Source organism: Rousettus aegyptiacus, unplaced genomic scaffold (genome assembly GCF_014176215.1).
Source record: "Rousettus aegyptiacus isolate mRouAeg1 unplaced genomic scaffold, mRouAeg1.p scaffold_m13_p_2, whole genome shotgun sequence".
NCBI classification, from domain to species: Eukaryota; Metazoa; Chordata; class Mammalia; order Chiroptera; family Pteropodidae; genus Rousettus; species Rousettus aegyptiacus.
Window position 1 is genome coordinate 40500382 of NW_023416295.1, and position 262220 is coordinate 40762601.

The window sequence follows — 262220 nt, forward strand, 5'->3', positions numbered from 1 at the left end:
TAGAGCTTGACCTTTGATATGGAAACTATAAGTCACTTCACCTTTTAATAAAGCAGTCTCTCTAGACAGCAACCCTTGGGTTCTGCCGGCTTATAGACTAAATATACTTCTACTTTTTCAGATGACACTTTCCTTTTGTGAATCTGGATCACAGGTAGCTTTTAGTGTTTGCCTTGTGCCTCCCTTGCAATGCACCAAGGAGATTTTGTGCACTGGCCTCCCAACCCAGTGGATCATTAAAATCGGTGGCGGTAAAATGGGTGGGTGAGTACATGGAAGGATTTCCAAAATTGTACATTTTTTTCTGTCCCTACTGAAAAATCCCTTAAGCTTGACCTTAAACTTTAAGAAATAATTTTTGAATTAGTGTTTTCTTGTTATTTGTAAGATGTAAACAACAGCAGTGCTATATGAGATGTAAGCTTAGTTGTACATAATCATTTTGTGGAAAATATTTTATGGCCTGCTAAACAGATTCACATACAGTTAATTTACTCTCTTGGAAATGTCATTTTTAACAATTTGACACTGGACTGAGTTCTAAGTATTCAAAGGCTAAAGGAACTCCAGTGACCAACCCAAGGAGGAATTTGGCAAGCAGAAATTTTCTACGGAAAGAATGGCTTCAGTATATCAGGATGGGGATAGCACACTCAAAAAGGGTAAACAAAGAGAATTTAATTAAGGGACTACTTTAAAGTGTGAGTTCAGGGTTACAGCAAAGGTATGGTGGAGCGAGTATCATCACTAGACTTAAAGGCTAAGGTGTGGAAGTAGTTACTGGGTCTCAGAGACAGGGAGACACAGCTGATGAAGAGCTATCCCACAGGAGGATTTTCCTGCTGAGGAATCAAGATACTGACAGGTCAAGGTCTGCCATGAAATAGAATCTCAAACTTCTTTTTTCTGCACTCTCCAATCTCCTGCTGCTGCCCCCCAATGGCTAAGACCAACTAGAGCCAAGGACATGGGTACAGTTGATGTGAGCTACAAAGGGTGGCCTCCCAATACCCACAGCCAGATGGAGATACTTATAGAATAGGCCTAGAGGAGCAAGACTGCCCAATACATTCATATTTCCTAAAGTTTGAGTAGCTTGGGAGCTATTTACAAAAGAAAAATCACCGGGTAAAAGCATGTGGAAAGCAGTGTCAATGTTTCGGAATGGGCATTTGTGGAATCTTTGCAGCTTGATCGGCCCAACTTCTTTAAGGAAAATGGCAGAGTGCCTCTATTCTGAATATATGCGATGTCTTAAAGCCTAAAAAAACTGGCCTACTCACTCCCTCTTACTTTCCTACCCACTTGCTCAGTGAGTTAACATTGCCTACAGATTTGTCATGGAACAGGCCAGCCAACTGGTTAGTGGTCAGAGTTATAGATATGAATCCTTTGTAGATCTAAACACCTCTGCACTGATTCCAAGGTGATAGAATGTATCATTTGCTTCACTAAACTTGTCTCATGTCATCAGTATGTGTGATGGGACGGGGAGTATAGTTGGAGGCAGTGCAAATTCTTATAAAGGTAATGCCTTGAAAGATCTTCTAAAGATTAATCCCAGGCGCTAGATCCACTGCAAGAGAAACATTTATTATCTCTGGAGGACCATTGTCTCTGGAATTTCTTTCATCCAACAGGGTCCTGGTTTAGCCACGTTCATCTCTGGGCAAGATGAAATTGCAAGATACACCAGGCTTCTTTGTTCTGCTTGGACTATTATCAGAGCAATGTAAATACCCTCATCAACTGTCATTTACTAAACCCCAACTCTACAAGGAGTTCTGCAGGACTGATATTTCTTACTAGGAGAGGAAAATCTTTTTTTTTTTTAAGCAGCTCTGTCAACATATAATTTGCATGCCATAAAATTACTTTTTAAGTGTACAATTCAACAATTTAAACACATTTACAGAGTTGTGAGACCACTCCACAATCTGATTTTAGACTATTCCCATCATCCTAAAGATTCGTTGATTTTTAAATTTGTAAAATAAGCATACAAATGACTCCTATTTAAGAATACAATAGAAAAATGTAATTATAAATGTTTTAATGTGACTAGTTATTATTTAATCTGTGGATTTTTGTAGTTACAGTAATACCCAGAATTCTTGGTTATCATTGAGTTGACAGACTGTTCAGGCAATTGTGGTTGCAGCAAGCTTACTGCTAATCTATGTAAATCATTGGAATTTTAACTGAACTACTTTTATGTTGCATCAAAAGATTATTCTTCCTTAAACAGAAAAAAAAACCCCAAATTTTTTAAAATTCATATCTCTACAGATAATTTTACAAGGCACTCTTTCATCATTCTGAGAAAGTACATTGCTTCCCTTTATGACTGCTGAAGAGTGATAGGGTTTGGAGCCTATTTAGATCAATACTCAAGTCAGAAAGGACAAAATCAGTTGCCGAACTGAAACAACTGTTTCCAACAGTAGTCACTATATCAACACTAACATTGGAAACACCACCCGCCAGAAAAAGGCAATCAATCCAAGCAACTTTCTCAGTCAGGCAATTACTCAGCAGAGGCCTGAGAGTCTCATAAGAAAAGTACCTGCATTTCCAATGGAAATGTTCTTTTCTGTGTGTATTAGCTTCCTAGGGCTGCCCTAACAAAATACCACTACCTGAATATTTTTAAACAACAGAAATTTATTCTCTCACAGTTCTGGAGGCTAGGAATCTGAAATCAAGTTATCAGCAGAGACATGCTCCCTCTTTGACTCAGGATAAAATCCTTCCTTGCCTCTATCTAGATTCTGATGGTGGCTACTAATCTCCTTGGTGTTTTTTTAGCTTGCAGCTGCATCACTTTGATCTCTGCTTCTGTCATCACAGGGCATTCACCCTGTATGTTTCTGTCTTCACATGGCATTTTTCTCTTAGAAGGACACCCGTTGTACTGGGTTAGGACCTGCCTATTGAAATATAACCATGTTTTAACTTGATTACATCTACAAAGACCTTTCTTCCAAAAAAAGTCACATTCACAGGTGCTAGGGGATACAAGCCTACCATATCTTTTGAGGAAATGTAATTCAACCCACAACAATGTGGCTTTTCAGGAATTATTTATTCAATGCCTATACCTCAGTCATAAAGATCAAAAACTTTCCAAAGAGCAAATGAGTCCCTCTGAGGTCATATGTCAAGGTTGAAATGAAGTTTTAAGAGGTCAGATCTTTTCTTAGATGATGGTGGTTCTACTGCACATGAATAAACTAAGAAAAAAAAAGAAAAAAAAAAACAGAAAAAACTCCAAACTAAAAGAAAAACACCAAGCACCAAGCTGAGAAATTTGTAGTCTTATTCTATTCTTTCAATATCTGAATAATTTTGTAGAACATACTTCATGTTTATTGGAATAAACATCCCTCATTTGTTCTCTAGTTTTTCACATAAAACACACATGCAAATATTCTGAAATGAAAGCATGTGACTCATTTCTTTGTCTTGTAATTATGCTTCATAGATATAGAGAATAGTTTCTTTTCTCCTTTGAAGTACACCATGGGTTTGAAAGTGTAGTTTCTATGGCAACGAGCACCACAGGTGGCATTAGATGAGTTTTACATGTCCCTTCCACTGAGCTTTGTCTGTCATCCTACCAGTCATAGTTTTCCTCATTAGCCTTCTCTAGGCTTCATTTGCCCAGGTTTATGTTATAGTCAAATATTAATTTTATAATTTTGATAAGTGTCTAACATATATCTTCATCTCAATGGCAACAGGATGTTAAATGGGTTTTAGCTGAGGCCCAAACTAGAGGTATCAAGTGTACCCCCACCTCACACATGAGGGGACAGCCAACTTCACCTGGACTTGCACAGGAGGAGGCTTTTGCTACCCTTAGCTAACCACCTGATTCCAGCTTATAAAGAAGCTTGGAAAGCTCACAAGAGGGAAAGGGGTTTCCAGGAGGATTCTTTAGAGAGAGGCATCAGAGTAATTGGATTCTTTCTGTTGAAGAAATGGTTGAGAGGCATATCATTGTTACCTCAAGTCAAGTAAAAGGGGCTTCAAGAAGGCTACATTGAGGGTTTCATATATATCTCCTGGGACTGTTGGGGCATGATGAACTGTAGTTATACTTGAGCATCTCAAGAAGACATGCGGCTGGCTGAAGTGACCCATAGTTACAGAGAAGAGTGCTGCTCTTGGAAGTACCTGCAGGGCCTATGGATAGAGGCCCAGATGGGGGTCACAGATAAGAGCTGCCTGAGTTTTCTTAGGGTTCTTCCCAACAAGGCTCTTGGAGGGTCAAGGAGAAAGAGTCTAGAGGTGACTTGCTAGCAAATCAGAAACTGAAGGAGAAATGACAGGCAACCAGCTGGAAAAGTTGAAAGAAATAAACGAGACATCTCTAGTGATGAGAGATCTTTGAGGAGCCCAAGAAAATACACATAAGTAAAAAGAGTCACTTTAAACATCTGCCAAACGGCAGAGAATTGAAAAGCCATGGACATTTCAGGAGGAGAGAAGTGTGGAGCTTTGAATGGCTATGAAGAAAAATAATAAAGTTGTTTTATGATTTGTAGATATAAGTTTTATTTTGTTTTAAAAAATGACACAAAATATGCTACATGTCGTGGGCATTCTTTTGTCAGATGACGATTGCATTTTTATCATGTGGAGAAAACGTATGGAGGTCATTAACGAAATGCTGTGTCATATGTATCACACACATGTACACACACCCTCAACATCTGAATACTAAAGAACACCTTCTATGCATTTTAGCATCCTCTCTATCAATTAACAAGCATCATTAAAGACAAGGTGCAGAGACCTAACTAGTGCTGTCATTGGAAATCAGTGTTTCAGCAAAGTGCTGAAATACAATAGAAAAAGCAAGGACTGGAATTTTCTTGAGTGTTCTTCAACCATGCATCTGATGAGAGAGGGGGCACACATACATGATGTAGTTTATACCTCTCTGTCCTCTATCCACTATCATTAATTGTCTTTTCTAGGACTCAGAATTTAAGCAACGGCTCACAAAAATAACTCAGGTCCTCGCGTGCTTCTCAGTGCCAGAATACATTTTAGTGTCAGAAAAAGGCATTTCCCCCTGAAAAACCACAAAGACATTTCAGCCCTATCCTTTGTCCCATTTCTGAGAACATTGCTGCTTAGATGTGTGACCTCATTGCAATGTCTAATTCTCTTTATATGTCTCCCTCAAACAATTCCCCTTTCTAACTTCCCTATTGTGGTAAATGATAGAAATATTTTCTTTAGCTACCAAGACCCACATCATAGTCATGTTTTACTGCTTCTTCTATGTTGCCCTTATGTCCAAGCATTGATTTTATATTTTCCAAACAGCTTCTATACCTGTATCTTTCTTTGCAGTCTTGTCAAGTATAACTTGTTGCCCAAATTTGTTCAGTCTTCAAAATTGTTTTCCCAACTTTCAGGTTCTCTTTTCTTTTGGTTTATGCCACACACAGCAGGAAAATTATTCATGCTCTAAAACACAACTCTACTTATCACTCTGTTTAAGAACATTCTGTGGCTTACCACTACCGTCAGAATAAACATAAAACTTCAGACAGAACTATAACGCCACTTATGTTGCAGCCCTCTGAACTTCAACAATTATAAAGTTTACTCCTACTCTGTAAAATGCCTTCATATTTTCAAAGGAAGTTTCCATTCATTCATTTAAAAAATGCTTGTAATTCTGTGAGTTGCTGGGGACACAGCAAAGAGAATGAAAGACACCATCCTTGAGCACATAGCACTTGGAGTCTAGAGGGGCAATCATACAAGTCAAACAAGTTTCATGTTGGGATTTACAATACACTATAGGATAGGAGAGCTGCACAATATCCAGGCTTGGATTATCAGAGAAGATTTCTCAAACGAAGTGACATTTACACTGAGGCCTGAAGACAAAGCAGAAGTTACTCGGGTGAAGAGTAGGCGAGTGCTGTGCCAAGAAGGCCAAGAATGTGTGAAGTCGCAGAGGTGAGATGGAGCACGGCCTGTTTAAGCAACTGAAGGAACTTTTTCTCTGTTGGAATGTAGTGTAGTGGTGCCTAAGATAGGAGAGGATAAATCCTGAAAGCCAAGTAAGAAATTTGGATTTTATTCTAAGAAAATGTGGAGCTATTGGAAGTTTGTAAAGAAGGCAATTATGATGAGCAGATTTGTCCTACACAGGACACTCTGGCTGAAGGATGCTGAATGGGCCAAGAGGAGAGGCAGAGGACCAGGTAAGAGGCTGCTTCTAGAACCCAGATATGAGTTTATGGTGGCCTATACTTGAGTAGTGGTGGCAAGGATGATTTTAAATCAATGAAATTGAGAAATACTTGAGATAAAAATGATAGGAATTCTAATTAATTGTAAATGTGGTGAGTCAAGGTTGAATTCCAAGTTTCTGTTTTGGGCAATTGCAAGAATGATGGTATCCTTCACTAAAACAGAAAACACAAATGGAATGAATTCGAGGTTAGATATGATCTTTTAAGTTTTGACATGGTGATCCTGAAGTATCTATAAGACTTCTAAGTGAAGGTGCATTATAGACAGATAAAGAAGTGAGTCTGAAACTCAGGAGAAAGATCTGGGCTCACAATACAGTCTTGGGGATCATGAAGCTGTCGATGGTGACTAAAGTAATAGGAACAGGTGAGGCCACTGAGGGGCAACGAGAGGAAGAGCAGCCTGTTAGAGCCATAGCCTTGAAGAACACCAGCATTTTAAGTCATAGGATACAGACAGTGAAGAAGGTGAGGTTGATTGTAGTGGCATAAAGGGTCCCAAAAAAGGAGAGTCTCAAGAAAAGGTCAACATTGTTAAGGGTTACTAGAGCCCAAGAAGAAGACCCAAAACTACATAACACATTTAGCAATAAGGTTGTGCTGGCTGTATTCTGTTTCTCCCCTCCTTCATCTTGCTCCATGCCCAGGAGTATGACCATTATGGATGGCCTCAGTGAACTCCATGGCTTTTTATTTTCTGTTTGAGTTAGACCAATGATGAGTACTGGAGGAAGATGAAAAGGAGGAAAGAAGGGAGGAGAGTGAATGGGGATATCTTCCCTTAGTTTCCTTTCTGTGGATTTGCTACAGGCTACCCATTCCTTAATTTAAGTTGCAGTTCCTATCAGGCAGCTCTTGCTGCTTACCCTTTTTGGGCTAGGATGGGAAAGAGCTTCCTGCATTTATGAGCTCTGGTGTATTGTGCTAGCCCTTGAGTGTTCACTACATACTATCAATGGCCCTTAATAGTCTCTTTATTACATTCTCTTTAAATAATTCCAACTTGAATGCCCCATCTAATTTCTGCTGAAATCTTAATTAACATAATGGTCATCTGTGACCTTGGCGAGAGTCCTTTTGGTGGTATAGTGGACTCAGAAGCCAGATTACAGATCGAAGAGTAAATGGGAGATGAGGAAAAGGAAATAGCAAGTATTCTTTCAAAAAAGGTTAGCTATTAAAAAGGGTGCAGAGACCAGGTGTAGAGGCCACAGAGAAACATCCAGAGAGGTTTTATATATTTTTTTCTTTTTATGTCAAGAAGACAATCACTTAATTATTTGTGAGATTCTGTTAACATATGTAGAAATTTTGAGGATACAGCAGAAAAAGGAGCTAGCAACTGTAGCATGTTCCTCTCAAAGGGTGAGAGGAAATGGGATTACCCCTAATAGGAATAAGGCCCAAGACCTTATTCCATATGAAGGGAGGAGAAAAGTGTGGCTAGCATGCAGGGAAGTCTGTAATCTGAGTGAGAGATGGAGGCTATTCTATTTTGATGGCTTCTCTTTTTCTCGTGAAGCTAGAGGAAGGTCACCTGATGAAAGTGAGTGAGTGAGGGGGCTGGAGATTTAAGAAAAAGGTTCTAAATATTATGGGAAAAAATAGGATTGCAGAACTCTTTGAGGGCCCAGTTGAGTCTGAAAATCATGCATTTAGGCTCGCAGTAATCTGTGAGTTTGTATGAAATTTCTCCAGAGGCACTGAGCAGTGTGGGTATTATTTCAGAAAAGGTGGAGATTTAGATGCAGCGAAGGCTGAATTTTTCCAAGAAGTCAGACTGAAAGACAAGAGGAGAAGAGGGTTGAAGAATTAGAAAGTGAATGTTTATAATACGGGTCATGGAATTTAATCTGGATAGGGAAGGTAGTGAGAGAGAGAGAGGAGAGGAGTCAACTAAATGTCTCTGAGAGACTAAAGACAGGTGTGGTGGGGCCAATAGCATGGGACTAGTTGTCAGAGAGCTGAGCGCCTGAATTTAATATTTCAGTATCGCTCTTCTAAATACTGACAAGGTCCAGGATGAAACCACGATGGCAGGTAGCTGAGGGTGAGAAAATACAAACGTGAGGCTTAATGGTTGACCCATGGGAGGGGTTGCCACTCCTCAGGGGGTGTCTTCTTTGCATAGATTGAGCTTGATTTGTTTTCAGTGACTATTATTTATAAATACTGCCTCATAAGCCATTTGTCAAATTGCTGTACATCACAAACATACATAGTAATATTTAAATGTGAGAGGGTTACTCTTTATAATTCAATTTCAGTTTTCTGAGTCATTTAAATCCTTTATTTAAAGATATTAACTTCAGAAATATGTTTTCTTTTTTTTAAAGAAAACAGGTGGGTTTCTTAAACCTGGCTTCCCAGAAAGTTCCTCATTTGGTTTTCTAATTATAAAGCACAGAAGGAGGGTTTGGTTTGAAGTTTTAATTTACCAGAGCTATGCAGGATTAGTTTTTTCACATGCAATCCCGTATTTGACAGTTGTTAAATATTTGCTTTAACCATGAATTTATTTTGAGTACAACACAATTGTACCTACTATCTCTGCATGACTCTTTTAGGAATTGGCATACACTCATAATATTTAGCTAGAACAATGAATTATTTAAAAATAGAAAATGCACACTTTACTGCACTCCTTTGGAAGCACATAAGCTTTGACAGAAAGTGGAATAGAGTAGTTGAGTAAAAAGCTTCAATGTAATTTTTTTCCCAAAAAACACCTTTTATTTTCATTACCTTTAAATATATTTAGCTCTTCAGTGGGATCTCTTTGGAACACACTCAAAATCCAATAACATACATTAGGCCTACAATAATGGGCTTTAAATATTTTCCCTTTGAAATCACAAGTTATTATATAATAATGATGATATTGATGCGCATCTTTTAAATTTATAGATATATACACATATATGGTGTTGTATATATGTGTATATATATATATTTCCACACACACATACATCTGTGTTTGTATGTGTGTGTATCTATCAATCTAGATCTAGATATATACTTACATACTTATCTTATTCTTGGTATTCAAAGGTGACATTATTAATTTGTTAAAGAGTTGTGAAGGATTAAACTGGTAGCATTCTCTTGCCCACTTTCTTTTGTAACTAGTGAGTAACTTAGGTGATACAGCGAGGATTCAGTGGGTTTCTGGCTAGACATAAAGATATGGTGTGTCTTGTTGCCAATAAAACAGATATGCTCAGCTGAATGAACATGAATTTGATCTCACTACCTTTGTGATATAAATCAACTGTGACAACAATTCGGTCATTCATAAAATATTTATTGAAACTCCACTATGTGTTAATCCCTAAAGACAAAATGAGTAAACTATGGGATTTGCCCAATATGAATTGGGGTTGTGATTGCTGTAGTTATACTTAATGTTTCACATATTACCTGTGAAAATGACATATTTTCATATTGGAAATATTTTTGTATAAACTGATGTTGACATTTCAACCATGAGGTTTTACTTTGATTCATATACGATTTTTCCCTCAACCGTTACAGATTACAGATGCTGCAGGTGTGAACACTAAGTGTTAGTCAGCTAAAACTATTCAAGCATGATCATCACTTTGTTACCTTTGATAACCTGTAACAATCAACTACTCAATAATCTTTTGCAATGATAGATATGCTAATCAGATCTAGGTAAATTATGCGGCCGTCCCCAATATTTTTGGCACCAGGGACCAGTGCTCCTTTGAGAATCTAATGCCTGATGATCTGAGGTGGAGCTGAGGAGGTAATGCTACCACTGGGGAACAGCTGCAAATACAGATGAAGTTTCACTTACTTGCCTGTCACTCACCTTCTGCTGTGCAGCCTAGTTCCTAACAGGCCACACACAGATGGTACCAGTCTGCAGCCTGGGGGTTGAGAACCCCTGAATTATAGGAACAAGAATATAACATTCACATATTAAGGAAAATGATTAAAGCACTAGTTTAAATTATAATTTATTTGTTTAAGGAATATTTGAAATATAAAAGGAATACTATTAATATTATTTATTATGCTTATTAGTTTATAAACTACCTGATCTTTTCTAAAGCTAATCACATTGATTTCAAATACCAAAGATTTGGTTATTTGTTTATATATTTTAAAGAACATTTTGCAACATTCTCAGGAATTAAGTAATATCCCCATGACTTCGATGTAGCCACTGGGTATCTAGTGGTAAATAAAATAGAATCTAGACCCTCATGGAGCTTTTAGTCCAAGGCTGTATTATTCAGCGCTGGGGTGACTGTTAGAAGTACAGATGTCTGGGCCTTACTTCAGAAGATCTGGGATATGGACTAGGAAACTTCATTTTAAAGGAATCATCCCAGGTGAGTTTGAAGTACATTCTAGAGTTTTATTTTGATGAATAGTCTTTTTTTTTTTTTTGCATTTTTTATTTAAATTTATTGGGGTGACATCAGTTAATAAATTTACATAGGTTTCAAGTGTACAATTCAATAATACATCACTGCATTGTGTAGATTATTTTGAAATGTTTATTAGATTGTCTTTCTTCAGCTTAAAACTGTCCAATGGCTACCTGATGACTTACAAAACTTCCAAAATCCTTACCATATCTCCTGCCTTCCTCTCTAACCACCTTTTGCCAAAGTTTTCCTAAGTGGTAAAGCTATGATTTTATTGGCTTGCTCTGCTCCTGCAAGCCATCCACTTAAATACTCTGCTCTGTGCTTTTTCCTTGCTATTTCCTATGTTTGAAATCTACTTCCTGCATATTGTCTTATCATTTAGGGCCCAACTTGAACTCCTTTGCAATAAACTTTAATCTAGCTATCACATATTTATATTTTCCTACCTCTCCATTTTGGCATGAAAATATAACAGATTCTGCCACTTTAATTAGAAGTTAGTGATGACACTTTGTAAGTTTCAAATTTCCTTTAGCAACTGCTTAAAGCAAAAGCAGTAGAAAACGAAAGCAAATGCAGAACACAAAACTAACACCACACACACACACAGAGAATTCAAATAGCTACTTTGATAAAATTCACGACTTTCAGCAATGGGTTTATTTTTCTCTCCACTGTCTTCTCAGAACTTACACAGATTTCCATTTGAAAGCTATTATTTACTCATCAAAACTGTGAACCAATGTAAGATCAAGTTGAATCTTAAAAATCTCCTAGACACGTGGGATCTGGCTTCTTTTTAGAAGTCTGTAAAACCTAAGGTTGGTTTCTGGTCTGCTAGATGTTAGAGAGGAAATAATAACATGAATTTATAAATAGTACACATACAAAATATTAGTATATCATTTCAAGAGGTTGCACTGAAAATAATCTTTGCATTATGTAGATTTAGTGGCACCTATGCAGTTTAGGGACACAGATGGTGAATGACTAAGTAGTTTAAGAACATAGATTCTGGAGCCAGAGTTCTCTGTCTTATCATGACTGATTTTCTCTTGTGTCATCTTGGAAAAGAAACTTAATTTCTTTAAGCCTCAGCATCCTAATTTGTAAAATGAGGTATTACTTAATTCGAGGAGCTCTTATAAAAATTTAATTAGATATTGTTTATTAAACTGCATCAGAGGGGCCTGGTATACAAAAAACAACTCAGCAAATTGGTGTTATTATTAAATGAATTCCCCATCTTCATTTTGGGAAGGCAGTATATTCTTCATATTATATAAGTTGAATATAAATATACATACATACCAACTTCATATATGACAATTATTATTTATGTATATACATATGTAAAATTCATATGCATATGAATGTATATATATAGCTCCAGACAGTTCTGCACATATGTGTGTTTTGGAAAAATGGATATTTTTGTTGTTTATTAAAATTAAAATTTATTTTAGGGCTAAGATTTAACATTTTATTTACTATTTAAAATATCATAACACTTTGGATAATTTTCTATAATTACTTATGATGTGATAAAATATTACTTATCAATAGTATTATGCCTCAGATTATGTTACATATATTATTTTGTATATATTGAAACATTAAAAATAAAAGGAAAATAGTAGACTATTAAAATAAGATTATTTGACTTGTATAAATAAGTTGAAACCTACAACATTGTAAGGCAATATTTTGATAACAGAACATTATCTGTCATGGGTCGCTCCATTATAAAAGCAAAAACAGACAAAATAATTTAGGAGAAAGTGATGAAGGGGTTAATTGTTAGAGTTTTAATTCACCTATTTTTATCACCCTTTGCTTCTGATTTCTACTGGTTAGTGGTTATAGTTACAGCTGTATTGGATTAGTGGACATTTTTATAGTACTAGAAACAGCACATCCCTTTGGGAAGGGAGTGGAAGTTATGTTTTCCTCATCTTTACCTACTTTAATTAATTAATAAATGTTTATTAATTATTCATTCACAAATATACCCACCTTATGCCAAGTATTGCTCTAGCCAACCATGAAAACACAGAAAGTTCCCTACTTGTCAAATTTGTAGCATCAGCAATACAGAAGGAAATAAACAAACTAGGCAAAAATCAAATACTAATGTAACCACTACATTGAATGAATGAATGAATGAATGAATGCTGTTGCTCTATTTATGATGTAGGTGATCTATATTTCCCAAGGTGGCCACTTAAATTTTCTCTCTTAATTAGTAACTAAGAACCTAGAAGTTCAACTTGTCTTAGGATCACTTTTCCCCTACACATAGCCCTCTTCAGGAAGATTTAAAAGCGCCCTGGGCTGGGGCTGTTTCCTGTGGCCATCATCTGGTCAAGAGGGAATACTCATGTGGCTTTTATTATAATAAATTCTGAGAGTCCAGATCATCCTTTACTCAGTCTCTTCTTCCTGCTCATTTTTTGGAGTAGCTAGTCTTTTGCCTTCGGAAATTTCTAGCCGTGAGTCTGTGGCCCATGATTCAAGGGGTCATAGGTCAAGATCACCAAGTAGTCTTACCAAAGTCTCTCCAGCAGGCAGAAAAGAGGGGGATGACTCCTCCACACATTTCTTCTTTAGTGTATATATTTTGGGGGAGCCGCTCATAGCTCATCATCAATTCCCTCTGAAAAATTAATTTCTAATGTCCATTATCTCTCTCGACTCCTTCAACCTATTTTATAGACTGTTGGTGGTTAACTAAGAGTTATAAAACCAAGTTGTTTACCTTCTTGAAAAGTCCTGTACAGGTAGTCTAGCACCTCGCTTTAGAATATTGGAACATTTTTCATCTCTTGTTAACTCAGCTAAAGCTTAGGTAAAAAATCCCAATTTAAGATTTTATAACTATAATTAGTGCAATGCAGAAAATCAAAATAAGGTGATATGATAGACTCACTGGGCAGTTCCTTCAAATTGGATGGTTCAGGCAGGCTTCTATTGACAAAAAGGGATGAGCTATGGAAAGATCAGGGGAGAGAACATATTAAACAGAGGAAAAAGCTGACTTAAGAATGGCCATGGAACAGAAAGCAGTCCAGTGTGGGTAGAACATATTGGTGAGGAGGAGAGGTAAAGTTAGAGAACTAGTCAGATACCAGGACATATTGGGCTTTGTAAACCAGAGAAAGACTTTTTTTTTAAGTAGATGAGTTGGAAAGGAGGGTGGGTAACAGAAAAGAAGAATCAAGGCTAACTCCTCAATGTCCGACTGAATCCGCACTCACCAACATAAAAACAAAAGAAAAATAGAAAAGAGGGGTCCTTCCCTTTTATGAGGCGGAGTCATGTAACTAGACAGCAAGCTGAGACCTTTCAGTACATTCCGCTAAACTTTTGTACAACATATGGCTACTGCATTATCAAGTTCAAATGTTCATTTTTGAAAACCAAACATTTTATTCAGTCACTTAAAATGCTTATGTATTATTTTCATTGTTATATATTGTATTCATGCCATTTCCTGTGTTCCTTCTTTTCCACCATACCAGCTGTTCTGATTATGAATGTGCTTTACTATGTGCTTGAAATTTTGGCCCCGACTGAGGAGGTAAGGGACTACAAATAGAACTCTGTGCTCTCAAATGACCTAGATTGTGTAATGGTTAGTGAATCACACAAAGAGGAAAATAAAAAATTTCATTCTAGGCTCTCAAGAAGTGAGACCTCATATCAGGGCTTTGAGCATCCTTAGAGGAGCCTGTGCTCTCTCTGAGGTTGCACCTTGTGACAGGAAATGTCAGTAAGAGGATTACAAACATCTATCCACATTTGATAAAGTGAATGGGAGGCAAGCCTCTAGGGGAAAGCATGGAGATACAGAAATTGAGTTCAATTTGTACAAAGAAGTGAAGCATGGTAAGTAAAGAGGAAGTCATAAGATTTCATAAGTTCAAGAGAGAATCTTAATTTCTACTGGTTTCTCAAAATGTGGCTGAATGAGGAGCCCAACAATGTAGAAGAAGCTAATGGCTCTGGAGAAAAGATGGAAAGCAGAAATATTAGATGTTGAAATACTGTTTGGGGCATGGTAAAAAGGACAGGCTCTGGAGCTAAAATGCCTGGGTAAGCCTGATGTCTCTCTGACGAGTTGTGTAACCAATAGATCGCTTATCTGCTTGTGCCTTAATTTTTTAACCTGTGAATAGGGATAACAATGCTCCATATCTCCTAGCATTATAAGAGTTCAATGACTACATATGTATGGAGCACTTAGAGCGTGGCCTGCACTGCATAAGCACAATGTAAACATAGATATTAGAGACCCTTGTAATTATACTGAAGTGCCTTCCCCAAGGATGCTTACCAAAATGAGACTGGTGGATAGGATCCAGTTCCATTTTCCTTGACAGTTGTGATCTGTATAGATGATCTATACAGGACTAGCACCGCTGAGATGGAATAAATCATAAATGAGGCTCACACATGGTAGTGGATGATAAAATAAAGGCTCTATTAGGATTATGTTAACATAAGAGCACAGGAAAAAATAAAAAGGGAGGGAACAGCAAGGCAGGGGGGTCTTGGATAGTCTGGTGAGAGCAAGCAGGAGAGGATCCACAAGGTTGAAAGAAAGAAGAGCCAAATGGACAGATTCAGGATGAGTAGAAAAGAAAGGGTATAAGATCATTCAAAACACAGATGATAAGGCAGTGACTGTGTTAAATAAATACATAGACAAATGGGTAGGTAGATAGCTAAAAGACCTAATTCTTTTGAGAGCTGTGGGTAACTGAAAAGAATCAGTGTCGGCTACCGATGTAAATATGGGGAGGAGGTGGGGGGAAGAAAAAGGATGTATTGAAACTGACAGATTGCTTACTTCAAAAAAGATGAAATGTGTTATAATGACACCCATTGAGAGAGAAGTCAGACCCTGGGGAAGTCAATTTGATCTGTTCTTTAAAAATTCACTGAGATTCTAAGGGTTAATGTGGAAAAGGGTGTTATCACTGATGGGGCTTTTGGTATTCTTCCAAACACCCGCGCCACAGACCAAACACACAGCTCCAAGCATAAGGCTAAGATGGTAAATTTGAAAGAAATGGCTAGAAAACGTGTCTAGTTATGTCTGCCACGTCTTTTGTGCTCAGTTTAAACTGATTCAAGTGAAAAATCCTGGATGATCAGCTTTCACAGCTGCTTTGCCATAGGGAGCAGGTGCTACTGGTGCCAAGTGAAATACTCATATAGGATGCCAATAGGCAGAGTGTAATTCAGGGCAGAGTGCAGACAGAATACTCAGAGGGCAGAAAGTGATAAGCACAGTGAGAAATGGTATTTCAGGTTTCTGGATTGGTACATTTCTAAAATTTAAGAGTAGATAAACAGAAATGATGGAGTTATACTGTCAAGCAGTTCAATAACAAGCAACAAACTCATTAGGTTTTCCTGACTTTGTTTGCTACCATTGGGGCATGAGTTTCCAGGGTTATTTAAGTTATAGTATGTGGTCAAGCATAGGCAAAGCAATGTCACTAATATGACTACATTCAGCAAGACAGGGCTCACAATTTAAGGACAAGAGAGAACTATAGGAAAGAGCCAGAGAAAGGCTGGCCACTGTTGAAATCATCAAATTCTCAGGCTCTCGGTTTCATTGATGATATTTCAAGGTCCCTGGATTTCTCTGGATTTTTCCAGGCATTTGGAACAAAAACTGGGTTTAGAAGTGGAAAGGAGTTTGAAGGAAAAGGGGGAACTGGGGGATGGTGGAGGCAGGATTAACTTCTATGTGTTTAGGGAGGTAGAATTTTCGACAAGGACAGAGAGAAAGATGAGGGAAGACTAAAACATCACATCTAAGTAGCAGGTGGAGAGAAAAACCCAGAATCGGAAGTGATGGATCTGTGATTGGGAGGGAGAATAAAGGCAGGAGAATGAGGGCAGTTGGTGATGGAGGACCGGATGTATTGGGGAGCCTAGAAATGTCCTCAGGGCCAAGAGTACATAGGTGGAAACGGTGTTCTGGAGCAGCAGCTGCCAAACTCATGGCTGAAGAAAGTACGTTAAGGGTATGGCATGATTTCAGATCAGAGTCTTGGGCAAAATCAGACTGGAAATACATTCAGGAAAGAGTCATCAGGGATTGCTAAGAAATAAGGTCAAGAGGCAAAGATAGGGTGAAAAATCAAGAAGCTATTTCATCTCTTTCAAAATTGTATCCTTGGATTTAAATCGATGCTTACTGAACTGAAGAATTTTAAAAGTTAACAAAGCTTTCAGAACTTCTAGTGGGCATAGCCTATACTTTCTGTACCTCCACAAACAGTTTTATAGGAAGCAATTTTAGATACACATGATTTAGAACAGATTTGGATATTAATGTATTATAAGAAACAATTTGGCTAACAGGAAACTAATTTTCTCTTTATTAGAACATCATAATTTTTATAAAACACTTCAATTCCTTTTAAAAAAAAACTGGAAGGATTCTAGGCTATTTTTCAAAATGAGTGAAGATGATCTGAGTCTGAAAAGTAGGAGGAAAGAGGTAGTGATGGAGTGTGCACCCAGAGGACCATAACACTGGGCTTGTCAAGGTACCCAAGTTCACGTCACAAAGGACCTGAATAGCCTATGGCCAGATTTGACGAGCGAGTGAAGGAAAGAAAACCAAAATGAAATACAGAAAAAATTAATATTACATTGCAAATGCATCAGAAAACCTCCTTTTTGGCCTAGATTGATGCAGTGTCAGGGACACTGGCTCCTAAACATGAGGCACTGTTCCTGAGCAAACCCACATTAGGCACAACACAAAACCTGATGCCCAATCCAGCCCCTGCCTCATTATTCACTGAAATAATGAATCCGAGTTTCCGCCAATCAAAATCTGCAACGTGCTTCATGAATATTATTTTCAATAGTATGAGAGCTCTATAGAACATATTCTAAACCCCTGTGAAATGTTTTATGCTGGTAATCTGGAAGAATAAGATGTTCTGACAATGAAAACCACATACTATTTCCTCATGTTATCATCCTAACCCACATTAAGAAGACTTTCCATAAAGCGTCAGTGTGAAATTGGTTAGAGAACAAAGGATTACCAAGGCTCCATTGTATTTTAAAGGCAGTGGTTTATTGGCTTCATAAATTTGTCATAGAGAAGACCAACAGATGACTGCAGAACCGTTATTCATGTTAAATGGGTGCATAGATGTTTCTTTCAGCAAATAAGACTCCCAAATTCAATTAACAATAGGAGAGAATCTTATTTTCTCTAGAAGTTCCAGAATGCAAGCTCATTCACTAGAGAGAGGACTCTGCATAGCAGATTATTTTAGATGCATGTTTTTAAAAAGACTTTGATCGAAATGAATACTATGAATCAGAACTGTCACATTTCAGAAGCTTTTTTCTTACTACTATTCACTATATCATTGCTATATTGACTTTTGTTAATATAGCAAATTGTTATACTAGTATTTGTTATACTAGTATTTTATAATATCTACAAATTTATGTTCCTCTTACCCCTGACACTGCCATGTGTACAATGTGGTTATCTTTTACTCTGGAGAGAATTATTTAGATCAGTGCTTCTCAAACTATATTGGAGGACCAACTTTTTGATGGCTTTGTATTTGTTTGTGATCCCTATTGTGGGACAATTTTCATTGTACAGCAATGAAAATGAACTACCAGAAAAATAAAATTAATAAAACAGGCTTATAGCTATAAGCCATATTTTTATTATTAAATTCAGTAGGTATATTGTTATGTCAATTACTGTGAAGGTTTTTAAATCCTTACTCCCAAGGTTTCTATTTATCTTATTATAGACCAGTAATAGCTGTGAATTGGCACTGAGCAACGGTTCACAGTTTTGAGTAGCACTGACTTAGAGGGTTCAGATTAACACACCTCTCTGAGTAACAATCACGTTTACCCAGAGAGACATTAAGTGTTAGGGATCCTACTCTATATAGTAGCTACAGAAATAAACAATATCTTTTATTTATATAGCATGTTTTTACTTCCCAAAGTGTTGGGAAGTATCCCATTTATCTCATTTATCTTTAGGACAGACTATGTGGCAGGTAGATGAACGCTCATAACTCTATGAGCAAAAAGCAAACATATCCTCATCATGAAAATGTGTTTTTAAGTGCACATGTTTTAGCTGACTATTTTCTAGTATTACACTGTAAATGTCTGGATAGAACATATTCTGTACAAACAAACCACATAGACAACTGAGTTACTGACATTTTTATTCAATTCGAGAAATATTTACTGAGTGCTCATGTGTGCCTTGTGCTGTGCCTGGCCTCTGTGGGGAATTTGAGAGATTAGATGTTCTGATAGGATAGGTGAGACATATAATCAGTAAGTTTAGTTCAAAGCACAATGTAAGGGAGGTGTTATATCCCTGCTAAACCAAGTGCTATAAGAGTTGAGAAGAAGGAAAGATTAATTCAGGCTGGAGAAAGTAGCATTAGGTTGGGCCTTGATGTAGAGTAGCTTTTGGAATTGCTGAAATGAATGTTGATGAGGAGGTAGAATAACATGAGCAAAGCCAAAGAAATATGAAAAAACAAGGAGAATCTAGAAACCAGTTCATCCGAGCTGGACTTTGGGCATATGAGGATAACTTCTGGGAAATAAATCTGGAAAAATAGATGTGTACTAAATCATGGAAACTGAGAGGAGAAGCTAAGGATCCTAAGTACCTTTCTGTCCCACAAGTGTGACTGCAACGCCGAGTGGAGCCTCTCTGCTCTCATCCCCACTCACCTGGACTTAACACTAATCACTATTCCCTGAAGTAGCTTGACCCCACAAAGCTTGGCAAAAATAGGTATTATAGAAGATATGATGGGAAACCAAAAAGATAATTACATCATGCAATACACAAACAAACTGTAACAGAAGTCCTGATTAAACATGTATGTCCTTCTTAACGACTCACCACATTTCTTACTGGCTACCAAGACAATTCAAGTCTCTCTTAATTTTTCCTTCTCTTTCCCAGAGCAATTTAAAATTTCTCTCCTTGTGTAATCTTGTATTTCCATATTCTTCATCCCATTCAGTACATTAGGGATTCTCATTAACATCACCTTCCTTAGACGCTACACAGGGAAGGTATACACAACATTCAGAGAGTCTTCTATCTCTCTAATTGAATAGAGACATAGAGATATTTATTTGATGATGGTTGGCATTGAAATAGTTATGTAATGTGAGGGGTGGGTGACCAGTGACAAGTAGAGAAAGCTGTTCGAGAGTGGAGGAGCTAAGAGAGGAACGAGAACGATAGAAAGCACATGCTGTTTGAGAGGGAGCAAGAGCATGACCTTCAGATCCACTTTCAGCTCTAAGTCTACTTAGACTCTTTTTCTTAGATACTATTAAAATGGTACTTTATGCCTTACAATATATCTTTTTATTTAATTTAGCTTTAATGAGTTTTGATTGTGAAGACACACTGTACTTCCTATACGTTTGTAATCAAAGAGTGAAATAATAACTGGATAAATCATCTTCAAATATGCCAAAGATACAAATAGTGTAACAGAGTCCAGGTATTAACTGTCTCCAGAATAATCCAGACTCGTGTTTCTCTCCCTGGTCTTAATGTAGCAGAGGCTGGACATATATAATTTTAAGTTGCAAAACATCTTGGAACTTAAATTTCCTAATAATAGGAAACTGATGAAGACATAGTCAGGAAAATAATCACACTGGTGTGGTAGATGTACATACTGCTTTACAGCGCCTCCTAATTCTCTCATTTTATGAAACAGAATGATGAAAAAAAACACTTAGGTAAGAATGTAGTGTTTATATAAAATCAGATTAGAATCTAGAGTTAAAATAAAAGATTTTTTTCCTTCTCAAATGAAGCAGAACTACAAAGCTTACAGGTGTATGATAAAATCACAGAATCTTGACCCTGAGAATGGTCACAGGCTTTGCAGGCTAAAGTATTGGAGTTGCTCTGTGAACTCAACATAGAGATTCTTTCCATCAGCCACACTCTTACATTGTCCATGTTGTCACCTTTGGTCATGAAGGATACCAATAAATACAGCGCCCTCAGGAAAGCATAATGAGAGCTCATATATACGCCATGAAGAGAAGACATAAAGTCACCAGCATAAGACAGAACAGGCTCTAGGTTTCAGAACATTGAATTTTATGATTAAATAGGATCTGTTGCTAATAAAATTCAGTGATTATGACATGATTTCCCCAACTACACTTAAGGTAACACCAAGGTTACCCAAACCAAATGTTTTAATGAATTCACAAAGGCCAGAAGGCACTTCTAGATTTCCCAGCTGTAAGAGTTCTAAAATATAACTATTTCATTCAGCTCAACAGAACAGTAAAGCAAAAACATTTATTTCTGGTGACATTCCAGGGAACAGTTAAAATTGCTTTATGGCCTTTGGTAATGAGAGTGGACAACAGTGTAACAATATATAATAAGGTGAGTTTAGTTTTATGTCCTGAGAACAATCTGCTTTGCCCTTATGGTTCAATTCTTTAAAATGTTTCTGTTTTAAGTAATTATAAACGATGGCTGGCAAGAGACAGTTATAACCACTGTAGCAAATGGACTTTGTCGTAGCATTGTAGTCTACCCCTGAGTATTATTATCTTAGACTTACAAAGATTTTAACGTAAGTGAGGATGTCACATGAAACAAATGCCTTCTTCCTTACACTAGACCTATAAGGATCTCCTTTAAGCAAGACTTTGTGCCTAGTGGTACTATTCAAAGGATAATACATGTAACACTAGTGATGCTTGAGTTGTTATTAAGAGATACAAGAAAAAGTATTTTTTTAACAGTTATATTTTTATTTGGAAATTATTAATTAAAATAAATATAAAGACCATACCAATTCATGATTTTATGGATATTACTGCTTAAGATGGGTTTGTTTTAGAAGTTCATATAAAAATAAATAATAGCATAAGTGGTATATGTAGAAAAAGCAAAACTTTTGATGGTGTGTACATGACTGTGTACGTAGCCTTCAAAATGGCTCTAATAGTCCTCAACTTCTGGTATTCATACCCTTGTAAAATGCCCTCCCATACTGAGTAGGACTGACGTGTAACCAATAGACCCTTGTAACCAACAGGCTATTGTGGTAATGAAAGTTTGACTTCCGAGACTAGACCAAAGGTCACTGAAGCTTCACTTTGGCCTTTGGTCATTTGTTCTGAGGAAAGTCAACTGTCTTGCCATGAAAAGCAACCCTATAAAGAGTCCCATTTGCTGAATAACTGAGGCCTTCTGCTAATTGCCAGCAAGGAACTAAGTCCTCTTGTCTATAGCCATGTGAGTGAGCCAACATTTTGACTGCAACCTTGTATGGCACCTGGGGCAGGAACCATCTCAGCTAAGCAACTCTTGAATTTTTGACCCGTAGAAACTGTGTGAGATAATACATGTTTATTGTTAAGATATTAAATTTGGGGGCAATTTGTTAAGTAACAGTAGATAACTAATAATAGATAAGGAATACCATGATTAAGACTGGGAAACAATGATAAAGAATCCCGTTTACCATTGCTCATGTGCGGCTTTGTTCTTTCTCCTCTTCTGAGACTAGTTATATGGAACCTAACTGAGAGCTAACATGATGTATACCTATTGCTTCTGTTTTTCGTTGAGCCTGCAAATGCTACTTTCTGTCTGACAAAGTGTTTGCTATCACTTATTCCTTCTGACAATGAGAGGGTTATAGGCTTCTAATGAATGTAGACTCTACAGCCAAGAGAAATTTAGTGCTTTCCAACAGCAATCCAAGAGATGTAATCTGAACTTCTGACTTCCAAATGTTAAACAACTTGCTGTTTTTCTTGTTCCCTTTCTGTTTCTAAAAGGATCTCAGAGTAGCCACCATCTCTCAGCTCTACCTTCATGTGAAATTTTATGGTTTTCCTGGGCCCCTATCTGGGTCCATGGTAGGTTCAGTAATAGTTACAGTTATTTATTGCTTTTTAAAAAATAACCACAATGCAATATACAGATGATGTATTATAGGATTGTACACATAAAACCTATATAATTTTATTAACCAATGCTAATGTCACCTCAATAAATTTAATTAAAAAATGATGCTAGGATATATGACATCATGATTTCATAGAAAACTTTTAATTATATAATAATTCTTTGGCAAAAATGTAAGCATTCTTAAGTATTATCCTTACAGTTATGGTGTACATAGTAAAATACACACACACACATATTTAGGTATTTTTCTTATTAATTTACTTTCTCCTCATGTCAGCAGTTACTTTACACATTAGTCCAAATTCTTACCTTCATTCAGAAGACTGGTTGGGAAGATTCTCATGATGCTGTTATTTCCTCAGATGAAGGAGCAAAGCGCTAGTAGAAAGAGCAAAGAAGCAGAGTAAGGAGAATTCAGTTCATTTTCCATATTGACTCACAGACTCTCACTTTTTATTTCCAATTATTTTCTCATCATCAACAGAACTTTCTTATTAGGTCTTAGGTATGCATGTTGAAAATTGATTTGGTTTCTGCTGTATTCTGCTGTGTCAGCATTTCCATAATTACACCCCGCCATTGGCTGTCTCCCAGATGATTGCTAAAATTATATATCATGGGATTTAACTACAGACCAGACCATAGTGTTTTTAAATCTTCACTAGAATTCCGTCCAAATAATTAAGGAACTAACCATTCTAACTATTTTTTTTTCTTGCCTCTAGTTTGGGCCTTTCCAAGCACCTCTCTTTTAACAAAATAGAAGTTCCTTTACCTTTTAAATTATCAAGGTGTTTTTGGTTCATGGTTTTGGGGAAAAGGAACAGGACCTACATTTATCCATAATTTCATCCGAGGAGGCTTCATGAACCAGTCTCATTAATACTTTGCAGGATGGTCTGAACCACAGACACATTATTTGCCACATACTAAATTTAGTGAATACCTAATTTTATGGATACCTAAATTCCACACTATCACTTCTTGATTCTAACTAAGGAATCATATTTTTTAGTGCCCACATCATAGTTAACCCAGATGAAAGCAAATATTGGTAAAGATATAAACTAAATATACCAGGAATACTGATTTCTAGTACTGGTTCTAAGTCTCTAACTACATCTTGGGTGAGTCTTGTACTTTCCAGGTGCCAGTTACTCTATCTGTATGATGGGAGGGTTTGAGTACATAACCAAAGACCACTTGAGGCTCTATAGGCCTAGAGCCTCTGTTAACAATGATGGCAGTTCAAGATGCTCACCACATTTTCTGTGCGTACATATTCTCTCAGCCACTTTTGTCTCGGTGTCCCTGTTTGCTGGCTATTTTATAATCCACAGTCATTCCTATTTCATTGCTGTCTTTTTTTTTTTTCCTTTCTTTTGGATTCCTCATTTTTTATATTCCCTCTAAAGTCAAGGGCAAGAGGGCATAATAGAGATTGGCTACCTCTTGATATTAATTATACTCTCCTAGAGTGTTTAAAAAATAGATCTGTAAAAGGACTTCTAGGAAAGTGTCACCAAGTCTTTCTTTATGTGCTTCTCATTTCTTTCTGGAATATTCTCTTTTAGTAATTTGCTTATTTATTGATTTTAGTTCTCCTCTTAAATATGCTTTCCATATAAACAGTCGTCTGTGTGCCATATTCCTTGCTTCAGCTCCAGCACCTAGGCCATAGTTGAACAAAATAAGAATCGTGGTTGTTTGTATCAACTTACATGCTCAATATACTAATTAATTGAACCAGAATCTCTTTCAAAGAAATCTGGCTTTTCAAGAAAGTATGTCCCCAAAGAGATCAGAACTATTTAGAAATAGCAGTGGTTCATAAAACACTTAACGTAGTCACATTAAATAGTCCCCAGGGTGATATGAGGCAGAAAATTAGAAGGAAAAAATTCCTAGACAGAATAGTGTCTAGTAAACCTTCTCTAAATAGTTTGCAGTTGTGTGGTATGTGGTAAGACTGGATAAACAAACTTAACAAGCACATTTGGGTTGGAGAATTCTAGCTGTAATTGTACTTTGCATTTCTTTCTGTGGTCAGACACAAAATAAAAATCTTAGGGGTGCTATTCTGAATGACCATAATAGTTTAGGTTATGGAAATTCCTCATTAAATTGAGTTCTAAAAATATAGACTTTATGAATCTAAAACTGATTTAGCTCTTCAACTAGGAATGGTTTCTGAGAAGAAATATTAAATGAAATGAAGGGAATATAAATCAAATTTTCAAAAATTAAAATTCATGACTTAAAATCTAGTTCTACTTTGTAATTTGATTTAAAGGAAAGAATGGACTCTTTAATTTCAGTAATTAAATTATCTCTGTGTATTTGGTGTTTTGAAAGTAGATTGCTTATTTAATTAACTAAACAGTACTTCGAGGCTATAATGCAAGAGACTACAAATTGAAAAGCTTAAAAATATTGATAAAAGTGCAATTATTTGTACTCCTTTTATATATATCCAAAATGTAAAGATATGACTCACATAAAATTATGTTTCAGTAAAGTTTTGCTTTTCCAAAAAAAAAAACAAAACTGAAGTACTTATTTATAAACCTGATCTGTCGAAGTTAAACTGTTTTGAAGCTTGCTATTTCATAAGCAAATATGTCGCAAATTATGACACTATTGAAATATGCTTCTATTTTTATAAATAATATTTTAGTTTGGAAATTATTGCAAATAGAAGTTTAGAAATATATTTTAATGTTTCTTCTAGTTTTTAAAAAGTTACATAGATCTTTAATTGAATGGTCTTGGAAGGTAACATACTTTTTTGATGGACATGAAAGGAATTTGGGGTTGAGTAAATGTGATCTGCAAATCTAAGTAATGTTAATGAAAGTCAGTGACGGATATAACAAATTTAATTTCCATATAATACTTAAAATACAGAACCTCAAGTCCCTGTGTGACACAAAGAAGTCAGCCTGCTGGGTCACAGAGCACCATGGAGAAAAGCAGAAAATGGATCCAGAAGGACAAATGGAGACTCCTTCCTGTTTTCTTTGGATATTGCTGTTCATAAAACTTGTTTCTATTTGTGACTATTTTTACCAAATAACATAAGGATGCAAAATAATTTTTTTACTACCAATCACCAAATAGTAATCTGTGCAATAATGTTACTTGTTTCATATATGGCGATTTTTTTTTTTTTTTAGTTTTTCTCAAAGCCATCTTATATTGTTACATCTTTTCTATATTCTTATTAGAACTGCCATATTAAACTATTAATCTATTTAAAAATGACAGAACTTCCTCTTGTTTGTTTTTTCATTCAAATAATCTTTATGATTATGTAGTAGACTGTTTTAAAAATCTGCTTATCTTTCTTCTGGTTTTCCCCTAAACCAAGAAAATAAAAGTACAAAGTTCATGAAAAATCAAAACAGCAAGAACAAATAAATTCTCATTAACATACTAACTTCAAAATATTAATGCTTTCTGACAATTGCAAGTTTTGTTAGAGTATGTAATGGATGTAGTTTTCAGTGTGAACTTCCTCATGTTTAATGTGTGATTTTTAATGTTAACTTTAATTTTTATTGACATCTGTAATTCATCTCCATTTGGCATGTTCTTTTTCAGGACTATTTTGATCCTTCAAGTTTTTAAACTACAACTACGCATTTAATTATGTAAAATACGTATGAAAATACATTAAGTATTTTCAAGAAAAATATTCTATGAGTAAGGTAGAAGTGAGATCGTACATTCTTTGCTGTGTGGGCAAACTTATTAACATTGTTTGGTCCCCAGAAAACTATCAAGAAACCACAATAGTCTTGAGGAAGAGCCAGAGGACACATGCTCCTCTGCTATAAATAAGATCGTGGATCTTCGACTCACCTTTTTAGAATCCCTTGTTCCAATGTTAAATCAGATAAAAATTTTGACACTTTAGATTTAGTGTAGATTTAACTTGTTCCCCTAAAGTTACATTTTCTATTTTAATTGAAATGTTAGGAAAATTCCATTTCTATATTGACATAATACCACAATATTCAATCTTCCCTTCATTATATTACCCAAGTACTTAGTATAATGCTATTTTTTTATTGGGATGGAGAAGATCAGATGTATAAATAGGAATGCTGTCATTATGAGCGGTGTTTAAAGCCATGAGCCTGAGTAAGATCGGAGAGTTAGGGATAGGGTACTGAATAGCTCTTCATGAATTATAAGGCATTTTGACAGAAAGGGAGCTTTTAGATATTAAACTGTATTTTTTAATCTCCAATGATTAAAATGAATGTGATATTGAATTGGAATAGAGATCAATAATAAAGTGTCTGGAAAGAGACTCAAGCATATATGGGAATTAATAAATGATAAATGTAACATTTCTAATCTGTAGAGCTGGCATAGATTATTCAACAGAACATAATCAGTGTGGTATTTCTTCTCCATTCTTTGGATATCACTATTTTAAATAAAAGTTGTTGCTATTTTGACTATTTTAACAATGACAAAAAAACCCTGAATAACTGAAAACCTGGAAAGATGTTAGATCCTGTCTTTAATCTACACGGGATTTATCTTGGTGTAATTTATAAACAAATAAATTAGCATACAAGGGATAAGAAAGTATATCAAGCATGCCACATGAGAAAAATACCACTTTCAGTCATATTTTATAGAATCCAAAATAATGCAAAAAAGTACCCATGATGGGGAAAAATTTATAAAGAGGAAATAATGCAATAAAACAGTAAAAAAAATGACACACTGGGAAAAATATATTCAACAAAACTGATATAGGGTTATATTCTTAATATAGTATATGAAGATGTTTATAAATCACTATTACACAAATGAATACACAGTAGAAACAGTTTCTCAAATGACAAAAATGATACTTGATAGATTTAATTATAAAAACAAGCTAAAACGAAAGTGAAATCCCATTTTTCATATCATCAGATAGGCAAAGGTATTAGTCAAATTTTATATTATCAATGAAGGTCACTTTGGTGAAATATATCAAAAGTCCTAATACTGGCCAGGTTAGATAGTGTTTTCCAAAGACAACAGCAGCAATATATAACTCATTCCACGTTTTTATTTATTTTTATTTTTTTAATTTTAAATAAATGTGACGTCAACATTCCTCCATCTAGCTGGGGCTTATGTCCCCTTCTCTTTAACTTGGGTGACCTTTGTAACTGCTTCAACTAAGAGAATGTGTCAGAAGTGCTGCTGTGTGATTTCTAAGGCTAGGTCATAAAATGTAATATGATTTCACCTAGTGAGCCTTCTCTCTCTCTCCCTCTCTGCCTCTCTCCCTCCCTCCCTCTCCCTCCTCTCCCTCCTCTCCCTGCTCCTCTTCTCTCCTCCCCTCCCTTCCCCTCCCCTCCCCTCCCCTCCCCTCCCCTCTCCTCTCCTCTCCTCTCCTCTCTCTTGCTATCTCTTGCTATCTCTATACTGGATACTTTCTCTTGAAACCCAGCCCCACCATTATGTAGGAAAGCTAGGCTCTCAGCTGAGGCCTAGCATCAATCACTAGACAAGCAGAAATGGAGTGAATGACCAGCCTTCAGATGATCCCAGCCCCCAGACTTTCATCCAGTATTACAGCTGAGATCCAGTATCATAGAACACAGGCAAGCTTTCCCTGGTGCGTCTAAATTTCTCACCCATAGAAACCATAGGAAATAATAAATGATTCTTGGTATTTCAAGCCATTCAGTTTTGGGGTGATTTTTAATGCAATAATAGGTAACTATTGGCATAATATATCAAAAGCTTGAATACAGGGAATATCTGCTAATTTACTTTGAGGAAGCACCCAGACAAGTGTACAAGTACTTATGTACAAGGAGGTTGATTACAGTTTCCAATTTTTTTCTCTTATGAGGAAGATAATATCAAACAGTTGGAATCTGTTTAAATAAATTGTGATATATCTGTACAATAAAATACTATTCGACCATTCAAAATATGCAGTAAATCTGTATTTGAAATAGTTCTTCAATTTATATTATTGTATTATCATATTTTGAATATTTTACATATAGAATCTCATTATTTGTAGAAATTTTTATCTATTTGGGCATAGAAAAGTTTTGAAAAACACACATGAAAATTATAATGAAAAATATCCTTCATAATCAAGTAATACAAGCTTTTTATACTTTAGAAATTATAAAGAAAAACCTCAAAGCACTCATGACATCTCATTTAACATTCACAAATGTCGTGAGATAGGTGCTATCAGTGCTTTCATTTTAAAGAGATGAGGTACGCATGTTATATTTTGAAAAACTGCAAAATGCTACCATTGTTCTTCTACTTCTCCTAGACCCTCTTTCCTATCCCTAACCAAACGAGTGCCTTTCTTGTTAAGAAATGCCTAGGGATATGGAAATAATCATTTACTTGAATGGATGTGCATAGATACTACCTGAAAATAATCATGCCATTATATCATTGCATGTTGAAAAGACCCTGAATAATATTAGTTTGCTTATTTGTATAAATGGGGAAAATGTCTCAGAAACTCTAACTGGCTTGTTCATTATCAGTCAGAAATTATCTGAGAAGAAACTAGATATGCTAACTGTAAAATTTTGTACTGTACTAGGAAGCACTACATAACATTTCAAATTTCTATTGTACTATACTAGGTATTATGCAAAGAGAATTATGCAGTCATATTGTCCTAGACATTATGGTCTATGTAAATGAATACTCATTTACTTCATTTAAACAGAGCTATGAAGTTTAAATGAATAGTATACAATGAATTTTACCACTAGATTATTATTAAGATGATGCAGTAAAAAGGAAGCTAAAACTTAAAGTGTTTGCCTTAATTCTATTCTAATGCACCAAGAGAATTCATTTATTTATAGGACTATATCTATGCTGTTTACTGAATATATTCTACTTACTTTGCATAGTCTAAAATATTGACCAGAAGGCTTATTTCAAACCTTAACAATATAGAACTGGTCCAAGTCGTCATTATGAATTCAGCAAAATTTATCTTTAGAACTCTTCTGTTTTTCTTTATCCTTTAAATCTCATTTCCTAGATATAGAGACATGTGTCTATAATCCCCATAGGAAGGTTGATTCTGGCCATAAAACTACTGTTAGTTCAAGTACACTGCCTGGCAATTCTGTATCATTGTCCCAGAAGTAATTACAAATTTTTACAATTTTAAATTAATTATTCTGTCTTAGTGTTTGATTTTCCATGTTACTTCAAGATGCTGCATGGAAATGAGCCACTGAGACTTTTCATAAATACCCTGGTAACATTTTCCAAAATATTTTCTACCTTTAACATTCATTGCACAGAGATGTACCATGAAGTAGGAAAATGCCTAAGAAATTATCAGCTATAGCTTACATTCCATATAGAGGAGGAAGACTGAAGCTCAGAGAATATTATTCATGGATCAAAAACTAAAAAGCAACAGAGCCAGGATTAGAAATGAGATTTTCTAAATCTTCATCTATTTTCTCCCCCGGCTCCATTCCCACCTTATTACAACACTTACATCTGCCTAGTTGGACCAAAAAATATGTGACTACTTTGAATCCTCCAGGATAGGTTGTCTGCTGTCTGTGGGATACTCAGAACACAGTGGTTGCTGGATTCTGTCTAATTAACAAGACAGTTCTAAATGTTTACTGAGGATGTGCCTCGTGCTATAGGTTTCATCCAAAGCCATTATTTAATTGAGTGGTTATGGCAATCTTCCTAAATCACTGCAAATTATTAAGCTGCATGTGGTACAATTGAGACTAGAAAGACTCAGGTGTAATAAATGATTTTCCTTTGAGAGAGTGATTTCTTCATAATATGGAAGTAATTCATTAGGGAAATAAACTTCAACTGCAGCAATTAAGCATATTAAAAAAACATATTTTATACATAAAAATCTTTGCTTCTTATCTGAATTAAAGCATAAATCAAAGAACCATATCCCAAAGTTATCAAAACCATACAAATTCATTTAAAATAGAATTGTTTTCTGACTTATTATATATATTGTGGCATAAAAACAGCAATTATGTTCCATGAAGAATTTTAAATTTCCATTCGTGTGTATTTATTTGTGTGTATTAATTCAGATTTTTATGCTCAAACACAAAACAAAAAATAAATAAACGAACCTAAAAAACTCAAAGGAAAACTTAGCATGGTTTTGGTGTTTAGAGAAATGTAAAGCAAAAAGTTGAAAATCCAGGTAACTTATAAAAAACATAAGTATTTAAAAATAATAAAGTATAGGGAATGTGTATAGCTACTACATCAAAGGCAATACACTAAGAACTAGAATATGAAGAATTTAGGTCCACCTGGCTTTATGGTTACCCTGAAAGCCTCATGGCTTCAATAAAACTGATGACAGCCGCCCTTTCTTTTCTTTTCCTTTTCTCAAAAGTCACATACATTGTGTCTGTCATATTTCAGTTTGTATACATACTTTTTGAAGCATGTTTTTCCTTTTTTGCTACATATTAATTCATTTCTTAATATCTTTTTCTGAGTAATAATTATAAGTGAATATCCTAAAAAATTCAAGTTGCGTATTTTTGGTTATTCTATTATTTTTGGAATTTTTCAATATTAGTGAATACATTTTATTCAAAAGCATTTTTGTTATAATTTCCTGGGTAAGAAGTGGTTTGAAAACACAGTACAATTTAAAGAGATCTCCAAATGGATAATAATTCAAATCTCCAAAAGAAGAAGAAAGACCAAAAGTTTACATATTACATGCCCAAATTAAACAAAAAAAAGTCTATCACCTAACATCTGGGAGTCATGAATAGGCATTAAATTAAGGCAAATGAATGTCAAAAATTTCACATGAATTTCATTAATCAGATTTGCTATTACATAATTTGAATTAGAGTCATTTATTTCTCTATTCATATATAATATCTCTTCAAGAACCTGTCTGTGGGTGAAAATAGGACATAGATTTACATTACTCTGAAGAAACATGTAGAAAGGGGCATATAGCCTGCAAGGCTTTCTGCTCACCACCCATACTGGGCCTGGAGAATGTAGGTTGTTTTGAAATGTAGAAGTCTCACCTTTTTCTTTAAATATGGATTTTTTTTTTGAAAAATCTTTTGGACCTGAAAAAATTAATTATGACACAAGTCTTGGAAAAAATTCTGAAAACTGGACAACTTAGTTTAGTACTTAATGTAAAACTCTGAAACGTAAAATGAAATAACATAACTTATACAAATGTAAGATAAGCACATGTCTAATATTTATTGAACTCACTAATGAGGGAATTAGCAGGGTGATAAAATAGGTTCAAAAAGCAGGGAGTGACATCATCAGTCTGGTTTTTAGAAAGATGACAGTAGTATTTTTTCACACAACTTATTACCTTTTTGAAATTTATTTTCTCTCTAGCTAACTGTAGTATTAATAACATGGTTTTAGTTGTGTAAAATGTTGGTGTGTTGAGGACTGGGAGAGGGTGCAATAGGATCACTGCACATGGGATAACTAAAGGCCAGATATGGATGAAAAGGGAATTTTAAAATGTCCCTTTTTGTCCATATGAATCTGACAGTGTGAGTCATTCTTTACCACTAACTATAACATTAGGGTTAGGTAGATGGATGGAGGTGGTGAGAAATCTTTATTAAGATCTAATTTACATGTGATCAAATTCATCATTTTAAAGTATGCCATTCAGTTATATATTTCATGTATTCGCAAGACTGCATACCTGTTATTACTGTTTAATTCTAGAATATTTTCATCAACTCAATATAAACCCCAAACCCAGTAACAGTCACTTAAAAGCATAATGTTTTTAAAGTTCATCCATGTTGTAGCATGAGTCAGCATTTCATTTATTTTTATAGCCGAATAATACTCCATAATGTGGATATATCACATTTTGTTTATTAATTCATCATTGATGGAAAATTTGGGTTGTTTCTACTATCTGACTGTTATGAATAAAGTTGGTATGAACATCTGTGTAAAAGTTTTTGTATAGGTATTTATTTTCAGTTCTCTTGAGTACATAGCTAGGGATGGATTTGCTAGGTCAAATGGTAATTCTACGTTTAACTTAATGGCCAAATTGTTTTCCAAAGTGGCTGCACCATTTTACATTCCCACCAGCAATGTATGAGCATTTTAATTTCTCTGCATCCTCACCATCACTTATTATTGACTAACTTTTGATCACTTCCATGCTAGTGGGTGTGAAGTGGTATCTCATTTTAGTTTTGTGTTTCCATGATGCCTAATTATGTTTAACATCTTTTCATGTACTTGTTGGCCATTTGTACATCTTCTTTGGAGAAATGTCTATTCAAGTCCTTTGCACTTTTAATTGTTGTATGCGCTTTAAAAAATACTTCAGGAGTAATAATTTTATATTCTGGATACTAGATTCTTATCAGATAGATGATTTGCAAATATTTATTTCCTATCTTATGTGTTCATTTAAAAAAGTATGTATATAGACTTAATTTTTTAGAGTGATTTTAGGTTAATAGCAAAATTAAAAGGAAGGTACAGATATTACTTATATACTCTCTGCCTCCACACACACATCGACTCAATCCATTGTTAACACTCTCCACCAGAGTGGTACATTTGTTAAAATTCATGAACCTACATTGACACCTTATAATCACCCAAAGTCTATAGCTTGCATAATGGTTCATTATTGGTGTCGTATATTCTGTGGCTTTGACAAATTTGTATATCTTCTTTGTTTACTATGATGAACATATATCCATCATTATAGTATCATACAGAATATTTTCACATTATTCTAAAAATCTTTGGTGCTCTGCCTATTCATCTCTGCCCCTACTCCTACCCAATCCCAGGAACCACTGATCTTACTGTTTCCATAGTTTTGCTTTTTCTAGAATGTCATATAGTTGGAATCATATAGCATGTAGTCATTGCAGATAGATTTCTCTTAGTTACATACATTTAGGGTTCCTTCTTGTCTTTTAGGGCTTGATAGCTCATTTCTTTTTAGTGCTGAATAATATTCCATTGTCTGGATGTTCCAGTTTATTTATCCATTTGCTTACTGCAGGACATCTTGGTTGCTTTCAAGTTATGGCGATTATGGATAAAGCTCATATAAACATCTGTGTGCAGGTTTTCAACTCCTTCGGGCAATTATCAAAAAGTACAATTGCTGGATATATAGTAAGAGTATATGTAGCTTTATGAGAAATGACCAAACTGTTTTCCCAAGTGGCCAAACCATTTTTCATTCCCAATAGCAACGACCGAGAGTTTCTGTTGCTCCACATCCTCGCCAGCATTTGATGTTGTCAGTATTCCAGATTTTGGACATTATAATAGGTGTGTAGTAGAATCTCACTGTTGTTTTAATTTGCATTTCATTAATGACATATGATATGAAGCATATTTTTGTATGCTTCTTTGCCATCTGTATATCTTTATGAGATGTCTGTTAAAATATTTGGCCCATTTTTTAAATTGGATTGCTTGTTTTCTTATTATTGAATTTTAAGAATTCTTTGTACATCTTGGATAACAGTCATTTATCAAATAGTTTATCTTTTGCAAATATTTTCTGCTAGTCTGTGGTATGTCTTACTCTCTTGACATTGTCTTTCACAAAAGAGAAGTTTTTTAATTTTAATGAAGTTCATCTTATCGATTATTTCTTTCATGGGTCATGCCTGTGGTGTTGTATCTAAAAAATCATTGACATATTCAGGGTGTGTGTTGTCTTTTCATTTTCTTGATTGTGTCCTTTGAAGCAGGAACATTTTCAAAGCTGATGTTCAATTTTCTATTTATTTTTTTGTTGCTTGTGCATTAGGTGTCATATTTAAGAAAACATTAGCTTATTCAAGGTCATGAAGATATGTACCTATGTTTGCTTCTAAGCATCATAGTCTTACTTATATTTAGGTTTATGACTTACCTTAATTTTTATATATGATATGAAGAAGGAATCTAATTTCTATTTTTTTGCTATTAGATATCTAGTTGTTCCAGCAAAATTTATTGAAAGACTATTCATTCTCCACTGAATTGTCACAGTGTCCTAGTCCAAAATGAATTAATCATAATATATAGTTTTTGGGGGGGTTTCAATTCTATTCTGTTGCTGTGTATGTATAACCTCATGCCAGTCCCACAAAGTCCAGATTATGTAGTTTTGCAATAAATTTTAGAATGGAAACAAGTGAAGCCTCTGCTTTTGTTCTTTTTAAAGATGATGTCAACTATTCTTGGTCCCTTGCACTTCCATATGAATTTTAGCGTTGTCTTGTCAAGTTCTGTGAAAAAGACACCTGGAATTTTGACAGGGATTGCGTTAAATCTATGAATCAGTTTGGGGAATATCAACATCTTAACAATATTAAGTATTCCAACCCATGAAATTGGGAAAACTGCCATTTCCTTGTCTTTTAAAATTTCACACAATTATGTTTTATAGTTTTCAGTGTACAAGTCTTGCACTTCTTTTGTTAAATTTATTTTATTTCTTGATGCTATTGTAAATGGAATTTTTTAAACTTAATTTTTAGATTGTTAGTGTACAGACATAGAATTGATTTTTGTGTACTGATCTTATATTCTTCAGTCTTGATGAATTTATTAACTTTAATAGTTTTTAGTGGACTTCTTAGGGCTTTATACATACGAGATTATGTCATCTGCAAATAAGAGTTTTGATTTTTCCTCTCTAATTTGAATGCCTTTTATTTCTTATTCTTGCATAATTGCCCTTGAGCATAATTGAATAGAAGTAGTGAGAATAGACATCCTTATGTTGTCTTTGATCTTAGGAAGCTTTCAGTCTTCCACCATTAAGTATGATGTTAGCTGTGGGTTTTTTGTGTATGTGCGTATTAGGTTGCAGATATTCTCTTTTCTGTTTAGTTTGTTGGGTGTTTTTATCAGGAAAGGACATTGGATTTTGTCAAATGCTTTTCCTGTAGCTATTGAGATGATCATGTGGTTTTTGTCTTTTATTCTATGGATATAGTCTATTACACTGATTGATTTTCAGGTGTTAAACTGATTGAACTTTCTGGAATAAACTCCAGTTTTTCTGTGTTTAATAGTCTTTTATGCTGCCAGATTTGGTTTAATAGTATTTTGCTAATGATTTTTTGGGGGGTCTACATTCATAAAGAATATTTGTCTGTAGTTGTCTTTGTCTGGTTTTGATATCATGGCAATACTAGTATAATACAGAAGTATTTATATTCCATCCTCTTTCTTTTGGGGGAGTATTTTGCTATGGATTAGTATTATTTTTTCTTTAGTGGTTTAGTAGCTTTCACCAGTGAAGTGGTCTACTCCTAGGCTTTTCTTTGTGTGATGTTTTTGATTACTAATTCAATTTCTTTACTTGTTATAGATATAGTCAGATATTCTAAATCTTTTCTCCAAGTTTAGAATGCCAATACAGAGGTTGATATAATAAGAAAAGAGAACTAAATATATATCCTAGTATAAAATATAATAACTGAAATGAAAATTTCACTAGAAGGCTCAACAGTGGATTTGAACAGGCAGAAGAATCAGTGAACTTAATGAAAGGTAAACTGAGATTATTCAGTCTAAAGAACAGAAAAAATAAAAACGAACATAACCCCTTCAGAAGGAACATCACACCAACTAAGCACATCAACATATATCTAAAGGGAGTCCCAGAAGGAAAGGAGAAATAAAAGTAGGCAGAACAAAATAGTTGAAGAAATAATGACTGAAATCCACCCAAATCTAATTTTTAAGACATTAATCTATATATCACAGAGCTCAACAAACTCCAAGCAGGATAAAATTAAGGACATCCACATCTCAACACATCAAATTTTTTAAAGTCAAAGTCAAACAGGGATTCTTTAAGGCAGCAAGAGAGATGTGACTCATCTTATATAAGGCATCCTCAATATGACTAATAGCTGATTTCTCATTAGAACTATGAAAGCCAGAAAGCAGAGGAGTGACATATTCAAAATGCTGAATGAAAAAAAAAAAAAAAACAGCTAGGAATCTTATATCCAGTAAAACTATCTTCCAAAATGAAACATAATTCTCATACTTTCCTTAGTTCTGTAAACATGGTTTCTTTTAGTTCTTTGAGCATATTTAAAATAGATGATTTCAAATCTTTGGCTAGTCAGTTTTAATATCTCAGCTTCTTACTAAGGGACATCTTCTATTGTGTCATTTTTTTCATGTTGTGGGCCAAATTTCTTATCTCTTTGCATCTCTCATAAATTTGTGCCGAAAACTTTACATTTTAAATAATATAATGTGACGATTACAAAATCAGAATCTCCTCACTCCTTAGGGTTTGTTGCTATTATTTGTGAGGTTTTTTTGTGTGTGTGTGTGACTTTTTTGACCGAATTCTATAAAGTCTATAATCCTCGTTACCTTCAGCCACTGAAATCTCTCCTCACTTAGGTTAGCAGTCAGCTAAAGATTAGTCAAAGAGTTCCTCCAATGCCTAGATTTGGGTCTCCTAATCTTTGACAATAGGCTTTATGTTCACATTGGAATATGCCTTTATCCCTGAACCAGGTAGTTGAGAATTCTGCCTTAGTCTCTGCTTCCAGCTTGTACAGAACCTCAAGGTCAGCCACGGGTAAGAACTCAAGGGCTTCGGGGGTCTTTTCTGAAAATGCACACAGCCCTAGACATGCGTACAGCTTTCTAGAATATCAGGGACATGTTAGAGTCTATCATGTTTTATCTCCCTGTTCTCACATGCCAACCACACCCATACAGTAGTTTCCTGCTTCAGTTTAGGGACTGGCTGGAAACTGCTATGCATCATTGATATCAAGTAGAAGGGAAATATAGGCCTGATAGGTCATCTGTGACAGGACCAAAACAGAGAGAGGTTATTGTCTTGCTTACATTTGGGTTGCTGATTTCAAGCCTAATAATTTTTTTTTTTTTTCTGTAGGAGCAAAATAAATTTTTCCCAGTTTGCTCAGACTACATAGAGACCAGAGTGACCATTAAAATCAAAATTAGAAAGAACAAGTAGAGCAAAGTTAACCTAGCCCTGATGCCTCACTGATCAGGGAAACCAGTGATAAGAGAAAGTTGAGAACATGATATCACCACATCTTGGGTATTCTAAGAGGAAAGTGCCTTGGCTGGAAAATTTTAGACCCCATTCACAGGAACAAGGAGCCAATGAGAAAAGGCATATTTAAGAACTAAAAGAAAGAATAGGCTTGAAGAGAAAGGAGCAAAGTCAAATGTGGTTCGGTAATTTCTGTATTGTTGTTTCTCAGCCTGATGCCAAGTACAAACCAAAAGAACTCTCTTTTAGTTGTCTTATTCATACTGTAATTAGTTATAGTTTTGTTTAAACTGATAGATTTACAAAATTAGATAATCCATGGCATTTGGGCTAATTTTGTTGTTTGCAAAGTCTTTAGTTAAAAAAGAAATTGTCCCCTTTATAAGAAAGCAGAAATATCAGACCTGAGTGTCTTCAACTGATCATCTGCAAGAGTTTTAGTAGCCAATCAATAATTCCCTTTGTATTGAGTATACTTGGGAAACTTCTATCCACATTCTATTATACTGATCCTCAATCTTAATCATTTAGATATTGTAGAGTAATCATATTTAAATGGTCATCATAGCAGGGATTTTTCCACTTCTTTTGAAAGGTGGGTAAATATGTAATTGATATCTAACAGAAGTTTCTCTGGTGTGGTGTCTTTGCAGAAATAAGACATTTAAATGTACATACTTCGAATCTATGGTAGAAAATACTAATCACTCATTCAGTACTTTAATTCAAAGATTATATAAATTGTTTTCTTTAAAAAAAATTAAAAATATCAAACCCTCAAAATAAATGGAAACAAATTTGTGCTTTTAAACTCTTATGAAAATATGCTTTCAAAGAAGTGTGAAAATTTGAGGACTAGGAACACTATTTTTGAGAAAGTATCTTATAACATTTTTTTTTCAGTTATCAATAATTTAAGTCACTCCTTACTGCAAATCTGTCCACTTTTCATGAATTTGGTGCAATTGTTCAAAGTTTACAGGAATGAAATAGTATCTTTCCTGACTCCTGAAAAAAAAAATCACAAACAGGTGGAAACTAGGCTGGAATGCAACACTACCAATTAAACAAAAATTTTAAAACAAATTATTTTGTATAGAAAACATTTTTCTACATAATTAATAGCTGTAATGTTAACTGTTACACATTAATAGTGAGCAGAAAGACAAATGTTTCCTCAGAGAACACCCAGACCACATATCAGTAGATTGTTTGGCTATGTGACATCCCTAGAGGCAGTTCTGAGCTGACTGCACAACTGCCTGTGTAGCTCACCAAAAGGCCAGATGTTGCTACTAGAATATTCCAAGGCTTGGCATCTGGGTCTTGGCAAGCCCCAGAGGTAGCCTTAGGTCTTGTGCCTATTGCTAAAATAGGAAATAAAAGAAAGTTTCACAGCAGAGAGCATAAATGATTCTGAAGAGACATATAGGAATGAAAACTAATTCAAAGTAACACAGCTTTGAGTATATTATTGGTTTGTGTATACCAATCAAATATACTGAGAGAATGTCAAAATAGTTTCGTGGCTTGAAATAATGATTTTTCATTGGCCTTAGCATGTTCTAAGTTAACTGCATCAATCAGTCGAATTGCTTTGCAGTAACCGAGAGTGCACAGTACGTCTTTCAGCATGAATAACAACAACGGAAGTAAGGCACTCCAGTCTTACTCTTAGATTTCACATAATTTTAGAGTGTTTTGAATTATTCTTCCCTTTTTTATGAAATTTAAGGTTTGAAATGTAGAAGTCATAATATGGTTGGTGGAATAGAAAAATGAACTTATTTAGGGATTGATTTTATAAAGTTATTTTCTTAGGACTATAAACTGTAGATTTATAGGTAGATTCTGAAAAGTAGCATGGTAATAACAGGAAACTTGAAGATCTATACTTTTAACTCAGTAGTTCTACTTCTTAGAAATCTGTCCAAAAGATCAATATGAACAAAGATTTATGTGTAAGGATGTTCATTTTCAAGGTAAATAGCTAAAAAGGGATGCAAATATCCAATTATAGGGATGTTATACATAATAGAGTATTCTGTAGCACTAAAATCATTTAAAGACTGTTTAACGGCATAGTAAAATGCTTATAATATGTTAAAGGGAAGAGACAAAACTAAATAAATGATAGGACCCAAATTGAAAAAAAAAAAAAAAAACAGGTGTATGCTGACTTGACTAGAAAAAATACATAAAAGTGTTAGCATTGTTATATCTTAATAGTGGACTATGAGTCATTTTTATTTTTTTTTAATAGTTACCACTGTTAGTATATTTTATAAAGATCATATAATAAACATCAAAAAATATCATGCAACTAGGAATTAAAATGATGTGCTTTATTATAGTATTAGCAGAATGTACACGGCTTAGAAAGGCTGCAAATCAACCACTTCTTTAAGTGTGAAACACTGAAAATTCTTCAGCTGCTCTTGGCAGTGCTACCCAAGTGTTAGGATTTCCGCTTTGTCTTTACTGAGGATACAGCAACAAATTCAAAGAGAATTCCTGATACAATTGCTCTGGTAAAAAGCTATATGTGAAAAGGAAGATCAAAATCCACTTTTAAACTAAAACACTATTTCAGGAGTATATTTAAACCATGTTGCATTAAGAAACAGTTTCAAAATAGGAAACAATCTTATAAGTAATCAGCTATTATAAAATGGATGCATTTCACTTTATTTCAAATGTTAGATCACTTATAATTCTCTTTTCAAGATATATATCTTGTCTCTTTTCTCTTATACTTAACACTGAAATTTCTCACCGCATTCTTATTGGGCATCTATTTTTCAGTTAGAGATAATTAGTATTCTTTATTTGGTATTAGTAATTTATCTCTAGTGTCTCATAATAATAGTATCATTATATCAATGTATGAGTTTATATTTCTAAACATATCTGAAATTTTAATTCTTATTTAAGTATTAAATAAGTATTTAATACCAATATCTATATGTTTTTATATAAATTTCATGTTTAATCACAAATGAAAAACTCTTCTGCTTGTAATATCCTCCTGGCAGCTGGCTTAGTATTTCACTTACTTGGGGTTTCATTTTCACTAAACAGATTTCTTTTTAAATTAAAAAAAAAAATCATTGTTATCCATGTTAGGTGTTCATTTAGCAGTATTTCTGAGAGGTGAGACTGACTTCCAACAGTGGCATCAAGAGAACAATACAATAAGTCAGGTTCTCTCTCTTTCTGAGGATGGCGGTGTGGGCTCAGCTGGGCCCCACAGTCCTCAGCCCAGCCCTCGGCAGAAGCAGTGAATTCAGTCATAACTATAGCAGAGTCTGATCATTCTCCTGATGAAATTACACTGATCTAATTTGCACGCTGTGAAGACATTTGGCACTGGTTGGATCTGAGCCTTGACATCTTCATTGGAACTAAAAGTACACTTAGAACTGACATTACATTTCACATTCTCCTCTGCCAGGCTATGGCATTTCATCCTCTTTAAAGGCATTATTTCAAGAACATTTAATTTGGCTTTGATATGCCTGCCATTTTGCTGGGTGGAACATACTGCGCCAGAAAACCTCAGCTGTAATAAAGGTTGGCACCAACAGCCTACCATATACCTGCACCATCCTGTGCAATTTAATTGGCATTCAGTGGGTTGATAAATGGATTGGCTTAATGAGACAATATACTTGACATATGCAGGACTCTCCTGAGGAATAGGATTCATTTTTTCACTTCACACATCAACATGTTACAGATACCAACACAGTCACCTCCAAGCAGTTGTGCTGTAGCCAATGGATGCAATCCACCGTGCTGACCAGTAACACTGTTATCTTCCAAACATCTCACTCATTTCTCTCTCATTACCAAGCAAAGTATGGTTTTAAAATTTTATTGTCTTTTGTATTTTCCCAGACATAAGGAAGAAGATAAACTCCATGCTTTACTTACATAAATCTGTATTTTCCTAGGAGATCAAAGAGCCTTGTGGTCTAGTCAGATTAGTTTTACCTGCTATAAAACCATGACAGTACTATAAAATACAAGTAATAATGAATTCTAGGTATAACTACTGACATATGCAATTATGGAAAGGAGCAAGTGGGTGTCATTCTGTCTTCAGAAATGCTGGTTTCAAGAATGATTTAATTAAAACAACAAAGCAACACCATTTTTCACTCCTCAGATTAGCAAAGATTAAAAAGAACCATAACGCTGAGTGTTGGCAGGGGAGCAAGGAAATAAGTGCCTCATGCTCTGCTGGTGGGATCCTAAATTAATACAACTTTTCTGGAAGGCAATTGGCAATATGTATCAAAAGCCTTAAAAATGGGCATAGACTCTCACTAAAGCACTTTCACTTCTGAAAATATATCCCAAGGAAATAAAGACATGCCAAATGACTATTTAACAATAATCATCACATTAATTATAATAGGAAAATATTTAAAAGAATGTAAATGTCCAAAAAAGAGTTCCTATATAAAATATGGACTACATATACTCTAGAACACTATGCAGCCATTAAAATTATGTAGTAGAAATGTCACAGAAAGTGGTTCTAAGTATTATAAAACATCATCTATCTTCATTATCAGTCATTTTTTGTAAAAAATTTATATATCAATTTATCTATATTCATATTAAAAAAAGTCAAAGGAAAGATATCAAAATAATAACAATATTTGCATCTGAAGGTGGAATTAAATAGTTTCTTTTTTCTCTACATTTATCTTACTTCTTAAAATTTATTTGAAAGATTCAATTTAGATGGCATTTTAAACTTCTCAAAAAATTTCTTTCTGATAACTGTGATTTTGGGAAATTCTTTTACTATGTTATAAGTCAAATTATGCCCATGTAATTCAATTCTTCTTATGGTTCCAAGTTGTTTAAGTATTCAGTTGAATAGCTGTCCATATAGATCATCTATTTTAGACAAATGACTTTTCTTTCTACTTCCAGCTTCCTGGGATTTCTTCCGTTGCTAGTAACTAGAAAGCTGCAGATTTCTAGAACATAATCGACATTCAAAAGACTTTTTGAGTTTATGTCTCCTGGTCACAATACTTATTAAGTGAAACTGCTTGGTCTATTGTTTTTCATTTTACGATGTTGAAGATTTCTAAAAAAGATAGAACACATAAGGATCCAGACATAAAAAGGTTATTTATTTAGATTTGCTAAAGCCACCTGGGAACTGCACTGTGCCTGGCTATAGGGAAGCTATCTTCGAGTCTGCCCAGGCAAATAGAAAAAGAAAGATAATTGGGATGGAATGAAAATGCTTAAAAGGGAAATCCGCTTAGGAGAGCCAAAGTGCTCCATAATGACCAATTGTAGGGCTTGGTCAGCTTTTCAACCCAGGCAGGATGAGGTGCCATAGGAACAGCACCGAGGGCAGCAGCTTAGCAGTCCTCTGTGCCTTGACACTACCTGCCTCTGGCTTCCTTCCCGCCTCTAAGGTGATGAGGACTCCCAGGGACCACTGCCTTTCATTTCAACTGGGTGCCAGTTTGATGCTCTCCATTCTGCTCTAAAGGAAGTTCCAACATGCAAATAAGCCCAAGGAAATGAAAAAATGAAACGGTGTGTGACAGTTTCTAATTACTGCATAAAAACAACATATGGAAACTTCATTGTCCATTTCATCTCTCAACATGTACCATCAAGTCAGACTTCTTTTACCCAAATCACTTTCTAGAGCATTTTGATCTGATTTACTTCAATAAGAAGAATTTTTTTAAAAAAACTTTCTGATAGGATAATAGCAGTTTTTTTTAAAAAAAAGTCTTGATCATTGGAAGCTTTTCATAACCTTGCTCTATTTTCCATTTGAGTCTTCTCTATATATTGCAGTTCATTAATTCTATTCCCTAGGGTTGTTCACAACCTGGATTGAAGTTGCCCCTTCTTTAGAAGTTTAAATTAACTATCCTTAAGCACCTTTTATAAATTCTTGAATGGGTCCCTAATCACTTATGATAAGAGGCAGGAGGATTGATTCAGCACTTGTACTCTGATTAAATGTACTAAAGGCATATGAACAGGAGGTCAAACTAGAATAACCAAGCAGACAATGTTTGGCAAACTAAAACATAAAGGCAAAAAAAAAAAAAAAAGTTTATGAAAGCAGTGTGTTTGGTTCCTAAAGATTGGACTGAGGCTCAAGAACCCTGGAGTCTGGCCTCTGCTTTGCCACAACCACACCAGTGTGATCCTAGGCAGGTTCTTCACTTCCCTCATCTTCTGCTGTAAAATACGATTTACACTATAAGATGTCTAAGATTCCTTTCCTCTTTCCTGCATTCTCAGACTATATGGAATAATTTAAGTACTATTTGTTTTCTATATGAGACAAGACATACCAAAGGTTGCTAACCTTGGAGTAATATTTAAAAGTTGAGGTAAAACCAGAGAAGAAAGGCATACATCAAATGCCCATTTGCTAAAGGCAAAACCTTCCAGCTTCTCCTCTCATCCTCCCTGGCCACAGAAGCAGACTCAGTTAATGAATCAGAAAAAAGCTGGTTACCAGATGTCCTGGCTTATTAACACGCACATCGCATTCTGTAATGGCATTCACGGAGCAAGCTGTGTGGAACCGAGAGATGGCAAAGGAAAACTTCTCTCAGACGAGCTTCAGATTGTGGGTGTGCTTTGGTAAATTTCAGGAATGGTTGCTGTGCAAGTTCGTTAAGATACTGGCAGGCATTCTATCTGGCAGGAGCTCGACTGGGTTACAAAGAACCTCTTCTCCAAGGTCATAGGATATCTCAGCCCTTCCTCCTTCCTCTAATCTGTGCAGAATTGTGAATGTGAACTCTTATATTAGGAAAGAAAGACAATAATAATAAACTTAGGAGCAATGCAGAGAAAAGGCCAATTCTGTTTGATTGGTTTTCACTACGGCTAATTTTAAAGCCACCCATTGTTCAGCTCTGCAGTCTAATTTTATGTTAATATCCTGAAAGTTGTCAAATCTTGGCAAAACCTATGCATAAATTACACAGAAAGTAGCTCACAGGAGGGGGAAAAGTAATGACTGTCATGGTTAGCCAAACCCATTAATAGTCTGACAAGCAATAACCCAGGAGCTCTGGTCAACTGCTGCAGACATCTGTGAAACTTTTGCAATTAATATCATATTTTCCTTTTTTTTTTTTTTTGGAAGAGGTATCAGCTGTGAAATAGCATGCAATGGACTGATCATTATCAGCTCTGCCAGTAAGGGTTGGGTTTTATCATCTCTCTTGGTTGACCATTGCTCTGCTTTTCACAAAAAGCCACTTAAAAAAAATAAGTAATGCCATGTATCTCAGCATAGAGATTAACAGTCTCTAGAAAATGAGTACCAGTGATGTGTGGCTACTCAAGCAATAATAATAATAAAAAAAGATGCTTCCATCTCTTATTCATTACAGATTTTTCTCCCTGTGAGGTTGAGAAGAAATAAAGATGGAAAGACAAAATCTCTCTTCAAAGCTGCACGCTAGGTAGGGCCTCGGCTTGCTGGCAGATCATCTTATTGTGCCTTCTCCTATCTCTGTCCCTGTTATTTCAGTACACTTTTCCTGTGAGTTAGAGTTTCAGAGTGAAATAAATGGCCATCTGATTGGTCAGTGTTTGTGCCCTGCTGGTGGTTAAAACATTCTGAATATCACTCCATCTACATGTATATGTATAATGTACTCACATACATTTTCCCAGAGAATATTGCTGGTAGAATTAGCTGAGTTTCCCAGTATACCTCTAAAGGCTACTCAATCTTTCCCCACAGCTGGTATAGCTGATGCACCTAGCACAGTGCCTGGCACTGCTTGGATACTCAAAAATATTTGTTGAGTGAATGGATTGATGGATGGAAGGGCATATTCCCATCCATGACCTTGCCATTTTAGCTCCATATGTTGATTTTATGCAGAACTTCCTTCCTGCTAAAAATCACTGCCTGTAGGTAGGGTTTTCTTGGAGAATGTTGACAGAGGAGTTGCTCTTTTTTCAAGCTTATAGCAATCTGAAATGCGCGCCTTCTAGAATAATTTGGTAAATAACTCTTTCTGAGCTCTTGCTTTGCGTCAGGTTCTTTGCTTGGAGGTGGGGAGAAGAAGATGAATAAAATACAGTTTTTGCTATCACAGAGCTCACAGAATGTTCAGAGTTAGCCATGTAGAATGGCGATTTCAACAATACATGGCACATGCTGTAATATAGGTTTCAATTAACTTCAAGGAGCAACATTCTCTACCTGGTATTACAGGGAAAGGTGTCATAGTAAAGAAGCATGTGGGCTGGGTTTTGGTTAAAAAAAAAAAAAAAGGGCCCAGCAGAAAGAGGGCGAAAAGGCTTCCAAGACTCAAGGCCTTGAGACAGAGAGTAGTAAAAGGGCATAGAATTTAGAAAATAGTGAGATGGCCAATGGATAGAAACAGAGGGCATGGGAGAATGTGGCAGAAGATGAGGCTGGAAAGGTGAACCAAGGTAGGAGAAGGGGCCTTGGTGCCATACTAGTGCCTGCATAGCTTCCTCTGCAGGCTACTGGGAATGAGTGGAAGCTGCTAGACAGAGAAACAAGTATTGCCTATGGTGGCCAATAGTGTGGGGGAAAGGGGTGTGAAAGCGGGAGGGGAGAGGGAGTGCAGAATATAAGAAGGCCAGTGAGAAAGTTATTTCAATAGCCTCTTAGACAATGAGAAAGAGAAAGAGCAACAGATTTTGAAGACATCTCTGCAGCAGAACTGTCAAGATTGGGTAACTAACTGCACGTGAGGGTAAAATAGATTTGATAGAGGATGATTTTGTGCAAATGGCAAAGTTTTTGATTAAGACAGGGACACAAAAAGCAGCTGGCTTGGTTAAGTGTAGGAGTGAGGGGGCTGCAGGGGCATAGGGGAAGATAACATGTAAATTTCCCAGAAATCACTCTTTGAAAGATAATGACTACCATTTCTAACTGTCACTGTAAGGCCAACAAATCAAACAAGAACAAAATAAAATCTAATAGATACTTATCACAGGTTAATGCAATTCGAAAGGCTTCCTTTTAAGCCTACTCAGGAAGAAAAATAACTGAACTTAAAAAGAGCTCATTAATAGGCAGCTATTTATAGCCTCTGAGTTCTGAGGCTCTGAACTGATTACTGACCTATTTATTTTTCTTTCCTTAAATATTATAGTAACATTTGCCAAATGAAAATAATATTCATAAAATACAAAACACCCCAAACAGTCATAGTCTTCAATTTGGCAAGACATGTGGATTCCTCTTCAGGCTTGTCAGAATGTATCATATTCTGGACAAATCAAGAAAGAAGGAAGTATGGGAGTAATCACATAAATGAATGCCATTTGTCTAAAAAATAAGTTTGCTGTCATCTTGGGATACATCATTTTTAGAAACAATGACCCATTTGGCAGCTTCACACATGCTCCCATCTCTGAACGCTTTCTAACATTCCAGGCTTTACTTTATTTAGATCTGGGATTTTCTTTGGTGAAGCAAGTGCAGAAACTTCATTCCATTCAGTATTACTCATTCCATTCACACTATTTTTTTTTTTTCTCATTGTGTTACTAACCCTTGTTTCACGGCCTCAGCAACCCTGTCTGGGCGCCTCATATCAAATGGCAGCAGTGTGGAATGTCTAATTATTTCTCTGTTGAACTTGTACAGCTGTCCTAGATGGTCTGTTTAATAGTGCTGGTCCTTTGTCTTTTGAAAACATCCTTTGCTACATGAAGGATATAGCTTTCCTTAGAAAAAAGTTTCATTTTTGCCAAGTCAACTTCTAACCCAAGTTAGTATTTTCCAAAATATCAAGCTCTACTTTTTCAGTTTCCACTGAATTTTTATTACATGGAGTTTATAAAAAGTAGGCAATTAGGTGTCCCAGAATCCAGAAAATACTTCACCTGTCTCCAAGCATCTGATACTATTGCTCTTTATTGAATTTTGAGATTTTAAATGGTTCTCTTGTGAAATTTTCCAGAATATGTGAACTCTAAGTCAAAAGAAATTTCCTGGAGAATTTCTAGCCAATAGACTGAGTTGAAAGAGATTATAGAGAGCTAAATGTTTTCCCTTTTGAAAGGGAGGTCAGACTAAGTTTCAGGGGAAGGAAATGGGGTCATAGAAATAAGAGTGGCGATCCAAAGAACAGCCCTTTGTTGGGGAAGTGCAGGGTGGTGGAGTTTTGGGGAGCAAAGGGACCTGTGTTCAATGAAGGCCTTTGACTTTTGAACCCAGAATTTAGTCATCCTTTATGTTTTTTTTCCCCTGTGTCAATCACTCTTTTGTTCATGTTTTCCTCTTAACTTGATTTCCATTGTAGCATGACAATTTTTTCCTCCTCTCCATCTTTTGGATCTTCAGATACAAATGGTCAACATGGTTCCTCCAAGTTCTTTGTAGAAATAGCTTAATAGGCTGCTTAATTTTTTCATTTCATTCAGATTTATAGTTTCAGTTCTAATTGTGTTGCTGTGAAATGAATGTAATGTTTTCCACCATATTTAATGAGAAGTAGCTAAGACTATGTATATTATTCTTCATTTTCTAAATCATTTTTGCAATATATCTCATTTATTAATTCATAATCCTTGAATAATTATGAGTTTGAGGCCATTTGAAATAACACATTTAAAAGATTGAAACAATTCTTCCCCAAAAGATATTTTGTAGATATTTACATAGATCAAATGAAAATAATAAAAAGTTAAAAGTATTTATTCATAATTAAGTGAAAAAAAATATTTATCACTTTTTCCTGATCCCAAACATCCTTTAGGAAAAAGCTAGAATTTAAGTCTGTTTTCAGATGATATGTTTGAACATAAATAAAACAACATTTTGGTTATGTTTATTTAGCAAAAAGGAATTAAGCTCAATTATCAGCACTCATAATATTTAGGAAAAAAATAATTATGGACAGTATTTTGCAACTACATCAGTTAAGATTCATTCTTAAATCTATGGATACTTTGAATAAACTAATGATATAATTGTGTGAGTAAACACATTCCTTTGAAAAACTACTGTATTTCACATAAAAATTATATGGAATATACATTAGAATAGATATAATTTTTTTCTTTAGGATGAATGGGCTAATTTATAACTTGTCAGGAGTCAAGAAAGCCAAATGCTCTAAGCAATATAGAGAAAACTCATCATGACATGGCTAAAGAGTACAAAGAAGTCATTGATTTATAAAGCATACTCTGGTTCTCTGCTTTATGTTATGGGCATTCCTCTGTAACCCCCTTTATTCTTGGATTATGTCAGTAAAAGTGGTAAGCATGTAGAGGAAGCCTGAGGCCCACATTTGGGCCCAGGGTCTACTGTTTAGTTGTTCAAGGTTGTACATCTATACTCAGATATAACATCTTACTCTCCCCACAAGAGTAAAGAAGGGTCAGAACCTGCTAGATGCCATCCAATATGCATTCTCTCCCTGTTCCTCAGGAATTAATTTTTGTTTAAGGTAAAAATGAAAGTAACCTAAAGATTACATTTTTCTTCCTCTCTTACAGGTAGGTGTGGCCAAATGACTAAATTCTGGCCCATGAAATGAAACAGATTTCTGGCTAGGCCTCCTGAAGTGAGCAGATTCAGCAGATAGTTAACTTTTTATTCTTTCTTTCTGATGTTTCAATTGCAGATGTAATGAATAGAGCTCTGGTGGCCATCTGGAATTATGAGGTACACTTGAGGATGGAATGGGAGCCAACAAATAACAGGACTGTGGATTCCTGATGATGTGTTGCTGTCACACCAGCCTGGACCACCTAACTCTATAGTTCTCCTGTTTGAGAGATAAACTTATTATAATCTAAGTCACTATTATTAGGGGTTTGCCATTACATGGATCTAATACAAGGTGATGAAAGGAGTTTTATTTCAGTTCTGTTGTTATTGGAAAGGGGCTGTATGACCTTCAGTTTCTCATTATACACAGGATCACATGTGACAGGGCATAATTACAATAATGATATTGCCATTCAATAAAAACGTTATGTCAATCATTGTTCAAAGTTCTTTTTAACTTAATTACATATATAATGATATATAGTGTAGGTTACACACACACACACACACACACACACACACACACACACACACACACAACCCTGAAGAGTAGGTGTTTTATCTGTTTTAAGAATAAGGAAACTGAAGAGGTTAGGGAGCCACTTTAAAATTATAGAGCTGGGAACTGAACCTTGGACCAGAGTTATACTGCCTCCCAGTGAAGGAAATAGCCATCTTGTAAGCATTTTTCTCTCCTGAGAATAGTATATTTTCATCTTTTATTTCTTTACCATTGATACCACTTTCACATAAGATGGAAACTCCTCAGACTAAAATGTGCATGTATTGATTCCTGGTGCTGTCTAAACAGATTTAATCACAGAGCCTTAGGAAACTACCAGTTTAGCAAAATGGCTCCTCAGACTCAACATTGCTAGCCTTAACTGGAGAGGGAGGGGAGAGTGTAGACCAAATGGGCAGTACTCAGTGACATATAAAGTGTCATATCACTGTAAAAAACCAACTGACAAATAAATGTTTGTCTTTCAGAATTCTATTCAGGGTCTGCTCGAGTAAGGTAGTAATAGCATATACTGATACTAAAACAACCCTAGTAAGGTATGTAAAAATAACCTGAAACACAAAATCTCTTCAGAGCTATTTTGCCTTCCAAATTTAAAGTATAAGAGGGCATGCTCTTATTATTTTGTTTTAGATAAAAGAATAATGCCATGGGAAACAGCAGTTTCTCCATTGTTTTGCCTTTTGCTATTGTTCTGCTTTTTATTTGACATTGAACACCATCAAAATATACATAGAATAATAGACCGTTAAAACTGGATAAGGCCTTTCTATCAGTCAGGATGTTGTAGGCTAAATATAGGAAAGAAGAAAAAATAAAAAAAAAAAAAGATCAAATCCCAGCTAGAAATGACAATTGCTGATGTAAATAATCAGGTACTGCACTTTTTTTTTTTTTTTTAAATCGACTTGCACCTAGTAAGAGTTGAGTCTAAACCTCATATGCAGACAAAGTCAAACTGGAGAAAATACTTATGTTCCATGAAGCTCTCAGATATCAACTTAAAATGCCTGCTGACAGCAGCCTGGTTTAACTCCAAGAGACTAACCATTTCTGGCAACCGGATTTCAAAAGGGAGAAGGGACATAAGAAGGAAGTCCTTCAGGACAGATTATGGCTGATATCCGTGCCAGAGAAATGGAAGGTCACTGCCTCATTGTTTGTGGGCATGTAGGGAGAACAGCACTGATAACATCCTGAGTATTCGGGGTGTGCTTTATGAGGATTTGTGAAACATAACTAGAGAAGAAATAATTTCAAAGCCTGACTAAAGCTTGTAAGGCATCATTAGACAAATACATGGGTCTTAAAGCATTTCCTTCTAGCTTCTACATATATTATTTAATGTAACCTATATTAGATAATATTTGCCCTGATAATATTTTTATTTGTTCAACAGTGTCTTTTTCCCTCTCTCAACAATTCACTGTATGATTTCATCACAATACCCAGCACTCAAATATTTCAAAACATCCAGGTGCTTGACGGAAGTTTTCATTCTGAAATACATTATATATAAAACCATATAACTCCTGCCAGAATCAAATATAAACAAACACAATTGCCACTTTAATAACTATAGCAAATGCAATTACTACACTACTGTAATTTAAAAAATATTTTTGTTCTTTACACTTTTAAATCTGGTGCATTTCAGAGACAGCTGGAAGTCATTTTTAGTTAGCTACTTGTCCTGGGCAGATACAATGTCACTGATGGTTAAGGTCTTGTCACTGATATAGAGTATATCTGTTTTCAATATTATGGTCATTACTAACTGGCAAAGTTATCGATTTCTACTTTTGAGGCTTGTCTATTCCTCTTGAAGGCAGTGAGTAAAGCTAGGTTGAGAAGATAATGTAAAGGTAGAGGGATCAGAGAACGGAATTCTCTGCATTTCTGTAAACTTCTAAAATGCTTTCGTCCTCTGCTTCCAGTTACCAGGGATCAACGCCATTATTAGAAACTACCATTGACAACATAGACTCTTTACCTGGAGTCTTTTGTTTATACTTCATTCATTCTAACTAGCATTTTCCTTAGATTGTTTGCGCATATCATTTTAGAAGTTCCGTTTATTTCTGACCCAAAAGAAATCATATTTTGAAAGGAAGGTAACATTACAATTTTGTGATTCTATATTGCTTTAGTTAAAGTTCTTCAGTAATGACAGCAAAAAAACAGAATTTTATGAGAGGATGGAAGAGAGCTTATGGGGGTTGAGAGGTAGCTAGTGAACCAGATTTGGAACAAATCTGTCCCTTGTCCAGCTGCCACAAAAGGAAATGAAAGTTCATCATTTCTCCTGCCATTGTAACACTCTGACCAGGGAGAGAGAGTTTCATTGGCTGAATTGAGTTCAAGGCCTAATGGAAACCAGTGAAAGGAATATAGGGGAAAGTACCTAACTCTACCACCCAACTAGAACTGCATGCAATTACCCAAAGGAAAGAATGTTAAGAATAGAGAATGGATGTTGAATAGCCAAGAAGCAGTAAATGTTCATCTCCCCATTTTTGCTTTTGTGGGTTAGCTGACAAGATTTGCTGTCAGTAAGAGCATATTACATAAGTGAAAAAAAGATTATTTAAATATATTGAAGCTGAAGAAAGTGGGTATCTTTATACTAAATGGAAACAAAAGAAAATGAAGAAAACAAGAGCAAAACATGCCTCTGAGGTGGAGTAGGGCTCTTAAATTTTAGTATTATGAACACTTTCTTTTGTTTCTTTCCACCATTCTTTTTTACCATGAGATTCTGGAATAAATCCAAGCAAGAAATACTAAGTGGGTCCAAAGGCAGTACCAGTTTCCTTTGCTGGTTGGGCTACTGTGTTTTGCAGCATCATTCATTTGATAATTTATTTATTTAAATTTCCAAATCATAAGGATATAGTTTTGAAGGCTTGGTAGAATTTAGTTAAGTGGGGGACAGATAATATTGACTTTGGAGGGCCTCTCTAGCTACAGAAAGTTGGTGCATAGAGTAATTCCTAAGAAATCCTTAGTTTCAAACTGAAATTTGACCAGAGAGGCTAAAAGCACAAGTAAAGGACAGAAAAAAAATAAGATAGATTCATAAGATCTTATGGTCATCATAGCATATTGATTTGGAATGGCAAATACTTGGATCATATGCTCACCTAATCTCATCCTATGCTCAAGACATACATCACCAATCATTCGGGATGTTCTGCTACTGATCAGCTGCTGAGAAAATTATGCATTGTTCTGTCCCTTCCAAACCCATCTACTATAACACTGTTTTGATTATCTTTCTAAAATTTCAAACAAGATCTCTAAGGTTCCTGACATTCTGGCTCCAAAAGCATTTGTTCCCAACCCATAGCCTGTGCTTCAAGTCACACTGAGCTTTTTCCCATGTTCTTAAATACATCTCAATCATTCACTTTCTCATGACTTTGTATATATGGTTTCCTTTTTCAGAAATACTCTGACCTTCTTACCCAATGGTGAACTTCTCCCATCCTTCAAATTATTTCATCCCTTATCTTTGACATCTTCCTGAATTCCACCAAACTGAGTCAGTTTTACCCTCCGTTATCCTGTCATACTTTGCATTTTTCTTTCATAACTTCCATTGAATTTTATTTAGTATTTATATATCTGTGTCCCTGATTAAGCTTCATACCATTTCATACCATCTTATTCCTCTTTTTATGTGCCCTAACTTGAGTATAGTTTGGCCCATTGTCAATGCTCAGGAAATGATTACTGATTAAATAAATGTCAACTGAATTTTGTAACTATCTTGCCATAACCCCTGAGAAAGGAGGAGTCTTTTGACTCAGTGTCATATTTTCCTTACTATTGAAAGGTGTGTGTTTTGAGATTCATGTGTATAGTGAATGACCTACTTTCATTTGAAATGTTAAATTGAAGTTAATAGTTTTGCTTGTTTCATTTTGCTTAAACCTAATTTGTATATTGGTCTTTATAAATGTAAATTAAAGTCTTATGCTATTTAGGGAAGCTGAGATTAATCAAAACCCTTGTGTTTTAAAAAGAATATCCATATTTATTATTTGAATTATATATAATTCTGTTTATTTTAGGAACACTTTTCTAGGTAGAGCTTTGAATCTCATTGACTAGATGTCCATTTTCAACCCCATCTCATCATATAGTATTCATAGGAGTGTTTTGTTTAAAAATGCACAAAGGTATCTTATTAAATAATGTCACAAACATGAAGTTCATTATTATGCAAATGCCATCCTTGGAACAGATTTGTTAATTGCAACTCATTTGCATAATTAATGAACTCCCAAATGAATTATGCCTTTGCAGATTTGTGCAGCATTGTTTTAAAATAAATTATAAAATACATGTCAAAGGAAGAGTGTTTTCTGGGTTCTCATAGCATTGTTTGAAAATTAATTACCAAATGCTTGTCAAATTAAAATGAGTTTGTAGTTTTTACAATGTTATTTTAAAATTAATCACAAAATAAAATGTCACCGCATTAAACAACTTGTTATTTTCTCTAAAAAGAACCACAGAAAATATCATTTTAACTTCAATTATATTGTTCTAGTCTTTTTTCATTTCATCTTTACACTGTGACTTAACAAAGTTCGTAGTTGTTATCATGTAAATGTTTTGGTAAATTGAGATTTAATTTAATTTTATTATGTAGCTTATTTTATACACTTGATGATTACTGCATTGCATATGAACTCAGTATAGATTTGTTCATGATAAATTAGAGTTTAAAAAAACATTCGAGTTCACTTAAATCTGTAGTATAAATAGCATTCTGAAGGTTTATTTTACTGGAATTTTGATTGTTGACAGTTAAAATGGTTAAAAGCATATAGCTTGGATATGTTTCTACCTATTCTGACAAATACAGTAATAAAATTCCTCTCTTCAGCACGGTAAGGACTTTTGGTTCCTCACACTACTTTCTTCACTCAGTGGAAACTCGCTGCTCTTGCACAGAAACCATAGCCGCTCCCCAGTCCTGGACTCCCCACTTCACAGGGAACATCCATCCACCCAGAAACTGGGAAACACCAGTATATCCAAACAATAATTCGGCAAAAATTACTTTCGAAACAGTAGATTTGATCAAGAGATTTTAGGAATTAAGGTTGCCAACCAAATACCTTTCAAAACATTAAAATATAATAATTATTATCCCTGCCTAGTGGTCTGAGAAACTCTGAGTGAAACACTCACCCTAGAAGAGTTTTTTGTTTGTTTTTAACAGCAGTATCCCCTCTTTGCTCATCTCTCCTCCTTGTCCTCCAAACCAAACTAATTGTCTCTGGTTTATATTCCATCTTGTCAATTCTTGACCATGGAATGTAAATCCATGGGGGAAGGCCTTTGTTTGACATGACTGCAACTATGCAAATGGAAAACAACTAGACAATACTTCTTAAGTAAAATGATAAACACTTTTGCTTCTGTTTTTTATTCAGTAGATAGCTGCCTTCTAAACTCCAAAACTCTATTCCATGTTGCCCTTTTTATGAATTGATAGAGCAGTCCTTTTTGAAGAGGCAATATTTCTTCTACTTTATACCTGGTGTGTGAATATGAACCCAAGTGGCTCATGCAGATATGTGGGTTTGACCTTTTGCTGTTTCCTATTCAATTCTGGCACAGATAATACTCATGCACTTTAAAACATTTCTTTTTACAACTGAATTAAATAAAACTACTCGTATCTAAGCTATGACGCTAGACTGTCCTTTGTTTAAATACCTTGGTATACTTTAATTTGACGTTCTTTTTGAAAATTCTGTGTCATTATGCTCAAAAGTACAGGACAATAAAACATCTAACAGATACGCTCTCTCATGACTGAAATTTTTAGTGAACCAATAAGCACATAGTGAAAGCATAAGTTAATTTGTATAAATGGCAGGATCTTTCATTGTGAATATCCTTGACTTTGAGAAGGCTACTATTGAATTAAGACAGAAGTGTCTTAAGTGAGAGAATTTGATCCACAGTTTATGTTTAATAAACTGTAGTCTGCAAAGCAGTTGCAAACATTTCAGTCTTTGAAAAAATTACATATTGATATGAATAAAAGTAAACAAAGACAGTTTTTGTCAACTGAATGTCAACTTTTTGTGAAGTTTTAGAAGGGTAACCAGTTTATTCCTGTTAGAAGATCCACGGCCACTTTCTTTTTAGACTGAATTCATTTCTATATTTCATTATATAAATTTCAGAAACTTGGGTAGGATTAATATTTTATGAAATATATCAGAACCCAAAATTTCTTTATTAAAACCATGACTTTTTTACTGAGTTTTGGTGTCAATTTACACAGAACGTCATATATGTTGGATTTAAAAAGCATTTAAGTTCTCTTGGAGGCCTCTGGAGGCCTTTACAGGTCCTGTGAAAAGGAACCCAATTGATTTTTTTCTGGAGTCTTTATCAAATAGTTTTATTGTCCAGATTAATATTAGAAACCATAAAACCCAAATATGCCTATTCTTTCTTTCCAGGAGTCTATCAAGGAGAAATCGGTTCAACGCTGCTTTGTAAACCAAAGCTATCCTCGAGGCTGCAATGCCTCGAATATTAGTTTCCTATGATTTCTGTTCTATTTATCTAAAATCTGCTCTTTTCTTATCCCTTTTTTATGGTACTTCTAGGCATTGAATATATGCAATTCCAAATTTGTAAATTGAATATATTTATTTCAAGCTATAGGTTAGAAAAATTCTGTCCATTTCTCTTCAAAAAAGTAATGAATCATTTTTATATTATCACTGGCATAAATAGATAATTTTATTCAGCAATAATTTGGGAAATAAATTATTTTATTTCTAATAAAAGAAATAATTCACACAGGAATTTTATATAATATTGCACATATTTAAGTCACTAGTAACTTCTCTTTGATGAAGGGAAATTTTTAAAAAATGGTCAATAGTAAAGGTAAAATAATTGAATTGTATTTTCTACTTTTTCAGTTAGATGTTTAAGTTGTATAGATACATATCCAGAAAGAAGACTGGGTATGCTGTGGCTCTGACAGTAACACAAAATTTCATTTTATTTATTTTCTTATTTGTATGAGTACTTATCTTCCTTTCTGAACCTTAATTTGTGATTGAAAGATTCGTAGACTCATTGAATATTCATGCATATAATTTGAGATCTTTCTTCCCTAGAGTTCAAGCTGAAATACATTGTTGATGTATGTCTACTGTGACATGACACTTTTTTGCAGTTTTTTTAATTAGACATAAAATATTAATCCATTTGAGTTTGTGTATAGAATGTATTGGGAAGAGGAGGGAACTTAGAGAGTTATACAGTGACAGAATTTTAATTAATTTACTTTAAAGAGATGTCACTCTAACTTGAAGGGCAAAACAGGTATGCCTTTAATAGCCCCCTTTCTGTATAGAGGAGGGAATTCACAATGACTCAATCTACAGAGAAGTCCCTTTATGGTTTGGTTCCTTGCATTAACTCAAAATGGATAAAAGGCTTGTTTTCTCCCAGGCTTGAAAAGCAAGGAGCTGAACTTGTGACTCTCCTTTGGAGTACAGCCTTCGGCTATTAGGGATACCACTCTGTGCTAAGTGTCAATGAAAATAATGTAAAGTACCTAAAGAAATTATATGGGTAGTTGGCCCCTGTCATGCGATTTCAGGTTTCCTTCTGGAGGTCTAATTTTTGGAATTTAAGGAATCTGTCAAAGTTTATCTGTTAAGCATATCAGATGACTAAATTAAAGAAAAAGTGTGACTTATGCCCAAATAATTCTGAGTGGGAATTTTACGGAGATTTCCTATACATTATTACATCACTGATTTGGTTTCACTCTGGTCACCATTATTAATTCCCTTTCAATAAATGCTTGAATTCTTTCTTCTTTCACAAAATCAAGTCAATACAGTTATATGTAGTATTAACTTTTGACTGAATCTCTGAGAAAAGCAACCCATAATTGCCATTACATAAAGCAATGAGTGGCTAAAATCGATTTCCTTTGGTTCTCAAAATTAAGTGCTAAGGTCTTTACATACTTTTTCTCAACTGTAATAACTCTTTTTGGCAATTACTATTATGCCCATTTTACAGAGAAAGAATCTAGTCTCCGAAAGATAAGGATCTTGGTGAAAGTCATCAGCAAGTAAGTCATACAAGCAGCACTGTATTTCTGTATCCATGCTTTAATGTTGGTTATATGATATAGCCACACCAAACTCCTAAAAACATGATTATGTTTGGATATGCTTCTCAGAGTCCTTCTTAGCCTTACTATTTTTTAGAATTTAAACAATAGTAGAATGACATACCTAATCATAAAATAAATGGAAATCCCTATATTGATACAATTTAACCTGACATATGCCTCTGACATTCAGAACTTTCCAACGGTGCTAGCTGTCAATTGTTATACAGTCTTCTCCTCAGAGTGGAACAACAGCAACAAAAAATAAAATTGAAAGCTCCAGTCTTGGCATATTTTTCCCATGAAGGGGCAAGATCTTTCCATGAGGTTTTCTTTGTGAGCCCAGGCTAGATCCCCAAAGCACAGTATGAGTGTTGATTTTTTCACATATTTAACAGGTACTTATTAGGTAACAACTGGGCGTGTGAACTGTACCAATGAACAGATGAACTTATAATCCGTATAGAAAAGACAGATACAAACAAGTATATGGACAACGGTGTTTTAATGGTGAAGAACATACAATGGGTTGGTCTGATCTTTCCTGGAAAAGTGACTTAAAAGCCGAGATCTCAGAATAAGGAGAAGTTAGCTAGATGAACATGAGAATGATGTAGCAAAAGGGTAGAAAATGTACTGAGAAGACTGGACATTTGAAGACAGTTCAAGGAGGAAAAAACTATGATGTAACTACAGTTTAGAATAAGTCTGGTATGCTTGGAACTAAGATATCCAACTAAAAAAGAGATTGAAGAGATAATAATAAAATAACAATAGCTGATATTTATCTAACACCTACCATAGTAGGATGCATTATTTTTAGCATCTTACAATGTACTACTTCATATAATATTCATAACAACCCTAAGAGGAAAATATTATTATTATCTCAATTTTACAGATAAAATAATTTGGTCAGGGTCACATAGTGACTAAATGGTACAACTATGAACCCAAGGTTTTTGAGTCCAGAGCTTAGAGTGACCTCTGCTGCCTTCAGATTATGGGGCCTTTTAGGGTATAATAATTTTAGTCTTTATCATATAGGCCAGGATTCTCAATGTATACTCCCATTCTCAGAACTACTGAATTAGAAACTCTGGAGCAGGCCCAGTAATCTATGATTCCACAAGTCCTCCAGGTAATTCTGATGCTCAGTAAGGTAACAGAAACTTTGATGAAGGTAATGAGAAATCCTGTAACATTTTAAAGCAGAGAAGTGACTTAGATATTCCCTGAATGCTGATCATTCTTATCTACATACCCAAAGGGGAAATCAGGGGATTTGGTCTGATCTCTCTTTAGAGTAAAAAAAGACCCAGGCTCTCTCATGTCCCCTTCTGTACCTACAAAGTCACATACTTACTCTCCCTTATTTATAGAGAGTACTTGAAGTGCCAGGACTAAAGTGTAATGCAGCCTTCTGTTAGAGAACTCTTCTAACCTGACTGCTGAACTGAGAGATAAAAATATCCTCTGTGATTATTGCAAGAAAAATGCCATTAATCAGACAATCGTAACTTAAAAAAAATTTTAATCTACTAGACTTGCTTAGTTTTATGGACAAAAAAAAATAAACATATAACAGTTATAGTTTTATTTCCTTTAATCAAAGGATATTTTTCATGAGGAATGCCTAAAGTAATAATATTTATATTATATGATATATGTATATGTATTTCCAAAATATATGGTATTAGAGTTACATATAATTTTCACTCCTCTAGAAAGGGGCTAAATCATAATATGAATTAAAAAATCCAATAACTCTGTCTTTAGAAAGTAACATTTAACATCAACTAGAAGGATTAACATAAAATAGTAATTGTTAATTTGCTATCATTGTTTCTTTTCAACTAAATTACATTCACTTTTCTTGATGATAAGGGCTAATAAATATTTGAACACTAACAGAGCAAATGACAAGTTTTCCATTTAAATTGACCTTGAAGTAATCTTGAAGTTCTATGGCCATTTAAAAGAATGAGACATCACATCTAGGTAGTTATCAGAGAAGGCCTCGTGGAAAACAGTTGGCACTAAATAGGGCCTTATATGAACCTACAAATGAGAAAGTGACTTAATGGCAGTCAGGAAATGAGCCTGATCTTATGAACAAGTGAGAGGTATTAGAAAGTAGGGAGGTCATTTCAAAGGTTATTGCGATAGTCAAGGTAGGGTAGTCTAGCTACAGACGCAAATATTTTTTGATTAATTTTAAAATTATAATTGGCCACGTCTATTTTCTTGATCCATTACCATCTCTTATAAATTATTTTGTTATATTATTTGAATTACCAAATCATAATCATGAAATTTTCTTTATTATTTTGTAATTAGACTTTAAATCCTATTAGAAGGTTTCTTGCTTTAATTTTTCAACCTTTTGATATTATCGGGCTCACGTTACATCATCACATTTGTTTACTATCTTCACTGTTTAAAATTATTTTTATTATTATAAAATAATTTTGACATGCATTTCCTTAAATAGTGGTCAATGTACATTTTAATCTATTTTCAGTTTCCTGAAGTCCCTGCTTCTCTGTACCTCTCCCAGACTTAGTATGTTACATATATATTTCTAATAATTTATTTTATAGCTGTATTGCATGTGGTGAGTTATGTTAATATAATGAGAAAAAAAACAACAATATTTAAATATAAAACTCTGCTAAGATTGTATTCCAATCACACATGTTCTGTCCCTGACAAGAGAATTATATGAAGTACTGAATTTTCCTCCTTGAGGTCAACTTCAGAAGGTTAAGGATGTACTTGAAATAATATACTTTTCCACAATATATTTTCTCTGCGAATGGGTCTGAGTGTGTGTTATGTGAATAGTGGTATGAGGCTGACCTTGGCCATGTGTGAAGGCAGTGAATTTTTGGCAATGCACTAAAACCTTCCACTTCTCAGAATAAATTATGTCCCCATCTGTCTATGTTCACAGTGGCAGGACTTCTGACATCCAGAGCCAAAGGGGGAGGGACTGAGGATGGACTGAACAGAGGTTTGTTTGTCTGCTTCCTTGTAGGACCCTCATAATGCACAGCAGCCCTAGAAAACAATGAATGGAAGAAAGCATAGGATTCCCCACTCCCTTCTACCCAGACATGCTTTAATTCCAAAAACGCATTGCTCACCTACTTTGTGCTGGGAACATAGCATGAGTTAAACTTCTGCTATGAACCTTGACTGCTCTCAGTTTCAGATGAGATTTGGGGGTGCAAACATAAATCAAATTATATGAGTTAGTATATTACAATTGTGACAAATGTTACAAGTTGGAAGTGCAGAATGCTTTAAGGGAGGATGACCAGAGTACCGTGATTTGCCATCATCCCCAGAAAAGAAGAAAACAGAGCCAATTTCATTTAAATCATAACAATTAACATCAGAATAAATTATAAAATTCTACTTTCTCAAGGAAACAGTGGTATAAATAATATGGTAAAGAATTTAGAAAACTTTGGCTATATGATAAACTATGCATTACATTTTATTATAAAAATGATAAGGAATCTATGATTTTTTCCCCCACAATCTTCTAATAATACACATTCCGCAAAAAAGAAAGAAATCTCATCTGAAATCTTATGCACCTGTGTGGCTAGTCAATTATTCACAAAGCATCATGGATCTGGTATATATTTTCCCTACCTAATTCTATTAGACAGTCAATTTGTAATGCTAAACAAAATGTGCACAGAAACCTTAAATATAGCATTGCAGATATTCTCTGAACAGCCATTTGTTTACTGTGAGGTATTTAGAAAACTCAGATGAGCACACACATCATCTTAGTACATGTCATCTAGAATTGCCAATAAACAAGAGACCCTGAGGAGAGAATCTAGATCATAAAAATGGTCACAAAGCTACACAATGATGACTACTAGACCACTACCAAATACATACATACATACATACATACATACATACATACATACATACATACACACATACATACATATGCTATTAGCAGGAGCAACCCTTTATTATTGGTTATATGCTCCATTTCTAAGGATTCTTGAAGTAATTTTTATTGTGTAAGGTTTTTCCCAAATAAATAAGAAAAAAAAAGAAGTTAATAAATACATGCCTCTGGAAGAAACTTATTTTTAGAAAACAAAACCTAGAATTTATGATCTCCTCCCTCTCCTTTACCCCTTGGAATGGAGGTTACTTTTCCTCTTTAAACAATGTGTCCATCAAGGTTCTTTAGCTCCATCTGCTAAAAGTTAAATCAAAATATATTTCTATTATTGACGTTCTCAAATTCCAAGCAACTCTAGCTGATATTTCTTTCTTAGACTTAGAGTGGGCTTGTGAGATAGACCCTTCCTTAGTTAGAAAGGAAACTCTTTCTGTCTCAGTTGAGGTCTTTAGAATAATGACCCTAGAGGAATCAGTTTGGGGAAGTTTCTGTTCTTCCTATGCCTGCCATTAGAATCAGAGAGTAAAAAACGGAGCAAGAAACCCCTTCTTTAATGTACCCGTAATCCTGGGGTTCTCCAGACAGAAATAAATGTCCTTCTGGTTTTACAGGATAAATAAACCAAAAAAAGCGAATAATACATCCTCCATACAAATGAAGATTCTTGTTTTACAACACTTTTTGTCACCAAAAAATACAATAATATATATTATATGTACAGTGCTTTTTAGACTATAAGGATTTTCACTACCATATATTAACACGATTCTATTCTCAGAGGGCTGGAGTTGGTCATGCACCCACCTTACACTCAGATAGTGAACGGTCTTTCAAGTTCTTAGAGTACTAATCCCCTTATTCTTCCCGGAATAAAAGGCTTCTTATCTGACGTGACTAAAATCCACAATTACTTGTTTAATCAAAAAAGGTACGTTAAAGCTGAGAATCATAAAAAATGACACACTTATATTTTAACCTATTAATTTAACTTGAGAAATACACCCATTCATTGGCTAAACTTCAAATGTAGGGCCAAGATCAATTATTGGGATGGTATTACTGGCTGGAGATCTGTGTTGACATGCTGCAGAAACAAATCCATATACATCCTCAACAAGGGTCAGTTATTTTGTTTTGTTAGTTTTGTTTTGTATATGTAAAATAAGAACCTAAACACATAGATGAAGTAATTCAAAGTAGAATCTATCTAGGTTTTTTTGATTTTTCTCAATCTTTTGTTTTCTCACCTGCACTTAATTTGAAAGAACTGCTAATGAAATTTTCAAAATTTTCCAAAGCATTAGTCTTCATAGAAACAAAAACTCTTTTTAAAATTGTATCTCATTTGTTTATTTAATATTTAACTAAATTTTATCATTACAAAACAGGAAACAAGTGGCATCAATAAGTTGGAGAATAAATACAACTGATTCCTGTTATGAATAAAACTCAATAAATAGCAGAAGTGTGTGCTTATCCTTAGCAGCCTATTTCCATAATCATCTGTGTCCCATAGGGCAGACAGACTGGACAGAGTTATCAAGGCCAGCAAGTTGTTCGAGTGAGGGTCTATTAAAAGAATATACATGGTAACTGCTATATTTCAGGTGTTTTTCAAGAGTTATTGTGATATGTAAATTAGAACTAAGTTTGTTTTAAGATTACTTGATATTTATACATTGAGTATAAGTTTTCAAAAAAGAACATTTCAGGATTATTAGGTCTACCCAGCATGACCCAGTGTTCCCACATAACAATGAGAATCAGAGATTCTGCTGGCCAAAAGTTGTAGGTCCTGGCCAATGTGGTATTATTTTAAGAGTTCCAGAAATCCTCTGCATTCCACCCAACAATATTCTTTACTTACTGCTGATACCTAAGAGTCTTCTACCTTGGGAGCTTTATCCCTTTAGGCCAGTGGTTCTCAAAATTTAGAGGACATAAGTATCACCTGAAGAACCTATTAAAATGCAGATCAGAGGCTCTAATAGAGATTCTCACCATGCAGTACTGATGGAAGCTCTGGAATGGGCTGCTTTAACAAGCATCACAGGTCATTCAAACACTACTCTTACACCCTCTTTTAACAAACAAATCTTTGAACACTATTGAAAGTATCATCACCAAGGATTGTCCCAGCTTTCTTTCCTCTCCAGCAAGCCTGAATATCTTCGGTTTTTGGAATAAACTATGATCTATCTCTTGAACATTTCTTTGTGATTCTGGGCCAAATAGTCACTCGGCAGTACTAAACGAGTGAAGAAAATGAATGAATGTTAATATGCAAGTCTCCTCATAAAAAGTAAAACTACCTAAAATTCCTCAATTAGCTGCCATTTAGATCCATTTTTAGGAATAGGGTATAAAGGGAAAAGATAAAGATATTTATTTTGGAAACAGAATAAGAGGTGGGATTTAAAATGGCTCGCTCCATAATTTGCTCTAGAACTGGCTTGAGATAAAAATGCTACTTCCTGTGTTGAGCTAGAGTGAAAAAAAAATTTCTCCATTCAGTGCTCATTTATTGTCTGCAGATCATTCACTGATGACTACTTAACCTTATTAACAGAAGTTCTTATTGTTAAGAGTTATTAAACACTAACCACGTCAGAGGATTAGGAGAAACTCAAAAAATTATCCCTGAAGATCTTGGGAGGAAAATATGGTGAGTAATTACAGATTAGTTCACTGAACTGGCCTCTGATGTCAGATTTTGAGGCATTCAATTGTAGCTATTAGCATGCTCTCTCAGACTAACAAAAAAGAAATTGAAAAAATAATTTTCATTGATTTTTATTCATCAAAGCCATTTGATATATATTAAATAAGCCTCTACTGAGTGCTAGACAAAAGGAATAAAGCAAAGACCCTGTCCTCAAAATGTTTTTAACCTGTTGATGATTGCATCAGGTTTTGTCCTAAAAGCACCTGTATAACAAACAACACATCTCAATGATTATACAACAATAAACATCTGTCATGTATCTGTAAAGTTCAGCTTATCTACTCTGAGTTTACTCATGAGTCTAAATATCATCTGGAAATAACTAATCCAGGCTGATTTTGGCCGGGTCAATTTGGCTCCGCTTCATGTGCCTCTCACCCTCATCCTGGGACCAGCAGGCTAGTCTGGGCCTGTAGTTTATGGTAATGGCTGAAGCACAAGAGAATAAACCCAATATCAGCAGTGTTTCTTCATGTTTATTAACATCCCATTGGACAAAGCCAATTACATCCCTGAACTTAAATTCAGGAGGAAAAGAAAATATTTCCCCTCTTGATAGAAAAATTGCAAAATCATATTGTAAAAGGTGCTAATATGAGGAGGGGAAGAAATCAAGGCAATTAAGGTAATTTACTAGATGACATACACAAGAAAACACAAGATTAAGATTCAATAACAAACTCTGAGGAGTGTCAGTATCAAGAAAATTAAGTTACTTTATTTTTGTACTGTTTTTAATACAACTCTAGTGGCTTATTTTAAAACCTCGGCAGCAAGTTAATACGTTTGTTTAAACTTTTGTAGTTGGTAAAATTTAAGAAGGATCTGAGGGATCTGAAGGTTTAAGAATTCTCCATATTCTTTTGAACCTAAAATTTGTTCAACATTAGGAAAACATCAAGTAGCAAGAGTTTTAAGAGCATCATGTAATAGCTATAGCAGAAAAGCAACTTAATGCTATTTTAAAGCTTCTAGGTATTAGAATACCACAAGGAATGTGCTCTAAATGGTATTTCCATTCTTTATTAAAATGTTTTGTGTAATTAATAGTATTTCTATCAGAATAAACAGTAATTTGGAATTCATCCAAATTAAAAGCCCAAATGAAAAATGAACATTAGTGGTGAATAGAATATTAGGAGTCATACTTCTCTGGGGTAAATATGTCTGTGCAAGTTGGCGCAATTTAAATCAAATCTGTAGAAAATATGTAAAGGCAGATTAAATAGAAAGAAAGTCTGAGAAAGGAAGAACCAGGAACCCAATAGGCTTCTAGCAGAAGTGCATTTCACTTTCAGTTTTCTGAAAACTCTAAAACTCAAACTAAATGAGAGTTTTCTAAAATTGAAAATTCTAAAACTCCATATATACCATCATGAAATCTGCATTGGCATCTTCAAAATAAAACAACAAATATATGTAAAATAAGTCCTTATGCATCTTTTTGTTATTTAGTATCTTATAGTTCTGATAAAGATGGATGCTACAAAATGGAAAGGGTAACTTCACCATTTAATATTGTAATATTAAGACTATGGACACTACCTTTGACAGGGAAGGTTGTGAAAGTATTTCTGATGTCACTTACTTTGAATATTCAAGACAAGAGACAGGACTATGCCATCTGGATACAATCTCTCACTATGTTGCCAGCACCATCTTACTTCAGTGTCCATTGGTCATATAACAATGATTTGGCATAACCACACGCAGTCACATTGGATCTAAGCAATGATGACTAACCTATGACATCCAAAATTAGTTACTTACAATGTCTAGAGGGAAGTCAACATGGCAGTTCTGGCCTGTGCTTATCATAGAAACAAATAATTGTAGGCTCAGGATAATATAGATAACTTTAGATCTTAAGGCCTTATCAGTACCTACAAAACAGGGACAATTCTTGTGTAGTGGGAAGACCTATAGCCTGCAAAAGCAAAATGAACCTCTGATGGAAAAAAATAAATATATAACATTACCTCATACCATATGCAAAACATCTAAAACTGTACAAATTCTAGGAGAAAATTTTTGAGGCCTTAGGTTAGCCAAAGATTTTTTTTTTTTTTTACAGAGAATGACAGCAACAACAAAGAAGCATAAACCATAAAAATGTTCACAAATTGGGCTTCGCCAAATTTAAAATTACTCTTTGAAAGACACTCACTGTTAGGAAATGAGACAAGGCAAAGACTGTTAGCAAAACACCTGCCTCTTAAAGGAACTGATTCAGAATATATAAAAAATTCTCACAGCTCAATACGAAGATAAATAACACAATATTTTAAAAATTTGACAAAAGATTTTAATAGACATTCTGCAAAAGAAGAAATACAGGTGGCAAAATAAGCACCTGAAAAATTTCTCAATACATTAGGTAATAGTTAAAAGCACAATAAGATACTATTACACATTTGCTATGTTTGGTAACATTTATAAACTGAAAATGCCAAGTGTTGGCAGGAATGTAGAGCAGCTGGAACACATGTATGTTGCAAAGTGGTACAGTAACTTTGAAAAACATTTTTCTTGTAGCATTCAACATGTACATACTGTAAGGCCCAGCAAGTCTACTTCTATATATTTACTCAAAAGAAAACATTTGTCCATACAAAGATCTGTATGAGAATGTTTATAGCACCTTTTTTAAAATAATGGCCAAACACTGAAAATAACCCAGATGTCCATTAAATGAAAAAGAGATAAATTATAGTATATCCATAAAATGTTATATTATTCAGCTCTAACAAGGAATAAACTATCAACCCATGCATCAACATAGAAGAATCTCACAGTCATTATGCTTAATGACAAGCTAGTCATCAAAGGATACATACTTTAAGATTACATTTTTATGAGAATCTTGAAAAGGTAAAACTACAGAGACAGAGAACAGGACAGATACTGCCAGTGACTGGGATGGGTAATGGGACTGTCTACAAAAAGAGAACTTTGGTAGAGAATGGAAACGTTCTGAATCTCAGTTGTAGTGGTAGTTACACAGCTCTTTACATTTGTCAAAACTCATCAGACTATAGAACTGAACATGAGAATTTTACATATGTAAATTATCTTAACAAACCTGACTTTTAATTAAAAAAAAAAAAGAGAGAGAGAAGCAGAGTCATAAGAGAGGAAATGGAAAAGACTGAAAGAATGGATGCGAGGCTGACCAAGCTGGCATCGTACAAGTCTCCAGAACTGCACCCTTCCATGGACCACCAAATGTACAGCTATACGTGGAGCAATGACTGCTGAGAGAAATCCAGAAACTTGTTGAGTAACTTCTACACATGAAACAAATGAGAAAATACCCACATCCAAACAAATAGGAAATGCTGAGATGCTCTCGTCATGACCCCAATATCTGCACAGTGCCATATATTAGGAGGAAACTCCCAACTCCCACCTTCTTCCAGAAAATTAAAGGGGTTTGGACCCAATATTTAGGCCCCATCAGAGGAACGGGCTCCCAAAACATCTACCATTGAAAGCTAACAAGGCCTGGATCCACGAGACCCACAAGACTACATAGCAGACAAAGGCGTAATTGTTACCAAGCAGGCAGGCACTTGCCAGTTACTCCCTGTCCAGGGCTTAATGCAGACAGAACACGCAAAATTGCCCATCTCCCAGGTTTTTTCTTGAAAGAGATACATTTACATACTTTGAAAGCTATTGCCCGAAGGTCAGGATTATGATTTAACACACATCTAGGGGTTTGCTACAATCTTCCCTGGAGACATGGGAAAATGTGAACACCTTCCCAGTCATCTATGTGCAGCCTTCTCCAAGTCACCAGTATCTTCCTGGAAGGAGCTTGTATACATGTCTGCACCCCAGCTTTTGCAGCTGCCACTCAAGGGACGGATTCCCAGATCACCCGGCTCTGATAGCCAATGGGGCTTCCATACACAAGTTCCACATGGGGATAAGCTGCTCAGCATCGATCTTGGCATGATTTTTTGAATAACACAACAAAAACAAAGACAACAAAAGCAAAAATAAATAAGTGGGGCTACAACAAACTAAAATACTTGCTCATCAAAGGAAATCATCAACAAAATCAAAATGGAATGGGGGAAAATATTTGTAAACCATATATCCAATAAGGGTTAATTTCTAAAATATATAAGGAATTCATACAATTCAATAGCAAAAAAAAAAAAAAAAATCTCCCAATTAAAATGGGCAAAGGAATAGAAATTTTTCCAAAGAAGATATTCAAATGGCCAATAGGTACATGAACAGGTGCTCACCATCACTAGTCATCTGGAAGATACAAACTCAAAACCTCAATGAAATATTATCTCATAACAGTTAGAATGGCTCTTATCAAAAAGACAAGAAATAAATGCTGGTGAGAATGTGAAGAAAAGGGAACACTCGTACCCTATTGGTGGAAGTGTAAACTGGCACAGCCACAGTGAAATTAAAAGTGGAACTACTATATAATCTAACAATTCCGCTTTTGGGTATTTATCTACAGGAAATAAAACCATTATCTTGGAGAATTATCTTTACTCCCATGTTCACTGCAGCATTATTTATAATAGCCAAGGTATAGAAACAACCTAAATGTCTGTCAATAGATGAAAGATCAAAAAAAAATACGATATATCATATCTATGTATATATCACATTTTACACATACACACAATAAAGTAGTATTCAGTCTTAAAAAAAAAAAAGAAAGAAAAACTTGTCATGTTTGACAATATGGATGAACCTGGAGGGCATAATGCTAAGTAAAACAAGGCAGACAGAGAAAGACAAATGGTATTACTTATATGTGAAATCTAATAAAGTTTTTAAGACTCAAACTCACAGAAAAAAGTGGTTGCCAGGGGCTAGGAGTAGGGGATATAGGAAGAGGCTGGTGCAAACTTTCAGTTATGAAATGAATAAGGTCTCACGATCTAGTTATATCATGGTGACTATAGTTGATAAAACTATATTGTATAATTTAAATTTGCTGAGAGAGTAGAACTTCAGTGTTCTCACCAAAAAAATCAAACCAGCAAAAAGTTAAATATGTGAGATAATGGGTGTGTTAACTAAACTAGAAAAATCTTTTCACAAAAAATATGTGTATGAAACCATGATGATGTATACTGCAAATATCTTATGATTTTATTTGGCATTATACCTCAATAAAGCTGACAAAAAAAAGAAGTGGATAAATGATTGCCATGTTTTTGGATTGAGTAGCCAAGATTAACTAAGATAATATTTGTAAAAATTTAACACAGTGCCTGATAGATAGTATGGACTTAATAAATGTTAGCTATCATAATTTTTAGTTTGCCTAGGTTAAAGTTTATTTAGCAAAGGAAACCCAATATGAATAGTACCAAAGAACTAGCTACAAATAATATTAGAGAGGTTTAATGTGGCTGATTTGTTTCTTGACATTAGCAGTTTTTACTGCCTTTTAAATAAAACTTTGTAGAAGAACATGCAAAATGTCTATTATTAATTAATCACTCCAATAAATCTTCATTGAGTACCAGATAGCATGCTACATGTTGAGAATATAATCTAGTGGCAAATAAGATATCTTTACTATCAACAATAAACTTGTAACATAGTAAGAAACTTACAAGTAAACACATTATGATAATAGAAGGGACACCTACTGCAGTAACTGACTCCCCATCCGAGACTTAAGGAAAAAGTGTCAAAAAAGTTTGTAATATGGAAATTACAAGTAAACTGAGGACCTGGTGGGTAATTATAATTATATTGGTAGAGGTAAGTGATAGTGGCTTGAGGGAAGAGCATTCTATGAAAAGGATAGTTTGTTTGAAAACCCAGACACAAATGGTGCCAGGTGCATTCCCAACTGTTAGTACAGTGGAGGATGGAGGATGGCTGGAGCACATAGAGTTGCAAGGTGTGAACCTGGAGAGGCAAACAGAGCCAGGTTAAGTTGGGCTTGGTAAATTATCCTAAAGATTTTGAACTTCATCCGTAGGATGATGGGAAGACATTGAAGGGTTTTAAACTAAGAATGATCCATTCTGATTTGTGCTTTAGAAAAATTACCTTGGCTTCAGTATGGAGGGCTGGAGATGGCTGGGACCAAATTAATGCAAGGGGAGTAGAGAAAAGTGAAGGATTCAACAAAGTCATAAAAGTGTAAAATTCAGAGACCGACTGGTCGTCAAGGCTGAAAGAGTAGTCATAATCAAGAATGCTCACGTTTCTGGCTTAGGTGGCTTGGGGGATGATGATACCAGTTATGAGAGATGGGAAATATTGAAGCGGGAGAGGATTGGAAGGGAAGACATGGTTACATTTTTTTATCACACTGTAAAAATGCTAGTCAAATGATATATCCGGCCTTTTATTTTTATTTTTTTACATAAATGTTTCTTATATCCTGAAATATAATTCTTATAATGTTAAGAAACTTTAAACTTCTTATATTACAAACTCTATTGGCACATTTTTATGATTAGAAATAGATACAAAAAGACAACTTTTGTTGGAAGCAAAAGTTGTTAATTGCAAAAAAAAAGGTTGTTAATGGCTTATTTACTTCCTCTTCCTTTTTGTGCTCATGAAAGAAATCATAAACATATCTGAGTTTTAGACAGAATTAAGTTTTATCTTCTGGTAAATTGTCCTCTCCTTTATCTAACTTTACCCATGACTTTGTTTCCTTTCTACATAGCTTTGTAATTATTGTAATTATCTGTTTATATCCATATTGTTCTCTGTTTTCTAGTATCATATCCTTCTATCTTGATGTTAGGATTATGCTTAGTCATTTCAAAGTACCAAAGTACCTTTGAAAATCTGAACAATTATTTGAGCACCTAATCAATATTTGCTAAATAACTAAAGCCATATCGAAAACTTGCTCATCTAATAATTTGTCTTCAAAAGTTATTCCATTTTCTTTATACTTTTTGTCAAATCCTTTAACAACAATCTATATTATTAGAACAGATGATGAAATCTTATTCTAAAAGTCAATCTTTATTTAATCTGTCTGACCTTTCCCTTTATTTTCCTTTTAGTTATTTAACTTCAGTCTTTTAAAAAATGTATGAGAAAAGATAACTTATCCTTAAAAAGCTTAATCACCTGGACATAAGAATACTTATGCTGTAGTTGTCCAGGGTCTGAGTGGTGAGACCACAATACATTTTCTCAGTTGCAAAAGCACCACCTAACACATAAACCATGAAAACTGAAATGTGTGATTTTCTTCAACCATCACAAAGTTGTTAACAGTTAATGTGTTCAGATAAAACCACAGTATAATGTTACTAGGACTTACAAGAATGCTGTAATCAGAACTTAAATTGTGTTTTGGCACTGGCTATAAATACGACTTGCGGTGTAGTTCAAGCTGATTTATTTTAGGTTCACTGCCCTTGCATATTTTCCTGATACTTGAAAGCTTCTTTTTTTTTTTCTTTTATTATTTATGCTATCTGATTAAGAAAATAGGGCTTTATGATTTGGGTTCTGTAAAAGATTTAGTCTATTAATATACATATATGATGAAAATTCCATATCTTCTATATCAAATGAAAGATAAAAAGCAAAAGGAAGGACATCGAAAATAAGTATTCACTTTGAGTCATTAATGAATCTGATATAGCACAGGGAACGGTGACAGCAGCAGCAAAAACAACAGTGTTCTCTGAACAAGGCTCACCTGCTGGCAATGCAGAGTTCTTGGCTCCTGGGGGAATTCACTAATGGTGTTTGGAAAAAAAGAAAATACATTCTAGAACTTTTATCTGTCAGTATTTGTTTTAGAAGGGTAAAGTGGTCTATGAATTAAGAACCTATGGGCAAAATTTATTGTAAAATATCAAACAAACACACTGATTATTTGGAAGCATCTCTTTTCAGTATTGTTAAATTTTCTCATGTAACTTACATGTTTTTGACTAGAAAACATCAAGCATCACTTGATTATACTACAGCATTTATGAACATGTTCAATTGGTATATGTACTTCTCCCCTAGAGGACATGCATGCATAAAGAGGATGGCAGAACAAAGCTTATTTCATGTCTTGGATCTCTAAAAATTTAAATTTGATCCTACACCAAGCCTTACAGGCATGTTTTTGTAAAAATTGAGTAGCCTCCTAGCACTTTATATATTGTGCTTTTAAAAAAAGGATTTATCCACTAAGTTTTCTATATTAGAAAAATTACATATTATGAATAGGAGATTTAAAAGAGCTGGCCAACAACTGAGTCAGGGATAAATTCCTTGCCTCTTCAATATCACAGATACAGGTAGATTCTGAAGTTGATCTGGGAAGGACAAAGAACTGACTTATGAATGGGAACTATTGATTTTCTTCTCAATGGGCACACTCTCAACAAGAGTAAGAAGGGCATGGGAGATTTTCTCCTTTGTGAAATAAATTATATTGTTTACCTATCTCTGGTTTGGTTCTCTAGAGAACTTACATAAGTTATTTTACCATATCGTCAATTAGTTTCTAAGAAATAAAATCCAGGTTTCTGAAAATATTAAGTTTTGAAATGGTTCTATACCCAGGAAAAATGGAACTCTTTGGTATTTAAGTGAGCATTGAAAATACAGAAACACTGTATTGAAGGCATCAGGTACTAAAGTGGGAATAAAGAGATGGGCTATAAACAAGCAGGTTATTTGAGCTAAATAGGGAATATGGGCTAATTGACATTTTACCATGTGGAATAAAAGAATTATTTTATTGTGATATCTGAATAGCTGGACAGTTAATTTCAAAAACAAAAAAACAAACAAGAAAAAACCTTCTAGATAAGGTGTTATAAGAGTGAAGAAGACAAATGAAAGAGGAGTAAAAAGGAGAAAACAAAAGCTAGAAATTAGAGGAGCTGTACAATCTGAGGAACTCTGCTATGACTTTGTGTCTCAATTCAACATCTCTTTAAGGTACAAAGAACCTCTACTGTGAATGTGACTATGTGCTGATATAGAAGCCCACTCAAGAACCTGTATGTGAGTGATGGCAAAAAATTTAAACATTTCAACACATAAAGCATGATCAGGTCATGGAGAACTCAATCAATCGTCCTCAAGCGATCTGGACAGTCTATGTTTAGTAGTATTTTGACTTTAACTGGGTTCAAACACTTTGTATCTTTGCAAATTTTTTTCAATTAAGGCTTATACAAAATATAATATCTGAAAGAGATAAAAATGGAACTTCTTAGATTTGAGGTGGGAGGTATAATCTGCAGCCCCAAATTCCACCCACTATCAGACATTTTTCCTTCTTTCCCTATGCAGTAGCTCCCTAGGGAAGTCTTGTGGAATTGCTATGGCTCCGAGGACCCACATGACTGAAATGTTTTTTAGAATTTATATTTTTATTTTAGTTTTGTGTTTTTGTTTCTTTAAAAAAATTATTGGGGTAACATTGATTAATAATAACATTATACAAATTTCAGGTGTAACATATGTATACTCTGTTGTATATTCACTGCCAAAAGTCTAACCTCCTTCTATCACCATGTACTTGATGACTTTATCCTCTTTGCCTCCCCCAATGACTTCCCCTCTAGTAACCACTGTTTTTGTCTGAGTGGTTTTTTTTGTTTGTTTGTTTTTCATTTTGTTTGTTCATTTATTACTTTTTGTTTTATATCCCACATGTGAGTGGAATCATATGGTTCTTTTCACTAGCATAGTACTCTCAAGATCCATTTAAAAAGAAATGTAGGTATTTCAATCATATGGATTTAAAATATTTTCTACTCAAATTAAACCTACTGTTTGTTGGTTTCTTATATTCCTGACAAAAAGATATGGCTTGATGATTGTCAACATCTAGTCAATATGGCAGGCTAAAATAATGTTTATCACTGCTCTATTCCTTAACACACCTAAAGTGAGAGCAAATCATCATCATCATCATCCACAAAGATTAAAGAAAAAAAAGACAATGTCACTAATGTTGGGAAGATAAAAGTTGAAATCTGTAGGTCCCAACAAGAAAGTGATTCATACTACACAACTGCAGAAAGTTTTGGAAACTGAAGGCGTCAGGTACTGAAAGTGGGAATAAAGAAAGACATGGTCTATAAACAAATGGGTTATTTGAGCTAAATAACTACTTTTCATTTATCATTCCAGAAAATAGAAGGTTTAATCTCTAGTGAAGCCTCAAACTCAAAGATATCTTCCTGTAAAAAAAGATTAAGAGAAAGATATACTTTCCTGTAGTCTTCTTTCTCTATTTAGCTGTCAGGACACTGGAAATGGGTGCTTTAAAACAGGACAGAGACAAAAGGAAATCCTGAAATGGTACCACTTCAAGAGAGTAGCCAGTCTAGAATGTGACAGAGAATTGGAGCCCTATAGGAAAGACTTCTCTAGAGATGATACTTCTCCTTATTAGCTTTATAGTACTTTAAACTATTATGTACATGTATGTAGAGAAAAACAAATTTTATTAAAAATAAAGAATACTCAGTTCCTGATTACCATTCAAGTAGAGAGTAACAGAAACACAGCTTTTGAAAATAATAGATTACCTTCTCAATTGTGTCTTGTCTTGATTAATAAAGAAACCATTCTGTATTTTAGATCATTGCTTTGAGAGGTGTAGGATAGAAGTGATAAATTTACAGGAAAGTAAAAACTAGTTATAGCTAGTACTATTGTCATGGATAATTCACCCATAGATAACCTAGATTGTCTTTTATCATTCAAATAGCATTCTTCATTTGATCATGTATTGCCCAAATTGAATTTTTGGACACATTGATTGTACTAATGTTAAAAAAAAAAATAGTGTTTCTTTACACGCTGCATAAATAGAATTTACCTCTTTAAAGTCTAGAGAGGTTATTTACTTTCTGGCAAAACCATCTGTAAAGATTTCCAACTAGAAATGTATTTTGCATGATAACAGGTTGAAGTCATGAATCACTTGGTAACTCATTAGAGTGACTAGCATCAAAAGATCCCTTAGGAATTTAGAGAAAAGGTAGTTAAGCAATTAATGAAGTTATTTAAAATCCTGATATGGTTGAGCCTGCTCTGAAGACTGCTAGGGATTAATATTTATTTAATAGATTGTCAGTTTCCATGCCAAAAAGAGAAATGTGACAGAAGTCACCCTAGTCTAAATGTAAAAAAGGTAGCCCATTTGAAGCATATTTTATTGCAGTAGTTGACACCATTAGAGTCTGTACCATTATATCACCATACAAAAGCCATCACTCTCAAGCTGAAATTAACATTGCTGTTGATTTCGATTAGAACTGGCTCTAAACGCAGCAATTCTCCGCAGCGATTTATATTTTAGTGGCTGCCGTCTTGCACCAGGAAAGAACATGTCAGAGTACAACTGCTCTCTGATGAGACATAAGACATTAAAATTGATATGAGATGGCAAAATGGGAGAACAGCATTTTAGGAGTAAAGTTTTCTCTTGAGAACAGTTTCTGGTCTGGCTTCATTCCTGAGACTCCACTAATCTTTACATTTGATTCAGCAACTAATTTTTCCCATGGAAACGTAGAGGATATGAGCCTGGCATTATATAATTAGCCCTTATCTCTTACATCAAGTACTGAAAAAGTACTAAGAAGAGCTCATTTGTAAGACTAAATGATGGTTGAGTTGACTGACAGAATGAATGTTCTTCCACAGACATGTTAGTAGTTTTCTTAATTGTATCAAGATTTATTTTCATGTTATAGCTAGCCCCACCTATTTTTATCATTAATCTATTTTTTAAAGCAATGTAATTAAAATTTTTTTACCCCAACATCGAGGATTATAATCTCAGAAAATTTCATAATATTTGATCATATCATTTATTTTTTAACTACCTTTATCCCTGAAAACACTGAGAGCCCTCTAACATCTCTCTTTGGCTTTCTCTTGCTCATCTATGAAACACTCAGAAATAGTGCCACTATTAAGAGATAATAGTGCCACTATTTTATATATATATATTATATATATATATATATATATATATATATATATATAAAGTTTAAATTTTGGAGGGCAAGGACTTTTTCTTCTTCATTTTCATACCCCTAGCATAATACCAGATACTTGTATTAATGAATAAAGTGTTAAAATTTATGGGAACATTATTATTAAACACGAATATTAAGTGTCAATAAATAAAGCATGTTGGATTTGATTCTTGTTTTTGGGTCTTGAACAAAATGTCTTTTAGGACTGAGACATACCCTAGTCCTTACATCCAGAATGCCTTTTTACTAAGAGGGCTCACATTTACTCTTAAGGACTGCACACACTTTTCTCTAATCTCTAACAAAATGGAGCTGCTACCAAAGATTGGTAATTGTCTCTACTATATTACTTCTATCTTGAACATCCTTTTGTTTAATGCAAAAGAAATAAAAGAAAATAAAATAAAAATAAAATCTTTAGCTTCTAATTGTGGGACAACAGCATGGTAGTAGCCACGGTGGCAGAAAAGTAAGGCTGGAAATAGAGTGCTTTTCTCAACAAAAGGCACTAGGCAAGTGGCTGAGAAGGGTGTGAAAGGTAAAAACAAAACTTTTGCAAATAGCAGCCAACTGTCATAACCTATCTCTAACTCCTGTATTATAATAAGGTCAGGATCTTGAAGTACATGGTCGATGCCCTGTGAAATGTCTTATTTATAAAACAAGACAAGCCAGACAAGTGACAAGTCAAAAAATTAATGCAAGCAAATGAGAATTCTTAGTTATTGTGACTTACTCAAAAGAAAGCACTTCATGTCATAATATTAGTTTACAGCTGGGAACCTAATGTCCAAATGCCAAAATAATGTCACCTATTTATAAGCTAGAAAACCTATTAGATTCTTCCCATGGTAATCATTTTTTTTCTCATATATTACCAACACTGTGAAAATGTGAGTATATCTGTGTATACTATCCCCTTCCATCTCACTATCGCCTTCCCAACCTCTCATTTAACAATAGATAAGCCAAGAATCTAGTGTTATTGTCCATGAAAGAAATCATTTTGTGCCTGGATAAAGATCATTGTATAAAAGGCTAATTGTATTATTGTAGTCAAGAGAAAAGTTCTGAGTAGGATTTTCATCAAGCAACAATTCAGAGACCCTCTTTATTTGTCTGGAGGCTTTGTATCTCTCACCAGTGAGTCTACCAATGAAGATTAGGAGACATTTGAACCCCTCTTCCAGACATCTGAATGTCCGACACCCTTGTAGATGTGTTTTCCTCATCTCTATGGTTATTCCTCTCCTATCATAACAGTGGCTACCAGCTACAACCTAGTCTATGCTGAATATCACCTGAAATTCTTATCTTCTAAGGCTTTTCATACATTGCTAATAGCTCTCCAGAAAACCACTATTTAAACATGGAATTTTATCTTTTTGACTCTGTCTCTTGTCTGACATTTCTAATCAGTTTCTAAACAACCCTCAGGCTTCCATTATAGCTTTCCTTCTGTGAATATGATACTTCTAAAAGGCATCCTGGATTCTAATCTTGTCCCAACTATCTATATACAGTCTCAGTATAATCTTTCTAAAATGAATCTCCTGATTACTTCACTCCTTGAACATCATAGCAGACACAATACTGTGCTTACCACATCACATCTTCTTCCCAGGCCACATTTCCCAGCCACTAGATTGGAATCTTTTGACTGAATTCTGACATACAGGAATGTGAACTGGCACAATGCATTACTTCTGGTGATTGCACATGAGAGCCAGTGTGCCCCTGCCTTCTCTCTCTTTCCCTTCCTCGATGATCTTGGAAGTCAGGTCTTCAGATGGCACCATCATTGGATGCAGGGAACCTGGATCTCCAATTCACTAGATTGAGGAGAGGCCACCTCAGAGCAGACTTTTCATGAGCAACAAATAGTCTTTTGTATGAAGTCATTGGTTTTCCAGAATTTGCCTGTTGCAGAACTTGGGGTTACTTACCCTAGCATTTTCAGAAATTTTCATTTCCAGAAAATAACTTGTTACTCAGACATTTAAGGTTCTTCATGATATGTTGCTAACCAAGGCAAACAGTGATTGGGTGACAGGCCCTGAGCTTAGCAATTTACATCTCTCATTCACCTTCATAACAACCAAATGAGGAAACTGAGGTTCCAAGAGGTTAAATAATTTATACTAGTTTACACGCCTAACAAAATGGCTAGGATTGACACCAAAACCCACACTCCTTCAGCTACACCTGATTTTTCTCTCTCTTTCGCAAGTTTCCCTCCTAAAGATGTTTTAAAAACTTGCTCTATAGTCCCATGCACTGGAGATTACAGCATGCTATGCCTTTCTTTAGCTGTCGGTCTAGTTACAAGTAGGGCCTTGGTTGTCTGGGAGTGATTATAATACCTGAAAGAATTCTTTGTGATTCGATTTGTCACACAAAGGAAAGGGATGCACGTGAATGTGCCAGTGCTAAGCTGGACATGAGGTTTTCTGCCATAGAAATTTCTTGGGCTACAGCAGGTCTACCAGAAACAAGTCTTACTGCTTTGTTAAAGGATATTCTGAGCCAATACACATGAAGGAGCCTTAAGAAGTTATTCAGTCTTACACAAATGTGAAGTAGGGCTCTCTATTTACTTTCTCCCTGAGTCTGTCTGAAGTGACATCACCCAACCACTGAGACAACAGACATTTGGACCCTGACTTTTGGATTCATTTCATGTTTCTATTAATAACTGGCAAAGCACCACAGAGAGCTGTAATAATCCCAGGGAGCTGTGTGAGCCAATCTGAAGAACAACTATTGGTAAACGGCAGAAACAAAGCCGAAACGAAAGCTCATCAACAGTCCTGGGCAGACCCAGTTTGTAGGGCAGAAGCAGGTTTCATGTTCAAAGATGCATATTTTGAAATGAAAACATCCTCTTTCATTTATATAAACAGAAAGTCTCTGTTAGTAGCTACACAACTTTGACCAGATATAAAATTTTCTATGTGTCACTTGGCACAAGGACATGCAAAAGTTTCCTGATATGATATCCTCGTAACTTGGAATTAGTGACTCCCACCATGCAACCCTAGTAGGATCAAGTGCTAATGAAGAAGATGCTCTAATAATTAGGCCTGGAGCCCACTGAATGTAACACCTTCCAATTAGCACTCCCCAGCATGAATACTGCCATTATCATTAAACAACAAAGACAAAAATGGGTATCAATTCACATAATAGAAAATAATTGATGAAGTTGGAGGGCGTGATTATTTGTGATTACTTTACAGTCATGCACAGAAAGTAAGAGAACCACAGCTAGTGGTTAATCTCTGGCTACCTCTTTGAAGATAATGAAATTGGCTTCCTACTGATGATTATTCATTAACAATTAATTCTTTCTCAGTGATCTGCCTCATTTTCAGCTTCTCACTACAAACATGCAATGGAATAATTACAAGTGGAAATGAAAAAGCAATTAGTGGCAGATAATGCCAACATCTGATTAAAAAAACAGTAGAACAGATTAGCGGTTCTATAGCTGCAAGTCTGCTGCCTTCAGCAGGGAGGTGTAAGTCACCCGGTTATACTGCACTTCAAGCTGTGCTTTCTCTTTTATTGCTTCCCCTACATCATGGTCTGCCACATTAAATGTTCTCTTTTATTCTAGGGGGCATTGGCTTGTTGTAAATACTTTCTACAGATTAAGTAGCATTTGAGATGATTTGTGGTCCTAAGGCTGAAATTCTAAAAGGCACTGTCTCCTCATAAGACTGAAACCTCTATCTATATATCTTTCTTTGAGGATCACAGATATTATTGTCATACATTTCTCTACTTTTGTTTCAACTTAACTCCTGTTAAGTGTCTTCAGAAGAAGAAAAGTATATCCCTAAATCTAAAACAATCACCTTCTTTGAGCAGTTTAGCGCTTTTTCTACCTGCATCCATGGTTGCTTTGGTCTTATAGACTGCTTTCTAGTCTTGCATAATGTGGAACATAAACTGAAAGTTTCTGGATTTTTACTTAACATTTGTTAAGGGTTAAGATAGTTCTGGCTGCTGTATAAATAATCCCTCAACAAAAGGTTTATAATTTCCCTGTTTTCAGTGATCCAGCTGGAGTGTCAACACTCCATATGATATAAAACTATATAGGGAGTGTCAAACCATCAATTCTAAAGGCAGAAAAGCAATTCTCTTTTAAATAATTTAGAAGACGTGTTAATACGAAGGTCTGATAAGGTTTTATCATGGAATTGACAGGGTGGAATGTAGACGAGAGCTATTTTAGGAAATTAGGTTTTGAAAAGGACTACATATTTAAAATCATTTAGTAATATTTTATCTTACCAGATCCACAAAGATCAAAATAAAGAAAGAAGGTATAAAATTGAAGGAAATAAGGCAAACTTTGATGAACTGATATTTAGCTGATAGATACCAGTATCATGTTCCACATGACCAGTTAAACATCTATTCAGGTTGGTCATTTCTTGTTCAGTGTGGCTGTGAAGATTTTGACTATAAATATTACTAAGCATGTTTTTGTACCTAGAACCATGCAGGAGTATCAGTATTAATTAGATATTGTATCCATGCCCTCCACCAGCTCAAAATCATGTGGGATTGAAAAAAATGAGTGTAAAAAATGTGTTGATTGCTACATTTGTGGCATTTACAGAGTATAAGAGGGAGTTCAATAAGGTACGGGCAGGAGCCATAGTGACTCAAGAGACTTCATAAGCAGATGATGCTTGAATTTAGCCTTAGAAGGTGAAATAAATATATACATATATAATTTCAAGGAGACAACAGAGCAAAGGGCATCGCCAGACTAGAAGTGGAGAACCTATGAATCAAGGCACAGAAGTAGGAAATGGCCTGGCTTGTCTGGAGAATGCAAGTGATTAAATACAGCTGAACAGCAGGGTTTCAGGATGATGCCTGCAAAGAGAGAAGCTGGAGAGATAGGTAGCTTGCTCATGGAGGGCTTATACACTAATACATTCAACTGTATAAAGTAAAAAGGCATCTGCTTCCTTGGGAAGGTATTTATTAGGGCATTTTTTTTTTTATTTCCACAAAATTTAAAACTCACAGACATACATATATGAAAAAAGTCTCTATAAAGCCAAAATGTCTTGCTTGACTTGGAAAACATGGTTGTGAATTTCTTAGAGCGAAAACATAAGGTGATTAATAAGGATGATGACGTTACCTTGGTAATATCTCTTTAGGACCTTTATTCTGAAAGACAAAAAATTCTGTCACAGTAATGGAAAAAAAATCTCTGAAAAGTAGTAATAGGAGTATACCTATTATAAATTAATCGCTTTGACTTTGTAGAATGCAAAGCCTAACAAGGTCTCACTTACTAGGTATGTGATTTTAATGAAAGTTATTTAAAGCCCACATGCCTCAGTTTTCTCACAGTTTAGCTGTATCTATCAAGGAGTTTGCTCAGTGCCTGACACTAGAGAACAGGATTAATAAACCACAAACCTTTATCTGCTTATGAAGCCTCTACAAGGTTAATGAACCACAAATTTTCCTTTAGAAAATATGGTTAAATACAACAAAGATAGAACCAAATGGAATGAAACATTACTGTTTTTTAAGATAATGATATATTGTGTACGAAAGTATGGATTACATTTTAGCAAACCCTTCTATGTACTCCACTAACATACCTTCATTTGGAGGGATGAGGACTGAGGTGAGAGCAGGCCATGACGGAGATAGAGACCATTAACCTTAAAAAACTTTTCTCTCTGATGTGGATCAACAGCATTCTTAAACTCCCCCATTGAAGCCAAGAAAAGAGAAATGCATGACTTTAACAGACTTGAAACCTAGGGTGTCATGGCTTTTCTTGATTTAGATCCTCAATACTATGAAGTCCAGCCAGCATTAGGAAGCTGTTTTTGAATTGTAAAGTAAGCACCTAATCTGGAGAAGTCAGGACTAAAGAGTAAGACAGGCCACGAAAGAAATGTTGACCAAATCTTACTTGAAGGTTTGTGTTCTCTGCCACAAACCAACACTAATCAGAGGTGCCACAAAAAAAGAGGAAGCTCATTGTTTCTTCATTATCATCATCAGTATTATTGTTATTATTATTATTATTGTTTTACCAATTTCCTTTGCTTAGTGCTTGGACTTATTGCTAGGATAGACTTACACCGCAGATAGTTTTAAAGAGCATTTATATGCTAATGATTTCAAATTTATATCTGCAGCTCTGACCTCTACTCTGAAATTAACTTATGAATCCCATTGCCCACTTGACATCTTCACCAGAAGACTAAAGAGCATCTCGGATCACCAGGTTTTAAACGCAATTCTTGATTCCAGTTCTTCCTCACATCTGTCCTTTCCCCTAAGATCCTTTCATCAGAGAATGACAATAAAAAGCCAGGAGTTGTTCTAGACTCTTCTCTTTATCTTATACTCTACGTCTAATATATCAACAAATATTATTTACTTTACCTTGAAAAAGTATTAGTACCTGACTACATCCAACCTCTTTCACTGCTAACCTCTCTTACAAGCCTCTGTTATCTATCACCTAAACTTCTGCAATAGGCTTCTAACTGGTCTCTCTGTTCCACTCTTGCCTACCATTTCCATTGACAGAGGAATCCTTTAAAATGCAAATTTTATTACTTCTCTATGCAAAAGTCTCAAAGTAAATTCCAAAGTCCTTGCTATGATCAGGCCCTGAGGCCACTTTTTCAATCTCATTTTCTACCATTCTTCCCATTATTCACTCTTAACCTTTCTCAGGGGATCAGAAAATAAGATGGTTTGGGGAGAACAATCAAGAATTCAGTTATAGACATATTGATTTTTATGTACTTTTGACATGTCCTAAAGATGTCAAGAAGGGAGTTGCAGTATGAATCTGGAGGCTTAGCAAAGAGGTCTGGGACTAGAGATACATATTTGCAAGTCATCTGCTCAGAATATTGTTGCAAGCTCCTGGTATGGTTGTCCCAGAGAGGAGATAAGGGACCTAGGGCCAAACCTTGAGGAACTACAACATATCAAGTCCTGGTGGGGGAATATGACATTGTAGAAGAGACTGACAAGTAGGCCCCCAAGAGGTAGGAGAAAAATTGGGGAGGGGGGTGCTCTGATAGAAGCCAGGGAGGTAAGAAATGGGGACAGGTGGTATCAATAATTCCTTTGAGAACTTTGGTAGTGAGGAAGAGATGAAACGGTTGCAGAAGAAAGATGTATGGTCATGGAAATTTGTTTATTGGTAACATACTCAAAAGCTGAAAAGAATTATATATTTGAAAGGAGAGTAATAACAAGTAAAATCTCAAAAAAGGGAGGAATAAATAGTATCACTAGTCTAAGAAGGTGGGATGCTATGAAATCATAAGCACATCTGAATAATTTTTGCAGCTAATAACTTAGAAAATAAACATTTAAAGAGTTTTCAAAAATATTTAATGATTGATTATCTAAATACAAACCTTATACCTTAAAATTACTAGAGAAGAAAACAAACAAATCTCAAATAATACAGCTAAAGAAAAATAAACAAACAATGAGATGCAAATAAAACTAAAGGACAAAAGTAAAGTAAAAAAGAGACGAGAGATGGAGTGGGAGGGAGGGCCAGTCTATTTAAAAAAGACAATAAAAAGGAATAGGATAAATCCATGACTGAAATCAAGAGATTCCAAGAATTTGATTAAAAAGTTAAAATTTACATGCTACATTTACGAGATCTATATGAGACACATGTAATAAAATAAAAGCAACTCAGGGTAAATTAAAGGAAAATATTGGACATTCATTTATTTATGGAACAAAAAGTTTAATAAAGATGGCTACAGCCTACAATGAAAGTATAATCATTATAACTGTAGAATGCTGAATAACTTAGTAGCAAAATATTTATGAAGCAAAGCTAGAAAAGGAGAAAAGTAGAAAAGTAATGAGAAACTTTACCATAGCTCTCTGTCTTTGAAAGAATAAGCAGATAACAACAACAACAAAAAAGGATAAAGGGGACATGAATAATATCATTAATAAAGTTATTTAATAGTTACATCATGAGTTCTATACCCTACAAAGAAGAGATTCACCATTTTTCAAGTGTGTCTGGGAAATTTACAAAAAAAAAATTGTATATATAATAACTCCAAAACAACCGTTATAATATCCTAATGAGCCATTTTCGGAGATCAAGGTGCAATAAAACTCTGTAACATTAACTCAACAAACTGTTGGAAGAAGCCATTTGCAAAATGTGTTTTAATATTAATATGTCGAGGATAATGACAAAGGAGGCATTGGCCAAGTATTTATGGAGATATTTATCAAGTGAATATTCATAATTTTCAGAAAACTTTCAGTTACTTCTTTCGATGATTTTTTTACAAGGTTATTCAGACCAATATAATAATCTAGCTCTCTCCAATTAGGGTATATGTCCCACGGATTCGGATCTGCAACCATCATTCACTTTCTGCTTCATGTAGAATAATAATGAAAGTTTGCTTACCTTGAAAGGATAAGTTTAGTTTAGTTTAGTTTATTCAAAGGAGAGAAAACATAATCATTAATATGCTGATTTACAAAGCTAATCCAGATGTGATGTTTTCTTCAAGTAACTATAGAAAAAACATAATTGTAATCAATGCTGATATTTTCTCGAACCTGAGAAAAAGCAGAGAACTCAATTTGCTTGTCCTTAATGTGACTGACAAACTTCATAGCTTTATTAGGTTATTTTTCTTAAAAATTTTAAAACATCCCTGGTGGCAAGAGCTTCCCAAATGCAAGAAATAGTGAATAGATCTTGTTTCCAGTAAAACAGCTTGAATACATGGAACACATTGTTTTAACTGGATACCATCGCCTTAGCACCATCTGTGCATGACCTAGTCCATCACTTGCATGTTATTTATCTTGTAGTTATCAATAATTTAAAATTCTCTTCTCCAGTTGTAAGAGTTCATAAATATTGGCCAAATAAAATGTCTTCTCAGGCTCCCTTATTCAGCTCATATCTGACAAACACCAAAATTTCAGCCAAGTTGCTAATATCAGTGAATCCACCTTAGAGTCTCCAGAGACTATCATGGATATTTTTGTACACAGGATAGTAAATACTGCTCTACATTTGGGCCATATCTGTCATTGTTTGATAAATTTGATTGTATTTGACAGAGTTGCCCCATTAGATTTTTTTCCCCCTTTCTTTGTCCCAGAGAGCATCAGTTGCACTGTTTGGCAGGAAAACAATAATGGCTGTGTCATCAATTACTTGAGAAACTCTAACCTTAGTTAGCAATTGAACTCAACACTAAAAACAAGGCTTCTGCGACTCTGCAATTTCTTCTCCTACCATTCTGTGCTGATGATTACGTCACTTGAATTTTTCCTGCTTTGCTTTAAAAAATTTAATAATTCCCAAGATAGTCCTTGCATTTGAAAACTGCTGTTTGAGACAGTACTTTATTGCCAGAACTTTGAGTGTCCCTAAACACACTACACCTAATGGAAGAAGTTTATGATCATTGTCAGCCCACTAAAATCTAAATTTCCAATAATTTTCACTGTATTTGGATTATACTGTTTTCTTTGTAGCTGATGTTTTTACAATGGTAACTGGTAGTTTTTGGAGGTTAATTAGTTTGTTCTTCCTATTTCATCATGATCACCACTGCACCTAGATTTCCATTAGCATCTTCAGCATTATGTTTTAAAGAACTTATTTATAAAGCACTGATCCATGATAAATTCAAGAGAAAAGGAAATCAAAGAGTGTACAGTCCCAAATGCAATTCATAACTGATATTTTGTAATTTCAAATGCTGTGTAGGTGCATCACTGAAAAGAACGCCATAATGACACAAAAATTCAGAAACAAACTCATGGATACAGAAAACAAAATGATAGTTGCCAGACGGGAGACTCGAAGGATGTTGGGCAGAAAAGAGGAAAGATTAAGAAGTACAAGTTTCCAGTTATAAAATAAGTTATGGGGCTAAAAAAAAAATTAGTATATGAGAAACCATTTTAATGACCAATCTATATTATACTTATATCCTAGTAGTTTAACTTCTAAGAGTTTTCTTCGGACACTGGGGAGATGCAGCAAGGCAGACAGGTGACTGCCCTCAAGAAATTTATAGCCTAGCTTGCTAACACAGTTAACTGATAAGAGAATTTCAGTAATTTGGAAAAAATGAAATCATATAGAAGGTAACATTTTAATAACTTAAATGCTAAGAAACTGTGAGTACTATGGCTTAGTTTCCAGTATCTTACAAATGGAGGACAAGTGGCTAATGGCAAAGAAAAAAAAATCCCAGATTTTATGAACAATTTCTAAATTAGGTAGATAATTTTATGGCACAATTTTGTTTTCCTCCAGTTTCTTTTTTAATCAGCAATATGTTATCATTACCATCCACTAAGCAATGGAAGTCAAAATATGGCACAGAACATTGTGGCAGAAAAGGCAACAAAATCATTTTGAAAAATGATATAAAAATTGAGAGGTTGAATACTGACTCCATGGAATATAATGACATATGATAAGAATTACTTTTTAGTGGCATTTTATAAAATTAGGGTTTATCTAGAAGGGCACAAAAGATTCTATTAGTATGTTTACCACAGTCCATTTGTATGGCAAAAGGAATATTTAGGGCCAGAAAAATCTGTTGCATGATTATAAAGACATAATCTTTGAGTCAGTACTGTTGGCCACATTTAGTCCTCATAGCCACACTATAAACAGATTTGCAACTTTTATTTGCTCAATTTGAACTATTTTAAATACTTCCTTTGGCCAAGGTTGAAGGACAATTAACAATCTAGATGACTTCTTTGTTCTATGATCAAATTTAACTAAGCAAAGATAAAAAATTTCTGAAAATCCCTTTAACTAAAAAGTTCCTGTACCCTCTAGTTCAACAAAATAGAAATCCCAATCTAGTTAAGAAAATGAAAAACTTATCTTCTAAAATATCATTGGAAGACAAGTCTTCTGCAAGTTAAGTGCCTTCCACAATCTTATTTGGTTCAAAGGGTTAGAGAAGTAGTTTCCCAAACTAGCTTCATGTTAAAATACAAAGCCTCCACAAGAAAGTGATGCTGGGCCACCAGTCCAGAACAACTAATCCAGAACCTCTTAATGGGGTCCAGGTGTATTTTAAACATTTCTTGTGTGATTCTAATGTATGTCAAGTGTTGATAACCACCATGCTAGAGAAACAATTCTAGAGGGGAAGCAAGTAAAGTATAGTAAAATCTCAATGCATTGGATCATTGGTATCTAATAGAAATATAATTTTAATTTTCTAAAAACTCCATTATGAAAACTAAAAAGAAAGAGAATTTACTGTAACATTTTATTTAATTCAATATAATCAAAATATTATTTTGACACATGATCGATGAAGTTATTAATAAGATATTTTTAAATATTGTTTTGGTCTAAATTTTGAAAATCTGGTGTTTATATTTATATCTCAATTTGGAATAGCCATATATTAAATGTTCAAGAGCTATTTGTGCCTAGGGCCAACCACACTGAACAGTGAATTGCATGCTTTGCAATGTATGACTTTTAAAACCCTTAACTTCATCAAGAAATGTTTACTTTTGAATACATGATAAAAGATTATTCACATTAACAAACAATATAATACTTCTATTGGCATATTTTTAAAGAATTATATTCTTAGTAATTAAGGATGTAGATATCTATTCTTCCTTTCTTCCTTTTTTTTAAAACATATATTTCTCTTACAAATGGATGCACACTCCACATACCTTAAAAATGGTTTACATAGTATAACACAGTATAATACTGACTGGGTTATGGCTTCGCTATATTCTATCCTAGTCACTAGAGGTGTCCTCTCCATATGTTGGTTTTTTAATCTGTAAAATGAGTTTTAAAATAGTATATATATCATAATGATATAATGAAAATTAAATGAAATTATACATATTAACTGTTCAATAAATGTTAGGTATTATGATTTTAATGGCATTGTTATTTTATTATATTGTTTCATTAATTATTTTAAAACTTCTATGCCATTTCAAACTATAAACAATAAAACTTATTTTATTAGTTTTCTATTAATTACATTTGGGTTTTTTCTCGTATTCAATATTATAAAAATGCTCTGGTGCATATAATTGTACATGTATCATTTTGCACACAAACCAGTATTTGTAGAGGACACATATCTAGAAGTCAAGTTTTCAGGTCAAATTTTATATGCTTTTCATATTTTAACATATGTTGTCAAGTTGCCCATCACAATGATGCTATTAATTTACTTCCTAATAACAATATATGACAATGTCCATTTTTCCTTGCACAGGATATTGATGTTTTAAGGTATTTTTTTAAATGACATCTGAAATGAAAGCTGATTTAAGAAATATTTTGGTGCTTGATTGAAAAAATCATGACAAACTGATTTTGAACAAAAAAAAATCATCAAATACTTTATTTTAGATGTTTTAAATGTAGATCTTAGAACTCTTAGAGAATTAAGAATTAATATGAGAAAAGTAAGAAAAGTTAACATTTAATTTCTCCAATATTTTTTCTATCTGAACGGAGAGTACTAATATTTCAATGTCTCACAATAATTAACAAGTTAATTTCATTAATTTATTACTTTAAAAAAGTTTAATTTTTTCTATAGATCATTTGGATCACTTTATATTCAGTTAAGAAATAAAAGTAGTGGAACTATGGTATTATAATTTAATTTATGCAACATTATTTTATTACTAACTCATATTATTAAAATAATTTGTCTCAAAATTGGACTTTTTGATCACTGTTCTGTGAATTCCTATAGACTATGATTATAAAGAACTAATGATGAAGCTCCTCAGGGCTCTTTTGTCCTTTTTCTAGTGAGATGTGTTAACCCTGGGTCAGGGCATGAGTTGTGCCAAAGGAGTGTGCTGTTTGAGGCTTTTCTCTCATTATTAAGAACAAGAAAAAATAAGATGTCCCAGAAATTTTCTGGCAAGGCCATAGCATGCACTTGCAGTGAGGCAAATTGAATAAAACTGATAATATAATACCTAGGCAAATTTTTAAAAGATAATTTTCTAGATAGATTGGGGATGAACCTTTTTTTTTCTTTTTTCTTTCTTTTTTTTTTTTCTCTTCCAGTTGTGGCCACTGATGCTTTGAACACCTGCTTCCTCTCCTGGCTTTGTTACTCTATCACTAAAGAAAGAGATTCCTGTTGAGGAGTTAGAGGTTCAATGGCCACAAATATCGTACCAAGGCATGATACGGTAAAGGGAGAAAACCAACTATGATATAGCTTTACTTAAAGAGATATTGTTCAGGGGAGGTTTCATCTTGGAATTTTTCCAAATATCATCGTTAAAGGAAAAATAAAGAGGCAAAAATTCAGCACTGTGAATGAAAGCCTTCCTTGGAAATCCTCCTTCCTTTATGATTAATATTAGCCTTATCATCTCATAAATTCTTCCTGAATAGAATAGATATATGATAGAGAAAAATACATGCAAATACAAAACAGATATGAGCTGATGAGACAGGGACAGAGGGCCTAAAAATACAAGAAAGTAACAGAAACTGATAGGGAAGTAATATCTGAAGGAAAGGATAGGGAGACTACATGACTCACTGGAAAATAAAGCACATTGTCAGTAATATTTGCAAGTTTAGAGTCTCTAATAATGGATAACAATGAAACTACCTATGTTATATGCCTTAGAGGGATAATCTGTGTGTTCGTCTCCAAAATGACATCATTGGCAATATTCTTTTTCTTAATCTTCTCCTTTTAATTTAACTTGAAATAAAATGGGTTAAATTTTAAAAGACAACCCATAAAATTATAAAATGGGTATATATGACAGAGAATTTTTATCATGGAAAAAATCATTTCAAGAGATTTAATATATTAGACTAGATATTTTTTATATTTGACATTTAGTCTCAATTGCATCTATATTCCCTAATTCTGTGTTCATTTCTGTAAGGAGTTAAAAAAAAAGAGAGAGAGAGAAAATAAAATATTCTTGCTATATTCAAAAAGTTGGTAAAATATTAGTTATATGTTGTTTTATTTGACATATTATTTACAAAATATTTAGGTTTTATTGCCGCCTAAAACAAAAATAAAAATCATGATTCTTTCACTTCTTTCTCTTAGGCTCTATTATATTGGAATATAACACCTAAAATGATTTCTTAATAGGTAAAGTTGTACCTAATCTCAAAAATTCTATATAAGAAAATTAGCCTGACACACAAAAGTTTTGTATGTGTTTACATACGTAAAATTAAATATCCAAACCAGAAAAGAGGTGATGGAGGGGAGAAATAAGTTTTACAGTTGCTGTAAATCAAAAGCATACTCGACTTTGAACAAAAAAAATCCCTGAACTGTCTTGCTATAAGCAAATACTTAATCTATGCATTAATACTGCATTTCCACACTGTGCTATTAAGTACTAATTCTCATAAGTGACATCACTAAAGTGGTCTTTGCCTCTAATATGTGATTTCCCTGGTCTTTATCACAACCAGACATCTCTATGCCATGTCTCATGATGAATAAGAAATGAGACAATGAAGCTAATGAGATCACCCAAACAATTAAAAAAAAAAAAAAGAAAGAAAGCTGTTTGTGTACACTGAAATTCAAGATAGGTCAAAGCATTGCATTAGAAGAGAAAAAAATGTAGATGATGCTAACCACTGATAGCAAAGAACTTCTCCTTCTACTAGAAAAAATAATGTTGAGGTAGTTATTTTTTATTTAAAGTGACTGTACTCATTGGTTCGAATAGAGAAAATCACTCTAATAATACTTTTAATAAAGTAAAAAAAAAGGATATTGAAACTCACAGTTTAAGAAAGGAAAACTCAAAATATGCATTTAAGGGTTTGCATCTCAGAATTTTCAGCAATGAGTATTGATTGCAAAGGTATTGGCAAAAAAGCATGCAGCCTATGTGATGCTGATGACATTTGCCATCTCCTTTTTTAGAATCTGATGTTGGTATCACTTTTTTTTAAATTATTTTTTTATTTTTCAATTACAGTCAACATTTAATATTATTTTATACTAGTTTTAAGTGTATAGCATAGTAGTTACACATTTCTATAATTTATGAAGCGTTCCTCCCAATTAGTTTAGTACCCACCTGGCACTATACGTAGTTATTACAACATAATTGACTATATTCCCTATGCTGTACTTTACATCCCTATGACTATTTCGTAACTACCAATGTGTACTTCTTAATCTCTTAACCTTGTTCACCCAGCCCCTCAACTCCCTTTCCATCTGGCAACCGTCAGTTTGTTCTCTGTATGAGTCTGCTTCTGTTTTTTTATTTTGTTCTTTAGATTCCACCTATAAATGAAATCATATGGTAGTTGTCTTCGTCTGTATGACTTATTTCACTTAGTAAAATACCTTCTTGGTCCATCCCTGTTGTCGCAGATGGTAAGGTTTCATTCATTTTTATGACCAAGTAATAGTTCATTGTATATATGTACCCCTTCTTTTTTATCCAATCATCTGTTAATGAGCACTCCCGTTGATTCCATATCTTGGCTACTGTAAATAGTCCTGCAATGAACATAGGGTTGCATATAACTTTTTGAACGAGTGTTTTGGATTTCTCCAGCTAAATACATAGAAGTGGATTTACTGGGTCATAATGTATTTCTATTTTTAACTTATTGAGGAACCTCCATACTGCTTAGTATAGTGGCGGCACTATTTACATTTACATTCCTGCCAATAGTTCACAAGAGTTCCCTTTTCTCCACATCCTCACCCACACTTACTTCTTGTCTTTTTGATGATAGCCATTCTAATAGGAGTGAGGTGATATTGTATTATGGTTTTGATTTGCATGTCCCTGATGACTAATGATGATGGCAGATCCTCTGACCATTTTTTATTTGGATTGTTAGGTTTCTTGGTATTGAACTGTATGAGTTCTTTATATATTTTGGATATTAACTCCTTATTAGGTATAAGATTTGAAAATATTTTTTCTATTCAATAGGTTTCCTTTTCATTTTGTCAATGGTTTACTTTGTTGTGCAGAAGATTTTTAGTTTGATGTAGTCCCACTGGTTTATTTCTGCTTTTGTTGCCTCCGCTTTCGGTGTCAAATCTAAAAAATCATTGCCAATACCGTTGTCAAGTAGCTTACATCTATGTTTTTTCCTATGAGTTTTACGGTTTCAGGTCTTATGCTTGTCTTTAACCCAATTTGAGTTAATTTTTATGTATGGTATATGATAGTCATCCAACTTCAATCTTTTCCTCATGGTGGTCCATGTAGCTTTTCTCTTTAGTGTTTTCTTGGCTATGTTTGTACATTTATTTTTTTGCATGAAATTTAATATCAACTTATCTAACTTCTAAAAGTATCTGTTGACATTTTTATCTTTTACATTTTATGAGTTTTAAAAATATATATATTTTTTATATTTTAACCTGTTTCATTTCAGAGTGTCTTTAGTTATAACGTGGAATGTGTTTTCTTTAAAAAGCACAATTTTTGGAATAAACAACAAATCAATAAAAGCTATTCTAATATCATTGTAAAATAGTTATTTCAATTTCAAAATTATGTAAATAACATGTATTGAGTCTACTGTGTGTTAAAAACATTACAGGCTTTCTTACTTGATAAAATCCTCACAAACATGAAGTACAAATTATTATCTAGTTTATAGATGAGAAATCTGAGGCATACAGAGATTATGCAACTTTTCCAGGACATTTAAGCTGGGTCCATCTAAATTCAAAGCTGATACTAATTGAAAATATGAAATATTGCTTTCTTTAAAATGTACCATGTGTCATACATAATTCCAAAAAGTGAGTACATTTGGTTTAACTAGTGTTATATTAAGCTGAATAGAGATACAGAGATGATTTTTCTGAATGTGATGTTACAAGGTCAATGACCACTGGAATGACTAATAGAGTCTACAATAAAATAATATCACATGGAGACTCAAGAAAGTTGGGTTTCAGCCTAGTCATCGTTATTACTTAGCTAGACACATTTTCTTAGGACAGTCCCTCTCTGTAACCCGCTTTCTTCTACTGTGCAACAGGGTAATTCATTGACTTTACCTCAGAGTTCTTGTAATAAAATGAGTGAACATGTGTAATAATAACACATGAAGATAATGGAAATATTTGGGCCAATGATTTCTAGAAACCATTTTAAAAACTGATCTGGCAAATTAATATAATAGCTTCAGATAAAAAGACGAAATTTAATCACAGGTCTCTTTAATCACAAACTCCTCCCTCTAGATCACTATATCACTTACTACTTGTTATTCTTTTTAGACTAAGTCAAAGGGCACCTAGGTGGTCATCTAATATGTTCCTGGAACACTACATTTCTTTAATTTAGAAGTAGCAATACTAATATGTGCTACCATATAGATAATATTCATTAGAAACTCTAATAATTTCAGTTATTTTAATGTACAAAAAGTCTATCAAGTATATGGAAAGAAAATTTTTACAAAATGTATGTGGCTTGCTTTCATTTTCATACTTCCTATTTTCATTTAGCTTTTTCTCACGGGACTTGCATACTTCTGCTTCTAATATGAACATCTGAAATACTAAGTAAACTTTCGAGAGGGTCATTTCTTATTTTTGCCCAAAGTGCCTTATACATTTATAGTTTCATTTCTGGTATAATCAGTTTTGAGGAGGAATTTATTGTGAGTAGCTGGAGGAGATTTACTTTTTCCTTAACATAGTGATTTTCTAATCCACAATGTATTTTATTTGGAGATTTTGTGAATGATTTGTTTCTTTAGGAATAGTCTTATAAACTCATGAAGCATGTGACTTGCTTCTCTTCCCCTCTGGGCATTTTTGTTCCTGCCCCTGTTATGACATTATCATTTTCCCAGGATCTTAACTCACTTAACTTAGTTTTTTCTATTACCATGCCCTCTCCATCCTTATGGCCCTTATGAAAGAGCCACATCCATTTAATAGGAGAGAAATATAAGGTATATAGAGATTACATAACCTTCCCAGGGGATTTAAGTTCAGTGTGTCTAAAGTCAAAGCCTGTGCATGTGAGAATTTCATATATCTGTCACTTCCACTCCTGTCTGGGCTATCCCAGTTTTGGACTTTATTACTTCAAAATTAAGCTAGTCTAGCCTCAGTGTAACTCTCTCTTGAGCTACTGCACATATTTCCATGGCCCTACACACAAATTTCCCCATACTACCGTCCCCCTTCTTCTAATCTCTACCAGGAATATTTCCTTGTTCTCCTTTGACTCAACAGTTTGAATCAACTTGTTAGCTTTCAAACCATATAAATTCCTGAGCTTCACCTCAGACCAGTCAAATAACATTTTCTTGGGTGGGACCTGGGCATTCACTATTTTAATGTGCAAACAGGTTTGATAATGAAAAACTCAAAACACTGTTGAAATACCAGCCTGAGTCCCACTTTCTGAATTATATCAAGCCATTAGGCTCTCATAATCCCCCGGATACCAATATTATAGTTCCTTATATTTCTACTATTATTTATAATAATTCCTGTTTTTTTTTCATTCATTTATTTAGTACTTGAGTACTTTCTAAGTGCCTATTGTAAAAACTTACCTTCTGTCTGTTACATATGCGGTCTCTCTTTATCTGCTTGAAACAACCTTGAAGACATAGGTAACACCTTATACTTTTTCTCTAACCAAAACAGACCTAATGTAGTTATAAGCTCATATTAGATCCCAGTAAATACTTTTGGGGGAATAGCTACAGCTTTATATTTTATTCCTTTAGCCATCTAGCTTTTCAGCAAATATTTACTGAACTGCTAATTATATGGAAGATATTTTGATTTTTTTTAGTTTTAAAGAATAATCTTGACTTATTGGCTGGCTGATAGATTACAAATATACTTCTTTTATGGCTTTCTGTTTTAATGTTTTGATGTGATTTTTGCTCTTTTCTACATTGGACAATGCATCCTAATTACTTAATTGCATTAAATACTTCTTATATGTCAGACATTCTTCTGAGTCCTTTGCATTTATTAATTCATTCAATCATCTAAACTTGTGAGATAGTACCTTCACAGGGAGTACCTTCTGCGAGGAGAAATGACTTTGCTCAAGGTTACCTGAACAGTAAAGAGGTAGAACAGGCACTCTTGTTCAGACAGCCTGGCCTCACTCAGAGTCTACCACTGTGCCCTCGGCAAAGACAGTTCCCTAAAGAGAGAATTTTCAAGTAGAGCAATATTTCTTTAATTTAAGGAACACAGCCATAGTTTACTTAGATCTCTTGAGTTATGTGTAGTTACTGACTCATTGGAAGGATTTAAAAATAATTGTAAAGCAAAAACTGCATTACTGGTATTAAAAGTGGTTCTCACTCAAATATCACTAATGAGTAACATATTTTGCAAGAAAAAAGTTCTAAGAAATCTCAAGAGCTAATAGAAATGGCCTAATTATTTTAAAATTTGTCACTTTAGATTATTAAAGGATATTTTGAATCTCTAAAACTGTCCCCAGATGAGGTTTGCATTTTTAAGTGGCTGGGAGCAAACTTCTCTCTTCTAACTTCACATTTCATGATTTTTTTTTTTTCAAAGAGGAAAAAGCAAAGGTTTCAGTTACTAAGTAAACAGTCTATAAATGTACATCCTGTCTAAAGAAGCAGAGAATATGAAACCGGAGGATTCTCAAAATTTAAGAAAGGGCAGGAGATTTATAGACATTTTATAAATTCTTTTGCTCTCTAAACATTTTTATATTACCTCCCTTATATTATTTTCCTCTCTTCCATTTTCCCTTCTTTTCCATAATTTATTACCTTTTCTATATCTCTTTCTTCTGTGATTCATTTCTAAATCCCTTTTGCAGCTATGAACAAATTTTTCTTAAATGTGTATCTTAAGACATTACAGAAATTTTTCAAAATAATAAACATTATTTTCTTTTCCTCATTTATCTGCCTTTTTTATCCATCCCATTCTGCCCATATCCTCTTTTTTGTCCATCTGCTCCACGGTGAAGTCTTCATATCTCACTCTCCACAAATGTGAAATCACAAAGCATCTCCTTGCAGTACAAACCAACTCCTTGTTTGGAACACATAATTTGTTAGGAGTTAGGAATTTGGTGCTTCCTTAGAGAGATGTCAATATTGTTTAAAGCCCAGCACTTAATAAATTCAGTATAAAACTTCTTATGAAGCACATTTAAGGTACAAATTAAGAGAAAGTAGTTTTTGAGTCTGATATTTAGGCAGAATTGATCAGTCAATAACAGCAAGTAGTATGAAAACTCTCAGACATGTCTACCAAACTATGGATCGAATGGACGTCGACATTTTGACCGAATGGTCTGTAAGTGACTAGGTAGGCATTCAGAGTCTAATCAATCCTGACCAGAAAATACTAAAATAATTCATACTGGCAAAAATAATTAAAAAAAAAAATCAGGGTAGCTTTTTTCTTGGACTCTATGACCTGGCTGTTTAGGACAACTCTACCTAAATGTGGCTTGCTTGTGGAAACACATCCTATCCAGGAACTCTACCAAAAGTTAGGTAGACCAAATCTAAGAAAACAGATATTAAATATGCATGGTAAATAATACATAGGGCACTTCCTACTCTTGTAATCAAAGGCAGAAGATGTTGATTACTAAGTCACAGTCTGTGGAAGAAGTACACAGTACGTGTGTGTGTGTGTGTGTGTGATCAGTATACTGAATCAGTATTGTCTTTTTTGTCAAAGTGCTCAAGGACCTTTGAAAGAGAAGCCCCAAACTGTCAGATATAAATACTTCCACTTCACACCTAAACACAGAAATACAACTGAGAATTGAGAACTCTCAGCAAGAACTGTATTCATGCATAGTTACCTCACAAATATTTACTGGGCACTCAATATGTGATTTGCCAGTTACTGTTAGGTTCTAAAATCAAGTTGTCTTGAGTTTCCCTGTTCGGTACTATGAAATGTTAACTATAATAAAATTAATAAATCTTTTGCAACATCAGCTGAATAATCCCTTTGCAAGATAAAACTGTATTTGTATTTTATTTATCCAAGGAAGTAGCACACTTCCTATAATCTAATGGAAATTTTCAACAGCCTCGTTCATAGCTGTCAAGAGATGGAGAAAACTAGAAATTAATCCATCTTTTAACTGGTAGAGTCACTTCACAAATAGGCACTAACGTTGTTCATTATCAACACTCACATTGCTAACTGAACACAAACTATAAAGCAAGGAAATGTCAAGACTTGTGCTTTCCTTACAGACCTCACTTTGTCAACATACCTCAATTGTTTTAACACATGCTCCTCAAGATAAGAAGGCACACCACATTACAGAGATATATATATACTCAGAATTGGTACAACAGCTTCAAACTGTCACTAGAGCTCTCCAAACCGCAAACAGTGCCTCCACTATGCAGGGAGAGCAACTAAAGTATTTTCAGTAATTCTTTCATACAATAGTTTCTTTTCTGTTGACTGTTAGAGCCTCTGCCTTGGACTGAAGGTCAAGGAAACTGTGAGCTGCAACCTTTGATGCCTCTCAGCTGCTGATTCCTGTGCGATCCCTCCTAGTCATCCATAACAAGACCCTGAGGTACATGTAACTGTGCTTTGTGCTTTGGGTCCACACCGAGTCAAGACACAAAGGCTTTCATTTTATGCTTGGGCTTTAATCTATATTTTAATTGTTTCAAAAGAAGTATTTAACTAAGCACACTAGTACTTCTCAGTTTAAACCATGGCACTTGTCAAGGTAAATTATCCTTACTATTTAGCATGATTTTCACACCTTGAATAAAAGGAGTAAATGGCTCTCTTCCTAAAAATGCTCCCTTCTTCAAAGTGCTTTATTGATATCAATAATTAATTTAAAGGTGAAAATAACCAAGCTTTTTAAAAATCCCAAGTTTACGATATTTGTGATGAACAGAGCATAATTTTTGAGGTCAGGACAACCTCAGTTTGAATTCCACTTAGGATCTGTGTGGCCTTAAACAATTTACCTAATATCTCTGAGGTTTAATTTCTTCACCAATAAAACAAAGAGAAAAAATATCCATCTCATACATTTGGTACAGAGTTTAAATGAGGTCAAAAGTGTGGCATACTGAGGATGCATAGTAAGTGTTGGCTCTCTTCCCTAGTGTGGAGAAAAAAAACTAAGTTTACAAGCTTTATTTACCATTGAACATTTTTTTTCTATTACTCTTGAGAGAAATTACCAAATTTAAATGACAATATAAGGAAAAATTTTTTTCTGAGGCAATTTTTAAGGGTCTTCACTTTCTGAAATAATACATGTTCAGATCTTGGGTATCTGAACAGCAATTCAACAGGTAGGAGTAATTTAAGTCCAAACAACCACTTAAGTTCTATTATTCAAGGTCCAGTGATAAAATAAAAAAAGAAAGTTACTAAGTATAGTTATTGTCCTTTAAAACCCTGTTTTTCGTCATAGCATAATGAGCCTCCATTTACGGCCAGAAAAGTCTAATGTGTTTTTCACGAGCTTGTAAAGAATCTAAAATTCATGATCACTACTCAAACAGAAACTAAATTTTTTTAACTTAAATTCTAGAAGACAGTGAAAAACATCCTGTAGTAATAAAGAGAAGTCCCCAACCTTTGTAGAAGCAAGCTTATATTCAAATCTTTGAAGATGTACAGCTACAAAAACTCACGAATTTACATCATTACTGGGGGCAACTGATACAGAGACAGAAATCTCTTGTTCTAGCAGAGACTTCAAAGAGTTACAAAAGTCGTAATTACCACAAAAAACAGTTTGTAACTATGGTTAACCGAAAACTAGGCAGCTGTGGAGTCAAAGATAACAAAGGGGGCATTTCTGTGTCACAAAAAGAGAAAGGCTGCTATTTGATGCCAAATTTCTCTTTATCACCTACTATTTGGGTGCTCTGCAAGCATGGCCCAAGCTGGGGGGAAGGTAAGAAGTGACTCTAATTTTTGGGTAACACACAGAGTGATAACTGGAAGCTCAGACTCCCAATGACTGCATATCTTACAACCAAACTACCAAGGGTTGAGTAATCTTTTCTGTGCCCTTGCCTTCAAATTAATAAATGAAACCTGCTCAGTGATGGTTGCCAGTCCTTTCCAAACTGGCATGTGGATTCGAGTAATTTTGAATCCTGATTCTGGTACTGAGCTGTCTGGCATAGGATAAGCTACTTAACTTTGTCATCTGTAAGCTGGACATTAAACTAGCTCCTATTGCATAGGGTTGTTAGGATGATTAACTGAGTTAATATTTGTAAAGTACTTGGAACAATGGCTAATAGTCCACAGGAGACTCTTTCATGGAGTCACCAAGATATTCAAAATTTGTAGGAAAATGTCACCAAGATATTTTTAAAAATTCACATTAGATTTATGCCAAAAGCTTAGTCTTCAACTAGGCCAGGAGTCAGACAATCAAGTTTTTTAATAATGGAAATATTTCATTTACTTTAATAAAAGTATTAAATATTAACGTAAGTGTATATAGAAATAGTATAAATTTATATAAAATATGTAAATATATAAATCACATATACTATACACTGTTTATTTACCATGCTAACAAACCAGTTCTACTTTTAAGTGAGATCAATTTCAAGATTAGATTACAGAAGCATTTAATCTATGTGAGTGTATGTATATATGTGTGTATATGAAAATAGAATGTTTCTGTGTAGCTCATAACATTTTTATGCTATAATAAATTATTTGAAGTTATGATTGATTCTTGTCAACACATCGTCTATACTGAATTATCTTCAGTTAATAAAAAATCTGATTTTAGAAAGCTGACATTGCAAAGAAAACTCATTAACTAAACAACCTATACATAAACAAATTTTTCTGATATGGTCTTAATTGGAAATAATCATATTTGTTGGGTTCAAATATTTTTTCTTTTACATTTTGTTTTTGTGACAAGATGTAGTTCCTTCATTAAAATATTGTGAGAATGTTTTATAATAAAACATAGGACACAGAGACTTTCATAATTCACATTAGAACTTTTTCAATATGTCTTATATATGTAAACTCCAAAATTCTTTACTCTTGTTTGGAATTAGGAGTACTACAGAACAGACAAATGGATCCAGTTTTTCTCCTCTGTGAATGAATATCGTGTTTCTGTTGATGGACGTACTAGTAGATATTTGAACATATATGTTTAAAGCATCATGGGTATTTTTATATTTTTTAATATTATATTTAGAATTAGATTATGCCTAGAAAAAGAAAATATATAATCATAAGCTAATAGCCAATTTTCCAAAATTAAATATCAAATCAATGATTAGTTTACTCAAAACTATACCAAAAAAAGCTTAAATTATTTTTCATGTTTTACTCATTAAAGTTATATTTGATTGAACAAACCAAACCAATATCTGATTTTTACAATACATAAAGTTATATGCCTCAAAAGCAATAGCTTTTCCAATGATTTATGGCAGGTTTACAGAAGTGGAAGCACTGAAGAACTATGTTCTCATGTAGGTGCTGAATGAAATCAAATGACCCAGTGGTTTGACATCTTTCCTATGGATTGGAGGGAGCATACTGCTATCTTAATCTTATTTTTAAACAGTTGTTAATTTTAGTGTCCTCTGGAGTGGAATCCATGTCCGATTTATCTCTCTCCCTAGAGTATACATCATATATTATGTATAAATAAAAGTATATTAACTCAAATGGGGTAAGTTAAGATCCCACACATGTAACTCACTATAGAAGATCCTGAACAACACATATATGTTTAAGTTATGATAAAGTTATTTAATATATAGGTACATGGTACTGAATATCTTCTTTTTAAGTACATAGCACATATAATACCAACAAAATGCTGAATGCTATAACAAATGTCCAGATACATTCTAAAATGTAAGAATAAAAATATTAAAATGTCATTTGTCCTTTAGCTCTTTTTAAAATCTCATTTGCTGAGCTACATTAAGCATTTTTTTTTGCTATTACTCAAAAGTAACAATCACATTTAGAAAAGTATTTTCTTATGTGGGGGTACAAATTCTACTTTCAAAAAATTTGTAGTGATTATTTTTCTATCTCCTTTAATAAGGAGTGCTTCTTGGGAATTAACATGACGCTCAACTTGGGTAGACACATCATCCCTTAAAATGGGTACACACACAGAGACACGCACAAATGTGCAAAATGAGTGTCCTATTTCTCTCTTGAGCTAGCATCATTTCCATAAGCTAAAAATGGTCTTCCAGATTTCAAAGTGGTCGAATATAAATTCGAACTTAAGTTAAAATCAAAGCTCTCAAATGGCATACTTTGGGAACCATCAATATGCTGACGTCACAGTTCAGATGAAGTATCACTGATGTGTCCACATTGCACATATACAGGTTTAACCATACCCAGGAATAGAATTTTTATGTCTAAATTAGTCATTCACAGCTAAAGACCATTATTAAGCTTTTGTTTATAACAACAGCATAGGACATAGTCTGTTTTAGTATAAAAAAATATAATAATAACTTCAGTATAAGGATAGCCTGAAAAATGATACATAAATGGTATTTTCAGTAATTAGAAAACTTTTGCAGTAATTCAGGAGAAAATGGATAAGAGCCTGAACTACTATAACAGTATTGAGATTGGAGAGAAGTGGACAGTTTTGAGACATTGTCAGGTGACAAGTTTTGGTTGTCCATTGAATGTAGGAAAGAGGGAGGAATTAGGATGATGATCAGGTTTCCTATTTGACTGCCTGGGTGGATCGTGATACTATTTACCTAGATCAGAAGCACAGGAAGAGAAATAGATTTGGAGCTTGGAAAGAAGGAAAAGACTGAAAATATGAGTGTAGTTTGGGATGTGTTTGAGGTGTGTATGGCACATCCAATGAGGATAACCAGTAAGCAGGATGTCATTAATATGATAAGGAGCTAGACTGGGAGTATAGTTTTGAAAGTATTAGAACACAGGCAATTATTGAAGCCATGGGTGTTTACCAGATCACTCCAAAAAATAATGTAGAATAAGGAGAGGGAAAGGCATATAAAAATGGTTCTCTATGTCATTAAATTAGTCACCAAAAGGTGTAGCCTTGTTGAAGTATTGAAAATATATGCCAAGATAGCATTAAGTGATATTGTTTAATGACAAAGTAAAGCTGGCAAAGCTGTAAATTAATTTTGCTTTCTAATGCCTTCAACATCCTTTTGTTAACACAGTGTGGTTTCCTCAAGTTACCACACACACATTAACTCCCTGAGCTGTTGAGGCCAGTCAGTTTCACTTCATGCCACACAAACAAGCATGTGGCATGAGGTTAAATCCTCCTAACCACACATAACCAAGTATTCAATTGGAATTATATAAATCTTCTAATTTGTCATAGATACATTTACCTGTGGAAATGATCGATATCATACACATTTCGCAATTACCTATTTTCGACCTCCACTCTAACTTTTGGTTTTAAAGACCTTTAAGAGACTTTAAGCCCTCATTAACATTATGATCTTTATCTCTGTTCTTTTTTTGGTCCTCTCAGTTACGAAGGTCATTCTGTAAACTCTAAATTCTACACTGAGTTTTATCAAAGAAGAATTTCATACATGTCTTGTGAATTAAATGTTAAATTAAACCAACGTGCCACAAACAAAATAATCCTAGGCCATGCATATTATCATACACAATTCTTAAATTATTTTCTGAGACCATTAGCATTGTAATAATTACTATATTATATTATGAGATTGATCTCTTTTTTCGATAAAATTTTTTAACAGTTCAGAAATCTGAGCTGTCTCATAACATCTAATTCATCAACCATTGCTATCTTATTATTGAAATCAGGGTTCCAAGTATATCTCTTAATCCTGGTGGCCTTATGAAAATAGCTAACCTACTGTCAGCTTCACACACAGAATTAATCTTTATTTACATTTTCATACATTGTAAAGTTTACTGTTAGTAAGCTATTGATCCTCCTTTTCAGCTATAATATTATTAAGTTCTATTACTTAAAATATATCTATTTTGTTATATTTTTTTCTGAAAAGGGGCCATAATGAGGGCATAATGCTCACTAAGATGGTATGGATATAACACTCCAGTGATCTTTGGTGTCTTAAGGTATTTTTACTCCCCCTGGGTCTAATAAGAAAGCAAATGACATGCACTCTTAGAGTACTTAAGGCAGGAACTGACTCTGAAAGTCAGGTCACTAGTGAATTCAGAAACGATGTAAATTTTGATACTTTTGAAGTGTTTTCCAGCTGTGTTTACAATAAAGTGTACAGCTAGGTAGAAAATTTCAGGAATCGTCATTTTTAAAAATAAATATTCAGACTCTGAAAAAAAAAATGATAGGAAAATGAACACCTTGATTTGATCCAGAAAAGAGTCAAATTGCTTCTTTATGGTAGAGTGAAGTATTTTTGTCTAGAATAAAAATTAGAGAAAAGCACATTACCTATCTCCCATAAACTCTAACTGGTTTGTCTTGTCTTCATTATTTGCCTTCCTGCAACGGAATGATATATGACTGGATGAACAATTATAATGACTGTGATCAGGTCTGACAGCCTAGTATTTCCAATTAGGCTTGGTTGTTCAGTATTTCTTTATATTCTATTCCGTCCAAATTAATGAAAATGTTTTTTCTGCCCTATGTGTATAATAATCAAAAACTACTTTAATATATTTACTGTCTATTCACTTTAATATTGAATATTAATTGGCTAATCTATCACAAATATTCAATCTCTAAGTTACTACAGGATCGTTTGTATTGCATTTGCTGTACTGTAATTTAAGTTTACTTGTTTAACTTCCTTTGAACTAGGAATTCTTGAGGATAAGAATGTATGTGGAAACCAGGTTTTCTTCATCCATACATACTGAACATCTAGAAAAACACCTAGCCCATAACAAGCGGTAACAATAAGTGCTTGCACATAATGTACTAAATATTCCAACTAAATGGATAATGATGGCTATTAATTTAGAAAGAGAATAGAGAAGTGGTATGTAATTACTAGAGTATAATTCTGGCACAATCAACTATAGGTTTAGCTTTCAAATCTATCATTTACTAACTGTATGAATTAGACTATTTAGCTTTCCTGAACCCCAGTCTTCTTTCTATAAGAAGGGATGGTAATGGCTGTCTTGAAGGATTACATAAAGATTAAATGGGAGAATGTATATAAAGCATTTATCACTGTGTGGTTCACAGTAAAGTGCTCAAAAAATGACAGCAAAAATAAAATGAACTTAAATAAACAAGGATTTCTGAAAAGAATGTGGTTTGGTCCTATTTTTTGTTAAAAAAGAACTGGACCTTTGATTCAAAACAGTCTATTGAACATCCATGTTTATCTCACCTCTTTCTTATGATTCTATTTTAATGACAGTAAAAACTGACAAAAGAATAAATCTGTGATAATAAATCTATGCTAAAAACAAAACTTCAAGGGAATTAGAAAACAAGCCGCAGACTGGGAGAAAATATTTGCAAAAGACACATCTGATAAAGAACTATTATCTAAAATAAACAAAGAGCTCTTAAAACTCAACAAGAAGAAAATGAGGAACTGATTAATTAAAAAATGAGTATGAACCTAACAGATATCTTATCAAAGTAGATATGTTGTAGCAAGTAGGATATGAAAATATGTTCAACATCATATGTCACTAGGAAATTGGCATTAGAACAACACATCACTACATACCTATTATAATGCCAAAATTCAAAACACTGATGACACTAAATGCTGGCAAGGACATGGAATAATAAAAACTTTCATTCATTACTGTGGGAATGCAAAAAGATAGAGCCACTTTGGAAGTCAGTTTGGCAATTTCTTATAAAATAGAACGTATCATTGTCATGTGATTGAGCAATCATATTCCTTGGTATTTACTCAAATGAATTAAAAAATTATGTCCACACGAAATCCTACACACAAATGTTTATAGCAGCTTTATTCATAATTGCCAAATCCTGAAAGCAATCAAAATATCCTTCAGTAGGTGAGTGGATAAATGAACTATGGTATACCCAGACAAAGAAATATTATTCAACATTAAAAAGAAATAAGCAATCAAGCCATGAAATGATATGGAAGAAGCTGAGATGCATATTATTAAGTGTAAGAAGACAATCTGAAAAGACTACAAACTGTATGATTCCAACTACATGATAATCTGGAAAAGGCAAAACTATGGAGACAACAAAAAGATTACTAGTTGCCAGGGGTTTAGAGTGGTGGTGGGGGGAGTAGACAGAGCACAGAGGATTTTTCAGGCATGAAACTCCTGTATGATACTACAACAGTGGATATGTTATTATACTCTTGTCAAAACCCAAAGAATGTACAACACCAAGAGTGAACCCTAATATAAACTATGAGTTTTGGGTGATAATGCTGTGTAAACATAGGTTCATTAGTTATAGCAAATGAACTACCGTGGTGAGAGGTGTCGATAGGGTTGTGCATGTACAGGAACAGGAAGTATATGAGAGCTCTCTTTACTTTCCAATCAGTTTTGCTGTGAACCTAAAACTGCTCTAGACAATAAATTTCATTAATTTATAAAAAGGAAAAAATACCCAAGCCAATATTTTCTTGTATATAATTAAAATATAAATGCCTGTAACCGAAACCATGTTATTTTCTTCAAAAATGAAACAAAGAAACAAATGAAAATCCTGGTTCTTTACATACAGCATAATTTGCTATTATTATTGTTTTCTGTTTTAACTCTTAAATAATCTGTCATTATATGATGATATGAAGGTCGTTGTTTCCAATATTTGGACATTCTATAATTATTGGTTTCTTAAGGAATATCTTCATTGATATCTAAATATTTCACAATATTCTTTCTTCTCTTCGGGTAAAGTATTTCTGGATTCCCTCTTGTGCTTTGAGGTAGCACACTGTCAAGTATATTCAGCTAAGTGAAATATTCTTCTATAGCTTATAAAAGGCACTACATTTTTATCAATCCATGTCCCCTGAAGGATACAAACAGGAGCCTTATAAATCAGTCTATGTTAGTTAATGGTTTTCTTCTATAAACTACTACTGCCTTAGGTTCCTTCCTAGTTGATTGTTAAGAACAAGCAAAACACCATAGAAATAACTCATAAGTATTAATATATCACTGCAGATCTGTATAAATCAATTTATAGATTAACATTCAACATTTTTATTTCCATAGAGAATTAACCATTAGTACTAATCTAGTTTAAACCTTAGTCATTAGATCATTTGTTTTTCCCATTGGTATGTCTAACTCAAAATGAAAATGAAAACATTGATTTAATTTTCACCTTACATCCTAAGTTTCTGGACATATATTTACAACCCCTAGATGATAATGGATTTGAATCCTATAATTAAAATTTGGCCTCAAGAAAATTTCCAGAGCAGTGTCATGTAATAAAAATGACATCTTATATGAGAACAGGATAAGAAAAAATTTGAAAATATTTTCTGTTTTTATAAGTTAAATGAAATGAAAAATCATCAACCAAAATTAATATTAAATAAAATAGAAATTGGAGAGAGATAATGCATTTTCTAAAATAATTTGTTTGATATAAAACTTTGTGAAGGTGTTAACTTACTCTGACATTCTAGGCTTCTTTAACCCAGTTTGCTAATTTTTGATGAAATAGTGGAGGCAGAAGTGATGATTACCAAGGTGGACTGAGGAGGGAGGTGGCTGATATTAAAATGCATGGATGGGGATGAGCTAGCATTTTAGATTAATTATAGTTTAGAGAAAGACAGAAAAATTTGTTATAAAAGTCTTCTCTTACTTTTTGGTCCCATAGCATTCACATTAGTGTTATATTATGGTCTGAAATACATAGGAAATAATGAATAAAATGTTTATAATCCTATCTAGATATTTTGTCTATGATCAGACTATCGACAATGCTAGATAGCTCAAGTAAATAACTCAATGTCTAAATAAAATTGTCTAAAAATATATAGTAGCTATTTTTTGGTCAAGAACTTGACTTTTTCTACTTAGTGTCTCTCCTTTTAGGACTTTACCTCAACCCCGTCCATAGTAATCCTGCTCAGTCATTGATTTGGATTGGCTCTGTTGCCACCTTGAATACTCTCTCCTTTCCTGGCCTAACCAGAGTTCCTCACTGGCAATGTAATTGGGCCTGCCCAAATAGAATACTATTTTCTCTCAGCCACTATGATTTGTTAAGAGGTGAGGAATGTAACAAAAGCCAATTCTTTCAAAGAGTTTTGGCAGGGATATCTGCAAAGATGTTGTATGATTTCAGAAATACACAGGAACCACATATAGAATTTGTAAGCTTTGTGGAAGAATATAAAGGAAAGTTTAAATACATGGAAAGGCATACCATATTTCTGTTTTGGGTAGGAAGACTCAAAATTGATAAAAATATTCTCTCCAAATTAATCCATATACATTATTCATTTTGCTTAAAATCAATATATAAAACCAGAATGTACAGTTTGAAAAGATAAACATATGAGAACAGATAAATTAGATTTAAGAGTAAAAAAATTGTAAAAGTAGTAGGAAAACCATAACAGCAAATATTATCTAAAGTAATAGGAAAAACATAATGGCAAATATTATCTAAATCTTGAAGTGGAAAGTTTTTCTGGTTTGTTATCAAAAGTCTTAAAACATAAAAAGATAAAGAGAAATGATTATGTATTTGCATGGAAGAATATACAAAATGAAAAACAAATGAAACACTGAAGGAAAATTTTTTACAACCTATGTGAGAGACATAGAGTTAATATTCATGATAAGTAAAGAAATAGCACATACCAGAAAAATACAAACAATTTCAAGGGAAGAAATAGTTGCATGATATGAAAAAGTAATCACAAAGAAAATCAATGGTCAATAATCATATGAAAAATAACCAACCAACCAAACAAACAAACACTACTTAACGTGATATCTTCCTTCGTCAGAGTAGCAAAGATATAAAAGTACTGGTCAGTGTCGATGAGAATATAAGGAAATAGGTTTTCTCATATATTGTTGGTGGTGGCATAAGTTAGTTCAATTTTTTGGAAGGCAGTATTTTCAACATTATTATTATTGCAAAAATATTCTTAAACCACAAGAGGAACTTGGCTAACAAATTAAGACATAACAGTAAAATGAATGCTAAATATCCATTAAAATATGTAAGAGGGATATATATGATTATATGTGAAAAGAAATTTTTGCCATATTATAAGGCAAAAGATGTGAATTACAAAAAATTATAAAACCAAATGTGTAATGGAATCATATATCAATTGTAATTTAGTTACATCTATTAAGTGCTTACCACTTAGTGCCAGATACTAAGCTACATACACATGTGCAAGCGCAAACTTACATATATATGTTTACATATGTATTAAACTTTTATTACCTTTGTGGAGTGGGAAGGAGAGGATTGACAGGTAAGGAGGTTTAAGATGGATGAGGTTCCCTTACTTCTGCTCACAGCAGTATTTGCTTGAATTATTCTAATTGTGGACATGTTTTGATGTATTATTAGAGAACAAAAAATCAAAGATAGTTTCATTTTAAAAGAAATAAATGTAAATACATATATTTTTTAATTCTTAGAAAAATTATTCATTATTTTCAAAAATTAATCACAATTTTCGTGAGTGCTATTTTCCAAAATATAATGCCTTGTTCATCTTTGCATCTCGTATAGTTTCTTCACATAAACAATTATTAATAAATCATAGCTCAACTGAATGACAAGTTGGTTTTATTAGAAAGTTTTGAGAATGATAAGGTTTTGTAGCTGGATCTTGTTCCTATTATATTAAGAAATTAATGCTATAATAAAAGTATGCAGCTTTTTAAAATGTCTATGTCTCCATAATATACTTATTTCAAATAACAGAAAAGTACAATTTTAGTTTTTGTGAATAATGTAGTTCTTTGGACATACAATATTTTCAAACATAACCATAGTTTTTATTCTGCTGCCCTTGATGAAGGCAAGTTCGAGTAAATTTATAAACTGCTTATTATACAAAACCATATGTATGAACACACACAGTTTGGATATCTTTAATGTACCTATTCTGAAATTGGTATATTCTAAGATCATATAAAATAAATAATTTGTTTTATAAGAATGCCTCCAGCGAACAGTAACTTATGCCATCACTTCCACCATCCTGCTTTAAGATACAGTTGGGCTCACAAGCACATAATTAAAATACTTTGTCAAATAATAAAACACCTTGACTCTAGGGGCAGACTAAGATTAAGAATATCTTAATCAAAAGATTAATTATATCTTTTGAAAAGAAATATCAAAAGCCAAATTGCATTGCACTGGTCACACACAGAATTACGTGGATTTGAAAACTGCAAATATAGCAGATTGAAGGATCCATTCTTTGGTACCGTCACCCTTCTGAAAATAGTGCCCTTACTCTAGAAGTGTGTATTAAATAATAAATAATAATGTTTCCTTTGTAAATTCCTGCACTCTCCTCCAGGAATATGTTGCAAAAAGGATTTTGACTGAGAATATGAGAACTTTCGAGGATATGGGAACTCTGGTTGTAACGGGCTATCTTTTAGAAGAGCATATTATACTTATATACCATAAGATGTCTTAGCTTCTCAATGAACTCTTAAAAAAACATTTTAACCCTGAATTCATATATTCATTAAATATAATTTGGAAAATTACACGAAATGTGATTTTTCATCACTAAAAAATATTGAGTGACAAAGAAAAAAGATATTGAATGACTAAATGACTAGCTACATTCTCTCCTGCTTAAAACTAAATAAAGTACCCCAAAAGAATGAGTTCATTCTCATTATGAATAAGCAGAAAAGAAATTAAGAACCGAGCACACCAGTATTAAAAGATGTTATGGAGTAGAGACAGGAGATAAATATTATTCTCCTGACATTATTTTGTCAAAACATTTTGTAAGCATTTTGTAAACCTTGTTCTTTCCATGACCAAAGAATCTTTAAGATTAGTTAAATGCAGATCTTTAAAAGAAAAATCACTTTGAAGAAGAAAATATTTCAGTTTGTGTTTTTGTGTGTAATTATCAGTTGATAAGACTTCACCATTGCTATAGCAATGCTTGCTAATTGAGCTCACAGAAATATCACATTGAGTTGGTAGTTGGACTAAATAAAAGGTTTGATAGTGAATTTTTTAATGTCAAATTAAAATATCATCACACCTTTTAAAAAATAACAGAATGTGCAAAATGAAACAGAAACCGAGAAATAACTACTTGGCATCTGGTAGTACTTAACAAAAAGAAAACCGTTTGGGCAATTATTCCAGTATCTTGGCCCTATATCCATTTATTAAGTGGGGGAAATATCTCAATGCATAAAATGTGTAAATCTAGAATTAATCAGATTTTAATCTTTTAGGAACATGACTCCCAGACCACAGGAGTTGCTAGCAAAAAATGTATTCACAAGCCATAGCGTGACAAAAAGTCATACTGCCTAAAGACCTGTGCAGATTATAATCTGGTGAGTTCTGTGAGCAAAAGATCTAGGACAAGTGTTGGCAATGATGTTTTAATGAAGAATATATAGATTGTTCTGTGGTTTTTAAAGGTGAGGGCATAGGGATATGGGGGAATGAATTACTAAAGCAAAGTCCATCTCCAAAATGGTTCTGAGAAGAATTGGATTAGTCCACTGTTTCACGTGTCTGATTACAAGAATCACCTAGTAGTCTTATACAAATATAGGTTCCCAATGATATTTCCCCATCCCAATTCTGACTCAGTAGGACTGCAGTGATGCCATTATCTGTGTTTTTGACAGGACCCCAGGTAAGCCTTATAAAAAGTTTAGGAAATACTTTCTTAGTCTCTTTAATTGTTCAACCTTGCACTTGATCAATATGCCTGAAAACTAATCATTTAGTACTGAATAAAGAAAACTATGTTCATTTGAGTAAGCAAGATCTGAACACATTTTACATTTTTTCAGTAGGCAGTGGTAAAAAAAATAGAGTGGTTAATTGATCATTTTCTCTCTCAAATAATATGTTATTTTGTTAGTGATAATGCTAGTAAAAATTGATTACTAAAAGTCATAGTATGGTTTCAAACTTATTATTTGACACAGACACATTTTAATTTGCATAAAATTAAAGAAACACATTCATTGTCACATCCCCTCTTTATCTCATTTTCTCAAATATTCTTTAAAACGGCAACTTAATAATGCTTAACATACAGCATTGTTACTTATGTAACAGTATTAAGATCCGCTGGCCCTCAGTTTTTTTATGGCATGCTCCATTTATCTCATATGGAGATTCTGAAGCTATATACATCTTCAATTTAATGAAACAGACTATAAATCAGAAACAAAAATCAGAAAACAGTGGTTTGCAATTTTAAAACTTTTTTGAAAGAAACATCCAATACAAGTGATTCTTCTTTTCCATGATTATTATAAGTATTTTAAATTGAGTAGTGCACTGAAGATTTTGGTTGGCCCCCTTACATTATCACAAGGTTACTAGTCTTCCCAACTATTTCTTCATTTTTCAAGTGCATGAATCTACTCTTACTTTGGAGGATGAATTCAAATGTTCTACTCTCATTAGAAGACATCAGAAAACATTGTCTTAAATAAGGTGGCTTTATTTATCTCTAAAGTTGCTCTAAGTTCTTCCTTGGGTCAATCAATGATCTAGACCACGAAAAGTTTACATGGTTGAAAAGAATAAACTTTATCCTTCCTGTAGTTGGCTTCGTTGAGTTATCTATTAATGATAAAACTTTGGCTTTTGTCAAAGGATCAAACAATAAATACATTACTACTTTCACTTCAGGAATATATTTTTGAAACCATGACCTATCAATATCATGAAATGCCCTTTATATGTCTTTATGTAAGAAATCCTTTAAAGAAGTTAAGAAAAACTGCTTTACCTGAATAATTGGTATGCTTTTTCCACATAGATACTAAAAAATTATATAACTGAACATATTCCTATTTTTAATTGGCAGTCATGAATCTTAAATATAAATTTGAAGCTCAAATTTGAAACCTCAAAAGAAGTAATTATGTTAGTCTTAATGGTATACAAAGACACACCCCACATATAAACCCAGACAGATATACACATAGATTGACTATGGGTTCCTTTTTTATTCTCTCTTATATACTGAAAGAAAATCCTTATTCTTTTCTTCTACTTACTATTTTTTAAGATTTTGAAATAATTCACCTCAAGTATTTTGTGGGACAAAGAAGGATTTTCTACTTCTATTTCCCTACTACTGGTACTAGTACTAACCAGCAATGATTTATTAAGCATTTACATTAGAACTCAATTATCAGGTGAGATAGTTATAATCATTTCTGTATTACAAATGAAGTAGTGGAAGTTTAGAAGTGTTAAATAACTGACCCGTAGTATCACTGCTAGTCAAGGTCAGATGCAGGCTTTAAAGTTTAGTCTTAGGTCCTATTTTGATTCCATATACTAAGCATTGTGGTATGTTATAAATTTTAAACATTGTGATATTAAAGAAACAATAAATTCTATCAGTTTTGACAATATGATTATTTTAAATCATTAACAATTATATATATATATATATATCTTCATGTTCCATTTTCAGTCAATGATATTTATGTCATTAAACACAGCTTAATAGACCACTGGTTAGAGGCTATGCCTTCTACCTTTTTACTTTATATCATAACAATTTAGGAGCTTAGTTCACAGTTCTGAAAAAGGAAATGGCCAAAAAAAAAAAAAAAAGAAGAAAAAGAAAAACTACCAATTAAACAAAAAAAATTACTTTCATGTTACTTAACCATTCTAGACTGAAGTGCAATACTCCTGGTCTGCTTCACTATTGGGTTACCCCATCACTAACCAAATCATATTGCATAAGACTCCAAAGTAGAAAGAGATGTTACAAGGTATCTACAGTGATTCTAGCTCACCTGATTTTCCTCAGGTTCTAAGTGCCTCCTCAGATCCAAACACCTAATTCTAAACTGCCATGTACCAGAAAATATACTCTATTACATCTGCCTTAACTTAGTTTATTTGCAATACTCTGCTTTGAAAAAATGAATCTGAAAATGCCAAGTAGAAGGTGGCCGTATACATTTCCTGCAACTGGTAACCATAAACTAGGCTGTGGATTCTTGGAATACTGCCATGAAGACAGGTGGTCCTCTACATTTTTATTCAGGGTTCATATTTCTAAGTGCTGAGAAACAACAGTGATAGATGACATAAAATTCATGGTCAGATATTCAAGGAATTAGTTAAAGTCAAGTATTTGTTGATTCTATCTTCTAACATTTGTTCTCTGGGGTTAGAAACTGGATTTTCAGATGCCCTAGTCTATCAACTCATGTCATATTAGACTTCAAAGCTTTGTATGGAATTTTCTATAAAGGCCTGCTCCTCATTTCTACAGGGAAGTAAAGGCTGTTCTTATAAGTATGAACCTTAAAGACTAACAATATATATCAGTATTCTGATGCTACTTATTAGTAAAAAATGAAACAACAGAAAACATTTTTTAATCTTGCTTGCATTACATATATAGTTTTAAAATGTAGTTTATTGCTTTACATGTATAACTTAATAGACAAAGCTACCTATCTTCTTTAACAGTTTTTATTTTTACGAAAGTGAATCAAAGTTGTGGAAGTTTTCTATATGCCCAATCTGTATAAGTAAGACATTACTATCAATCATTCTATCATTCTATCAGTCACTATCAAGTCACATTGCTTTTTTAGCTTCCACATCTAATCAATCATAAATGCTACTGTGTGAACTTTCTAACAATTTCTCAAACCTATCCTTTTCTCTTCATCACCATTGATATGGCCATTGTTCAGGGTACCATCCTCTCCAGTCCAATTAATTACCATTATCTCCTGAGTCATAGTCTGTCCTCTTTCCAACTATCCTGCATACTACTGTCACAGTGTTATTTCTAAGAGTCAGGCCTAATCTTCCTCCTCCCTGATTAGAATCCTTTAATGACACATAACAGACTAAAAGGGATAAATCCTAAAACTGGTTAATATATCACAAAAGACCCTTTAAAATCTGGCATCTGCATACCCTTACAGCCTTATCTCTCACCAGTCACTCCACTCCCGCACCTCAGGGATTATCACAATGCTTTACACTTAGTACACAATCAGTATTTGTTGAATTAATAATTGTTTAAAGGTGCTGATATACAGAAAACTTAAGTGACTCCTTCACTATTGATACAAACTGCTGTGGTTACCAAGTATTGTTTCATAACTTTCCAAAGCCATCAGATAATAAAAGAAGTACTCGATTGCATTGCTCTTTATATAATACATCCATTAGCTCACACTTTAAATAGGCAAGTGTTGGTCCTGAGTAAAATTTCTTCTTCTCTTCAACAAGATAAGTGGTAAAAATTGGATAAAAATGCAGCTGGTCTCTGAATCAGGTTGAAAGTTGCTCCTGTGTTCACATTCTCTATTGGCACCTTCTTCAATTTGTCATTTCATTATATAGAGGCATCTATTCAAACATGTGCTTTGAGTTGCCTTGCATATGCTTCCCCTATGGACTATTCCAGGGAAATTACCAGATTTCAAGTGAGGTATTGGAGTAATAATGTGTGGGCTCCAAGCAACTGTGTGTTACTTTACCATGATCCCTTATGTCTTTGACAATTTGCAATTCTATAAATCACAACATAAACATAATTTTAAAATAATTTTATTCATATATTCCAACTCTCATAGGAAATTACGCTGTGCTTAATAAATCATTAAATAAACCAAATGAAAGCAGAAGGTGATATAGATAGACATGAAAGGCTTTCCCTGGATGAAATTTAAGTTTAAAAATGAGCCAGGAGACTTGACCAATGGGAAGACAGCCAGAATGTCTCTGGGGGAGAAAAGGCAAAATATAAACAATTGCATATGTTTCAATGTTAAAATGACTCCTGCCTATTTCCCTTGACATAGCAATACAACTATTTAGCCTAATAAGTTTATGTCTCATTTAATCTGAAACTTAGAACTTTTTAATATTATTCTTTCACAAGGATTATCGAGGATTGATAATATTTCAGGTTCGTGTAAGTTCAAAATAGTGAATTCTGATCCTTTCTGCCTGAAACCTGTAAAGCTTTCATTGTTTCTTCTCTGTTCTTTCCATCGTGCCCAATATTTTATGCATGTAAAATAGGTTATATATGATTCTTACCCTTGGTAATTAATGATGCTAATATGTGTAGGAAATTAAGGCTTGCACTATTCTCTCAATCTTCTCTTCATCCTGAAATCTCCAAATCTGGTTTTATAAAAGTCGAAGGTGTAGCTAATTTTTCAATAAATGTTATGAGTATCCTTAAAAATGTCACTTTCAATTAATTTTATTAAAAACATGTACTATGTACCACTTTATGATAAAAACAGTTACTATAAACAAAAGATAGAATGATTTTCTCTAATCACATGAATAGAAAAGTTTTAACCAATTTTTCTCTCTTATATGCTTAAATAGTGTGGCTATACTGATGAATTACTGAGTGTACAATAACGCTTAATAAAGAGAAAGGGAGAATCTGAAGAAATACTTTAATTCCCCTATAAACTTTTCAAGTCAAGATTTTGCTATTTTGATTGTATTTGGGATTACAAAGTTCAATACTGGTTTAAATACAAACTAGTTCTCAGAAAGCTACTTAATCTCTACTAATCTTCAATTCCCCAAACTGGAAAATAAAAGGGCTGAATTAGACCATTTAATCTCTAAATGTTTCCTAAAGTCCCTTCTACTTGAAGCATTCTGCAATTTCATTATTCTTCTTATATATTATAATTTCTCAATCCCACTAATTTTCATGCTTGTCTGAAATGTCTTATTTATTTTGTTAATAGTTAATGTTAAAAGAAATATTTCCTTGCATGAACACTGAGGGAGCATAATGTTTTCCTATTATTCAGAAGGAAGAAGCATAACCCCAGGGATATGAGATACAACATAAAAACTCTTATGATTATCATCACATATTTATCATGACCATATCACAAGAATGAGGGATCTGAATCTTTTCATCCTGATTGGCCAGTTAGCTAGAATGAAGATTTTTAAAAACGGTATTTCAAGACAATAAAAATTATTGACTTATAATGGTTCTATCTATTTAGTATCAATTACCAAAAGACTCGGTGCTTTCAAAAAGTATGATCTAAGTAATCTTTACATTTGGAGTAGAAATAGGTTTCTTATATGTATCAATATAATAGAGCTAAAGCACCAAGAAAGTTACTTGATTCTTTGCATAAGAATAGCAATGGAGTCTGTTTTCTTTTGGGTAATGAAGAAAATATTGCATAGAAGGAAGTATCCCAGGCTGTCTTCCCAGATGGGATCTTTTTCTTGAGATGATCCTCTTACTGCCACTTACCAGCCATTTTTGTACTTTCCTCCTTGCCCTCAGTTGATTGGACCAAGAATGAAAGCCCTCCCCTAGCACAGTCAATCCATTAGCTGAGCTGCTACAATGAATACTCTCAATACCTGGGTCAAAAGACACTAGCCACTTGGTCAGTGGCGCTCAAGCTAGAAGGCCACATAACCTAGAAATGGGTACCATGCATCCCGAAGTATCAGGAGATGAAGGGAAGGAGATAAGAAGGGATAGATAAAGAGTGCTATATTTCTAACCTTAGGTTGTGTTAAAAAAAAAAAATCCCCAGTAAATAGTCTTTAACTCGATCTAATTTGAGTTGTTTTTTCCCTTGTAACAAATTCTTCCCTGAGCTCAATGACTCTCAGTTCATTCCTATGATTCCAATTGATTCTCCCCCTAAACCTTCTTTTACTGGACCAATCATATTAAGTAACTCCTACCAACATTTGCAAAAGCAGATAAGGGGATTCATAGGTATAAAATGCTTTGTAGTTCCATAAATAATAGCTCTGACCAATTACATTTAATGAGATTTTTTTTTTTTTCTGAAAAAGATTACTGTTGTTATAAGTCAACTCATGAGAAGTAAAGAGACTAGAGAGTGACTCCATATAGATTCTGAAGTTCCCCTTTCTCTGTAGAAAGCAAGCTCTGGCTCTTCTAGCTGTGATTAGAAAGTATCTATTATGAAAAACTGGTGAAAATTAAAACTGGTTCATAAGAATTTTTGTATTTCTAATTATTCCCTAAGCCCAGGAAAGCACAAAACTACTTTAAATTTTTTTTTTTTTGCTTTATAAATATTAATAAATTGGCATGGGAAATGCTTTAACGTATATCAGTTTTGAAAAAGTACAAGAATATTACTTCTGACTTTGACAATTGATCTCCTACTCTAAATCCTTTTTCCCTTCATATATCTCTGATTACATGGATACATAAGGGTACACACATCAACGAGAAAAGCAGAAGCTGTGAATGACACAGACTAGGGATTTATAATGGGAGTTTGACCTTACCCAATTGTGAGAGCTGATTAAATGATCTTTGTAAGACTGTTGCTTCTATATCTAGTCCTGAGCCTGAAGATGGCAGGGCAGGCAGTAAGGAAGGAGAAGTGGACTTGAATTGGGGAGGGTAAAGATAAACTGGAACCAAAGTCAGGCTTTTATGGCCTCCAGCTTTGATGATGTGGGTGTCCTGCAGGAGAAGCTGGGACTCTTCAGGATAGAGCTTGGGAGTTAGAACTGCAGGAGCTGCCGTCCTCCACAGCCCCACACCAAGGTTAGTCAAGAAACGAACAGCAACATGCAACAGCGGCCAGCAGAGTACAGAGCCTTGAACTAACTCTCCACGTATAAAAGAATATGCCTTTGCTTCACTTTCAGCTACCAAACCTCATGCACAACATCTCTTGCCTCTTACATTAACCTGAAAGTAGGTAGGCAGGGAATTCTGGGAAATTTATTTCCAGCTTGGCTAAATTGAGATAATGCAAATCCACCATACTGTGGTTCTTGCTTGCTAACATTCTCTTATCAATGAGAAATAAACAAAGTCCAAATCTTAACTTATTTAACAAGTCATTTTTGTGTTCAAACAAGAAAAATTATAACATGGCCACATTTAAAGTTTCCATTTTTTTCTCACCAGGAACCTATGTTCAAAGGTTAATAATTAATCATAATAATTAATATTAATAATATAAATTGAATTACATTTGATTTAATTAGGTTCTTTGCAATCCACCATCTAGTAGTTGACCTGATTCCTTCTTTCTATCCGTGTCAATGTCCCTTGATCATCAGGTTGGGCCTACATTTATTTCTCATTTCCTTTCTCTTCCCAGCTCTTTCTTGAGTAATTGCCAATAATGTACAACATAGTGCAACCTATGGTTAGTTCCCATGGCTCTTTAAATTGTTCAAATTGTAAAGAGAAGGTGGCTAATGACAAATGGCTTGAACTTCTAACCTGTCCATCCAAACGGAAACTGGGTTACTGGAGTTGTTCTATTGGCTTGTTTGAAGGCAAAAACATAGCACTTTGTTTCACACTTTGGCTATTTGTAAAGCTTTTGTGGGTTATACAGTTCATATTTCATATAAGCTAAACTGTCTCCTACTGTTGGAGTTGTTTTATCTAACAGTTTTTCAATGTTTGAGAAGTCATGAACCTTCATGATAATGTATGAAAGATATGGATTTTTCTCCTCAAAAACATACAAATAAATATGCATGATACAAATAAATATGCAATTTTAGAAGAGTCAGAAACTCTCCAAACCAATCTACAGATGCTCAGAAATATTCAGACTCCAAATTAAGAAATCCTATTCTTCTTTAATGATAATGGCTATGAAGAATACTTGAAATCTATACAATTTCAATTCAAATGTATCATATTACATTGAAATCCCCTCGGGATGGAAATTCTTAATCACATTTTTTAAGACCTGTGAGTGACACTAATTATGAAACTGTTTCAAAATTTAAAGCCTACCTCTCTGCATCCAAACTGAGTCTTTTATATTTTCTTTACTATTTGACTACCCATCTGGTGTTCTAACAAAGTGCTGTGCACTTAACTGATGCCTAGCTCATGTATTTTTATAAATTCAAAATTACCAAATAGTAGATAGACATTTTATTCTGCTTAATGAAAATGCTTTCAAATTTTCTAATCATAGTTTTCCACTTGATGCATGGGCCTCAAAGTTTTCTTTCTTTCTTTCTTTCTTTCTTTCTTTCTTTCTTTCTTTCTTTCTTTCTTTCTTTCTAATTTTTAATATTTTATTTATTTTTTAAAATTTTTATTTATTTTTTAATTGAAGAAATGATTTAACTTTTTTCCCCCCATCTACCTCCCTTCTCCACCCCTCCCCTCTGGTAACCACTGGTTCATTGTCCATGTCCATGAGTCAAAGTTATTTTCATTCCCATGTGGTATTGAATAATACCAAGGTTTGCACTGTACATGATCTCCAAACAAGGAAGAAATTTTTGTTTTGGTAATTAAGTCCAGTCGCATTTAGCAATTTCCCACAATTTAAAAATGTCCAGTTATACATGGAGAATTTTTTTTAGTCATCCATATCTGTATGGATCGTCCATCATCTAAATCATAAAGTGAGGTTCTGATTTGTAATTCGTTCTGGCATGAAGTTGTAACATCTGTTTTGCACATGTTTTACCTTTTTATCCCTTTTGCTCACTACTATAGGTTTTTATCCAAAGGTTTCCAACTGCAAATGTTTTGAAATCTTGATCCTTATTCTTAAAGATAAGAAATTTTTTTTTTTTACTCAGTTTATTGTGCTTAAAACTCAGTAAAAATGTTATAGTATCAAGATGAGGAAATCCATGGATTAGGGGGGAAAAAAAGGATTTATATAGTTCTTTGTCTAAAACCGGCTTCTTTTAAATAAGGTGCTGAGGGATGATACAAAGTATTGCTGCAGCATTACTTTGCCCACCTGATAGCCCTCCTGGTTTTGCTGCACACATGACATTTGTAAGGTAATGTGGGCATACCTCCTGGGTGGGTATGGCTTTGGGGATCAGCTGGAGTTCTGTCTGTGTCCTTCATCTCCACCCAGGTGACTCCCAGAAAAGTAAGGAAGAGGGAGAATGGGTTGAAGGACTGGTGTGGATATGATGCACCTGGCAGGCGGAGACCTCACAGTAAAATATTGTGGGTGAAGACAAAAGATAGCAGTATAAAAACTGACTGATTTTTTTTTTCCCCATACTTTCCCTTTTCAGACTTCTAGCTAGTAAACAGGTTTTTAAATTCCTTGTCTCAAAGAATCTTGAGATCACTTTCTTTACTCCCTAAGGAGATTCTGCTGGGTTATTGGGAATAGAGGAAAAAGAGGGTGGCTCTGAAAGGAACATTGCAGGGGATGAGAGATTTCCTGGGACTGGATACCAGATAGAAAGAACTGTGTGGGTCATGTGTGTGTGTGTGTGTGGTGGTTCCCTACAGACTCAGAAGTCACGTACATACGACACTACTATGTGAAAGTACTAACTATCACCCATCAGAGTCCAGAAACAGAAATCAACATGCCATAAAGTTAATGGGTCTTGTGTTGAAATGGCTGCTCTTCTACTAGTCTGCATTCCTGAGATTTCTAGAAACATTACTTTCTTTTTTAATAAAAAATTTCACAAAACAAAAATTATAAACTACTCCAGCTCTATTTTTCAAAATGAGAATGATTAGAAGAAAGTCAGGAGCCACATAATCTAAATGCTTCAAGCTATTTTCCCCCTAATCACTGCAATAATTCATCTCAATACCATTCAACTTTAACATGTATGAGTGTATTTAACTTTAAATACACTCATACATGTTAAAGCATTCATTGGAGTGAAATCCTGTACATAAAATGCTACACACCACAATAAAAAAAGCCAAATGTGTTAAAATACAAGGCAAAAAATTAATAAGAAAAAAATTATCGGAATAACTTTTAACATATTCAATATTGTGCATTTGTACTCATTTATCAAACTTATAGTTTCTCTCTACATGTATAATTGGAAAGCTTTAATTTGGGAGATGATAATTTTGCAACTGTTCAATTCTGTGAGCAACAACTGAAAATATTAATTGTACGATGGTGGGTGAGGGAATCTCTGACAGAAAACACCCAGGAGTCTGTTCTAAAGCAATGCTGTAATTTGGTTGAACTATATATCCCTTGCTAAGACACTATCAAAATTAACATTTAAGAGGGTTAAATTGTTTTAAAAGTATTTTTTTTTGTACAACAGTAACTACAGAAAACACAAAGCTTTCTAAATTTGCCTAATTATATCTTCGCTTATATGCATTTTTAACAAAGAACTCACAGTAATCACTACTCTGGAAGAGTGAAGTAGACAAACCTATTTATTTTTGTTTAAAATACACACAGCTGTCCCTGTGATAGCCTTCAAGAGGTGACGTTATATGGACTCACCAATTCAGGAAGTTCCCAGCATTTAAGGCTTACACACATTTTTTTTTTCCACCACATTCTTTACATTTAGTAGTGAATGACTAAATTTGGAAATGCTGTCTTGTTACTGAATAACACTACATTCTGTCATCTAAAGACTTCTTTTATATTCAGCAAAATTCTGAAACCCAGAGTGTGAACATGGGTGCAAAAAATTCCATCAGCCAAGCATCTTTCAAGTAGCTTTAAAAAATAAACTTTGCGACACTGAAGATATTTTTATTTGCCAGCTTTGACCTACTTGTTCTTCATCAGTATCAGGAAGTTTTACTTTGAATTAATGCAGAATTATGTCCTGGGCAGTTAACAAGATACAAGAAAATATAACTATAAATAATAAGACAGATTTTTCTCTTCCACAGATAGAAATTTTGGCTTCCAGCCATTATTTTGCATGGCAAGTCATAATAGTTTCACCAGATAATTTGGAGTGATGGGCAAGGACATGAAGCAAAGGACAGACGACATCTGGGGGAGGGGAGAATCATATCCATCCCTTGCCATTCCAGCACACTACTTACTCACTCTGGGCCTCAGTCCTCTCTCCTGTAGAATGGAGATTATACCGATTATCTTACATTTGACATGAAGATTGAATACTTTGTCTGGAGAGCACATAGTGCAATATGTCAGTCATGAGACCTTGATGACATTGAATTATTACAATCACTGCTAAGGGATCTGATGAAAATTGTGGCACACGTCTATACAACTCCCTCAAATCCATTTGGATCTTCTGGGATATGATGCTTTCACTTCCAAAAGTCACATCTGTGACACCTCATCATCAGAGAGATACCTGCAGGTTGCCAGAACCTACTATTCATGCCTGGATAGAGAAGAGAAAGTACCTGGAGATTCATGTCCTCCATGTACAGACCGTGGCCACTGGTTGATCTTGTGTAGGTATAAATACCCCAGTTTGCCAGACCCAGGCAATCTGAGGTATTGCCCACATGCTTCCAGAGCTTCTTCATGGGACTGAGACAAAGCCAACCTCCATGGAACTTTGCTTAATATTGCACCTCGCTCTGCCTCCTGTCTTTCTCAAACCCATCATCTATCTACTCCCATTTTTCACTTGGGGATATTTCTTAGTAAACCACTTTGCTATAAATCTTCATCTAAGAGTCTGCTTCTAGGGAATCTCAATCTAAGGTAGTGATGAAGAAGAAGGAAGTGGAGGTGAGGAGGGAAAGTCAATGTGATAGTTAAATTTCATGTGTCAACTTGACTGGGCCACAGTGTACTCAGATATTTGGTTATTTCCGTGCGTGTTTTCAAGGGTGTTTCTGAATGAGATTAACATTTGAATCGGTAGATTCCCCTTGCCAATGTGTGTGGGCCTTATTTGATCTCTTGCAGGCCAGAATAGAGCAAAAGGCTGAGTAAAGGAGAATTTATTCTCTCCGTCTGATGCTCTTCAGGCTGGGACATCAGTCTTCTCCTGCCTTTGGATTGGAATTAGGATTTACAACATTAGCTCTCCTTGTTCTCAGGACGTCTCTACCGCCACAATTGTATGAGCTAATTCTTTACTTTATATGCACGTGCACGCACACATGCACATCTCCCCTTGTGGTTTTGTTTCTCTAGGAGTATTTAGAAGTAGGGAAGTTTCTAACATTTTTCAATTCCCTTGATTTGGAGTAAGAATGGAGAGTAGGAGGCAATAAGCTTGATTAGAGAAAGTATTTCTGTAGTAGTTGATAAAGCCAGGTCTAGTCCTCTCCCCAAGGAATATGTGGGAGCACAAAAAAATGTGCCAGACAATACATTCCTTCCCTGTTGGGTTTCCAATGTGTATAATTACTGTCCATTTGGTAATATTTTTCTGTATTAGTCTGGAATCCTGATCCTATGAGCTTGCTTAAGGTCAGCTGCTTCGGGTAAGGGGCTGTCTGTGAATCCCCAGTGCTCACTGAATATTTGATGCACAAATTCATAGCTGAGTAAATCAACAGAACGAACTTCACAGAATCATCTCATCAATGCCACATTTTGAGCATCGTAGTTTATGTTTCTTTGAGACTACAAAGCATGATGAGGAGGAGGGACCAGAAGTCAGGAGCCCTAAATCCTCACCACTGTGTTGTCACTCCGTACTTAACTGACTTGGGGCAAGGTATCATCTTTTTGAGCTTCGGCTTCTTCATTAACATATTAAAATGTTTGAATTTCAAATATTCCATAAGCTTTAACATTGCATTTTGCTGCTAGAAAGAAATCAGGTTGAAAAGAACAGAAAACACAGTTTTTCTATTTCAACACTGTAAAAAATTCATGCAGAATTATGACTAGTAACCACTTCTAGGACCTAAGGTATATAAAATTTTGCAGTTCTCTTTAAGACTACAAAATTATAAATTCAAAACTAGCTACAAAGGTATATATTATTTTAATGATAAAAAATCACAACAAATTAAAAAGCTCAAAAGTTATACAGCACAAATATCAAAAATATAAAATAATATATTTTACTAATTAACTGCCTAACACAACTCTATTTTCCTAAATTTGGGGGCTATATACTCTGATTGCTTCTTCACATTATAATAATTTTGCAGTGTCATAGTTGAAATAGAAAAACAATTTAGCCTTGTTTTTTTATAATTGAAAAGTTATTTTTTATTGATAACTTCAAAAAATGTAATGATTTTGACATCGGAGCTTTTAAATTCCATTGTGAAATGCTAAGGAAGTTTTTGACATTTTGAACCTTCTGCCAATCTCCTGTCTTTTCATTTCTTATTTGGCTTCCACAAACTTATTTCATATTAGTTATAATTGAATATTTACCTTATTAACAATTATGAAAAAATATACAAAATTAAATTGAAGTAAGTCAAACCAAACTGCAACTTTAAATTGCCATTCCACAGTATGGAACAGTATAATTGTATAATCAAATTCCTCTTCTATCAAATATATCAACTTACTGATATATGTCAATTTCCTCTTAGATAAACTAAGTATATTTCAAAGGGTGATTTTTTTTTTTCATAATGAAAACTTTCAAATGTGGAACAAAAGCACAATAATCATCCAAGTACCTACCACCTGGATTTGACAATCGTTAACATTTTGACATATTATTTCATCTGTATATTATATTTGTCATTTCATAGTGCCAGTGGCAATTTTGCATGATACTTCGCTTGAACCTGATAGATTTCTTTAAGTAAAGATGAGTGAGATTTTCTAAAATGTGATATGATATGTTTAGATGCATAAAATATGCAACTTTTCACCCAGAGGTATTCACAGTGTAGTGCGGCAACAGGTTTGCTGATGAATTCTGTCTTGTGCAATTCCTCCATATAATGCATATATTGCATATTTAACTGTATATGCTACACTGGCCAATATATTCCTGACAGGAGAGAACTTGCTTTTTGATTAGGTATGCATGAAAATCAAATCCCCAGCTTCTCAATGCACACATATTCCGATTGGACAGCTTCTCCCAAATTAACTGAGGCTCTGCTCATTTCAACCCATCTGTTTCCCCCATTTCTCATGCCCTTCCTGCACCAGGCACCATAGTTCACATTTGTTTAAGAATTCTGCCCATGGATATAGCAAGTGTATTCCTAGATGTCATTAGTAGCCCTGAAGAACCAGCAATTACTTCACTTGGCACAGCAGTGATTGTAAGCAAAATTAATTATCCCATATATTTTAAATGAAATCTTCAAAATGTTCACAGCCATTCTAATTTCTCCTAATATGAGAGCAAGACAGTGAGAGAGTGGGAGGGGGGCGAGGTGAGAGTGAGTTTGGAGAAATGGGGAGAGTTGTAAGGGAAAAGAATTCTGATTGAAAAGAAATAATGGTCTTTAACAATTATACCTAAGATAGTTTTCCTTGGCAAATTTAATGTAAATGGCTTTAAAAGGACTCTGTAAGTGAGGGCCTGAAGTTGTAGTTGCAAGAGCTTCATGGTATAACTGTATTTGTACCTGTCTGCCCTCATAAATCTCTGGTGAAAACCAAGTCCAAGACACACAGAGCTGGGATTATAGAATCATATTGTGAATGGGCTTATGGTTACAAGGGGAAAATATTGTTAATTCCTGAATGTACAAGCTGAAGTATTTAAGGATAAAATGTCCTGTAATCTATAATTCACTTTTAAATGACTTGGCAAAATTATAGAGCTACATACACATTGATGAAGAAATAGAGCAAAATGTTAGCAACTGCTGAACCCTGATGGTATGTATATAGATGCCCATTGTACCATGTTTTCCATATTTCTGTGTATTTGAAAATTTTCATAACAAAAGTCTAAAAATAAGGCATTATATGAAACTCACTTACTCAACAGAACAGAAAACTGGGGCTCAGAGGAGCCAAAGGACTTTTCTAAGGTCACAGCACAAGCTGCTCCACATTCTCTGTGGCTGCTTCTCATGACGAAAAGAGCCAGGTTTCTCACTTAGGGGTTTTCTTGGGGTTAAAGTTCAGGTTTGCATTTGATTCCTCATTCTTCACTACCTCCTGTTGAACACAACAGAAATGCATAGGGATTGTGATCAAAACACTAAAGAGTATGATTGTTCCCATCTCCCATTCCTGAGTATGGTCTAGGCAGTGGAGGTGACCAGGTTATAATTCAGTTGTCCACTAACACGTCTGGGAGTGGACACAAAGCACTTTACTGGATCTGTTTAGCTGATCTCCAAGAGTGAATCTCTTGGTTACATTCTAATTCTAGTGTTTGTTTGTATGTGTTTAGCAGTTTTCTTTAATGGATAAATGAGGTATTATTCTCTCAAAGAAAGCAGATCACTTGGGGAAATCCAGAGAATGCTTTCTCTTATATGAGGAATTTTTACAACCATATGAAAAAAACTAAGGAAAAAGAAAAGAAAGATGGGTTTACCTAACCTTAGCTGTAATGTCTACAGCACTTTGTGATTTTGCTTTATAGAAACTTCCTAGGGGGTTGGTCAGTTCATGATATATATTGAGTTTGTTTTCTGTGTCCACATCAATCCTCGTACAAAGCTATCACAGGACAGATAATGACAAAAGGAAAGATATCAAGAGCAAAAAAAAAAGGTACAGACAAAGAACACAAGAATTCATCTGTGAACAAAGAGCCGAGGATATAGTGGGAGAATCCCACTGGAGCAAAGAGCTTCAGACCCCTGTAGGATGTGCAGATACCACCCTATGGGAGAAATGAGCCTGCCAGATACTTCAAGTCCCTAAAAACTATGGGGAGCTAGAAGTACATCAGTTTTCCAGGGTGGCTCTTTCTAGTAGGTTAACTATCTGCACCCCCAACAGAAGGAGTGCATCAATATCACTAATAATACTGAACATATATTATGTATTAGGCATTGCTCTAAATGCTTTACATTTATTTGCATATAGAGGAACGAACTAAAGTATAGAGAATGTAAGTAACTTCTCAAATTCACAGAGCCAAAGTTTGAACATGGGAATCTCACACCAGAACCCTCACTTGTAGCCATTTACTCCTCTTATTATAGTTATTTAACTTTTCTCTATCTTTTGTCACTACCAACCAACGACCTCATTCTCTGCTCTGGATATTATAAACACTCTTGCTTGTTAGGAGGTAATGCTTTCTATATAGGCCCTGCCACTGACTTTTCTCTATGTGTATTTATGTTCCTGTTCCCACTGAGAACTTACTTTATCTCTATCTCAAGTCAAAATTTCAGAAAGAGAAAATCTGTCTCTATCAAACAGTTATTATAGTAAAGTACCTCATCTTTCTATAATTTGGCTGCCCTCAGTTCAGATTCCTGTATTAGTTACCTATTGCTGTGTAACAAGTTACCCCAAAATGTAGTGGCATAAAATAGTTACTTATTAGGCTTATGGATTTTGAGGATTAGGGATTAAGGCAAGATGAAGTAGGGACCACTTGCTTCTGCTTCATTATGTCTGAGCCTCTTTTGGCAGACTGAAAGTCTGAATATTATAACCATATGAAGATTCAATCTCTCACATATCTGGATAGATGCTGAGAAGCTCAAACAGTTGGGGACAGAAACAGCAGGGTCTCCTTGAGTCTCTCTACATCTATATATCTCCTCAAATAATCTCTCTGGGATGGTGGCTTCAGAGTATTGGGACTCCATATAATCTCAGAACTCCTAAAGCATGTATCCCAAGAGAAAAGTCCAGGGGAAAACTGTACTGATTTTTTTATGACCAAGACTTGAAAGTTAGGAACTCTTTTAGTATCAGGTTCACTGAGACTCTAGGTAAAGAACCCTAACCCAAAAATATAAAAGAGGGTAGTGGCGGAGTGAGATACAAAACTGCTCATGGAAACATTCATTTATTTGACAATTTCTTTATGGGTCTCCCTGGCCTCAAAGTTACAATCTTCATCTCCTTTGTAATCTATGCTACAGTCATCTGGCTCAAAATGCTAGAACTATGATTATCCCACTATAAAATTATTTTGTCTCTCTAGAAACTATTACTAGCCAAACTTAGCTTACAGTCCTCTTCCAATATGAAGCCTCAAGATGATGAAGAAAAAAGGATATATATTTTCAATGTGATATGAGTTTATTTGAAGGGAGAAGTAACTACATCATTGCATATGGAGAGTATAGATGACTCTGGGTGCTACTCTCTACCTCAACCCCTGGACTATGTGGTATTTTTCCCAACCTTAAGGGCAAGAGTCGAAAGACAGATCTCCTTCAGTTTGGAATTGAGCAAAGAAGATGCTGCAGACTCTATACTGTCCCAAGAGGAAAGGGACTCTATTCATCCTCCTTTTAAAATAATTAATTTGCATGTGTCTTACAAATATGATTGCAATGTTTATTCTATTGTTATAATTCGATTATAGATTCTCTCATTAAATTATGGTTATGTTCCCTAATTTACAGTATGGCAAGTACTTTATGATAATATTTTTAGAGAATAAGCAGTTATCAAGAGATTATGGTTCCCTGAACACTAGGAACACATTTTATTTTAAGGAGTTCTAAAATAACACAATGAACTTTTCCCTCTTGGAGGTATTATTTACAGTTAGATTTACAGAAGGCCTTAGGTGGTTTGTTTCTTTGTTGCTTTCAGTAAATCATCTTCTCAAAGAAAGTATGGTACTGCTGCTTTTTTAAAGAAGATAAATCCTTTTTTGCCTTTTGATTATAAGGTGATGTATTTTTCTTCCATATTAAATTTGAAAGCTAAAATCATTGACTCCAACTAGATAAAATGTGAGCAAAACCTTCTCTTTCAAGGCATTCTTTTCACATATCATTACTATCCTAAGCAAGGAATTACACAAATTTGCAGCAAAGCCATTCTCTTCTCTCTCCAACACCTTAAGAATGATTTTCAATGACCCCAAAAGATCATTTTTTGACAAGAGCTATCAAATTGATAAACCCCTAGACAGACTGTCAGGGAAAAAATGCAGAAGACAAAAATTACCAATACCAGGAATAAGAGAGGGTACACTTCTGCAGATTTTAGATTATCAATGAGATTATATGGACAATTAAAATTTTATTCCAATAACTTTGAGTACCTAAAGAAAATGGAAAAATCTTTTTGAGGATGCAACGATCAAAAATCACTGGAAAAGAAATACTAATCTGAATAACCCTATATATACTTTAAAAAATTAAACTTATATAGAGTTTAAAAATACCCCTGAAAAGAAAACTCTAGGCTTCAATGGCTTCACTGTGAATACTACCAAAAATTTAAAAGAGATTATCACTAATTCTACACAAATTCTTTCAGAAAATTGAAACTTATTCTATGAAATTAACATTACTCTGAGATCAAAACATTATAAGAAAACTATATATGACTATCTTTCACAAATACAAAAGTATGCAAATCTAACCCAAAATACATAATAGATACAATACATCATGACCAAGCGAAGCATTATATCTCAGAAATTCAAGATTAGTTCAATGTCCAAAAAATAAATCAATGAAATTCAGTATATCTACAGACTATAAAAGAAAACCATATGATCATCTCAGTAGGTGCAAAAAGTCTTTCACAAAATTTATCATCTATTTTTGAAAAAAACTCTGCAAAATAATAACAGAAGCAAACTTCATGAACCTGATAAAGGATATCTAGAAAAAAATGTATAATAAACATTATACTTAATAGTGAGAGAATAAATGTTTTTCCCCCTGATACATAACAAAGCAAAAATATCCACTTTCGCAATCTCTATTCAAAATTGTACTGGAGCTCTTATTAAGTGGAATAAGAAAAGAAAAGTAAGAAAAGGCTACCAGAATTGAAAGAAAGAATTAAACTATCTCTTTCTTCATATGACATAATCATCTACATAGGAAATTCCAAAGAAACTAAAAAAACTAAAACAATTAAGTAGGCTTAGCAAAGTTTCAGGGTAAAGGTTAAATGTCTAAAAAATCAATCAAAGTTTATACATAAACAACTGAAAATTAAAATTAAAATGTAATTTACAATAGCTCCAAAAATATGAAATACTTTGGATATAAATCTTACAAAATATGTGCAAGGTCTGTCCATTGAAAACCATAAAACATTGATGAAAGAAATCAAAGAAGACCTAAATAAATGGAGAGATATATCATCTTAATGGACTGAAAAGTTCAAAATTATTAAGATGCCAATTCTCTCAAAACTCATCTATAAATATTCCCAAGTATGTAAAATAAACAACATAGTACTAAGTAACCAATGGATCAAAGAATAAATCACAAGGAAAATTAGAAAATACTTTGAGATGAATGTAAATGAAAACATAATATACAAAAAATATGGGATACAACTAACGAAGTGCTTAGAGGGAAACTTATAGTGCAAAAACCTATATTAAAAATGAAGAAAGATCTCAAGTCGACTATGTAGTTTTCATGTTAAGAGACAGGAAAAAAAAGAACTTTAAGCCTAGAGAACCAAAGGAAAGAAAATGATAAGGAGTAGAGTAGAAATTAATAAAGTAGAGAATATAAAAACAACAGAGAAAATCAATAAAACCAAAATTTTTTTGAAAAGATAAATAAAATTGAAAAAAATTGACTAGACAGATGAGGAAAAAAGAGAGAACACTCAAATTACTAAAATCAAGAATGAAAGAGGGGACATTAATATGGGCCTTATAGAAATAAAGTTTTATACGAGACTGCTAAAGGTATACTAAAGGGAATACTTAATATTGTATGGCAATGAATTAGATAATTCAGATAGGAAATTATTTGGGAAATTTTCTTTTGAAAGATACAAACTACAAAAACTGATTCAAGACAAAATAGAAAATCTAAATAGACATAACAAGTAAAGAGACTGAACTATAGTTTTAAAACAACATATAAAGAAAACTCCAGGCCCCAAATGATTTCACCAATTAATTCTACCAAACATTTAAAGATTTTATAGCAATTCTTTACAAATGTCCCCTAAAAATAAAGGAGAATATTTCCAAACTCATTCAATGAGTTCAGCATTATCTTGATAGCAAAATCAGACAAAGACATCACAAGAAAAGAAAAGCACAGACACAGAAACCTTCAACAAAACACTAGCAAATAAAATACAGCAATACATAGAGTGGAGTTTATCCAAGGAATGCAAGGATGTTTTAATATCCAAAAATCAATCACTGTAATATGCCATATCAATAGATTAAAGGACAACAACACTACTTCATTACCTCAATAAATACGAAATTGCAATTGACAAAATTCAACACCTTTTCATGGTAAAAACACTAAATAACATAGGAATATAAGGAAACTTCCTCAATCTCATGAAGAGCATCTAAAAGAAAAAAGAAAAACACAATGAAAGATTGAATACTTCTCCCCTAAGATCAGGAACAAGACAAGAATGTCTAATTTTTCAACTTTTATTCAACATTGTTCTTGAAGTTCTATCTGGGGCAACTAGAAAAGTAAAAAAAATCAAAGTCATTTAGATTGGAAAAAAGGAAGTAACACCATCTCACAGATAGTCTTAAGGAGCAAACGCACACGTGCGTATGCACACAGACACACACACACTTGGAGGGGAAAACTTTTTAGAACTAATAAGTTCAACAAAGTTATAAGATATAAGACCTATACACAAAAATTAATTGTGTTTCTAGACACTGTCAATGAACATTCTGAAAATGGGATATTCCTGTCCAATAAATAAACAAACCTCAATCTTTATCTCACACCATATACAAAATATTTGAACAGATATTTCACCAAAGATGATACACAGTGTCAAATGAAGACCTAAGATGCTCATATCATTAGACATCAGGGAAATGCAAAACTACATTGATATACCACTACATACCTATCAAAATGGCTTTTTAAAAAATGACAATACCAGTTGCTGATAATGATGTAGAATAACTGGAAGTCTCATATATTGACAATGGAAATTCAAAATGTAACCATATAAACTTACCATATCACTAAGAAATCTTATTCTTAGATACTTGACAAATGAAATTCATGATGAAATACCGCTCAATAGTAAAAAGGAAATCATTATTGTTACATGCAACAACATGGATATTGGTAAGTGTAGTATGCTAAGTGATAGAATCCAAACACCAAAAGCCACAGACTGTATGATTTCACTTATGTGATGGTCTTACAAAGGCAAAAGTATAGGGAGAGAAAACAGATCAGTGATTGTCAGGGGCTGAGGATGGTGGACAGGTTGATTACAAGGGAGCACGGGAAATGGTGGAACAGGAGTAAAGTTATTCTATATCTTGATTTTGGTGGTTGTCATACCACTGTATAAGTTTGTCAAAACACAAAGTTATACACTAAAAATTGTGAACTTTACTACATGTAAATTATACCTTAAAATAAAAATAATAAAATTAAGCAATTAGATATTTATGAGCTCTAAAAACTTTTCAAAACTATTTCATTTTCAGTATTTTTGCAATTCAATGATTTTTTTTTAAATGCCTACAGCACCTGGTATTCTTTGGTGGTCTCCCATCCAAGTACTAACCAGATCTGAACCTGCTTAGGTTCCAAGATCAGACAAGGATTGGGCATGTTCAGGGTGGCATGGCTGTAGACTTCTCTGATCTTATATAATAAAAACACTCAGATATATCTGACATAACTCAGATATATGTTCTAAGTTTGGGCTTTAAACATTTTATTATGTTACCATGATCCAATACTATCTCAAAGAGCCGAATGAGTTTGCAAGATGTCAGACTACAAAGACAGACTTAATGGCCTGAAGAGAATGGAACAAATGGTAACCTGTTCCAACACAGTGGAACATAAATGTGCTATTGACCAAGTAGCTCACTTTTGGCTAACTTTCCTGGGTGTTTGTGAGTTTAAAGAGCTATGGCTTTGTTCCTCTTCACTCCTTAATATTTTAAACACGTTTATGATGGTGATATCAACAAACAAAGAGTAAATAAATATACATAATACATATGTGTGTTTTCTTCAACATAACTGTATTTCGACTACTGAAGTTGATACTTTCAGAGGATACAATCCCTCTGGGTAGAAATGTCAAGAGGTTGAAATAATATAGACTATCTGAAGATGTGTTCCTAGGTTTGGTGTTGTCATTTCCAATGTTACAGTTTTTTTACATTATATTTTTAGATCAAAAACTAATATAACTTTAATGAGGAAAAATAAATTTGTATATCTTACTAAACATTATTTTGCATTTATAGGATTATCTATTTACTATTTTCATCTGAGCGAACCATTCCGCAACAGAATTTCAAAACTACAAGAGATCTTAGTTAGCTAAATAACCTTTGCCTTTTATATATGAGGAAGCTGAGATTCAAAGAACACAGTCGGCAAAGATTGTGCGAATAGTTAATGTCAAAATTGGGACTAAAATTCAGGACACCTGATTCTTTAAGAATTTTAAATTTATAGTTTAAAAAAATTAATACTAGCTATCCTCAAAGCTTATAAAGAATGGATAGAATGGGAAAAGCTTAAAATATTTTTATTATAGAACATGAATTAGCCGAGGAGATAATTTAAGGCCATGCTTATAGAGCCAATAAAGATAAATTCAGTACAGAAATATATAAAAAATAAGAAAAATGATTATGGAAACACAAGATATAGTTTATATTACTCAAATTAGTGGCCATTTTCATAAACAACATTTCATTTTTTGTCAATTTTACTACAGTGGTTTAAAATACGTAAGATTCATTATAGGACACTGTGTCCAATTTTGAATTTTACATAATCATTAGTGTAGACAATTTAAAGCAAGCACAAAAATGTTCTTCTAGAAAGGTCTTTGGAGAATTGATAAGAAAATAAAGTGACTGAGTTTACTTCTAAATGATTTGTGTAATTAAAGTTTAACATAATTGGACATAAATTGTTATTAGAGTTTCATTTCTGTGTTCTGGAGTACACATGGTGGGAAACTTTTAGTCATAAAGAATCTCTCTCAAGGATTTAAATGCCTTTGACATTGCTGGATGATTCGGTCACTGAGGGAATGAGCACCATCTGTCTCTGCTTAGTTGTGTTGAGAATGTTGACCTGACAGCACATGGCGAAACTGGAGAAGCCTAAAGGAGTATCTCCATTTTTTTTTTAACCTAGTAATAAGTTATCTGGAGTGTTACAAAGCCATATAAATTTAGGTCTGTGAAATGAACACAGTAGAATTATTGTCAGTCTGCAAAAGATTAATTATGGGAGTTTAGAATGAGAAAGACCTACACAGAAGCTATCTGAGTTCAGAACCAGTAACCTTTTGCAGCTGTCATACAGGAGTTAAGGGGAGAAACCGAGATTATATGTTGAGGATCTAATTGAGATTGCTGATTTAGAGACCTGAGAAAACACAGATTAGTGTAAAAAAAAAAAAGGCTGCACTAATGAGACTGTTGTATAGTTAGATTAGAACAATATTCTATTTAACTCCCAGTAAACTTGGAAGAATAGCTTTGTAGTAATTCACCTTCAATTTTAGTCAAAATTCAGAAGAAGAGACACAAATGTCAGGCAATCGCAAAAGTTTCAATTACTCTGACCCACACATTTAATTTTATAAGTAGTCTATAATCTCCACTTACATACGTAGCTAATTAACTCATCGCATTACTCATCCTGAAACATTCTCTTCCTTCTCCTTCTGCACTCTCACTTTTTATTAATGGAACTTGCACCACCTCAGTTCCAAAGCTTAGAATCATTTCAGCCCCTCCACCTGTCAGTTGCTTGGTAAATGATTCTACTTCCAGTATATATCTCTAATGTGTTCTCTTTGTTTTCAAAATTGCAATTACAATTCAAGCCTTTCCTTCTTACCATGTGTTTATTCTCTAAATTAGTCAAGCTGGATTCCCTTTCTAATCTTTCCTCTGTAGTCTAATTTAGATGACTTTTCCTAGAGGACAATTCTAGTCATGTTTCCGTGGTGTAAAATCTTTGGATACCCCAAACAATCTATAAAATGCAACTGCAAACAGGCAATCATGACTTCTCATTCTGTGACTCTGTGACTCCTTTATCCTACTTTATGTTTTCTGTTCTGAGTTACCTTGTTTTGTACCCTATTTATGAGGTTTCTTCTGCCTAGAATGCCCACTCACTTTCTATTTATCCTTTAAGACCTGGATAATAGTTTGCATCCTATATAGAGCTTTCTTTGTTGACATAACTACTAATGAGTCTTGCATTTGAATGTTCATAGAATAGGGCTGAAAGTTATCTACCTAGGAATATTATGAGGACTAGAGGTTGAAATCATAGCATAGTTGGCCAACGTATGTATCTCTGCAGTTCAGACCACAATGTTAAAAAAGGAATTTTACTGGCCATCTAGAAAATAGTATTGAACACGTAAGCACAAAAACATGGAAAAGGGGAACATGCTTTTAAAGAGGAAAAAAATGTTTAAATAATCCATTGGATTTCTTTGAAAAGATAGATAACCAAGATAGGGAACCAAGGGACATAATCGTTAGACTTTTGTGGCAAAAGAATGTCTGTTTCCTTTCACTCCACAACCTATATTCTGTAACAATTACACAGTATTTTCCACAATTCTATAATCCATGCCCTTTCGTATATTTGTGCTTGTTCTTCCTCATCTTGGTTCTTTAGGTTATATTAAGTGTTACCTTTCTTTTTGAGACCTTCTCCAAAGCAAAGAAACAAATTCATCTTCCACTTCAATTTCCTGGCATTTTAGCCCTATCTCAATTATAATAGCTGTCATTATAATGGTGCCTGCCTTACCTTTTTACAACATACCTCTACTTAAGGATAAATTCCTGGACTGTAGTGAGTTATTATTCACTCTTTGTACTACCAAATCTAGCAAAGTACCTAGCACATAGTAGGTAGTCAATAATATTGGAGAAATGACAGAATAAATAAATATATGGTAGGGACTACGAACTCCAAGTTTCAAAAGAAAATGAGGCCCAGAATTTAAATGACTTGCTCCTATCCAGCCAAATAATCAGTAGGACAGCTAATGTTCAAACTTAATGTTTCTTACTCCAAAGCTAAAGCTCACTTTCCAAATTGACTCACATGAACTTCTTCACCAAATTCTTGAATATGTAAACTAGGTGACATTCTCAGAGCATTAATTAGCTATATTTTTAAAAAGCAAGAGGCATACTTCTTTACGCAAAGGCAGAACTGTAATAAGTCTTAAATGCAAATAACAAAAAAACATTACAAATACATAAAAACAATTATATTTACATGCATGGCATTCATAAAAATTTATTGAGGTAAAACAAATATATTAAAATAATTTCTAACTTTGAGAAAGTCATGCTTTTCTTCACGAATATGCCCTTCATGGACTCCATGAGTCTGTATCTGAACTAATATTTGATTCAAACAGATTTCATCCTGATAGAGAAATATAAAGTACCCCTTAGTGTTTGTGGTACTAAGAGGATATGAACTGATTAATGCAGGCTGCTAACTATACCAATTTATTATTTTAGTCAGGCAAAAGAGCTATATGATTAGGTTTCAAAAAAATCAATTATTTCAGGTTACTTAAGATTAAGTACTGGTAAGCAGGGAAAGAACAGTCAAATCCCATGTCCATACTGTAAATTGATTAGCCATTTCGTGAATGATTCCAGCTGTGTCTACAGACTTGGCAGTTGAACAATTCCAATAAACATTTCTACCTATCAACACTATCCTTCTCAATGACAGGACTATCGGCAGAGATAAGAAAAATTGGTTATTCTGCTTGTACCAGAATTGAGATAAAACATTACAAGTTAGACAAAGATAGAAGAGAACATTTCTAGAGAAATCATTCTGCCCCATTTGTAAAGACATGATCTCCTTTGTCATCAGATTTTTTCCCTACTCAAACATATGACATTGGCTACTTTGGGAATGAGGGTTCAGACTATGTGGATCATTGGTGTGATGCACTGTAGCCACATATGTATTCTTGCCTTATGCTCTCCTTAAGCACATTTCTTCTGTACTGATTTTTAAAAACATTATGCAATTTGCTGTCAATTTACACAGAACTGTTGAAGTGCAATGTCATTTGGGTCGAAATTAGATTGCATAAATTCAGAAACTCTAACCTGAGATTACTCAATTTTCCAAATTACTAGATTTACATATTAATAACTCCTAGGTCATCTTTCTTTTCACCAGCTGTAATTGTAACCAGAATTTATGGCTTTGGGTCTTTTAAAATCCAAATGTAATGTGCAAGTCCTTAAAGCCTGGAGCCTTGCCACACTGTCACAGAGACCTTCAATGTACACAAATCTTGGGACTTTGCATTTCATTCTGTTTTCCCCCATGGGAGGGTTCTCCACAAATTATTTAATATATACTCACACACTCTTAGCAAATTCTATTGCCAAATGTCAACGAGGGTATTTAAGGCCCATAGATTCAAAATGTGTTTGCTTTTCTATCAGTCATCTTTATCACAATATACACATAAAATTTAAGAAATCTGAATTTTCTCCTTAGATTCACCTTGCTAATTTTCATAATATCTATGAATAGGAAAAGGGGGAAAAAGTGAAATCTGGTGTGTGTGTGTGTGTATATATGTTCTGAGCTATGAGTTTTGGGTGTCTTACCTCCTTTGAAGTGTCAGGATCTCCTGCAGAGGGAAGGAGTTCATGCGGATCTTGATTCAGTCAAAACATGCTTATCCCTTTGGCAGCTGGAAATAGTAAGCATTGCTTGGTGGGATATTTCTCAACTCGCTGAAGAGAGTTTATATTTACATGCACATGCTTAATGGTCAATTAAAGAGCCATTCCACAGGCTGTAGTAGGCTGGGTTTAAATTTAAAACCCTCTTGGCTTTTTTTTTTTTAACAGCAAAACAAATGCCAGTATATTTCTTATTGAAGATTTCTTTTTAATGAAAGCATCTACAATGCATAGTTTACCTGGGCAATGGTTAACCTGAAACCAGGGAAGAATGTCTCCAGCCGGAGTACAGCTGAGTAGAGGAGCAGGGCCAAGACTGAGAGGGCTGAAGTGAAAGTTGTATTCCTGAAAAATTTCTCTGTATTACATTTAATTCTACAAATACTTTTTTGAATGACTACTTGGTGCAAGATATAATGAAAGTTGCTCCAGGGAATGCTCAGATGTAAAATCAGTGTGCTTATCTTTATCAGGCTGAGACGAATTCATAGGCAGAACACTAAGTGGATAAGTAATATCTGCATACATAAGGTGCAAACAACTGTTTTAGAGTTCGGAGATCAGGGAGAGATTGCATTTATTTGAGTAGATAAGAAAAGCCTTTCTGGAATACATTCATGTAAGATGGACTTAAGAAAGAAGATTTTGATAAGGTTGAATAAGGGGGCAATTTTCTAGGTAGAGGGGAAACAAAACTAATGACCAGGAGGACAGAGGCATGATACAAGTCTAGGAAATTACACAGTTTGAATGCTTTGGGAACTTAACATACTATTAGAACATATTTGGGGAGGGGAGTCATATTGAAGGAAAGCCTTAAAGGCTCTAAAGAATATTCTACTGTATTTGTAGACCCAAAGAGGTCTTCAGCGGGGAGCTGATTTTTGTTTAGTTTGCTGTTAAATTAGGTCAGAGAAGTAAATCATAGTTTTAAGATATAGTCTTTGAAAGGCTCCTTAATATTAGGTACCTACATGGCAAGGCAGATTTTGGGAATGAATCAGCAGCTCATTAGGATTTATCATAATAATACAGGCAGGGGATAATCTGGATTTCAAATTGATCCCGTCTTCCATTTGACAATAGCAACAGTAATAGTAATTATAATAACTATGCATTGATTACAACACTTTGTGACAAATGCTTTACTTATATTATTTCATTTAATTCTTACAACTGACCTATGAGGTGAATACTCATTATTATTTCACAGATGAAGTAACTGACACCCCAAATGTATGTAAAACACCTAAGAAGCTACATAAACTGACCAGACTCCATGTGTTTGACCACCACTCTCTCATTTGGACACCAGGCAACTTTTTCCCCCACTGATGTCCATTCAGACCCTTAGAAGGGCCTCGCTTACCCACCTGCTCCTGACAGCAGCACCTCTGGTGTTGGGGCAATCTGTGGGTATGTTGCATGTCCTTAGATCTCCATGTCTGAGACAATCTGAGAGAATGGGCCACATATTAAGATGGGTACAATGTGGGTTCTGGGAACAGGCTGTGGGGTTTCAATGTTGTTCCTGCCACATATCAGGTATGTGACTGCAGGAAAATTCCCCTCTGCTCCTTGGCTCATTTTACCTACAAAACAGGGTTATATAGGTACCACCCTTATAGGTTTGTTTTGAGAATTAAATGGGATGATACATGTAAATCACTTTAAATTTTATCAGGCAAATAGTGAGTATTCAATAAATATTAATTTTTGTCAACCAAACACTAGACTTAGTCCCATAGTGCAAAAAAGGGGAAATTGGAGCAAATAATACAAGGGATGTTCATTCTTTTATTAGGGGCATTATGGTCCTCCTATTTGTATCCATCATTCTCTGTCTTTGCACTCTGTTATTTCTAAGAAGGCACAGTCCTGAGAGAATAATAACCTTCCAAGAGACCCATAGAAAGTCAAAGGCAAACTTCTAAAAATATGAGTCTTTTTCAGTCCTCTAGCCAAAAGATCATAAATCATCTGCAGAATACAAAACAAAGTTCACTTGTAATTATAAAAAAAGAGGAACACAATTATTTTTAAAAGCCACTCTCACATCACAAAAAATTTTTACTTGTTCTTTTTTAAATGGCAGAACTATCCTTTTTTTCAGATGTCCAGCTTTTTGCTAACTAGACAAGAAGCACATGGTGATGTCAACAAGGTAAAAGAAAAAAATGCAGGAAGAAGAATGAGCTGAGGGCTAGTCTGGTGACGACCATTTTAGATGACTATTTTGGATGACTATTAAATTCGCTTCTTTCTATAGCATTTGCACTTTTTTTGGATTACAGTTAAGAAGAAAAAGAAATACATTTTTATTTATATTTATGCTCCAAAGTTTCTTGGGAGGGAGCTCTCAAAACTTTAAACTTTAATACTCTGTGCTCATTAAGATGTGGCAGGCTAGCTGGATGTGTCTATTTTTACTCCAGTCCTGCTCTTCCTCTGCTCTGTGTTGCAAGAAAGTGCATTACCTAGCTTCCTTTGCTCTCTGGTATGTGGGTAGGCTGGGCTAATGGAAGGCAATAATGGAAGCCCTGAGGGCAGGCTAAGGAGCCAGGGCATTTCTCTCCTTCTCTCTGCCTCCAGTGACATCGTTGGCATGGACTGAGTCTCCTCTCCAATTCCAGCTCCCAGCAGACACTCAGCTCACTCTGTGGTTCTGGCTTCCACTACAAAGTCCTAGCTTCCAGGCTGTGGTATCACCACTTCCTCTGTGTCCCTCTAACCTCAAGGGTCTGGTGGTCTCCTAGTGTTGGTCAGTCTCGGGTTTGCTCACTATCTCCTGTTGGGTTCTTTGACCCTTCCATCACCTGTGTCCAGTATGAAATTTCCTGTTTAATATACTCACATTGGCTCTGTGTCCCCTGACTCTGACTAATAATACAGTATAATCCTTTAATCCGAATGCTATTGGTCAATGTTTCCCTTGCCACAAGTGTGAAGCAGTCAGTTAGCTTTCCGATATTTCCTCCCTTTTGTTCTGTGTCCACATTCTAACTTAATGCTTCCATTCAGAGTCCCAGTGGCTTCAGAGTGTCCTCATATGCGGATTTGTCCTACTCCTTCCTTACCTAGCCAATGCTGTCCCAGAGTGCATATTGGCAAGTCAGCATAAAGTTAACCTGTTATCATATCTGATATCTTCATGTAGAACCCTTCTGGAAGTTATTTACTTAATTATTTTCCCCCAAAGCTAGAACCCTTTTAGCTTAGCCTAAATTTTTCAATAGCATTTTTGCTATCTTAATTCCTTTTGCTCAATATGTCATAATAGAGTTCAAATCCACCTTCATCATTATTCTTATAAGCAATTAGTTGCCACTAATAGTCAATCTTCCTAATGGTTCCTGCATCTCTCTCTCTCCTTTCTACATCACTGTCACCCTCAGGCCCATACTGCCTTCACCTGGATGATTTTGTGAAGCTAACCTAGACCTGTTTGCCTAAGTCTAGCCAGCTCTCATCAATGCTATGTAAACTTTAATCACTCTTAATACCATTTTCATAGTTAATTCATGATCGCAAGCTTCAATTATTCTCCTTATATTGCTTATAAGACAGTTTGAATTTAGCTTGGCATTCAAGACCCTTATGATCAGTCAAAATATACATTCCCAAAGTAGTTTTTACCATTACTAATATGTAAAACCTTTTCTCTTGTCATTAGACTATTTGTGATTTGCTTTTCCAGACTATGATCCCCAAGGGAGCCATAACAGTTAGTGAGCAGTCCTCATCACCCTCCCCACTGCTCGAGTGTTTACAGGTTCTAAAAATCATTATAGTTATCCTATAGCTCTCTGCAGATTTAAAATCTAGCTTGACCTGTCTTGAATCTTTTGAGAGAATGAGTCAGGTATAATGAAAAAGGAGACAAGCATGCAGGGGATTGGATATGAATTAGAGAAACCTATGGTAAACATAATAGTACATTCTAATTCTCTTTTCAAGTGTTCACTCTCTAAATAGCCTCTGAATTCTATATATGAATTATGCTTCTAAAAACTCTTTGAACCAAGAGACAGATCTCCCATAAAAAATTAGATCCCTTGGGAAAAACCACTCTTGACTTTACAGATCCCATAAGCTACTTCAGAAACAAGAGGACTTTGGAGTTGAGAAGAGGCTGGTTTGGAATATTGATTGTATTTGTTCAGACTGTCCTATAACCAGGCAACTGCTCTGACATTTAGAACTGTTAAAATACTGACTTTGGTACTACTAATATGTATAAGAGCAAAGGACAAGCTTCCCAAAGGACAAGCAAGCCAGCTATTGATATTTATAAGACTTCTATAAAATGATCGAGAAAGAAAATATGTATTTGAACATTTTAGTATTATCCATAAATACTCTGTTAATTCATCCCTGCTAATGACAGCTTCCAGAACAGTTTCTAAATCTTTTGCTGAACATCTGTGCTAAATGTGGGTGGTTATGTTAGTATCAGGAATGAATCAAACTGATTTCTGGAAGAAAAAAAGGATCAATACCAAAACTCAATTCCTTTTGAGATTCATATCTGCTCTTTTGAACCAGGAGAATCCTGGCAGAATCTGACTAGGGGAAAGAACAACTGGAATCTAGAAAAATCCTAAGCCGCCACAGCCAGCAAGTCTGGACTGGTGGTCATCTCTCATCACTCAAACTAGATCATCAGAGGAGCGTAGGTTTTGAGAACAGTATGAAGATAATACCTGATCCAGTCGAGTGTACCTGGGAGAGAACACTAGAAAAAAAAAAAAAAAACAAAAACATGTGTGGGCCAAAAACTGACTACTGCAAGCTCTAACTCTGGAGCTTACCAGTTTGGGAGAGGTGTGTCCCTGACTAACCACCAAGGAAGAATGCCTTCGGGAGTAGAAACAGTGAAGCAAATGGGGCATGCTGAAGGTTGTCCAAGCTGTGCTTCAAAGTGCGGTATACCAGGGGAGTCCTCTGGCTTAAGTTAGAACACTTGGAATTCTTGGCCACAACACATAAAACACTAAGGGGCAAGGAATGACCATGTTTCCATAACTACAGGCACATGGGGCATTGGAAATATCATAATTTAATATTGGAGAAAACATGGTCTCACTTTGATGTCACAGACTAGTCAGTTTTGAAGATATCTGGTTTATAAGTATTTGTGTTTGTTAGTTGGGCAGGGTGTAGGAGTTGGAGAGGAAATTGTCTATTGGTGTTTATAAAACCTATATCAAAGAATAACTACCAATGTATTCAGCATAGTTGTTGTTGGACAGGTGAGATTCTTATTTTAAATGTTCTTTTTATGTGTATATTTTCTGATACCAAGTATTGAGTTTTCATCAATGAAAAACAACTTTATTTTAGGGAAAAATAATCTTAACTGAAATTCCAGTTAATGTTGATCTTGCTGATATTTAATTTTTTCCCTTAATATTTAATAACAAAAAAAAAGAACTCTGTAACTCATGCCTTTTTCAAAATGAACATATTTTCATTTGTCCTTTGATGACATTCATAATTGCAATGGTCTTTTATTCTTCAGCTCAGGTGAATATCTCCATTCAATGAATATGGCAGAGAAAAGAACGGAATTTTCTAGAAATACACTTAGTGATGAAACATAAACATTGTTGAGGTCATTAAAGTAATATTATTTGAAGCTTGTGTTGTACTGCCAAACTGGTGACAAAATAAAAATATAAAATCGGATTCATGAGACAGTACTATTAAATGTGCTGCAAATGACCTATAGCTTTCTCAAAGCATTAAGTTGTTGGCAAATCAAATTCCTGTATAGGCAAAGCGATGAACGTAAATGAGAGAATTTTTATTCACAAAACAATTTAATTATGAGTCCTTTTTGTTTTAGTGTCAAAGAAAAATGTAAAGGGCGTTTTAACATTGATTTATGAACTTTAAATACAGTAAACTGTTATCTCCACTTTTTCTCTGCAGTGCCTACTAGGGAAAGGAAACACTGCTGTGCTCTAAATGACTGCACTCCTTTATTTCCCCATTACCATATAACTATCAGGACATGATGTACCCCCATGAAATCACTGCCTTGGGAGCTGACTAGTGGAATCCCTAGGGATTAGTGACACACTCAGAATAACTATACTGAAGTGATCCTCAAATGGAATTACATAATGAAGACATTTTATAACCAAAGAGACTTGAAAGATCAACTAACCCACATCTGTCAATTTACAGTTGTAGAAACATCTGGAGACAGCTAGATCAGGGGTCTAAAATCTCTGACAAGCAATGACAAGACTAGAATGCAGACCTTTTGTTTCCTGAACTTGTACAATTTTTTAAACTTTCAAGCTTAAAAAAGTGTAAGAAAAATTGTATCTTAACCTAGTTTCTATTTATTTGAATTCAAAGGTATTAGGAGCCATTCTTCATCCCCTCATGATTTCACTATTAAACTATTTTTTTCCAAACAAAATTTCTGGAATAGATTTTTATTCATTGATTTATTCAATAATTTGGGTTCTTACATGCCAGGAATTATTTTGATTGTATGTTTAAGCAATGAGTCAAGGTTCTCCAGAGAAACAGATTCCACATAATATGTGTGTGTGTGTGTGTGTGTGTGTGTGTATATACACATAAACTTATATGTGTGTATATATTTATGTGTATATTATGTACACACACACACACGCACACGCACACACATATGAGGGGACAAGAGATAGAGAAATTTATTTTAAGGAATTGGTTTATATGATTGCAGAGTTTTGACAAGCCCTAAATGTGATGAAGTAGGACAGCAGGCTGCAGACTCAGGGAAGAGCGGAAATTCAAGTACACAGGCAGTCTGCTCATAGAACTCCCTCTTGCTTGGGGAGGTCAATTTTTGGTCTATTAAGGCCTTCAACTGATTGGATGAGACCCATCAACATTATGGAGAGTAATCTGCCTTACTCAGAGCCCACAGATTTAAATGTTAGTCTTATCTAAAAAAACGCCTTAATGGAAAAATTCAGAACACTGTTTGACTAAATATCTAGGTATCATGGTCTAGTAGAGTTGCCAAATAAATTAACCATTACAAGCAAGGCCACCAATTAGGTCAGTGGCTGTCTTTAAATCAAAATCAGGTTTGGCTTTAAATCACAAGAACAAATTTTTGTCGCTGATGATGACTGACTGGATAACTGGTTGGTAGGCTCATTTTTTTGGGTGACCAACACCTAAGAGGATTATTTATTTACTTGCATGTATACAGAAGCATCCTAAAAAGCTTTAAATTTTCTTTAATGTTTCTTGCAACAAACTCCAGGAAAATCCAGAGACCCATGGAAACTGGCATGTGAAGTGAAAATACTCAGATGTCCCATCCTAAAAAGCAAGGAGAAATTGTAATCCAGCAGGTCTTTATAAAGCACCTTCCCAATGGCAAGTAAAGTGACCCAGTGACTCCTTACTCCACAAACCAGAGCTAATCTTCATGTAAAAATTAGACCTCTACAATGCCTGAGAGAATGGCTGATTTGTGCCTTCCAAAAGGCCTGGAATAACATACATAGCGGTATTCAAGAACTTGATAAGAAAGTAGGGGGAGGGAGGGAAGGTCAGGGTTGGGGCTCTCCTTAGAGTAGCATTGGTGTGTTTGACTTCCAGGGAGGCAAGGCCATTATTCCAGATCATCTGAGGCTGGAAAGCAGCCACAGTTCAGATGATGGACAATCACTGTGGAAGAAGATGAAAAAGATGTGTGTTTCTCTCCTTCCTCCATCCAAATAAAGAAAAGACTGGGATTCTAACCTGAAATCCAAATACTGCATTACACCGAGTCAATTCTGTAAGTTTCTTCAGAAGGTGTATCTATGTGCAAAATATGAATTGCTCATCTCTGTAAACCACTTTTAGCTTAGTCAAGTGAAAATTTAACTTTTAGTCTCAAGTAATAAATCATATTCATCTTTAGAATATGACTTTACTAAATATAAATCATATTTAGACTCTTTAAAATGCTAATTAAACACAGATCAGTATCTAGATTCATACCCTTGGGTTGGAAGAGCACAGTGGGTCATCCTGTTCAATACGCCCTTGAGCAACATGAAAGAGTGTCATTATTCCCACTATATTTTAAAGTTTATCAGGCCCGAGATAGCTTAAGTGTCATATGATCACTCTGAGCATTAGTAGTATAATAAAACAATAATTAGTCCTTCAAAATGACTTGTTGAAATAGCTTATCTTTCTTGATGATCTCTATTCATTATGAACAAAGAGACACTTTAGGATAACTAGATGTTTTTAATGCTAACAATGTTAAGATGAATAATAATCTGAGTCTCAAGAAAGCATTAAAACAGAAAAATAAATCCTCAATTAGTGTAAAAATTTGAATCTCTCTAACATCAGTTGGTGATTCTTGGAAAAATATGCATTTCTAGTAGAAAAATCTTTTTTTTCTTTGACTTTTCAAAGCAAAAGATAGTTGATAAAATACTTTAGTTTTGAAGTCTTTCAATATTGTCAGAAGTGAGCTCATGCATTCAATTCTAATACATTCAGTGGGCATAATGTTTTTGTCACAATTCATTTTCATTGGCCTAAATATGCACTTCAAATTTTCCTTTTATTTTTCTTAGAAAATTATGGCACCAGTTCTCAAAAATATTCACATTTTTTATCACTTTATTTTAAGTTAATAATTCTTATTTTAACTTTGAAGTTCATAGACTTTTAAGAGTATTTATACCTTGTTCATATATATGCATTAATAGAAGAAAGCTTATTTGCACAGAAGTTCTTTAAAAGTTTTGGAAGTATTGAATTACTGACAAAAATATCAATTATTACAATTCAGACTCAGTGTTTAAACTAGATTGTAATATACATTATAAATAATTGTTCTTATTTAAAGAATAATGTCTGTAAACACAAAGGAAAGTTTGACTATACATGCATCAATTTGAAACTAATTTTTGGATTCCAAACTTCAAAAATAATGATTGCAGCAATTTTTTGAGTTTCTTTTGAGATGTATATAAATTGAGCTAGACTAAAACTTCTCTTGGGCCAATGTTAAATAAACTGAGTAAGAAAAACTGTTATAAAGTTTTTTTCTTTTTATTGAATTTATTGGGGCAACATTGGTTAATAAAATTATATAGGTTTCAACTGTGCAATTCGATAATGCATCATATGTATATTGTATTGTGTCTTTACCACCAAAAGTTAAATTTCTTTCTATCACCATAAAAAAAAAAAAAATTAATATTCACTAAAGCCAATCTTGGTGTTAGAACATCATGACAATATGTTCCTTTCTCCTTTTTAATATAATTAGTAGAGTACCTAACTTTGAAATTGCTATAGTTATTTGTCTATCATGATCTCAGTAAACTTTTGACAGTTTTTTAAATACTCTCTTCTGAAAAATGAGGAAATTTAAAGTTATGATAATACAATGAACTGACTTCCACTGATTGAGCAAGTATACCCAAAGAGAACCAATTAATAAAACTGAAATCATCAAACAAAAAATGATTTTTTGTCTTTTTAATATTTTGAATAACAAAATTACATGTAACAACTTAAATGAGGAAGTTTCTGAGATAAAGTTAGAAGTTCTGATGTGCAAGATTCGGCATTAACATCACCTGAATAGCTGTGGAGCAAGTTAAAAGTTTCCTCTGTGCCTTAAGAGGGGCACTAAAGAATCAGCCTAAAAATTAAAATATCATGTGCTTAATCTAGACATTGTCATGCTCTCATCTCTTTCTGGTCTAGATTGCGTAGTTAAATAGGCCTTCGAAAAATATTTTTAAGTACACTTAAATATGCTTGTCTATCATTCTTAACACACACACACACACATGCACACTTCACAGTTCTGTAATCTAACAATCCTCTTCAGTTACTGCCCTTTATAGCCAAATTCTTTGTCTCTAATAAAATATCTTAGTGCTTATTTGATTTCTCACCAAATTTCTCATCATTGCTGACCACTTCCTTCTGCTAAAACATTTGTTTTCCATGGCTACATGTTCTATTGTGTTATCCTGTCTACCCAGTTATTATGTTGATATACTTCTGTCTCATGTCTTTGTATTTAAAATCCTAAAGTACTTCACTATTTTCTCTTACCATTTTATACTGTTAGTCATAGATTTTATTATCTGCTAACTACTTCAAAATTAACATCTTGAATACATATCTTCTACTTTCCAAATTTATGCATCCAATTGCCTACTAAGAAATTCCAATTAAGGTTTCACAGACCTCAACCTAAACATTCTCAAAATATCATCTCCCTAAAAGTAATTAGACTGCTCCTCTTATATTTGGCTACCACAAGGCAATACAAAAACACGAGCTTAAAATGTGGATGCCACCTTTTAATTTCCCTCTTCATCAATCCCACACACTTAATTTTTTTCTGCCCCCCTACTTGAAATCCCACCCTCTTAATATTCCCTTATTTCTGTTCTTTCTTTTTCTTCATAGTATTTTTACCATCTAACATAAAAATATTTCACTTATTCATCTTGTCTATTATCTGTTTTCTCTCTCTTAAGTGGAAGTTCCATGGTCAGATATTTTTTTCTCATCTTATTCACAGCTGAAACAGTATTTGCATGTAGTAAAATCTCTATAAATATGAAGTTCTTATCAACTAAACTATTTTTAGTTTTGCTTTTATTGACTATTTTATCACTTTATTCTCAGTAATTTTTTATTGAATGCCAAACATTGTGGATAGTACATTGCAGGGGCTCTGTATGCCACTGTCTTCTAAAGATAGTTGAGTTTTTTTATTGCAGGCACTTAAGTTACTGCAGCTTTACCTTATACTGATGAGGTTTTTAGGTTTTGTTAGGATGGCCTATTCCAGTTTCGTTTTTATTCCTAAAACATGATACTCCCACAATGTGGCCTTTCTGGAATCTCTTCACTCAGGTTGGGCTTGCACTCTAATCTCCCTGCACTGGAATGTCACCTTAGTTCTCAGCCTTTTTGGAGAGGTTCTCGTCAAAACCTGTAATTTCATCCTACACTTGTATAATCCAGAAATTGACCATGGACCTGAGAGGACTTTTCACTTAGATTTCTTAGGTTTCTTCTTTATTGGTGTCACAGGCCCACACATATCCAATTTAGCAGCCACAAACTCATTCTTCATTTGGCGAACATAATGCTCTCTAATTGTGTTCTTTCTCCTTACACAATAGCCTAGAAAATGGTCTTTGAGAGAAAGTTTCTGTGAACCTAGAGCCTCTCTCAAATGTTTTTCCCTTTCCCAAGGATTGTAGCCCAAAACTAAGGTGCTATCCCATGCCTGCAAATACTATTTTATATATTTTGTCCAGGTTTCATACTTATCTACAGTGTCAAGTATATCTAATACTAGTTCATCCATAATGGCCAGAGACAGAAATCCAACAAATATTTTTAATGAATCAATTACCAAATCCTGTTGATTCTTTTTCCTTATTATTCTTTAAAGCCGTCTTTTCTTTTTCCCTACTGCCTGTACCTTACTTTAGGCCCCCATCACTTTAGCCTAGCTTATATTACAGTGAGCAGACTGATCTGCTGTCTCCAGTCCTGCCCCACTACAAATCACTTACCATACCTGAGTGAGCATTTTGTTTTGTTTGTTTTTAATGTTAATATTATACATTATTCTTCTATGGAGAACCCTCTAATAGTTCTTCATTGTCTTTAGGATCAACCCCAAATTTCTTGCATTCCTCTGTAGATTCATCTCTCCCTGCTGCCCTCTTCTTCTCCCTTCCCCCACCTAACATATATTATAAATTACCTTCGGTTCCTAGGCATTCATGGTTCTCTGTCACTTCCAGGCTCTTGCACATGCTGCTGTACTCTACCTGAAACAATACCATATTCTAACTAAATCCGGCCATCAATTCACATGCCATGTTTTCTGGGACATCTGCAATTATTTCCCTGGGTTAGATTAGGTGTCTCACATGTGTTCATTTGCACTCTTTACTTTCCCAATCATCATCTGTACTGCACAGTTTTATAATTACCTATTTACTTTTCTTCACTCCCACTAGACCATAAGCTTTTGGGGCAAGTCCCATGTGTTACTCATTGTTTCATTTCTATTTACTAGATTAATGAATAAATATTTCTTGAATTAATGCGTATTCACTTTAACAACTTGCCTGACAAGAATATATTCCTTCTCAATCAATAATATATCTCCATTTTGTGTAATAAACAAATAAATACATAAATGCACCTACCTCCGAGAGTAAATAAAATAGTAGAAGTCAAAGGACATATATTAATAAGAGTACAACAGTAAAATTATAGAAAACAATGAAAAGCTTTGGTTAGATCTGTGTCAGGTATCTGAATATATTCAAACTTTCATATTTTGGTTTTGTGATAAATGGACAAAGTAAACATAATTTTAAGAAATTCTCCATTAAAATGAATGCACCTGCTAAAGCCGCTATAATTATACTGAATTGTAGCATAAGATCACTGCATGTCAGAAAAGAGAGTTTAGAACTAGCTCATCCTCTTCATTTCATAGATAAAGAGCTGAGTTAGAAGAAAACAAAGTAACTTTTCTGTATTCCTGCAGTGAATTGAATGGTAGCACTATGATCCAAATCTCCTGTACTCCTTCAATCGTCTTCAAATTTATTATGTGCTGTATGAAAAGAAACATTACTATAACCAACTTTTACTAAAGTCCTAGAATGTGTCAAGGGAAACAACTCCCTTAATACCCCACATTCATCAGTTATCTTGGAACCTAGTTAGATGACTATGAAAAAAGTAACCACAAACACATCAGAGAAACTGAAGATTGGGTAAGTCACAAAGAAGAGCCTCCCACAAGGTGTCAAGAACTATGATAACATGATAATATGACCACTTGCTGTCAATTTATAGTTGGTTCATAATATAATAGTAAATTTTATGGATATTTAATCCTGAACTCTCAAACAAGTGGTTATTCCTTAAAAGGAATTTCTTCCTTGGTTTCTATTGGATTTTAATGAATAACATGTGGGAGTCAAAGTTATAGATTCAAATGAAACTAGGAAGAAAAAGATCATTAACTTCTTTCCATCAAGTAGTGATACCGAAAGCCACAAGATAATAAAAGTAAGCAACTCCTATTTTCTGAACACATTCAACAAGTGCTTTTCAGTGGCCCTAAATCCTGTTTGGAACTAGGTGGGGTAATTTAGAAATGTAAATGAGTTTTTTTTTTTCTTTTCAATAAACTAAATCAAATACTTAAATACACAATCTGGGAATCAGCTGTATTTAAACATTTCTCACTATTGTGATTAAGGGATCTAGATGCTAAAAAAAAAAAAAAAAAGTCTATTAGAAAAATGTCTCATATCATGGCCTTAATGTTATTTTTTAGAAAAGTTCTGACTAAAGAATTATTATACATATTTTCTGGTCCTGCTGTACACTCACCCAATGGAGTGAAAGTATAAGAATGGTCCTATTTTTTTTTTCTCCCAACACACCTATAAGACAGCATTAAATTAATCTACACTTTATAAACAAGAACAGTTAGGTATTTAGGTTTACACTCCTCACCTAGCATCACAAAACTATGTAGCATTAGGCTGAAGAACAGAAGGAGAATATTATATAAGTCTCACAGAATCAATCCAGTTCTAAAGACAGGTATTTACTTGGTATTTATTACAAGCATGGGGTGCTGTCCAATGGATAGGAGCATTTACTTTGATGTGCAGAAACTATGCAAATTCCTTTGTAAGTATTAACACATTCAGTGTGTCATACTCCCCATTTCATAGATGAGAAAACAGGCACACAGAATGTAGTGGCTTGCTTGAGATTTATAGCAAGCCAATAGTAGATCTAGAACTTGAAGCAGGGAAGTCTGACTCTAGAATCCTCACTACCCTGGTCGTCTTATCCACATACCCAACATTTCTATTTAACCCCACAAATGTTGTTTGAACGAGAAAACAAGTTCTTCCTCAATTTCCATTTGATCTTTGCCTTCTTCATCAAGAACCAATGAAACAGCTAAAAACTTTTTCTTTTATTAAAATGAGTTAGTTCACTTAGGGTAGCAAGGACTCTAAAACTCAAGGCTAACAAGTAAGTAAGGACCTCACAGGAAATGTTTATTTGTCCCAAGAGAGACATTACAACCCTTTAAGCTTAAGAAAGAGATACAATATATGTTTTTGAGGGTTCAACAAAACACACATGTCAGCTGCCCCAGCCAGTATTCACCAGAGAATTTCATGTATCCAAGGCCTCATGCTCATGTTTTAAAATGTACTGACAGATATTAATATTATGATAATGCCAGAAATCAAGTTCTAAATACTTAGCCCAGACACATGGCTTTCATCAGCTCCACAAAGCTCAAGAGATATTTTATCAGCCACTGATCAAAGGAAGCAGCAGGAGTGGATACAAACACAAGACAGGATGCGTGCAGCGTCCTCGACTCAAGTACACCCCAGGGCAGAGTGTCTCCAGGAATAGAGACAGCACATCAGCATTTGTTGTAGTAGTCCAACGAGATCTGTTTAAAGGCAAAGGCCTGAATACATCATGCTGAAAATCAGATCCTGATTTAGCATGACTTGTCTTATGTTGCTGTAAAAGATATCTTACCCATGTGAAGGTCCTGTCAACTTGCTTACATACATAACCAAGTAAAGCACAAAAATTATGTGACTTCTCAAGTGTGCTTAGTTCTGCACAGATAAAACTGCTTTATATGGAGTCATAGTGAAGCAAGAGGGAAAGGCATCTGCAAACCATGAAGCTTATTAAACAAATTTGTTTCCCAAGTACTTGAGGTACTCTCAGTTCTAATTAATGTCTCTTGCAAATGCACCCTCATAGCTAACGTTCCCTTTCCTAATCTAAGCCATATGCTCCTTCCTTCATTTTAATGATATAAATGGAAATCACTGGTATTGTTTCACTGAATATTTCTACTACAAAACATTCTTCCCAGGCTGATGGGCTGTGCTGAGATCGATGGGTGAGAAAATCCCTCTGTGGAAACAGTTTTCCACTTTTTTCCTCTTCTTATAGTCTGTATGCAGAGGTGAGGCCTTATGTGTGATTTTTAAATGTGTCATTAAGTATTTTGCCTGTATTAGAAGCAAACTTCTACAGAGTAGCACCTTTCACATAAAGAACAGGTAAATTGAAAAAGGGATAGTTGGGTCCAAGATATAGCCTGTACAGTTGAAGCATAGTCATCACATCTCTCATAAGCAGGTTTATGGTTTATAGTGAGGTTCAGAAAATAACTTTCTTTCTTTCAGAAGCTAATAAATTAAATCAAATTCTTTAACCCTCTATAGCTACTGCTCTATACCTCTTTTCATTTAAGAAGTACTCCTCATGTATGTGACTGCAGTAAAGAGGGATGTACAGATGTATGAGATTTCGGAGTTGGAAGAGACCCTAGTGATCATCAGTTGGGTCAGTGAGCCTCACTGTGTATCTCAAACTCCTGGTAAGTTTGAAGACTGGTTCTTCCTCTGAGAAATTACAATTTAATTGACCCAAAGTGGACCTGATACAGCCAGATATATTATTTTTCAAAATCACTCCCAATGATTCTCAGGCTCTAGACTTTTTCTATACGTTATATTATACACCTCTTATAATCTTTGCTTTTTAAAAAATAAAATCAATTTGATGACAGAAATATCTGTAAAAATAAAACAAAACTCAGAGCTATTTCCCTATTCTCTCCTTTTCAAGGCCTCCTTCCCTATCTTCTATTTTTCTGTTATTGTAATTCCCCAGAATGCCAGCTATAACAAGTAGTTATCACTATATAACTCCAGAATTAAAATTAAAAATATTAGTAGACAATTCTGCAACTGTCTAAAAAAGAACTGGTTTTAACAGGGCAAGACAAAGAAATGACTCTTCTTTATTCCCATACTACAATCATAATAGCAGAAAAACAAGCACACTGTACCCTGTATGTTTGACCTAGATCATCTCCCAAGTTTATGAGGTCAGTATATTATTTACATTTTACAGATAAGAAAACTGAGCCACAAAAATTCATGTAATTTCCCCAAGCAAATTCCTCCAAAGTAAGTAATTTCACATGGCTAGGAACTTGTAGTCAGTCAGTTTAGTCCCAAAAATTACAATGTAAAACTATTCCTCAAAAAAAAAAAGTAACTTTCTATTTTTAATTATGATAAACTAATATTTACAAAGAATTTTTAAAAGAAGATTTTACTCATCTCTTATATAATCACATTTAAACATTACAAGACTGATTAGCATTCTCATTTTGTTGAACAGAAACCAAGGCGGGGGAAGTACCCACTGTTCTCTCAGGTAGTAGGTGGCCAGACCCAAATTTGAGCCTTTCTTTGCAACATGTGCAATGTTATGCTCAGTCCACCACACTGCTTTGCATCTGAACATTTTTTTATGACCCTAACGAGCATTTCTTATGAATAGTCCTGCCAGGAAAATAGTATAAAACTGACTGTAAATAGCCAAAAAACAAATGCCTTGCTGTTCAGATTTTAAACTGTTGACTGAAATTCATAGGTACACTAGGAAACAAAATAAATTGTGGCAAATCTCCCCAAAGATTTCGTTGTCCATCCTTTTATTTTTATACACATAATCTGTTGTTTACTGAGCTGCAGTAAAGGGTGCATGGGCTATTTTTATTCAGAGAAAGGTGATAATACCAGCCAAGCAGAAGGACCCATCCATGACCAGAATGCAACGGCCTTCATTATCTTCCAACTCACTCCTAAATGACTCATGGAGAGCTGGCAGATGGTGTTTTCTCTCGCCCCTTCCCTTGCACGTATTATTTTAACTTAGTTTTTGTTCTGCTATCACAATGCCTAATAGGCAGATATATTGGGGAACAGGTTACTTCTAATATTGACCAGTGCATTTGGAAAAAAATTTCAGGCTCTAAATTCTGTATCAAGTGAGGATAGAGAATAATGATAAAAAATTATTAATAATAATAACTAATATTTACTGGGTACATACAATATACCCAAATTGTATGCCAGATACTGAGCCAACAGTTTTGCATGCATTCCCCATTTAATTCACAAATGGGAAGGCTGAGGTTTAGAAAGGTTAAGAAACTAACTCTGGGTTAAACAGCAATAAGTGGTGGAGGCAGAAAATCTGAACCAAGTCCCTACTCTTAATCTTTATACAACAGTGATACAGTAGCAGTTACAAGTTCTAACACTTAGGGGAAATAAACCAATATAGTAAGATGACAAAGAAATCCACAAAGTAATGAATAAGTAAAACCATCACTATTTGCAGATGATATGATTCTATATGTAGAAACCCTAATGACTCCACCAAAAGACTATTAGAAACAATAAACAAATACCCAAAAGTTGCAGGGTACAAAATCAATATACAAAGATCCACTAAGTTCCTATATATTAACAATGAAATATCAGAAAAAAGAAATGAAGAAAACAATCCCATTTACAATTGCAACAAAAAAAAAATAAAATGCCTAGGAATAAACTTAACAAAGGAAGTGAAGGATCTCTACACTGAAAACTACAAAAACATTGCTGTAAGAAATCAAAGAAGACACAAAGAAATGAAGAGATGTTCCATGTTCATGGATTGAAAGAATTAACATTGTTAAAATGGCTATATTTCCTAAAGCAATTCACAGATTTAATCCAGCCCCCATCAAAATCTCAATTGCATCTTTTTCAGAAATAGAACAAAAAAAAAAATCCTCAAATCTATATGAAACCATAAAAGATCCCATGTAGCCAAAGCAATTCTGAGAAAAAAGAAAATCAGAGGTATCACACTTCCTGATTTCAAACTATACTATAAAACTACAATATTCAAAACACTATGGTATTGGCAGAAAAACAAACATACAAACCAATGGAACAGAATTGAGAGCCCAGAAATCAATCTACATATACATGGGCAAATAATTTTAGACAAAGGATCTGAAACATACAATGTAGAAAGGAAAGACTCTTCAATAAATGATGGTGGGAAAATTAAAAATCTACATCCAAAAGAATGAAACTAGCCTGCTGACACCATACACAAAAGTTAATTCGAAATAGATTAGACTTGAATATAAAACCCGAAACAATAAAATACATAGAAGAAAACATAGGTGCTAAACTTATGAACCTTCATCTCAGAGGTTTTTGTGGATGTGACCTCAAAGGCAAGAAAAGTAAAAGCAAAAGTAAATGAATGGGACTACATCAGACTAAAAAGCTTCTGTAAAGCAAAATAACCCATCGACAAAACAAAAGCCAAAATATAAAATATATAAATAATCGCATAACTCAATAACAAAATAACAAATAATCCTATTAAAAATGGGCAGAGGATGTGAATAGACATTTTCCCAAGAAGACATACAGAAGGCCAACAAATATGTGAAAAGATCCTCAACTTAAATAATTATAAGGAAAATGCAAATCAAAACCACAATGAGATAAGACCTCACAATGATTAAAATGGCTATTACCAATAAGACAAGACAAAACAAGAATTAGGATATGGAGAAAAGGGAACCCTCATACACTGTTGTTGGGAATGTTAATTGGTGCAGCCTCTATGGGAAATGTTATGGAGTTTCTTCAGAAAATTAAGAATAGGTCATAATTGCAGTACGACCCAGCAATCTCTCTTCTGTGTATCTACCCGAAAAATTTGAAATCACTGATTCGTAAAGATATATGTACCTCTATGGTTATTGCAGCATTATTCACAATAGCCAAGAAATGGAAACAACCTAAGTAGCCTTGAACAGATGACTGGATAAAGAAGATTACATATATACAATGTAATAGTATTCAGCCATAAAAAAGATGAAATATTGCCATTTGCAACAACATGGATGGATCTTGAGAGCATCATGCTATGTAAAATAAGTCAGATGGAAAAGAACCATATAATTTCACTAATATGTGGGATATGAAACAAAAAGCAACAAATGAACAAACAAAACAAGCTGTAGATATAGATAACAGAATTTTAGTTACCAGAGGATACACAGGATAGGGAAAGGATGCAGACAGGAAAGGGAGTCAAATATATGGTGACAGAAGGAGACTAGACTTTGAGTGGTGAACAGATGATGTGGAAATTGGAAATAGTGGATTATCAAATTGTATACCTGGAACTTATATAATGTTTTTAACCAATATTACCCTAATAAATTTAATTTAAAAGACACCTCCACGTCACCCCCACATCCCCAAAAAGAAGAAACTCACAAAGTATATATTCAACTCTTGGATAGATATCAGGTAATGAATATGGCGTCATGAAAATGAAGACTTATGAAAGACTCATAGATGCACTGCTCTCACCCCCTTGTGCAGTCACAGAAGTGCACTCAGCAGGCAGCCTCCAGCAGTCAGTCCTTCAGGATCTGCTTTAATTGCAGAAAGCCACCTCGCCGATAGCCTCACCTTACCCAGGCCAGCCTGCATCCTGTGACTGAGCCAGGCAGGGGCACAAAAGCCTAGCCATTGGGGCCCAAGGCTCTGACAAGCAACAATCTCTCCAGAGGTCCACACCAGGCTGGCCTCACAGTTTCAATTTCTTCCTCTACCCAATCTTAGCTCCATCCCCTCTCTTCCACAGGAGTTAATCCCTATTAAACCTCTTGTACTCCAAACTCTGAGGAATCAAAGTTTTAACAATATTTCAAGGGCTTTCAAAAAGAAAAAGATATATATTTTTTTTATGCTGGGAAGTTTTTGAGCCTCAAGAATCCATGCACATAGTAGTACCAAATAATATATTTTTGATAGTAGTCTCAAGACACAGAGTTCCCCAAAGTGGGAATGGTGGGTGTTAAGGTAGTAAGAAATAGGTACCTACTTCATCTTTCTTCAGACTGAATTGATCAGGTATTTCAGAACTATATCGAGCTCTGGAACAAGGGCAGGACAATAGTCAATAGGCCTATGAACCCTCCCGCCACCAGCACCAATGGAAGCCTATATCAACCACCATATCCTCCTAGATTTATAGTGTTCCTAGTTGGCAGGCCCATATTATTATCCTAGGCAGTATAACCTATGTGCCTATTACACCAGTTCCATGTTTAGCTCCAGGCCCTGTGGCCAGGTTTATAGAGGGAGTGTGTGTTAAAGGAGGAGATGAGAGGAAGTCAAACACATGCCCTCTCCATCTTTCTAGTATTCCACCTTGCCGGGGAATAAGGATAAGTTGGTATGCCTCCATGACCTTGTAATGGCTTCAGATGAAAACTGTGACCTTCATTTCTTATCAGTGGAAACCATTTGAGTCTTTTTCAGAATTTTAATCCTATAAGAAATGTATTTTTATTTAAAAAAGAAGGAAGGAAAGAGAGGAGGGGAAGGGAAGGGAGAACAGGAGACAGAAGAAGAGAGGAGGAGAGGTTTAATTCTTAGAAAATCTGTAAATATAGGATCTTGGATAATTAGACAATCGATATGTAATATAAATATCCCAATTACATGGGTAGTGGCTGATATTATAAAATATGTAAAGAATTAGAAAAAGAGAGAAGAGAATAAAAATATTTGGCTATAATCTTACAACAAATAGCTCACTTTTTAAATTGTATGTACTAAAAAAAAAAGTCACAAGTCATAGAGATGACCAAGTTATAAAACTTGAGCAATAAAAAATATATATTTGAAATTGACATGATCTGTTTCTTTTAAACATAAAAATTTTACAAATTACTTCTAAAGCATTCCAATTTTATTTCAGCTTGCAAATGGTGAACTGGTTTCAGCATTCTCTTCACTCTGCTGTCAACATATTTACATTAAAACTAACCTAGAAATCTACAATTTTAAGCAACTCCTAGATAAAATGGGTTACTTTAAAAGCACATGTTTTAAAGAAATAGTGTATGTTGTCTAACTGAAGGCAATACTATACTCAATGAAAATGTTAACAAAATCCTGTTTGGGATCTTGGTGCTCCTATTTAAAGCACAGAAGCTATTCATAGGCTTTCTGCAGCAAAACGTGGGACCCTCCTATGACTTAGACAAGACATCAGCGCTTGGACCCCCACCCCCACAGGAATCCTGAGTCCTCCCTTCAGGCTCTCTCTGCTACTGAGGCTGAACCCTCAGTTGGCCTTGTCACCAAAGGGCCCTGATCAGCCTTTGACACAAATAACAGTGGAACACATTCTGCAGTTTCTCCCTATCTCCTCCTCACAGATAATGTTGAAAGTCTTAAATTTTTCAAACATAAGTGTATATTGTAAAAAAAGATAAAGACATAGTATCTCCAAAGGAAAATAGTCATTGGAATCACCATTTTTATATGCTTTATTTTAATTATTTAACACTTTTATTTATCAGGAAAGTTAAACATGTTCTTCATCAGGAGAACTATAAATAGATAGCTTATTTATAGCTACATCTATGTATTATTGATTTTCCTTAAAGTCCTCCAAAAGTTACATTACACTAGTAATCAAATGTTTTTAGAGTGCTAATATCAATGTAAATGTAAAATTACAGCTAACTCAACTAACTCTCCCAAAGACTTACTTCAAAAAGCAAATGAAGTTTGGTGAAAGATTTTTAAATGACACTTACATATGGGGCCCATTCTCCTTTGTTTTATAGATCCCCAGCCATGCATATGGTGAGAGCTAACATAGAACCACCTATCAAAACATTTTATGACTTCCTACTCTGTGTCCTCAATTGTACTAGTTCTCTGTTGACAGTAGAATAATCTGGCCACCTATGCTGATATTGCAAGGGAGCATATACTCCTCAACTATGTGTTGAGGCAACTGGCTTTGGAAAGCTTTTCCACGGAGCAGTGTAAATTTGCTCAAGTGATTTAGCTTCTCTGAGCTTTGGTTTTTCTCAAGTATAAAATAGAGATAAAATCTTCCTTTTCTAGGGCTGTTGGAAGAAATAAATAAGAAATATACACAAGGTGTCAGGCCCAGGGTTTGTTATTCAAAGAATGGTGAATGTTTGCTGTGGTTAGTAATTATGGTTATAATAGTAATTTTTTATATATATATTAGTAGTAGCTATTTCATAAAGAACCCAGCTGGGAAAAAATGCTGCAATAGCCATAGCTTTCTCTGCGTCCCCGGATCCCTACCAATAAGGCAGGTAGCCACATTCTATAACTTCTCCTCCTGGTATAATACATCCATGTACTCAAAAAACACACATACGTGGTAGGGATATCCTCTGCCCACACCCTAGGTCACAGGCATGAGCAGAGAATATCATCAAAGAGGAGTGATTTCAGGATTCAAAGTATCTGCTGATTCCTAAACTTTTCCATCACTGGTTATTTCTGGCATGACAAATAAAAATTGGGTTTCTCAAACATTTGGTCCAAGATGTGGTCCACTTACAACGTACCAGGCACCCGATATGGTAGAGAAAAGATGTGTAGGGCCCACTGCTTTCCCTTAAGGAGCTACAATCTCATAAAGGAAAGAAGGGCATGTGAATAGTAAGGGGCCACGGAAATAAGTCGAAAATTGGAGACCTCAGAGAAAAACTCTAAGCAGCAGGCACAATCAAAAAATACGGGACCTTAGAGCCAGGAGATGGAAGCCAAATGTAACTGCTTCCGCTATGGCCTGTTTATGTAGACATGAGTCCCTGGTCATTCCTTAAACTTCCCTTTCTAAAGCATCTTTCATAAGGTGAAGAATGTAGCACATTGGGTCAATGATTATATGATGTATAATTATGCCATAATATTAACAAAGAGGCAAAGCTAGTCACTCTAATCAGCCATTATTTTATAGTAGAGCATAGAGGCTAGATCTCATATATCTTTTTTAAAAGAGACATAATTTTTAAGTATATCCTAAAACAGTTCCTATCTTTATTTAAATAGAATGAAGATTAATGCATATTATGAATGCAAGACATAGCTTTTTAAATTTTTATTTAATTTTTATTAAACTTGTTGGGGTGACACTGGTTAATAAAATTATATAGGTTTAAGTGTACAATTCATCATGTGCATATTGCATTGTGTATTCACCACCCAAAGTCACACCTCCTTCTGTCACCATGTATTTGACTCCCTTGACCCTTATCTACATCCCTTCCTTCCCTTTTTCTCTCTGGTAATCACCAAACTGTTATCTGTGTCTCTGAGTTTTTGTTTGTCCTACTCGTTTGCTTTCAGTTTTATATCTCACGCATGAGTGAAATCATATGGTTCTCAATTTTTTCTGACTTATTTTGTTTAGCATGATAATTTCAAGATCCATCGATGTTGTCACAATGGCAGTATTTCGTCTTTTCTTATGGCTGAGTAATATCCCTTTGTACATATGTATCACATCTTCTTTATCCAATCATTTATTGCAAGATACTTGGTTGTTTCCAGTTAGCCACCATGAATAATACAATAAATATCAGGGTGCATATATCTTTATGGATAAATCTTTTCAATTTTTTTGGGGGGGTGGGGGGTGGGGGTGGGAGTGGGGATAAATATCCAGAAGGAGGATTGCTGGGTCATATGGTAATTCTATTCTTACTTTTTTCGAGGAATCTCCATACTGTTTTCCACAGTGGTTGTACCAATTACATTCCCACCAGCAGTGTATGAGGGTTTCTTTTCCCCCACAACCTCTTCAACACTTGTTATTACTTGTCTTAAAACATAGCTTCTTAAACACCAGTGCAATGAGAAGGTTTGGCAAAGCCATTAAAGGGATCAGCAGAAAAATCTTATCTGAACTTTCCTCATCTAATTAAAGTAGAAACTTCCAAAAATAGAGCCAATATTAACCCCCTTCTTGGGCAGTTTCCAGCTTTCCTCCAGGAAGGAGACTGCCCAATAGAACCTCCCAAACTTTCACATTGAAACCTGAAACCACCCTTAGCCCCTGTTGTTAAGCTGATGTATAAACGTTTATCTCTAGCTATTCTGCTAGCTACTCATACTTAGTATTCCCAAAATAGAATAAAACTTTTATCCTATTAATCTGTCTACTATCAATTAATTTGTAGGCCCCATCACTGGGGCCTACAAAACTAGACTTAAAAAAAAGTAATTTTTAAATGATTTATATTCATTTGTCTTGATTTTTTTTTTTCAAAATTTATGGAGTTTGGTGAATTTTGTTGGATTCTAGTCCTCTATTTTAGGACCAAATCAGCATGCCTTTCCACTATATCTTGTTAAGTTTTATAAGACATTAAATAATAGAATTTTTGCTTACTCCAAGTATGTTTGTGGTTAACATATTTCTTGGTAAGTATGTCTAATTAAAATTTCAAATGCACTGAATACATTGTCAGCATGCAAATAAAAGCTGTTCTAAAGGATCATAGTATTTCAAAATGAAGTGTGTTTAGAAACAAAGCATGAAGAATATTAACAGGGTGATGTGTGATCTTGGTTTCGTGTACTCAAATTTTAAGAATCATACATAAATTGCAGTGGTCACCACACCCAGACAGTGATGTTTTCACAGTAACCAATCTATTTATAAAGAAACAGGGGTGATGTGGAAGAAGAACAAAAAAACTAGAGTGGAGAATAAGTAACTGTCCTGAATATATAAAGACAGCAAGAACAACACTAAGGTAATACATGTCAAGGTGGTGTTTTAGGAAAATTTTTTGAAACTTGGAAGATTTGGGAAGATGAGAGTCATGCCTTCTGTTTCTTTTGAATCTTTTTGTAGTCTGAAATAAAGTCATGCACAAAATAGGCTCTCGAATACTAGTGATAGTAAGAGGACAAGAGTAAGGGAGAAAGCGAGAGAAAGAGAGCGAGGGAGAGGAAAGAAGGAAGGGAGCGAGAGGACAGAGGAAAGGAGGGAAAAAATAAGAATCTCAAAGAAAATAAACACTTCTGTACCATCAGGTCATTAAGCATCCCAATAAAAGAGCAAAAATCAGTGACTACTTTTACCATCAAGTTTCAGACATAATGATCAACTGTGAATACGAAAGAGGAAAATGCCCCATATTAAAACCTATGATTACAGGTGTCCCTAAATGTCGCTCAAGTGGCTTTTGAGTTCTGGTTGCCACTGTGATAAGAAAGGCTCAGCCTGAAGGTGAATTGTTTTCATAAGTTTGGGTTTAACACATTCAGCCAGTTTGGAATTTCAAGAAGAGGAAAACATACATTTCTTTCTCCAGTGATGTTTTTACATTCAAATAAGTCAAAAGTAACTATCTTGTCAACAACTCAAGTAATACAAAATATATACATATATTTTGCAATTCATACATCTAAACATACATGGGCATTTTATGGCATCTTCGTCAGTATTTTGGTTTTTCAAATGTGATCTTTAGGTTTGATTTAGTTTCGTATTTTCTTTTCTAAGCTTATAGAAATTAAAAATTCAATTGCCCATACAGGAGAGGTTAATTTACTTGTGTTACAGATTGAAACAAATAATTCAGGCTGTATTTACAAAACAGTTTGCCTCTGTAAACCTCAATGCTTTATAAAAACATCATCTGGTGATAAGTTTGGAATTACTGTGTTGACTTCGCAGAAACCAACTATGTGCTTCTGTGACTTGAATGTGTACACAAATCCCCTGGGACCATGTTAATATGCAGATTCTGATTTTAAAAGTCTGGATTAAAGTCTGAGGCCTAAGGTTTACCATTTCCAGCATCAAGGTGATGCTAAAGCTGCCGGTCAGCAGACCACATTTTGAGAAGTAAGGCTTTAGAGAACTAGAATCTTTCATCAAATATTTTCCATTTTTTTATGAATTATGATTGATTCATTTAGATTTTTCACTTATAGAATAGCTAAGTGTTTCAACCTTTTCTATTCCTTAGTATATATATATATTTTTAAAAAACTGCATATATGGAATTTCTTAAGAAATCTATAAGATTTGCTCACCCCAAAAGGTTGATTTGGTTTTTTGTCAGTCTTTGGTAGAGATAGAAAGCCCTGATTTATTTAAGTCCAACTCTTACATCAAATTTTGCTGCATTTACAAAATGTGCCGATGTGCAAAATCTCAAAATAATCACAGACCCAGAAGCTATCTCCAGACCTGACTAACAATAACATTTTGGGCAAAACATGTAGGAACAGGAAGCTGTAATGAGTTTCTTTTAGCCCCCCAAAGCAACCACAAACTATATTTCATACTGTTATTGGAACAACAGAATCAATGTCCTCTATATAGGCCAGCAAAAAAGACACTATTAAAATGCTATTGGAAGCCATGAATTGAAAAATGGTGCAGACTAAGAGTAATAACATAAGCAGGACACAAACAGGAAGCCAGGAAATCTAAAGGGAGATCCTCCATGGCCTCAATTCTATTTTTAAAAAAATACATATATGCAAAATGAAGTAGCTTTTCATGATTTTTTTTCTAGTTTTAAATTTATTCTAACGTAAAGCAGGAAAACCTACCTCAAGAGATCCTGTCACTGTGCAGCTGAGCTCATGTATTACAACCTGATTCATTAAAAAAAAAAAGGTAAAACCCAAAGTAAATTTGCTCCTGTGAATAAAGTACAGCTTCTTTTTTGCTGTTATTGTAGTTTTCTATTTGTGCGCAAGCTTTTAGTACAATTTGTACTATTTATCTTATTCATCTGGTTAATGTATTAGTTTTTAATTAACTATAGTCAATGAGCAGAGTACTTTACAAGAGAGTGAAATATAAGTGTATTTAGTTAATTTTGTATTAAAATAGAACAGAATTTCAAGAGTTAAAGTTAACATAAAGATTTGACAGCAACAAAAATTACCATTTTTTTTCAAAAGTTGGCTATTTTAGCTTCTTCCATTACAGATGTACTAACTTACCTGATTTTAACTTTGTTAAAAGCTAGAGTAGACACTAAAATACTAATATTAACCACTACTGCCTTTTTCTTAATTTGTCTCACACCCATGTCTCTTAAGACAGAATGGAAAAAATAGTACATGATTGACTATACGCATTAATGTGAGTCAAAAAGGAAATTGAGTGAGGTTTCAGATGTTTAACTCTTTTCAAAACATCAGTTCATACACATTGAACCCATAAAAGGTTCTATATTATTAAAATTAAGAATATAAGTTGATTCGATGAGTTTAAAAATGTTCAAAATATAGCCAAGGATACTGTATTTGTACCATGAACAGGATAAAGTTATCTAACTCCTATATTAAATTGTCAATTAGAGTTGCTCAAACATTTTTTAAACACTTCCCAAAGCCCAGAACTTTCAGAGGCATCACAAACTCCTTCCGATGTCAGAAGGTAGATTGCTCTTTTTTATTTGCTGTGTGACTCAAGGGGAAAACAAAAATCTCTAATCTATAAGGTTGTACAACCTCATTTTAAAGTACAGGCACCCCAGAAAAGTAGGAAAGATGAATGTCTTTTACATTTGTTCTCAGTATTATATGTACTCCTGTCCTTATGAGAAAATCATCTTATAGTAAGACCTTTCACTAAATTCAGAATAGAACTTCATATTTTAACAGCTGACAGCAGAAATTCTTATGCCACTCAACATTTTCAATTTTGTATAATGCATTTGTGTTTACAGGTTATAGAAACTGACCCATATGATGCTAAATACGTTTCCAAGATTCAAATAAAAACCCACATAGTTTACTTACTATGTAAATAAGAAAGAAAATATTTGCTAAACTTTGTCTTTTCATGTATGTAATGAGTCAATTTTTCATAGATTATTATAAGGTTTAAATAATATAAAGGACAAAATGCAGTTCCTGAGACACTATAAGGTCTTAATCTTAATAATAAGTGATCATAGTTATAGTAAGCTGCTCTTTCATTTACCTCACGTATCACTAGTTTGCTGGCAGGCTCACAGAACCACTCTTTCTCTAACCAGAGAATGCACACAAAAGGCCATGGGCCACATTCAGCTTAAAAATATGTGTAGACTGAAGAATATGTTTTGGTTTGGTTTGATTTTTCCAATTTGGTATGTTGATAGCCCTTAGTAGGGATCTGAACTTGCCACTTCACCCTATTTCTCATTCTTCTCCATTCACTCCATTGAATCCACTTTCTTTACTGCCTGTCTGATCCTAGCTCTTCCCCCTGAACCATAAACCAATGTCAATGGAAAAACCCCAAACAATATACCTTCCACTGCAACATCTTCACGTGTAAGGGAAATGGTCCTTTTTTTTTCCCTTACACCATGATTGATAAGTATCTTTTCATTTCATACCACAGCAAGCCAATATCTGAACAGCTAGGGGATACTTGGCACAGACCAATTTGGCAGCATTCCAGCAACTCTTGTGACTGAGCATCCTGGAAAACTGTCTGCTGATCTTCACAGGACTCAGCTTGGTATTTGAGTCTGCTCTGCAACATTATCTTGCACCACTGAAAGAAAACATGAGGTTCTCCCTGTTTGCTATCCCCCTATCCTCTCAACCCCTCAGACAGTGGAATTTTCCATTAGAGATAGTATAGCACCTGGAGAGAAAAAATCAGTTTTTGGTTCTCTTTCTTCTGTCCACTATAATACAAAGCTTTGCTCTTCCTCTCGGGAAAATGTAAGGCTGGCTAGCAGTCAGTTTGACAGAAGGAGAGCAGTGCAGCAGAAAATTGGATAACAGGATAAAAATCTATGGGGCCACAGGAATCTCATCAAAACTGGCTCCTCCTGTCAAAATCCAGACAAATGACAAGGAGAAATATAGAATGTTATTTATATTTAAATATTTCTAATGATATTATAATTATGCTTCTGCCTCTGTTAGCCATTTTCCTGTAAGCCACAACTCTGCAAAACAAATGTTGTTATGTTGGAGAAAATCTACATAAGAATCAGACAGCTTCAATCAGACATCCAGGAAAATCCTATAAACTCCTCAACTAGCTATTTCTAAAGGACAGAGAACAAAAATTTATTTTTTCAAAGACATGTTCCTTAGGGTACAACAGTCAAGTTCAATAAAAACAGATTATTCCCAGCTCTTTGATCGTGGAAAAACAAAAATATTTAGCAGGTAGCTAACAAATTAATTTCATTTAAAATTAAGTCTGGTATTTTGGAAAATGTCCTATAGTCTTTTTTCACATCGTGTCATATTGAGTCATTCTATAGGTCATTATGGCCTTAATTTATTAAACCTTAAAAGCAGTTCAATAAACTGGCATTTAAATTGCCAAAATATGTAAATTTTCTTATTTTAAAACTTGGAAAAAAGTTTTGATATAGATATTCTCAGTCAATATGCATGATAATTAATTCTATTATTAAAACATGACATTTTGGAATACTTCCTTTAAACAATATATAAGTGATACTAAAGAATTTAGCTCCATAATGGAGGACATCATTTATAATATACTATTTATATAAAATCCAATATATATTATACTTCCATAGAATTTTAAGATTCATAGGCATTTATTGGTCATCATATATATGTGTGTGTGTATGAGGAAGAACACACACACACACACACACACACACACACACACACACACCCCAGACCGGGGCGACAAAAAGTGAAAGATTGTCAGCATGCAAATTCATTAATTTATATAAAAACAATATCTTTATTGTCCATAATATATAACACAACACGCACATGCTAAGTGCAGTGAGAAAAAACAAATTAGAATAGTATTCAGTCACAATAATATGCCACCTAAAACTCATGTTCAGAGTGCTTCAGAGAATGAAGCAACCCAGGATCCTCCATTTGTATGTCATTTCCTCTCTGAACATCTCTGGCATGCCATCAAGGTGTCAAACTTCCTGAACCCATTTTCCTAACCAAATTTATTTTTCCCCTGCTACCAACTTCTCCCACTTTGTTCTAAAGGACTCCCTCGCTCTTGCTCACATGTGCTGTTTTTACTGCTAACTTCTCTTGCTTATGTTGTTCCTCTGCCTGGATGGCCCTTGATTCCTCCCTCTCTTATCCAAAGGTCCACTCTCTAAGGTCTAGTTAAAAAGTATCACTTCAACTTGAAGCCTTTTTTGATAATCCAAATGATTGTTTGCCTTGTATAAGGCTGTGTTCTAAGTGTTTAACATATATGACCTTATTTAGTTGTCACAATTCCATAGGTAGTATTTCATTACAGAGATGCAAAAAGCTCAGAGCAGGTACGTAATTTGCCTCAAGGTACATGGGGAAAAAGTAGCAGAGTCCGTATACATGCTCCATGTGTCTGACTCAAAGGCTTATGAAGTTAGCAAACTACTCTGTCATTTTATTCCTTTATAATACCTTTTTCTCTAAATCCATGTCCTAGGTGGTACCGTATAATTACGCATCTAATAGTTCCTGTGTTATATATACTATTCTGGGCTCTTCGGTTAGACTATAAATGTGTAGAAATTTACTTATCACTCCCTCCAGCCTAATACCAGGTATTTAACTCATTAATGGATTAAATCTAGTAAATCTACAGCATTCAAAGACATCCAAGAGAAAGCTATACTCAGGTAATTGCTACTTTGCCATTGGTTTGGATTATTCATAGTTCTGCTAGCCCTGTGGGACTATTTGTCTTCTCTAGTAGAATGTGAAGTCACAAAAGAAAATCTTTGTTTTCATTCAACGAGTCTTTACTGAGTTGCAACTATGTGACAGCATTTTGCCAGACACCTGGGGAAAACACTAAAGAGGTTTAAGACAATCTCTGCTCTTAAGAACCTTCTCCTGTTGGAGAGAGTTTTCTCTATGTTAAATTATATATAATATGTTTTAAGTATATGTTACACGTAAGTATATATTATATATGTATATGAGTTAATATATAAAACATGAGTTTATTTGTAAAATATGCTTTAGTACAGTGCCTAGCATACTGTAAAAGTTAATAAATATTGTATAAATCCAATAATATTAAGAGGAGGATAGTGAGCAAAATTAATCTGCCATTATTCATAATAAATGGTTATTATTTATCACCACAGACATCATTCAACAAATATTTAGTGTGTTTCTATTTTGTCTTCCCATAACTTACAGTCTGGCAAAGTCAATGCTGAGGAGATGTAGAAAGCACAACGAACTGGACTTTTTCTTATGGGCTCTCTCCTGAAAAATGCCTTTGGACTAAATACTTAGTATGAGCTCACTTTTTTCAATATCATATTTTTTTCTCCTTAAAAAAATGAAATGCAGCAAAAAAAAAAAGATAATGTTTTTGTGTATCAGTTTAGATGAACTCTGGCTATAATTTTACCCTAGTATTCACATAAATATATAAATGCTTCTCTCGTGATTGTTTTTATTACATAAATTTGGATACATTAGCCTAGGGTTAGACAAATTAAATGGGAAAATATCATCAATAGGTCCTAGCATCAAAAACAATATGTGGTTCTTTGATTCTGTGACTTATTTAATGGATTACAATGAGGCACCAGCTAAGGGCTGGTGATTTAAATTATAAGCAGAGGGTTCAAAGCTGTGGCTAATTCATTACTCACACATCTCTAGTTGAAATAGTAATTTAAAGTCATTAATTGTAATCTTGTTTCCAAATGACAAGATAAATATCTCAAGGAACATAATATATTATGGTCATAGGTCAAACCAAATGAATGTCTAAAATAGATTAGCACTAAGTGCATGCAATATGTCATGTTTATACATCTTTAAATGGATAAACTGTATTAACATTTAGCAGATTGTTCATTACACATCATCAATGTTTAGCTTTAAGTGCATTAATACTGTACTCAGTAATAGAATTCTCTGAAAATGCCACACACAGAGATGCTATAAAATCCCTGATTGAAAATCTAGTACTTGAGAAAAAAATAGAACAAGCTAATTTGTGCCTTTTCCCACCAAGATTTGATTGCTTTGTTTCACATATCTGTGAAATAGATATATTTTGGCCCTGAAGTGACTCAAACAAGGGCAATGTTACAATCAACAAAAAGAGGAAGTTCCAATATGCCAGGTCCCTATCAATGTGCATCTATATTTTATTTTAAACCTCTCCATCAGCTAGGACTGGGTCGGATCCTCAAACATTGTCCTAGAATAGAAAACCAAATTGTCTCCTAATATCACATGGCAAAATAAATGCAGAATAAGGATGTGGGCTGTTATTGCAATTATAACATAGACGGTTTTCAGATTTGGGCTGAAATTTAACTGTAGTGACTTTAATATGAACTAACCAGTTTTCCTACCTACAGGACCTGAGATCATTAGTGAAATATTTATCCAACTCTCCCTTTCACTACATCTACTAGTCATTATATACTACTGTTTTTTTAGCCACTTTATTCACTGAATTTTTTTTTCCCTTTGGGAAGGCCAAAATATAATCAGATGTTTGCTTCATGAACAAAAAATTTACAAACAAAGTTAATTATTTAATTTGATTGTTCAATGGCATCTGGCTAAGGAAACTTGACTTGAGAATTGACACATTCCTGTCAAGATGTCTGACAGGTCCATGTGCCAGCATCCCCTCTATATAGACAAATGTCAAAACTTGACTCTCTGGCTCTAATTTCTCTCTGCTGACCAATTACCCATTCCTTCTAATTGTTTCATTCTTTCTTTATATATGTTATTAACACTCAAGCTCAAGCCTACATTTGCTGGTTTGAGAACAATTTAAAGATAATTTTATGCCTGATGAAGTTTAAAAGCTAGAAAAACGTGAGAAAGAAAAACAGAATTCTTAGAAATGACTGTTGTGTGGTTCTTTTTTCAATTAATCTGGGAAAATCAATGTGGCTTGCATCACTAGCTTGAGGTATAATTAATATCATAAATCTTTTTAATATTTAAATTAATCATTCAATCCCCACAGGACCAATTTAAAAGGAAGTCCAATGGCTACCTCTGGGAACATCTGTGTTTAACCAAGTTGTCAAGAACCTTGGAAGCTTCCTCAGTCCAAAGAGGTCATTTCTGTTCCTCATTCATCTTATGCAGGACAGTTAACACAGGAAGGGAAGGAGGCTGGGAGAGAGAGAGGAAAAACTCAACAACAAAGAAGAAAAAGGAAGGCACTCAAGCCAATCGACCAGTTTCATACTAGCCCTAACATTCGATTGTCATTTCTGCTGACACTGCCATACAAATTCACTACACTTTACTGATCTAGTCCAGTGCATTCGTTTGAGCTTTATTTCTCTCCCCAGTCATGCAGCACAAACTGCTGAAGTGTACCACACACAGGCTTCCAAAGTTACAGATCTTGTTTTACCCTTTCTTTCAGTCTAGGCCATTGTTCCCACAATGCCTGCTGTGACAGAGAGGTCTTCCAGCCACAGACTGTTTTGTGGAATGAATCTTCCTTCCTGATTTCCTACAATTTGCCAAATACTTGCCTTTCCTCAGGGTAAATGATCCTTTGGGGAAACAGGTGAATTTATTTGAAATTATCTCAATCTATCTGATGTTCTGAGAAGGTGGTCTGCAATGGAATGCGGAGATTCTATTTTCTCTTAGAAGTCTTTGAAAATGCAAATTTGCTCCAATTTTCTCGAAGCTTCCATAACAAAAGATACCTGGAGAAAACTTTTTAAGCCATGAAACACCCTGATACATACTTTTCCTGAGTCAATGGCTTCCTATCTCTTTTATTTCAAGAAGGGACAAGAAACTCCTCTCAGGATTAAGAAAACCTCCTCCAATTTGACTCCTGTAGATATCTAGCTTGCAGCTTCATTCACCAACCAAGGAACACAGTTCTATCTTGCCATGTACCCTACATAAAGGAAATATACAACCCACATTTTTAAAATGTATTTTAAGAAAATGTGGAATTGATTTAAAAAGTATAACATAGTAGATAATTGGACCATTTAGCACAGAGGTACCCTTGGTAACAGTACCCTAAATTTTGTCCAAGTATCATCCCTTCCTAGATATAGCCTGTGTGTTTGGAGGTAATTGACTCCCAACTCCCACGTCTGTAGAGATAGGTGTGTCTCGGGACCCAACTAATTGTGTTTCCCTGGACACACTGATTGATTCAAAGATGGGTCCACAGCTCAAATTCAGCCTATGAGAACCGTGTCTTCACTCTAGTCTTCAAGGAGAGAGCTCTCCTTCCTATTAGACGAGATGTGTAACCACAAACAAAAAGCCTGCCTTAAAATGGAACCAACCGGAGGAAGAAGAACTAGCAATAAATCCTGGTCATATCAGATATACAGTGCTCAATTAATAAAATAATAAACTTTCTTATTTTGGTTTGGGATTTCTATGGAAAGATTCTCACCTGATACATAGTAACAATTAGCACACTAGAAGGTTTAAATTAGTGATGTACTGGGTAGAAGGGAAAGGGTGGGGAAGCACATTTTCTTTTTCTCTTTAAATATGTGCTTGATGTAACCACTCTAACAACAGGAAATACAGTTTAATTGTAAATAAGCTAACATAGTTCTAAGAATAATCATCTAACGCTAACAGCCTGGGTAGTTTTGATGTCAGATAAATTGGCTCACCTATTATAAAGTGAATCTCTCCTGATTAATATTTGATTAAACAACAACAAAAATAACCTCTTAGAACTATCAACAGCTTTCTGGATTCCATTTTTCTTAGCAAGATAATGAGCATAGCACATTGTTTAGCACATTTTTAATTGGATGAATATCAGATATACAATGTTTTTCTATCACTGCTGCCTTGTGTGCTAAGACTTTGATTATATCCTAGAATTATCACACAAAAATCTCCTCGTATTTATCACATACTCCTACACACAAAAATAATTGCTATGACTTCACTATATATATATACACAAAACTTTTCATGTGTTCACCTGAAGTCACAAAGTACTTACTGTGGTTGAAAGATTCTGCTTTTGACTATGGTTCTTTTTTAAATAGATGTTTTTAGAGGAAAATTTGAGTAGATTTTTTGTTTCACTAATAAGTCCTAAGCAGTTATAGAATGCCCAGTCTATGCAGTTCTGTAAGAAGAGAAAAAGGAAACAAGATGTGGTCCTTGCCCTCCAGAAGTTTCTAAGTTGGTTCTAGTGACAAAACTGACAATGTAAAAAAAAAAAAAAAAAAGTACCATTTACACAGCAAAATACAAATAAATATAATGCAGAATCATTAAGTGATGAGAAAATAATTGGTAAAGGGGTTCTTAGTAAAGTGTTCTGTCATCAGAGGGAAGTAGGTTAGTCAGGAAAGGCAGCTTAAACATTCATCAGTACTTGAAGGGTCACAAAATACCCCAAGTGAATGATTTTTAACACTCATCTATTCAACAAATGATTACACACATACTATGTGTTTGATTCTGTTAGATGTCTGTGGTCCTTCTTGTTCCACCTAGTCTTTTATTTTGGATACATATCCATTGTGCAGAATCATTATCCTGGTTCATGATATTACCACCAACTCATTCAGAGGCCACAATTGGGTTCTTTCCAGTTTGCAACTATTATAAATCCATGTTCATGTTTCCTGGTACACATGACCATATATATCTACGAGACTGGAATTGCTGAATCAAATGGTATAGAAATGTTCTAATTGACAAGATAACACTATGTTATTTTTTAAAGTCATTGAATCCATTTATATTCCTGCCAGCACTAAATAAAAATTCCAGTTTATCCACATCCTAACACTCGGTATCGTTAGACTGCTTAATTTTTTTCCAGTTTATTGTATGTAAAATTATATCTTACTGTGGTCTTGTTTTCCTAATTAAAGTTAGGTTTAAGCATGTCTTCATATATTTTGTAGTAACATATGTTTTTTCTTTCTCCATTTTTGACTCTGTTACTATCCTTAACATTACAGATACGCATAAAGATAGTAGAATATCACACAAGATTCTAGCAAGTCAACAAAATGTGGAGGATCACTTAAGAGCTAAAAGTCTCTCATATCCCTTGCTTCTTGAGGGATATGTGAGAAAACGCTTGCCCTATGTCCTAATGATTAAAGGAAATATTAACCTAACCCCTAGCTATTACTCACCTTATGTAATATGAGGCAGGTTTGCATCAGAATTCCTGATTTTCATAGACTTTCCCAAATCTCATCTCATTCCCAAAGCTTATAGAATTCAAATCAGATCAAAAGAAGAACATCTGGACAGGAAAGGCCCGTTTCACACAGAATGACTGAGAGAAGACCTTTAAAACTGGAAGGCTTATAAGTTCTGGTCATAGTCTGAAGACTAGTTGACTATCCAGGAACAACACAGACTCTCTGGTCATCCTGAAACCACTCCCAATGACCAATTAGGGATGGCCTGTACTATAACACTGCAGAAAATCACTTCAAACAAAAGTAGAATTGGAATATACATTAGAGGCAGAGAGGAAAGGAACATTTGCTTTGGGCACATGGCAGAATACCAATTACTGTCCCACTCTTCCAATTTTTTAATTTTCAAATGTGAACGATAGAAAGATAATGATTGCACAAAAATTTTTGCTTCATAGGGTGCCTGACAATTATTGAAAAGCACAATAAAATACTGGAGACACTGTAGAGCTTAAAGACAAACCGAAAGTAATTTATTAAATTAAAAATTATTACAAAATAGTTTTACCAACAAACAAAACAGAAAAAGACTCACAGACAGAGAGAAAAACTGACAGTTGCCAGATGGGAAGGAGTTTAGGAGGCTGGGTGAAAAAAATGAAGGGATTAAGAAATACAAATAGGTGATCACAAAATAGTCACAGGGATATAAAGTACAGCATAGGGAACATGGTCAATAATATTGTAATAACTATGTAGAATGCCAAGTGGGTACTGGACTAGTTGGGGGGCCACTTCATAAATTATATAAATGTCTAACCCCTAAACCGTATACCTGAAACTAATATGATATTGAATGCTAACTGAAATTGAAAAATAAAAATTAAAAAAATGTTTTAAAAAGAATGAGAATAAAAGTAAAATTATCATCGCTCATATCTTTTAAAGTAAAAATACTGTTAATTTGAATAAATTCTTCTAAGTTAAAAAAAAATGTTTTTAAAGAATGGAAAAAAAATGCTGACATATTCAAGCCACAGTCAGAATCTCTGAACTTTCTAAGACTGTAGTTTCTTTCCTCAGATGATGGCTTCAGAATCCAGTTTCCAAACTGGAAGAGATGGGATAAATCTCAATTGTAATGGTCTTCATTTGCATTTGTAGACTGTTGTCTCGGTCCATTCTGGCTGCTATAACAAAGGACCACAAATGGGATAACGTATAAACCATAAAAATTTATTTTTCACAGTCTAGAGGCTGGGAAGTCCAAAATCAAGATGCTAGCATGGTTGTGTTCTGGTGAAGGCCTGCTTCCTCATCGTCTGTTTTCTCTGAGTGTCCTTATAAGTTGGAAGGGCCAGAGAGCTCTCCGGAGCCACTGGTCTAAGGTACTAATCCCATTCGTAGAGCTCCACCTCTCAAAGGCCCCACCTACTAATACCATCACATTGTGCATTAGGATTTCAACATAAGAATTATGGGGTGACAGATTTAGGTGATAGCAATTACATTTCTAGTATATTTTCTTCTTCAACATTCTAATGTATTGGAAATAGGCAGGTTTTTAAATTTTCATTTTTAACAGTGGACAAAATGAGTTAAAGAAATGAGGCAACTTTTGGAAAGCTCCAAGGGGATTAGCCCCACAAACCAATAAGTCACAGCTCCTAAATCTTACTGTGTCCTGATTGGGGAAACCACGTTCTGCTTTTCTCATGATAAACAGGTTAGAAAAAAACTATAAAATTTCAGTATTACATCAATTCAAAAAAAAAAAAAAAAAGGTTAATATCATCTAATCTTGGAAGCTCAGCAGGGTCCGGCCTGGTTAGTACTAGGATGGGAGGCCATCTCGGAAGACTGGGTGCTGAAAGTGTTAAAAAAAAAAAAGGTTAAAAAATGTGCCATGTGATCAGCTATTTTAATTCTGTATATAAGGAATTTTTGAAAGGCTTATAAATCCAGTTACTAGCCACCTCGTCTCCTTTTTGTGTGTCCTTATAAAATTTGCCAGATGTCGCAACTGTCACACCTACTTGTTAAATTGGAGAAATTCTTGAACCACAGTAAGCAGATGCTAGAACAGATGGAAAGTTTCTTTTTGGGCTAAGAAAAAGAAATTTCTAATTAAGAAATGCCTGGACACTATTTTATCTCCCTTCTAGTTGACTGAACTATGAGATTTCCTTATGTCACAGTTTAGAATTAAAAAAAGAAAAAAAAACTTTCCATTTCTCTCAATATTCTTTATTTCTTCATGCATCCATAAATATTAGCTAAAATCTATTCATTTTATGCACTCCTTATATAATTGCTCTATGGTGCTTTAAAAAAATTGAAAATGAATTATTTTTATGTAATGGTTATATTTAACACCTTCATCCTTATTCATCTTGTCTCAAGTTTGCCTCTTAGATTTTCACTCTATTCACTTAAAACTTGAAACAGTATCTATTATGTGCCTAACACTCATTTCTTCAGTATGTTATGCCCTATAAGCCCAAAAAGAAGCATTACAATGCAAGATAAAATAGATCCTTTGGGCCAGTATGGAAGCCGTTGCCGGCTTTCCTACCAACTGTCATCCCGGGCCTCCAAGTGCAATCTCCAACCAATAATTACCTTCTTTCATACCTTTCTGGGGAAAACATTAAGCCAATTCACTCTGAGCCATCCCCCTGTCAGCTGCTTCTCTGACAAGCACTCCCACCAGGCCCTGGGTCTTCTTTTGAGCCCTTTCCATGCTTCACTGTGGCCACCACACCAAGCTCTTTACTCCCCCAAATTGCCACTAATTTGAGGACATGCAGAACAGCCATCATTAAAGGTCTGTGGCAGGAAAGAAAGATGTATAGCAGCTTACAGCCTAACAGGTATCTTGAGATAAAATATCAATCCTATTCATTAAATGTCCTCAGTCATTTAAATATGCTTGTTTTTTAGTGCAGTTTTAGGTTCACAGTAAAATTGAGCAGATTGTACAGACAGTTCCCTTACACTCCCTGCTCCCCCACGCACACAATCTCTCCCACAATCAACATCCAGCACCACAGTGGTATATTTGTCAAAATCGATGAACCTACATTGAAACATCACTATCATCCAAAATGTATAGTGTACATTAGGGTTCACTCTTGGCGTTGTACATCTTACGGGTTCAAAAAAAAAAAGTATAATGACAGGTATGCACTATTGCGGTATCATCTAGAATAGCTTCACTGCCTTAAAAATCCTTTGTGTTCTGCCTGTTCGTCTCTCCGTCTCCCTGCTCTCCCGCGACCGCTGATCTTTTTATTGTCTCGATCGTTTGGCTCTTCCAAAATGTTATGTAATTGCAACCATACAGTATGTCGTCTTTTCAGTTTGCTTTCTTTCACTTAGTAATATGAATTTCAGGTTCCGCCATGTCTTTTCATGGCTTGATAGCTCATTTCTTTTTAGCACTGAAGAGTATTCCATCCTCTGGATGTACCACAGTTTATCCATTTACATACTAAAGGACTTCTTGGTTCCTTCCAGGTACAAGCCCATTATGAATAAACCTGCTGTAACCATCCTTGCAAAGGCTTTTGTGTGGATATAATTTTTTCAGTTCATTGACACAAATACCAAGGAGCACAACTCCTAGATCATATGGTAAGAGTGTTTAGAAATTGTAAGAAATTGTCAAACTGTCTTCCTTCCAAATAGCTATACCATTTTGCATTCCCGCCAGCAATAAATGAGCTCCTCTTGTTCCATATCCTCCCCAGGATTTGCTGTTGTTAATGTTTTGAATTTTGGCCATTCTCATATGTGTAGTAGTATCTCATTGTTGTTTTAATTTGCAGTTCTCTAATGACATATGATGTTGAACATCCTTTTATATGCTTATTTGCCATCTGCATACCTTCTTTCTGTTTCCGGTTTAAGACAAAATTTATTTTTAAAGGCTTATACTAAGATATAATCTTGAAATATGTAACCTAGCAAATTTTGAATTACATCAATATTTTCTTTAGTTTGTTAATATGTCAAATTACATTGATTTTTAAATGTTGAAATTGCATTCCTGAGATAAACTCCACTTGATTATGATGTATTATCATTTTTACATATTTCAAGGCTAAATCTGCTAATTTTTTGCTGGGAATTTTTATATTATATGTTTACGAGAGATACTGGTCTCTAGTTTTCTTGTAAGATCTTTATTTAATTTTGGTATCAGAGTAATGCTGGCCTCATAAAACAAGTTGAGAAGTATTCCCTCCTCTTTTATTTTCTGAAAGAGACTGTGTAGAATTGGTATTAAGTATGTGGCAAATTTGTTGGTGAAATCATCTGACTGAAGTTTTCCTCAGGAGAAATTTTTATTTTATACAAATTCAATTTATTCAGTAGATACAGGACTATTTCAGGTCACCCGTTTTTTCTTTCTTATTTATTTATTTATTTATTTACATGTTTACTTATTTATATTACTTTCAGGTATACAGTATAATGGTTAGACATTTATATAATTTATAAAGTGATCCCCCTGATTACTCCAGCACCCATCTGGCACTGCACACAGTTATTACAATAATATTCACTATGTTCTCTATGCTGTACTCTACATCCTTATGACTATTTTATAGCTACTAATTTGTACTTCTTAATCCTATTACCTTTTTCACCCAGCCACTCAACTCCTCTCCCTTTTGGAAACTATCAGTTTGTTCTCTGTACCTGTGTATCTTCTTTGGTGGGGTATCTGTTCAGGTCTATTGCCTATTTTGTTAGTAAGGCTTTTTTCTTATTGTTGAGCTCTAAAAGTCCTATTTTGTTAGTAAGGCTTTTTTCTTATTGTTGAGCTTTAAAAGTTCTTCATGTATTTTAGATAATAGTACTTTATCAGATGTACCTTTTGCAAATATTTTTCTCCAGTTTGTATCTTGTCTTCTCATTCTCTTGATATATATATATACACATACATACATATACATATATATATATTTTTTTTTTTTTTTTGCAGAGCAGAAGTCTTTAATTTTAATGAAGTCCAGTTTATCAATTATTTCTTTCATGGGTAATGCCTTTGGTATCATATATAAAAAGTCATATCGTATCTAAATGACACCCAAGGTCATTTAGATATTCCCCTATGTTATCTTCTAGAAATTTTACAGTTTTGCATTTGACATTTTGTTCTAGGATCCATTTTGAGTTAATTTTTGTGAAGAATGTAAGGTCTGTGTCTAGATTCACGTTGTAAATCAGGTTGCATGTAGATGTCCAGCTGTTCTAGCACTCTCAGTCATTTTCTCATTGACTGAATCTCCAGCTTCCCTGAGCTTCCAAAATTCCTGTTTATTTTTTATTGTGAATTAGTTTTCCTAGTCTTCATCTCCTTAATTTTCCCAGAGGCCTCATTTTTATAATCGAACTCACTAATTAAGTTGCATCTAAATAAGCTAGATGCTCATTCATTGCATGTACCTCTAGTAGAGTATGCTAGGGAACATCTGGGTGGAACAAAGGTGGTCTGTGATTTTACCATAGTTTTAGTCCAACTACAGATAAAATAGACCCAACACTATCATGTAAAAAGAAGTAATAAATTATTGTGCTGGACATATTTCTAACTTTCATCATGTGATTTTTTTATCATTCTTTTGTTTTTTGATATTTTATGAAATAAAACAAACAAACAAAGTCTCGATAACTAAACCCTGGCTGAAAAATTTAAGAGACGAGATTACTTACTGTGTTATATATACGGTCTCTATATTACACACTTAAGTACCTGTTTGCTAATATTTAATAAACCTTCTTAATTATCAAATTTCAAATTTTTACTCTTCTATTCTGATCCTGGCAATTCTTAGCATCTTGTTTTCTAAGATGTATTTTAAATAAGTCAACATGTTGTAGATAACTGCTTAATAAGTAAATAAAACACCTTCTCATCTACTTTCCAACTTCATGAAAGCATTTTAAAGAACAATTACTAAATTTCTTATACCATGTAAGAAAAGATTTGAAGGCCAATTACTAAAATTTATTTGCAAGGTATAATAGAAATGTTTCTTAAGAAATTATGTATCATCCTCGCTGAGATATGACATATATAAGAAAAAATAAAGTAGAAAGAGAGAGTAATAAATGACTGCCACAATATAAGTGAACCCTCAGAAATGTGAGGAAGCATTAAAATAAAGGGGCTATATAAAGAATTGAAGAGTATACAATGACAGTTTTCTTGGAATTCTAACTGCATCAGGACACATTCATTTTGGGTAAATGAACTTTCTCTAATATTTCTTAGAGCCTTTAAACATCTATAAAAATATGCCTTAATTAATTTTGAAAAGTTAGGAATATTTCACAGATACTAACACCTAATAAAATAGGAATAATCATTACTATTCATTTTTGCTGCATCATCACTTGTACTAAAACTATTAGATAAATATGTAAAGAGACATTCCTCATATTCCTTAAGTTTGTTTGGTACCTGCCTTCTGTAACAGCAGGTAAACAGAAACATGGAGAAACTAAATAGATTTTTAGAGATAAGAGAAGGCTAAAGGTACAAAGGCAGTCATTATAAACTATTTTGTCTAGAAACTATCTCCTTTTCACCAAGCTTCTTAAGACGAAAAGATTTTTTAATTAAAAAAAAAAGCAAATGTCTAAAATTCAATGATGAGGATAACATATAAATGTCAACACATTATTTTTCTCTGACAATGTAAGTAATAAATTCCTGAGGCTCTATAAGACTGGTTCTAAATTAAGATTTAGTACCAAAATAAAAGATTTAAAAAATAAAACTTTAACCTCATTAAATAATTAAGCTCTATATATTTACCTCTTTTCCCTTTAAATTCTATTTAATTTGATATATAGTTTGCAGGTTTTCTGCTGTTTTTCAATAATGCCTTTCATTGTTTTCCCAATTAAAAGGCATAATGATCCCACTAATTCTTTCTAAATTTAAGTTTTATGGTAAAACTGCCATCTCTTTATGTTCATTGCTTTTCTTCAGAAAACAAGTTTGAAAGTTAAATACTTCCATTACAAGCTCACAAAATAAGATTACTTTTTAAGCTTATGTCCAATGCTACGTTTGGGGCCTCTCTTGCAAATGTGTGATTACATTTTCATGCACCTGAAGGAGTAAAAATTTCTCCTCCAAATTATTTTGTATCCCAACAAATAAATAGACCTTGGTGTGTGAAAACAAAAGTTCGCCAAGGTTTAAGGAGATTGTCCTATTCGAAACATTGGCTGCTTTAATTTGAAATTAGTGTCTCCATTTTTACCCACTGCAAACAAAGGTTTCCTAGGTTTTTAGTAGCAACAGCGAGAAACAATTAAAGATTGTTGAGTAGCTTTCCAAATCATCAGCCCAGCTGAAGAACTGGCCATTGATAGCTGGACTGATGGAATATTAGGAGTCGTCAAAGAAAGCCCATAAGAGCCACATGCAGTGACATACCAACACTTTTGATGTGCCCATCAGAAACTCCCACAGCTGATGGCATATTCACACAGCCGTAGGTTATAAATGAATGAGCGAGCTCTCTTTAGGGTCATTCACTATCATAATAACATTAACTAAAACCTGCTGGTGGTAAAGAAACTTGTCAGGAACAATATATCACTGTTTGTTTTTTTTTTTCTTTTTTTTTATGGCTGACATAAGCTATAGAGAGTTCTATCTTTTCTTTTGTGTGTTTTAAGAAATTAATTTTATGTCTGAGTTATATAGCAATCTCCCGAAGCTAATAAATTTTTTAAACTTAACTTGTATAGCTCTTAAAATTCTAAAATATGCCTTTATTAAATCAATAAATTTTAATATGACTTTGACACACACCCAAACAAACAAACAAAACCAAAACAATCCAGAAAGAGAGTCTCTATATAATATCTTGACTACTTCGATTGAATAATCAAGTGAATGTATAATTTACAACCAACATGAATGTTTTGCAATACCATTCTGGGTAGCCAAGGCTCCATTTGAAATGAAGATATAGGGGCAGGTATATGTCTCTACAAATTATTTTCTAATGTTACTGATAACAGGTTAAAAATATATGACTTATTAGTAAAACTCAACAATTAAAAGTAACTTTAAGATAAATGCAATCCACAACTATCATTCTATAATGGAGAAACCAGGTTCCTTTCTCATTTGAATTTCAAGTACGCCAATATTCAGAAAAATGTTATGATAAAATAAGGACCACATAGCACAGTCTAAAAATAATCAAGGACTCCCTCTATTGTTCCTTCAACAAACACATAGTAAGCACTTGTTACATGTGTAGAAGCCTGAGGTCCCAAAGATTAATAATTGTGGTTCAGCTGAAGAGCTTCTGTTTCTGCACATGGCTAAGAGAAATGAAGTGTTAAGCCAAATGTCCTGACTTCAAGCCAATAAGGGACTGCCAAAGAGTTACTCATAGCTCATTGTAAGATAATGATCAGATTTTTCTCCTATGTGTAGATGCCTCACTCAATGAGGTAACTATTATTGAATTAAGAAAAGCACTTGATCAAAAAATCTATTAAAAGAAAGAGGAAGTTTTCAAGTTTCCCTTTTCAATTGCTCTCTATAAATGAAAACACTTGAATCAGGACCAATTCTAGAAAAGTGTTACTTTGACGCAATACTATCCTTTGTCTTTACCACACACAGTTGTCCTTCTTTACTCACAGAAAACAGCGTGTGGAATTCATTTAGGCAAGGAGTTTTGAGTTAGGGGCAGGTTTAGCTGCTGACAATCTGATAAGCAAATGTCTGAGAATGACATTGTACCTGCTGCTTGTTGGAGACTCACCAACCCCTGAACACCCCACTGATTCCTCTCTATCACTTGATTTTTTCTGTTTTCAAATTTCTGGCCTGTTTTGTATGATGAGATGGTCAGTCAGGTGCAGCCACCAGAGGAGAAACTCAGGAAAACGAAGTATATTATACTCACAAGTCCTAGAAACAGGAGGCACAGCCATGTAGGGCCACATGGGAAAAGCCCTGGGTGGTGAGGAGGCAGAAAACAGGAGCCAGGGCAGTTTCAGCCTCAGTCTTTATTGGGGTTTCTGTGGGAAAAGCAAACCAGAGCAAGTAAATCATTTAGGATTACCTAGTTTGAAAAATTGCTGTGGGCTTTAAGTTATTTCTCTACTTGTCTAGTACCTGGCCCTAGGATGATTAAGGCACAGGTATATTGCTCCTGGGGTGTACAGGCCAGATGGAGAAGGTGTAGCTCTGGACTGGTTGGTTTGCATATCAAAGGCATGCTCTGGCTGGGCCCTTTGCTATCTCTAAGAATTAGCTAGCTCCAGGAGGGGCAGTTTCTCCCCTAGCCAGATGTTTTTTTAGGATGTCAAAACATAATATTCAGAAAAACACACATACGCAACACATGGCCTTAAAATGAACCCAATTAAATAAATTAGACAAAGAAATCCTTGCATTAATTAATCTTTACACAGAAATAGCCAAGTTCTCAGTAGGAGTCAGCTATGATTTTACCTCATAGCATTTATTTTATGTCTTGAAAGGTATTATGTTATAGAGCAGTTTCTTACATTTTGGAGTTATTATTAGTTATCTGTCTATAAATATATATGAAATAAATATCAGGAGATACTGTCTCTAGAGAGAATACATACACATTCTTACTGTGTATAATATATAATTTTTTTGGCCTGAGGTAAATAAAAACTATCAATAGATTTTTTAATCGGATTTTTGCCTATAATAGACATAGAGTGAACTATTTAGTCGATACCAAGACACAATTTTTCTTTTAACAATTCTCCATACAGAAAATAACTTGTAACAATGTATATACTTTTGTACCCCCTATCCCACAAATAATTTGTTTTTGGAATCATGAGATTTAGAAACATGAAAACGATATTTGGAGATACATATATACACACATTTTTATAAATATATGACATCATCTTTCCATATGTGTGAACATGTTTGTGTCTAAAGTTGTTTGCGAAGAAAGATATAGATACATTTTACCATAAAAATTAAAAGATATTTAAAGAAAACGACAAGACTAGCCACAAAATGGGAGAAGCTACTTACAACACATAGAACTGAAATTAATAATATCAAAAATATATAAAAAGTCATACGGATCAATAAAATTTAAAAAAATTGAAAAATATGGAAAATAAAGGAATAACTATTTCATATAAAAGAAATACATTTGGACAAAAAACAGATAAAGTTAATAAATATGAAAAATCTTGACAGTGCATATCAGATTATAATGCAATAACATTCTTCAAAATTTGTGGCAAAAACTAAGAAATCTGACAACGCCAAGTGTTAAGAGTAAAACTGTCTCACAGGTTTTTTGAAAATAATTTGTAATTGTCAATCTTATAGATTTGAACATAGTAAAACCTATGGCCAGCAATTGTCTTCCAAGAGACATATGCAAGGTAATATTTACATGTGTGAACCAAAGACCCACATCAGAGAGTTCCTATATCACAGTTCGGAACAGAAAAAGCTTTGGAAATTTCAAATACACATTCACAGGAAAATGGATAAATTTGGTATTCATTCACCATACATTATAAAACAGCAAAAAATTAATGAATTACAGATATAATGACATGGATGAATTTAGTAACAATATTGAATAAAAAAGGTAAAACTAAACAAAATATCTCTTTAGATATATGCATATCTTATATATATGTGATGTATATATGCTGTATGTATATAATGTATTATGTTACATGCTACATATGTATTAAGTATGTTATGTATTATATACATGTGATGTATATTATATATGCTATATGTATATTTGATGTATTATGTTATATATATGAATAGTTTATACATATGAAATAAAACTATTTTTAAAAGAAATAATAAATACAAAATTGGGGTTATCATTCACCTCCGAGGGGAGAAAGGGGGGTCAGAAAAGAATGTATAGATAAATTTAATATAAATGTTCTCAGGTTAGGTCGTAGGGTCCAGGGCATTTTTATATTATTAAGACAAATAACTAAAAAAGGGTCATTCTTATTCAAATGATGATAGTGTATTCTGGACCAAGAATTATAATTAGTCTAATTCCAGGCATCTGAGGTCCAGAAAAGATGGTAGGTCCCTTTAAAGGATTAGTGGTGACTGGGTTATTTGCTTTTACAGGCTTTCCTTGTTGTATTTTGTGTTGTACTTGGTATCTTATGAGAGTCATTCCATGTGTCATTACCTCTTCTTTTATAATAAATGTCAAAAGATAAAATTTTACAGAATAGACCTGCATTTCCTTTCACGTTTTACAAAACCTGCTATGATGATTGTTGCTTAATAGGCAATAGACACTATTGCTGACATCGAGGAACTTTATAAGATCGTATAAATAATAGATTTATTTTAAAAAATAAAACTAGAGAAGCCTATTTGCTTTTTTTCTTCTTGCCAATCACCTTTATTTTACAGATAATTAGCTGCTACCCATGCCATGTGCTCCATGTCCTAGTGATAAGTACTAATCTAGTAGAGTAGAATAAAGTCTATTGTCAAATTTTAAAATATAAATATATATTTCCATTTGCAAATTTAATCATTGAGAAAATATATGGCACAAAATGGTTTTTAAAGACTCAAGAAAAAGAGCTTTTAAAATTAATTGTTAATCTAATTATTACTACCTGCATTTAGATTAAAATGTTGCAGAAAAGCACAGCTTTAGGTACATTATGCTTTGCATTTGATAATTTTAAGTTTAAAATTAAAAATTGCTATTATGATCAAATTCCTGGAAATTGAACAGAGCGTATATAATTTAGAGGTGCAGTAAATGTCAATGAAATATCATGGGCAGACTGATAAAAATAAAAACATAAAATTAGACAACCTACCTACGAAACCTACAAAAACTGTTCATAAATACGTAGCTAATTATTCGCTCTACATGGTAATTCCAGAAATGAAAGAGCAGAAATGTTCTCCCCTCCAGAACTTTAAGAAAGCAATGACAGCAGACGTGGCATTTGATCATAATCTCCTAACTGGTGATCTCAAGAAGTTCAGCTGAGGAGCAAGTGCGCGTCTGTTTCCTCACATGGTTGCTTCTGTAGCCATGCTTCACGACTCATCTGTTTTTAGCCAGAAAGTTTTCTAGTTCAGGAGGAGCTGGGAATGAGGTATAACGAATAGGAAAAAGGGCAAAGACCTATATGCCATTCATTTATGCAATAAACATTTATTCTGTGTCTTCTACATGCAATATACTGTGCTGGATGCTTGAGAGCCATGCTGAACGAAAATGGCAAGGCTCTGTCCTCATGTGGCTCACAGTCCTTTGGCAGATGCAGCCAAGTGCACGGAGAACCGGATTGCAGAGTAGTATATGTCATGATAGGAGAAGCACAAATGCTACAGTGCCTACAGCAGTTCTGGGCCACACGCACATCCCCAAGTCAAAGTGTTCTTGTATAAGAGTAAACCAATGTCTATACATTAGGATCACCTAGGATCTTTTTAAAACTACAAAATAAGGGCCACACTCCAGATCTCTGGAGATGGGACATGGGCACCTTAATGAATTTAACTTGTATTTATGCTCCCCAGATGATACCAAAGTGTAGACAAGTTTGGGAACCACTTGTCTAGAAACAGGAAAATAACAGGGAACTGAAATTGCTCTCTTCATAATAGACCTGGTGTAATCTTCAGGCTACAAACTCAGATGTATTTTAAAAGTCTATAGTTTTCTATAAATGAACTTTAATTTCTCTTTTAAGCTCCCAATTCCACCAGTGGCTGAAGTTTGCTCTCAGTCAATTCACAGTTTCTTTCCCTTCTTCCCTGTTATTTCTTCACTGGGACTGGGGGTGAGAAGAGTTATAGAGCACCAAGGTAGAAGAAAGGGATTAGCAGTCATGATCATCCATCTAATCTCTAGATGATATCACCTCGTTGGCACCACTAAGTCTCCTCACCACATGGCTTCTCCAGTCAGTTCTGAGATCCCTAGCGCAGCTGCCTTAGCCCATCCATAGTGCCTCTCAGGTCCCCAGGCCCTCTGCTCACAGCCTCCCTGCTCCTGGACACAAAGGCAGACAGTCTGCTCCACCCCCATATCACACTGAAGTTCAAGAGGCCGAGGTAACCTTTAAAAACAGTGTAGAAAGGAATTATTGAGAATGAAAAATACTTTTCAATAATCTATCAAAATTATTTTTTATTATTAATCATGATATTTATTTCTCATCACCAACTAATTATGAAAAGGAATTTTTACGTTTGTTAAAATTTGCTTGGCTTGTATTATCAGTATTATCTTCAACTCTCTGCTTCTTTCCTGAAATCTTTTTAAGCTGCTTATACATTTTGTAAGGGTTAATTTTTCTTAATTATAAAATATAATCCACAAGCCTACTTAACTAAAGGCACAAAACTTCAATACTGTGCAACATATTTAAAGCTAACAAGCTAGGAGGATGGTCTTGTTTGCATCTCCCCTTCAGAGAAGTCCCAGTATTTTCACAAGAAACCTACTGGACCACATGAAACTCAGGACTGATTGAGAAGGTGCCAGTGTCATTTTTTTTAAAGAGTAGACAGATATTTTATAAATACAAGTTAAACTCATTTAAAGATGACTACTAGCCAGCATCTGTCTTGCAACATTTATTTAGTTTCTATATGAATCTCTGCTTTGCATACTCATCAGCAAATAGTAAACTACTGAAGAGCCTATATTTATGGTTCGTGAAATCTTTGTTGATTTATGATTTTATGATTTTTTCTTGATCCTTACAAAGCTAAATACTTCAAAATATACCTATTTAGGTCCCATTATATCTCTAGATCATTTTCTATTAAAAGATGCAATAATCTACTAAAATCGCTTTTGTTAGGTTAAGAAATATTTAACATAAAATAGATTATCAGTTCAGCAAAGTTTTCATGAATGATGCTTAACATTAGTAAAAAGTATTTGTAGATTTAGAGAAACACTGGAAGGAAATAAGAAATCAAATTAATAATTACATATTAGGTGGTTGGGAAATAAGCATTTTTTTCTTTCAGATTCCCTTGAATCTTTTGATAATGATTATAATGCTGAATATTTTAATAGTCCCTTGATGTTTATTATGCCAGATATAAACAGAACTACAACTCTGCTCACTAGTTTTGAGCATGTCCTGGCTTGAGTAAAACTTCTTTCAATAAACTATCTTTAGCTAACCTATAACTAAAACTCACAACCTGGTTAGTCAGTATCACAAGAATTAGGATACCCCTAAGTATTATAAAGGAGTACTGCTTTCTACAAAAGCTTTTCTATATCTGAAAGTTGAGGGTCTAACTATTGTGGCAGGATTATTTTTAAAATGCAATATGGTGGTATAGGTATGTCAAAGCATTTATTATTCATCAGTAAAAGCGTGCTCAGGCTGAATGCTTTTAAATAAGCATGACTAAATTCCCAGTGACTCTGTGGTCATCTATTTGCTATGTGGCAGCCTGCCTGATTGCCTGTTATCTGATCAGATGCAGTTCAGAACTTGATGCGGTATACCAGAGAAAGTTCAGGCTTAGAATACTGACTCTGAAGATTGAGTAATACTACATGGTGTCTGAAAAAGGAATTAAAAGAGCTCTAAATGAGAACAAGAATGAGCAAAACTGTTGCCTTTTCATTAAGAAAGAAATAAGTATCATCTTGGCTAGGATCACCTTTCATTTTAACAGATGATCTTCCTGTACAGTGATGCTTTTCTTCCTTAAAGTAAACCGATTCTATGTCACATTCTGTGCCAGAAAAGTGAGTTCTTACAGACACGATGGAAATAATATCTGGGTTTTGTGAGGAAAAAGAGGATTGGATAGACCTACCTTCTTTTAATAAGAAGCAAATAGGCTGCAATTTCTAAAATGAAACAAAAATACCCAAATATAGAGATTTTTCTCCCTCTCTTTTGGAAAGTTCAAAATCAGACTTAATGAGCTTCAGCTCTATTTAGGTGCTATTTGCAAAGACTGTGAGGTTCCAGAGATGGTTTTACTTCATGCAACGTATAGTCACGTAGGACCATGTAAGTACAAACAGCTGATGTGCAAGGCAGAGTTAAGAAATGAGCCACAAAAGAGATGACTCAAAGTTTGTAGGAAAGATGTCTGGCTGAGAGGATGAGGAGAAGCTTCATGAAGGATGTGGAACATGAAGTAGACTGTAATGATAGGTAAGATTTCAATAGACTGGATATAAAGAAGGCTTTCTAAGGCATAGATAAGACTCTGAGAACAAAGGCAGAGAGGCAAGACTATGGAAGTAATGACGGGAGAGAGGTGCCTCTACAGGCACACCTCAGAGATATTGCAAGTTAGATCCCAGATCACCACAATAAAGTAACACAATAAAATGAGTTGTAGTCATTTTGCTATTAGAGGGTCTTGCCTTCAATTTGTAAAAAGCACAACATCTGTAAAGTGCAATGAAGTGAAACACAATAAAATGAGGCATGCCTATATAGAGGATTAAGAAAAACACATAATACACAGAGAGGACATTTTCAGACCATAAGCTGAATTTAGCCACCTGCTGACTTGTTTGGCCTGGCCAAAATTTAGGGTTTTTTTTTCTAACTAAAGGAAGAGTGTGCATGTGCGTATGTGTGTATATGTGTGTGCTCTATTTGAATTAGCTACCAAATATTCAAATATTGGGAGATCATACATAAAAATCTAAATTTTGGCTTCTCTTGAAAAAATCTAAATTCTGGTAGCAATGCTGGGCCTGCATTCCCACATACCAGGAATCAGTAAAGATGAGCAGATGTGGACCTCTGTAGATGGCCACAGTCAGTCCTATTGCCTCTGCAAATGTCAGATGCCATTTACTAATATGAGTATGCTGGCTTTTCATTTATTAATGCTGTTGTTTTATAGTAAAGACAAAAGTTTTTCTTAAACCTTGCTTCACATGTTTCTTAGATATCTGATGTATGCACATATTTGAGTTCTTGACTTCTACCATAAACACACACACACACACAATGAACACCAGCTGGAAGCATTTGGTCTTCATTTGGGAAAACAGAGGTGGAAAAAACACTTAAATGGTCAACTCATCATTCCAATAAGAGGTAACCAGGGTTAGATTTCGGTGGCAAGAGAAACAACAGAAAAAGACACGTGTCAGAGATACTGCAGAGATAGAACCAGGCAAGTTACTGAATTAGAAGAACAAGAGAGACAAGCAAATGAAAATGACACTGAGATGTCAGACCAGGGTAGAAAGATGGTTCTACTAGTAGAAATAGAAGTGAGTCACGTCTAGAGTTGTCGATGATTTGTCAGGGAGAGATTATCACTTACTTTGGAGTGTACTGAGTTTGTGCTGCCTGTTGAGCATCCTGGTGGAGAAATACATCTACAGGTGGAGCTGTTCCTAAAAGCCGCTAGAGCACAGCAGGCACAAGCATGGGCTCTGGAATCAGATAGAGCTTGGATTCCTCATCTATAAAGTGAGGGTAACATTAGCCCTACTTTCCTTGAAAAGTCTAACTGACCAAATGTGTAAGCAGGGACCGCTTAAAAAAATTGTTATGTATTTGAATTGAGAATTACAGACCAAAAGACCCAGGGACACAATATACCTGCTCTTAAACTCTTGGGTAGCCTCTCTCGCTTTTGTTTAGCCCTGTTTCTATGTAAATGACTACTAGTTTGTGTATCTCCAGTAATTTCTGATTTCATGATCCACCATTCAATAGAGAGGACTGGCGAGTCAGATAGGTCTGGACAGATAGATGGACAGACAGGCAGACAGGAGAGATGGTGTAATTATGTAGTACTGCTAAAAATTAAAAGAATTCTGTCACAAGATCTTATACTAGGTTAATTAATTTAAAGATGTAGCAGATTCCTGGCATTAACAAATGTAACATGTTTTCGATCTGTCACAAAAGTCAAGGATACATAGACAAAAGAGAAAATTGGCTAGTAAGTAAGCTTAGCTAAGTGTCGGCATTTATATAACATGTCTCTCTTGTCAAAAAAGAAGGAAAAAAGGAAAAAGAAAAGAAAGAAAAAGAATTATCCATTTCCAATCTCTCTTCCCCAAGATATTTAATCCCAGAGCTGGAAATCGAAGAGGCCAGTGAGAGCACTGGTTGATTGCAAGACTGGAATGTTCGATTCAGCTGTGACTTAATGCCTTAGAATGATGTGAACATTTCATACATAGAAGCAAGTAAAATCAATTAATGAATACTTTTCACTTATGCTGCAGTCAGAATAAAAATTATTTACTTGGCGAGAAAGAATATTGAAAGTTGAAAAGATTTTAAAATATGGTAAGTTGCACAAACATTTTTCTTATTAATTTAGGGATTCATGAGACATCATGTGTCAAGGGTGTATCATATTGGTTGGTTATGGATATGCCTTTTTATAGAGCCTATTAGAAAGAAAAACCTCTAGAAAGGCAACTGATCATTAGGCAGGGAGATAGGAATTTAAGTCTCAGTTTACCATTTAGCTACTTACTTTTGCACCTACCCATTTAAATAAGCCTTGGAAGTATGTCACTGAATCAGTCCACTCATCTCTTTGTCTTTTGTTTTGTTTTGTTTTTAATGCATTAGCAAAGGAGGCAGACAAATTGGACTAAATGACCTCTAGCACTGAGAACTTTCCAGGTCTGACAATTTATGACACTGTTTAAAAATGAATTCTGTAATATGTATTGTGTTAATGTCTCATTTTTTTAACACTTCTTTAAATTATGTGTTTGATATGAGTTTTTTTTAAAAAAAAGGCTCATACACCTTCACAGAGACCTTAATTTTTGCTGATGTCCCCCAGTACTAGGTTCTAAAATGACTGATAAAATGGAGCTATCAAGTAAAGGCAATTTTCTAAGGCTTCTCATTAGGGTAAGCCTAGAGACTGCTTCCTAAGAAAAAGATATGATTTTGAAAATTTCTAACTAGCCAAGATAATCACAAGGGACTTCTTTTAACGCTCCTTGCACACAGTCCAATGTAGGTCCTCAGCCTCCCACTAGTTTCTCAAAAGAGGCCAGCATCTCTCTGGATTTTATTGTTTTTGTCAGAATCCCTTATTCAAGCAAGAGGCACTGGTACACAGGGTCTCCAAACAAAATTCAAGAGTGCCTCAAATTAGGATATCATCTGTTTGTGTGATTTAGTTATAGTTCTTGACCAGATCTGTTAGAGGAAGGGTAGGTAGCACAGATTATGGGGTCCAGTCTCTAGCTTCCTCACATATATTTACATTCAGGTGAAACAGATCTAAATACAAAATAAAATCATCAGAACTGTTTTTCTTCATATGATCCTGATATACTGAAAACCAGTCTGTAGTTACAAAAAAAAAATTCCTCAGCAATACTTTTATAATAATTTTTATCATTTTTAAGTTGAAGAATTGAAAATGTATTTTGATTATATGACCTAAATTAGTTAAATTTTGACTAATTTTAGAATATACATTCATAGGGCAAAGCTCCATTCTTTGTGGCTTTCACTACAAAAATGTTCCACATCTGCAAATCTCCAAGCTAAAATCATTCAATATTAGACTCAGAAATCTGCTCTACTGGCTAGATCTGACTGCTAAAACAAAAATATGTTCAAAACACTAGCCACTTTATTGACATGAGATGGGCAAGGACCCTTTGGGGAGATTACGAAGCATGCCGAATAGATTTCAGGCAATTACGATCATAATAAGAAATATACATAGAACATCAAGAATTTACAGTCAGAGGTATATTCTTTCTGAGAACTTTATGGCAGTTACTTTCCACAATTTCTAATATTTCTTCCTTGAATAAAATATTTACGATGAAACTAAATAATCAAATTTACTCTTAACTTCTTTGCCTGGGTTAAACAATAATCATCAGAAATTTTAGAGAAGCACCTGAAAAATTCTGATGCTATTTACTAAATACTCCTATTAAGATCAGAGTCCTCTAATTTTAACAGTAATCAAACTAAACCATTTAGAAACACCCTCATTTCTCTTACTTGTGTAGCTTATTATATTCATTATCTCACTTCAATCGGATCTGGATGACTTACTTCTATTATAGTTAGAACCCATGTAAGAATGGTTCAATCATACCAATAAGTATTGGCCTGATTCTCCTATCTCTCTTCTCATGTAACTTCCACAAAGTCAAAATCCCTTTCAAAGTGCTTTAACCTTAAGAATTCATGTGCCGTCCATATGGGAGTAGGAGTACTTGTATATCTTTCAAGATGATTGTGTCTTTGTTGCTATTATTACCTTCTCAAAACAAACAGAACAAGCAGTGCATATCATGCCCATCTTTTTCAGAGAAGAAATCTCCAGAAAGTACGTAATGGTCCAACTGAAATATGTTCTAACAATAGTCTTTCCTGGTTTTTCAATTTACTACAGGTGGATAATCTCTAAAAAAAAAAAAAAAAAAAAAAAAAAAAAAAAAAAAAAAAAAACAGTGAACAGATTGAATCACTTTTAACAATTTGAATCTTGAATGAGTTCCAAAGTGCTTGGAGTCAAGCTGTTTTGCTTTTAACTAATACCTCAAATAAAGATTAAATGAATTTTTTTCAAAAATTGGCCCAAAGTACTGGAAAATTGTGTGCTTTAGAAAACCACATTCATTATAAAATGAACATTTAAACATTATAATTACACTGATATTTTAATTGATGTTGCCATAAATTATGGGACAGGGACTCTATTAAAACCTTTCTTTGGTATGCTGCAGTTCTCTAAAAGAAACATAATTCTAATAAATTAAGAAATTAAAACGTAATGAATATTTCATTATATAAATACTATAATGGGCTTTGAAAAGAAAGGCTGAAGACTTTCAGGACTGAATACAGTGTATGGTGTTCTCCAATCTTGTAACTGGATTTCAGATTTCTAGTTGAGTAAGAAGTCCATCGCCAGCATGACAAGGGTACTCTAATTTAGCACTAACAGCCATTTAAAGCTGAACTCATCATCACGTGAAACAAAGTCCAGGAAAGTAAAAGTATGCAATTGGGTTAACAAGATAGTTATACTCTATTAAATTATTATGAATCTAACAAATCAAAATATAAATCTTGACCAACTACCATGGGGTCTCTAATTGAGATTTGATTTCAATATACCTGAAAATGATCTCCCTGTTTAAAATAAGTACATTTTGATGTCTTCAAAATTTGCTTTGGCTTTCCACTGCTATTGAACACAGCCAAAGTTATCTCCTACTTCCTTGATTCAAATATAGCGAACATTAAGGAGAAAGATAGATTATTAATTCTGGACATAATAGCAATAATGTCTAGTAGATTTAGCATAATGTATGAAGAAAATGTACTTTTCATAGTCATCTGTGTCAAAGAAAATTTTTTAATCAAGCTGTCTCATTTTACCACATGCACGGGAAACTTTTAGCGTCATGATCACAAGTGTAATGAACACTGTAGAAACCACTTTGTGAGGTGAAATGAGCATATAGACTTTGCTGTCACTTTCAGGCTGACAAATTCTGGCCAAACTTACATGGATTCTGGAAGCAGATGAGCTATTGGAGAGGTGACATAAAGACAATTTATCCTAGCAGTTGCTTTGGAATTTGAACATTAGGGGAAAAAAAGATCAAAATTGGCACCTGTTTTGTATAAAATGCATAGCTACATAAGAAAATCTCATCTTTTTTGTAAAAACTTCTGTTTCTCCAGTTGTACTGCTTAAAAGTGAATCTGTGTACCAGAAGGTTGTTCAGGATTATGAAACTTAATGCATTTTACCGCAAGCAAATATAAACATTCTCAAGGAAAGCACAAGGCAAGAGACTTGAAAGACCATATGTTTTCAATGCTCTCCATGTCAAAACAATACCAGTCTCCAGAAAATAACTGCTAGTCATATTGAATTATTTAGCCAGATATCTTCCAAAAGTTACTTGGAAGAAAGTACAGTGCACTCCATGTACCACGTAATAGATATAAATAGATTTCCCCAGACCAAACATATTACATTCATGAATTATTTTATTGGCCATAATACTCTAAAAGATTTTTGGTATTTACTGCTTGTGGATTAGTAGCAAGGGTAAAAATGAGATAAGAAAAAACAGAGGCTTAATTTTCTGGAAATGCTTCTCAACAAGCTGTGTAAACTCCTCTTAGTTAAACTAATATTCTTAATACACAAAAATAGATAAGCCATTTTCTATTGATTTTTTTTCCCTCCTTCTGCTGAGACTATAACCTTTCACAAGCTCATACAGTTCTTGCCATGCTCTACTTTGAAATTCACACACACTCACACACAGCCACCTTCCAGTTCTAATGTTCCATGAGCTAGCTTTGTAACTTAGTATTTTTTTACTAAATTTATTGGGGTGACATTGGCTGATAACATTATATAAGTTTCAAGTGTATAATTCTATAGTACATCATCCGTATATTGCATTGTGTGCTCACCATCCAAAGTCTAATCTCCCTCTGTCACCATAAATTTGATCCCTTTTTTAACCTGTATTTTAATGCTGTTCAGTTGACTAGATGGATGGGGCACTGGAAATAATTTAACCAATCATTCTTTCTCAGGCTGCTCTTAGAAATGGCATCTTACATGCATACCACTTGCTAACTAATATTATTAAAACTTTGGTTAAAAAAAAAAAGAAACCTTGGTGAATGAATCCTTAAAGAAAAATATCTACTGTTAAAGGAACAAATCATGCCTAGAAATAGCCACCCATACTGAAAAGAGAAGAGAAAGCAAAATGGAAGGATTCTTCTTCACTTGTGATTCTGGTAGAATTTGTTGTCCCTTCTAGAATTTCTCTCCTAATCTTCTTTTACGTTTTGAGAGCCGACAATTTACTTCCTAATTCCTCTATTTGTGAGAATTTACCATATTACCAGACCCTTTGCTAGCTGTTCACTATACTTTATCTCATCCAAATTTTCTAGCAACCAAATGTACATCTTGACACACAGAGGGCTAAATAACTTGCAGGGTCCCTGCGCAAAATGAAAATATAGGCTTCATGGTTCAAAATAATCTGGTAAGAAGGGTCATTACAATTACTAAAATATAAAGCCTTAACATTCTTCTGCAGTCTCTTTCTCGGGGCGCTTTTATTTGCTATTGAATATTGCACTCATGAATACTTGCGCAGTGGCACCAAGGCCTCGCCTGTCACGTAGAGTGTGTGCGTGCCTGTGCTTGGAAAGCTCATCAGTTGATCAGCTGCCAGGTGTGTCCTCTTGCCAGACGCGGAGCTCACAGGCCAGCCCTGGACAGGGTCAGGGGTATGGAGCTAGGCATCTTGCCTATCTAGAAGCCAACACCCCAAAACAAGGCAGAGCGAATGCACTAGATAGCTGGATCTTAGATGGAGAAAAAGCTCGCCCCCCGGGAGCAATGCACCCTGGCCCAGCTCCTAGACAGTCTGCGCCCAGGCCCCTGGTAAGGGAGGAGGGCCCCAGCTGTCACCAGAAGGTCAGGGAGGCCAGCAGGGCCCAGGAAGCCCGGGGACAAAGGAGCTGGCACCAGTAACCCCTCAGGGCAGCGTGGAGGCAGCAGGAAGGCCTCAGCTCTTTTCCGTTGTCATATCCGACTTCACTGACATTTCACAAAATCAAAGATAAAGTTACGAAGAATTTTAGAAAGGTGACCGTAGTACCGTAAATCAGGCGCAGGAACCCACTGAACACGAAGCCTGGTGCAACTGCACTAGTTACATACCCAGGAACCTGGTCCTGCTGCCACGAAGAGAAGACATCCAACAATTACTATTTCTTTTCTCTCTTTCAATTATTCCCTCACTCTAAGAACCCCAAACACCTCCACCCACCCACCCAATAGAAGCCATGAGGTTTCTCAGACAAAAATATAGCGCGTATGTTTTCACCAAGGGAGAGAGAATCTTTTTTTTTTTTCTTATATCCCTTCCCCTTTTCTTTTCTTCTTTCTTTCTTTCTTTCTTTCTTTTCTTTTCTTTCTTTCTTTCTTTCTTTCTTTCTTTCTTTTTCTTTCTTTCTTTCTTTCTTTTCTTTCTTTCTTTCTTTTCTTTCTTTCTTTCTTTCTTTCTTTCTTTCTTCTTTCTTTTCTTTTCTTTCTTTCTTTCTTTCTTTTCTTCTCTCTTTCTCTCTCTCTTCTCTCTCTCTCTCTCTCTCTCTCTCTCTCTCTTTCTTTCTTTCTTTCTTTTTAAACAATGAGAAAACACAGAGTCTAAGTGACAAGCTGAAAGATAATTTCTCTAGTATGGAAGTATTGTTCCTGGGTATAAAACCAGGAACTTTGACCTTTTCATTAATGTGTAGTTTTCAGTTAGCTCGGAGTGCAGAATGTATGATGAATGCTTCTCAATGCACGTCAATCTCTAACACTGTTACAACCCTATCTTAACGTTGACTTCTACAGGAAATAATAACCAAAACATCTGGAGATTTTTTGCAAATATTTGTAAAATGTCCTCCTTTTGTGTGTTAGAATTTTAATGTGAATGTAACACTTAGAATAATAAGAGTCTCTTTGAAGCTGACAATCATTAACTTGTTAATTACTCATGTATGGTTTAATTATAAATGACGTTTCATTGATTTATGCTATAGAAAGAAGATACGCCTGATTGTAAACTTATTGTTGTAATAGTCTCGAATTGTACATCATTAAGTCAATATGTTTTAAGTAACTTTTGTTTTATTCTTCAATTACTAGTAATCAAAACATTAAAAAAATCACACTATATAAAATTTGGAATATATGGAAAATAGATCACCCATCATCTCTCCAGTCTCACACAATATTGTTATATAAGCAACAATATGCTATCATACTGCAGTATTTTGTTTAAATAAAAGGAAAATCTAAAACCAACGATAAGAAAAAGCCCCGAATATGATCTTATTATTTTTCTTAAAGATGGAGACATAGATTAGATCCTTTTTAAATATCCTTTCCATATGAGAACTGAAGTCATAATATTTTAATTTGAAAAATACTAAAAATAAAAATAAAGGTAAAATCTCCCAAAGCTCACCTAAGAGGTAAAATTTTCTTCCCATTTCACCCATCCAATTCCATCCTCTAGACTTAACTGTTTTTGAAGTTTGATGTATATTTTCTCAAAATTTCCCAAATCTATATAGATGTATGTATACAGATACACAAGAATATAGACATGAATTATTATAAAATCTGAATCATACTGTACTTACAGCGATGGAACTTTATTTGTATAGTCAACAACTTATAACCTACATCTGGTACTAAATATTAAATCATGGTTTTGACCTGGTTATGTTTAGTAATGTCTATCCAAAGTAAGATGTTTTCAAACTGACATAGCTAGAAGTCTTTTTAATATGAAGATACTTTATTTGTCTGGGACATCCTTCCCAGGCAAAAATACTTTTGCCACCTCCTAATCTCATTAGACCTTCATTTATAAATTCCTGGTAGAATCTTCTCAATGAAACCACAAGATGCTCAGGAAAGAACCTAGAGTATCATGTCTGCTATACTCCTTAGAATAGTGTCTTGTACAAAATATGCCCTTAGTTAATGTTTGTTGTCTAAAGAAGGGCATGAATGACTGACATGATTTACTTTGAGTTGTTTCACTAACAAGTATTAGATTTGCACAAATCAATCCAGATACTCATGTAGCCTTTCTTGGTGACCACATTTGATATGAAAAATCGAGTTTACTAATAGGCCCATATAACGACTAAACTTGAAGCCTTGGTTTCTATCCTGATAATTAGCAGGCAAATTCATTAGGCATTGTAGCCTTTTAAAAATCTCCTCACATTTGACTATTTTTAACCATTTGAATAGATCAGATAGTTAAAAGCTCCTAAAAACTTGACCCTTTTTAGTCTCTAGGAATAAATAATTATTCAAATAAATACTTTTGTAAGGTTTTGAACTTATAATTCTATTAAATTATAGGTATGTGCCTGAATTTATTAATACATACAGGCATGTTTGTGTGCCCATTTTAGTTTCTCTATTCTTATCCATGCTTGACCTTGTAAACAGTATTTTCCATTGTTTTAATTCCCTATTTTAGATTTTGATTATGCAAATTTTCAAATGTACACAAAAGGGAGAATAATGTAATAAATTCATCTCCAAGTTCAACAAATTATTTAGCAAATGTGTACAAACCTAAAAGCGACATAATTTGTTCCCAGAGAATTAATTCTACAACAGTTCTTGTCAGGCTCCTTTTCAAATGTGACAAGACTCTAAGCATAAGTAAACAGGACAAGAGTCACATCAAAACAAATGATCTTCAGAAAGTGAAAACCGGAACCACATGTGTACCCTGATCTATGGCTTTCTTTCAATGAAGGACAGGCCTTATACTTAGGCATCTTGTTTGCAAAATGAAGCAGTGGAATGCAGAGTTAAGAGCAGAAACAAATGTTGCACAAGATCAAGGTGTCCAGAATGCTACCGTGCACCCAGAACTGCATTGAACCATGTTGGGAAGGGAGAAGGGTGGGGAGGGTACGAGGTACAATCCTCACCATCAAGAAACTCATACACGTCTAGGGAATGATAAGCAGAAGAAATGTGTACATTCAATTTAATAAGCTGGAAAGGAATCACTACAATGGTATTGAATCATTTATTTATATTCTATATATTTTTTTCCAGTCCAAGTAATAATTTGTTTTCAAATTACTGAGACATATTAATGATAATAAACATGTAGTTTGGAAAATTCTAATTTTCCTACCTTTATCAGCAAAAACACATGAAGCTAAAAAAAAAAAAGAAAACATGTAGTATGTTAACAGCAATCTTATTATTTCTCTTGCAGCTCACAAGCAATCTTGGCAACTAATATAAGAAAGAGCATGAAACTTCTCTTTAGTTAATTTATCCACACCAAAGTTTTATAGAAACTATTCTTCAGCTTATCCTTTTAGTATCACAATTCACACTGACCTTCCTAAAAGGTAGGCCAACTGCTGGAGAGAAGGGAGGTAAAGAAATATGAAGTGGAATTACGAAACTTACTCCAGTTCCTCTTTCATATTACAAAGTGTGGCACAAGGACCAGGAGCATAGGCATTCCCTGAAAACTTGCTGGAAATACAGAATCTAAGGCTCCACTCAGCTCTACTGAAGCAGAATTTACATTCTAATGAGATTCCCAGCTGATTCCTATGTCTGTTAAAGTTTAATAAAAAGCTGTCTTAAACATTTTTCCATCTCTTTGCAGATCCTATATGACTGTTATTTTGCCGCAGCTCTGATAACACAGTCTCTTTGGATCAGAGAATCAGTTTCCACTCACCTTTTTCGAAAAATATATATGCTCATGGATACATTTGATTTAGCAATCTTTTGTATATAAATTTGGATTTAAAGACTAGCCCTTTTAGCTGATCTCCTTTAAAGTTCATTTTAATGTTAGAAAGTGATGAAAAATATTCAAACAAAATATTAGATTTAATAAATGTAAATATTACCAATAACATACTCTAACCCAAGCCATTATAAAAATAAATAAACATATAATTTCATAGCATCTTCCATAGTAATTTCTTATAAATAAAATATGGATTTAATCTTTAAAGGCTTTTGTTTTCTGAATATCTCTAAAATACTTTTAATTGGAGAAATATGAGAAGGCTAAAGTGCTTTCCATTCTATTATACTGGCCACTTTGTGCTTTTAGCAGAGTAAACTATGGCTTTTAAAATTATTTAAAGTGTTTAATAAAATAATTTTTTAATTAACTGTTTTAAGATACATTTTGACTTTAGCAATGATGGATATCTATATGGTCTCTTGTATCTGGGTTAGAATACATAAGTCACGAATGACTTTATGAATCCACAAAATATTCAAATCTTCCTAAACTTATCACTTTTATTAGAAAAGCACAACCAATCCCAAAAACAACAACAACAACAACAACAACAAACCCTAACAGTTCCTTTGGAAAACTGCAATTAGATGAGGTGCAAATGTGATGAAGCGGCAAACCAGAGGTGACTTCGACTTTGTAGTAGTTGAAAGGACAGACCCAGACACTGGACATGTGGTCAGCTTGGGGTGGAGGGGCGGGAGGTACAGAAAGTGAGACAGCTCTCTTCTTTTTTCTCACCTCCTCCTCCTTTTCCTGCACCATCACCACTAGCTCCTGTACTCTTTCCTTCACAGATCAAAGAACTTCTGTCTTCACTAGCTACAGAGTGCCAAGAAACATCTTCTCTAGACTGGTCCTTATATTTTAACACAGACAGCCTATTAGGGACTGTTTCTAAAGATAGAGACAACTGGTAGTCTCAGTTTTAAAAATTAATTATATTTATGTTTTTAAGACAGAACATAAAATCACAAGTATGATCTTAGTAGTTAAGGACTCTCCTAAAATTTTTATTAAAATTCATAGCTATCTGATATGTTTGAATTATAAACCTACGAGTGATTCACCATCAGGCTTGCCAGGACCTAAGTTACCTGGAAATAGGTAAGATGCTGTGATAAGGTAGACATAGGGCTAAGAAACGAAACTAACTTCACCATGATTCCAGGGGACATGGGCAGAAATCTAAATTAGACCTTCCAAAAAGGACATAGAGAGGCCAAATCATACCTGGCCCATTTTAGTATCCATAAACAAAGGGACACAAAGCTATGGTAAGTAGCAGCAGTATTTGCAAGCAGGGACAATTCTTGCAGACAGCCAGTGGTAGCATTCTTCTGAAATCTTTTTCTTCCTTTGGTAAATGATTATATTTTGAGAATTAGAATACAGATATCTGAAACTCTAATAATAGATTCTAATTGTTTCCTCACAAGAAATATTTGGCACCTTTCCTCCTTTTACTTTTCTCATGCCAAAACCCTCTCCAAATCTAGTTTAAATTCTCTTTTCAATCTGAGATTATCTTGACAGACCCACATACTATAATAAGAAGTTTCCTCCTCTTAACAGGCCAATGTGTTTTTCATCATATGCGGTGGTATAGAAAAAAACGTTCTTCAACATTATTTGTGTTAATGTTTCATTTCCCTTTTCTTCTTTCTATTCCAAACTCTTAACTTTCAAATGCAGGAAATTTTGTTTGTTTGTTTTTTGTTTGTTTGTTTCTTAAATTCTAGCTATAAACTCAAATAGTTCAGTTTCTACATTAGAATTAAAATTTATAAGAAATACGTTCTGGATATTTTTCTCAATGGTATCATTTTCTTTTTGGTGTGTTAGTAGAATGGTGTAGAAATTAGTGGGTTCTAAGAATCTTGATACACCTTGTGATTTTCCACAGAAACTATGCCACAGCAAGTGGTCTCCCGACACCACTATGATTTTTTCTGTAAGGCTGATGCTAAATATCAATATTTTTCCTTATAATGTGGGAAGGTTTCTGCTTCATTAGAAGGTCGGAGTTCACATTTCACATGACAAGCCCTAACTCCAGAAGCAGTTTCTTCTTCACCTTTGTCTCTGTAACAAGTCTATTCACTTGCCAAGATTTTAACTCCAATATTTGCTGTCCTACACCTCCTCAAGCTATTTTGCTTCTGTATTATGTGTTAACATTTTATCTAGGAGCTCTTCATCCTCCTAAATAAATTGGAGCTAAACCAGACTTTGATCAACACCTTTTTCAAGATTTTGTTGTGTTTTCCTCTACAATGTAATGATAATATTTCTACATCTATTATGTTATATTTTTAAGCTTTCCATTTATCACTAAGCTTTCCATCTCTCCCAAATTATTATATTCTTCTCAGAATATATTATCTATTTTAAACTACCACCACAATCACTGTTGTCACCACTGAGCCTGACACATTCATGACATTAAATAAGAATCCACCAAGTATTTGTTGAATTACAAAATAAACTAAGAACCATTCCTTCAAGTGGATGACAATCTAGCTTTTAAAAAAGTTTTCACAAAGATTATGCTTGTGGGTATATTTCTACTAATGGTATTATGGCTATACGTTCAAACTAGAAAAACAGGAAAATAAATGTAGTTTGTTTCCTATACTTGGTAATATTGATCTAATACTGTGTCCTGCTAGTCCAAAAGTAGGTACCCTTATCTGTTTGAGGGACTAAAGTTTGTCTTCAAATTGAGTGCCCATTTCATATGTTGAGACGCATTAGAATTTTTGTGCATTTTTACTGAAAGGAGGAAACATGAGGTATGTGGGAGTTGGGAATTGGAAGAACCTAGAAAAAATAAGAGAAAAAATATATAATGGGATGCCCTCATGTTATTCTGCAAAATAGTTCTAAGATGGGTTTTGTCACACACAAAGAAGAAAAATTAGATTCAGAGCTAAAGCTGCTATTTCCAAGTAAAACTCTGAGATTTTGGTCTCTGGAACCTAAATGAAAGTTTGAAACTAACATGGAAAAAGGAACATTTTCTCCTCTGGACTGAAAGAGGGGGCAACATTTGGTGGGGCCTGCAATGCAGTGGCCACGCAAGGGCAGCCCCCCGTGAGTCCCGTGGAGTGGCAGAGAAGCTGCTTTCCCTACAAGGCGTCTAGTGCAGTAGTTGTGATGTGCTAGCTCCCTCAAGCCACTTGCTGGTAGCATGGGGGGAAACATGAGTCGATTTTTTATTTGCTCTTGCATATGGAAGACGTCACTAGAGTTGTGTAAAAATAAATGGTCCTATATGTAGGAGAAACATAATTATTTAGCATTAATGTTAATGAGACATTATTTGAACTTATAGTGTGGTCTGGCCTGGGGATATTTATGTAATGTAAAGATGTAGAGCTTCTCTATGGTGTTTGAAGACTTACTTCTAGATTAAGAATTACAAACACTAATGTCTACAGGGTGCTGTGCCCCAATACAGATATATAAGGTGCTAGGTTATGATGCCGTAGGTGCAAAACAGCTTGTATTCCAACCTATAGCTTCACTCTTGCCATAGGATATTACAATTTAAAACAGTATTCGGGTATAACCAAAGAGCTGTATAAAGCTAAAAGACCTCTACTGTTTCACCTTTGCTCTTGATACTTCTGTTGATCCTTCAATTGTTCCCTGTTGCCTTACAAATAAAATCCAGTTTCATTGTCGTGTTACCTAAGGGTACATCATAATTTACTCTATCACTCTGTCTTCAACTTTCATTGTCCCTCATTTGTGCTCTAGGACTCGGCTGACAATATATGATGAATAAATAAATAATAAAATGCATTTATTTTCCAAAACACTGATAAAAGCATGGTTGTGACAAAAATGAAATTGCATAACATTCCATCAAGAGACTGACTTCACATTTCTCTATGAAATGGACATGGACTATAGACAATAATATGACCTAATTAACAATACAAGGAAAAGTAAGAATAGTTCTAATTCATTTGCAGTGTGCCACCACATCACTAAGAGACTTCTGTAGACCAAAATTCCCGTTTCCAACTGCTCGCGAAGCTACAAAATCTTCCAGGTACCAAAATGGCTCTCCATTCAAAGCTGAAGAGGCTGACTCTTAACAACAGAGCACTTTAAATACACCCCAGAATGTCTACATCATTTCATCACTTTCCTCTATGGCCCCACAATCCAGTGCATAAAACGTCATCCCTGTTGACCCTCTTCATCCTATCCAAATAGATGGATACTGAGAGCAGACACCATCCTCAATGGTCAATTTCAATGCAGGCTTTACAGAGATCACACTGTTATATATCCATAGAAATGATTGCTACCAATTTCTCTGTTGTTTGCCTAAAATGATAACAATTTCTATCCCACGTCATTGAATCTATAATCATCATTGAATTAAAATGCATGCATCACAAAGAAAAGACTTTGAACACATTCTTCATAAGTAGTACCCACTACCATAGTTAAATACACCCATACTCTCAACAAGATAATGTAAATAAACTACTCCACTGACATATAGCAAATTTATTTTGTCTAGATCAGTAAGAGTCACATATTTTCACAGTGGAAATAGCTTTTCTAGGTCCTAGACTAAGACAAGTTTAAAGTAGAATTTTAAAACATCATTTTTGGCCACTCCAATTTCTCTCAAAATAAAACAGGCTGATAGACAGTATTTTCCTTAAAATCATTTTTTCCTTAAAATTATTTTGAATCCATGATTCTGCTTGAAGAAAACCAATAATGACAAAATCATAACTATTTACCAAATAAGCCAGAAAACTAAAAAAAAAAAAAAGAAAAAAAAGTTAAATGTAACTTCTTCAGGTTATAGAGTTGTCTTAAACAGGAAACTGTTGGAAAACAACTTGGTCAGGCTCATCATCCCTCTTTCACTGATGAACGTTAGCTTGAGAGCCTTTTTAGTTCTTTGGTGCAGATGCTGCCTGTTGATACAGCCGTTTTCTTTCTCTGTAACTGCCTTGGCGCACATGCTGGTTACATATGGTTAAGGAATGGATGAAGTTTCAGATTCTTGGGTCTTTAAAGGCACTGCAGTCTGCAAGATCTGGAAAGGTTACACCACAGTAACTTCTTTAATATAGCAAAGCTGATTCCTTTCCCATTTAAAAGGTCATATCGAATCCTTCATAGTTTTATGTCCCATATCCAACATCAATTTTGCAAGCCAAGTGCACTAAATCGGAAAACTTCAAAGAATCACAGACTTCGGATGGACTTTGATAAATCATTGAATATGAATTCTTGCTTGCAAGCAATGCTACAGTTAAGCCATCTCAGAAAACTATTTTTAAAGATCATCATAAAAAGAGTTTCCCAGTTTGCCTAAATATCCTATTACAAATCTCTAATAGACTTCTTTCACCAAACATTCTTCCTCAAATATTACCTAAATCCTTCACATTTTAACAAGTATATTTTCTCTACCCCAACCTTTGCTAAGTCACCATCTTTCTTATCAACTTTTATTGCTTATTTCTGATGATTGGCCTTATTTTGCATTACGGTGCTATAAATTGTAGACATCTATCTTTAAGGGCTTCCAAGTCATTACTTGACTGTTCACCAGTCAATTCTTCTTCCACACATTTTCCTGAATCTATTTGTTTCCTCTGCATTTCCAGAGTCTTCAACCTAGTTCACTAGGCTTTCTAGTAAGAAATATAGTGGACAGAATGCTGAATAAAATCCTGTAAACATCTCCAGAATTGGTTCTGCCCAAAATATATTAATGGTTTTGGATAAGTCACTATATCTTCCTAAGCAAATTCTTCCTCAGTAAAATAAGTAATTAAAATAAAATAAAATAAAATAAGTAAAATAAATTTCTCAGATTAGCTTACCCTTTATTACTCTATAATTTTGTGGTTCTTTGAAACTTGTTAATCAGTTCTCTATTTTTATATTCCTTTCACCTTGCACACTGTCATTAAAATTCTCAAGTCGCCATTACCTCTTTATGAGGAAATTAAGGCTTAGAGAGAGTAGCTTACATTTCCAAGGTCACGCACTTCAGAAGTTATAGAATCAGAACACATTCAGGGCCAGGAAGAGGGTCAGGCTGGCAAGGTACACAGGGCACAAAATTTAAGGAGACACTGAGTAAGGGTGTGACTGTAAGTTTTTACTTTAGAACTATTGTTATGATTCTATTTTAACCCCTTAGTATAGTATGAGAATACAGGATATATATTATGGTGAACATTCTATTTCCTGTCATGGCCAAATAAACTCTTCTCAGACAAACCCTTCTAAAGATAAAACTGTAAAAATCTGAATTAAATGTAAAATAAAACTACCTGAAGGCATTGGAAAGTGAACGAAAGCAGGATGATACTGAAAGGGATTCAATGCTTAGATGAGGAGATGGCATGATATATTTCCTATCTTTTTTAAAAAATGGTTATTGGGTTTTTTGTTTGTTTTTTATTAGAGTGCAGCTGCTTGTGAAGCATATACATGGGGGTGGCCAGAACTCAGATAGATAACCACCATCCTATAGCTTCAAAAAACAGAGAACAAACTTTGAGACAACTGGAAAGTGGGGAGGGTTTGAGAAGGGAAGCCTAGATTTTTGACTGGCCCCTCAACTATGCTTGTGAAGGATGATTACAGGGAGCACAACTGAGACTAAGGTAACTGAAGTTAAATTTGAGCAGCTACCTATTGCAGGAGAGAAAGTTTACCATTTGAGTTCCACCAAGCTGAAAAATTTTTACAAAATTCAATATTCTTCAAATGAATAGACATAAACTAGAGGCTCTACAATATATTATTCACAATGATACAGATATAATCTAAAATTACCAGACATATAAAGAAACAAGAAAATACAAGCCATTCTCAAGAGAAAAGACATTCAATTGAGGTCAACTCTGAGATGACATAGAAGTTGAAATTGGCAAATAAGAATTTTAAAGCAGCCATTATAATTATTCTAGGATATAAAGGAAAATGTGTGCAATGAATGAAAGATACAAAATATTAACAGAGAAATAGAAACTATAAAGTATCAAATTGAAATTTTATATCTGAAAATGTAATACCTGAAATTTAAAAATGTACTGGATGAGCTTAAAAGCACACTGAAATGACAGAAGTCAGTGAACTTGAAGATGCATCAATATAAATAACCTAATCTGAAAAACAGAGAAAAATTATCAGAATAAATAAAAAGAGTCTCAGGGATTTGTGGGATTTTTATCTAAAGTTATAACACAGGTATACACCCGGGTATATAGAGAAGAGAATGTAAGAGAAAAAAATTGGAAGAAATAATGGGGGAAAATATTCCCCAATTTGGTAAAAAGACATAAATGATTCAACCTCAGCAAACCACAAACAGAATAAATATCCCCCAGAATAAGTTCATAATAGTTTATAAAAACAAAATAGAATGAAAAAATGTTGACAAAAGTTAAATAAAAATGGCATGTTTCACACAGAGAAACAATAAATTCAAATGACTGCTGATATCTCATCAAAAATTATGGGGCCTAGAGCAATGAGAGATACCCTAAAGGATTGAAAGAAAAAGAATCTGTCAACTCAGAATTCCATATCTAGTGATAATACCTCTCAAAACTGAAGGCAAAATATGTATTGAGGAACACATACCAGTAAATGCCAGATAAGCATAGATTTATTAGCTATTTTATTCCTGTTTGAGTTCCACAGATTATTTCCTAACTTACCTCAAAAAGTCAAAATTTATAACTTCTTATAAAGTATCCTCCACCTTTTATTCAGCACTGCAAGGTTTACCTGCTGGTTTACCCATTAGATCAACATGTTTTTAAACTTTATGGAATTGGAAATCTACCTTCTCTCTCTATATATTTTTATATCTGTCATGGTTATGCTACTGCCTTTATGAATATAAGACATGCCACTAACTTCAGCTGTGTTCTAATTTCCCATCAATAAGAACAGCTGACAGCATTATTTACAACAGCTAAGATATAGAGGCAACCTGGGTGTTCACCAATGGACGAATGGATAAAAAAGAGGTGGCACGTACAAACAATAGAATATTACTCAGTCATCAAAAAATAATGAAATCTTGCCGTTTGCATCAACATGGATGTACTTTGAGGGTTATTGTGCTGAATAAAGTTAAATCAGATAAAAAAAAAGACAAATGTTATATAATTTCACTCATATATGGAATATAGAGAACAGGATAAATGAACAAACAAAACTGAAACTATTCATAGATATAGAGAGCATTTTGAAAGCGGGGGAGGATGGGTGAAGGGAGGAGGGTATTAAGAGGTACAAACTGGTATCTACCAAATGGTCATAGAGATGTATGAATACTGCATGGGGAATATACTCAGTAGTATTGTAATAACTATCTACCTTGTCAGATGGACACTGGATTTATCAGGGTGATCACTTCATAAGTTATATAAATATCTAATCACTGTGTTGTATGCCTGAAACTAATATAATATTATATGTCAACTATAATTTTAAAAAATGTTTTTAAAAGGAAAAGAAAAGCTGACAATACTTCTTTTAAAGGGTAGAGGAAGAAAGAGCTTGGGTTACTTCAATATTTTGAGAACCTTATGCAAAAAGATATCAAAATGTCACAGGAATGTTAAAAAATCAAACTGGTTGGCACTCAGATCTAAACATAGAGGCTTAAATTTATATAAAGTGTTTTAAATTCTTTAAACAGAATAATCATGTAAACACAGCATATTTAGATAACATGATATCCTAAATAATCCAGATATCCTAGATAACTTGAATATAATGATAAAATCAATTAATATGAACATTGCTCTATCCATTTTTTAAATTTCCTTTTTCTAAATCTACAAAATTTAGATCTTCTTTTGAGAAATATAACACAGAGAAATTTCTCTTTTTATTTTCTCATTGCATAACTATTAATCCTTAATGAAAGTGGTTGCTAAAACTCCGAAAGACTATTTTCCTTCCTTAAATATCTAGTTGTGAAACCAGAAATGCTAACTGACTTCCAAGTTTGAGAGGCAAAGTAAGCAGAAATTTTTTCACAGTGATGCTTATTTCAGAGACTCTGCATTAGTATTTCTGTTGGGACTACTGACCATAGAACTGAAGCAAACCACATGGGGAGTTCTACCGTTAACTGATTTCTATTGTTTGAAAGACAAATAGAGTTTGGGAAGCTTGAGGTTGTGGTTTGGTTTTATACAGCAACCTTCTCATGTTATATTCACTGGTTTTAACCCTGATATGACCTCTTTAAAATTGAAGAGTCATTTTAAATAAGTATCTTCCCACCACATAAAGTATTCTGTAAGAATTCTGCAATCACAAACCACATAGTAAAAATGAAGTGTTCGCAAATTTTCCCTCATATTGCTCATTCATTCTTGTAAGTCTCACTACTCTGAGTTATTCAAGAAATAATCATCCCACTGCTTGTCTGAAAACATCAAATTGTTTTTTCTTGTTTTAGAATTCTTTAATCCATGCTTTATTTTCAAAACCGAGTTATATATCATACTGCAATTCAATATAATCACTAGAATTGTGAAAATGTAAGCAAATATGTATGTTAACACTTACAAAGCTTCTTGCTGCTGCGAACTTCTCTTCCCTCCCCTTTTCTCTTATATCTACTGTTTATGTTATGTTTACCAATTGCCAGCTACCATAAGCATTTTGTATACATGCCCTCACTTTATTCTCACAAAATTCTAAGAGGATGTTATTTTTCCCCACTTAAAGTTGAAAAAATGAAGACTTCCAGAAAGTTAGTAAACTACCCTGTTCTGTAGTTAGTACAGGACAGACCTAAGATCTGAAACATGGAGCTGAGTCCCTTAGTTACACTACACTGCTCCCTATTGTCTCTTTTTTAATAGAATGAGGTAATATATAATATTCAATTAAATTATATGTATGTTATAAAACTATAACTCTATGTACTATATATGTATATAATTGTAATTATGTAATTATAATACATATGCTATATTATACATATATAAAATATAATGCATATTTATATATAAATCACATACAGTATGAATTATAGTTATTAGAAAATTATAGAAAACATATTATTCAATCCAATAAATACATTATCGATGCAATACATATGTAACTGTAGTATCTGTGTCCTAAACAATTTGTATATTTGTAATAATCTGAAAGTATAAAGTCTTGAGAAAAAAAGTGTTTCATAGCTGTAATTATAAGTAAACATTATGAGTCATTATATTTTAATTGTATCTCATACTTTGAAAACATCCTTATATCAGATCTATGTAGCACCTCAAATTATGATTGCTTTTTGACACAATTCAGTTTAATGAATAACATCCTTGTTAATTATACCACTATAGAAGAGTTATGACTAATTATGTCAGTCAGTTGTAGATGTGGCAATAATTTTTTGTTAAAGCAGCCTGTCTTGATTATGAGCAAAAATTAGAATAAGATTTTATTTATAAAATCAATCATTTTGCTAAAAATAATGTTAAGGAATGGTTTGATAATATGGAAATACAATAACCTGCTTGTGAATGTATTGCTACTTTTTGATGCTGACAGAGATCTAATACATACAGTGAAATATTTCTCTGTTATGATTACAGTTATTTCCTGCACTATATTGGTTAAGTATTTTTAATAGTAACCCTAGTTGCATAATTATATACAGTTTTAATTTTCCTGTGCTTGTGTGGTAAAAATAAGTAGCCCTAACACTCATATTTTAGGCATTTGATTTAGAAATAGCAGCATATATTTTCTTTGTGGTCCCTTGAATTTATTTTCAAAGAACATCAGTTTAATTTAACATTTTAGCTGGATAAACTTATTTCTACCAGATAAAAGTACATAGTCTAATGAAACATAGTATTAAAATAAAGGAAATGGGAGGAATTTGTTTTTATTCAAGAAAAAAATTTCAAAGGACTAACATCACTTTGAAAAATATAATTTGATTTTTAATAGGCATACACAAGCTTGGATATACTTATATATGGGCTTGATAAATGGGCCTGTATCTTCTGTGATAGATGAAAAAAATTTAAAATGTAAATTTTACAATTTAAAACTTTTATTAGAGAAACTGATACTTTTTTAAGCTGAAATCTTAACCTGCCAGAAATGAACCCCTTTTTCTTACCTTTACTATTCCTTAATAATATGGTATATTTAGCTATGATTTCAAATAAAAACGTTATTGTTTTCTGCTTTGCTTTTTGGCAGAGCAAGCTGTTTCACTGAGCATAAGCAAAGAGTGATACAGAGTATAAAGGAAGCAAAACTAATGAGCTCTAGCATAAAAAAAGTGTGAAGCCAAGTTAGAAGTGGGTGAGAAAAATGTATACAAAATACGAAAGCAAGCATGAGAAGATATGCAGGCATTAGTCTACTAATAGGTGTGAATATAACTTAAAATGCTTGTGGAAAAATGTGTAAAACAGGGTGTGAAATAAATTAAGTGCATCTTTACAACTGTGATTCCTAAAAGAACTCTACCAACCAGACTAAGTAAGGGTCATGGGGCCTTAAAGATCCTGTCTACCCAGAAATGATATGATTTCCACAGTGATACCAAGTATCATAGTCTTTGAAAAGGTGTACAGTGCACATTCACGTTGGGTTACTAGCTAAGGGCAGCTTGAAGTTTTCAGTTAGGCAGTTTTGATATCTTAGGACTCTGCTCTGTTTTGCTTACAGTTGAACCACAAAGAATCAGATTATGCATTTCATTTCCAAGAGGTAGAAAGCATGTCTAAATGGGAAGACACAACTTAATTTATAATCTGGAAAGAGTGTGAGACACAGGATATAAAATGATGGATCAATACTTGAAATTTTTGAAGATTTTCTTTTTTCCATATATATTTTAGCTGCTTGCCTTTGAGGTTCTTTTATGGCACGTTAATTGAAATATTTCTGATGTATTTTCTTGAGAAAGTAAAGATCATGGGATTTGGAAACAGAAAAAGTGGGTTTAGTTCTGGCTAAACTTGAACAAATCATTTATTTTATCTGAGCCTTAGTTTCCCTGGGCTAATAAAATCTCTCGAAAGTGTTGAATAAGTCAGTCAAATGATAATCACTATTAAAAGAAAAGATTTACTAAGCTAGGCGCTTTATCTATTGTAGTTCATTTAATCCTCATAATTCTCCAGGGAAAAAGCCCTTATTTCACTTTTCAATGAAAAATGAAGGCATAAAGAGGTAACTATCCAGTCTCAGTTCACACAGTAGTAAGTGTGGGAAACACAAGTTAAATCCAAGCTTGTCTTATCTAAAATACCATGCTCTTTTCACTGTGCCACCCTACCTACGGGATATGACTGTATTTTGTAACTTGAGAAGTTTATTAAATTATATTATTGAAAACAAGGATGCATGATTAGAATTACTGATCACCTAGTATAATCAATTAACACTTTGCTTCATATTTTGAACATAGTGTAACACACTGTAAGAATTTATTTCCACTTTCTATCTTGATTGACATGTAGTGCTGTATCTATGTGGCAAAGTAACAGTTTATCCCTAATCATTCCTTTCTTTTTAAAAGCCAGTTCCCAACCACTGACAAAATAACTTCTACATACACAGGAGGCTTTTTGTGTCATCGTGAAACCAGAGGAGTGATGCAGGGAGAGAACGAGAGAGTTGGAGGATATTTTGAGATTGCCACTTAAATGAGTAATGAGAAAATTGCAGAATTTTAAAAGATATTTATGTCATCTGACTTAGGCTCTCCATGAACTGATTTGTTTATTAGTAACAAGATTCATACTGGTGCAATTACTTAATCAATTAATTTTTTGGCTGTAGGATACCATATAGTTCTTTTCAATCAGTGAAAAAAAAAAAGTTTATTATTTTAGACTTCTACTTTAATTTTACCACTGTACACTTATCCTTTCTAGTTCTTCAATATGGATATTGGAAACATAAACAACATCTGATAAAAAGTAAAAACTGGATTGCTAAATTGATAAAATTAGTGATCTCTAAATAAGTTCCCTGAAATTAAAATTTTGCTTCTAAAAAAGCCATTCTTTGGTAATAACTGTTAACAATTTTCACCTATACAGTCTCCTAGGAACACAGTTTCCATTTTCCCTTGATTGCAAGTAAAGTCCAAACATCTTCATATAGCTACCAGGTTCTTCCACAACCCAGTTCTTTCCTGCCTATACAGTCTTGCTACCTTACAGGTTATGCACTGACAATACAAAACTAGCACACCAAGCAGTTTGTCACTTCCAGGGCTTAGTTTATATATCTTTTATTCTCCACTATGCCTAACTCTTCACAGTCATACTATTCAGTGACATCACCATACCTTGGGCGAGGCTACATTTTCTTTCTCCTAGATACTATAATAACATGTACCTGTTATCATCATTGCTTTTGTCATCTTGCATTTTAATAATCTGTGTATGCATTTGCCTCCACCACACTATATTGTGATCTGGAGGGCAGAGACTTTAACAATTATTTTATTGTTAAATTCCACATAGTACACGTAATAAATATTTCTTGAATGAAAAAAATTAAATATACTGAACATAAGCTCAGTTGAACAATCCAAATTTAAAGTCTGATTCAACTTTGCTAATGTGCATCTCTGCGGATGCTGCTGCCTCATATCCAATCTTACAGCTATTATGTTCCTGTGCACCTCTTTTGAATTGTATATGTGTTTGTTGTTGCTGTTGTTGTTTTAATTGTTTGCTTCTCTGGTTGTTTTTCTTTTTTCTTCTTTTCCCACCTTTACTCAAACATTGTTTGTTTGCTATTTTTCTTTTGCTCTAAGTTCTTATATATTATATGGTTGGCAAAAATTATATCACAACTTATATTTTTAAAAAACTATCTTTAAATAATTGCTATGATGTTTTAATAACTATGATTTAACTAGCTTAAAATTATTGCAATGTATATATATTTATACCCATTTTGATCATCTACAGGCTCAAAATCAAAATCAGTATATAAATTAACTTTATGAGTATTGTTTCTGATTATTTTAGTCCATGAGGGTTTCAAATTTCTGCATTCTCAAAATTGAGTGTCTTATCAATTTCCTTCACACAACCTCTAATTCGTATAATTATTTTTCCTTCAAATTTTGATACAACGAAGGTATAAAGGAAACTATACCTAAGATCTGAACAGTTTGACTGTATTTAATTCATCTGGAAAAAAAAAAGTATCTGATTTGGTGATAGAATTAAAGCTAAAATTGGCTGTTCTTATAATAGTTTTTAGCATGTAAAACTCTTGACCATCTGAAAGTACAAAATAAAGGCTGTGTATATATTGCACTGTAAGGCAAACAAAATCAGGTAGGAAAAAAGGCTGTATTACACACATATGTGCATGTACATACAATATATTAAGAAAGAGATTGACAAAGTGACTTAATTGCTTGAGTTACATTTTACTGTCGGCGTGCTAGAGATATCCGAACGTTTAAAAATGACATGATCATACCAAATTGCATTCCTATAAGATAAATAATACATGGAAAAAGAAATAGAAAAAACTACATAAAAATGTTAACAATAAATATTGTCTTTGAGTGGAAGAAATACAAATTTTATTTCTCTCTGCTTATTTTTATTTTTTCAGTTTCCAAAAATAAAAATCTATGCAAGTGGAAAAAATAACTTCTATTCAAAAAAAGAAACAAACAAGGACATGATCTTGGCCTTTCTATAGCTCACACTTCAAGCTATAATCCCTAAAACTTTATAGCTTTAAAGTATTTTCACAGTTAATATGTCATTTGATCCTCACAAGAAAACAGATTTCTACAAATGAGAAAAAAGTTGGCTCAGGAATGAAACTTTCCCAAGATCCCCAGCTATTAAGTGACAAAGAGACGTTTAAAAAAAAAAAATTCTAGTTATATTTTAAGTATCAACTATTTTGATGGAACAGGCAATCATAGAGTAGTGAAGAAGGTACAGGAAGAAGAGGAGGAGCCAGGGCTAGAGCACAGGAAGTAAACCGAGAACTAACATGTAATGAGCATGGGCCACATGCCTCACTCACTCTGAGCCTTTGCACACATAGTGGCCTTTAATTTTTTATGAGGAACTTAATATTACCATCTCCATTATGTGAATGGGGAAATTTAAGTACAGAGAAGCAAAGTAAGCTGGTCAAAGTCACAAACAGGTACGTGACAGAGCCAAGACTCAAACCACGTCATTCTGAACCATTAACCTGGACTCCTCAGCGGTGCTCTATGCTGCTCCCAGCCTAAGCCATAGAAGTCACCGACTAACTAACAGACCTTCGTCTGTTTCAGGATTTCTTGAGAGAACTAAATGATCAAAAATGAATCAATTTTTAATCATTTCAGCAAACTAAAATTTTTTTAAACTCACCGTTTTCTTAGAATATTATTTTCCCTTCCTTTTTAACAAGAGAAGGGCAATCAAAGGATTAAATAGCAAAATGTAACAATGATTTAATAACCTAATTTTTTTAAATCACTACTTTATGGGAGAAAAAATGCTTTCATTACATGAAAATACAAATCATCTGGATACATTAATCATGAACTAGATTTAAGACCAGAGTAAATGATAACAGAAAAAAAAATAATTACCTAATCTTAAGCCACAATACAGGAATATCTTCAACACTTCCCATTTATCTATAAATCTAACATCCTGGCTTAATTTTCCTCTTCCTGCTCAGAGTTATAACTGTAACTATTTTAAATGAGGAAGTGGAGGTAAATTATGTGTATGGGGAGGGAGGGAGACCAGGAGGGAGAGAGAGGGAAGGAGGGAGGAATGAAGGGGGCGGGGAGAGAGAGAGAAAGAAAGAGAGAGAGAATATATGTATGTATAACAAATATTGACAGAAAGAGAGACTTTTTAGGAGTTTGTCTTCTCACACTAAACCCACAGATGAAGCAGTTTTACTTTGGACTTTATTGAAAATAGATTTTCTGACTCATGATACCCACTGAGTCAAAAATTTCATCTTTGAGTTCTGTAATACTAGATTTCAATTTAACCGCTTAGCCATTTCAGAATATATGCTCCAATTCCTACTAGCTCTAGACCAAGTGAAAATAAATCATTATCTATTGCAATCACACTTATAGTACACTTAATAATAAGCATAAGAACAGTGTGACTAGATTCTAATGCATACAGTAAGTCTTAAGTTTATCTCATTCTTTTAGGCTTTCTACATGGAATTTAGTGAATCTATTATTAAATATTAGTGTCACTCATTGAGACAGATAATCTACTAGCTTCATGGTTCCAGTCTTGCCTATTCACTTCCTCTGCCTGGACTAATTTTTCAGATAGAGACACACAGGATAAATTGCCTGCCTAGATTTTAAACTCTTTACTTTTAGGCATTTTCTTAGCTATTTCTATTTTTTTAATCCTTGCAACTTTAGACACTACAGAAAACTGTTATTTGCTTCATAATGGCCTCTTCTGTGTGTTTCACAGTCTTTTGTGGAGAATAATGACATAATGATAGTGTTCTCAAACCTATATTTTCTACTTGATAAACTAGCAATTATATGATTAAAGCATTTTTAGAAATACACATTAAGTATATGATACTCTAGAAACCAGTTCATCATCTAATTACGCAGTCAGGAAAGAAATAATTTACATAACTAAAAACCATCTGAACAGTATCCATGACCAGAATGTGATTTTTTAATCAATAAATGTTTAAGAAATATTACATAATTCTATATATAATATGCTTTTATGTTTGGATGATTAATTCTGAATTTTATAAATTGTTTTTAAACTTTTATTTTCTGTCTTTAATAGAAGGAAGCTACGCTAGACTGCTGAAAATACTTGCTAATGTGCTGAATATGTTAAGACCAACACAGAAAACCTTATGATTTCTCTCCAAAATACATACTTACAGAGAACAGAAAAAGGGAGGCAATGTCTAGGTATTTAAGCTCTTTAACAAACACACCAATTTTTTCCAGGACTATTTTTAGATATATCTTAAAGGCAATTTGACTAGATCTTTGTGATTTCCTTTAAATGTCAGATTATTACAACAACATTGTGATGAGTTGGATGACATATAAATATATTCATATGTATCATTTTCTCTAGGAAACAGAAAGGACATTTAACAGGATGCCCAAAAGTTTCAAACAGCATGTACTGGGAGGATCCATTCTCAAAACATAAATATAATAACATCTATCTCTCTTCACTTTTTTGCTCAACTCCTAGAAGAACGAGTTACCCTGCTTTTCCCCAGTTGTTTCAGGAAAACTATACAGATTACATAAGTATAACCTGAGGACCAACCCTTCAAAGAGCTAATCTTCTACACAATCACATGAGCAAGTACTGCCTAAAAGGAAAGTCTAAGTTACTAAGTAAAAATAATTAAGGTGACAAACCATGTATGTTAAGACATCTGTGTGGTTTTTTTTAAACAAAGACAATATACATTAATATTGCATTACAGTCATTAAAAAGTATCTCTGTATCACCTCACACCTCTCACACCTGTTAGAATGGATATTATCAAAAATAAAGACATAACAAATGTTGGAGAGGATATGGAGAAAAAGGAACCCTGGTACACTGTTGGTGGGATGGTAAATTGGTTGCAACCAGTGTGGAAAACAATGTGGAAGTTTCCTCAAAAAATTCAGAATAGAACTACCATATGATCTAGCAATTCCTCTTCTGAGTATTTACTACCACCCCCTCACACACACACAAAAATATGAAAACTTATTCATAAAGATATGTACCCCTATGTTCATTGCAGCATTATTTACACTAGCCAAGACATAGAAACAAGTGTCCATCAACGGATGATTAAAGAGGATGTGGTATTTATAAAATAGAATATTCAGCCATAATAAAGATGAAATATCGCCATTTGCAGCAACATAGGTGAACCTTGAAAGTATTATTGTAAATGAAATAAGTCAGATGGAAAAGGACAAAAACCATGATTTTACTCACAAGTAGAATATAAGACCAAAAGTAACAACAAAACAAAATGCACAGACACAGACAACAGAATGGTGGTTACCAGAGGGGAAAGAAGGTATGAGGAAGGAGAAGTGAGTCAAAGGGATTACCAAATATATGGTAATTGAAGGAAACTAGACTTCAAGTGCCAAACACTTAACAGGGTACACAGGTGTAGAATTATAATCTTGTATGCCTGAAAATTATGTTATTGACCAATGTTACTACAATAAAAAAATTTTAAGTGTAACCCTATACTAGGGTTACCTTGTTTGTGGCCATGGTAGGGAAAGATGTATGTGAATTAAGCAGGTGGGCAGGGAAGCAAGGAAGAGTTTTCATGTACTTTTTTTATGGTGACATTGGTTAACAAAATCTAGTAAGTTTCAGGTGTATAATTCAACAATAAGGCATATATATGAATTGCATTGTGTGTTCAACGCCCATAGTTAGAGTTCTCTCTGTCACCCTATATTTGACCCCTCTTACCCTATCTATGATTTCTCATGTATATTTTTATACTTTCTGATTTTGGAATCATTTGAATGAATTATCCACTCAAAAATTATGTCAATCTTTAAAAAAGGGAAAACAGGAGTCTTGACCCCCGTGGGGAATAGTTAGGGAGTACGAGCTAGACCAAGTGTATTCTCAGCTATGATACAGGTGATGCCTCTTTTTACTGGTTTATTCCACCACAATTACCACCTCTCAATGACATTGGCTTCTATGTTTTCTAACTCACAAGAAGTCGGAAAACATACCACATTTTATGTTATAATGATGGCAATTGGCATTTTGGTATTCATGTCTGTTCATCATCGCAATCAAATACTCTTGACAGTTTTTGAGAGAAATGATAAGGAAACCAGCCATGGCCAACATCCTATATAAAGCTTAACCATGACCCTCAGTAATACAATTGCAATATCTTTTCTCAAAATCTCTGCCGTTTAAAGCACTACCAAGGGCTGAGAATAAAAACAAAGACAACTAGTGAAGTATACAAACACCATAAAAACCTTGCTGATCTGACCACACTTGTATACAGTTATCTAGTTCCTCCAGAGCTGTATATCCAGATCTACTACTTTGTGACTCAGGAATCATTGACTCTGATATTAGCAAACAAGATAAAGGAATTATTAATTACACAGTCTCTGTGTAAAGGATACAGATGATGGAGATACCATCTGATACTGGCATAAAGCTTCACAGAACTACAACTTACATAACCTTGTGGCCCATCATTACTCTGAGAGTTAGGTAGGGCAGGGATCATTAAGTGTACTTTCTTATCATTTGGGGGTGAAGAACCTGTTTCAAGGATAGTAGGTGGCAGGGGTAGGAGTCTTCCCCAGGTCTTCTGACTTCATGTTCACTGCTGTTACATACTATGTGTCTTCTCAGTGTCTGGGCTCTCTCCTTCCCCAAATAGCAAAGGCTTTCCATAATTGTGAAAAGTGAGACATGTAATACTTAATACAGTTTACTGCTACACTGAGGGAGTTCGAGAACATGTTATTTTCTTTGTCTCCACTGAAATTTCCTTACGTAGGTCAAAACTGTTAGAAAGGAACTACTGTATTTTGCAATATATAAAAAAACATTGCAACATTGAGCTTAAACTCGGAATTTAAGAACATTGTGTCTTGTAATTTTGATTTTAGATAACGAACTGTAACTACATGTACAACTACTGGCTGACACTATCAGTTTATGTCTAGGAACGCTTGGATGAAAAATATTGAATTGTTTCTTGATTCTATGTCTACCCACCCATCTTCCTATCCACAATGGGAGGCAATGTGGCAGCATATAAGTGTGACAGTCTACAGAAAAGAACTAAAAACATGATGGGAAATCTAAATCATACTATACTTCGGGTATTCAAATAAAAAAATTAGAAATTTGAAAAGGTCTTTTCTGATTTTATTTCTACTGCATTTTGTTGTGTGCTGGTAGAATTTCGTGCACATTAGCTCCCTGGTCTTCAAAGTAAAAACTGTTGAGGTCTTGAGGTCAGGCAGTCTACCCTGTTGTCACTTATTTCCTGTGCTAGTGTTACACTGAAGAAAGTTTTAGTGGTTTGGTGTAAATGGAGCAAGATTAAAAAGAAAGCTTTTAGAAAATAGACTTTCAGAAAATTAAAGACAATAATTATTGCATTAAAAACTCCATCATTTATGCCTTATTAATATGACATCATTAAAATGCCATTTTAATTGTTTACTATTTAAATGTTTTTATATTTATTGTTATTTCCAGCAGCAAACAATAAGAAAATAGCAGTGTTAAGCTCAGTTTGAGATTATTTTGTACTAGAAATCATGATATTAATGAGCTGTGAAGAAAATGTTGCTAATCATACTTCTTTTGAAGTCTTATAAAAAATTACTTATGTTCATGTATAAAGTATATGTAAATATATATATATGCACGTGTGTGTATAGCTTGACAGGAAACTTCTTTAATTGAAAACAGAAGTATCTAATAAACTGTAAAGTTATATACAACTGTAAGATATATTAATAATAATAATTAATAATGTAGAGGACAGTATTAAAATTCTAGTATACAGATTCAAACAATTTAAAAAGCTTCAAAAGTGAGAAGGAAAAAGATAGGTTATCATTTTACTTTTTATCCCATTATATCTTTTAAAATATAATACAGATGATATTTATATTTTAGACAGAGCAAAAAAACCTGCACTTATACTAAAGATGTGTTCGTCTCCTACTCCTACTTATTAGATAAAACACAAAAGTGCATCTCCCAATTGCTGGACAAAAATCCAAAGATGTTACTAATGTTATTTTTAATAAGACACATAAGAGCTGGGTTCTAAACTTCTACAAACCTCTCAGATCCACCTTCTATTAATCTATGTCACTTCTATGACCTAGGGTAAGTTACTTATGTTTCGATTTCTCCACTTATGAAAGCAGATAATGGTAGTACCAAAGCCTCAGAACTTGTGACTATAAATGAGTTATTGTAGGTTTAGAGCTTAGCACACTGTCTGACTCATAGTAAGAACTCAATAAATGTTGTTACAATATGAGTATATTATTTCCTCACATGAGCATTTCAGACATGCTGACTACTTTTTAAACTCTCTAACACCAAAAAAATTAGAGTACAATCCAGACTCACCTTCTTTCATGAGTTAGAGTACTTGCCCTCTAGAATCTGTGTTCAGATGAAATCTAAGTGATCCACACTTTCAAACGCAACTGGTGAACTTGATAACCAAAATTATTTCACCAAAGAAAGGGCTAATACACTTTAATAGTGTAATGACCATATTTTCTTATCTTAAACAATCACAATAGACTTAGTAAAGGTTTATTCCAAATGTTTGCCATGTTTCTTTGTTTCTTCATTCATTCATTAAAAAAAAAAAAAAAAAAAGATTTATGGAATTCCTATTATAACCCAGGCACTATATTTGGTTATGGGATACAAAGTCAAGCAAAAAATATAATCTCTGCTTTCATGTTTTTAAAAAAAGATAAATATTAATCAATATATTATACAAAATAAATGTAAAGTTGCAACTGTAGAAAGTGCTATAAAAGAAAAAAACAGTGCTAATGGGAGCATACCATTAAAAGGAAATGAACGAATTATGTTGGGGAGGGAAAGCTTTCTTGAAGAAATAATAATTGAATTGATATCAGAAGAAAGAGTAGAATAAACGAGATAAAAATTGTGAGCTACTGTGTTCCAAATACAAAAAAAATCTCTGTATATAAAAGAGAATTTGTCCCTTTCAGGGGCTTGAAGGAAGGCAAGTGAGACAGGAGCCTAGAGAAGGAGAACCATGGAATGAATGAGATGAGGCTAGCGGAGTAAGCCAAGCCCTACAATGCATGATAAGAATTTGTTTTCTTATCCTAAGACCGAAAGAAAACCATTGAAGAATTTTAAGCCTGGGTGCGTGGTTGGTTTTGAGGAGAGAAAGAGGTTGACATGATCCAATGTAAATTCTGAGTGTGAAGAACAGTTTTGCAGGTAAGACTAGTTGTGAAGAAACCAGTTAAGAGACTGTTGCTGGGGTTCAAGAAAAAGTGGAAGCTTAGGTTAGGACAGTTGAGTTAATGTTACAAGTGATAAAGGAAGAGCTAGGTTTTTCACAAAACATGCTCTTTTCATAAATTGCTCAGGCATGCTTTGGTTTTGAAATGTTCTAGAGAATCCAAGTAAAGGTTAATGATGGATAAATGTTTTCCATATACATTTGAACTCAACGGGAAACAATCGAACTGCCAATTTCTAAATAATTAGTAGCATCTCCCTCCAGGTTAAAGTCCTTGTCTAGTATAAAACAACACTGAAAATGAACCAAAGGAAAGAATTTCCATTAAAACACATTTTTATTATGAAAATGCCATCGGTAAACAATCATTTATGAGAAATTGAATTGAAGAGCAGTAATACCTTTTCATTTAAGCTGAATGAAAAGCAAATACATCCAGGAAAGGAAGAGAGTCCTAGAAAACAGATCCAATAGAACCAATTCTAAAATAACCACTGGTATCATCTTTGGAATCTTCCAGAAAACTAGTTGCTGTCTCAGGAAGAATATCTCCCCCGTTTTGGCCACTAAACTATTATGTTTTATATGTAAAAATTATACATAAAAAAGCCAAAGCACTTTTATAGTACCTTCTACCAACTGAAGGAATGCAGAAACACACACACACACAACGTGCATACAAATAGCACTGAAATGTAGTAAGCTTACACATCTCGAAGAATTAAGCAGAAAAACAAAAAGGACAGCATAAAACACATCTTCATTTCACAAAACAGACACATGGAAACATCCGATACAATTTTCTCTAAGATAAATTGTATCTCTCAACTAAAAGAAAAAAAAAAAATGAAACTATTGGCAGCCTATTTCTCCCTGAGTAGAAGTGAGACATTAATTTAGATCCTTGTGTACACTGAAAAGTTATTGCACTGCAGGGATTTTCAATTACATAATGCAGAATCGGAACTCTGTTTGGGTGTCACTTGGCTGCCAGCTTCCATGAGTGAGCTGTGTAACACTCTTCTGTCATGTAGTTCATGTGAGAAAAGAATTCTGCTGTTTCAAGAAATGACAGCCATCTTGGAGACCTTCCCAGTTACACAAAAGAGCATAATTTCCACATTGTCCCCAGGCATACTGCTCAGGATGATAAGTCTATGATAGCTTTATATGTAAATTATATACACAGTTCTACTAATGAAAGGCATGTGGACTGCTTTTTGGTGGTGGCAGTGCAGAAAAACAAAACCAATTTGTTTTTCAATTTTTAAAAATGACACCTGAGCTATCTCCAGTAATCAAGAGAGACTGTGAGGGTTAGATGGTAGATAGGGTAATTGCATTATGATTATGTAACAGATCAGAACTGGAATTGACAAGCAATGTCAAGAGTGCAGACCTTCGAACAACCTCATAACTGGCATATTTCAGTACTTTGGTTTTCAGTCCTTCAAACTTTTAATTTCATACTTATCTCAGTTTTTCATCAGGCGCAGCACTCTTTGTATTCTGGTTTAATTTTTCTACGTGTAAAAGCAAACTCACAAAAGAAAGATAAGAAGCAAAGGAAGGATAAATATTTTTATGTTTCTTGCTCACTTGGTTACAAAATTTCATATGTAGTGCAAGTGTGTGCTAGATATGGGAAATAAACGGGAAGACAAGACAGTGTTTCTTTTTCTAGAATCTCACAAATCTCTTACTAGGAAGTCCAAAACATGAAGACTTTTGTATACTAGCTCTCAGCAGCATTTGGAAGATCTGTTTTATTAAATTGAATAATTTTAAAACAAATAAGAATAGAGAATAGAAAATTAAGTTAGACATAATAATACTTAATATTTGTTGAGTATTTACTATGCATACAAGTTAGGCACATATCTAAAAGTAATGACAATATTGTCATTAGATTATAATCTTTAATTTAAAGATGAAGAAATTGAGGTTTACATAAATTACACCACAAGATCGCAGATCCAATAAGTAGAACCTGAATTTAAGCCAATGTTATATTCCTCCACAGTACCTCTCTCATGTTTCTCTGTACTGCTCCATTTTAATTAACACTTACTACTGAACATTTTAGCATTAGAGTCTTCGTTTTTGTTCAACTTTAGTACTTGATTTAATTTTTTTTCAATCCATTCTTTTCTCATCTTATCCTGAGGTTCTACATGGGGAAAGTTAACCAAGTCATATTCTGGGTTATTTCATTGTAGTCAAATGCATAAACAAGTTGCTCTTTCAAACAATTTTCCTATTGCTCTCATGCTAAAATTCACAGAGCATCTGTTATATACCAAGCACTGTGCTATGTGCTTTATAAGTAAAGATGTCATCCTTGTCCTATATTTACATGAAAAACAGAATTAAATAATAAATAAACTAAAGGTCTAATGAGTGAGATGGTAGCAAGAGTGCAGGGTGCTAAGGAAGCAACTGTGAGCAGAGAAAGTGGCATTCGAACTGTCACCTAAAGTTTCAGAGTACCTGGACTAGCTTTGATCTTTATTTTTCCTACTATGACCTCACCTCCTAGGATATGGCTTTTCTCCATACTATTGAACTAAATTTGCATTCTCATTGGCCTCCAACCATCACCTCATCTCCAAATGCAAAAGGTCACTATATCATAGCCTGCACTGTTCACCAATATCAGCTTCTTGAGACTTTCTCTTTTCTTGTTATCCCTCCTCCTACACTAATCTGGTTTTCTCCCTCCATCTCTAAGAATTTTTATCTGCTCCTTTTTCTCCTTACTGCTGCCCATTCTCTTTACACTTACCCAGATACTATCCTCATATCCACCCTTCTCTGGCTTCTATTTTCTCCCAAACTCTCTTGATCTTTTAAAATCATGTTTTAAACTATTTCCTCACTTTTTTGCTTATTTTCCATCAAGTAGCTTAGATGATGTTCATAGATATTTGTCATTCTCATAGATTAATGAAGAACACTGAGAACTATGAATGTTAACAGTTCATTAAAAGCTCTTGGAATATATTCTACATATAAAAAAATCCATCTTTCCTTGCTTGCTTCTTTTCTTCTAGTGAGGTAGGCGTAGATAAGGAGGTGATGGAACTATGGTGGCCAGCCTGGTGCATGGTGTGGTGATGTTAGAGCCCAAATGGGGTTAGAAGATTTACTATGTGGAGGGAGAGGTGGTGATGGTCACCCTGGAGCATAGCTGGAGCCTGAGCACAATTAGGAAAGTATCTGCTTAGAGGGCAGCAGTAGCTAGGCATGGAGGTAGGAATTTTTACATACAGGGGAGATTAGATTAGTACATATATCTAGGATAATAAGTGCCAGTTTTCTCACTATTTATAGAAGAATTTCCACACAGAAAGGAAAAAAAAAAATTAGAATGAACTTCATAGTGTTGGATTGGAGTTAAAGTATCAGTGTAAGGTTTTCAATATTCATTGATAGATATAAAAATGCAAATAAGTATAAATGTATATGTATAAATTCCCTAGTACTGTCTACTGGAAGAACCTAAGAGCATTGACACTCCAATAGCAATAAACACATTCGACACCCAGATCTTGGTTTCTAAATATCATTCTTCATAAAAAGCAAGGATGCTTGGAGAAATAGCTAATTCCAGGGCCCAGGAAGAGAAAGTACAAGATGAGCCTTCTTGTGCCAAAAATTAAGAAAGCACTCAATAAATAAAAGAGACATGCTAAAAGCACACAGAAACAAGCATAAATGGGTTCCTACTGGCCAAATCTGGGACAAAATGAGCATCAAAATAATGATTTTAGCAAATTATAAATCATTGAATAAAAATAGGAATCCAGGAATCCATGTTGATAATACTAAATGAATAAATTAATGAGAGAAAAGATAGTCTTTTCCTATAGTACAATGAAATTAATAAATGCAGAATGAATGATGGAATTGGAAAATCAACATTTGTCAATCATCATTGTAATAATTCAGTCAAAAAATATCAATGAATGATGAAACTAAGGAGAGTTTGAAAAGACATATTTACATAATTTCAAATTATCTTCATGGAAACCGAGATTAAATTATAAAGGGAAAATTAGTAACTTTACATTGGAGAAGCCTAACAAACAAAACCTTAACCAAGTGATCAAAGTTACATCACCAATATTAAGATAAAGTGAAGTAGCAGAGCAACAATATTTTATAATAGGGTACAAAAATCTTGGCGTTCCTTCTGTGACATTCATACCAAAAATGCATACTCTAACTCTAATAAACAAACATACTCAAATTGAGAACCAGTCTACAAAAGAGCTGGCCGGTTTCTAGGTCACAATAATCAAGGAAATGCTAAAGAACTGTCCTAGATGGAAAGTTTCAAGAGCTATGGCATCTAAATTCATCACATGATCCTAGATTGAATCCTTTTGTTTTAAAGGACTTGAGATAGTTGGAAAACTTGGGTAGAATTGGTTTGTTAAATGGTAGTAATGCATCAATATTAATTTCCTGCCTTTGATGGTTATACTGTGATTATACAGGAGAATGTCATTGTTTATAGGAATTATACACTAAAGTGTTTGGTGATGTTGTGGCACATATAACTAGTGGACACACAAGTACCCCAACCTACATACCGAAACTGCTTTTTCTAAAACCACCAAGAACCTCCACATTGACATTTACACTGGTTAATGTTTGGTTTCATCTTGTTTATTCTACCAGCAGAATTTTACAAAGGTGATCACCAATTCCTCCTTTATTCACTTTACTTTCATGTCCATACTTCTTTTCTTCCTATCTCACTAACTTCTATCGCTATGATCTCTTAACATTGTACTACCCCAGGACTCCAATGTTGGACGTGATCTTTTCTCTGTCCATATATTTTTCTTTTAGTGATCTCGTTCAGTCTTAAAGCTCTTAAGAACATCTATTAAGCCTGGACCCCTCTCTTGATCTCAAATTTATATTAAAAAAAAAAAAAGCCTACTTGAATCTCCAGTCAGATATTTATTAGATATCTTCACATGCTCAGACTCCTGACCTTCTCCAAAAGCTACTCTTTAAATGTCTATCTCTGTTGATAGCAAATCCACCTTTACTAGTTGATCACAACAAAAAATCTTGGCGTTATTCTTGACTTTTCTCTTTCTCTTTTACCCATATCCAATCTTGTGTTAATCTTGTGAACTCCACCATCAAAATATATCCAGAATCTTACTACTTTTCACTACCTTCATTGTCATTTCCCTGGTTCAGGCCACCTTCACCTTTCCATGATCACTAAAAAAATGCTCAAGTGGTCTCACTGCTTTAACCTTTGCCCCTATAGTCTCTTCTTAACACAGAAACAAAAATGACCCTTTAAAATTTGTCAGAACATATCATTGCTTTGATGAAAACTTTCCATTAGTTTCCAATTCCAAAGAATAAAGACTAAAATATTTATAATTCCATGTAAAGCCTTATACAATCTGTTATTCTTTACTTTTTAAACTTTGCCTTATAATACTTTCCCCTTGCTCACTCTGCTCTAGCCTCTTTGATCCTTTTGTTGCATCTGGAAAATTCATAGCATGCTTTGACCTCACAGCACTTGCTGGTCCCTCTAATAAGAAAGCTCTAGCCCCAGAGACCTACCTAGATTTCTCCCTTACCTCTTTCATGCATAAGCTCATGTCATCTTTTCAGTTAGGACTTCTCTAGTTACCTCATTTACGACTGTAGCTCTTCCCATCCCAAACCACTCCTGGCTCTCTGATTCCCCTTTCCTGCTATATTTTTTCCCATAGGGCAAAACACTGTCAAACATACTATATAATTTACTTGTTTTCTTTAATGTTTATACCTCTGCTAGAATATATACTCCACAAGCACATATTTTTATCTTTTAGTTCACCACTATACTTCTAGCACTAAATTAGAGAATGGCACATGGTATTCACTCCATAAATATTTATGGATGAACAAAACCTAATGGGAAAACAGTAAACTAAATTAGGTCACAACAACCAGAATTCGGTGGACAATATGATAGGAAAAGGAAGAGATAGAAGGGAAACCAGACCCTTATATTGCATAGATACCAACCTTAACATGTCAGTAAGATCAGGTTGCCCAACTGTAGCTGGTTGACATCTTCCCTGGGAAACAAAATATCTCAGTGTGAATAAGTATTAAACTCTGGAGTGTGAATAAGTATTAAACTCTGGAAGCAGAAAAGGGCCGAGAACTTAAATCATTAATGTTGACGAACCAGTATCTACATAGAATTTTAGATATTAAAAGTGTAGCACACTTTTCAATAGATTTTAGAGGGTTAATTTTCAAACCTACGTTCCAACAGACAGGTAACCACACAGCAGTAAGCAAACAAAACATTAGCACTAAGTCTGATGTCAGTTTAATAACTGCTTTTATCAATTCTAAATATCACAGGAGAGTGGGAATAATCATCAGATAACTAATATTATCTACTTAAGATTTGGCAATCACAAAACCTTGACCATTTTTGTGTATGAGGACAGTATTCTTAAAAAATCCTCTTGGGAAAATGAAAACAAAGCTTTTGAACATACAGAATACACTCTGATCCCTCAGAAATATCTCTGGTCCTTCACAGTCCCTGTGTTTTTCTGCAAGTTCCTTGTGAATATTTGTGAAAAAAAAAAAACTTCAAGGAGTCTGGGTTGTCTGGCAGTAGGACTAAATGATTAAAAGCTCACATTTTAAAAGAAAGTATTAGTTTTGTAACTTTGAGGGAATACTATTATCTTTTTGAACTTCATTTCCCCATCTATAATAGGAATGATAAAGATTCATTGGGTTGTGAAAATTAAATGGTATGTAGTAGCTATTACATAAATGTTAACTACATTACAGACGATGCAGCGTATAGTATACAAAAATATAGAGAAATAATAGAAAGATTAGAATTCACCTACCATAGGTAATGTTTGTATTGTGTGTCTCAGAATCCCATTTGCCCCTTTCTTCCACTTTCTCATTTTTTCTCCTTTGAATATTTTTTCTCACATAGCCAGTATTCACATATACTCTACCCTCCGACTTTTCCCTTCATGAAATAATCTCATAAATGAAAGTCTAAAAAGTCTAATTTTCTTCCAAGTAATAGCTCTTAAACTAAAAAGATTATTCTCTAATTAATTTTAGTAATCAATAAGAAAGTAGGTATGGTAGTTTTTCTAGCCTCAGAAAATTGTACTAGATGTGATTTCAACTCAGTCATTTCCTTCATACAGTCAACAAAACACTGAATATCTACTATATGACAGGCAGTGTTAAGTGCTGGCTGTATAGTATTGAGCAAGAAGATATGGCTCAAATCCTCCAAAGTTTATGTATCGCAGCGAGAGACAGATCTAAAATGTGTAAATAAATGGATTTATATAATTACAAAATTGCAAAATGATTGAGTTCCATGAAGATAATTGGCAGGGTACTGTGATCACAAATACGAGTACTTAAGCAACGAAGTTAGTGAAAACTTGTCTACAGAGGTATTATTTAAATTGAGACCTGAAGGATGAGAGAGCATCAATCATATTATAAAGCTAGAAGGAGGACAGTACATGAGGTAACAAACACATGGAAGGAAAACCTGGGAGATGTCCTGAGTTGAAGAGACAGAGCTGAAAGTCTAGGGATATCAAGAAGGCTAGAGTTCACAGGAAAAACAAGAAGCTGGAGAGGAGAGAACTATATTGAGAGAGCACTCTGGAAATCTTCAGAGAACCTCCCTCAAGTTTCAGTACAACACCTATTATCACACACATTTGAAGAAACTACCCAAGGGCTGAGAAATAAATATTTGACATAATGAGAGGGAACAGAATTTAGAGCTCACACAGGCTGGAAATAGTGCTGTTCCAACCAGCCAAACAGGAAAATCTTATGATTTATAGGATGTTAGGTTAGTGCTCAGTTAAGTTTGCTATAGTAATGGTAATTATTCTAGACTAAACACTGCTCTGACCCCAGCTAATCTTAAAAGAACACCTGAAAGGATCAAATTGTTTCTAAGTAATTTAACTGCATTCCAGAACAAAGTTCAAAATACTTATATGAATATTAAAAATATCTAACAGGAACAAAGTAAAATTCACAATGTCTGACATTAAATAAAAAATTATCAGACATGCAAAGCAGCAGAAAATCTGAGCCATTTATAAAGGAAAAAAAATGAATCAAAAAATCACCTGACACTGCCACTGAAATGAAATGACAGAGATGTTAAAATTAGCAATCAAGAATAGTAATAGTTTTTATATAATTGTTTTTCAATATTTTCAATAACTCAGAGAGACATGGGAGGTATAAAAAAGACAAAATGAAACTTCTGGAGATGAAAACTATAGTGTCTGAGATTAAAAATATACTCAATTGTATGAACACAAGATTAGGCATTGCAGAAGAAAACATTTAGTGGATTTGAAGACATGGCAATAGGAATGATCAGGATGAAACACTGAAAGAAAAAGAGAATCGAAAAATAAATAGAGCTTTACTGAGCTCATTGTAAAATTCATATAGCAATGCAAAGACATACAATAGCCAAAACAATTTTGAAAAACAAAAAATATGGATGAGTAACACTACCTGATTTAAAGATGGCTATAAGCTGCAGTAATGAAAGCAGTGTAGTATTGGCATAAAAATACACAAATAGATCTATGGAATAGAATAGAGTCCAGAAATAGACCTACATATATATAGACAAATGTTTTTTTGACAAAAGTGAAAGGACAATTCAATTGAGAAATAATAGCAATTCGAAAAGTGGTTATGGAACAAATGAATATCCATATGCAGGAAAATGAACTTTGGTCCATACCGTATATCATTAAAACATTAATTCAAAATGGACCCTATGCCTAAATATAAACCATAGAATTATAAAAGTTCTGGAAGAAAATATAGAAGAAAATTGATGTTATCCTGTTCTAGGCAATTATTTTTTAGATATGACATCAAAAGCATAATGCAGAAAACATCAATCAATTGCGCTTTATCAAAATTAAAGAAGTCTGCCCTTTGAAAGACACTATTGAGAGAATGAAAAGACAAGCTATTTGTACATCATATGCCTGCTAAAGAATTCATATCTAAAAATATGTGTGAATATATATGTGTGTGTGTGTGTGTGTGTGTGTATTCTTAAAACTCAAGAAAACAACCCAATTAAAATATAGGTAAAAAATTTGAGCAGACACTTTGCTATATACATATAGCAAATAAGCACAGAGAAGACACTCAACATCATGCATTATTAGGGATATGAAAATTAAAACTACGATGAGATAAAAATATATACCTATCAGGATTAAAATACCAAACTAAGTGTTGACAAGAGGAACAACTAGAGCTCTCATACACTGGTGGTGAGAATAACCATGGTACAACCATATTAGAGAACAGTTTGGCAGCTTTCTAAAAATTTAAACATATGCCTCCCATATGATCCAGCCATTCCTTTCCTAAATATTTACCCAAGAGAAACTAAAACATATATCCATACAAAAGCTTATGCAAATGTTCATAGCAGCTTTATTTGTAAGACCCCAAAATTGGGAACAGCTCAAATGCCCATTAGCAGGCTAATGGATAAGCACATTGTGGTATACTCATATAATGGAATAGCTCTACAGCAAAATACTACTGCTCAGCAATAAAAGTGAATAAACTATTGGTAAATGCAACAATGTGAGTGGATCATGGAATAATTAGGATAAGTGAAAAAAGGCCAGATGAAAAAAGACTGAAAAAATATTTCAAATGGCTTTTTAAATTAACACTGCTTTTTTTTTTTATCATCTTAAAGCTACAGCCTCAAACTCTTTAAATACAAGAACATTTCATTCATTACATCAAATTATTCCATTTATGTAAAATTCTAAAATATGGAGACCAATGGACAGTGACAGAAGGCAGATTTTTGGCCACCTGGGGATGAGTGAGGGGGCAAGGGAAATGGGAGGAATTAGGAAAGGCATTAGGAAACTTCTGGGGTGATCACTATGTTCACTATTTTATTTGGAGTGGTGGTTTTATGAGCAGATACACATGCCAAAATTTACCAAATTGTACATTTTAAATATGGGTGGTTTATTGTATGCCAGTTATTTATTGATTAAGCTGTTAGAAAGGAGAAAGAGGAGTAGGAAGGTGAGGAGGAGAAAGAAAGAAGAAAGAATAGATACATGAACTTAGAGAAGTGGTGTTTGCTAGAGATTTAAATCTAGTAGTCATCAATGTGTAGAAGTTACTTCAAACCTTGGAAATAAATAAAATCACCTAAGGAGAAGTTAGTCAAAGAAAAAGAGATATAGAATTTTGCCTTAAGAAACACCAAATTTAGACATTTAGGATAACAAGGATCATGACAAACTCTGGTTTTCTTAAGTTGTTAACAAGGATCATGACAAACTCTTTGGTTTTCTTAAATCCAACTCATACCAAGTTTGAAGCACCTGTCATTTTATTTGCTACAAGCTGAACCAGTAAGAATATAGATCCATTTAAGATAGTTTATAATTTAATAATTATTATAACTTTTTATACTTGTTTCTATTTATTAATCCATAGCATTTAACATGATTATTGATCTTAATTTACAGAAATCTTTTTCACAATATTATTTTTAAAGTTTCATTCAAAACTCTCTATTATAGTGAAAATATTTCTTATATTTCTAAAAAATATGATAGCATATTATGAAGATAGAATGCATTCTAACTTAATGCTAAACTAACAGCATTATACCTGGCATGTGTCATCAATAGAGTGCAGAATATAATGTATTCACAGAAATAAAAATGTGAACATTGTCATTTTCATTGATATTTATGAGATATGTGTCAGTGTGTTCTAAAATAAGATCATTAGAGTTCAAAATCAGTTGTGTTTAAGCTTAATTAAATTATTTCAATTGACTAAATTAACTTTATCCGTTTGTTTATTTCTATTCTGTTTTATTAGAGCTCTAGCCCTGAAACCTAAATACTACAGGAACTTTTTTGATTAAATCTTCATATCAGAAATGGAGCTTTATTTCCAAAATTCAAAAAATCATACGCATCTCTTCCCTCAGTCTTCTCTCTGACTCAGTCAATTCACCCTGTTTTTTTCTGCCTATTACCAAATATTTCTGTAAGTCTTGTTTATACTAACTAGCTCCACTTCCCATTTCTCTCAGCCATTCAGTCTTCTGAAATTGCTCTCTCAAATCCCACCGTGAAATCTCAGTCACCAGCTTCCCCTAACACATTTCCATTCTCCAATTACTTAAGCTTGCTGCAATATTTGACACTACAAATGGCTCCATTCTTCTCACAAGTTTTTTTTTTTTTTTTTCTGAGATTCTACCTCCTCTTACTTTGCTGGATATTCCTTTTATCAGTTTTTCTTTCTCACCTTAAATTTTGAATCTACATGTTTCTATTTTCTGCCCTCCTCTTTCTCTTCTCTTTTCCTGGAACATCTTTTCCCCATCCATGTTTTTTCTCTCCAGTCTCCTAAATTCTCCCTCTTGGAGCCAAAACACCCTTGCTCACTTCAGTTTCTGGACTAATTGGACATAGAAGACTCAGGTCAAGAAAATGTAATTCTTAATGGTTTAGAAGCTGTGTCTATCCAACAATAAGCAAGTCTGCCAGCAAAGAATAAACCTTAGCAAAGACTGTGTTGTAATACTATTTTAAGTGAGAATCAGACAACCAGTTCCAATTTTTAACAAACTAACTTGAGGGGTAGTTTTTAAGAAAACAAACACATGCAAACAAATATAAATTTGTGGTTGTCAGTTAGTGAGCAGTATACAAAAATTGTGAGAAAAAAACACTAGAGCACAAAATGTAAGAAAGGGTATGAACTTTCCACTTGGCCTACAGCCAGGGCTCATTCTATATGAATCTTATAAACATCCTGTCTAGTTGAAAGTCACAAAAGTAAATTAATGTATAACTTGCAACCAGAGGATACAGCATTATGCTAAAGCTAAAGAAACTCTGTTCCTAGTATTTGTGACCTCTCACTTTTCTAAATGAGGCCAACTTAAAATGCTGACACTTCGAGTTATAAGCCCCCTAGACTAGGCCCAAGAAATAGCTACAGTAAGATCCGTTTTAATGGTTAAGGAACTAAGAGGATTTGAAAAAGCTTTATTCACACATATGCCACTAATGGAAGAATATGTCTCACTGTCACAAAAGCAAATTTCTCTTTATTTCTAAATCACATTATTCACTGAAGAAATTCTTCATCAAAATCACAGTTTATGAATAATAAAGTATATGTAATTTGTATCCATGTGTTCTATAATCATGTGAAATTAGCCTTATAAAGTAATCAATTGTTTTTTTTTTTGTTACTTAGAAATATTTTCTTTGCATTTTCTAAATAAAATTTTAGTGTTTATAGGTGTCATTATCTGAAGTTTTATACGGAACTTGACCTTTTAATGTCCATCAAAATATTCCATGTTTATTTTTGGTAAAGAACAAAAGGTATGTGTGTGTGGAGAGAGGGAATACAAAAGTGTGAATGGGATTAAGAGATGATAAAGGAATTAAACATTTATTCAACTTAATTTTATACATAAATATGTGGGTCATAAAATATTAAAAGTTTTATTATATACAATAGACTTAACTATGAATTTTTTAAATGCTGATTTTAAAGATCTTCATATTCACATGTAAAAACTCATATTGCTCATTATATTTCCAAGAACATACCTATTTTTGATTTTGCTTTTTCTTTTGTGATCATTTTTACACCTAAATCACATGAAAACATTTAATGAGCTTTACAAATAGTTATTTTTAAACCTATTTCTACTCATTTTCAAAGTAGCATGTAACATCAGTACCTAAGTACAATTAAAAAGGAATACATTCTGTTTGTTATTCTTTGATGATGCTTTACTATGAATAAATTATATTCGTGTAGTTTTAACCTGAGAACAGAACATTATAAATCTTAGAGAGTGACTATGAGTATGGAGTAGGTAAGTCAATGACGTTTACAAAGAACATTATCTTAAACAGTAGTTCATGAAATGAGCTTCTGAGTATGTTGCTTGGCAGACGCGTTTATAACACAGGGAAGAGCCTCCTAACAGCTTTTATTTCAGTTACTATAAAGATCCTCCAGGGTGACCCTAGGTGTTCAGGATGAAAGGCCATTTGTTAGTCAGTCAATACATTTTCCACTACTTTCTTTACTAATAAGATTGTTTAATTGTTTTAGGTTTTAAGATCTTAAAAAGGGTAAAGATGTTAGTCTTTACAATTAAGCAAAACCCTATAGTACTAGAGAGTCCTCTCTGCAGAAACTTGTCAAGAGTCATTGAACTGATGTCTAATATCTATACTGACTTTTACCAGAACACTAGAATGACTGTTGCATGTTAAAAGCTTCTCAACTAATCAACAGATGAAAACTTTCCCCATGATTCTAAGAGCATGGGCTTTCATCATGGTTCTCTTATTCAAGATCTCTAGCTCAGTAATTTTAGAAAAGACACTGCAAGGCACCCCACCCCTATGAAACTTCCGCACCGTCTGCAGGAGTTGTTAAAGGCAACACAAGGTGAAAGATCATTAGATCACAGGAAAGCCAGTAGTCTGACCTACTGTTCTTTATGTGCTGCTTATTTCCTTCAATATTGCTTTTAAAAAAGGGGGAGGGATGGGAATAGAGATCAGGGTATTTGCATTTCTTTATGTATTTTGTTTGACCTCTGCTACTTCACATAATTAAAAGACTTCTGTCCTAAACAAGTGATTGTCAAAGGCCGGCATTTACAGTGAAAGAAAACAATTACCAATCTCCGCAGTTTGTTGCTTGTTTGATTATTAAGCATATGAGTTAGAAATTCAGAATTCTTATGCTGTGTTAGTCTATCACTCTTTCTACTTCTGAGAAAAGGAGTTTGGTTTTACAAATATATTGTTGGAGGAAATTACTCAAAAACTAAAACTCGGAAAAATACTCTTAGAATTTATTTTTCCCAACTTCCCCATGAAAACCTTTTCACTCCTCAGAAACATAATTTTTTAACAAATTTAAAAATGTCAAAAATGGCTTATGACATGTTGATTCAGTTTCTTATTTTACTAAGATAATTTTTAATATTCTTCCCAAGTTATACCACTGATGTTAATCTTTAACACAGTAATATGCTAGAAACACTATAGAGAAAAAAGTAGCAACACACATTGTAGCAAAAATATTTGTATCTTCTAAAGTCAGTCATGAGTTTTTATCTTGCCTTCAGTGAGCATGTTTAGAATTAGTATTCCTAAATTATTCTATTTAAAGTAAAGACAGATGGGTGCCTGAAAATTGCCACCTAAAGTCAATGAAAGTGATGCATAATACCATCCTTAGAGCTGGTAGAAAATCTAACCAGACTAATAAATATAAAAGTTCAGATTACTGAAAGTCATAATAAACAGGACATATTCTTACTCTGAAATGTGGGTTTTTCTGGTCATTAATTGTATTGTCAATCATTCAAACTACATATTTGCCTCTGCCTTCTTGCATTTCTAAGACAATGTCGCATCATTTTCATAATGTTGCTCATTTCCGACTCAATGTTGTTTTCCAGCTTTCTATCAGAGGGCTCTCTAGAGTTCTCTTTATGTAGGTGAAGCAGGTCACCATCAAAGCAGTGTCGTCGTCCTTGCAGGGAGTTTCATGGGCCCCAGTAAACTATAAAAGCCTAAGCAGGAGACAATTAATTTTGTAGTGTTCCTCAGAACCCCTCCAAAAGAAATAAGTAACAGCCATAAGAGCATCAAGGATTTATCGCATGGAAAACAAGAGTAAACTATACAGTAAAAGGCAAACATCTTTCTCTGGGAATACAAAGAGATTCCAAATGGCGGGCAAAGGCAAGACTGAGTATACTGCCTGGAACACCTACCAGAGCGTCAAGGATGAGTTCCGAAGGTAAGTAATGAAATGCAAGGAATCAACCATTAGGAGTCAGAGCCTAATACTAAGTCAGAGTGGGGTAGGGATAAAGATAGAGAAGGATTTGACTGAGATTGCTGTGCAATGTATATAGCAGAAGCAAGTGAAGCTGGATCTGACACTGGCAATGATTTTATTTCCCTGTCGGCCAACTTTTAGCCATCTGGCTCCCTTTTCCACATCCCGCTTAACAATCACCCCGTACACTCTTCCCTAATCGATGCTTACAAACTGATGAATACCTTTTTGTACCCATCTTTATGAAATCACATGTGGGTAGATAGGTAGATAAGTAGATAAGTGGATAGGTAGATAGGTAGGTAGGTAGGTAGGTAGGTAGGCAGGCAGGCAGACAGTTTGATCATTGCTTGGGGTCCTATTAAATACACTTTTCTGTACCTACACTTCTTCCTTAATACATTTTAGGAGCCCCTCAACAATATAGATAGACTTATTTCATTCTTCTCAGTATTTGCACGATACTTTGTGTTATCGATATATCACAGCTCATCCAACCATTCTCTTACCAAAGGGTATGTATGGACTTTGTTTGTTCATTTGCTCCTACAAACCATTCATTCAGGTCTTTATTAAATACCATCAAGAACCTGTTCAACTGTAGGAAAAAAGCAATGAGCAAAACAAAGTCCTCATCCTCATTTAATATCTATTCTAGTATAGAGGACAGGCAATGATTTATATAACATAATTTTACATTTTTATGAACTTAATTAAGGAGATAGAAAGAGGAAATTACTTATCATTTTCGATGAGGTGGTCAGGGAAGACCTCTCTTCCCTGAATGAACTGAGTGTGAACCATGAGGAGTGTTAATGGAAGAGCAATCTAGTCAGAAGAAATAGCAAGAACCAAGGAGGTGAGAGGAGAACATCCACAGAGTGATTAAGAACTACTGGTAATGCCATTGTGGCTAATGCACCATGAGCAGGAGGCAAAAGTAAGGAAAAAGGGTCAAGAGATATCCTGCAAAGGGGTAAAGGAGGGGTCAAATATGATGCAAAGAAATTCAGCTTTGGGTGGTGAACACACAGAGCAGTATACATAATGATGTATTATTAAATTGTACATTTGAAACATATTTGATTTTGTTAACCAATAGCACCCAATAATTTTAATTAAAAAAAGAAGTTATGGCATGTATATACGATGGAATATTACTCAGCTATAAAAAATGAAATCTTACCATTTGCAATGATATGGATAGATCTAGAGGGTATTATGCTGAGTGAAATAAGTCAGAGAAAGATAAACACCACATGATTTCACTTATATACAGAATCTAATGAACGAAAGAAACAAACAGATACAAAGAACAAACTGGTGACTGTCAGAGGCGAGGGGGTTTGGGGGGCTGGGTAAAAAAGGTGAAAGGATGAAGAAATACAAATTAGTAGTTATAAAATGGTTATAGGGATGTAGAGTACAGCTTAGCGGGGACATAGTCAGCATTACTGTAATGTCTGTGTGTAGTGCCAGATGGGTGCTGGAGTAATTAGGAGGAACCACTTTATAAATTATATAAATGTCTAATCATTGTACTATATACCTGAAACTAATATAAAATATAATAAAAAGATTGTTTAAAAAAGAGATATCCTGCCCAGGGCCTAGAAGCTATAGGGCGTGGTAGGCTGTGGTAGGCACTTTAGAAATGCCACAATAAACATCCACAGATATTGCTAGATTGGTCTCCAGAAAGGCTACCACAATCTGCATTTCTATAAACAGTCTGAGTGTACTTCCCCGCCCCATACTAGGGGCTATTATGTTCTAATTTTTAATAATTTAATTTGTTAAACTGATATTTAATTGCTATTTTAATTCATTTCTCTACTAGGGACTTATTTTATTAAACAAAGATGTGAATAGTACTTACAATGTAACATGCACTCTTCTAAACATTTTATATGAATTACTTCATTTAACAACCCTATGTAGCAGAAACCATTATTTTACAGATGACAAAACTAAGGCAGCTAGCTATTAAGTAACTTGCCTAAGGTCACATAACTAGTTAGCAGTGGTTTAGAAATTTAAATGTAGGCAATCAAGTTCCAAAGTCTATACAGCTGTTTGCCAGTCATTTGAGTTTGCTATTCTATCAGGTCTAGTCATAACCTGAAAAGTTATTAGAATATCTGTATATAAAAGCTATACAAACGTAAAGTATTAAGTTATTAAGTTATCATGGCTGTCAAACCTAGAGAGAGGTCTGGATATTATTATATCCATCAGTGAGAAACAAGTCAGTTTCACTATAAAAACAAAAAGAAAAAAACTTCATGCTAAGAAAAAAAATTCTGGTAAAATCTCAGATTTGATGGCTTTCAAAATAATGATTTTCAGAGCTAGAACTGGAGACTTAAAATTGGCAGTATTAACACAAAGCCACTGGGCAGAATAAGTTGCTGAAAGGCCCATCATGTACCAGTGTGAGATATAACATTCTAGGTTGGAAGGAAATGGTCTTCTAAATATGCCAAAAATGCTGATTTTCAACTATAATTATGATTTATGTCAATAAAAATGTATAAAATGTGTAAAAAAGTTAAAAGAAATTTGTTTTAATCCTCATTGTCTAATCTTTTCTCAAAACTTCTGGTTTCATTTCCTTAGGTTGATATATCTCATATTCTGTGAAGGGAGGAAGACAGGAAAGTGGGAGCAGCCCGAGAAAAGCACAAGGCCTGTAGGTCAATGGGAGGCACGGACTTGAAAAATAAGGACGGCAAATATCTATCAAGTTTGTGTTGCCTCATCTTGTAAAAGGTCTATAGAACCCTTAATAATCTAATACTTACAGTGTAGAAAAAAACTATTTCAAACATTCAAACTTGTAGCCCTTTTTGAGGATTATGAAACACCCATTTAAAATAGCTATGTTCTCTGTATTCGCCAAAAAGAGACTAAGAAAGATCTTACACATGATCAATAGTACCCCAACTTTAAAACTCCTGATGGGTAAAAAAATAAAAATAAAAATAAAGGATGCTTCTTGTGCAACATGCCTGTATCTTTTAGGTCTAATTTTATTAAGTTTTAATTTACATTTGAGGATCAAAGATAAACTTTTAGAATGACACAAAAAGAAAAAAAGTTTTCAAAAAAAACAAGGAATCAATAAAACTTCAGTTATACTCTCTAGCCATCATTTGGCTTTTAAAATCCTGATAACTTTCCATCAAAAAATAAAGCACTCCTTGTCTAGACAATGTAACCTGCTTCCTTCTCAGTACACTTGGGGACCTGGCCTCTGTCTTGTTTTACTCACACCATTTATAGTTCTACACAAACCAGTTCCACACCACAAGGAGGGAACCATGCAAAGTAATGCTTCCTATTATTCTTGGGTAAATGCCTTTACCAAATTCTGTTTTGAAAAAGTATTTGTTCCTGTTTTCTTTTTACTTACCTTGTGAAGTCTCATCTCCATGACATCTGACGGTGGCTTTGGGTGTAGGCTAATATGCAAAAAGCGAAAGCAGCAAGTCGTGGTTAGGGAGGTATGTTTCTGAGAAGCAGACAGGTTGAGCAATCTAATCCAGAGGATACTAAGTTCAGATCAGACTGAATACTAAAACTGAGAAGTCAACGATAGTGTAGTATCAGAAGGCTAAATAGTTTCACACTATCTGTACATGGTGTAGTGAAACATTTTGACTGCTGAATTTTAACTACAGAGCTCTGCTTTAAAAAAAATATTTCCTCCAACTTACAAAGATTTTTATAACAGATTGCATTTTTAAGAAAAGAAACCCTTCTTCCTTTAAGATTGTCTTTATCCCCTGAGGATATAACCACTAATAAGACATAGTCTCTGTCCTCAATGAATTTATAAAATCTAGTAAGAAAACTGAGCAAATAACTGTGACTTCCATGTGAGAATTTGGATAATCAGAGTTTGTACAGAATACATTGAGACCCAAACAAGAAAACGGCACTCTAACTGGAGTGGAGAAATTGACCAAAAGAGACTTTTTTTAACTGTTGTTAAAAATATTGCTTGGACATTTTCTATGCAAGAAAATGCATTCCCAGCTGGTGTCCCAGCATAGGCAAAGATCCAGAATCGCAAAAATATACAACACCTCCTGGGAATTGTAGCTAGTTCTATATTGATGGTGTAGAGAGGACCCTGACAAGGGACGAGACTGAGATAGCAAGATGATTGATTATTCATGTCAGGAGCCATTTCTCTCGCAGAACAAAAACAAGTGGCAAACACATCCATGTAATACTTCCTAAGAAATAGTTCAGTCAAAAATTTCATCACTCTCAAGAAAAGTCTTAATAAACTATATCAAGGAGCTTCCAAGAATATAATCCATGCCAGAAAAAAATATAGATATTAAAATTTTCACAATGGCAAATGTTCTAAGTGCTAGCACATGAAGCCAAAATAGATTATAAAATACTAATCCCTTTCGAAAAACCATATCAACTTTATTTTCATTCATTGCAATGACTTAGGTTAAAAGAAAATTACAGCATCTGTAATGTGTCCAGCACATAATAGACACTCAATAAATAGGTGTTGATGGACGTTCCACCTTAAGGCTGCATTTGGTAAACAAAGGAATGCTTTGGGCTCTGGCCCTGGCTCTCCAGCTTTTATCTGCTACTGCTCCTTTGATAACTAGAGGTCTTTTTTCACCTTGTTAACAATATGACACATGGAAAACAGAGCCTAAAACATATAATTAATTATATAGTTGAGATAGATTATAGATAAAATAAATTTCACTTGTTACATTGAGGACATGCCTATTATCATTTTGGTTTTATATATGGAAATTTGCTTATAAAATCTTAGAATACTGAACTACAGATAAATATTTGGAACAAAATCTGTTCCTACATTAGGACTATTTAAAGCTACATTTTATCTAGTAAAATTAATGATCCTATAAGTAGGGACAGAGCTTAACATCTAATCAATTTGCAATTTCTTTGCAAAATCTATTTCCTTAGGAAGAAACCAAATACCATATAGCAATTAATACATGTTATTACTAAGACAAATTTCACTTTTATACATAAAAATTTTTAACTTTAAACTGTTTCTTATAATTTAAGCTTCAGTTATTTATACTCTTTTTGAATTGAAGAAAAGCTTGCTCACTTCTGTTCAATTTAAATTAAATTACTTCAACTAGAAACAAATAGCAGTATTTAATGGTTTAATATTTTGCTGTTACCTAGAATTATATCTTGTCTTTTAAAAATGGCTGGTATATATCCTACATACTTTTCAATATAAAACTACAGCAGTAAAGGTTTCACTTCAATGAACTTTTAAACATCAATTGTATGTAGGAATGTGTACCACTCTAATGTCAAAGTTAGTTGAGTTTGAAATACAAATTTTCTCTGCTCTCAAACTTCATCACTTGCTAGGTTATATATGATGGTTTTATTCACATTACTCAGGTGAACTCTCAGCAAAAATTTGACTCAACTCTTTAGTGAAAAATTTCTAGGAAGCATTATAATAGTGGCACGACCCAGAAGAAATGGCTCAGTCTTTGGAGATAGGATTTAAATTCTAGCTCTGCCTCCTATTTGTTGTGTGATTTTGAACAAGTTGATTTCTCTAAAGTACAATGTCTTCGTCTGTAAAATAATGCCTACCTCTAGGAACAAGGTTCACCTAGCACGCAGAAGTATTACTATACGGTTAATAAATAGTTGAAGTACTTCCATACATAAGTAAGTAGCTGCCACCCAACTCCCATGAATCCCCATGTCCCACTGTAGCCCAGAATCTCCTGGACCTTCCTCAAATTCAGGAACCAAAGGGTCAATGCTGCACCAAGCAGGCAGGCTTCTAGAATTCTTCCAAAACAGACATTCTGATTGATTAGTGCCCTGATTTCACTGGTTGTTACACATACAATTATTAACATAAAATACTTCATGTGGCTGTCCTTAGGATTTAGTGAGACAGCAATGCCTAACATTTAGCAGGGTTTTCTGTTCTTTACTGTAAACTGTCCTATCAATGCTCAGTCTCACAATGCTGAATATGTTTGCTGTGGCTTATCAAGAAAATCTCTTACTTCATAAGGTCATAGAAGCTTTACACCAAAATTATTTCCTCCTTTCTTTGTTCCCTGACAATTCTATCCACACGTCTTTAGTATAAACATTTTCGGCAATCTTAAAAAGCAGGTAAAATAAAAGATTCCTAAACTGCATCCAAATGGGTTAGTAGACTGAATTTCAAAATGACTTGTGTTTGACTTTATACCAATTCCTTAAATTAATGAAAGTCTATACATTGTTTCTATGTTTGCATGGTTTGTTTGACGTTGTATAATCATAAATATACACAAAATTAAGGGGAGAAAAAGGTTTGTGATTTAACTGTGAAGTATGAACCCAAACAATTCTGATTTCTTTGTTTTAGGCAAAGAAAGGTTCAATTCTCTAAAAAAAAAAAAAAGATAAATTCCTTTTCTCCACTTTATGGTTCAAGAAAATGGCTAATTCAGCAAAACCAAAATCTAAGAACCATTTATGTCCTTGACCTTGATAAGACCAAGTGTATAAGACAAGCAGATGTATTGCAGAGATGTTTGTTTCTTTCCCTAGTTTGCTGCTTACTCCCTTTTAGTGGGGAGTGATAATGTGAGCGTACACTCCTATGTATTTCTGCTCAGAATTGACCTGGGTACATTGGATTAGAAGCATTTCTGCTCCTCTCTGTTCCTGTTGGCCTGATAGGGCATAATTAGCATAGAATATTTGGTAGGGCAGGGAGCCGGTAGCTTGCCAGTCAGATTTACTGTTGAAAACGGTGGGCGTTGCTGCTTCTAGCTATTTCTGACAGTACTGTTAGGAATTAAATCACAGCATTAGCCAAACACTGTTTGGCTGTGGAAACCTAGTAGGTCATCAGTTTATGCCCCTACCCTCCATACAAGTGACAGGTGGAGCAGCACTAGCCCCTGCTAATGCCATGAGCTAGAGGCTCTGGCCAGTAGATGGGAGTTTATAGAGTTTTGTTTTTTTTTAGTTCATCAGGCCATATGCTGCCAGGCTCTCATGCAAATAGACAAAATTACAAATAATAAAAAAGAACCAACTATTTTAGCAGTCAGCTGTTTTCTGTCATCATTGCCATCTATGCAAGAGGCCAGTTAATGAAACAAGAGTCTTGGACTCCCAGTGACATCAACCTAAAGGGATGGATATTTCAAAATCCAAGCTTCATTCAAACCATGTTAAACCTCTGCCCTAGGGAACCTCAGCGCCAGTGTCTATTTGGCTAAAAAGCATGGAAGGCTGGCCTTCCAGCTGGCCTAGAGATTGGGCAAGCTTCTCTAATGCTCCCTGCAGCTGAGACCCATTGTCCACTTATGTGAGCAGAGAGAAAGGTTAAGTTTCGTTTAGGTTAAGTTGGGCACATGGGTCTAACAGATTAAGATACTTAGAATAAGCAGTTTTAGAAATAAAAGATTAGTCAATTAAAATTTTTGTTTTAAAATTATAAGAAAATTGGCATTTGTAGGCTACTTAGAAATCCCTTTTTAATATCAAAGACTGCAAGAAAATCCCTTTAGCAGATTCTAAATTCTTCCTCTGTAATACTTGCACTTAAAATTAAAATGCTGCTAACCTTCTGAATAATTGCTGATATGTCTATAGTCATAATTATTACCAAGTTTCCAGTCCGTACAAATAAAGAATTTCACACCCTGGATAACATTCACATATTTATTTCCCATTTTAAGGCAATAGACTCCCAATCGAAAGAAATGGGATGGATTGACTCGGAATTCATATCTATATGTGTATATTTAAAATTATTCCATTCTAGAAATGTTGTGCTAACGTTCATTTGCACCTCTATCAGGTCACTTTGAAGCCATAATTTGCACCTTTTAAAGACAACTTAAGACCAGTTGTACTCGATTAATATGCAAAGTGTTACAGTTCAAGAATTGTCAAAATAAAAGTATCACGGAAATATGTATACCTGCATGTGTGATATTGGATGAAGTCTGTGATGAGAGTCTCTTGTTCAATTCTGGCTACACAGTAAGGATCTATCAAGCAAAAGCAAATTATTTTCTTTCCTGTTTTCCCTACCATGTCACCAAAACCTAAGCTCCTTAGTTTGTCACTGGGTTTGCTTCTACCTTCTGGCTAATTTATGACCTAAAGTATGATTATAAAATTCCTAACTCTGTCAGGAACTGTTCCCAGATCTACTGGGGGGCAGGGGACAAATCATAACTTTGAAGGCTATGAGGTCTGTCTCCAACAAACTGTCATAAATACAGTCTGCCAAAATCTGACAGCTTTTAAATAAAGAAAAATTATTAGTTCATAAGTAAAATTAACATTTTTAGAAAAACTATTTCACTTTGTATATAAACAAGGACAATAAAAGATAATGCTCCCTTTAATTGTTCAAAAAAAGATTATAGAGTCCTATAATAGGGAATAGCAGACCCTTTTGTCACTGATATTTATGACCCTGTACTCGAAATCAAATTGAATTTGTTTTTCCTTAATTTGAAAAGGTTTACTTCACTGGGAGACAAGGTTCATTGTGTAATGTCTTACAAGGAAAAGTCTACCTTTTCAATAAACTTAAAGCTGAAAAAGTAGCACCCAGATTGACCTTGACTTGAATGTCTAGTAAACCAAAGAATAATTCTGCCAGTTGGCAAAGGATAAATGATGAGATTTTCAAGTGTTTTCATGTTATGGGAAACTATATGTGAGGTGTGGCAGAACAGGTATGTTCTAATATCTCACTAGAAAATTTCAAGATGTAATACTTTGCACAATAAATTCTAAAATGTACAATTTACATTTAATGGTGATAAAAGGTCTTCTCTCAGATGAAAATGGATGCCCTCAAGAGACAAATCTATTTACACAATGTAGAAATGTACCCAGGTATCACTTGTACTAAAGTAGGACCATTTCATAAACCATTTCAGATCACTGAAGATGATCCTTTTCCTGGTGTGAAAAGAATAATATAATTTATTTACTTAGTCAAAGACAGATAAAATCAGAGAGCCAAATCTTTTCAGAGCTAAAAAGGGCCTTAGAGATTACTCAGTATCACTTCCTCATTTTATACAATAAAACCAAAGTTCAGGTGAGTTAAGTTGCTTACTTAATGTCCCATAGCTTTAGCTGAACAATTAGCTTTCACTTAAAAAAGGGAAAAGCTTTGTTGGTATATATTATTTTACTAATTATTGCATGTTGGTGAGACATATATCTAATGGCATAACTAAATCTAGTCATCAATCCAGTTATAATGGATTGATGTAAATAATGATCTTCATTTAATTAGATTATTTAAAAACTCATATGGCACGTGGACCTGAATATTTGACATCAAGTTTCTACTTTCGTTTCTTCATAATAGTGATTTTCCTTTCCAGAATGATCTAAGAAGGCTGTATTCCTTGGATACTAGATGCATAAATAGATACATGGAAAACATTAGCAACAAAATGTTCTCCTGAATTTTATGAGATCATCATAATATTAAAAATCTATTGGGCTAGATCAGATATTAAAGTTGTCATAGTAATAATAATAATAAAGTGATACCACCAAGTATCTATTTATCATTATTTCAGTAATGTAGTTTGATTCTGAAATGAATAAGAATGGAATAAGTAGAATGGATATTATAATTCTTTTAGAAATAATAAACTGAGATTCAGAGAGGATAAATGACTTATCCAAGGTCACATAACTAGAAAATATCAAAGAAAATTGAAACCTAGCCCTCTCATTTCAACCTTCATCTGTTTTTTCCAGAACGCCTACTCCCTCACAAACATGTATTACAGAGGCATTGGGTGCTTAACACAGTGCCAAGATCCAGGGCAGAAAAAGAGACAAGGACTTTGACATTCAACAGCTCATAGCATAAATGCTCTTGTTCGTGCACTCTCATGCTCAAGCTCACGCTCTCCCTCTTCCCCTTCCCTCTGAAATAATGGATAGGCTTGCTTAAAGAATGAAAGAATGGCCCTCAGCAGCCAGGTCTTTCTACAGGGTCTCAGTTGCAAACATTTCCTTCTTATAATGTCCCATTAGTAAATTCTCAGGCATGAAGGTATTAATAGCTCCCAGTTGTGGAGCACTATCTTGCTAGCTTGTCTTCTTGGTTTCTATGAGCCATATTAAAGAATACAGCAAAGAAGCACATGTGAGTAATTATAACAGACTAATTTACTTCCACCATTAACCTAAATGCACTGTATTTAAACTATAATGGACAAACAGAGGCAGCCTGAGCTAGGGAATGCCCCAGGCATCAAAATGGTTTCATTAACTAGGAAATTCATCCCACCAGGCTAAAGAAATCCACCGTAGAAAGATAGATTATTCCATCATCTTGTGGCCAATATCGTTATTATGTGAGTCCAGCTCAGTACAACATCCCCTAACTGCAGATGAGCTGGCCTTTGGGATTGCCAATTGCTTGCTCAAAGACTTACATGTAAAGCTCTAAAATGGCCCATTACATCAGGTGGTTCAGAGACATTTCATGATCCTGACTTCTAGAACAAGCATAGATAATTAATAAGGCTGACAGAGACCATTATTTTTACACTCAAGTGCATCACATTAAATTAACAGAGAGAGGCCACATGATGTGTGACATTTTTTTCTACTGATAATCACTTTTGCCACCACATTTTTCTCTTTCATGGGCTGAACTCCAAAGGCCATTCTACCAGGACACAGTGTTTTGTTTTATTTTGATTTTCTTTAACTGGGAAAGCTATTTTGAGTCATTCTCACTGGTAGGACTCTGACACAGTGGGAAAGAAATTTGAGATAAAATATTAGCATAAAGAGAGACAAATATAGAGCTGACATTGTTTGAGCCAAAGGATATCCAATGTAGATAGAAAAAAATATATGGCCTTAGTGAGTCTGTTAGAAAATAATCTTTGAATCTACCCCCATATTTTTCAGAAATGGTATTTGTTGACCCTAATGAATTATCTCATAAAATGCAGCTATCCTTTGAGGAATTAAAGAAGATATTTTAATTTTTTATAATTATGTGTTATTTTATAAATTCTCATTTTCATACATAAAAAAATTAAACATACAACTTCTATTATCAGTAAAGTTAGAAATAATGCACTTGTGTATTTAGTGTGACTTTCACTATAGAAATAATTATTGAAAAGTGATTGCTAAAATTAATTCCTAAGCATTAAATTTGACTACAGAGCAATGAAACCTATTACAAACACACTAGAACATATATATTTTAATGTCTGTTGCTATCAGTCTCTTTGCAAGGAATTGTAAAGCCAATGCTGCTGCCTTTTGGAACTAAAGAGAGAATTTTCAGTGCATAAGTGTAAACTTGCTCTTTTTTCATAGTTATGTGGTCTTTCTTCCCTTTCATCCATTCATTCTTCCTTCTTATTTACTAGAAAATGACCTAACAGTTTACTAGAAATTGATGACCTGACTAATTTATCATGTACGGTTCCAGATAACTTCCATAAGTAAAATATCAAATCTACCCTTAAATGTTGAAGATTTGCCACTAGTAAAATATTCATCATCCACAAAACTCATATTTGTAGTGTAAAATTTAATCTATAGAACTCAAAGTCATGAGAAATATTACCCTTTAGACACTGTGCATTTACTAATGTTCAATACATCTACTAATTCATTTGATAAAGGGACATTTCTATGGCTATGTAGAAAAGATTCACCCCAAAACAAGGTCTATCTAAATTACATTAAAATAATTTTGCTTTGAAAATACCATTCAAAATAAGATCAACTAATCTTAGTTTACTACAAAATTTTCACCTGTGTGCCCTATTTCTAGCTAGAAAACTCTCTTCTAAAACACTACATGGCCACACTTACTTCTCCAGCTTCCTATACTTATTAACTAGGAGTATAAAATCCAAGAATTTCAATCAAGGTTTGTTTCTTTTCTTGAGACTCTCTATTCAGAGAAAAGAATACCTTCTCACCATTGTGCTGATGCATCGAAATATAGCATTGAAAATTTTCAGATGTCATGCCCTGAGCTTTGTCCAGTATACTGCTCTAGGCTCTGTGTCTCACTGATGAAGTCTGTCATTTATTGGAGTGCTGCAGGCTTCTCCCTGTCAATTCAGGTTTGTGTGCAGATAAGTCATGTGTGTAAAGCACACTGAGTGCCACACTAACAGATGCCCACAAAACATGATATAGATGCCATTTGTAAAGTATCTCAGGAACAAAATTATTTGCTGCGCAGTCTTAAAAGGCTTAATAAGCAAATGTAAATATTTTATAAATGTCATCAGATCAATTGAGTTACAAAGAATTGGCCCCCAGATGCTTTCAAACTTGAAAATGGAAGTATCCCTGTGCATGGGGACAAATCCCACAAGTGGGCAGAAACTACTTGGCATGGTGTGATTTAAAGAAATGCATCTGAGAAGGTCACCAGTCCCTTAATACTGTCCTTATTGACTTTCACCATAATGGTATCTTCATTTCCTTGTGTGTTAAAGACTACAAAAGTTGAGAGGAGAGTCACAGAAAGGATGATAGAAGTAGATAAAAATACCGCAGATAAAATTATTTCCCCACAATCTTATGTAAGACCTTTTTTGGTTATAAAGACATAAATCTATGTAGATAAAAATGTAAATGGCCTTTTCCTCCAAAATAACATTCTCCATTAATTTTAAAGCAAGATTACTGATCCAAATTATCTGATAACTCTTTTTTCCTCATATCTAAAGTTTGATATAAATGTATTTTTTTAAAAAAAATTGTGTAGATATAAAATGCTACACCTTGATTTGTAGCTATTTGTTGATTTTCACTATAATTTCAGAATTCAAAAAAAAATCAGCTATAGAAATTAATTTAAAAATAACCTTTGAAAAGTTCTGGTCGAGGTGGTGCAATAGTTAAATGCTGTGCTTGCTTCTTCTCACAACCACATCAAAATTACGACTAAACTACAAACCAATCATCATTGGGAGTCACCTGAAGTCTGGCTGAACAGAAGTTCTACAACTGGGGACATACAGAGGAGTCACCTCAAGACTGGTAGGAGGGGTGGAAATGTAGAATGGGCTGATACCCGCCTGTGGTAGATGAGAATTGGGAGGCAAATCTTGTCTGCAGAGGTTTCCTTTTGAGAAGCAAGGATCCAAGTCCCACACCGGGCTGTCCAGCCTGGGATTCCAGTGTCAGTAAGAGAAGTCCCCACAACTTCTGGCTGTGGACACCAGCAGAGATTGTGGCTGAGTGAGATGGCAGGCAGCTGCAGTCGCTATTGTTCCTCTAAAGGAGCTCACACATGTATTCACTTGCTGACAGACTCACTCTGAGCTCCAGTGCTGTGGCAGCTGCTTGAAAAACACCAGGGACATACAGGAGGAACTGAGTTGTCTGGATTCAGGGCAAGGTCTAGAGGTGCAGCTTCTTCCAGACAAAAGTTCAGGCAGAATCCATTATCTCTTTGTTGACCCCTCCCAGCTCCTGGCATGCAGACCCAGATGGCAACCGTATGTGAGTCTCCATCAACCTGGCTAACACTGGCTTGCCTCACCCTGGTGATTCCCTGAGACTTCGCCACATCCAACTTGCAGGCCTACCCCGTGGCTTTTCCATTCAAATTGCCTGTCTTGGCTCATGCTGTGGACTTTCCTAAAATCTCGCTGATTTTCACAAAATCGAAACAAGCATCTGGCCTCGGCATGGCCCATACCCCTTACTGAGCAGCCCCAAGCCCAGGACTAGTAACAGCTGGTCTAGGTTTACGGTTTGGCCTCTCAGGCACCTCTACACCCAGCACAGGTGATGGCCATCTACAGATTGCTTGGTGACTCTTGCCAGGAGACCCCAGGCAGGACACAGACTGTGCTAAACTTAGCCTGTGGTAGGCTTCCTCTCAGGAGACCCTGGGGCTGGCATGCCCAGTGGCCAACTTCTGACCAAGCCGGAGCACCTACTCTGAATAAGAAAATCCCACCTCCAGCTGATGCATCATCATGGGGAACCCATCCCCACTTCCAGAGTCTAGAATCTAAACTATTCTCCTTCCTCCCAGCTTTGAGTTTCATATAACCATATTTTATCAATCATCACTCGTCCCTATGAATCATCAACCAATTTCTAATTCATTTCCTACTATTTCTTGAAGAATCATTCCCAACTAGCTTCTAAAACTTCATATCTTAAATCATATTTCAGATTATATCTAATCCTCTCTGCCATACACTGAATATTTATGTCCTCCCAAAATTTACATGTGATGGTAATAGAAGGTGGAGTTTTAGGGAGGTGATTATATCATGAGAGCCAAGCCCTCATTAACAGGATTAGTTCCTTTACAAAAGAGACTCCAGAGAGTTCCAATGCCCTTTCCATCATATTAGGTTAAAGCAAGAAGACAGGGCTATGAACCAAGAAGCAGACCCACAATAGACACCAAATCAATTGGTACCTTGACTTAGACTCCTCAGCCTCTGTAATTCTGAGAAATAAAATTTTTTTTTTAAATAAACAACTTGGCCTATGGTGTTCTATTATAGCAGTGCAAACAGACTAAGACAAACACTCTAACTTGTCTCAATTTGCCTTCCTCCTTCTTTTAAAACTTAGTGACTTCTTATTTTAGCTCCTCTATAAAGCTTTCCATAATTCCTCTAGCTCAGTGCTTTTCAAATTTTACTTCAAGTCAGTTGGCATCTTGTTAAAATGCAGATTCTGATTCAATAGATCTGGATGGGGCCTAAGAGTATGAATTTCTAACAAGCTTCTAGGTGATGCTGATGCTGGTAGCCCTCAGGTGCACTTTGAATAACAGAGTTCTAGCCTTTAAATTCATGTAGGGCAGGGCAGGCACCATGCATGATCTAGTCATCTTTATATCTCCAGTGAATCACAACACCGAATAAATATTTGTTGAGTAAATAACTGACTGAATAAATGTGTAACATTTACTCTACAACTTAGAAAATTCTGCTTAAAATATTTTTATATGCATTTTTTATTTGACTGAAATTTAGTTGAGGGCAGGTATCATATTGTACTTCTTTGTATCTGTGAATGGCTGTATATGCCCTTGTGTCCACAAAATATAGACATTCAATATAAATATTGATTAAGCAGTAGATAAAAGAATTGATTGAAGAAATAACTGGTAAAGGAAGGGTATCAGGTGCAGCCTACACATGAGGTACTAAGAGTGCAAGAGTCATTTAACAAACTGGCTATACTTATAGAGAAAATCTTCAAGTCCACCAAAAAGCAGAGTAAGGGGGCAGAAATACTGAAATGAGCTATGAGAAAAAAAGGCCCTTTGTAGACTTCAAAAAGAAAAGTGCTTCAGTTAGTTGAAATGCCAAGCCAGTGGTTGATATGCTTGGGAATAAAACCAAGCATTATTACAGCAGTAGGCAGATGGTGCGTTTTCTTTTTCTTAATTCAAAGCTTCGCTTTTGTAAATAATGATGGAAATTGAACAACTGGCACATACCAAGCTTTGCAGACTATTTTAAGGGTTTTCGGAAATGAATTTCCTCAACAATTTCAGCCTTTAGAGTATTTAAATGTATACGGACGCAGTATTATTTATTCAATATTTTACATGTGTGTATTATCTTTTCAATCAGCTGCAGCCACCCAGGAATAGGGAACTGATCTATGCATATAGTAGGCACATGGTGATACCTGTTGAACAAAGTATTTAGAAGAACTTGGATGATATACCACTCTGGTTCCAGCTATGGATCTAGCATTAAGCAGAGAAGAGCAAGGAAGGATCAGGAAGTAGAATTTGAGGCATGTAACTTGAGTGGATTCCCAGATTACAGAGGGACTTAGCATATATTGGATATGGATTTCTTTCTTTTTTTATTTTATTTTTTAAATTATATTCCCAGAAGATGACCTAGCTTAGAATTCTGCTAGTGACTGATTCTTACAAAATATTAGATCATGTAAATAGAGGAAAACTGCAGTACCCGGAAGTTCTTAGAATCACTTCACCAAACATTGACTCTGCCACCAGATTGCAAGTAAGCCAGATACAAACACTTTATCAGTAGGGGCAATGCATTGTTATTTTCTGATTATATTGCATTTGTCAGAAAAAGTAGTTAGGGTATTGATTCTTAAAAATATAGGGTATATGTGTGTTTTTAAAGGCTCAGATAACTTATGGTTCAAAATATACCTAGAATGCTTAGGATTTATGTTGTAATTTATTAACTTCCTATTCTATAATTAAACAATTATGCTTTGATTCTGCTTAAAAGGATTCTGCAAGAACATAGGGGCTTCTCATATGAAGAATATTTAAAATAGAATCGAATTAGCAACCTGTAACTTAAAATTATACATAACATTTAGCTTCATTTAAAATTAAAACACCAGAAGCATATTTCCATGGTATTTTCATTATGCGGAGGTAAATAAGTAAATAGGCCATACATGAATATGAAATTAACAGCACGCTAATTACTTTACTCCCAGAGTATGTGCAATATTAAATCCTCAAACACTTAGTTAACCTTATTCTCACATATGCGTATTTCTTTTATCAAAAGCAGCATACCTAGAATACTCAAACTAAGTCAGCTTCCACCATTAGATGCAAAGTCCAGAGAATTCACTTCCATTCCCTGGAAATTTCAATGATTTCTTTGCAAGTTCTCATATTGGAGATATAGTCAAGAACCAGAGGAAATTTAGAAGTCAGTAAGAAATGCATTTCACATAACATTATTATTGAGCATACGACCTCATACTTAACTCCTCTGTGAGTTCAAAAACCTTCATCCAGATCATCAGCAGAGCCATTCCAAGGAAACACTACCACCCTGCTGAGCCCAAGTCCATGCTGTCCCTCTCTCGCACAGACCCCTGCTGACTTGTTTTACAACATTTATGCAGGAAACTGTTAAACCTTATTTTTGCTGAATTTTCCTTTCTCTGCAGTAAGCAGAAATTCTTTTTGTAGTTTCCTCATGACTTTCAGTAACGGCTAAACTCTGTCTTGGGCTCTGGGCCCTGCCTTGCCCTAAAGTTAACCCCAAGCAATAGTTTCTCCATCTTACTCAGACCCTAAAACTGACTCATTTATAAAGAGGCTTCTGGCACTACTAGAGTTTTCCAGTAAGCAGGGTTAAAGGGTCAGTAATAATGTTATGTCTTCCCTTATAAGTATATAACTGGTAGAATTTCAACTTATTTGTTGTAAACTGGTAAAAACATATTATTATTTTGCACCACGTACTCAAAGATAAGCTTTAGATGTATGGCTTGTGCACACATGATACCGTCTTTCCTAGCAGGAAGTTATCAACCACTTCATCAGAAGCCAGTGACTAAAAAATAAAATAAAACAATTGCAAGGTCCAAAGGAAAGAAAATCTTGCTGTCCCAAATAAGCATCTTTAAAAATTAAGTTATTGTTCCAGTAATGAAATTAGTATGGCTTTGTTGATCTAAACTTAAATTTGACACAATGGGTAAATTTAAGCCTGAGGCTTTTATGCTATTATCAGAGCCTCTGTCAGTGAGTGCTTTAACCTAATTACATTTGATGCAGCAAATCAACAAAACCACTGCTGGTTATGACCTCTGCCAAGAGCACTAGCGAGCTAGACAAATGGAGCTTAAGATGCTGTTAGTTGTTCCGTTGCAAAGTTCCAGATACAAACCGACAGGAGGCTGTTGCATGGCTTGGGCATGCATCCTCCAGATGGCATTCTGCATTGGCTTGTGGCAAAGCTCACAGGGATACTGGCACATTTTCTCTGTCAAAATGAAAGTTTTCCAATTACAAGGAGATAATGTGAGGAGATGCAAACTTAATCTCTCGAACAAAAGGTTGCAAGCTGTGTAATAGCCATTTCAGGGGAGAGATTTCACTATCGTTCAATTGATTTAAACATTGCAGATCACAAAATGGGCTATCTTTTCTAATAAAACCAAGGAATCAGCTGCAGTTGATTTTATTTCCTGGAACAGTGTTGTAATAATTTCATCATCTAAGGGAGGCTTCTTTTAAATTAGTGTTCTTTCATTGAATTGAACCCTCTGATTTTTTTTTCTCCTTACGTGTGAACAGGTACAGAGCAGCCATTTTTCCTTTTAGTTAAACACCAAATGCCTTAAATGAAAGCTTCAGGTATGATGTTATAACAGACCACTACTGGATACCAGATCATAGAATTTCGTTAGGAAGACTATACATGCTAAATGAAAAGAAAGAACTATTATTGTCAAAACCTGTAGTTAAATGTTTGCTTCTTCATTTTCTAACCTGGTAAATATCAGCAAAAATGATATACAGAACTGTCAATAGCTACGAAAATGAGGCGATATGCCTATAACACTTGTGCAAAAATAACTGACCCCTTAAAGCAAGTCAATAGTACTTTGTTGTCAGGTTACTTCTCAGGAAGGTGTAGATTTGCCACTTGACATGGACATGCTATGAGGAAGCAAGAGAACTATGGTATATCCACTCCGTGGACTCCAGCAGGGACACTACATAGGATCTGAGTGGCATGTGCTGGCTTCCAGTGAAATGGTTCACAGGGTAACTGTAACCACACTCTACACAGAATATGTCATACAGAATTTCAGCAGAGAGTAAGTGCAAATGATCATATAACTCTAATGTAAGCAAAGATCTTTCAATATTTATGCTGGATTTTTTGTGTGTGATTTAAGGAGAATTAACCAATCTAAAATTTCTAAGCAGAGACTTTCAATATTAAAAGAGACAAGTTAGACTTCCAAAAACTAATTTTGATAACTCACATACAGCAAATGCTTTTACAACAAATTTCAAAGTTATTTAAAATACATGTTTCACTCATTTAGATGAAGACCAATGATGCAAGTTTGTATAAAACACCAAACTGCAGTCAATAGGGTAAAAACATGGTAAACAGATACCTTTTGTCATTTCTATAGAAAGTAGCTAGGAAACTGTCATTTCTTTGCTGAAAATTCAGTCAGCTAAATAAAGCAGGATTATAAGTTCTAAGTAGTCTCAACTGTAACATTGTAAGATCTGTAAATCAGTCAGAAATATAAGCAAGCCCTTCAAATCACTCAGAAAACTTCACAGACTCCTATTGATAAGTTAACATTTTCAAGCAATGAGCATTTTCAAAAAGTCTCAACATCTACATAAAGTGGTCTGTAACAGCTGTTGTAAAGCTCAACATCAATTTTATGTCGGCTCAACTGCTAAACAGCGATCACAATAGCATCCCTTAGGAGGCATTTAAGGGCCCAAGTGTATAGCAATTTAAAAACTGAGCAGGAAATCAGAACTAATTCCTAGTCTGTTTACAAAAATATTTCTCCCTGTGTTCTTGTACTACCACCTAGTGGTTACATAGCTCTCAATCCACCCATTAATAGAAAACAAATAATAGCTGTTGTGATGTTTAAAAATAAAAAGGAGAAAGAGAAGAAAAGGTAAGGTAGGGGTGAGGGGGAAAGAGAAGGAAAAGAAAAACAGAAAAGAGAATATAAAAAAAAAATGGAAAAAGAAGAAAGTAAAACAAAAACAAGTACACATATAATTTCCAGGTCTTAAGATCTATTTCTTCATAAAACTCATATAGTGTTATCATTTGAAATTAAAGCATTATTTAAAACAAATTTGGTTTGTGGCATGTTCATGGAAATTCTGTAGTTGATGTAACAACTGCCTATTTTTTTAAAAAAATAAAAATGGTGGATGAGTTTCCAGGGATTTATCCTACACTATAGAACTAATGTATATATTAACCTGTGCATACGAACTGATTGAGTACAAGATTATACAATTTTTGTAATAGCTTCACTGTTGATCAGCAAAGCTATTTATGTAAATTATGGCACATTCATAAAATTAAGAATGGAATAGGTCCTTGTCTTGCTGTGGAACAATCACTAAGATATTTGGTTATGTGGGGGTGAAGAAAGATGTAGAACAATGTGTTTTGCATACTCCTACTTGTATAGAAATATGTTTTCTTTTATATGTATACAGTCCCTCTAAGAAGAGAGACAAGAAGCTGGAAAAATAACCTCCACAAAGGGGAACCGGGTGAATTGGAGGCCAAGGGGAGAAGGAAACGTTTTGTAGTTTATACCGCATGGATGTATTCCCTTTACATAACTAAATAAATTTTAAACCTAAAAATTAGCACATAATTAAAATAAACTAATTATTACAAGTGTCTTCTTCTAATCAATAAAACCACCTCTAAAATTTTTTATTTAAAGAAATATTTGTCACATTGAATGTGAATGTAAATTTTTGTTAAAATGTTCAGTTATCAAATAGAAATATTTAACATATACCATCATTTCTGTACTCCTGACTTAGCAGATCTTTATTTTATATTATTCTAGGACCCTTGCAAAAATGAAAACCTTGGAAAAGTCCTCAAGAAGACCCTAAGTAGTCCAGGGAAGCTGGAAAAATAGGGTTAGAAAGGGAAAAAAAAATTCTACAGAGTTTGGATCATGAGACCTGTAGAAACTGATGTCATAACACTGCAGAAGGGCATATGAGGACATGAAAGAAATACAGCTCATCACAAAGGAGACACAGACAAGGAAGCGCTGCTAGTACCTACTGTCCTCATAAAAGAGAATGCATTGGAATGCTTGATTTTGTTTCACGACCTGATAAAAACTTTCTCACATTGATATGTCCTTTCTCACTTTGTTGATGTTCATATTATTTACTATGTTTCAAAGGTCAATATAAGCTAAGCCACTCTAAAGGTTAATTTAATGTGTCAACTTGACAGGGCCAGGGGGGTACCAAGATATTTGGTTCCGAGCTATTCTGGGTGTGTCTACGAAGGTGTTTCTGGATAAGATTAATATCTGAATCTGTAGACTAAATAGAGTAGACTGCCCTCCAGATGTGGGCAGGTCTCATCCAATCACTTGAAGTCCTGATAGAATAGAAGGTTGAATTTTGTTCAGTTTTTTTCCTGCATCAATTAATATGATCATGTGATTTTTTTCTTCTTTAGTCCATCAGTATAGTGAATTGCACTGATTGATTTTCCGATATTGAAGCAGCCGTGCATATCTGGAATGAAACTCACTTGGTCATGAAGAATTTTTTTAGAGATTACTGGATTCTATTTGTTAATATTTTAAAAGTATTTTTATGTTTAAATTCATGAGGGGTATCAGTCTGTAGTTTTCTTTCTGTCTTTGGTTTTGGTACCAAGTTATTACTAACTTTATATAAATATAAATATATCCTCTTTTCTGGAAGAGATTATGTAGACTTGGTATGAATTTTTCTTTAAATATTTGGTAGAATTTTCTTTTACGACTATTTGGGCCTGGAGATTTTTGGGGGGTGTATTTTAATTATAAACTGAATTTTTTTTAATAGTCATAGGGATATTCAAGTTATCTATTTTTCATTGGGTGAGTTGTAGTAGTTTGTGTTTTTTGAGGAATTTGTCCATTTTATCTAACTGGTCAAAAATTTAGGACTATAGCATTATTGATAGCATTCTCTTACTGTTCTATTGATGTCTATAAGATGTGTAGTGATATATTTTTTCTATTCCTAATATGTAGTTTGTGTCTTTTTTTTTTTTTTGGTCAGTATTGTCAGAGGTTTGTAAATGTTGAACTTTTCAAAAAACCAGTTTTTATTTTCAAAATTTCTCCTTTTATCTTTATTGTTTCCTTTCTTCTGCTTGCTTTGGGTTTATTTTTTTCTAGTTTTTGGATGTGAGAGCTTAGATTATTAATTTGATAACTTTCCTCTTTTTCAATACACTCCAATATAAATATTTAATGCAATAAACTTTCTCTTCAGCATTGCTTAAGCTGTGTCTTAAAAGTCCTAATATTTTGCACATTTATTTTCACTCAGTTCAACATATTTTTTTAAATTTCTCCTGAGACTTCCTCTTTGACACATGGGTTATTAAAAAGTACATTGTTCAGTTTCTGATTATTTGGAAATGTTCCTATTTCTCTTATTGATTTCTAGTTTGATACTATTATGGTCAGAGAACACACACTGTATGATTTCAATTCTTTAAAATTTGTTACAGCTTGTTTTATGATTCAGGATTTGGTTTATCTTGGTATATGGTCTGTGGGAATTTGAAAATATGCATTTTGTCATTGTTGGACAGAATGTTCTATAAATATTAGCTAGGTCCTGTTGGTCAATGGTGTCGTTATTTTATATCCTTGGTGATCTTTCTAGCTCTATCAATTAGTAAGATAGGGGCACTGAAATCTCCTATATGTAGATCTGACCATTTCTCCCTTCGGTTCTGTCAGCTCTTGCTCACATAATTTATATCTCTGGTGGTTAGTACATACATACTTAGGATAACTATGTCTTTTTAGGGGGCTGATTAACATTTTTATAATTATATAATGTCTCACTCTGTAGTTAGTCTTTTTCTGAAGACTATTCAATATTAATATAGCTACTCATGCTTTCCTTTAATTAACATTGACACAATATATATTTTTTTCACCCTTTTACTTTTGACCTGCCTACACCATTACATTTTAAGTGAGTTTCTTATAGGCAGTAAATAGTTGGGTCATTTTTTAAAAATCTACTCTGCCAATCCTCATCTTAGAACTTTATATTTAGTGTAATTATTGATATATTAAGGTATAAGTCAGCCTTTTATTTCTTGTTTTGTTTATTCTGTTTTTGACTTCCTATGAGTTACTTCAACACTTTCTAGAACTGAATTTTGACTTATCTGTCATGTTTTTATGTGTATCTCTTTGTAATTTGTATTGTTATTTCTTTATATTTTATTGGTTGCTTTAGGTGTTAAGGGGGGAAATTTTTCAAATAGCCAACTTTTGCTTGCTTGTTTAATGTTTCACTAGGGTGTAGTTCTAGTAGATATTCTGTGCAAAGATACGCTAATAGCCAACTTCTGCTTCTGTAAACCTGCTTGCTTGTTTGATGTAGTTTAGGTCTTATAAGCTGCCTCCTCTGGAAGCTCGGGGCTGATTCTCTAGTGGGGAGAGTCAGTCCCCGGCCAGCTAATAAAGGCTCACAATTCATCTCAATTGGCTCCATGGGTCTTAGATTTGATCGCGCCACAACATAGGTATTACGTTATATATACATAACTTACCACAACCTACTACTGGTGTCAACCTTTTACCAGTTTACCTCTCTTCACATTCCTTTATCTTCCTGTTCATAATTGTCTTAAATATTTCCTCTACATACATTTAGAACCACAGTGTTATTATTTTTGCATCAGCAATCAAACAAAACCTAAAAAATTTAGAAGGAAAAGTAAATTGTATTTTATTTACTTATTTCCCCCTCCCCACCCCCCTGGAAAGACCCCAGAACTGGAAACATCTGGTACCTACGAAGGGAGGAGCAGGGTATGGAGCCTTGATTTAAAGTTGTTTGTCTAATTGGTAATTAAACACCCAGATTCCCACACCCACTCTGTACAAACTTCCACCATTCTCATATTATAGGTGCTTCCAGGATAACAGATAGCTAAAGAAAGAGACAGTTTTGGAAAACAGGAGTATTAAAAAGAGTCTACACACCAACAGTAATATGCCAATCCACCCCCCACCCTCCACCATGCTCCACTTCACACTCAGATGCTGGCAAACAAGAGTATATTCTCAGGGAGAAAACTGGAAGATTTACTTGGTTACTAAACTAAACCCAAAAGAAAAAACCCTACATATTCTGGGATTTATGTGATTTTATCATTGAAAATCATTATCCTGTAATGAAATTCATACAGTAAACAAGCACAACCACACACATAGAACTTCCAATCAACTTTTTAGTAACTCACTCTTAAATGTGAACAATCAAGAATCACCTGGCATTTAAGGACAGCTTCTGATGTGAAAGAAACCAAAGCAAATAAGCAGAAAAAATAAAAAATTTAGAAGAGTCAAGGACAATGTCGTAAGCTGAACAAAAGTTAAAAGAGAGAAGGTATTGCTTTCATGATGGAAGAGTAAGGAAAAACTGACTGAAATCCCTAGAGCAAGAGGAATTCTACCTCTAGGGTGTTTTCAATTTCTTTCCTGGGTTTCCAGCCTGTCAGCCTATTTTGTAGATTTTGCCTTTGCCAGCCTCCATAACCATGTGAAACAAGACTTTAAAATAAATCCATTTTTTTTCTATCTATTTATCTACCTACCCATGGATCTACCTACCATCTATCTATCTGTCTGTCCGTCCGTCCATCCATCCATCCATCCATCCATCCATCGTCTGTCAATCTATTCATATATATGAACACATTGGTTCCGTTTTTCTGGAGAACCTGGCTGTTACAGTTGTGTTAAGAGGATATATCGAGAATGAACTTGAAGGCTGAGAGAAATGAGTCTGAACAAGTAACATGGAATATGTTCTAAGGAAGCCTTCAGATAGAAA

General features: G+C 34.2%; 1 long non-coding RNA gene and 1 pseudogene across 9 annotated transcripts; both read right to left on the bottom strand.

The window, feature by feature from the left end:
• Positions 1–10180: 10180 nt before the first annotated feature.
• On the bottom strand, positions 10181–242277 carry LOC107520629. 9 transcript variants are annotated; one of them, XR_004955991.1, is made up of 9 exons: positions 241194–242277; positions 228848–228900; positions 183287–183401; positions 150180–150246; positions 138646–139861; positions 138329–138414; positions 23016–23084; positions 13620–13678; positions 10239–11524 (listed from the first exon to the last, which is right to left on the bottom strand). It is a non-coding gene; the product is annotated as an uncharacterized LOC107520629 (long non-coding RNA). The 9 variants fall into 9 exon arrangements; XR_004955989.1 differs by lacking the exon at positions 10239–11524 and having other exon boundaries at positions 12271–13678; positions 138646–138751; positions 139780–139861; XR_004955990.1 differs by lacking the exon at positions 10239–11524 and adding an exon at positions 12271–13346.
• LOC118614198 lies at positions 133182–133301 on the bottom strand (annotated as a pseudogene).
• Positions 242278–262220: the final 19943 nt, after the last annotated feature.